The sequence below is a fragment of the Pungitius pungitius genome, chromosome 10 (assembly GCF_949316345.1).
Source record: "Pungitius pungitius chromosome 10, fPunPun2.1, whole genome shotgun sequence".
NCBI classification, from domain to species: domain Eukaryota; kingdom Metazoa; phylum Chordata; class Actinopteri; order Perciformes; family Gasterosteidae; genus Pungitius; species Pungitius pungitius.
This window is the reverse complement of record NC_084909.1, coordinates 12,424,912-12,695,584: the sequence shown is the minus strand read 5'-3', so window position 1 is coordinate 12,695,584 and position 270,673 is coordinate 12,424,912. Positions and strand designations below refer to the sequence as shown.

The following is a 270,673-nucleotide window of genomic DNA, read 5'->3' as shown; positions in this document are numbered from 1 at the left end:
AGTAGTAGTAAAAGTCATTTTAGTAATAATACCAGTTGAAATACTAGAAGTACTACTAGAAGTACTAGAAAAATTAGTAGTGGTTGTAGTACTATTTGAAAGAGCAATACGTATTTAACAAAACAGCTTCATCCTAAGCTTCATGGATAAATTACAGATAATCATTGCAGCTTTTATTTTGAAATTATGGTATTGGGGGAGTGGGTGAGTAGGTGCAGGGGTTGAGAGACAGTATATACTATTTAATAGGCCTCATCAAACATTACAGTAAGAATTCCCTCCATTGGGTTGAAATACTAGTAGTAAAAGTATTTTAGTAATAATACCAGTTGAAATACTAGAAGTACTAGACATTTTAGTAGTGGTTGTAGTACTATTTGAAAGCGCAATAAGTATTCAACGAAACAGCTGAATCCTAAGCTTTATGTTTAAATAACATAATCATTGCAGCTTTTATTTTGAAATGATGGTATTGGGGGAGTGGGTGAGTAGGTGCAGGGGTTGAGAGACAGTATATACTATTTAATAGGCCTCATCAAACATTACAGTAAGAATTCCCTCCATTGGGTTGAAATACTAGTAGTAAAAGTATTTTAGTAATAATACCAGTTGAAATACTAGAAGTACTAGACATTTTAGTAGTGGTTGTAGTACTATTTGAAAGCGCAATAAGTATTGAACGAAACAGCTGAATCCTAAGCTTTATGTTTAAATAACATAATCATTGCAGCTTTTATTTTGAAATGATGGTATTGGGTGAGTGGGTGGGGGGGTGGGGAGGTTGAGAGACAGAATATATTAGAAGGCCTCATCAAACATTACAGTAAGAATTCCCTCCATTGGGTTGAAATACTAGTAGTAAAAGTATTTTAGTAATAATACCAGTTGAAATACTAGAAGTACTAGAAATATTAGTAGTGGTTGTAGTACTATTTGAAAGCGCAATAAGTATTCAACGAAACAGCTGAATCCTAAGCTTTATGTTTAAATAACATAATCATTGCAGCTTTTATTTTGAAATGATGGTATTGGGTGAGTGGGTGGGGGGGTGGGGGGGTTGAGAGACAGAATATATTAATAGGCCTCATCAAACATTACAGTAAGAACTCCCTCCATTGGGGTTGCTTTGAAATGATGAGAGAAGGTGGAGAGAAGGAGGTCATGTCAGGCTGCACTAATCAGCTAATTAGGATCAGCTGTGAGTCACAGAAAGAGCCCCAGCTCGTTGGCGCGGCAACGGAGCAGCTGTGCTTAGCTCACAGAGAGTTACTGAGAACCCACACCTCAAACAAATGCTTCCTGGAGCAAAACTATTTGGAGTAGCCAAAAAATAATTACATTTTGAGCGACACAAGACTCTACCGAACGTTTGAGTGTAGTTTTTATGTCTCTATGTGTTTTAAAACTGCTCTACCAGCAGTTTACAAAACATGGACCTTCTTTTGTTGTCTGACTTTCTCCTCACTCTAGCGCGCACTGTAAATTCGAAAAGAACCCCAAAACTAGTGAAACATAATTAGTGATTATGAAAAAAGTATAATAGATATCAACAAGTTGTTTTTTTTATAAAATTGTTAAGACTTGTGTCAACATTTTAAAGTTTAAATGGTGTCTCTAGCTGAAAGATTGGAAAAGCTGAAAAAGTTGAAAGTTGAACAAGTTTTGAGAGGATTTGAAAATTTAATCCATTGGAAACCATGTTAAAAAAGGTTGATGTTTTTAATTTATATTAATTCAATTATAAGAGCTAAAAAGCTGAAGAGTCATAGCACCCCTCTCCTGAAGGAGCTGAATATTTTAATATTTGAATGGTCTTAATAGCTGAAACTGTGGAGGAGTTGAAAGGTGCGGCGGAAGAAATAGAATAAGCGTGTTGAATAAGTTGAATAAAGAAAAGAAGAACTAGAAAATGCATTTCCTGCTGAAAATGCGTTGGAATGCAAAAAGCTGAAATTAATTTCAAAAAGTTGCTTAAAGTACAGAAATGAAACAAGCTGAAATTATTCTAAACATTGCTGAAAGAATAGAAAAGGCTGAAATACATTTAAAAATGGCTGAAAATACAGAAATGAGAAAAGCTGAAATGAACTTGAAACAATTGCAAAAAAACTGAAATGGGAGAAGCTTCTATGAATTTGAAATCACAGAAATAATAAAAGCTGAAATTAATTTCAAAAAGTTGCTTAAAATGCAACACACTGAAATTATTCTAAACATTGCTGAAATAGAAAAGGCTGAAATACATTTAAAAATTGCTGAAAATACAGAAATGAGAAAAGCTGAAATGAACTTGAAAGAATTGGAAAAAACAGAAATGGGGGAAGCTTCTATGAATTTGACAAAATACAGAACTAATAAATGCTTAAATTACTTCTAAACATTGCTGAATCTTTTTCATTCAAACTTAATAATGAACTTGGTAAATGGACTTGTACACCGCTTTGCTAGTCTTCTGACTACTCAAAGCCCTTTAATACTAGATGACATCTCTCACCCATTAATACACTGATGACACAACCTACCATACACATTGGCACCTGCCCATGTGCACAGAATAAACAAGACAGGAGAAGATCCTGGCAACAAGTCAAAATAAACCATTTTGCATGGTTGGTGAGTGCCTCAAAAGTTTGCAAATAGTGTAGAAATTACTGAGAGCTTCGTGGCGGTCGGTCCCATCAAAAACGCCCCTGGATACTTCCGGATAAGTTAACCGTCATGTTTTGATGACGTCATAGAGATGCGCGGTTTTGTGAAATAAAGATGGACGCATACAGCGCCAATGACTAATACAAGTACTACGTGTTTCACTTGGACAATTAAATGTTAGTGGACACACACAAATACTACAGCCCCCATCTCGATTACAATTGTTCACTCCTCAGTGCGCAGTTTCGCCCACCAGCGGACCCCCTCCTCCCCCCTAACCCCGGCTGGTCCACCGTAACTTTTGACGTGCTTATTAACCGACGGACCTTCTTGCGGTCCGATGAAGGTTATTAATAGTATATTAAGTTGACGCTTTGTTGCGTAAAATAAAGACCAAACGATCTCCTGTCATTCGCGTAAGAAAACAAACTCACGTGTCTGCAGCTCAATCACCGAAAGAACAACGTCACGCCCCTCCCCCGTAACTTTTGACGTGCTAACGGACCTTCTTGCGGTCCGCGAAAAGGTTATTAATAGTATCACTCGCGTAAGAAAATAAACTCACGTGCCTGCAGCTTAATGACAACACCGAATGAACAACGTCACACCCCCGCTTTAAGTTTCCAGCGGGGAGTAGCCTCGTTAGCAGTTTAGCTAGCTAGCACTCTATCACTTATCGCTCTCACATGTTTGAAATATCTTACGGTCCAGCCTCCACATTACTTACGGTCTGCTCGTCCCGGGTCTCCATCCCAACTCACGACACGCACGTCCATATGTACGGTTAGCTAAACACGGTTAAACCTACACGTCCATGTACGGTTAGCTAAACACGGTTAAACCTACACGTCCATGTACGGTTAGCTAAACACGGTTAAACCTACACGTCCCTGCGCAGTGGATGACTCCTGAGCTATGTCTTTATGTCCATCGATCACCAGCTGGTCGCTAATGAGCTCAAAGTGAAGAGAGTGAAGAGATTTAGACAAAATCCACACCTCAAACAAATGCTTCCTGGAGCAAAACTATTTGTGGTAGCCAAAAAATAATGGCATTTTGAGGGACCCAAGACTCTATCGAATGCATGAGTGTAGTTTTTATGTCTCTATGTGTTTTAAAACTGCTCAAACAGCCGTTTACAAACAGTGTACCGTCTGTGTGTTTTTTTTTAAAATGTCGGCAGATTTGTATGGAAGCTTATGGGGCTCGGGGCAGACTTTGTCTCACAATCGGGCTCCTCACGCAAAAAGTAAATAACTCTGAGATTCCAAACTTATACGAGTCCAACCAGCACAAGCACAGCTAATGTTTTCTTTTTAAATGAAGGCTGAAAAGTGAATATTGTGGCCGTAAAGATAAAAGTGCCTCTTTTTTTTTACTGAATCCTGACACGGCGCTCACTCTAAATCCCGGGACAATCTGGAAAACTCCACTCTAAATTCGAAAGAAACCCCAAAACTAATGAAACATAATTAGTGATTATGAAAAAACTAAAATAGATATCAACAAGCTGTTTTTTTAATGAAATTGTTAAGACTTGTGGCAACATTTTAAAGTTTAAATGGTGTCTCTAGCTGAAAGATTGGAAAAGCTGAAAAAGTTGAAAGTTGAACAAGTTTTGAGAGGATTTGAAAATTTAATCCATTGGAAACCATGTTAAAAAGTTTGATGTTTTTAATTTATATTAATTCAATTATAAGAGCTAAAAAGCTGAAAAGTCATAGCACCCCTCCCCTGAAGGAGCTGAACATTTTAATATTTGAATGGTCTTAATAGCTGAAAGTGTGAAGGAGTTGAAAGGTGCGGCGGAAGAAATAGAATAAAAAAAAGGCGGAATAAAGAAAAGAAGAACAATACTTGGAATGCTTGAAGCATTCCAACTAACAATACTTGGAATGCTTGAAGCATTCCAACTAATAAGTTGAATAAAGATTAGAAGAACAATACTTGGAATGCTTGAAGCATTCCAACTAACTAGAAAATGCATTTCCTGCTGAAAATGCGTTGGAATGCAGGCTGAAAATAATTTGAAAAAGTTGCTTAAAGTACAGAATTGAAACAAGCTGAAATACATTTAAAAATGGCTGAAAATACAGAAATTTTCTAAACATTGCTGAAATAGAAAAGGCTGAAATACATTTAAAATTGCTGAAATTACAGAAATGAGAAAAGCCGAAATGAACTTGAAAGAATTGCAAAAAAAGAAATTGGAGAAGCTTCTATGAATTTGAAAACACAAATAATAAAAGCTGAAATAATAGAAATAGGAAAAGCTGAGAATTAAAAAATACATTTTTTGTAATTGTGGTACTAGTGGTACTAGCAGCAGTAGAAGAAGTAAGTACTAGTTTCACTAGTATTTGAAAGCAATTGTGGTGTACCCATTGTTGAGATACAGATAATCATTGAGGCTTTTATTTTGAAATAATGGAATTGGGTGGGGGGGTTTGAGAGACAGACTGTTTGTTATTCAAACCAAATGGACTTGGTAAAATAGATTTGTACAGCGCTCTTCTAGTCTTCTGACCACTCAAAGCACCTTAACACTACATAAGATCATTCACCCATTCACACACCACTGACAGGACCTACCATACACAGTGGCACCTGCCCAACCAGTAACTAACATTCACACAGTGTAGTCACAGCTAGAGGAACAATGCTGGGATCAAGTGTCTTGCCCAAGGACACAGTGACATACAGGTTAGCCAGGCCTGGGATCAGACCGCCAACCCTCTGATTGGAGGACGGCCGCCCGCGCTCCCCACTCACCCACAGTCGCCCTAAGCTAAGAAAACTAAAGTTATTAATTGATGGGCCTCATCAAACATTACAGTAAGAATTCCCACCATTGGGGTTGAAATACTAGTAGTACTAGTAATATTAGTAGTAGTAAAAGTCATTTTAGTAATACTACCAGTTGAAATACTAGAAGTACTAGAAATATTAGTAGTGGTTGTAGTACTATTTGAAAGAGCAATACGTATTTAACAAAACAGCTGAATCCTAAGCTTCATGGCTAAATTAGATAATCATTGCAGCTTTTATTTTGAAATGATGGTATTGGGGGAGTGGGTGAGTAGGTGCAGGGGTTGAGAGACAGTATATATTATTTAATAGGCCTCAAACATTACAGTAAGAATTCCCTCCATTGGGTTGAAATACTAGTAGTAAAAGTATTTTAGTAATAATACCAGTTGAAATACTAGAAGTACTAGACATTCTAGTAGTGGTTGTAGTACTATTTGAAAGAGCAATACGTATTTAACAAAACAGCTTCATCCGAAGCTTCATGGCTAAATTAGATAATCATTGCAGCTTTTATTTTGAAATGATGGTATTGGGGGAGTGGGTGAGTAGGTGCAGGGGTTGAGAGACAGTATATATTATTTAATAGGCCTCATCAAACATTACAGTAAGAATTCCCTCCATTGGGTTGAAATACTAGTAGTAAAAGTATTTTAGTAATAATACCAGTTGAAATACTAGAAGTACTACTAGAAGTACTAGACATTCTAGTAGTGGTTGTAGTACTATTTGAAAGCGCAATAAGTATTCAACGAAACAGCTGAATCCTAAGCTTTATGTTTAAATAACATAATCATTGCAGCTTTTATTTTGAAATGATGGTATTGGGTGAGTGGGTGGCGGGGTGGGGGGTTGAGAGACAGTATATATTATTTAATAGGTCTCATCAAACATTACAGTAAGAATTCCCTCCATTGGGTTGAAATACTAGTAGTAAAAGTATTTTAGTAATAATACCAGTTTAAATACTAGAAGTACTACTAGAAGTACTAGAAATATTAGTAGTGGTTGTAGTACTATTTGAAAGCGCAATAAGTATTCAACGAAACAGCTGAATCCTAAGCTTCATGTTTAAATAACATAATCATTGCAGCTTTTATTTTGAAAAGATGGTATTGGGTGAGTGGGTGGGGGGGTGGGGGGGTTGAGAGACAGTATATATTATTTAATAGGCCTCATCAAACATTACAGTAAGAACTCCCTCCATGGGGGTTGCTTTGAAATGATGAGAGAAGGTGGAGAGAAGGAGGTCATGTCAGGCTGCACTAATCAGCTAATTAGGATCAGCTGTGAGTCACAGAAAGAGCCCCAGCTCGTTGGCGCGGCAACGGAGCAGCTGCTGTTAGCCCACAGACAGTTACTGAGAACCCACACCTCAAACAAATGCTTCCTGGAGCAAAACTATTTGGAGTAGCCAAAAAATAATGACATTTTGAGAGACACAAGACTCTACCGAACGTTTGAGTGTAGTTTTTATGTCTCTATGTGTTTTAAAACTGCTCTACCAGCAGTTTACAAAACATGGACCCTCTCTTGTCTTCCGACTTTGCCCGCACTCTAGCGCTCACTCTAAATTCGAAAAGGACCCCAAAACTAGTGAAACATAATGAGTGGTTATGAAAAAACTATAATAGATATCAACAAGCTGTTTTTTTTAGGAAATTGTTAAGACTTGTGTCAACATTTTAAAGTTTAAATGGTGTCTCTAGCTGAAAGATTGGAAAAGCTGAAAAAGTTGAAAGTTGAAGAAGTTTTAAGAGGATTTGAAAATTTAATCCATTGGAAACCATGTTAAAAAAGGTTGATGTTTTTAATTTATATTAATTCAATTATAAAAGCTAAAAAGCTGAAAAGTCATAGCCCCCCTCTCCTGAAGGAGCTGAACATTTTAAAATTTGAATGGTCTGAATAGCTGAAAGTGTGAAGGAGTTGAAAGGTGCGGCGGAAGAAATAGAAGAACTAGAAAATGCATTTCCTGCTGAAAATGCGTTGGAATGCAGAAAGCTGAAATTAATTTCAAAAAGTTGCTTAAAGTACAGAAATGAAACAAGCTGAAAGTATTCTAAACATTGCTGAAAGAATAGAAAAAGCTGAAATACATTTAAAAATGGCTGAAAATACAGAAATGAGAAAAGCTGAAATGAACTTGAAAGAATTGCAAAAAAAACAGAAATGGGAGAAGCTTCTATGAATTTGAAAACACAGAAATAATAAAAGCTGAAATTAATTTAAACGTTACTGAAAGAATAGAAATAGGAAAAGCTGAGAATTAAAAAGTACATTTTTTGTAGTAATATAAGGTTTAGTACTATAGTTGTAATTGTGGTACTAGCAGCAGTAGAAGAAGTAAGTACTAGTTTCACTAGTATTTGAAAGCAATTGTGGTGTACCTATTGTTGAGGTACAGATAATCATTGAGGCTTTTATTTTGAAATAATGGAATTGGGTGGTTTGGGAGACAGAATGTTTGTTATTCAAAGCAATTGGACTTGGTAAAATAGATTTGTACAGCGCTCTTCTAGTCTTCTGACCACTCAAAGCACCTTAACACTACATAACATCATTCATCCATTCACACACCAATGACAGGACCTACCATACACAGTGGTGCCTGCCCAACCAGTAACTAACATTCACACACACTGTAGTCACAGCTAGAGGAACAATGCTGGGATTAAGCGTCTTGCCCAAGGACACATTGACATGCAGGTTAGCCGGGCCTGGGATCAGACCGCCAACCCTCTGATTGGAGGACGGCCCCCTGCGCTCCCCACTCACCCACAGTCGCCCTAAGCTAATAAAACTAAAGTTATTAATTGATGGGCCTCATCAAACATTACAGTAAGAATTCCCTCCATTGGGGTTGAAATACTAGTAGTACAAGTAGTAGTAAAAGTCATTTTAGTAATAATACCAGTTGAAATACTAGAAGTACTAGAAATATTAGTAGTGGTTGTAGTACTATTTGAAAGAGCAATACGTATTCAACAAAACAGCTTTATCCTAAGCTTCATGGCTAAATTACAGATAATCATTGCAGCTTTTATTTTGAAATGATGGTATTGGGGGAGTGGGTGGGGGGGGTTGAGAGACAGAATATATTAGAAGGCCTCATCAAACATTACAGTAAGAACTCCCTCCATGGGGGTTGCTTTGAAATGATGAGAGAAGGTGGAGAGAAGGAGGTCATGTCAGGCTGCACTAATCAGCTAATAAGGATCAGCTGTGAGTCACAGAAAGAGCCCCAGCTCGTTGTCGCGGCAACGGAGCAGCTGCGCTTAGCTCACAGACAGTTACTGAGAACCCACACCTCAAACAAATGCTTCCTGGAGCAAAACTATTTGGAGTAGCCAAAAAATAATGACATTTTGAGAGACACAAGACTCTACCGAACGTTTGAGTGTAGTTTTTATGTCTCTATGTGTTTTAAAACTGCTCTACCAGCAGTTTACAAAACATGGACCCTCTCTTGTCTTCCGACTTTGTCTGCACTCTAGCGCACACTGTAAATTCGAAAAGGACCCCAAAACTAGTCAAACATAATTAGTGATTATGAAAAAACTATAATAGATATCAACAAGCTGTTTTTTTAATGAAATTGTTAAGACTTGTGTCAACATTTTAAAGTTCAAATGGTGTCTCTAGCTGAAAGATTGGAAAAGCTGAAAAAGTTGAAAGTTGAACAAGTTTTGAGAGGATTTGAAAATGTAATCCATTGGAAACCATGTTAAAAAGTTTGATGTTTTTAATTTATATTAATTCAATTATAAGAGCTAAAAAGCTGAAAAGTCATAGCACACCTCTCCTGAAGGAGCTGAACATTTTAATATTTAAATGGTCTTAATAGCTGAAAGTGTGAAGGAGTTGAAAGGTGCGGCGGAAGAAATAGAATAATAAAAATAAGGCGGAATAAAGAAAAGAAGAACAATACTTGGAATGCTTGAAGCATTCCAACTAATAAAGATTCAAAGAACAATACTTGGAATGCTTGAAGCATTCCAACTAATTAACACAAATGGATTCTATATTTGCTCAGTCTGAAGTCTGAAACGAGAAGCCATTTTTCAGTGACGGTGTTACATGCCTACTGGTTTGCCTACGCGTACATGTTTGTGGTTCGAACAGCGGCAGATGTTCTAACTTGGCATAGCATGTAATAGACTTCTGCTGTAACAGTATCTGCCTGCTCTCCTATCCTTTAATATTTCATTACAACTGCCATTGCCAGAAATAATTGGTCCTCCTCCTGGCATTTAACTTAGTCAGTTAACACTTTATTTAGTGCCGCTGAAACTGAAAAAATAACTGACTGATGACCTGCATTTCTTTTAGTATTTAGGTTAGCCAGGTTAGGTTTATGTTCCTGTGTACCTCGTAATTACATGAGTGCATAAGGTTGGCTGAGCTCAAGGATTGAGATCTCGATGTCTATCTCATTCCTCACCCAATGGACAATTCATAAACTATAACAAATAAACAAAACTATCTGCAAGGCTCCCTACTAAATAAAAGAGATGTATAACTGATATATCTGATGTCTTTATGGGAAATAAGCAGATGCATAGTGAAGCTACTGTGCTGTGTCACCAGCAATTCCCTACTCCTTTGCCTGCCCCACCGTCTGACTCCAAGGACACTTAAGGGACACACAAGTATGTAATCCTATCCACAAAGTGGGAGGTATAGGGCCATCTGATCCCCAGTCTAAGTGGTAGCACACATCAGCTCAGGTGTCGCTTTTTACCAAAGAGTAGGCACGGCAGGAGGGCAGCTATTAGAAAGAAAAAGAGGGAGAAGAAGAGAGCAAAAAGAGTAGTAGAACAGAAAAAGGGACATGGTCTTAGACAAAGGACAGTTGAGTGTTGACGATGGCGCGATGAGAAAAAGCTTCACAGAAATCAGTAAGTTGAACAAGACTTTTAATATAACTAATAGAGCCTTTTATTTACTCTTATGTATTGTTTTATTCTCTACTCTTTCTGTACTATTTATTCTGTACTCTCTACTTCCTACTTCGTACCTTTCCTCAATCATTGTCTTCACAACTTATCCACGGTTCACATTTTTATGTTTTGCAGATCCTGTTGCCAACACTGCTCTTCCTACCACCTCAACTCCTAAAACAGTTAGTTGTTTTTTGTTGTTGATAGGAATTAGTGATGGAACAATCAGTAGATAGAGGTTTAGAAGAAGTTTTTTTTATTTTATTTTTATTTTAATGTGAATTGATGGCATATTTGGGAGGGTTTTGGGAATATATTGGATTTGTTCCCATTTCTGTGCATAGTTTAGTGCATAATGTGTGAATTGCAACCTAGACTTACAGCAAAATGTGTAATAGCTACATTGGTCCACAAGGGAAAAAGTAGTATTGTTACAATTTGCCGCCAAAAGTGTAACAATATTACGTTTTTTTGCCTATTCATTTACATTGCCTTGAAATTGGGTTACTATGAAGTTTCCGTCAACTAAAAAAAGAAAATGGCGGACTGTCGAAATCTGTGAAAAACACATTAGAAAGCATCAGCATTTGAACGCATTTCAATGGCATTTCTAGCGAGAAGTATGCGTTATATTTTCATAATCTTCTATCAGAGAATTTAGAAGACCTTCCGTTTATTAGTTTCTATGAAGCTTTTAGTGTCTCTTTAGGAAAACGTGGGAATGCAACGCTTTTGGCTGCGGTGATGTGGACCGCATTTTTAAAAAATGCACTTCTAATGGGGGCGTTATGGTAAACTTGCCAGGGACGCTTGCGCTCTATCCCACGTGGGTCTGGCTCGATTCCATTGGCTCTGACAATTCCATAGAGAGGCGGGACCTAGGTATTCCACAAAAAATACTTTGCTAAAAAAATCCAAACTTCTCAAATGTCATCACTAACACTTCCCTCTCAGGGAACTCGAGCTGCGTGGAAACTCTGTGGGAATGCCTCTGCGTGACCGCGTCATGAAGCACGTGTGAAATCTAACCAATGGCGAGCTGGTACGTCATAGGCGGGCGACGCCAGGACCAGGACTTTATAAAGGGACCCGAAGGGCAGGACCATTCATCTCTGTGCCTTCATCTAGTGCGTGTGGAAGTGACTGATAATGGCTGAGCGGTTTGTCCAGTGTGCCCACCCTTGCACCCGTTTTATTACGGGCAGGGACTCGCACACCTTCTGTGTCGTCTGCTTGGGCGTGGAGCACGCTCAGTTAGCCCTCGAGGGGGCTAGCTGTGGAGACTGCGAGCGCCTTTCGTGGCGCTCTCGTCTCTCTCGTTGAGCCCTCTTTGAGAAGGACGGCTCGATGAGTCGCGCTCCCCGCGGCTCCGGTTTGACTCGTGCCGAGGCAGAGCGCCGGATGTCTTCGTTGGGATCGCAGGTGGATCTCGCAGAGGGTTCCGCGACGGCCGAGGCACTTTCCCGTCCCTTTACCGCGGGACCCAGCCAGTACTGGAGTTCCTGCAGGAACGTTTCTCCACAGGTTTATCCCCGTCTACTATCAAGGTATATGTGGCGGCCCCGTCGGCAACTCATTCCCCACTAGATGGGCGTTCTCTGGGCAGACACCCACTGGTATCCCGCTTCCTTCGTGGCACCCTGAGACTGAGGCCAGCAGCCAGCACTAGAGGACCGTCCTGGGACCTGGCCATCGTACTAGAAGGTCTCTCCGGTGCTCCTTTCGAGCCCATCGCAGAGGTCGCAGTGAAGTATGTGGCTCTTAAGACCCTCTTCCTGCTTGCTATTTCTTCCCTCAAAAGAATTGGAGCTATGCAAGCCCTCTCGGTGGCCCCCTCGTGCTTGGAATTTGCACCCGGTATGGTGAAGGTGTTCTTACTACCTTCCCCGGCTATATTCCTAAGGCTCCGTCCACTACGGTCGGGCCTATTGTGCTGCAGGCGTTCTGTCCTCCTCCGTTCCTGACGTCGGACCAGGCGAAGCTCAACCTCCTCTGCCCAGTTAGGGCCTTAGACTCCTACGTCCGCAGGACCGCCCTATCTAGGCTTTCCGAACAGTTGTTCGTGTGCTTCGGACCACCTAATACTGGGGGCCCGGTGTCTAAGCAGAGGATGAGCAAGTGGGTGGTTGAGGCCATCTCACTTGCTTACGAATCGGCCGGTCAGCCCGCACCTTTGGCTGTCCGGGCCCATTCTACCAGGGGTATGGCGGCTTCTAAAGCCCTTTTGTTGGGTAAAGTATTGCTGCACGACGTTTGTATGGCGGCAGGCTGGTCCTCTCCCCACACATTCGTGAGGTTTTATCGTCTAGACCTGAACTCTGGAGCGCAGGTGCTCTCGTCTGAGTGTGCGCACTGCCTTCACACTACGGTCACTTGCTCATATGGCGGAGTGGGTATTGGGGTTCCCACAGCGTTTTTACGCAGCTTGAGTTCCCTGAGAGGGAACGTCTCTGGTTACATATGTAATCGTAGTTCCCTGAAGGGAACGAGACGCTGCCATACTTTGTCATACTCCCGGCTTGACCCGTGGCACTTGATTCGGCCTTTCAGAGATGAATGGTCTGGCCTTTCGGGTCCCTTTATAGCGTCCTGGTCCTGGCGTCGCCCGCCTATGACGTACTAGCTCGCCATTGGTTAGATTTCACACGTGCTTCATGACGCGGTCACGCAGAGGCGGTCACGCAGAGGCGTTACCACAGCGTTTTTACGCAGCGTCTCGTTCCCTTCAGGGAACTACGGTTACATACGTAACCGGAGACGTTCATTGCACACAACAAACACATGCAAACTATACAACTAGAAGTCAAAGCATGCAGATACAACTGCAATAATCAAACAACATGGTGTCTAACGGTTACATATACACAGTTCTCTGTTCAAAGCACGGGGATCCGGAGGAGCTGTGGATGACTGTGAGAGGACTGTGAGAGGACTATGAGGCAGCGTCATTGTGTGACCATGGGGTTCAAATACTGCTGGCCACTGTCGGGACTTTCGCTGCCTTCAGTCACATCATCACATTTTCTATACATTTTTGTGCTTATTTTGGGCAGGCATGTTGCTAGCTCAATGACGTGTTTTAAACTGCTGCGGTTTAGAATAATCCGTCTGCGTAAAGAAGCTCCAAAACCTCACAGCGCAGTGTGTGCGTAAAGGAGCCGTGGTGTCCCATGAACATGCATTCAATTTAACAAATTTTCTGATAGAAGATTATGAAAATATAACGCATACTTCTTGCTAGAAATGCCATCGAATGCATACAAATGCTGATGCTTTCTTATAATATTGTGTTTTTCCACAGATAGTAAGCCGACAGTCCATCGGTTTTTTAGCTGACGGAAACTTTATAGACTATCAAGTTCCAAGGCAACGTAAATGAATAGGCCAAAAATGTAATATTGTTACACTTTTGGGGGGGCATATTGTACCATTACTTTGTTTTCCCATGTGGACCAACGTAGCTATTACACATTTTTCTTGCCTTAAAGGCACTAATCGCCCGTCTATGAAGTGTCAAATCCCAATCTTTGAATGGTCTTTAAACCAGATCTAAGATACACTCTGCTTTCAATTGATCCTATTCCACGTTGACCTCCTCTATTACTATGTCAAGTTACATAAAATATTACTAGTTTCTGAGATAAATGAAGGTAAAGTTGGTACTTTTGCCATTATATTCGCCTTTTCTCAATGTTTGAACTCTCTTTAAATCAGATACAAGCAGGGTAACACTCTTGTTAGCTGAACTTTTGGCTTTAAGTATCTCAAAAAGTAAAGAGTAATATTTTATGTAACTTTACATGGTAATAGAGGAGGTCAACGTGAAGTGTCCAAGGCGTGTTACCCGGCTTCTATCTGATTAAAAGAGAGTTCAAACATTGAAAAAAGACGAATATAATGGGAAAAGTACTAACTTTGCCTTCAAGTATCTCAAAAAGTAAAGAGTAATATTTTAGGTAACTTTACATGGTAATAGAGGAGGTCAACGTGAAATAGGATCAAGTGTCAGAAGAGTGTTACCCGGCTTGTATCTGATTTAAAGAGAGTTCAAACATTGGAAAAAGACACTTCAAATGATGATCAGTGCCTTTTGGGCTGTACAGACCCATTTACCGTAATACCTAAAATAGAAGCGCATTTCATTTTGAAATGCAGTCCACATGACCGTAGTGTGATGATTTGGTCCTCACACTGTAAAATGTAATTGTTGACCCTACTTTAAAAAATGAGTGCCCTTTCCGTTTCCGCTTAATTTGTTAAGCTAAAGGAAACTTCGTAAAGAACACTTTCTGCTGCAGAGAGTTATGAAACGTAACTCCTTAAGTAACCGTTACTTAAAAGAATGAGCGAGGAGGAACTTTCCCCAAAACCCACAGATACTCTGCTCTGCACTTGACCACCGAAGACTTGATTTCCTTTGAAGCAGATGGTAGAAGCGGAAAGAAAGCGCTGCTCGGTCCAGAAGGTAAGTTGCAATGTTACATGATACAATGTTACTGTCAATTTAGCAAACTTACTGGTCCATTTTCCATATTCTTCATCTGTTAGTCAAAGTTTTTAGGGATTAATTTTATCTGATTTTGAAAGCTTACATTACCTGTTAACGTTTAAGCTAGTTTGACAGTCACGTGTAGAATAAATGATAATTATGTCTTTCAGCGCCACTCTTGAACTCCGTAAGAATGTATTTTTATGGTTGGCTTGTGTAGCAACATAAGGCATGATGTATGGGTGAGGGCAGTTTAAATATTCTAATGTTGGCAACGCCACGTTGGGAATTGTTTTAAATCTTCAACCCAAATAAGAAAGGGGGGGGGGGGCACTCAGGTTCGTCGCAAATGAGGTAGAGAATCTAGAATACAAAATGTAATTTTTATTCATTTCAATTCACTGTTTAAAAACAACCGTAAAAAAAACTCACTCTGGGACGAGCAATGGGGGAACCAATCAGGGCTGAGGCTTACGATGATGGACTGTCCAAAGAAAAGGGGGCCCACTGCAGATTTGAAAGACAATGTCCTGACTCCATCCCCCACAACACCACCACCTCCCCCGACCCATCAGGTGCTCACACCTTTGGATTACTCTCCCCTCCCCCACCGCCCCTCTCTGTCTTGGAGAGTGACGTCAATCGGCTCTTCAAAAGACAAAACCCCCGGTTAGCAGCCGGTCCGGACTCAGTCTCGACCCACACCCTGAAGCATTGTGCTGACCAGCTGTCTCCTGTGTTCACCGCCATCTTCAACACCTACTTGGTGACATGCCACGTCCCAGCCTGCTTCAAGGCCTTCACCATCATCCCTGTCCCCAAGAAGCCCGGGGTCACAGGACTGAATCACTACAGGACCGTCGCACTGACCTCTTTAGTCATGAAGTCCTTTGAACGGCTAGTCCTGTCCCACCTAAAGTCCCTCACCGACCCCCTCCTGGACCCCCTGCAGTTCGCCTACAGAGCCAACAGGTCTGTAGACGATGCTGTCAACATGGCCCTCCACTTCGTCCTCCAGCATCTGGACTCCCCAGGAACCTATGCCAGGATCCTGTTTGTGGACGTCAGCTCTGCCTTCAACACCATCATCCCGTCTCTGCTGCAGGACAAACTCTCTCAGCTGCACGTGCCCGACTCTACCTGCAAGTGGATCACTGACTTCTTGTCCAGGAAGCAGCATGTGAAGCTGGGGAAACACATCTCTGCGTCCATCAGCACCGGTTCTCCCCAAGGCTGCGTTCTTCCCCTCTGCTCTTCTCCTTGTACAACAACAACTGCACCTCCAGTCACCACTCTGTCAAGCTCCTGAAATTTGCTGATGACACCACTCTCATTGGACTGATCTCTGGTGGGGACGAGTCCGCCTACAGGTGGGAGTCTGACCACCTGGTGACGTGGTGCAGCGAGAACAACCTGGAGCTTAACGCCCTGGAAACAGTGGAGATGGTCGTGGACTTCAGGAAGAACGCAGCCCCACCATCCCCCCTCACCTTGTGTGACTCCCCCGTCACCACTGTGGACTCCTTCCGTTTCCTGGGCTCCATCATCACCCAGGACCTCAAGTGGGAGCTGAACATCAGCTCCATCACGAAAAAGGCTCAGCAGAGGATGTTCTTCCTGAGGCAGCTGAACAAATTCAACCTGCGACAGACGATGATGCTGCACTTCTACACGGCCATCATCGAGTCCATCCTCTGCTCCTCCATCACTGTGTGGTACGCTGCAGCCACAGCCAGGGACAAGGGCAGGTTGCAGTGTGTCATCCGCTCTGCAGAGAAGGTGATTGGCTGCAATGTGCCGTCTCTCCAGGACTTGTTCGCTTCCAGGACTTTAAAGTGGGCCAGAAAGATTGTAGCCGCCCCCCCTCACCCTGGACATGAACTGTTTGTGCCCCTTCCATCCGGCAGGAGGCTGAGGTCTATCAGGACTAAGACCTCCCGCCACACCTTTCTTCCCTTCGGCAGTCGGGCAGAGCCCGGGGCCCCCCCTGACTGACTCTGACTCCCATGTTCATTCATTCACTTTGTCACTTTCAATTGTCACTCGTCACTTTGTTTAGCTGGTGCTCTATATCTTTATTTTTATTTCTAATTTTATCTTATCTCCTCTCCCCTAACTTACTAACCCATAGCTTTAGCTTTAGCGTACTAACCCACAGATAATATATTATTATACTTTTATTTTTATCTTATTGCTGCACTATGTTGTCATTATTGAACTGTCTTCAGTCATGCACCAACCGCCAAGACAATTTCCATGTACCGTATTTTCGCGACTATAAGGCGCACTTAAAATCCTTTTTTTACTAAAAAAACGGCGCGTGCGCCTTGTAATCCGGAGCGCCGTATATATGGCTCAATTGGTTGATCCATACTGGTTAACGAGGATCCATTGGAGGGAAAGTCTGGTGCCAGCAGCCGCGGTAATTCCAGCTCCAACAGCGTATTGTAACGGACTGTGTTTTCATGTTCTGGAGCGGCGTTGCACTTTACAGAGTTTTGGGATGGTCAGTGAAGGGCGCACAATGTGACGTCACTCATCTTAGTGCCACCTATGGGGACGCGGGAATTGTTGTTGTTTTGGAGAGCGATGGTGTGTTTTTGTTCGGCGTAGGCTACGGCCGACAGTAGCCTGTTTCTCGACAATAAAACCAGAAGATAAGCACATTGTCCAGAGATTCATTAGCGAGAGTCGCTACAGTATATTAAAGCTGGTAGTTGGATGTCGGGATCGCGCTGACGGTCCGCCGCGAGGCGCCACCGTCTGTTCCAGCGCTGCCTCTCGGTGCAAGATGCACCAAAGCATTTGCCAAGAATGTTTTCATTAATCAAGAACGAAAGTTGGAGGTTCAGAGATATTGTTAATATCCACATTAACGTTTGAACAACGTTTCCATGGGAGTGAAGAGTTTTCAGAACGCTTAATAACGTTTGATTTAGCACAGCCCGATCTAGTGGATGCATAACGCAGCCCGAGTCAAACGTTTTACTGCAGTTACTTCTATGCGCCTTGTGATCCGGTGCGCTCTATATATGAAAATAGTTCTAAAATTGGCGATTTATTGAAGGTGCGCCTTGTAATTCAGTGCGCCGTATAGTCGCGAAAATACGGTATGTCCAACATATTATGGCAATAAACGTTTCCTGATTCCTGAATCCTGATAACAAAAGAGGGACACCACCACCTGGGACACGAATCCACCACCGCAGACTCTGCACCTGAATGGAGGAGATGAGAGCACAGGGTAAAAAAAATAAACTAAACCAAGACTAATAGAGAGAAAAGAAAGAAAACAATTTAAACAGAAACTAAACTAATAAAACTGCTGAACTGGGTAAAGCAAATCTACAAACATCTCTGAAATCCCTTCCTTTTATACAACAACATTTTACATGAGCCATCTGGCAGAAGATCTTAAATCTTGTAAGTGCAAACTTGAAAGATCTTGTAAAAGTTTGGGACTGTTCCTGTACCACAGTTTGTTGGGCCAAGACCTAGGACAAAATGGCTGGTGGGAAGGGGAACAAAGATAAAGTGGAAAAAGACAGTGATCAAAGTGTATCAATGGCACAAGTGCAAGAACTCCTTGAACAACAAAAAGCTTTTTACAAAGAACTTTTACAGCAGCAAGAAAGCAATTTCAAAGCATTTGTCTGCACTATTATGGATACATCCAGTAAAAGAATTGGTGAACTGCTTAAAGATCTGCAAGACCTAAGAACAAGTCTGCAATTCACGCAAAAGGAGGTGGATGAATTGAAATCTACATGTAAAGGAACTCAATCAATCTGCAAATCACAAGAATCAGATATTGAGCGACTGGCAGAATCCATGTTGATACTGGATGCTAAATCTGACTCCCTGGACAGTCAGGCAAGGAGAGCCAACTTAATTTTGGATGGCATTCCTGAGGCAGAAAAGGAAAACAACTTTGTCTCAGAGGAAAAAGTTCTGAAAATTATCGAAGAGAAACTCAACCTGGACCCTAAGATAATTGGAGTGGAACAGGCAATGCGTGTCGGAAAGGTGAACATCTCCAGCGATGGCACTCAAGGCAGACCACGACCAGTCATTGTGAGATTCCATAGAATAAAGGACAGAGACACGGTGCTAAGGAATGCAAGAAAATTGAAGGGGACGAGTATCTTCATAAATGAGGACTATCCAGAGACTGTGAGACAGAAAAGGAAGGAACTTCTGCCGAAAATGAAAGAAGCCAGAGAGCGGGGGGACTATGCCTTTCTGAGGTATGACAAACTAATCATTCGGCAGGGCGAGAAAAAAAAATCTTTTACAGTTCAATAATGGGACATGAAATGGTAAAACATCAAACAGTGACATTATCTTTTCTAATAATAATGGATGTTGTGTTCTCGTGGAGATGTTTTCCCCTACAGTGGATTTCTATCTGGTGTTGCATTTTCCTAAGGTCTCCGTATCATTGTTGCATTTTTCGCACAAACCTTTTTGTGGTTATGGGGACAAAACCAGACTGTGAGGCTCGTAGGCGTGAGTTGTGGTTTTGGTGTAAGAGTGACCGTGTGAAAGGATGGATGACAGGGTGTGTGACTGAGGGTGAGTGTCCATATGACATATTAGTGATACTAGATGTGGCAAGAAAAGGGTGTGTAAGAATACAACTGAGAATACTGGGGGAGTGTTCATATGACATTTGGGAGGTTACAGTAAACGATGGTGCAAGACTTCAACTGACACTATGCTTGACTTAGATTCAGACACAGATCCAGAGAGTAAGTACTTCAAGAATGGGAGAAATTGTGACTACTACACGGAAAATCAGTTCAACGAAAAGTTTGGGTCAGAACACAATATAAAGATAATACACTTCAATAGTAGAAGCCTTTATGCTAATTTTTACAAGATTAAAGACTACCTAGACCAGTTCACCTCACCGTTCAGTGTAATTGCAATCTCGGAGATCTGGATTAGTCTGGAGAAAGGGGTGGAATTTGAGTTGGATGGTTATAATCTGAATTATGTAAACAGAGGCAACAAAAGGGGAGGGGGAGTTGCACTTTATGTTGATAGAAGACTTAAGTACAAGATTGTTGAAAGTATGACGGCTGCAATTGATGATATATGTGAATGTATTACTATTGAAATTGATATGGGGAAAAGGAAGAACATCATTGTCAGCTGTGCATACCGGGCTCCCAACAATAGCATAGAGAAGTTCAAGGAGTTGATGGAGAGTATGGCTACAAACACCGAGCAAAAGGTAACTTTTCTCTGTGGCGATTACAACATCGATCTTCTGAATCCTAACAAACTAACACCGATAGAGGAATTCATGGATGCAATGTACAGCAGAAGCTTGTATCCTACTATTACTAAACCTAGTCGAATTACATTTCACTCTGCAACACTTATAGATAATATTTTTACTAATAACCTAATAGATAATATAGAAAGTGGATTATTATTAAATGATATTAGTGACCATCTGCCGGTGTTTGCAATCTACAGCGGTGCACCTAGGTTGGCTGAAAGGAATGAAATGATAGAAAGGAGATTAAGAACGGTTGACAATCTAAACAAGTTCAGAAATGAATTAAGTGCACAAAACTGGAGAAAGGTTTATGAGGCAGAGGAGGTTGATTATGCTTATGATTCCTTCCTGCAAACTTTTCTGATGTTATATGACAGATGCTGTCCAATTCAGCAAAGCAGAAAACGAGCAAATCGCTCAGATAAACCTTGGCTTACAAAGGGTTTGTTGAACGCCTGTAAAAAGAAGAACTTCTTATATAAAGAGTTTATCAAGAATAGAAATAAGGAGAAAGAAATGAAGTATAAAAGATATAAAAATAAATTAACTGATATTATGCGAAATTGTAAAAAGGATTATTATTGTAAACTACTAGATAAAAATAAAAATAATATAAAGGAGACATGGAAGATCTTAAATTCAATTATAAGAAATCAATCGACCAGCTCTGGATTGCCAGAAGAAATTCTAGATAATGATAAGATTATTAATGACAAAAAGGAGATGGTAGAAGGCTTCAATAAATTCTTTGTAAATGTGGGCCCTAAACTAGAAGAGCAGATAAACCTTCCGCAAGGGGGGGGTGTAGCGCATTATTTGGGCAAGAGGAACCCAGATACTATCTTTCTGAAGGACACCGATAAAAATGAAATTATTGCCATAGTTAATAAATTTAAAAAAAAAACATCAAGAGACTGGAATGGTATTGATATGACAATAGTAAAAGAAGTTATTATTAATATAGCAGATCCCCTAGCACATATTTGTAATGTTTCACTTCAAGCGGGCTTCTTTCCAACCAAAATGAAAACTGCTAAGGTAATTCCGATTTTCAAAGAAGGTGAAAAAAACCTTTACAATAACTACAGACCAGTCTCCCTGCTTTCCCAGTTTTCCAAAATTTTGGAAAAAATATTTGCTACAAGGATGGACAGTTTCATAGATAAACATGGATTACTCACAGATAGTCAATATGGTTTTAGGCCAAACCGATCAACATCATTGGCACTCATGGACTTGGTAGAAGAAATGACAAGCACAATAGATAACAAAAAGATGGCAATAGGGGTCTTCATAGATCTGAAGAAGGCATTTGACACAATAAACCATGATATACTGCTACACAAACTGGAAAGCTATGGGATCAGAGGGGTTGGACTAAATTGGGTACAAAGTTACATAGGACAAAGAAAACAGTTTGTACAGATAGGGGATAAGAAGTCCACCTTAAGAAATATTACCTGTGGTGTGCCGCAAGGATCAATACTGGGTCCAAAACTATTTATTATTTATATAAATGACATAAGTAATGCATCCAGGATCCTGAAAAATGTTATTTTTGCAGATGACACAAATGTATTCTGTGAAGGAGGGAACCTCGAACAGTTGTTGGAGGCGGTCTCGACTGAGTTAACCAAGTTGAAATTGTGGTTTGATATAAATAGATTATCACTTAATGTAAAGAAAACCAAATTTATGGTCTTTGGTAAAAGTAACACACAAGCAAACACACACATTGAACTAAAGATCGATAATATAAAAATCGAAAGGGTGTTTGAATACTCCTTTCTAGGTGTAATGATAGACCACAAGCTCAGCTGGAGGCCACAGGTCACTCGTGTACACTCAAAATTGGCACGATGTGTAGGGATACTAGTCAGAGTCAGACATATATTGAATATACAATCACTGCATACACTGTACTGTACACTGTTTGCCCCCTATTTGAGTTACTGTGTGGAAGTGTGGGGTAATACCTACAAAAGCACCCTACAGGCAATATGCACAATTAAAAAAAAAGCAATACGGATAGTTAATAAGGTGGGGTACTATGAACACACAAACACATTATTTCTGAAATTAAATATATTAAAATTTATGGACTTAAAAGATTTTAAAACGTTACAGATTGTATTTAAAGCAACAAACAGCCTACTCTCAGGAAACCTTCAAAGTTTGTTTAGCGACAGACTAGGAGACTATAATTTAAGAGGGAGACTGAAACTGAGGCAACCAAAGGTGCACTCTACACTCAAAAGCAGGTGCATATCGGTCTGTGGGGTGAAGTTGTGGAACAACTTACCAGATAAGATCAGAGATTGTAAACATATTGCACAGTTCAAAAAACATCTTAAATTATACACATTAGCCAAATATGAGATCTGTGAAAATATTCAGTGACGGAAATTTAAATTGTTTTTATTTGTGAGTGTGAGTATGCGTGCGTGTGTGAGGGTGAGAGAGTGTGTGTGAGAGAGTGTGTGTATGTATGTATGTATGATATTAATCTCCAAATATATACAAATTGAGAATATGGATAAGATAGGGGTGGGTATCTATAAGCTTTTGCTTCTCTCTACTCCTTTTCTTGAACAAAAGGTGACTTTTCTAATTTTGTGGTCTATGTCTATGTTGATTTTTAAATAAATTTAAATATTTTTTTTTTTTTTAAATGTCTACATGTTCAAGAAATAAAATGCTTCAAATCAAATCAAATCAAAACACAGACAGACGAAATGACAAAATAAGGAAAATAACAATTTGACAAAAATAACAAATGATCCAAACAAATAATAAGCACGGCCTGTCTCTCGTAGACAGTTGAAATAGGATTTGACACAGTTAAGAGGCCCACAGCGAAGCAGGCAAAATGAATAATGTGGGGAGGCCGAGGACAAAGCCAACCCTGACAAGGTGAATTTAGTCAAAGCAAAACAGCAGTGGTCTTTGGCAGGTTAGCTGGTGTAGTGCTGCTGCTCAATGATCCTTTGCCCTGCAATACAAACAGACATGAAAACCTTACCATAGCTGGAGGAGGGAGCTAAAGCCAACGTGCTACATACCAGGCCGTTTCGGACAATCTGCGTGGGTCGGAGGGATCGACGCTACCACGAGAGTTACCAGCGATGGACATTGACTGCATGAAGTAGAGAGCAGCATGCAGCCATACCACAGTGAGCTTCTATGACACAAAAGGCGCTTATATAAGCACTGGATGTACAACGTGGGAGTGAATTCAGCTTCTGCGGACAGTCACCACACGGAACGGCGTGAAAAACGCCAGGATGTGTTGTAACCCCAGCCTCTGGCAAATGAACGGCAGGCAGGTGCTCAGAGGCCGCCTTTATACGGTATTGTCACGCAGTGATTGGCTGTGATCCAGACCCAGCTGAAAGTTTACAGCACCAATCACTGCATACTGCCACAATCGCTTATTGTTTGTCTACTACTGTTGTCTACGGTGCAGTAAACTGTCCAAGAAGGGACCTCATCGGGAAACGAGTCAAAATAGTAATACTCCCGTGTACCAATTTAACGTTAGTAACTTCACTGCACTTAACATACCACGTCTAACGTCTGGCTACCTAACGCACGTGAACGGTTATTAATTACCATGACCGTCTGATGCGCGTGCACTGAACGCACCGCATTACGGGAGTCCCGAAGGTCATTGCATGAAGATGAAATGTAATGTTCGGTTCAGCTGACCGGGGAATAATTTTACTACAACCGTATGATGGCGGAGCTCTCGGCCACAGACAGAGGGTTATTTTTTCAGGATCAGGAATCAGGAAACGTTTATTGCCATAATATGTTGGACATACAGAAATTGTCTTGGTGGTTGGTGCATGACGGAAGACAGTACAATAATGACAACATAGTGCAGCAATAAGATAAAAATAAAGTAAAAATAAATAAAATATATGCTATGGGTTAGTACGCTAAAGCTAGGGCTATGGGTTAGTAAGTAAGAGGAGATAAGATCAAATTAGAAATAATAATAAAGATAAAGTGCACCAGCTAGACCAAGTGACAAGTCAAAGTGACAAAGTGAATGAGTGAATGAACATGGGAGTGAGAGTCAGTCTGGGGGGGCCCCGGGCTCTGTTGATGAGCCCGACTGCCGAAGGGAAGAAACTGTTCGGGTGGCGGGAGGTCTTAGTCCTGATGGACCTCAGCCTCCTGCCGGAGACCTGGATGTGAACAGGTCCTGAAGAGACGGCAGATTGAAGCCGATCACCCTCTCTGCAGAGCGGATGACACGCTGCAGCCTGCCCTTGTCCTTGGCCGTTGCTGCAGCGTACCACACGGTAATGGAGGAGCAGAGGATAGACTCGATGATGGCCGTGTAGAAGTGCACCATCATCGTCTGTGGCAGGTTGAATTCAAGTGGGAGCTGATGTTCAGCTCCCACTTGAGGTCCTGGGTGATGATGGAGCCCAGGAAACGGAAGGAGTCCACAGTGGTGACGGGGGAGTCACACAAGGTGAGGGGGGATGGTGGGGCTGCGTTCTTCCTGAAGTCCACGACCATCTCCACTGTCTTCAGGGCATTAAGCTCCAGGTTGTTCTCGCTGTACCACGTCACCAGGTGGTCAGACTCCCACCTGTAGGCGGACTCGTCCCCACCAGAGATCAGTCCAATGAGAGTGGTGTCATCAGCAAACTTCAGGAGCTTGACAGAGTGGTGACTGGAGGTGCAGTTGTTGTTGTACAAGGAGAAGAGCAGAGGGGAAGAACGCAGCCTTGGGGAGAACCGGTGCTGATGGACGCAGAGATGTGTTTCCCCAGCTTCACATGCTGCTTCCTGGACAAGAAGTCAGTGATCCACTTGCAGGTAGAGTCGGGCACGTGCAGCTGAGAGAGTTTGTCCTGCAGCAGAGACGGGATGATGGTGTTGAAGGCAGAGCTGAAGTCCACAAACAGGATCCTGGCATAGGTTCCTGGGGAGTCCAGATGCTGGAGGACGAAGTGGAGGGCCATGTTGACAGCATCGTCTACAGACCTGTTGGCTCTGTAGGCGAACTGCAGGGGGTCCAGGAGGGGGTCGGTGAGGGACTTTAGGTGGGACAGGACTAGCCGTTCAAAGGACTTCATGACTAAAGAGGTCAGTGCGACGGTCCTGTAGTGATTCAGTCCTGTGACCCCGGGCTTCTTGGGGACAGGGATGATGGTGAAGGCCTTGAAGCAGGCTGGGACGTGGCATGTCACCAAGTAGGTGTTGAAGATGGCGGTGAACACAGGAGACAGCTGGTCAGCACAATGCTTCAGGGTGTGGGTCGAGACTGAGTCCGGACCGGCTGCTAACCGGGGGTTTTGTCTTTTGAAGAGCCGATTGACGTCACTCTCCAAGACAGAGAGGGGCGGTGGGGGAGGGGAGAGTAATCCAAAGGTGTGAGCACCTGATGGGTCGGGGGAGGTGGTGGTGTTGTGGGGGATGGAGTCAGGACATTGTCTTTCAAATCTGCAGTAGAACTAGTTTTTTGAGTTCCGCTGTGAACCAGGGTTTGTCGTTGTTATAACTCACCCTGGTGCATGATGGTACACAGCTGTCCTCACAGAAGCTGATGTAGGAAGTTACAGCCTCTGTGAAATCTTGATCTTCCATTAAACCGATGGCTAGTTAGCTTTAAAGGTGTGGGTTAGCACGGGTTATTTGCAGCTTGACTGATTGATTTTGTTGTTTCTTTTGTAGCTTTGTAGAACAAATGTAAATGTTCTACAAGTGTTGGCCAGCAACTTCAGGAATATCTGCAAGAAAATTATTGTCTAATGTGTTTCCTCTGTTCATCTTGTGGTATAAGTTACTTATCTTCCAATTGTTGCTGCTATACTCTTTTTTCATGCAGGATCGTGGCCCTTTAGTATCTAGTGTCTTCCTTTACTCACTCTGAAGATGCATCTTCTCTTACTTGATCTCTACTATTATCTAAATCTATCACAGTAGCAGTGTCTCTTCAATGCTCAGATTGGTGGTTTTTGTGGAGCCTTGCTTTTCTATTCAAATTTAATGTGTTCTACCATAGAAATGCAATTGGACATGCAATTGTGGTTTAATGCTGCTATTGTTTTTAGGACTGTCGGGACATGTCGCACACCTTCATGGGGATCCTGACAGTGATTGCCGATGACAGTGCCGCCTCTCCTCACTCACTGCACTTTGAATCCACAACTACTGCGATCATTTTGGAAGGATCACTGGTGATAAATTAACTTCAAAATCTGCCACATCCCATGTGCTTACTACTCTCAGCCACTGAGGAACACCTTTGGGTTTGTTCAAATAGTACTTCTGTCACTTGGACCAAAATCCCTCAAACCCAAACTACAATCACTCAAAAGCCTACTAATGCAGTGAGGGTCTTGATGTGCATGGTCTGTGACATGCTGCGTTAGACCCAAGAACTTTACCCTTACTCTTTACTATGACATTTTTTTGACTATTGCATTTGTTTATCTGTTTGTTACACACCATAGTCCAAATTTTTCATGATGCAATACATGTTTTTTTCATATTGTGCGTAAGACATGTTTTTTTCTTATAGTAATTGTATAACTTGATTGGAAAAAAGTTTAGTTCATTCCAATATTTGAAAAGACCAAATTTTAAAAAAAGTAAGTATTTACAAGTATCCTTCAAATGCATTAAGAGAACTAAAAGGAGAGGCCGAGAAATCTGTTTATTTCGTTGTAATGTCAAAATATTTTAAAATGTCCACCTTTCAAAACATTTCCAGCATTTTTAATCATGTTTGAAATTAAGAAATTGTGTGAGGATAAAACTTTCTCAGAAATAAACTTTGTCTTCCATTATAACTGTTCTCTATCTTTGTTTCTAGTTTAGCTTACTTCCACATTTTAAGGCATCAGTTTCTTGATTATTTCTTAGTAAAGGGAATGGTTTGATTAGTACTGCTTACTTAATGTAACTCAGATCTTTAAGTTGTCTGAACTGACTATTGTCAACATAATTGATCATTTTAAGTAAACTATATAATGTTTACTCCAGTTACATGAGTTGCCTGAACTCAGTTATTTTCACTATTAACAATTTAAAATTAATGAGCGACTTAGATATTTTGAGGCAATCTGTTTCCTAACTTTTATCAAGTAAACTTATTATATTTTACAGTGCAGTACTAAGCAGTGGTTGGCCAATAGAGGGCAATGAGGCACCGCCCCACCTAGACCGCCCCTCGTTGAGCCTAAAGAAAAGAATATTATCAAATTATAAAAAGTCAATATTTGTGTTTGTGAAATATGGAATGCACTCAGTAATGTTTTGAAAGAAAAATATCTGAGCCAGATGTATATATATAAGTTTTAGCTCGAGATTGCCCGCAGAAGGCGGGTCTAAGAAGCACTACCAACATAGCATTTTGGTAGCTGCTAGGCTACTTCCATCTCAACATCTACCTGACACGACGGGGTGGTGGAACTCAGACTCAAAGCAGACTCGCAAACAAAAAGTACTTTTATTGAAGTTCAATACGAAAATCAAAGGTGCCTAGGGGCAAACCGCAGACCAGGACCTGGAAAAGACATTCAGTGAATCGACAAGAGACAATGGTTTAAATACACTGGGAAGGTGCAGGTGATTGGACACAGAAGTCTAAACAGGAAGGTAGGAAACTAAACAATATAAAACAGGAAACAAACCCGCACCGTGACAGTACTCTGCAGAGGACCACCAATGTATTCTGAAAAAAGACAGTGGTTTGAAAACATCCTGACTAAATGTTGGGAGATTGTTGGTGCATTAAGCAGCAGGGTTGTAAATTTGAATGACACGGTAGTGCAAATATGGCATAATTGAAGTGCAGAAGGTTCAGTGGCTGGAAGCTCATGTGTCAGTGGAAAAGGTGTGGGGGGGCTGGGGGCTATCAATGTGGTGCAGAGTTCAGCAGGGTGACAGGGAAGAAGCTGTTCCTGAACCTGCTGATCTGGGAACAGAGTGCCCTGTAGCGCCTCCCAGAGTGGAGGAGGGCAAACAGTCTATGGCTGGAGAGAGAGTTGTCCTTCACAATGCCGCGCGCCCTCCATAGACATCTTTTGTGCTGGACAGTCTCAAAGGTGAGGGGGAGGAAGCAATGATGCGTTGGGCAGTTCTCACCACCCTCTGGAGAGATTTCCGGTCTGCAGCAGAGCAACTTCCGTACCACACCATGATACAGTTGGTGAGGATGCTCTCGATGGTGCAGCGGTAGAAGTTCACCAGGATCTGAGGGGAAAGATGAGCCTTCTTCAGTCTCCTCAGGAAGAAGAGGAGCTGGTGAGCCTTCTTGACCAGGGTTGAGGGTCCAAGAGAGGTCCTCGGAGATGTGGACTCCAAGGAACTTGAAGCTAGCAACACGCTCAACCTCCGTCCGGTGGATGGATATGGGGGAGTGTGTGTAGGGTTGCAAAAGGGTGGAAAAGGTGCAAAAGTTTTCACAGAAATTTTGGCACAGGAATTTGGGGAATAAAAAAAAAGCATATAACAGGGAACTTAAATGTAGTTGAGAACAAAACTATGCACACCTAGTTCAGCTGGACCCTGGATGCAGCTGGTTGGGAACATTGTCTGCCAGAAACATAAATGTAAACATAAAATGTTCTGTTGTTTTTAACGTTTTTGTCATTACCTAGCATATTGCATATTACGTGGTAATCTGAAGACATGTTCATTTTAATACCAAGTTTATTTGTACACAGTAGACTAACTTTACAGCAGTGAGAGTAGGATGTATATATGTCCACACAAGTATTGCTTGGGTTGTTACCAACATCTGGTGAAAATTTCATGTCAATAGCTCCTTTGGAAATATATTTACTGAGAAAAATGGTGATGTGTTCAATATTTATTTCACCCGCTGTAGTTGCGTAAATGATAACGTGTGCCTTTGGTGCGCTGAAAGAATGTATGGCTATCTAACGTAGGCTAATGTGCTAATGTTAGAAAGTTGGCTGACTGACGCCTCGCGAATCATCAACCATTATTGCTGTTTACAATAATGATGTTATTGGATAGAACCGTGTCTATTTCTCGCTAGCTTTTGAAATCTAAGCGAAAAAACACAGAAAGATATACATTTAATACAAATCGCCATGGATACACGAAAGCGTAAAGCTAAACGAAAGACAGTGAGAGTGAGTGTGTGTGTGTGTGTGTGTGTGTGTATTGTTAGTTACAGTTATTTTACCGCCAGCTTGCTGTCCTGTTTTTTTCTTCTTCACAAAATGTCCAAAAGTAAAAAATGTCTATTTTAAAGGTTGTATTCGAAATGTTTGCATGCATGTCTGCTTATGGTAAGGTAAATACAGTTAAATTACCCCAAAATACTAAGTACAGGTTAGCCTAGTATTCACATCCTTAGTCTAAATATTTCCTTAGGCAAGAAGTTTGTTAAAATAAATACGTTCTGGAAATCTTATTCGTATTCATGAGATGTAGATGCATGCTATTAAATGAATTCGTCATATAGACCATTCTCCTCTCTTTTGCTCTCATTTAGGAACCCACAACAGAGAGACCCCAACAACCGGACCCCTCCAGCATAGAGGTGGTTTCGGTGACGGAGGAAGACCTCCCCACTGTTGAGACCCCCAACACACTGAACATCAGCCCCCTTGACAGCTTTGTCCAATCAGAGAAACAATCAACCAAACTTGAAGACCCACAAATTACAGCTACACCTAGCCTCACCATGCCAATTACTAGGGTGCAGACATTTATCAATGGTGAGACCCTGTAAAGTTAATGGTACACTATGAAACAATGGATAGAGATCACAGCACACAGCTACAGTGTGATATGCTTGAAATAACATAATGTGAGTGACCCACTGCTTTTAATCAGAATAATAGTTGTTGGGTCTTCTAGAATGAGTTAAATGTTCCAGCCCTTATCGCTCGGTTCCAGTTGTTTTAGATTGCATTTATATTATATACAGGAGGTTTTCCAGCTCTGGAATCATGTTGATAAGTAGCAGGGTGGGGGGATGGGGGGGGGGCAGGGTCTTGAAGGTTTTATTTCCTACATAGCATCAGATGCGAACAGAAGTCCTTTAAGGTTCCCTTTTCTATAGAACAGGTCTAGACCTTCTTATTTTATTAAACACGCTATTAAAGAGCCATATGTTATTTATTTTAGTGTTGACTAGTCTCCTCTTCTCTCTGCATTGCACACTGTAGCGGACCCGAACCAGACAAGGATAAAGCGTGCAGATGTTCCCAGGGACCTTTATTCATGTTAATCCGTCAACCTTTTATTTTGATGAACACACGTTTCTTGAGAAAATACTGCAAGAGCAACAACTAGAACACAAATGAGCGCTTACGAGTGTTAACATTTATTCAAAACTACATTAAAATATTCATATGAGCATTAATTAAATATGTCTCGCATTTATATTTGCTCAGCAACATGTTTAAGATGAAACCTAGCATTAGCCTAAACTACAGTTTGTCAATTAGCTATACATAACATCACCCGGTATTACTTAAACAAAAATATATTGTTCAAGCAAGGTGCTTGACCGTTAAGACATTCCTATTGCAGAGGAATATAATTATATTAATAACTCTTTACTTTTGGTCTGCACTGTCGATTTCATACATTTCTTTTTTCAAAGTTAAGTCAATAAATAATAAGAACTCAGAACATAAAAAGACACTTACAAAATAAAAGCTGGCAGGAAGTGATTAACTTAGGTAAATGTCAGAAAATAGAAACCCACATCTAACAATGATTGTATCCAATAACAAGTATTATGTATGTATATCCAAAACCTAATCAATCTTATTCCAAAAAACACATTGTAAAGTAATGTGTTTACTTCATTAAAATTGAAGCACATGGATTATATTTCTGAATTATAAAAATCTAATGTCAAAAGCGTTTTTCATTGAGGTTGCCCAGTTTTGTTGATATTTGAGCTGTGGGCAACATGTCTTAACAAAAGGATTTTGCCATGATAGAGGATGACTTGGAGAAAAGCTGGAGGAGCAGACTGTTGGCCCAACGCTTGGAGCTGCTGATCGCTTTGTGCCTCATTGTGGTAGTCATTCTTGCTCTTGGCATTGGCTTTGGAGGTAAGGAGCTCAGTATTGTGTGGACTTTGTCTGTTTGACTTTACTGGAGTCAGTTGAACTGCTTTTCCTCCAACAATATTTAATCCAGCCTGTAGGAGCTATAATTTAGTTATATATTCTTTAAATATATTTTTCTTGATTGTTTGGGTAGCTGAATCACTAATTGGGTAATTGGATCCCTAATTGGGTACTGCTGTGGGCACCTGGAGGTTAATTAAGGGCATAGCCAGGTGGGACCAGCATGCACCGGGGCAATAAATACGTTTTTACCAGTTATAGTTACAGCAGTGAAACGGGTAAAACTGTGAAACAGTTAACAGTGTATTGGAACTGCATAGGAAAGCAGCTCACTTTGTTATGTTTTTTGGTGATATTTTGGCGGAAACACCGCCTGGACAACACTCTTTTTCTGTGTAAAAGAAGTCAAACTAGGTGCATCAGTGGCCCTTTGATCAAGGATACGTAGGACAAATGGCCACTACACAGCCTTTAATTCAAATAATATTGTTCCTTCCTTCAGAGTGCAGTGATTGACACATTGTCTAACTTCCAGCTTTAATTTGATTGTCAGATATGTCATGTGAGCAGAAAGAGTACACTAAAAAGGTTATTTATTAAACTTAGTAGCTGCACGTGTACAACAATTAACCTCAGACAGACTGCCATAGACTGCTCTCCGGGCACAATTCGCCCATTTCACTTTTCCCAACAAAATTCCAACCTCTTCCTCTAAAAGAAACTGTGTCCAACAACCACAAAGTCTTCACTGAGGAGCGCAGCGCATTAAATACTCGAGGGACGGAAGGCGCAATTGGGAACAGTTGGTCAATAGCCATGTGGGAAAAACACAAGGGCAGGGAGTGAACTTAGCTTAAATGAGAGGGACGAAATAAAACAGTAAACCCCAAAAGAGAACAAGATGTTAAAGAGAGTCCGCTTTGAGCTAAACAGTGGGACAAGCTTACATTCACTGAAAACATGCACCAGACCAACAACGCTAATACGTTTGGATAGTAAGACAAAGCCTGAGCGTGACTTTATTGTCTCCTTAGGTGGACATTACTCATACAGGTCTTCATGTTAAAGCTCAGAACATCATCCATTGTTCATAAACACCATGTCTTTATATAGGGTAACACCATTAGTAATTTGTCATTGCATTTGGGTTTGATGTGCATCTTTGTTTCTGCCTGTGTGTATCTACAGTGGGTCTGAGCTGTGTGGGGAAGTTTCATTGTGGCTCATCAGCTAAATGCATCAGGCTGGCGCAGCAGTGTGATGGAGAGGTGGACTGTGACCATGGAGAGGATGAGCTTGGCTGTGGTGAGACACACACACACATATATATATACCGTACATAGATAAATACATATCACAGTCCATTATGAATAATACAAATGTCAGCTAATTATTGTTGCACAGCTCAAATAAGATATATTATCACATTCCAAATATTGATTGTTCATCTAGGAGTTCAGGTGAAGATTTCCTTTTCTTTCTAGAATGTATACATCAATTTAGGGTACTGATAAACAATCTTCGGCAAATTCTTACAAAGTACCCTGTTTTGTTTGCTCTGTAACAAATTCAATTAGGCAAACATTGCGGCCAATAAAAAAAGCTGGGAGGCCCTCTGTATTCTCGAACACTGTAAAAAAAAGAAAAGAAAAAAAGTCAAATGACTAGTAGCAGCGGCTGCCAAACTAAAACCTTAAAACGATATGCTATTATAGTAATGCTGTGTTTTATGTTTATCTTAACCATGTAAAGCGCCTTTGAGTATTTTGAAAAGCGCTATATTAATAAAATGAAATATTATCATTGTTAAAATTAAGCTAAAAAACTTCATAATTTCAAATGAAGTGCGAAAAACCATAAATTTACAGGAATTTTGTTTAACAATTATACAGAGAAACACTAAATATTCTGCAGTGAAATCATTTGATTGATTTTCTACGTTTTACGATCAAATACTTTCAATAAAGTGATATCACCAAAGGTCTTGCAGTACACCACTATTATTTTACAGTATTACTATACAGTTTACATGTATAATAATAATATATATATACACAATGCCCTCTTTTAAAGGTGTTTCATCGTAATACTAGTGGAGAAATGATCAAATAAATGTGTTTCTCTGTAAAATTGTTATGGAAAAATCCTGTAAATTAATGGTTCTTGCACTTTATTTGAGTTTAAGTTATTTCACGGTTTATGTTTGGCAGTCATTTGACCGTTATTTCACATGATTTGAATGTAATTTAAGAAAACAGTAAAATACTCTAGAACAATTACAGTATTTCTTCTGTAAAAAAATGAGATAAACATTTCATTTGCCATTATTAGCATAATACTTACATTTACAGTTGGACTGTTAATTTTCAGATATCTTTATCTTTACCGAGTTTTGCACATAGATTTAAAAAAACACAAAAATTACTGTAAAAAAATCCATAAAAAGAGGATCTTTTTTACAGTGCAATAAATAAACATTACAAAATTATAACTTAAACTCCATTTCCCATCAGTGTCAGAGATTGATAACTCAATTCAGAACGGATGATGAATAAATAGCCAAGCAAAAACAGTTTACAACAAGTAGAAGCGTGGTGTGACGCCACTTTTCTTTAATCCATAGAACATACGCTATCTCACCACTCTGTTTAGATGCAGGGTCCTCCGTGCTGTATTCCAGTGAAGTCTTTCACTTTACAGCCTTAAAAGGTTGATTCCAATCCCTTGTATATATACACATAGTGTAGCAATGTCGGCCGACCAGATAATCTAAATTAATATGCTAGCAACGCCACCTGTGGGAATTTCACCCCAGGAAATAATAACATGGAGCACCTATTTAGGGTCAACAACAGGACACAGATTCGAACACCGGCACTGGACGTGATTCCATTATACAAATTTACACATTTATTTATAATTACATCATTCTTAAAATACAGTCTCGAGACGATTGATAGGATATATAAATTGATGCACGATTAAACCAAAACAACGGAAAAAGTCATCCATGTTACAAAAAGAAATAAACCAAACCAAGAAAAGGGGACAGAATACTGAGGGCTCGCTGGCAGAGATGACTCCTGAGGAAAGGGGGGGGGGGGGGGTGGACGGTCCCTAATGTCACAGCAAAGAAAACCAAACAAAATAAAAGAAAACCACACAGCTGAATATATAATGAAATAATATAAATGAAAACGAAGGGGATCGCCACCACCAGGCTCAGCCAACCACTCTTACCAGCAGCCCAAGCAACTCCTGTTCCTTAAATAAAGAAAGAAAACCCATCAATAAACACAAAATATCGGCCACGGGGCCCACACACACAAACAAACAAAAACAAAGAAAAAAATGATTAATTCACAAAACGAGTCCAGACAGAACAGCAGTGGGGGAGGGGGGGTTCCGCAATATCTTGGGGGCTTGCCTCCACTGGTCAGCCGTAGCGCTTCAGCGATGCATCATGACAATGCCGCTTGGCTGCAGATCACATTCAAATTAACAGATCGCTAAAACAGCTGGCCAGAATAACTGCAATCACAGTAACAGGTGAGACAGCCTACCGTAGGAATATGGTGTCACAAGTAACTATGCCAAGGCTGAAGAACGACGCTCTTTCAAGCCAAACTCAGTTGACAGGCTGGTGAGTGCCGTCGATGGCGCAGAATGAGGAGCCGCCACACCCACTTCATGCAGACACGCTCCCTGAGCCGCAATCTCCAAACCACGGCTGACTATGCAGACAGGAGCATCAGCTACCACCAAGCAATGCTTAGCAATTTATATTACCAAAACTTAGCCAAAAGCCCACAAACGCCATGACCCGTTGAGTCTCAAAGGAACCCCAAGCAAACATTGTACCCCCGAGAAGCAGTAAGAAAGACCCACCAAAGGTAGATGCACTCATACATATACTCTCCAGGGGGGCCCCGCCCTGTGATCACAACGACGGGGAATAATTGTTTGCAGCTGGGTACCCCACCGTGATTGGAGGTGCATAGGTGGCAAGCCACCTAAGTTAGACCAACCCACTAGACAGGTAGATTGAAGTGGAAAGAGCCACTCTGTCACAATAGGTATAATATATATGTGGGTGATGTGATTGTGAATTTGTTCAGTGTCACCGAGAGGCTGAGTGTTGAAGCATTGTGCTGACCAGCTGTCTCCGGTGTTCACTGCCAACTTCAACACCTACTTGAAGACATGACACGTTCCAGCCTGCTTAAAATCCTCCACCATCATCCCTGTTCCCAAGAAGCCCAGGATAACATGACTGAATGCCTACAGGCCCGTCGCCCTGACCTCTGTAGTCATGAAGTCTTTTAAACGGCTAGTCCTGTCCCACCTGACGACCCTCACCGACCCCCTCCTCCTGGACCTTTCCTGGGGCTCCATCATCACCCAGGACCTCAAGTGGGAGCTGAACATCAGCTCCATCACCAAGAAGGCCCAGCAGAGGTTGTTCTTTCTTGTTCTCCCGGCAGCTGAAGAAATTCAACCTGCCAAAAACGATGATGGTGCACTTCTACACAGCCATCCTCTGCTCCTCCATCACCGTGTGGTACGCTGCAGCCACAGCCAAGGACAAGGGCAGGCTGCAGGGTGTCATCCGCTCTGCAGAGAGGGTGATCGGCTGCAATCTGCCGTCTGTTTAGGATTTGTTTGCTTCCGGGACCTTGAAGCGGAATAGAAAGATTGTAGCCGACCCCTCTCACCCCGGACATAAACTGTTTATGCCCCTTGTATCCGGCAGGAGGCTGAGGTTCTCCCGCCACACTAACAGTTTCTTCCACAAATGGCAAACTCCTGGCTGGTGCAAGAAGAAAAGTCAGGGAATCATCAGTCAGTGGGACTCATCTTTGGGGACCATGAAACCGGCTACGGTGGGATGGGGACACACTTACCTTGTGTTGTGCCTCAGAGCCGGCTGTATCGTCCAGCTCCTTCAAGTCCCAGCTCTGTATCTTACGGCCAGACTCATACTCCCACAGCTTCATGGTCCCGTCCTAATGGACACGCTTTACAGCATTGGTCTCAGTTTATATATAGCAAGATATAGAAAATTGTCAATGAGTGACACAAAAAAAGATTGTTAAACTTTTATTTACCACCATTTTTGTGTTGCAATAAATGTTGATCTATCAATTGGTATAGCTTCTTTCATACCTTTATGGTTTTACGCTAAATCCTTCTGGAATGTTTGCTAAAATATATTGAATAGCTCTACCTAGAACATTTACCACTAGCCGCCACTGGTAAGCACCCAGTCATAGTGTTTTTTCTAACTCTAAGTAATTGGTTTGAATTCTGAAACGTAAACCATGTGTCATACAGTAGGTAGATGCACTATTAGAAAGTGATTCCAAAGGTCCTAAACAAAAGATAGCAGTCATCCAACTCAAACAGTTTTATAAACTGTCAGTCGCTGTCATGTGGCAAGTTGAGTCGGTAGACAGCATGCTGGGCTGTGTTATTACAAAACCAAAGGGTGTTACCGAGGTCACACGATACAAATGATTCATTTCCACAACAAATTAGCACAAATACTTGAAGAAGAATGCGAGACACAGTTAAAAGCTACGAAGATATCTAGTAAGTAATGATTTTAGGGTTATATTCGGAGTTCTGGACTTGAACTAATCAGTGTGCATCTCTTCTACCAGATCTTCAGACATCCAGGAGACTTGAAATCGGATTGAGTATCTTTTCTTTAACTAAGCTAGTCTGCTAAACTTGTTGTTGCTTCTGCTGTTTTTAAGTGAAACTTGACTGCTACTTGCTTTATCTGTTACCGTTTCTAGTTTCAAGCTAACTTGACTGCTAGTTGTTGTTGCCTGATTAGGGTGTCAAAGTGCTCGTCGCTTTGCATTTGGACGAGTTTCGGCTCACCTGTCTCATTAACAATGCTCTGTTATCTGGCTGTTTCCCCAACTCTCTTAAGGAGGCAAGAGTTAACCCACTCTTGAAGAAACCCACCCTCAACCTTTCTTAAGAAAACAACTGCAGACCGGTATCTCTTCTTCCCTTTCTGTCCAAAACTATTGAACTAGCCATCTTTAACCAACTCTCCATCGTAACAACCTCCTTGACCCCGTTCAGTCAGGCTTTAAGGCGGGCCATTCCACAGAAACTGCTCTCCTCGCTGTCTCGGAGCTACTCCACGCTGCTAGAGCTGCCTCTCTCTCCTCCGTCCGCATCCTTCTGGACCTTGATGGTCGCACCTACCGGGTAACTTGGAGAGGATCGGTGTCGGAACCTTGTCCTCTTACTACTGGAGTTTCTCAGGGCTCCGTCTTGGGTCCCCTCCTCTTCTCAATTTACACCAACTCCCTTGGCTCCGTCATTCGCTCGCACGTTTTTTCCTATCACAGCTATGCCGACGACACCCAAGTAATTCTCTCTTTCCCCGACTCGGACACTCAGGTGGCGGCACGGATCTCTGCATGTCTGACTGACATCTCCCAGTGGATGTCCGCTCATCACCTGAAGATCAACCCCGACAAGACACACCTCTTTAGACTTGACTGACTTGACCTTGACTAAAACACGAGCAAACCATAGCACTAACAAATTGTAGAACTTAAATTGTACTTATAATGGCACCTTTTTTTTAAACTGCTTATTTGACGAAATTGTTCTTTCTTGTTACTTGTTCTTCTGAGTTTGTATCTGTATGTGGAAATGCAGTTATTGTAAGTCGCTTTGGATAAAAGCGTCATCTAAATGACATGTAATGTAATTGTTGATTCCTGGTCACTTAACATAACTCCATCTGTTGTATTTTCTGCGTCTCAGTGCGTCTGAGTGGAAGGAGCTCGGTCCTGCAGGTCCAGAGAGGGGGAGCATGGAGGACAGTGTGCGCAGAGGGCTGGAACAACTGGCTGGGGATGTCTGCCTGCAAGCAGCTGGGACATTCCAGGTTTTGACTGGATCAAATCCCTCATTTTCTTTCCACGTTGTCTTCTCACTATCTCAGCTCTATTCACATGTTATAGTGTGATTTAAGACCCCCTTTTTGTTTAGCTTGTCTTGATTTGATTTGTCCTGGACTGTCCCCATCTGTCCACAGCAACATAACTTATTCATTCATGTATAATACATATATAAAATGTCCCTAGCAACATACCAGTTGTTCAGGTCAACCTTTACCTGTTGCCACACTAATACTAATGATCAACAATATAACTTTTCCATCCACGTATTTGATTTTGAGGTGTGCACTTTAAAACAGCTGTCTATAAAGCTAAGACAAGATATCCTGTACTGCTTTTTTACTGACGTTGTTATGAGTTTGTCTTGTTATATACTGTGTGTGGAAGACAAACCTTCCCTGTATGGCGCTACCAGTCACCAGAGGTGTGGACTCGAGTCATGTGACTTGGACTCGAGTCAGACTCGAGTCATGAATTTAATGACTTGAGACTCGACTCAACAAAACGTACAAAGACTTGCAACTCGACTTGGACTTGAATACCGATGACTCGTGACTTGACTTGGACTCGAGCCTTTTGACTCGAGAAGACTTGCTACTTCCCATGAAAACTGGGGGAAAACATTTTCACACCACCGCGCCGCTCTGTTTAACTGCATCTGTCATAAAAATGTGCGCCACCTGTATGCAGAGAGCGCGCGCTGCCTGCACGACATCCAATCACTGCAGTCCATTTGACCGTATCAACGAGACAGCTCGTTCATGGTTACAAAAATCGGGATTTTTGAACCCGGATTCAGACTCCGATGGAAATCCTCGCCAACATTATGTCAACGTCCGTTTTAAAGTAGTGTAATGAGCTGAGTTAAAGTTATTAGTTAATCAGTTATGCAGATGTTGCATGTGTTCACGTTATGCACTGTTACCAGCTGTAGTTACGCGAGACAACCCGAGTTTTGGGGGGCCGTGTATGCGGAAGTGTTCGTTCGGCGTGGTGACGGCCAACAGTGACCGAAGTTGAGTTGTTTTATATAAATAAATGCAGCGGAGTTGCAAGCCAGTCATCGCCTCCTTATTTACGCTGCAGCATTGGGGTGAGCGTTACAGTACTATAACACAGTCACAGTCGATCCACCATTACCCTTCCCTTCGTAGTCTAGGTCTGTGAGGCAGCGCACCATCACCCAGGGTTCCCCGTCCCCACTATAATAAAAGGACTCGAAATGACTCGAAACTAAAATGGTACGACTTGTGACTCGACTTGAGACTTGTTGGCTTTGACTTGTGACTCGACTTGAGACTTGCTTCGTCTTTGACTCGACTTGACTCGAAACTCGAGGGCAATGACTTGAGACTTGCTTGTGACTTGCCTAACAGTGACTTGATCCCACCTCTGGCAGTCACCCTAATACTGAGTGTTTAGTGGACATCAGACCTGGTTTCAGCCCATAAGATGTCAAAACACTTTTTTTACTACTTTGAAGCCCTATTTGCACAGGAATGGTAGAAGCAGAGGACCTTGTGTAATTTAGGAAGTACTCCCTGGTTGAGGTAGATGGTTGATGTTGGCGACAATTCTGGTGTGGTCTTTTCTGTTTTTGACACCTTGGGATCCCTTCATGTTTCCATTTTAGGCCAAGAAGTTAGTATTTGAAGTTTGCTGAATATCATATAAAATGGATCATCATTTCAATAACGGCAATAAATGGCTACTTGCATTAGAATAAATTCAGAACACTCAATTCAGGTGAAGGTGTATGGAAACATAGGAGGAAGTCCCGCTCTCTATTTTTAAGGTGGTACTTTGGGTGAGTGGAGAGCACGGTTAGAGGATCTTTGGGTCCAAACGTCGCTCCTGTAGCTGTGACTACGGTGTGTTCAATGTTATTCACGGATGGTCAAGGGTGGCACTGCGTATGGTAGCTCCTGTCATTAGTGTGGGAATGGGTAATTGAAGAGATGTAGTGTTAAAGAGCTGTGATCGGTAAAAAGACTAGAGAAGAGATATACAAGTACAGACCATTTACCTTTACAGTTGAACTGCCATAAGAGTAGTGAGAAACCATTTTGTGCCTTTTAAGGACTGGAAGGCAATAGATTTTGATATTGCGTCTTAGCAATGCAAAACCTTTTAGGAGATTCAGCAATGTGCAACGTGAACATCTTAAATCATATCATCATCATCAGCTGTAGATTGTGTCTGTGTTGCTGTGTGTCCGTCAGGTATATGGAGTCATTCTTCGTCTCTCTGACCTCCATTGAGCAGGACCTTCAATACAGCCTGGTGTCCATCAACCTGAGCCAGCCACAGATAATTCAGCTCCAGAATGCCACAACCTTCAGGTAGAACAAATCCTAATTTGAAAGAATTAAAAAGCATTGCAAACCAACAATGCTAATGACCAGCGACACTTTAATTCAAAATAAAATCACATATTTGCCTGCGGGTTTTACAATCTGAACTTCCGCAGCATCATCTGTCATGGACAGTAACACCTGAAATTGTGTTATTGGTCCACATTTGCTGAGTTTCTCTGTGATTTCATATCCACAGTAAGACTCAATGCAGCTCCAGGAGGGTGACCACTGTGAAATGTTTGGGTGAGAAAACAATGGAGACTGAGTGAACCTTGCTTTTTTCATTTTTCTTTACAATCTCAAATCGATTCAAGAGGAACATTTGTTGCATGCTTCTACTGTATGTTGTCTCTTCATTTCTCTTTTTGTTGGAGTGTATGAAGGTAAGAATGTTGAGTCTCTTGCCCACTAAGACAGACAAATACATTTTCGTTCCAGCTTCTTAGACTCCAGCCGAATTCTTTGGTGTCCTTGTTTAGTCAGACCCACTAGAAGCACTGCCGGAAGACATCCTGGTGTCTTTTGGATGCCTGGGTATGATAGCAAAGTTTAGTGGAGTGAGCCACCTGTAGAACGTCGGACCAAGGGTCCTGCGGAACATAAAGGAATTCCCCATTCCCCAATCTCCCAGATGAGCATGACGTTAAACCGGGTGAAGAATAACGACCATCTGGCCTGTCAGGAATCTAATCTCTTACAACTCCAAGTTCTTGTGGTTGGTCCACACTTATTTTTATTTTACTTTAACCTTTATTTAACACGGTAAAAGCCCCATTGAGATAGAGATCTCATTTTCAAGGGCGACCTGGCCAAGAAGGCAGCAGCACACGTCGTTAAAAAACAGCCATAAAATACATATACATGACATGAGTAAAACCACAATACAAATTAAGTTAAAAACTAAAATACAAAGAAAAAAATGGTCAAAAGCAGAGGCACCGTTCAATAGATTTTTGTTGTCTGTCCATTTGGAGACGTCTGAACACATTAAAAGATGAAAGTTGAGACAATTTCAGTTCAGCCTGGAGATTGTTCCATGTTGATGGGGCGGAAAAACTGAATGCTTTTTTCCCCAATTCAGTACACAACCATCTTTGTAGGGAACCAGCTTTACTGCTATTAGTTCTCAGTTACCAATGTCATAATTCCTCTCTGCGGGGGAAAGCCAACATGAGAAAAAGGCGCAGGGCTGGATCTTTTGGTCAGTGGCCGAGCGCTGGGACAGATTACCCCCAACTCCTGTGTTGGGTTCATCCTCTTGAAGCTGCACAGCCGGCGTGCATTCCGGAAAGGACGGATGAAGAAGGTGTGGCGAGTGGGACCCTTTTCGTGTGGAGCGCCTGTTTGGCCAGATCAACACCCAGACCCAAGGAAGACACCGGCAACGCCACCTGGGGAATTTCACCACGAGAATAGGATTTGACTATGGTTAAATCACTAAAATACAGAAAACACACAGGTTCGATTTATGCATGGAGCCACAGACGTAGTTCCGTTAAAACAATGATTTTATTTAATACAATTACTAAAACATCAAATTTAAAATACCAGACCTACTAAATATGGGAAGTAAGTGCTGAGGCCTTACTGGTGTAGGGACAGGGTCGAGGGGGTGTGGGGTCTCAGGGAAGGGTCACCCCAATCACACGTGAACACACAAACACACACACTGCGGTGAACAAAACTCAAATTAAACCAAATGGGGGAAAACAGAGCACACCGGAGAGAGACACCACCACCTGTCTGACTGTTTATGATTAAAGAAAATACTAGCGATGCCACTGGTATACATACATACCCGTCAGGGAGCTCCGCACCAGTACACCGGCTGTGCCGATAGTACAGCTACACAGAGCCTACAATAAAACGGCCGATTACTTAAACACTCATTCATTAAAATATTAGAGGAGAACGATTTGTCCAACCTACCAGCAGTAACACTTAACCCGGTTCCGTTAAAGGAAAGATTGGGTTTGTAACAGGGAGACACTGCAAAAGACAATACACGCTGTAATGCCCATCCCAACACAACCAAGGCCTTTAGGTAACAAATAATTAAGCACACTGCATTACCTGTTTCACAACCGTGACTGCACCGCGAACCCGAGAGGACCCAGAGCGGAAATGTACTTCCAGCAACAAAGAGTAACGTGGTCAAGAGGTCAAACCCCCTCCCCATGCAGTTACTTCCTGATTGGTCCCGAGAGAATGAGTGTGATTGAAACCCCCTGCGAACAGTCAACCTGCTCCAAAGGCAAGGTGGTAGGGCCATGACGCCTTGCCAACCATCTGACCTGGATATGGCGATCCAAACACATAGTAATCTCGATAAATCCATATGGAGTAACTTAAAGAGATGAGTTTGTCCTTGACGTAATTTGCTAGACCGAGCAACTCTGCGTAACACTTGGTGTCTGTGTTTCACAAACTTAATCGTGCCTTGATCGATGGCATGATCCGTGACAGAACGGTGGCCCTGCTGAAGCCTCATTAGTCTTCCGGTGACGTCAGGTCTTCTAGACGCCCCTCCAAAAACCTTGCGCAACTTTATTACATTACATTACATGTCATTTAGCTGACGCTTTTATCCAAAGCGACGTACAATAAGTGCATTTCCACATAGAGATACAAACTCAGAAGAACAAGTAACAAGTACATTTTTCATCAAATAAGCAGTTTCAAAACATGTTATAGAAAAGTGCCATTATAAGTACAATTTAAGTGCTATCATTTGTTAGTGCTAGTCTAAAAAGGTGTGTCTCGAGTTTTCGACGGAAGATGTAGAGCAGGGGTGGCCAACCAGTCAGAGCCTAAGAGCCTCATTTTTTCACTGTGTTACCGCAAAGAGCCACATCATACACATGGGCACACATGAACATCACCTCATCACTTCATCACACACACACAGACCTCTGCTTAGCCAGATTTATTGTAAATGTCACACACCAACATGATAATGACAGAACTTGACTTCTACAGACCACGGGCCAGTCATTTTCAACAATGAACATTGTGTGCACTGTCTCACCCACACAAACTCTCAGTTCAACCAAGTCCACAAACAAAAATATTATAATTAAAATATATTTTTTTTCTCTTACTATGTATGTTGCTTAGTGGGACTTCTGGCATTCCTTGCCTTGAACAATCCTCTTCAAATCTGGCTTGTATTCAGTTGTTGCCACTCGAAGCAATTCTTTCAGATGGGTGTCAGTCAGAACAGATCGATGCTTTGATTTCACGTGTTTCATGGTAGAAAACACAGACTCGCAGACGTATGTTGACCTAAATATTGACAGTATCTTAAGCGCAGCCCATTTGACATTGGGGTATTTTTCCATTGGCACACTTTTCCAGAACTCAATGGCCCCTTCCCTTAAAGCAGGTTTCAGTCGGTCCTCCTCACAAAGATCGATAATCTCCAACTCAGCCGCAACCTCATCTGTGACTATCGGGGCTTTTAAACAGTGCGTCTCCACATTAAATGGGTCAACGAGGAATGCAATCTGTGGCCTTTTCAGTTGTAGATCACGGAACCGGGTCACGAAGCTTTCGTGCAGGTTTTCAACCAGTGTTGCATATCTAGCTCTTTTCTTATTCAGGGCGACGCTGGTGACTTTCCCGCTGGCTTTTATCAGAGTGGGGAAATGCGTTAAATCTCCCTTTTTAATATGCGCCTTGAACAGCATCAGTTTGTTGACAAACGCAAACACACTTTGCACCAGGTCAGGCAGCATTTTAAACTTACCCTGCAGGGTCAGGTTCAGTCTGTCCAAGTGACACAGCATGTCGACCAAAAAGGCCAAATCCATAATCCACTCGTGGTTCGAGAGCTCGGGATAGTCCTTGTCCTTCTCTTCCATGAACAGTTTCACGGCATCCAAAAGCTCAAAGAAGCGAGAAAGTACCTTGCCTTTTGATAGCCACCTCACAGTGCAGTGCAGCGGGAGGTCACCTGAAAGCCCTTGATCCAGCTCAGCGATGAGATTCTTGAATTGCCTGTGGTTAAGCGCATGTGTACAGATGTAGTTGACGATTTCCATCACAGGCTTCATGACGTTGTCTAACTTCAATGATTTAGACACGAGTTGCTCCCTGTGGATGATGCAGTGAAAATTCCAAAACTCTGGAAATGTTTGGTCAGCTTTGCACAGCCCCACAAGCCCGTTCACAGATCCGATCATGGCTGGCGCTCCATCCGTGGCCATTGCAGTTAGTTTCTGTATGGGCAGATTTGCTTTCGCAAATACAGCCATCATTGTTTCTTTCACATCTATGCCATGGGTTCTGTCTTTTAATGGCACAATATCAAGGAGTTCTTCTTTGATCACACAATCGTTTGACACATATTGTGCAGATATTGCCAATTGAGGCTTGTCTTGTATGTCACAACTCTCATCCAATGCGACACTAAAATACTCACATGCTCGAAGGGCAGAGTGCAACTGTGATTCAATAGTCGTGTTAATGTCCGATATTCTGTGTTCAACAGTGTGGCGGGACAGCTGGACTTCTGATACCATTCGTTTTAGCTTGTAGTTTTCAGGAGACAAGATTTCTACAACGTCACTGGGGCATTTTTTTACGAAATCCCCTTCATTGTATGGCTTTTTAGAACGTGCAATGTTCCAAGTCACTTGATACGATGCAAGCGTTACGGTTTCTGAGGACTTCGTAAATTTGTGGAAAAACTGTTTCTGCTTTTCTGCCTGGCTTTTCAAAGTGAGCAACTTGTGCTTGTGAAGTTCAGTTCCTTTTGGAAATTCCTGGTCGATGTTAGCATGGAGTGAGCTGAAATGGCGCTGAAGATTTGACGCCTGGCATATAAGGCAGAATGGCTTGCCATTACACTCAACAAAAAAATATAAACTTTCCCATTCTGTTAAAAACGTCCTGTGTTCATCTTCATATTTTTTCGTTTGGCTGTGCATTTTTTCCCTGCCACTTTGAAGGCGAACTCGACACAAATTGTTTACTTAAAAGATCTTGTCCCTACTGGGAAACTTTGCGGTATTTTCATCTAACGCGCATGCGCGTTTGGCAAAAGTACCGTATTGAACTCAAGCAAAGCGAACACGCACATTAAAAAAACACAAACACAAACTTCGATATGAACGTTAGAGCCGCATGAAACCAGGCAAAGAGCCGCATGCAGCTCGGGAGCCGCGGATTGGCCAGGCCTGATGTAGAGGCTCTCTGCAGTCCTGATGTCATCGGAGAGCTCATTCCACCATCCGGAAGCCAGGACAGCAAAGAGCCGCGATCTTGCCGAGTGCTTTTCTCTCAGTGAGGGAGGAACAAGCCGCTTGGCAGATGCAGATCGGAGTGTGCGGGTTGGGATGTAGGGTTTCACCATGTCCTGGATGTAAACTGGTCCCGATCCATTCACAGCATGGTACGTCAGTACCAATGTTTTGAACTGGATGCGGACAGCCACTGGTAACTAGTGAAGAGAACGGAGAAGTGGTGTGGTGTGGGAGTATTTCGGAAGGTTGAAGACCAGTCGAGCTGCTGCATTCTGGATGAGCTGCAGTGGTCGTATGGCTGTACCTGGGAGACCTGCCAGCAGAGAGTTACAGTAGTCAAGGCGGGAGATGACAAGCGCCTGAATCAGTACCTGTGCCGCCTTCTGAGTGAGAAGGGGTCGTATTCTCCTGATGTTGTAGAGCGTGTATCTACAGGATCGTGTCGTCGCTGCGATGTTGGCAGTCAGGGAGAGTTGGGAGTCAAGTGTCACGCCGAGGTTCCTGGCACTCTGAGTGGGCGTCAACACGGAGTCGTCGAAGTTAACGACTCCGTGTCCTGAGTGGGCGAGGTTTTTCCAGGGAAGAAAAGTAGTTCGGTCTTGTCGGGGTTAAACTTGTCACAGAAGGACTGGAAGAAGCGGAGGCAGGAGTATGACAATCTCATTTCGCCGTTCAACACAGGGAAGCTCTCCCTGTTATGTGGTTCACAGTAAATTCCCCCCTGGTGCTTTCTCTACTTCTGTACTTTCTGCTGCTGTACCTGAGTGGTCAAGGTGTTGAGGATCTGGTTCTGATTGGTCAGGGACTAGTTAACCTCTGTGGTTTTGACGACCACCACAGTTTTCGCCGCACACCGGGTGGTGGTGTCCTCTACTGGATTCGTGCTCTGGTTTCTGAGGTACGGACCCAGAAGCAGTACAACAAGGCAGCAGAAGGTAGTTCAAAACAGAGTCTTTAATTTCCTGTAGACAAAAACAATTGGATGTAGAGTCACTGGAAAAAGATGTGGTCAGAGACATACGGCTGGGTGAATAACCGGGGCAGGAGCAAGGCGAGGTAATCCAAGTCAGGCAGCGCTGGCAACGGGAAATCAGTCAAAGAGAAAATGCGGGAAAGTCAGCTACACAGGTAACTGTAGCTGATCAAGGGTTTGTGACTAGTAGATGCACTGAATTAGGGGAGTGAGAGATAGAAATGACAAGGTAGAAGAGACAGAGCTGTTTTTTTAGTTTGTGTCAGAAGCTCTAACGGTTTTAAATGTTTTCCTTTAGATTATGATTTTAACATAGAACATCAGACAACAAAACATTTTGTTTGCAGCCCTCTAAGGCAGTGGTTCTCAACTTGTCTGGCTCCGGGACCCACCATCACCCCTTCATGACAAGCCGCAACCCAAATCGATCGATCAACGGGGGGGGGGGGGGGGGGGGGGGGGTACTTGCGGTGTCGACGGGGGGGGGGGGGGGGTGCTTCTGCGTTCTAATTGCCGCGCTGACTGAAACATGGAAAAACACCGACACTCCGCTGCATTAGAGAAAGTCCCTTCAAAATAAAATCCCAGGATGAATTTTTTTTTTTTAATGGCCCGCGTAGTACAAACGGGTCCGCGACCCACTAGTGGGTTGCTTTTTTTAGGTAAATGTACTGACCACATTACTTCACTTCACAATCTTGGATCAAATTCATCACACCGTAGCCACTTGATGTCCAATTCTCTAGGGATGACCATATCAAATTATACTTTGCAATCAGATCTAGCTGTAGGGAAATACCACAATAACCTTATGCACCCAGTGCATGTGAATTACTGTTTTTGCATTCATGCTTTAGAGGTGCACAAGCCTACCTATGACTCCCCATTCATCTGTCCTCAGAGTGCGGTTCCAGACCGCAGTACAACACTCGTATCGTTGGCGGTAACATCTCCAAGCCGGGTCAGTTTCCCTGGCAGGTCAGCCTCCACCTCAATAGTAAACACGTGTGCGGAGGTTCCGTCATAACATCACGCTGGGTCCTAACTGCAGCACATTGTGTGTATGGGTGAGTTGCTTAAACTCAATCAATCTACAAATGAAATGTTTTACTGTGCAATAAAGAATATGACCTACTAGTTTGTGAAAAGTATCTAATTAAACTTCCCTATGATTAACAGGGAAAAGTATAAACGTCTTCTCTGTCTAATCACCTAATTCTGAGAAGGGTTAGGGATTTACATCTGCCGACAAAATCCCTCTAGAAGAAGTGTCTTCTCATTTTGCAGCTGTCAGCCTTTAAAAGAGAGGAACTGATAATGTGAGGAATATGCTCATCTGAATCTCCTTCTCTCCCAATTACACTTTATTAGGAGCAATGGCAAGATAGGATTGATAGGATTGTATGGACCTCTAGAGGAAAACTACAGACACTACAAAGGGATACTTAAAGGGATACTATCACCTCTGTTGTTTCGGATAGGAGGGGTCACAGTTGATCTTCGCCCAAATATGTTCTGCAGCTAAATACTAATCATGGGGAAGGCAGAAATTGTAGGTCCTTGGCCTGAGAATCTGAGATTCAGAGGAAACCAGTCCTTGGAACTCCTAAGAACTACTCAGAACTACAAAAAAACAATCATGAATTTAAAAGCATGTTTTGATAGCAGCTGATTGAAATGTATCAATGACCCCCATCAGATATAACCTCCATCATATAGAATTTGACTTCAAATATACTGCCATTGTGTTTCCCTGAATCATCTGCTGTCAGGTTTTCATACCCCTCCATGTGGGTGGTCCACGTGGGGCTGACGGAGCAGCCTACCCACGGGGCTCAGTCTCTGGCAGTGGAGCAGATTATATACCACACAGGCTATGGGTCAGGAGAGGACTACGATGTTGCGCTGATGAAACTGGCCACAACACTGGCTTTTAATGGTATTGGTACTCTTTTTCAATATCTTGCTGAATACTCAACTTTAAACAATATTCTGTTCTTTGTCCATCCACACAAATGCATCTCAGCAATTTTACATACTCAGAAGTGACCCAAGATTCACATTATCTGAGGTGCCCTTTCAATTCACGTCAAAGTATGGTTCAATTCAGTGATAAAGCCGTTTTAACCCTTTTAGGTTAAAAAGCCAGAATAAATCTAAAGAGGCAAAGCATTCATGGAACTGAACTGAACCAAATCTATATTTAATAATATAAACATGCTCTAAAATATTCAAAACAAATACAGTCAATGCCCACTAATTCCATAACTACCAGCCCCACACCAGGCAATAGATTTATACCTGACGTTAGCATATCAAGCTAGGGTTAATAATGGAGCTAACGTCCTTTGTTGTTTATAAGAGGCAAAAATAGTCCAGTGTCAAAGTGGTCATTTTGGAAGGAATTAAGGAACTGAAAGAAGGCAGTAAAACTATGAAACCTGTTTACACATCTGAAAATATTATCTTTCATAATTTTTGCTTCAACTCACATTTTAAACAAAACAGTAGAATAATATTATATACGAAGCCCCGTTTCACTTTTCATTTAATCTGATGGAAATCCAGCATGTACAGAGGATCTAATGTCTGAATTTTATGTTAAATATAAAATGGCAACATAGAAGGTTGAACCCATCACAACACTTTCAATTCAACACAAGTCTTAAATGAATACAGTCAGAATAACATAAAGGCTACATCAGCATGCAAATTAGAATAAAACAAGACACCGATCTAAACACATACCCCAAAACAAATTGTTGCCCACTTTGTCCGGTAGGATAGCCACCCATTCGTGCTTATCATGTGTGTGTTGCTCATTGCTGAGTGTGCTTTACGCCATATAGACTTCAGAATCCCCCTCAGCTTAAGCCAGTTTTAACGTCAATCTACAGATTGTTATCTGATTGTGTTTCAGTTCTGTGAGACGAGTGCTCTCGCCCTCTTCCCTCTCTCAGATTTCTGTCATAATGTGTGTCCGTATTTTAATGTGTAAGTGCTCAATCACTTGTTTTGCACTCATTGTTGAGTACAGTTTTGATGCAAGTAGTGTTTGAAACCTTGTTTCTTTATGTTTTTATTGATTTAATTGGAAAGTTGCATTGACAATAATCCTCACTGGTCCCTGTGGGTCGTCAACATCCTTCTATATAGGCTTTGTGGCGCCCATCTGCCTGCCAAACTTTGGGGAGGAGTTTGAGGAGGGCACCATGTGCTGGATCTCTGGATGGGGAGCAACGGAGGATGAAGGTGAGTCTCAGTGGATTTGTACTCTATTATTTCAGCTGCATACAACTACATTCTTGAATGGGAGTAATGTAATAAATACTTGAAATCACATGATTTTTTCAGGGGAGACCAGTGTGGTTCTGCGCTCGGCAGTGGTGCCCCTGCTCTCCACTAAGACCTGCAACCAGCCGCAGGTTTACCAGGGCCTCATCTCCTCTTGGATGATCTGTGCAGGATACTTAGAGGGAGGAACTGACTCCTGTCAGGTACACATGGTCTTCATAAAGGTTTCAGGAAAGGCCCTGAATGCTGTGTCAGGGTCTAGTCTGTAAAAACTGGCACATCTCAGGGGTTCTGCCACTCAGGAGACTGACATACAATCATTATGCTCCGCCTCCAGAGGAATGGCCACTGTTGATAAACCTGATGAGAAAGAATATGATTAAAGCTGCTGGACCTGATAACGTCCTCCTCCTGCACATCAATAACAGCAACGCAGCCAGCCTGGACCTTTAACAGATGGCATAATGAGCAATTGATCCACAGTGGATACTGTCGCCACTCATTCCCCACTCATGGGGAACATATCAACACCTTCATGTTGTTTATTGATTCCACACGATCTCACCATGAAGCCTGTAAACTATAGGAAAAATTCGTACTCAACACCGGTGTAAAATCATCAAACAGGACATTTATTTAATAATGTTTGCAAACAGGAGACAGAATTGACAAACATACAAGTGGAACTGTGTGCTGCACCACTCCTGTTGGCGCTGTAAATTCACAACTGCTTCAAATGCAGAGAGAACACTGTTGTAAAGTTTGTAGATGACACTTTGGTCATCAAGCAGATAACGGCGTTGGTGTGTTCACCTGTAGTCTCCACACAGAAATTAAACATGTACATATTAAATAGCAGCTGACCTGCATTGACAAAAATCTCATTTTTTAATAAACACTTCAATGTCATTAAAAACAACCATTTAGTTTTCCATACAACCAAAACAAAACTTTAACTTCCCAAACGTTGTGTAAATAAAATTACATCTTTCAAAATTCACACAAATCTCCCTTTATAACCATAGTACATGTAACAATGTATGTTTCATTAGTTTATGAAGCTGTGAGACGTTGGTGTTTCTTCAGGGAGACAGTGGGGGTCCTCTGGCCTGTGAGGACTCGTCTGTATGGAAGCTGGTTGGTGCGACCAGCTGGGGAATCGGCTGTGCTATGAGGAATAAGCCAGGCGTTTACACGCGCATCACACAGGCACTCAGCTGGATCCGCCAGCAGATGGAGGTCAGTACGCAATCAGCATGTCCTTCCTGAACCCTGAACCCTCAGGGACTTAACAGACATCCCCATGTCAGTGATTGAGTGTGAGAGTCTGAGGGCCATTATCCCCTTTTGATCGTCACATTGCAATTACTTGTGGGTAATTCCCATGGGCTAAGGCTGACTTATGGTTCATAAAGGGCTCAAAATGTCTTTGAGAGCCTCAAAATCAACAATTAGACAATGGGAGAGAACCAAAGCAAAGTTAAAGTACTGAGCCAGACGCCTATCTGTACGAGCCTACTGAAATAGGATTGGTCCATATTCTAAGACTAAGACATTAGTTTGACAGATCATAGTGAGCAGAGTTATACTATTTCAATCGTTAAGGTAAAACGTCCCAATCAAGTTAATTGAGCAAACTGTCCAGACATGACTAAGTTTTCAGATAGCGAAACTGCAATTTAGTCCCATTTAAAATACTCAAGAATGAGTGGTTTGTGCCGTGGATGACTTTCAAACTTCTGAAGTCAAACTTGGATAAAGTAGACCAAAGTAGTCAATGTTTGAGAAACATGCATAACGGTTTACTGACTACGATCCACATCGAATTGTCCATTTCTATGTTTCAGAGAGAAGAGGCTCACAATCCTTCGATCCTGAGCGAAGACTAAAGCACCTATTCATCCCTGAATATTTGGCTTGAACAGTTCCAAATGACATAAGAATTTGAGATAAACCATCACATCAGATCACGTTGAAGCTGGCGGGGTTAAGAGACTGCACAGCAGAGAGTTAGGCATCGTTTATTCCAAAATAGAAAGCTCTAAAGGCAAAAGAGACATAAGAAAAGTTAACAATGCTTCATCCGCAAGTGGGGAGTGAAGAGCTCTGCGAGGGCCCATCCAGTCACTGCATGAAATGAACCATTTCAACCTTACACAATAGTAATTCAAATCCTATTGACAGACACTTTTTGTAAAATACAATATTACAGATATTCAAACAAGAGGCACCCCAATTTTGTGAAGCAATAACATATTGATAGACATTTCAATAATTACCTACACGTGTATGTAGTGCAGGGGACCAGAGACTGCAATCCGTCCTTCAGGCAGGCAATAAACAGGGAACTTGAACTGCCCTTTAACAAAGTAAAGCACGTGTACATAAATACGCTGGACACGTGCAACAAGTCCACTACTCCTTGTTGCTGGTTACTCAGACCCTTGTGATTGTGTGGTTAGCATAGTGTTCTGGATTGTGCATTTTAGAAGTACGCCGTTACTGTCAAATGATTAAAAGAGATGCATTGTATACGCTATGGAGCTCTATTTAAAGATAACTTCACTGCAGTCAAGTTACTGCCATGTTGCAGTAGTTTAGTGTCCTTTTGACCAATTTCAAAAAGTGTCAGACTTATTTGTGCTTCTTGGCAAGAATGATTAAAAAAAGAATACATATGAAGGCCAATTGAAATAGCAATTCTCATCAGCATTAAATTCCTTTATCTGTTTTTTAGAAAACTTCAAAGAACCCTGGAAAACAGGGTTGCTAGCTTTAATTATGAATCTGTACATAAATATTCCTTACAAAACAGGAGAACACAGAAATGAAACAAAAACACACTAATACACTTGAATATAAAAATAAGCATCTCCTTTTTTCCTCTCAATCCCTCACACGGGCTCTGCGTGGCCTGCAGGGCACGTGTGAGCGGCATGGAGTCAGTCGCAAAAGTGTGCACATCTACTGAAATCACAAGCATGCAAAACGACAAACCCTTACAGATACAACTTGACACTGTTGGCATCCAAAACGAGAATTCAATTGGGAAGGGGACAGGGCCGAGAAAAAAAAAAAAAAAATCGAATCAGTCATTATTAACAGATTGTACAAACTTGCTTAAAGTGTTAAACACTTTTTTATCTTCCGTTTGTTTGATTTAATCTTGTTGAGCTTAAATATACAAAAAAGTGCACTCGCATACATCAACTAAATATCTAAAAAACAGTTTCTGAAATGAAACTCCTGATGTAGACACACGCAGCATCAACCACCGGTCAGCAGGGTGGAGGTTTGGAAGAGTGCAGGACCTTTTTGGCCTAGAGTTTTGTGCTCTATGTGAACCTAATGTGTGTGTACTATAATCCAGTGTGTTTGAGAACACACACATAACCTGTTGACCTATTTATGCATGTCTGTTGTGTGGACCGGTGTGTGAGGGAGTCTGTCCTCTACTGCAATGAGTCGCTGTTGTCCAGGCCCAGCCCGGCCATGTCTGTGTCATCGTCCTCATCTCCACTGTCCCCCGACTCGTCCTCACTGTGACCTCCCAGCATCACCTGCTGTACCGCCAGTGTGGCGCCGTCTGACGTCAGGCTCTGCAGACCCTCCATGTTCATAGTCACCATTGTGCCTGGAAATACAGCAAAGACGGACTGAGTAGAAGCCTCGTACAATACATGTAAAGTTAAAAAAAATAAACAAGAAAAGCCTCCGCCAACTCATCACTTACAGTTTACATCTGGGAGAAGCCAGACTTGATTTATACCTTGTGAAAACAATAAAATGAGGAATGGTCTATACAAGATTTTCTCTTGTAGTCTTCCTACCACTCAAAGCTCGAAACACTTTTGGCGCGTTTCCACCGAGCGGTAGAGTACGGATCGGTACTCTTTTATTTGTGTCTCCACTGCCAAAAGCTGAGAAAAGTACCAAAAATCCGAATCGTACTGTGCCACTTTTTGGGTACCCTTCCATTGGGGTACCTGGCACAGTTGTTTGGTACTAAAGGGTAGAGCTATACTCACTGCAGAACGTTGATTGGTTGAAAGAGTGTCGTCATTTGCGCGTGCCGCAAGGGGAAAGAGAACACACGAGGTGCCATTTTTAAACTACAACACCGTCGCAACAATGTCGCCGCGCAGCATTTACTTTAACAGCCACATATCGAGAAGCAAGAACAGGATCGGCTGTATGTCCTCCATTGTTGTTTGCAGTTAGCTTTCAGTTTTCGCACGATTGAAGTAACCTAGCAGCTAGCTTAGCATAGCAGCTACCAACATGTTCCGGGCACTATCAGTTTGCCACTCGTTAAGATTTTATTGCATTAATCAGCCAGATTAATCTCATTGATTAACACATTCATCTTGACAGCCCTAATTTCAACGAAAGTGAGATATTCATACAACGCAGGGTTGTGAAAGTGAGCTGAGAACCCCCCCCCTGTCCTTGTCTTCAGACATTCTGTAGTAAAAATGCCAGATATCAACTACAGCTTTTTATATTTGTGAACAAAGGTATATATGCATTAACAAGGTCATTGAAAAATTGTAATGTCCGGTACAAATGGGATTTATTCCAGTCAAATACAAAGGTGTTATGACATCACGTGCAACGCAGACGCTGTTGCATCAGGTTTTTTTTTAATCGGATACTCGCATGCTTGATTTTAAAAAGGGCTGTGCCAAACAGTTCCAAAGTCTAATCTCAGCGTTGCCATTGGAATTTAAGATAAAGTCTAGAACCAATGTAGCTGATCAAATGTATTAACCCCAACCACCAAGTTCCCCTTTAACCTGCACACAAAGTGCAAAAAGTAAAGACTACTGCGTACCATCAGGCATGGTCACTTGTTGCTGGGTGCCTCCACCAGTGGCGATGGAGTCAGGCCAGAAGCGCTGCAGTGGCCGGTTTTGTGGCGTCTTCTTCTTGGCTTTTGGTGTCTCGGAGGAGCTGGCGTCCAACATGGGCTGCAGGATCCGCCTCCGTGCATTTATAAACCTGCAGACACAAGACAGCAGAGGTCTGTAATATGGGCTTTTGTACTTTCTATAGACTGAATGCACCAAGTACTAGCAGAGACTGACTTTAACAGCCAACCGGATATTTGATTCTCTAGGCGTGCAGGCAGATGGGTGTTTGTCTTGACTAACACTGCCCCACAGGAACTGTCTGTGCGACAAACTCACCAGTTGTTGACTTGCAGAAGTGTCAGGTTTGTCTGAGTGGCAATCTGTTTCTTTTCATCCTCTGTCGGATACGGATGCTACAGGAGGAGAGGAAATGCTTCAGTGTTTTAGTTCAGCGTAGAAGACCAACAGGCAACAGATTTGATTCACAGACCCACCCCAATGTGCTGGAAGAGCCACGAGCGCATGACATTAGTAGCTTGTTTGGGTAGAACGCCACGTTTGTTCTTGGTTGAGTTGTCGTCGTGATTAAAAAGGTCCTGGTGGAACTGCAGCTGTAGCTGAGAAGACATTCATATAGAAAACCTGTTAGTTCCTGTCACCAACTACGCATGATTCTGCTCAAACTACACACAATTTTAAATATCAAACTAATTTCAAACAATTTGCCAATTTAGGATATTGAATGAAAAGCAGCATCATAGACAAAGACAGATGAACCACCTGATTGTTTTGGACACGTATGGTCCCGGGAGACAGAGCCTGTGTTACCACCTGGCCCTGAGGAGTGACCACTGTGACAGGCTGATACACCGTACCGCCTACAAACGAAATAACAAAGTCAGAGAGGCCGATATTAATATTATGTGCAGCACACCATTCAGAGAAAGCTCTGATCAATAGAAGAATATGCCAGGATTCCATCCAAGGAGCCTGGTTCCACTGGCCATCTTGAGTCATCACAATTGAGAAAAACGTATTAGGCCAGAGACGGATGGTCAGTCAGGCTACGTTTGATTTCAGGTACAATACCTTTCTCCGAGGCCCCCATAAAAGAGAAAACATGATTCATTCAAACCAATCTTCTTGACGTGTATATAAAAAGGCTGAATATACGTATGTAGTCACATGTCTCTCAGCCAATAATTTTTCAATAGACTCCATTGACTGCAAGTTATCACAGAGTCTTGAGTTTGTCTCGTTAAATGTCACCATGTTGGGTTTTTTTTAGGTTAATGTACCACCAAAATGTTCAAATTAACTTTCATGAAGTGAAAACACATTGTGAAAGGGTTAAAATTGTAAGGCGAATAAACGGATAACAGCGAAGTAGCAACTAGTCCTCTGCTTTATCGCACTCTAAATGTACGTAAAAATACTCAAGTAATCGTACCTCGTTTACTGGGTCGACAGAAGGAAAGTAATTTGCTCATAGACTTGTATAGAAGCACAGGAGTCGCTCAATAGAGAGAATGCAAGTTTAAGGCACTCACAGCAGCTTCCCTTTACACTGCCTGATGAGACGCACAGAACCAGGATTAAACAAACAAGATGATGGGATGACTACATCATCTCTTAGTGCCCCATTGGTACATAACATCTGAGCTGCAATCAAACAGTACAGTACCTGAGGGAGGGGTCGTATGCCATGGTGACATACCTGCGACAACCTGGTTGGGGTTGACTGCTGTTACGGTAACGTTCCCTTGCTGCAGAGCTGACGCTGGCACCACAATTTGACCCTGAGGACTGATGGTCCCCGAAATAGAGCTTGGGGTCTGCACAACAGAGCAGAAATACAGAATTGGAGTCAAGAGTGTGTTGATGACTCGCACATTCATATTGAATTTGAGCCAATAAGAAAGTAGCAGGTCACAATGAATAACAGATTGAAACACATTGTAGTCAAAGAACTCAAAACAACCGCTTCAGTATAAGAATTTCACCACAAGGGCACCAACAGATTCAACTATTTGCATACCGTTCAAACTCATCAGGGGGGCAAGGTGACAACTTATGAATTTGATACAATACTTGTCATGAATACCATGATGCCCCATACAATACCTGTGTATTTTAGAATGGAAATACTTGACACAAATGTCTTCAATGTTATTATCCTACAGCAAGATATTAATGAAAACTATATGGTGCCATCATAGCATTACACACAGCTAAAGCAGATTTCACTGGCATCTTTTTTTTTTCAACAAGCAGGACGGTCTGAAAGAGCTTGTGCACATGAGTCTCCCCTGCGATCACGCGCTGGCAGCCCTGCATCCCTGCAGTCATGCGTGCAGGAGTCATGCGTGCAGGCAGCATGTCTGGGAGTAATGAGCGTGTTCTGTTAATGAAGTATCAATACTAAAAATAATATACTAAATTGGATTGTTTTAATCGTTTGAGTACCAGAGTAGCTTGGTTGGTCGCCACACCACACCCACGTTGTCTGATGAACCCTTAAGCTTATAGAACTACGGTCTTTTCATAGTTCTGATCAAATACTAAACTGATCAAGATTATATATTAATAATAATAATCTAGTATCGGCCATAATTTCAATTTGGAGTGAAAGGATAAAGGATTGGAGGGTAAATCAAGACGCTGTAGAGATCTCAATGCGGATTGGCCAAGACTCAACACGTCACACACAATTGCAAAGATCAACCCCCCCCCCCCCCTCTCCTCCTTTGGATCTACACTATTCACGTGGATGAAATATTTTGATTTCAAAATGGCAAATTTACCCAAAAAGAAAACTGTTTGCAGGTATGCATGTGTGTTTAGAGGTGATAAGTACAGTCCACCTACAGTCCATACCGGAGTCTTGGTGGGAGAGAAGCCCTGGACCTGGCCTTGTACGGGGGAGTACGGGCTCCCTGGATCTCCACTCAGCAAAGTCTCGCTGTTCATCTTAGTCTTGAGGCAGGCGATGTAGCGGCTGCAGAAGTCCTTACATAGGTCACTCACCTTTTCCAGCTCCAGCAGGTGGATCCGCAGCACCTGGATGGCTTTCACCATCTGCCGGTAAGAATTGTACCAACAAACTGTTTGACGCAGTCTACAAAACGTTTTGAGCATTTTGAGCTAAATCTGCGTCCCCTGTGTGATGCGGACAACTCAGATCATCAGTTCATTCCTCGATGTATTGTTGCATACATGACCTTGATTTTCATACCTCCTTGGAAGATGGAATCAACAAAAGACTACCAAAACCAACCCCCGTAACCCGACTGGAATTGTACGTCTCCTTCCGCTCAAACACTTGATGATGTTATCATTCACACCCTGATGACAGGAGCTGCCATTCACACTGACACCGGCCCACCAGTGAACTAGCATTCACACCCACGTAGTCACGGCTACTAGTGCAATGTTGGGGTTAAGTGTGTTAGCAAGGACACATGGACATGGACTAAGGAGCCGGAGACTAACCGCCAATTTCTGATTGAAGGAGCGCCCTGCCCTACCGCTCAGCCATTAAAGCCCCTTAATCTTCCATCTATTGAAAATAAATGTGACACTGAATTTCAGCGTTGCCAAAAGGAGGTCAGAGGTCAGCATAGTGCCTCATGTAGCATTTTAAACAGCTAGAGTACCAGAGTTAAAAATTAGACTCAACAGTTGAATGAGTTTTAATTAACAGGACTCCATCTCTGTGCTGACAAGGTTAAAGTTCACCCTGCATTTTGTGTCGCCCTATGAAATATCTCATATATGAACCTGTTTTTGTATCATCTCGGTTTAATTGTCCAGTGATTTGAGCCAGCCAACCACTAATTTTAATACAATGTTCCTTGAAATTGTTTTTTGTTACCAAATTTAAAAAATAAAAACTACTACTTAACTAGTTCCAATATTTTGAGCGAGTGTCGGCCAAAGCAGTGGGGCCAGTGTGTTATAGTAGAGCAAAATCCCATTAAGAAAGAAAATAAGATACACGCAGAGGGATCTCACCAAGTTGTCAAGTTCAGGGTCCTCACTGAAGAAGGGTTTGCCTTCCTTTTCCTGACTGCGTACAAAGTTCTCAATGTCCACGTCGAAGCTGGCCGATGTGATGCAATCAGAGCTCAGGGTGGACTGTTCACATTTCTCAAACAGCAGGGCCAGGAGAGGGAACAGAGGATGCCTGGAAAACAATGTAATTTTCCATTTCCATCAAAAAATCGTATTTCTTTTATAACAGAGTACATCCTGCAAAATGCATCAGGTGTATGGACTACAGTAATATGACTACAGTACTCTAACCGTGAGCTCGCCTGTCCAGGTCAAAGAGACCACTACAAGAACATGTACACGCTATGGCTCATCGCCCACAGGAATGCATAACATTCCCTAATTGATGGTCTTTTTGACGAGAACACTAATGGAATTTGCCAAAATACAGTCACAATTACAAGGTTGCATAGTATGCATTATTGTGAGTTAATAAAATAAATAAATAAATAAGGTACTAACATACATACACACCCTTTGACAGATATTTGGCCAATGGCGACTCAAATATTTCATTTTATATCATCAATTGGATATGTTGGCCCTACTGTTCAATTCAATTGTACATTTACATGCTTTTCATTACAGCTGCAACGGTTACTTAACTAATCAAGTAGTTGTCAAAGTATGTCAGAAAATGCTTTATTATATCTTGTAAATATATAATTTCCCTTTAAAAAAAAGATTTTTATTGAGCGAGCAATTAACAAATATCTGTATAATTGTAATTCCTGTTTTTGGTTCATTTTCAGTTTTTATTTTTACAATTTGTTTTACAAAAAGTAATGTGAAAGTCACACGACAGACTAATCCCAGTGCCTTCCAAACAATGAGGCAAATTGTTTCAATACTGCTGAGATTGGGCTGGTTCTCGGTATCAGCCCTGAGAGCGGAGTCAGAGAGGAGCATCTCTAATTAAGTCAGGAAAACAAATAGGGGAGGGGTTCTTAGGGGTTATGTTAGGGTTCCTGGTGATAGTTTTGTTTCTGGACAAAGTGAAAGCAATAAAGTGAAGAACACCCATTTAAGATTAGCGCACACACACAATAAGCTCTACCGATATATGGAGGCTTTGTCCGCGTCCATGGGTGTCTGTGGCTCTGTGGGTATCGGACTGGGAGCCTCTGCCAACGTCCCCTCAATAAACTTCTGCTCGCCGTCTACCTTTACCACACCTTGCATCTGCAGAGAGAAATCAACAGGGGCAGAAACAGAAGAGAGGCTGAGATTGAGAGACATGTGAAGACCAGAGTAGCTGGAGGGTAAAGCTCAACACAGAGCTTTGCTTCAATATGAACCTTTGGAGAGTCATAAGTACATGGTTTAAATAAAACTTTCAAAGAGTAGACATCATTTAAGACTTCTTTGCTGTGTCAACAAGTATGAGAGGTAACTTGTGTGACATGAGTCACAGTTATCAACCACCAGCACCAGGATTGGAGTTACCAGATGGAAGGTTCATCTTGGCGCACTTAAAATACTTTTAACGTATGGACGTATTCTTCGTGCCCCCCAGTCTCACATTGCTCTACAAGCCCAGTCTAGCTAGACATCCGGACTGTGTGTTTGAATCAGTGGAGTTCTAATCCCTGAATACCCAGAGATGTGATTGTGAGAACATAATCCAGAACCTGTGCAAGCACACATTCCATATTGGAAGTAAAATTTGTAATTAAAATGGGTGTAGCTTGGCAACTATCAAGGCACATTTCTTGATTAGTAGAGTTTCTCCTCCGCTACTTTCACACTGTGCCTGCCAAGCCGGGGGCATAAATCCCATCCCTAACCATGTGACTGAGAATAACAATGAATGAGATTGAGCACAGAGTAGCTAAAAATAATCACTTGCTAGGGGTGGAGATTTCTCATTAGTCATAGATCTTCCTCAGCTCCCAACACCCCAAATTTGGCACTTGAATAATGATGTTTTGTAGGCCATTTAAAAAGGCTAAAAGACAGTTTGGCAGAAAAGGGAATAACAGCAAACCAGGATTTATTTGCAGTGGACTGTTACAGATTATGATTAAAACGGATTGTGTTCTAGTGTTTCATGCATACAGTGGTATCCTGGTGTTCAGAGATCCAGACTGAATTATCTCCATATCCATAAGAATGGTAGGAAGCCCTAAAGTTAAGGGGTGGTGCAGCACATTGAAAGTTGTTTTTTCAGGATGATTATAAAGTAAAGTTTGGGAGAGAGTCCCGGTCATCCACCTGCTGCTCTCCCTTCGGGTACTGGTCCATGGAAAGTGACTGGGCTGCCATCACGTTCACTGATGCTGCACACACTGGGACATCGTAGAGGGACAGGGGGGCAACCTAGACAATGCAGACTTTACATTAGATGCAAACAAACTAGTCTAATAAGGGAATACACGAGATAATTTTGATAAAACAAATAATTGGTGTTTATCATGAATGCTAATCCGTAACATTAAGCATTTCACGCCGACGCTACTGAAGACATATTTACTCCAAAGTAAGAAGATCAGTGAAGAATAAATAGATAGAGAGATAGATTCAATAGGGAAGACCAACATCACAATGTGTGGGATTTTTAATATAACGTTAGCTGTGCGCACAGCTCGGGACGAACAAGGACCGTCGGGGGACACACTGGGATGGCAGTAGTTTGATGCGTTTACTTAAGAGATTAAAGAAGTCTAGTCAATAGTTACACATTTCTGTTTACACCATGCTCATAGAGGGGTTGGGATACCGGCTGCGTGATGCGTTGTTATAAGAACAGTAAGCTTACGATAACGTTACCGTGCAAATGCTAGAACACACCCACCACGATGATAGCCGTTAGCTTGGTGTTAGCTGCCGGCCGATTGTGGCGGCAAAGGGAAATAAAAGTGTAATAAAAGCATCATTAGCCGACTAACACTATATCATTTGCTATAGCAACGTTAGTCTTAACGCGGAAAGACTAGTTCCGCGGGAGTAAGACTTGATATTCCATAAAATGACACATTAGCTTGCCTACAAGGTTAACGCCACATTGGCGTTAGCTCGCGAACCTACTCTAAGGTTAACCCGGAGCACAGCCGCCTGGCTGAGCTATCAGCTAACGCTCGCTAACTAATGACTTAAAAGTGTATATCGTGCTACAACGGCGAGGACAAGTGAGACGCGCCATGTTTAGAAAGGGGGAAAAACAAGCTAACCCAGCTAGCCAGGTACAAAAAAGGACCCTGCTGCGGATTGATATGAAGTGTCGTTTGCCCATATAGCATACTTACATTAACATTTTAAATGCATTTGCATTATGTGCTCTATAATGTAATTCAATCTTTGGTGATATTAACGAACATTGGTTGCACACCGGGCTAGCCCGGTTGCTCGTTAAATCCTTCCCACATCAGTCAATCAATCAGGCGGGGACAGCTGTCCTCTCCTTCCCCTCCCCTCAGCGCAACTGTCGGGCCTCGTTTCTAGCTCTCGCCCTTTGGTTTTCCACAATCCTCCTCTGCCCCCAAAACGACGACATATTTTTTTTACCCCCCCTCCCTGGTATACAGATTTTTGTATTCCTCCCGAAGCTTTGCCGCTCCTGCCTCCCTTCCAAAAACACCATGCGCTGCCCTGACTAGGTCCGCGCTCCTCGCCCCGGGGCATTTTAGCGTGCGGGCCAGATTGTTTGATTGATAGGGAACGGAAAAAGAGGGATTTTGAGTGACAGCTTACCTGAGTGCCAATCTTCGTCACACTGACAAGCGGCTGCAGCAATCGGGACCCGCAGTTGTCGTATTGCGTCATCACGTAAGGGCACGCAGGGGTGCTTGGCTCATGAATATTCAAAAGGTGGGCGGAGACATTACGTCCTACAGCTTTTCTCTCTGATCCTTGTTGGGTTTTAAGGTTGGCAATCGCCATTTACTGGCTCGTTCACGCAACATGTTTCCCATGTATATCTCGAGCTCTACACTCCTTTATCCATTTATTGTCATCATATACACACATTACAATAGCTGCTGATTTTCTACCACCAAAAGAATTATGAGGACAGCATGTGCAAGCAGGCAGGAATAGGGTTTGGAAATTCTAATCTGTGAAAAAGAAGCACAGATAAAACACTTGCACACTCAGCTATAATTAAATGTCCCCCAGGCCGAATACGCAGCATTTGATCTCTTGCTATCCCTTTTATATAGATATATTTATACAGAGAACACAAAACAATCACACATTTAATTTCCCATTTTTGTGCTTTAATAATATTACACATTTTGGCAGCAGAATTGCATGCAGGTGAGGGAATGGTCATTGTAAAAAGGGTGAAACAACATGACCATTATCTCTAAGCAACAAGGCCAACTCCTCTAGTGTCTGAGGGAGGAGGGCTGCGGGAGACGAAACTTGGCCATCTCCACGTCCAGGTCTGAAAATGTGTAGGGGTTGTAGTTGTGGTGCTGGTAGTTTTTATAAGTGCTGTTGTCAAAAGGCTCATCAGGCTCTGGAGGTGCCACTGCTGCAGCCTCTGCAAAGGGAGAGGAACAAATAAAAAAATCCTTGTAAGAAAGTGTGTGGCACAAGAAGAATACAAATACAAATCTTCCTACTTCCTACTTTTCATGCATTAAAAAAAATAAAAACAAACAAGGTCAGGCAAATGGGCCAGAAAATACTGTTGAGTACCCATTACAGATTTCCAGGCAACAAAACTGTTATTACAACTTGAGAGGTATTTCTCGTCAGCTATAAAATTACAATAAAAATGTGGCTTGCTTTGTTAAATATTTTTAAAGAAACAATTTACATATCTACACATACTGACAAAGGGGGTTTATAGTGGGGCATTTCCTATGGCTGTAGATCACATTACCCCCAACAGTGTGGAGACACAATAGTGTGAAAAGCCTGAAGGGTCATGCTTGTGAGAGGAAACTGTGGCTGCTGAGGAAACAAAGATTTCTCATACTAGAAAAATTCTGAGACTGGTGAAGGTAAGCATCAAATAGATTAAGTAAAAAAAGTCTGTTTGATACTTTCATTTAAACAGAAGGGCATCACCTAAATGGTCTCCAATCCACTTTTGTACACTGTGACAGTAGTTATTAATCATATGTGAGAAGGGCACAATCTCGGACAAATATATTTTAAACATTCATACGTTTCATCAAATCAACACCTTATCCTGAAGTTCCAAGCAAGAACATATTCACAGAATAGATTATATTTAACAGGATGACAGAAATAAACAATTAAAATGTATGACTAAGATGAGGTTTTTGTTTGAGGAGGTAGAATGTTACACTTCTCACTTGAAATTTAGACTTTTCTCTTTAATTTTCCGGAGAACGTCTCCATTGGTTATATTCTTTATCAAATATTGGTTCTAATCAGTTTGATTTACAGTATTGCTATCATGACTAGAATCCAGAGGTTATGTAAAAACATCTTGGTTACGGTGTAATCCTGCTTGCTGAAATACTGACTCCACCATTCCCAGCTTATACTCATCCAGCTGCTGTCCCGGACCAATGTTTGATGATGTGCCCTCTAACATTACTGTTAGGAATAACATAAACTGGCACAAGGAATACAAAAATTATAATCTGAAACCCTTATTACATTCAAAAATGGACATAATGACAAGATTGAGCAGAAAAAAAGCAATTTATCAACGAGAGTAAAATATGAGAGAAATGTTTTTGGAGATTGGTGTCAACTGCTGCAATTTTAAAGTACATAGGAATCATTAAATGAGGGGAAGAAAGCAGAAACCGAAGCAGGATTAGTGTCATAGTATGAACCAAGCAACATCTCTTCGAACATAAATTGACAGCAACAGTGCAGCTGTGTGGGTGGGTTAACGGAGGACATGTGGAACCCTTGATTAGCGGCCGACAAGTAAAAGAAATGTTAGAAAAATAGTGAAATGCCTTAAACGCATGAGGAAAATAAAGGCATCTGCAAGCATTAAAGTCCATGTAAACCAAATCCGCCCCATGCTAAACCACCATACTGAACACTGAGGCAAACAGAGATTCAATGTCACAATGGTAGAACAGAAGAAAATAAAAATAAATGAAAGGATGATACCTAAAAAGCTGTGAAAGCAACAACTGCAGTAAGTGAGGGAGTTGACAGTAAACACACAGCAGTACAGATAAAAAGAATGTTCATCTGTCAGAGCTCACAGATGCACAGAGAAGAAAGGGGAGAAACAGATTTGGGGAACATAATGGCTTGGTGTGTACCCTCAGACGGTTTAACTGGGGCGCTCGCCTGTTGCTCCTCTCCACCAGCCTCAGCTATCACTGGAGCAGGGTCCACCAGCTCCTCTGACTTCCCCACAGGAGCAGAAACTTCAACTGCAGCCTCAGCTTCTAATGGGACGGCTTCAGCGTCAGCTATCAATGGAGCAGGATTCTCCAGCTCCTCTGTGCTCTCCACTGGGGCAGACACGTTAGCTGCAGCAACTTCTCTGGGGGTTAGAGCAGAGGCGCTCTTTGGGGTTTCCACTGGAGCATCTTTCTGGGCTTTGTTTGATGATGAAGGACATTTTACCTGGTATTCGGTGGCAGAAGATGCACGGTCTTCCGTAACTTTTAAAGCAGATTCCACTATAGCTTCAGCTGAAGCTTCGGGACCAACGTCTTTTGTGGCTGTGCCGATCTTAGGAGCAGGCTTCACTAACTTCTCAGATCCAATACTGGGTACTTTGATGGTAGCTTGAGCTTCTTCTGCTGCTGGAAAGGCCTCCTGTGCAACCTCAGCAGCAAAAGAGAGAACAGATTTAGGTCCTGGTCGAACTTCTACCGTAGCTTCATTTGGGTCTTCCTTCATCCCTGAAGTGTTCTCTTGAACTTCTGCTTCTTTCGGAATGGATTCTGATACTGGTGGCGGGGAGGTCTTGGTTTCAGTCTTCACTTCGGTTTTCTCTTCCTCAGAGTCTGAATCAGAGTCAGAGTCGCTGGAGGATGAGCCATCAGCTTCTGGTTTGCCTGGTTCAGAGGAAGCTGCAGCAGCTGAGACTGCATCGTCTGAAGTGCTGCCTGATGCAGAGGTTTTACTGCTTGGATGTACCAGGCGCTCAACAGCTGGGGGAACTGAGTCACCTACAGGTGGCGCGGTGTTGGTAATAACCTGAACAACATCTGGGTCAGCAGCTGGAGCCTCTGCACCCTCTAACTCAGCTCCAATTGGTTCACTGGTAGTAACGACTGCAGCTCTAATTGTGTCCGCCACTGGTCCAGTTACGCCTACAGTGTGTGTTGGTAAAACTCCTGACTCAGAAAGTCGAGCTGGGAAGGTAACTGTTGTCTTATAGGCTAGAAAGATTGACCTCTCTTCTGGAGCTTCTGCTGCTGAGGAAAACAGTAAATGGAACAAGATACGTTAAATAACATTTAACGTTAAATTAACATTTACAGTAGGGGGGTATGACTGTTTTGCTGGAATTTTCCTAAAAAAGGGAACAACATTACCACAACACAGTAAATTAATAATTGGTATACATTTTAATCACTAACACAAGCAAATACAAATCTAACCTAACTAAGGCATTTTGGGTGGAATAGGGGACTGGATGAGAACGCAAATATTTCAATCCTTTGGGAACATTTCCTGTAAATTGAAAAAGTAACTTTTAAAAACTTGAAAATGTTGGTGGGCGCCCCCGTTACAGTGGTAGGGAAAACATTTCTACTAGTATGGGGCTTTTATTTAGAAATTATGGAATGAGTAAGAGCGAGAGGGAAGTCGAGGGAGGGTGGGACAAGCGAGAGGTTTGCAAGATGTCGGTCTGAGTTGACTGAATAGTTGAATCACCTGACATGGTGCATTTTTGTGTGGTTGCCAGTGCAGCTGAGATTGTCACAAGCTGATCAAAGGGCAGATAAAATAACATATTTACCTACAATCCACACATTGAATGAGTTAACTTCGAAATGAACTAGAAATCAAATCGAAAAATTAAAGCTGCGAGCAGCGATGGATGGGTCCTGGCTACTCCGCGCACGTTGGGGCACTGGCGGGACCGCCGCAGAGAACGCCTGCGCGTTCAGAAAAAGCATCCGTGAGTCAGTCGACGCCAGGAATGATGCTTTACCAACTTTATCTTTGACATTATCATGGTCTTAGGCCTTTTCTGACTACATTTGAGAGGTATTTGATTAATCTGCGAGGTGCAGGGTATGAAAGGGAAAAACATGTAAAAATTATATGAATGCCCCAGGGAAAGGAGGTCATGAATGGAGCAGATTTTTTTAAGTGTTCTATTTTCATGCATGCATGTCCGTGTGCTAGCGTTTGCAGCGAGTACCAGAGTGACTTACACCCAGCGCCGGCGCTCTGCACACGCACATCACGCACTGCGCGTAGGGCACCAAGTGCCTGGGGGGGCATCAAAAAATCTGGGACGTGAAAAATCATCACAGTAGGCTACTAGTATAAATAACAAATAAAATATGTCATATAGCATGCTAATATGCAAAAGAAATACAAAAGTAATAGGCCTAGACCAAATTAGTCTCGAAAAAGGGGAACCTCCTGTGCGGCCCCCCCTCCCAGTGGTTTGTTCGATTATGCCTCAAATCTCAAATGTGGCAGACAGATTTGAAACTAAGACATTCTGAATGGTTGTTATTCCTTTGGTGGTGGTGGTTGGTTGGTTCGTTGGTTGGGGGAGCACCACCAAGCATTTGTGCTTAGGGCACCGAAATGGCTAGCGCCGGCCCAGCTTACACACCCCCAGTTATGCCCAAAGATATGAGGGAAGAGACTAGGGTTGGACGGTGTACTGGTACTAGAAAGGTACCGCGGTACCCTTACGTTTTAAAACGGTACGGTTCTGACTATTTTTAGTACCGGTACTTTATTAAAAAAGCGCACTCAGTGTTCCGCTTCCTTTCCGGCTGCCTGCACGCATTGACTGGTTGGGCGGGGCTACCAGCTCACATGCAACAGACAGCGGTCACTCATAGATAGTCATCTCAGGGAGACATGTCCTCATGTGCAGGAGCTGCTGACCGCCCTCGGCTTGTTGAAGGAAAATATGCCAGAAGTGACTAAATACTTCGGGTACGAAGTATTTATTATTTTACGCATTTTTTTGGTTTCAAAAAGAGGAAATGTCCGGGAAAAGAGGAAGTCTGCTTGGTCTTGTGTTGCATTTGCTGATGTTTGACTGTTAGGAAAGTTGTTGTCAAGCTAGCTAACACAGCTACAATCTCTCAGTTTCCCCGTGTGACACACGCTTTGCGTCTCACGCCAAAAACACAATCTGCGCTGGTTCATCTCCAACCTCGCCGACGGTAAATGGCGCATCTGCCACTATTCGCGCGCGTAGCGTTTAAAGAAGGCAACGCGAGAGCACTAAATATTAGCATCAATGTCCGTGATAAAACCAGCTGCTAACATCACTAACGAAACGTCTTGCTAGCGGCTAAACTTAGTGAAAACTGTAGAAATCCGCTAACTTTGTTTATGACAAACCAGCAGGTCAACGTGCAGTGTCACAGATGCGCCATTTACCGTCGGCGAGGTTGGAGATGAACCAGCGCGGATTTTGTGGCGTGAGTGCGTGTGAAAACATGCAAAAGCATGTGTCACACGGGGAAGCCGTGAGAGATGGCAGCCTGTAGCTGTGTTTGTTGGTTTGACAACAACGTTCCTAACAGTCAAACATAAAGCAAGTGCAACACAAGACAAAGCAAGACAGCAAATAGGTTACTGAATAGTCCAGCAGAAATATATACATGCAAAATGACCTGGGCCTATGTGATCATGAGGTCAGAATGCACACAGAATTGTACAAAATAATACACACTAGATGCAATTTTCATTGTCGTTTGTCAATAAAGGGAAGAAATTGCCCTTTAATTATGTGTCCAATCCACATAGCTTTAGTTTTTTTCCACCTCAAACACATCTGTAAAATGATGTAATTCATACTTATGGAAATAACTATATAGTCATATAGATACAGACAATCGGCCTACATAGCTGTGTATAATCAATGCTTTTTTACCATGTCGTTTTCATTAATATCTTGCTGTGGGTTAATACTAATATGAATGCCATTTGTTAAGTGTTCAAAAAGCTGGGCAGGAACAGGCTGGTAAAAAGGGAACCTTACAGATGTTTTATTTATTACTATCATAGATAAATATTCCAGTACCTTATTTGTGGTATCGTATCGAAAAGTATCGAGTATCAATATTTTGCCCGGTATAGTATCAAAGTCAGAATTTTGGTATCGGAACAACCCTAGAAGACTAACGCGGGGGGGACTGGAGTCTATCCCAGCCAACTTCGGGCGAAAGACGGGGTACACCCTGAATCTGCCGCCAGCCAATCGCAGGGCAACACGGAGACAAACAACCATTCAACCTCACATCCATCTATGGGCAATTTGGAGTTCCCAATCAACCTAATCCCCCATGAGCATGTTTTTGGACTGTGGGAGGAAGAGTACCCAGAGACAACCCACGCAGACACGGGGAGAACATGCAGACTCCACACAGAAAGGCCACTGGGTGGTGTTGAACCCAGGATCTTCTTGCTGTGAGGCGACAGTGCTAACCATCACATGCATGTTAATCTTCAAATAAATAAAATGAAGCATTTCTTTAACGATAAGTGCTATAAAAACAAGTGTTGCGTTGGACTTACGCTTTTTTACAGCCTGCGTCTTTTTTGTTGGCTCCGCAGGTTCTTTGGCCCGAGTGCAGAGGCAAGCAGCCGAGCGACCGGTCAGAACGCCCCAGTTCTCCAGCTGGAGACACTGCAGAGGAACAGACAACTCCCTGTTAGAGTGGCAAACATACAGACAACCACATTCCACATGTAGAATAGAGCACAGACCAAACTACCGTAGATTGAATTCCATAAATAAAATAGTCTTGGAACCCCCCTACGTAATCATCCAGATAGGTGTATCTAATGGTTGTCGAAGTCTTGTTATGTGCTGGATCTGCATATAAGCTTGGTGGCAAATTTCAAAGAATTTTGCTGGCTAATGGTCTGTAATTTTCATTTCTGGTCCTTCAACCTCTCAAAGCCCTTCTCTACTACATGAAGAGTGCACTTTATTTTTAACTTTTAATTTTAATTCCTTCTTATATGTTATTTTTTAATTGTTTTTTTTCTACCCTATTATAGCCCATAGCCTTATATTTTATGTTATACTGTAGTCAACTGTATTTGAACATGAGTCTACTAAATAACCGCAAATGAATAGCTCCCACAGATCGCATTCTTTGCGGCGGTGTTGATCCAACATATTTTAGTGACGTTTTGATCATTGAGCCATAATAAGTCCTCTGGCCTAGATCTAGATGTTAGCTCCAAGCTTAGCAAGCCATAGACTCGGGTTCGATTCCTGCATCAGACACTTTTTTTTCTTCTCTTTTTGATGTACGGCTGGCCTCTGCCCCCCCGACATGCTAGGGTGGGCTAAGGCCCGTTTAACACTGCTCGCAGTTTTAATTAGGGCCTGAGCAGACTGAAAGTCGGACGAAGCCCTATTGTGTTTGGAAGAATTATTTTTTATATTTTTGCCACTTCAATTGCACTTTTGGAGACTTTATCATATTCAAAAACTCTTGAATTTTTGCGCAGTGTTTCTCAACTGGTGGGTCCCGACTAGAGATGAGCCGGATACTCGGCTGAAACGAGTATCCGGTACGGATAAAGCACTTTTGCCGAGTACGAGTATTATACGAGTAATACGAGTCAATATCTGTGCTCGGATTGAATAAAAGTCCTCATTGGGTAGCTGTCTGTGTCTGCGTTCTGTGATTGGCTGGTAGTCAATGTGTGTCCCGCTCGGCTCACTCACACACAGAACTCCTCTCTCCCTACCTCAGTCACCAGATTCGCGGGTCTTTCCCGATTATTTAAACGATTTCTTTGCCTTTATTTTTTAATTTTTTTACTTCGGTTTGTTGTTCTTAACTAGTAGAGTTCAGGTAAACGTGGGGCTTGTTAAGACGTGGTGCTTAAGAATGCGACTTGCATTGCGTCTCTGCCTGTCGGAGTTTTTTTTTTCAGTCGGCTTTTTTTTTTACTTCACGCCTGACCTCTCTCTCCCCTCTCCCTCTCTCTCTCTCTCTCTGTCTCTGTCTCTCTCCCTCTCTCTCTCTCTCATCAGTTTTTTTTACCGTCTGCTGGCTCTCTTCACGCACTCAGTGTCTGACGTTGACTAGTTGTGTTGAATAACTAAATATTGATATTACAAATTAAGCCACACACACACTTCCCCTCTCTCTCTCTCATGATCAGCAGTGATAAGAATTAAGAAGGAATGCTGTTTTAACCGCAGAAAGGCTTAACCCGACAATTTACGGGGTAAATCCTTCCTACTTCCGGGTTAGGCCCCGCCCAGTCCGAGTACGGATACGGATACAGATAATTCATATGGTTCAACAGATACAGATACAGATAATGCTGTACTCGCTCATCTCTAGTCCCGACCCACTAGTGGGTCCGTTTGTAGTGGGTCCATTGCATGGAAAAAAAAAAAATTCATCCTGGGATTTTATTTTGAAGGGACGTTCTCTAATGCAGCTGAGTGTCGGTGTTTTTCCGGCTCGTCCGTCCATGTTTTCAGTCGTCGCGGCAATTAGAACGCGGAAGCACCCCCCCCCCCCCCGTCGACACCGCTAGCGAACGCGGAAACCCCCCGCCCCCGTTGACCGATCAAATTGGGTCGCGGCTCGTCAATAAGGGGTAAAGGTGGGTCCCGGAGCCAGACAAGTTGAGAACCACTGCTCTAGCGCCCCCGTAAGTATGGAATGCCGTTTTAGTCAAAATTAAATAAATGAATAAATACACGGTAATGCATAATGACACTGCATTTCATGATAAATAAATTAATAAATACACGGTAATGCATAATGGCACTGCATTTCATAATAAATAAATGAATAAATACACGGTAATGCATAATGACACGGTAATACATAATGACACAATATTTCATTTCACATTCTTATATGCAAATCAGGGGGCGTGGCTATCACATTCAGAACAGACAACAGAGCCGTGTGCAAAAAAGCCTGGTAAGGGACGTGTTGACATAATGGAAGACATCGGTGGGCTCCGAGATAGCATGCTAGCATTAGCGGATCAAATTGATCAACATGGGTTATCTGCAGATACTATTTTGACACATATTGAGGGTTTTTTGGAAATACGAGGGCTTGCGGTTCCCACTTCGGCAGCTCTAGACTGCGGTCAACTCAGGCGACACTCGGATAACCGTGGTCAACTCAGCCGACACTTGAATTTTAGTGCACGTTTATGCTGACATTTACGGTACCATTTCTCAAAGTTTGGTCCGGTTACTTGCTCAATACCGTAAATGTCAGCATAAACGTGCACTGAAATTCAAGTGTCGGCGGAGGCTCTGTTGTCTGTTCTGAATGTGATAGATAGCCACGCCCCCTGATTTGCATATAAGAACGTGAAATGAAATACTGTTTGATGCATTACCGTGTCATTATGCATTACCGTGTATTTATTCATTTATTTATTATGAAATGCAGTGTCATTATGCATTACTGTGTATTTATTCATTTATTTATTATGAAATGCAGTGTCATTATGCATTACCGTGTATTTATTCATTTATTTAATTTTGACTAAAACGGCATTCCATACGTAAGTGCTCCCTCTGGGGAAATGTTTGCCCACTTTTACCGATTAACTTGAACTTTGCACACAGATGCTCTTCGATGTGCTCTACAAAAAAGTCAATCATGGTATGCAAATGCACCTACCGAAAACACGTTTTTGCGAACTCCTCTCAGACGCCTGGTCCGATTCTTACGAAATCTTTGGAAAGAATGTTGGTATCTAATTTTTCATTAGTTGTGCTGCGCTTTTCATGATAGGCCCAGAGCGCCTTCAAAGTCAGCTGTCACGTGATACAGTCTCTATGGATGGAATTGCTCTGGTATCCAACAGCACCGTCAGAAATCTTGGAGTTCTCTTCGACCAGGATATGTCCTTCAACTCTCATATAAAGAAGACTTCAAGGACTGCCTTTTTTCATCTACGGAATATATCGAAAATCAGGAACTTCCTGTCTCAAAGTGATGCAGAAAAACTAGTTCATGCATTTGTTACTTCTAGACTGGATTACTGTAATTCTTTGTTATCAGGCTGCTCTTGTAAATCGCTTAAACCTCTCCAGCTGATTCAGAATGCTGCAGCACGTGTATTAACAAGAACTAAGAAATGGGATCATATAACTCCTGTATTAACTTCTCTGCACTGGCTTCCTGTTTAATCAAGAATTGAATTTAAGGTACTTCTCCTCACCTACAAGGCACTTGCTGGTGAGGCACCGTCTTATCTTAAAGAGCTTGTTACACCGTATTGCCCTACAAGGCATCTGCGCTCCGTAGATGCTGGGCTACTTGTGGTTCCTAGAGTTTTAAAAAGTAGGATGGGGGCCAGAGCCTTCAGTTATTAAGCTCCTCTTTGTGGAACCAGCTTCCACTTTCAGTCCAGGGGGCAGACTCGGTCAGTTCATTTAAGATAAAGCTTAAAACGTTCCTCTTTGATATTGCTTATAGTTAGGGCTGGCTCAGGTTAGCCTGGACCAGCTCTTAGTTAAGCTGCTTTAGGCCTAGACTGCCGGGGGACTTCTTAGGACACACCGAGCCCCTCTTTCACTCTCACACTCTCACTCTCTCCTCCCACAATCATCCATGTTTTATTAATGTACATCACTAATTAAGCTTCTTTCCGGGAGTTTTTTGTGCTTTCTCGCCTAGCAGGTCTCCGTGGATCATAGTTTTGTGCGGACCCCGGTTCTGACTCCTGGCATGGCTCCGCTGACACCTGCTGCTGCCATCATCATTACTTTAAATATGATTCATATTACTGTCATCAAAAACCAACATCTTTCTGCTCTCCCTCCCCACAGAAGCCTCTGTGGATGGTGGTTCTATCTGATGGTGGTTGTCCCTGTGGTGGTCCTGCCATACACCTGTTCTGCTACTTGCATTTACTTGTATCATTTCTGTTAGAGAAATTGAATGTATTGTACATCTTTTACATTGTTGATTCTGTACACATGACATCCATTGCAGTCTGTCCATCCCGGGAGAGGGATCCCTCCTCTGACGTTCTCCCTAAGGTTTCTTCCCTTTTTTACCCATTGAAGGGTTTTTTCATATTTTTGGGAGTTTTCCTGTGCCGATGTGAGGGTTTCGGGACAGAGGATGTTGCATGTGTACAGACTGTAGAGCCCTCTGAGGCAAATTTGTAATTTGCGATTTTGGGCTATACAAAATAAAATGAATTGAATTGAATTAGTTATGGACCAATGAAATTTGTAAGGACTGTGGCCTAAAATGAAAAGATCTATAACTTCAAAAGTATATGGCCTGTCCTCACCAAATCTTTAGGACATATTTAAATGAAGTGACCAAGTTAAGAATTTAAAACGTTTAAATTAACTGAACGTTAACTTTTGTCATGCTAATGTTAGCAAGTTTAAATAAACATGTATTGATTAATTTCCCTCGTCTTGTGAAACATTTGTTTTAATCCAATGATGTGTTAACCTTCTATAACATGAATAGTTTGAGATACTTTTGCCGTTAACTATTAATGTACATTTCTAAAATCTTAAGGCCCTGATGCTATGCCAGTTACAGGGTTCATATACATTTTGACTAACGGATTTCCATGACTTTTCCGTGACTTCAAACTAAATTTCCATGACCAAAATGTTTGAAATCTCTATGTATATATAAAAAGTGAGAAAATTAAACTAATGAACTAATAAACTAATTAGAATTCGAAAAGGTATACACAGTGTTTCCCCTACATTCAATTAGGCTGCAAGAAAGTATGTTTTTTATGTTTACAATTATCCACTATGGATGAGTATCAGTGGGCGTTTTCCTGATACCAGTGCTAAAACGAAAACACACCGCTGCCTAAAGAGTACCTGTGTTACACCGAAATCTGTCACCCATCAGAAACTGTGACCGCAGAGGGTGCTGTTTCACATCGTCTGCTCGTGCGTGCTAGACAATGGAGGGCGAAGAAGAGCGCCTACACAAACGGCGTAAACGTTAATACATTACGTCCACGGATGAAAGCATCATATTGTAGTGTTAAGAAAAGAAAGAACAAAATATTTAATGGACCAACACATTGGCTAAGTTGTCAGAATGTGTGACCGCACTGTAACTGCTTAATAAAGGAGTTAAACTTCAAAATCTTGTTTGGGGTTGTTAGTTCATCTCTTCACATTTCTCTGGACACATATTTTTTCTTATTTGGAGTCTTCAGAGCCAGTACCTCAGAGGTCACCATATCTGACAAGTAGCAGCCGTCAGAATGTGTGACCCCACTATAACTGCTGAATTAATTAGTCAAACTTCAGTAGGTCAAAATCGAAATATGAAATCACAATAGTGTCCAGAGTGATGTGAAGAGATGAAATAACAACCCCAAACTATATTTTGAAGTTTGACTCATTTATTAATTTGTTCATTTGAAGCTTTCCTCCGTGGACGTAATGTATTAACGTTTACGCCGTTTGCGTAGGCGCTCTTCTTCGCCCTCCATTGACTAGCAACACACGAGCAGACGATGTGAAACAGCGCCCTCTGCGGTCACAGTTTCTGATGGGTCACAGATTTCGGTGTAACACCTGAACCAACACTTGACGCTCCTTATGTGTCTCGCTGTGTTGACGTCATGATGGCAAAAGGTGCAACACAGAAGAGCTGCATGAGGCACGAGAGCATATCGTTTATCTACCGTGTGACAGAATTTATTACTAGTATTTTAAGTTGACGCTTTGCTGCGTAAAATAAAGACCAAACGAAAAGAATCAAACGATCCTGTCATTCGCGTAAGAAAATAAAGTCACGTGTCTGCAGCTCAGTACGACTCAATGATAAACACCACCGAAGGAACAACGCCACACCCCCGGTTTACAAATTGGAACTGCCGCAGACGGGCAGCGCGTCGGAAAATGTCAGTGTCTTGTACGGCGGCCGAAGAAGGACGCGGTGCTCGCGTGTAGCTTCGCTAGCAGTCGCCCTCTGATGTGGTTCCTGTAATAGGTTCGCTAGCAGTTCGCGGCACTGCTTCCTTTAGCACGGCTCGTTAATGGCGCTCTCCCATGTTTGAAATATCTAACTATCCTGCCTCCACATTACTTACATTCTGCTCGTCCCGGGTCTTTGTGGCAACTCATGACATGCACTTTTCCATATGTACTGTTAGCTAACCACGGTTAAATCTACACGTCCCCGGCACATTGAATGATTCCTATTCATTATTTGAAACGTATCTTAAATGAACCACATGAAAATATAAATGTAAGAAACTTCCATGACTTTTCCAGGTCTGGAAATTAGCATTATAAAATTCCACGACATGCCAGGTTCGCCCTCTGCTCCTAAAAGTTAATTTACCTTTAGCACCGGGTTGCCTGCTCATGGTTCTGATGTCGGTCTCTACTCTTTAACTAATATCGGAGTTCCGTATCTTCGTTGTATTGTTTAAACGGTAAAAGGACCTATCAAAAAGTACACGGACCTACGATGGATATATGGACGCACGCATTTTGAATATTTCATGCAATATAAGGTTTAAAAACCAGTCGAGGTGTAACAAAGGAATTGATATTAAGTGTTACGTTGACATGCTTAAGACGTATGTATGATTTGATGCTGCAGCTCTGGGTTAGCTTTCGTTTAAGTACGATAATGTCACGCTAGACTCCTTAAAGAACCATGGGGTCCGTGCGAAGGTGACACGGTATCGGGTCCATTGTATGCTGGCTTCAAGGAAGCTACTTGTCAAACAAAGAACACGCAAAGTGTTTAGGAGGTATGCCATATTAACGTTAGTATTACCTTTAGGGACCCCAGTCGCCCTAACCGCAGCAAGGACGTCGCCATTTTGTGTCTTAAGTGTATTGCTCCGACCGGAAACTGGGAAGTGAAAACTTTCTCAATACCTAAGACGGCGAGAACGGACTTGCGTTCCCGCGAGAATAGACTCGGGAGTCCTGACTCACAGGTTCGGGAGAACGTAGAACGGTAATTTCCGCAATTGGAACGTCACCACGTCAGCTGTTCTAATACGTTTTAATATAGTTTTTACTATTAACAAGCTTTTGTTTCATTTTCATTTAAAATTAGAAATGTTATATATAATATTGAGCACCAGATATATATAATCAGTCATAAAATAATTAAACAAAATATCTCAATGGATCAGACCAGAGTTGTTATACAGTCCAACATCTTTTTAAAGCAGATGAAGCAGCTGTAATTTGTGGTGCTGCTGAACTTTACTGGATTACACACTGTATTGGCTGTTTTCATTTTAGGAGAAGGTTGGATACAGTAACAAAAAATACACAGTGAATATTTTAATGGATAGTAACACATTCCACACACACATACCGTTTGTCTTCTTGTTACTCAAACATCAAGAGGCTGATAATCAGTGTGGTGTTCTTTTAAGTTAAATGCATAAACATCACTGTTACGTGTAGAGACGTGTGTCTCTCTCTTGCTTTCACCTTTTTTTTGTCCTGCAGGTGAGGGGCGGAGTATTGGCTGGCCCTGCCTCCAGAGCACCCCGGTACTGGCGCACACTCCGGGCATTTCAGCCAATCAGATATGGAGGACAATTATAAAGCCTCTCTCTTTGTGCTCACGGTCTTTTGATGGGCGGGATTCCTCCTGACGTCTATTCATAAACACTTTCCTTGACCTATGTGGAAAATGTCACGTGGTCATGGAAAGATGGGCGTTTCTCAATATGCGTTATTTTGTGGACTTATGTTCTCGTGGACTCGTGTAACGTCATCAGTCGCAGCACGAGTAGTGTTCCAATTCTAAAGTCTAAAGTTTTCGTACATTTAGCATTATCATATAAATAATAAAAGCAGGACAATATTCACATGTTACTTTTTCAAACATTTAGAGACAAAATCATGTAAATACATGCAACAACTTTTGCAAGTACAATTTTGGCAGTAACACAAAGTTGTTAAATAATATAAATATTTAATTGTTTTGACTAGAATATTTTACTTTTTTTCCTGATCTCACAAAACGAGAGAAATGAAGAGATCAAATCATTTTCATTTCTTCTTTGCTAGCATGCTACCTGTCATGTGACCCCTCAGAATGATCTCTGGAGCTGTGGACAGATGCACAGGCCTGAATTGGGTTGGTAACGAATGCAACAGACTGCTATTTAGCAAAGCCCCGTTATTATTGGATATGGCTACAATCCGAAGCCGAAGGTGTTTTGGGTGCTTGCTCCTTTAGCTTGACGCACTGTCACAATCGGGCTGGTGCAGGTTAAAGGAGGCAGGCAGGCAGGACTCAGACGCAGGGTCTTCTGACGAAGTGCTCTTTATTCAAAACAAAAACCAAAGAACGTGCACCAACGACGAGAGACATCAAACAATGACGCGACAAAGAACAACTGGCACACAGGCCTTAAATACACAAGGGAGGTGCAGGTGATTGGACACAGGTGGAAACACTCAAGCAATCACAAGACAAGGCAGGAAGTGAAGTTAACCCAGGACCACAAGGAACATGAAACTTCAAACTAAAACAGGAAGAGAGACCAAACCGTGACAGAACCCCCCCCTCAAGGACCGAATTCCAGACAGTCCTCAAGGGGGACAGAACCGGAAAAAATCAGACAAAGGGGAGGGAGGGTGGGGACCCGACGATCAAGGCCGCGCGGGGAACTCTAGGGGATGGTGGCCATGTGTTGTGTCCTTCGGGGGGCCGGCCGGAACAGCGGCCGAGCCTCAGGGTCTCGGGGGGCCTGCCGCAGCGGCGGCCGGGCCTCAGGGTCTCGGGGGCCGCCGGGCCAGGGCCGGGCCTCAGGGTCTCGGGGGCCGCCGGGCCAGGGCTGCCGGGCTCTGCAGCGGCGGCGGCGTCGTGGCGGGAACCGCCGGGTTCTGCAGCGGCGGCGGCGTCGTCGTGGTGGAGGCCGCCGAGCTCTGCCGTGGCAGCCCAACCCCTGACCCCACCCCCCCCTCAAGGGCCGGATCCCAGACGGCCCCCAGGGGTGGGGAGGAGAGGACCAAGGGATGGGAGGGAGGGGGCACGATCAGGGGCTGTGGGGACGGGGCTGGAGACGGGACGGGCGGAGACAGGCGTCGGGGGGCTGGAGACGGGGCCGGAACGGGCGGAGACTGGAGTCTGGGGGCCGGGACGGGCGGAGACTGGAGTCTGGGGGCCGGGACGGGCGGAGACTGGAGTCTGGGGGCCGGGACGGGCGGAGACTGGAGTCTGGGGGCCGGGACGGGCGGAGACTGGAGTCTGGGGGCCGGAACGGGCGGAGACAGGAGTCTGGGGGCCGGAACGGGCGGAGACAGGAGTCTGGGGGCTGGAACGGGCGGAGACTGGAGTCTGGGGGCCGGAACGGGCGGAGACTGGAGTCTGGGGGCCGGAACGGGCGGGGACGGGCGTCTGGGGGCCGGAACGGTTGGGGACGGGCGTCTGGGGGCCCACTCGGGCTGGGGGGGGGGTCTGGGGGCCCACTCGGGCTGGGACGGGTGTCTTGGAACCGGGACGGGCGGAGACGGACGTTTTGGACGGCGCCGCAGCGGTCGGGTCCCAAGGTCCGGGAACTGGGGCTCGTGAGTGGCAGGGGGGCAAGCGCCGCGCCAAACCACCCTTGGATTCCTGCGGAAGCCCACGAAGGTGACTCGGGCTCCCAATATTGGGTGTACCCAATCGAACCCTGCTGAGTCCTTCCATGGTCGCGTCATTCTGTCACAATCGGGCTGGTGCAGGTTGAAGGAGGCAGGCAGGCAGGACTCAGACGCAGGGTCTTCTGACGAAGTGCTCTTTATTCAAAACAAAAACCAAAGAACGTGCACCAACGACGAGAGACATCAAACAATGACGCGACAAAGAACAACTGGCACACAGGGCTTAAATACACAAGGGAGGTGCAGGTGATTGGACACAGGTGGAAACACTCAAGCAATCACAAGACAAGGCAGGAGGTGAAGTTAACCCAGGACCACAAGGAACATGAAACTTCAAACTAAAACAGGAAGAGAGACCAAACCGTGACACGCACGCTCCTGATCTTGAATCTAGAATCGATTGCTCTTCCTTAGTGTCCCGGATGTTTGTGTCTCAAGGTTGAAATTTTTTGGGTTGAATATTGTAACCGTCATTTCTTTTGCGGCTGAATATTTCAACAGTTTTTTTTTTAGGTTGAATTTTTTGCGGTGTTTTAATGTTGAAAAACATTCAGGTACATAATTTCAATGCATAAATATTCAGTGCTAGAAATTCAATCACCTTTTTATTTCAACCCCAACTTCCATAGACACACCAGCATGACACTGTTACGTAAAATGTATTTCACTGCTTTGCTGAAGCCTGCTTTGAGAGAAGGGTGTTTTAAAACTGTTGAAAACTGTGACCGTAATCTGAGAGAAAAAACCTGTCCCTTGAAATGTAGGTGACATTAAACTTGAAATACAATATTAGTATCTTATTTAGTTGTAGATTTGATGGATTTCCTCCATCATCACCAAAGTCAAAGGTCACATTTATCCTGAGTACACGGTGATGTCCTAAATAGAGCAGCAACCTAGAGGTCCATGGTAACTGAAGGAGCTGCGAAGATACACAGCTGAGGGGGCGGGGGCACAGGACAACTATTAGCCCTGTACTCCAAAAATCTGGCTGGAAGAGTGGCAAGAAGAAAGCCACTGTTGAAACTAAAGAAAGAGCATCCTTTACTTATCCCGTGGGGAAATTATTCTCTGCATTTAACATTGTCTGGCTTGACCTTTACAGACCTGATGTGTTTTGGTGCAAAAGTGGGAAATTGCCTCCTGGAAGTTTTCAACGAAGCACCGCCGGCACCCTGTTCGACCTACAAGTACGGAGATTTTTGATGCATTAGGAAGTCAGTTATAATTTTTTTGGTGTGAAGATTCCTTCTATTTTTGCACTTCACATTTATTGCAACAAAAACTATATTGATAGTTTGATGAGAGAAAGCACAGTGTTTTGTCGGAAATATATATTTTTGAGAGACCTCAACCTTTGCTATAATTTGAAATACTACTGATCATTGTCTTAAATACATATGATCTATAACTAGGTAGTTATTAAGGAAGAATATAATATGCATACTATTTTTTAAATACTTTATTTAAGATTGTTTTGTTACTGATAGGTACATTTAAATTGTCTTTATTCTCTCTGCCATTTTGTAGATCTGGATGTTGGTCACAGATCAAGCATCCTCCTCTGTATTGACTTCACTGTCCCTAACTTCATCCCATTCATCCTTGGTAGTGGCACAGACTGCACTATCCCCAGCTTTATCCCATTCATCTGATTTCACCGTTATTCTGGAGTCCACAAGAAAAAGGAGGAACCCAACAGGGTTAATGGACCAGAATGAAGCCAAACAGGTAAGTTTTGAATACAGTTGAAACCCTAAATGAATTAGTTTTTTTGTTTTGTAAATTTATTCTCAGTATAAAGTAATGTCATTAGAAAAATGTAATTCTTAAAAAAACACTAAATTACAAGCATTCCATAACAATGTAATATCTTTTGGCAGCTAGTTGTGTGTTCTGAGGGCCAATCCAAAGGGTGAAGAAGTCTTCAATGAGTATGATAAGACTAAAACACTAACTGATGCAACACGTAAACAAATGGTGAACATCCTGGTTGCAGATATAATAGAGATACATGGGTAAGAATTGCAGGTCACTTGGTTATTGGGATAGTCATGTGTCGTAGCTAAAGAATGCTGATCTCTATAAATGGTAAAGGTGTATTTATTCTTACAAAACATACATTCTTAAAAGTAAACTATGACTTATATATGAAGGATGGTTCCACCGTCAAGTGTCAGAGCAAATTATGCACTGGGAATTGTGTGTCAAAGAGAAGATGACAGCGACTTTTCAGTATCGACAGAAGATGGTTGGGGATGATGCATCATCTTAAGTCCTGGATGTCAGAGTAGGTTCGCTGGTGCAGGCTTGAAGAGGAAGTAGGACCCAGGCGCAGGATTCGTACAGAATGTGTTCTTTATTAAACACAACGGAAACAGGAACAGAGGCGTGCTCCAACGACGACTGACAAAGACAATGACGCGACAAGGGACAACAGGCACACGGGGCTTAAATACACAAGGGAGGTGCAGGTGATTGGACACAGGTGGAAGCAATCAGGCAATCACAGGACAGGACGTGAAGCTCACCCAGAGACACGAGAGACAAGAAAACTACAAAATAAGACAGGAAGAGGACCCAAACCGTGACACTGGATGTGTTCCCTCGTTATCTTAATGTAAAGAAAAAGATGATTGAATTTCTATCACTGAATATTTACGCATTGAAATTATGTATCTGAATGTTTTTCAACATTAAAATACTGCAAAAAATTCAACCTCAAATAATTCAACTGCAATAAATTCAACCACAACATCCGGGACCTCCAAGAAGAGCAATCGATTCTAGATTCAAGATCAGGAGCGTGCATCAAGCAAAAAGAGCAAGCACCCAATACAACTTCGGGTTGTCGGCATGATGACCGGATTTTAGCCATGTCCAATAATAACAGGGCTTTAACGCTCCTGATCTTGAATCTAGAACCGATTGCTCTTCCTTGAGGTCCCGGATGTTGCGGTTGAATTTTTTGCGGTTTAATATTTTAACATTGATTTTTTTGCGGTTGAATTTTTTGCAGTATTTTAATGTTGAAAAACATTCAGATATATAATTAACATAATTATAATATATAATTAAAATAATTTCAATGCGTAAATACTCAGTGCTAGAAATTCAATCACCTTTTTCTTTCAAAACCCAATGAATGACACAGATTTACTTCCATAGTAGTAGTCCTGTCCAGTGTAGAACAGTAATATAGTACAGTGCGGGACAATATAATATTTTACTGCACTATATTATAATGTCTTTAATCTTCTTTTGAATCTTCCATTTCAGTATTGGACCTTTCATCAATTTTGTCATATATGCTTGAACCTGTATATTAAAATATTGGCTTTCCTGTTTGTAGATTCAAGTATAATGCATGACTGCGAAGAATATGGACAGCGCCGGCGCTCCGCACACGCACATCACGCACTGCGCGTAGGGCACCAAGTGCCTGGGGGGCCATCAAAAAATCTGGGACGTGAAAAATCATCACAGTAGGCTAATGGTATAAATAACAAATAAAATCTGTCTAAAGCATGTTAATATGCAAAAGCAATACAAAAGTAATAGGCCTAGACCAAATTAATCGAGAAAAAGGGGAACCTCCTGTGCGCCCCCTCCTCCCCCCACCTCCCAGTGGTTTGTTCGATTATGCCTCAAAGCTCAAATGTGGCAGACAGCTTTGAAATGGCTTCGAAAAGGCATTAAGAGTCGGGGGCGGAAAAAAGAAAAAATAAGGGATGATGAGCGGGATGATGCTCGCGCGTCGCTCTCAGGTAAGACAACGTTTTAAATCAGGGGTCCCCAAACTTTGTCGTATGAGGACCGTTGCTAGCGGTCACCGTCCGGCCGGCTGGCCACATATACTCGCGCTCATAATGTCCGCACGGATCGCCGGTGGGCCATATTCAGTACTCGTCCGCGGGCCGCCCGAAGTTTCTGTTACCGTTTCCGTTTTTGTTATTTGTTTTTTATGTTATCATTTACGTTTTTGTTATCATTGATGTTACCGTTATTGTTTCTGTTACCGTTAGCAATAAGACTAGCAATCATTCCATAGGTTGCTAGCTAGCTAGCAATGGTATTTCTGATTATGCTTAAATTGGGCCTGCTATTTCTTTTAGCCATCAGAGATAGTCAGGTTTGTACTTATGTATGGTTATTTGCACTTTATAACTAGAAAATGCATTTCCTGCTGAAAATGCGTTGGAATGCAGGCTGAAAATAATATGAAAAAGTTGCTTAAAGTACAGAATTGAAACAAGCTGAAATACATTTAAAAATGGCTGAAAATACAGAAATTTTCTAAACATTGCTGAAATAGAAAAGGCTGAAATACATTTAAAATTGCTGAAATTACAGAAATGAGAAAAGCTGAAATGAACTTGAAAGAATTGCAAAAAAAGAAATGGGAGAAGCTTCTATGAATTTGAAAACACAAATAATAAAAGCTGAAATAATAGAAATAGGAAAAGCTGAGAATTAAAAAATACATTTTTTGTAGTAATATAAAGTTGAGTACTATAGTTGTAATTGTGGTACTAGTGGTACTAGCAGCAGTAGAAGAAGTAAGTACTAGTTTCACTAGTATTTGAAAGCAATTGTGGTGTACCCATTGTTGAGGTACAGATAATCATTGAGGCTTTTATTTTGAAATAATGGAATTGGGTGGGGGGGTTTGAGAGACAGACTGTTTGTTATTCAAACCAAATGGACTTGGTAAAATAGATTTGTACAGCGCTCTTCTAGTCTTCTGACCACTCAAAGCACCTTAACACTACATAACATCATTCACCCATTCACACACCAATGACAGGACCTACCATACACAGTGGCACCTGCCCAACTAGTAACTAACATTCACACAGTGTAGTCACAGCTAGAGGAACAATGCTGGGATCAAGTGTCTTGCCCAAGGACACAGTGACATACAGGTTAGCCAGGCCTGGGATCAGACCGCCAACCCTCTGATTGGAGGACGGCCGCCCGCGCTACCCACTCACCCACAGTCGCCCTAAGCTAAGAAAACTAAAGTTATTAATTGATGGGCCTCATCAAACATTACAGTAAGAATTCCCTCCATTGGGGTTGAAATACTAGTAGTACTAGTAATATTAGTAGTAGTAAAAGTCATTTTAGTAATACTACCAGTTGAAATACTAGAAGTACTACTAGAAGTACTAGAAATATTAGTAGTGGTTGTAGTACTATTTGAAAGAGCAATACGTATTTAACAAAACAGCTTCATCCTAAGCTTCATGGCTAAATTACAGATAATCATTGCAGCTTTTATTTTGAAATGATGGTATTGGGGGAGTGGGTGAGTAGGTGCAGGGGTTGAGAGACAGTATATATTATTTAATAGGCCTCATCAAACATTACAGTAAGAATTCCCTCCATTGGGTTGAAATACTAGTAGTAAAAGTATTTTAGTAATAATACCAGTTGAAATACTAGAAATATAAGTAGTGGTTGTAGTACTATTTGAAAGCGCAATAAGTATTCAACGAAACAGCTGAATCCTAAGCTTCATGTTTAAATAACATAATCATTGCAGCTTTTATTTTGAAATGATGGTATTGGGTGAGTGGGTGGGGGGGGTTGAGAGACAGAATATATTAATAGGCCTCAAACATTACAGTAAGAACTCCCTCCATGGGGGTTTGAAATGATGAGAGAAGGTGGAGAGAAGGAGGTCATGTCAGGCTGCACTAATCAGCTAATTAGGATCAGCTGTGAGTCACAGAAAGAGCCCCAGCTCGTTGGCGCGGCAACGGAGCAGCTGCACTTAGCTCACAGAGAGTTACTGAGAACCCACACGTCAAACAAATGCTTCCTGGAGCAAAACTATTTGGAGTAGCCAAAAAATAATGACATTTTGAGAGACACAAGACTCTACCGAACGTTTGAGTGTAGTTTTTATGTCTCTATGTGTTTTAAAACTGCTCTACCAGCAGTTTACAAAACATGGACCTTCTTTTGTTGTCTGACTTTCTCCTCACTCTAGCGCGCACTGTAAATTCAAAAAGAACCCCAAAACTAATGAAACATAATTAGTGATTATGAAAAAAGTATAATAGATATCAACAAGCTGTTTTTTTAATAAAATTGTTAAGACTTGTGTCAACATTTTAAAGTTTAAATGGTGTCTCTAGCTGAAAGATTGGAAAAGCTGAAAAAGTTGAAAGTTGAAGAAGTTTTGAAAGGATTTGAAAATTTAATCCATTAGGAAACCATGTTAAAAAGGTTGAAGATATTAATTTATATTAATTCAATTATAAGAGCTAAAAAGCTGAAAAGTCATAGCACCCCTCCCCTGAATGAGCTGAACATTTTAATATTTGAATGGTCTTAATAGCTGAAAGTGTGAAGGAGTTGAAAGGTGCGGCGGAAGAAATAGTAGAACTAGAAAATGCATTTCCTGCAGAAAATGCGTTGGAATGCAGAAAGCTGAAATTAATTTCAAAAAGTTGCTTAAAGTACAGAAATGAAAAAAGCTGAAAGTATTCTAAACATTGCGGAAAGAATAGAAAAAGCTAAAATACATTTAAAAATTGCTGAAATTACAGAAATGAGAAAAGCTGAAATGAACTTGAAAGAATTGCAAAAAAAAAGAAATGGGAGAAGCTTCTATGAATTTGAAAACACAAATAATAAAAGCTGAAATAAATTTTTAATGTTGCTGAAATAATAGAAATAGGAAAAGCTGAGAATTAAAAAATACATTTTTTGTAGTAATATAAAGTTTAGTACTATAGTTGTAATTGTGGTACTAGTGGTACTAGCAGCAGTAGAAGAAGTAAGTACTAGTTTCACTAGTATTTGAAAGCAATTGTGGTGTACCCATTGTTGAGGTACAGATAATCATTGAGGCTTTTATTTTGAAATAATGGAATTGGGTGGGGGGGTTTGAGAGACAAACTGTTTGTTATTCAAACCAAATGGACTTGGTAAAATAGATTTGTACAGCGCTCTTCTAGTCTTCTGACCACTCAAAGCACCTTAACACTACATAACATCATTCACCCATTCACACACCAATGACAGGACCTACCATACACAGTGGCACCTGCCCAACCAGTAACTAACAATCACACAGTGTAGTCACAGCTAGAGTTACAATGCTGGGATCAAGTGTCTTGCCCAAGGACACAGTGACATGCAGGTTAGCCAGGCCTGGGATCAGACCGCCAACCCTCTGATTGGAGGACGGCCGCCTGCGCTCCCCACTCACCCACAGTTGCCCTAAGCTAAGAAAACTAAAGTTATTAATTGATGGGCCTCATCAAACATTACAGTAAGAATTCCCTCCATTGGGGTTGAAATACTAGTAGTACTAGTAATATTAGTAGTAGTAAAAGTCATTTTAGTAATACTACCAGTTGAAATACTAGAAGTACTACTAGAAGTACTAGAAAAATTAGTAGTGGTTGTAGTACTATTTGAAAGAGCAATACGTATTTAACAAAACAGCTTCATCCTAAGCTTCATGGATAAATTACAGATAATCATTGCAGCTTTTATTTTGAAATTATGGTATTGGGGGAGTGGGTGAGTAGGTGCAGGGGTTGAGAGACAGTATATACTATTTAATAGGCCTCATCAAACATTACAGTAAGAATTCCCTCCATTGGGTTGAAATACTAGTAGTAAAAGTATTTTAGTAATAATACCAGTTGAAATACTAGAAGTACTAGACATTTTAGTAGTGGTTGTAGTACTATTTGAAAGCGCAATAAGTATTCAACGAAACAGCTGAATCCTAAGCTTTATGTTTAAATAACATAATCATTGCAGCTTTTATTTTGAAATGATGGTATTGGATCAAACATTACAGTAAGAATTCCCTCCATTGGGTTGAAATACTAGTAGTAAAAGTATTTTAGTAATAATACCAGTTGAAATACTAGAAGTACTAGAAATATTAGTAGTGGTTGTAGTACTATTTGAAAGCGCAATAAGTATTCAACGAAACAGCTGAATCCTAAGCTTTATGTTTAAATAACATAATCATTGCAGCTTTTATTTTGAAATGATGGTATTGGGTGAGTGGGTGGGGGGGTGGGGGGGTTGAGAGACAGAATATATTAATAGGCCTCATCAAACATTACAGTAAGAACTCCCTCCATGGGGGTTTGAAATGATGAGAGAAGGTGGAGAGAAGGAGGTCATGTCAGGCTGCACTAATCAGCTAATTAGGATCAGCTGTGAGTCACAGAAAGAGCCCCAGCTCGTTGGCGCGGCAACGGAGCAGCTGTGCTTAGCTCACAGAGAGTTACTGAGAACCCACACGTCAAACAAATGCTTCCTGGAGCAAAACTATTTGGAGTAGCCAAAAAATAATGACATTTTGAGCGACACAAGACTCTACCGAACGTTTGAGTGTAGTTTTTATGTCTCTATGTGTTTTAAAACTGCTCTACCAGCAGTTTACAAAACATGGACCTTCTTTTCTTGTCTGACTTTCTCCTCACTCTAGCGCGCACTGTAAATTCAAAAAGAACCCCAAAACTAATGAAACATAATTAGTGATTATGAAAAAAGTATAATAGATATCAACAAGCTGTTTTTTTAATAAAATTGTTAAGACTTGTGTCAACATTTTAAAGTTTAAATGGTGTCTCTAGCTGAAAGATTGGAAAAGCTGAAAAAGTTGAAAGTTGAAGAAGTTTTGAAAGGATTTGAAAATGTAATCCATTAGGAAACCATGTTAAAAAGGTTGAAGATATTAATTTATATTAATTCAATTATAAGAGCTAAAAAGCTGAAAAGTCATAGCACCCCTCCCCTGAATGAGCTGAACATTTTAATATTTGAATGGTCTTAATAGCTGAAAGTGTGAAGGAGTTGAAAGGTGCGGCGGAAGAAATAGTAGAATAAGGCGGAACTAGAAAATGCATTTCCTGCTGAAAATGCGTTGGAATGCAAAAAGCTGAAATTAATTTCAAAAAGTTGCTTAAAGTACAGAAATGAAACAAGCTGAAATTATTCTAAATATTGCTGAAAGAATAGAAAAAGCTGAAATACATTTTAAAATGGCTGAAAATACAGAAATGAGTAAAGCTGAAATGAACTTGAAACAATTGCAAAAAAACTGAAATGGGAGAAGCTTCTATGAATTTGAAATCACAGAAATAAAAGCTGAAATAAATTTCAAAAAGTTGTTTAAAATGCAACAAGCTGAAATTATTCTAAACATTGCTGAAAGAATAGAAAAAGCTGAAATACATAAATGAGAAAAGCTGAAATGAACTTGAAAGAATATCAAAAAAACAGAAATGGGAGAAGCTTCTATGAATTTGAAATCACAGAAATAATAAAAGCTGAAATTAATTTCAAAAAGTTGCTTAAAATGCAACAAGCTGAAATTATTCTAAACATTGCTGAAATAAAAAAGGCTGAAATACATTTAAAAATTGCTGAAAATACAGAAATGAGAAAAGCTGAAACGAACTTGAAAGAATTGGAAAAAACAGAAATGGGGGAAGCTTCTATGAATTTGACAAAATACAGAACTAATAAAAGCTTAAATTACTTCTAAACATTGCTGAATCTTTTTCATTCAAACTTAATGAACTTGTACACCGCTTTGCTAGTCTTCTGACAACTCAAAGCGCTTTAATACTAGATGACATCTCTCACCCATTAATACACTGATGACACAACCTACCATACACAGTGGCACCTGCCCATGTGCACAGAATAAACCAGACAGGAGAAGATCCTGGCAACAAGTCAAAATAAAATATAAAAACATTTTGCATGGTTGGTGAGTGCCTCAAAAGTTTGCAAATAGTGTAGAAATTACTGAAAGCTTCGTGGCGGTGCCATCAAAAACGCTCCTGGATACTTCCGGATAAGTTAACCGTCATGTCTTGATGATGTCATAAAGATGCGCGGTTTTGTGAAATAAACATGGACGCATACAGCGCCAATGACTAATACAAGTACTACGTGTTTCACTTGGACAATTAAATGTTAGTGGACACACACACAAATACTACAGCCCCCATCTCGATTACAATTGTTCACTCCTCAGTGCGCAGTTTCGCCCACCAGCGGACCCCCTCCTCCCCCCTAACCCCGGCTGGTCCACCGTAACTTTTGACGTGCTTATTAACTGACGGACCTTCTTGCGGTCCGATGAAGGTTATTAATAGTATATTAAGTTGACGCTTTGTTGCGTAAAATAAAGACCAAACGATCTCCTGTCATTCGCGTAAGAAAACAAACTCACGTATCTGCAGTTCAATCACCGAAGGAACAACGTCACGCCACTCCCCGTAACTTTTGACGTGCTTATTAACCTACGGACCTTCTTGCGGTCCGCGAAAAGGTTATTAATAGTATCACTCGCGTAAAAAAATAAACTCACGTGCCTGCAGCTTAATGACAACACCGAAGGAACAACGTCACAACCACGGTTTAAGTCTCCAGCGGGGAGTAGCCTCGTTAGCAGTTTAGCTAGCTAGCACTCTAGTACTTATGGCTCTCACATGTCTCAAATATCTTACCGTCCAGCCTCCACATTACTTACGGTCTGCTCATCCCGGGTCTCCGTCCCAACTCACGACACGCACGTCCACACGTACCGTTATCTAACCACGGTTAAACCTGCACGTCCCTGAGCTACGTCTTTATGGCCATAGATCAACAGCTGATCGCTAATTAGCTCACGGCGAAGAGAGTGAAGAGATTTAGACAAAATCCACACCTCAAACAAATGCTTCCTGGAGCAAAACTATTTGGAGTAGCCAAAAAATAATGACATTTTGAGAGACACAAGACTCTACCGAACGTTTGAGTGTAGTTTGTATGTCTCTATGTGTTTTAAAACTGCTCAAACAGCCGTTTACAAAAAGTGTACCGGCTGTGTTTTTTTTTTTTTAAATGTCGGCAGATTTGTATGGAAGCGTATGGGGCTCGGGGCAGACTTTGTCTCACAATCAGGCTCCTCACGCAAAAAGTAAATAACTCTGACATTCCAAACTTATACGAGTCCAACCAGCACAAGCACGGCTAATGTTTTCTTTTTAAATGAAGGCTGAAAAGTGAATATTGTGGCCGTAAAGATAAAAGTGCCTCTTTTTTTTTTACTGAATCCTCACACGGCGCTCACTCTAAATCGCGGGACAATCCGGAAAACTCCACTCTAAATTCGAAAGAAACCCCAAAACTAATGAAACATAATTAGTGTTTATGAAAAAACTATAATATATATCAACAAGCTGTTTTTTTTATAAAATTGTTAAGACTTGTGTCAACATTTTAAAGTTTAAATGGTGTCTCTAGCTGAAAGATTGGAAAAGCTGAAAAAGTTGAAAGTTGAAGAAGTTTTGAAAGGATTTGAAAATTTAATCCATTAGGAAACCATGTTAAAAAGGTTGAAGATATTAATTTATATTAATTCAATTATAAGAGCTAAAAAGCTGAAAAGTCATAGCACCCCTCCCCTGAATGAGCTGAACATTTTAATATTTGAATGGTCTTAATAGCTGAAAGTGTGAAGGAGTTGAAAGGTGCGGCGGAAGAAATAGAACTAGAAAATGCATTTCCTGCTGAAAATGCGTTGGAATGCAGGCTGAAAATAATATGAAAAAGTTGCTTAAAGTACAGAATTGAAACAAGCTGAAATACATTTAAAAATGGCTGAAAATACAGAAATTTTCTAAACATTGCTGAAATAGAAAAGGCTGAAATACATTTAAAATTGCTGAAATTACAGAAATGAGAAAAGCTGAAATGAACTTGAAAGAATTGCAAAAAAAGAAATGGGAGAAGCTTCTATGAATTTGAAAACACAAATAATAAAAGCTGAAATAATAGAAATAGGAAAAGCTGAGAATTAAAAAATACATTTTTTGTAGTAATATAAAGTTTAGTACTATAGTTGTAATTGTGGTACTAGTGGTACTAGCAGCAGTAGAAGAAGTAAGTACTAGTTTCACTAGTATTTGAAAGCAATTGTGGTGTACCCATTGTTGGGGTACAGATAATCATTGAGGCTTTTATTTTGAAATAATGGAATTGGGTGGGGGGGTTTGAGAGACAGACTGTTTGTTATTCAAACCAAATGGACTTGGTAAAATAGATTTGTACAGCGCTCTTCTAGTCTTCTGACCACTCAAAGCACCTTAACACTACATAACATCATTCACCCATTCACACACCAATGACAGGACCTACCATACACAGTGGCACCTGCCCAACCAGTAACTAACATTCACACAGTGTAGTCACAGCTAGAGGAACAATTCTGGGATCAAGTGTCTTGCCCAAGGACACAGTGACATACAGGTTAGCCAGGCCTGGGATCAGACCGCCAACCCTCTGATTGGAGGACGGCCGCCCGCGCTCCCCACTCACCCACAGTCGCCCTAAGCTAAGAAAACTAAAGTTATTAATTGATGGGCCTCATCAAACATTACAGTAAGAATTCCCACCATTGGGGTTGAAATACTAGTAGTACTAGTAATATTAGTAGTAGTAAAAGTCATTTTAGTAATACTACCAGTTGAAATACTAGAAGTACTACTAGAAGTACTAGAAATATTAGTAGTGGTTGTAGTACTATTTGAAAGAGCAATACGTATTTAACAAAACAGCTTCATCCTAAGCTTCATGGCTAAATTAGATAATCATTGCAGCTTTTATTTTGAAATGATGGTATTGGGGGAGTGGGTGAGTAGGTGCAGGGGTTGAGAGACAGTATATATTATTTAATAGGCCTCATCAAACATTACAGTAAGAATTCCCTCCATTGGGTTGAAATACTAGTAGTAAAAGTATTTTAGTAATAATACCAGTTGAAATACTAGAAGTACTACTAGAAGTACTAGACATTCTAGTAGTGGTTGTAGTACTATTTGAAAGCGCAATAAGTATTCAACGAAACAGCTGAATCCTAAGCTTTATGTTTAAATAACATAATCACTGCAGCTTTTTATTTTGAAATGATGGTATTGGGTGAGTGGGTGGCGGGGTGGGGGGTTGAGAGACAGTATATATTATTTAATAGGCCTCATCAAACATTACAGTAAGAATTCCCTCCATTGGGTTGAAATACTAGTAGTAAAAGTATTTTAGTAATAATACCAGTTTAAATACTAGAAGTACTACTAGAAGTACTAGAAATATTAGTAGTGGTTGTAGTACTATTTGAAAGCGCAATAAGTATTCAACGAAACAGCTGAATCCTAAGCTTCATGTTTAAATAACATAATCACTGCAGCTTTTATTTTGAAATGATGGTATTGGGGGAGTGGGTGGGGGGGTTGAGAGACAGTATATATTATTTAATAGGCCTCATCAAACATTACAGTAAGAACTCCCTCCATGGGGGTTTGAAATGATGAGAGAAGGTGGAGAGAAGGAGGTCATGTCAGGCTGCACTAATCAGCTAATTAGGATCAGCTGTGAGTCACAGAAAGAGCCCCAGCTCGTTGGCGCGGCAACGGAGCAAGGTGCACTTAGCTCACAGACAGTTACCGAGAACCCACACCTCAAACAAATGCTTCCTGGAGCAAAACTATTTGGAGTAGCCAAAAAATAATTACATTTTGAGCGACACAAGACTCTACCGAACGTTTGAGTGTAGTTTTTATGTCTTTATGTCTTTTAAAACTGCTCTACCAACAGTTTACAAAACATGGACCCTCTCTTGTCTTCCGACTTTGCCCGCACTCTAGCGCTCACTCTAAATTCGAAAAGGACCCCAAAACTAGTGAAACATAATGAGTGGTTATGAAAAAACTATAATAGATATCAACAAGCTGTTTTTTTTAGGAAATTGTTAAGACTTGTGTCAACATTTTAAAGTTTAAATGGTGTCTCTAGCTGAAAGATTGGAAAAGCTGAAAAAGTTGAAAGTTGAAGAAGTTTTGAAAGGATTTGAAATTTAATACATTAGGAAACCATGTTAAAAAGGTTGAAGATATTAATTTATATTAATTCAATTATAATAGCTAAAAAGCTGAAAAGTCATAGCACCCCTCCCCTGAATGAGCTGAACATTTTAATATTTGAATGGTCTTAATAGCTGAAAGTGTGAAGGAGTTGAAAGGTGCGGCGGAAGAAATAGAATATGAAGAAGATGAACTAGAAAATGCATTTCCTGCTGAAAATGCGTTGGAATGCAGAAAGCTGAAATTAATTTTAAAAAGTTGCTTTAAGTACAGAAATGAAACAAGCTGAAATTATTCTAAACATTGCGGAAAGAATAGAAAAAGCTGAAATAGATTTTTAAATGGCTGAAAATACATAAATGAGAAAAGCTGAAATGAACTTGAAAGAATTGCAAAAAAACAAATGGGAGAAGCTTCTATAAATTTGAAATCACAGAAATAGTAAAAGCTGAAATTAATTTCAAAAAGTTGCTTAAAATGCAACATGCTGAAATTATTCTAAACATTGCTGAAATAGAAAAAGGTGAAATACATTTAAAAATTGCTGAAAATACAGAAATGAGAAAAGCTGAAATGAACTTGAAAGAATTGGAAAAAACAGAAATGGGGGAAGCTTCTATGAATTTGACAAAATACAGAACTAATAAAAGCTTAAATTACTTCTAAACATTGCTGAAAGAATAGAAAAAGCTGAAATACATTTAAAAATGGCTGAAAATACAGAAATGAGAAAAGCTGAAATGAACTTGAAACAATTGCAAAAAAACTGAAATGGGAGAAGCTTCTATGAATTTGAAATCACAGAAATAATCGAAATAGGAAAAGCTGAGAATTAAACAATACATTTTTTTGTAGTAATATAAGGTTTAGTACTATAGTTGTAATTGTGGTACTAGTGGTACTAGCAGCAGTAGAAGAAGTAAGTTCTAGTTTCACTAGTTTTTGAAAGCAATTGTGGTGTACCTATTGTTGAGGTACAGATAATCATTGAGGCTTTTATTTTGAAATAATGGAATTGGGTGGGGGTGGTTTGGGAGACAGACTGTTAGTTATTCAAAGCAAATGGACTTGGTAAAATAGATTTGTACAGCGCTCTTCTAGTTTTCTGACCACTCAAAGCACCTTAACACTACATAACATCATTCACCCATTCACACACCAATGACAGGACCTACCATACACATTGGCACCTGCCCAACCAGTAACTAACATTCACACACACTGTAGTCCCAGCTAGAGGAACACTGCTGGGAATAAGTGTCTTGCCCAAGGACACATTGACATGCAAGTTAGCCGGGCCTGGGATCAGACCGCCAACCCTCTGATTGGAGGACGGCCGGGCTCCCCACTGACCCACAGTCGCCCTAAGCTAAGAAAACTAAAAAGTTATTGATGGGCCTCAAACATTACAGTAAGAATTCCCTCCATTGGGGTTGAAATACTAGTAGTACTAGTAATATTAGTAGTAGTAAAAGTCATTTTAGTAATAATACCAGTTGAAATACTAGAAGTACTAGAAATATTAGTAGTGGTTGTAGTACTATTTGAAAGAGCAATACGTATTTAACAAAACAGCTTTATCCTAAGCTTCATGGCTAAATTACAGATAATCATTGCAGCATTTATTTTGAAATGATGGTATTGGGTGGGGGGGTTGAGAGACAGTATATATTATTTAATAGGCCTCATCAAACATTACAGTAAGAATTCCCTCCATTGGGTTGAAATACTAGTAGTACTAGTAATATTAGTAGTAGTAAAAGTCATTTAGTAATAATACCAGTTGAAATACTAGAAGTACTACTAGAAGTACTAGAAATATTAGTAGTGGTTGTAGTACTATTTGAAAGCGCAATAAGTATTCAACGAAACAGCTGAATCCTAAGCTTCATGTTTAAATAACATAATCATTGCAGCTTTTATTTTGAAATGATGGCATTGGGGGAGTGGGTGGGGGGTGGGGGGTTGAGAGACAGTATATATTATTTAATAGGCCTCATCAAACATTACAGTAAGAATTCCCTCCATTGGGTTGAAATACTAGTAGTACTAGTAATATTAGTAGTAGTAAAAGTCATTTAGTAATAATACCAGTTGAAATACTAGAAGTACTACTAGAAGTACTAGAAATATTAGTAGTGGTTGTAGTACTATTTGAAAGCCCAATAAGTATTTAACAAAACAGCTGAATCCTAAGCCTCATGTTTAAATAACATAATCATTGCAGCTTTTATTTTGAAATGATGGTATTGGGTGAGTGGGTGGGGGGGTGGGGAGGTTGAGAGACAGAATATATTAGAAGGCCTCATCAAACATTACAGTAAGAATTCCCTCCATTGGGTTGAAATACTAGTAGTAAAAGTATTTTAGTAATAATACCAGTTGAAATACTAGAAGTACTACTAGAAGTACTAGACATTTTAGTAGTGGTTGTAGTACTATTTGAAAGCGCAATAAGTATTCAACGAAACAGCTGAATCCTAAGCTTTATGTTTAAATAACATAATCATTGCAGCTTTTATTTTGAAATGATGGTATTGGGTGAGTGGGTGGGGGGGTGGAGGGGTTGAGAGACAGAATATATTAATAGGCCTCAAACATTACAGTAAGAACTCCCTCCATGGGGGTTGCTTTGAAATGATGAGAGAAGGTGGAGAGAAGGAGGTCATGTCAGGCTGCACTAATCAGCTAATTAGGATCAGCTGTGAGTCACAGAAAGAGGCCCAGCTCGTTGGCACGGCAACGGAGCAGCTGCACTTAGCTCACAGACAGTTACTGAGAACCCACACCTCAAACAAATGCTTCCTGGAGCAAAACTATTTGGAGTAGCCAAAAAATAATGACATTTTGAGAGACACAAGACTCTACCGAACGTTTGAGTGTAGTTTTTATGTCTCTATGTGTTTTAAAACTGCTCTACCAGCAGTTTACAAAACATGGACCTTCTTTTGTTGTCTGACTTTCTCCTCACTCTAGCGCGCACTGTAAATTCAAAAAGAACCCCAAAACTAATGAAACATAATTAGTGATTATGAAAAAAGTATAATAGATATCAACAAGCTGTTTTTTTAATAAAATTGTTAAGACTTGTGTCAACATTTTAAAGTTTAAATGGTGTCTCTAGCTGAAAGATTGGAAAAGCTGAAAAAGTTGAAAGTTGAAGAAGTTTTGAAAGGATTTGAAAATTTAATCCATTAGGAAACCATGTTAAAAAGGTTGAAGATATTAATTTATATTAATTCAATTATAAGAGCTAAAAAGCTGAAAAGTCATAGCACCCCTCCCCTGAATGAGCTGAACATTTTAATATTTGAATGGTCTTAATAGCTGAAAGTGTGAAGGAGTTGAAAGGTGCGGCGGAAGAAATAGAATAATATGAAGAAGATGAATAAGGCGGAATAAAGATTAGAAGAACAATACTTGGAATGCTTGAAGCATTCCAACTAATAAGTCGGAACTAGAAATATTAGTAGTGGTTGTAGTACTATTTGAAAGCCCAATAAGTATTTAACAAAACAGCTGAATCCTAAGCCTCATGTTTAAATAACATAATCATTGCAGCTTTTATTTTGAAATGATGGTATTGGGTGAGTGGGTGGGGGGGTGGGGAGGTTGAGAGACAGAATATATTAGAAGGCCTCATCAAACATTACAGTAAGAATTCCCTCCATTGGGTTGAAATACTAGTAGTAAAAGTATTTTAGTAATAATACCAGTTGAAATACTAGAAGTACTACTAGAAGTACTAGACATTTTAGTAGTGGTTGTAGTACTATTTGAAAGCGCAATAAGTATTCAACGAAACAGCTGAATCCTAAGCTTTATGTTTAAATAACATAATCATTGCAGCTTTTATTTTGAAATGATGGTATTGGGTGAGTGGGTGGGGGGGTGGAGGGGTTGAGAGACAGAATATATTAATAGGCCTCAAACATTACAGTAAGAACTCCCTCCATGGGGGTTGCTTTGAAATGATGAGAGAAGGTGGAGAGAAGGAGGTCATGTCAGGCTGCACTAATCAGCTAATGAGGATCAGCTGTGAGTCACAGAAAGAGCCCCAGCTCGTTGGCGCGGCAACGGAGCAAGGTGCACTTAGCTCACAGACAGTTACTGAGTACCCACACGTCAAACAAATGCTTCCTGGAGCAAAACTATTTGGAGTAGCCAAAAAATAATGACATTTTGAGAGACACAAGACTCTACCGAACGTTTGAGTGTAGTTTTTATGTCTCTATGTGTTTTAAAACTGCTCTACCAGCAGTTTACAAAACATGGACCTTCTTTTGTTGTCTGACTTTCTCCTCACTCTAGCGCGCACTGTAAATTCAAAAAGAACCCCAAAACTAATGAAACATAATTAGTGATTATGAAAAAAGTATAATAGATATCAACAAGCTGTTTTTTTAATAAAATTGTTAAGACTTGTGTCAACATTTTAAAGTTTAAATGGTGTCTCTAGCTGAAAGATTGGAAAAGCTGAAAAAGTTGAAAGTTGAAGAAGTTTTGAAAGGATTTGAAAATTTAATCCATTAGGAAACCATGTTAAAAAGGTTGAAGATATTAATTTATATTAATTCAATTATAAGAGCTAAAAAGCTGAAAAGTCATAGCACCCCTCCCCTGAATGAGCTGAACATTTTAATATTTGAATGGTCTTAATAGCTGAAAGTGTGAAGGAGTTGAAAGGTGCGGCGGAAGAAATAGAATAATATGAAGAAGATGAATAAGGCGGAATAAAGATTAGAAGAACAATACTTGGAATGCTTGAAGCATTCCAACTAATAATATGAAGAAGATGAATAAGTCGGAATAAAGATTAGAAGAACAATACTTGGAATGCTTGAAGCATTCCAACTAATAAAGATTAGAAGAACAATACTTGGAATGCTTGAAGCATTCCAACTAATAAGGCGGAACTAGAAAATGCATTTCCTGCTGAAAATGCGTTGGAATGCAAAAAGCTGAAATTAATTTCAAAAAGTTGCTTAAAGTACAGAAATGAAACAAGCTGAAATTATTCTAAACATTGCTGAAAGAATAGAAAAAGCTGAAATACATTTAAAAATGGCTGAAAATACAGAAATGAGAAAAGCTGAAATGAACTTGAAAGAATTGCAAAAAAAAAACAGAAATGGGAGAAGCTTCTATGAATTTGAAAACACAGAAATAATAAAAGCTGAAATTAATTTCAAAAAGTTGCTTAAAATGCAACATGCTGAAATTATTCTAAACATTGCTGAAATAGAAAAGGCTGAAATACATTTAAAAATTGCTAAAAATACAGAAATGAGAAAAGCTGAAATAAACTTGAAAGAATTGCAAAAAAAAAACAGAAATGGGAGAAGCTTCTATGAATTTGAAAACACAGAAATAATAAAAGCTGAGAATTAAAAAATACATTTTTTGTAGTAATATAAGGTTTAGTACTATAGTTGTACTAGTGGTACTAGCAGCAGTAGAAGAAGTAAGTACTAGTTTCACTAGTATTTGAAAGCAATTGTGGTGTACCTATTGTTGAGGTACAGATAATCATTGAGGCTTTTATTTTGAAATAATGGAATTGGGTGGTTTGGGAGACAGAATGTTTGTTATTCAAAGCAAATGGACTTGGTAAAATAGATTTGTACAGCGCTCTTCTAGTCTTCTGACCACTCAAAGCACCTTAACACTACATAACATCATTCATCCATTCACACACCAATGACAGGACCTACCATACACAGTGGTGCCTGCCCAACCAGTAACTAACACTCACACACACTGTAGTCACAGCTAGAGGAACAATGCTGGGATTAAGCGTCTTGCCCAAGGACACATTGACATGCAGGTTAGCCGGGCCTGGGATCAGACCGCCAACCCTCTGATTGGAGGACGGCCGCCCGCGCTCCCCACTCACCCACAGTCGCCCTAAGCTAATAAAACTATAGTTATTAATTGATGGGCCTCATCAAACATTACAGTAAGAATTCCCTCCATTGGGGTTGAAATACTAGTAGTACAAGTAGTAGTAAAAGTCATTTTAGTAATAATACCAGTTGAAATACTAGAAGTACTAGAAATATTAGTAGTGGTTGTAGTACTATTTGAAAGAGCAATACGTATTCAACAAAACAGCTTTATCCTAAGCTTCATGGCTAAATTACAGATAATCATTGCAGCTTTTATTTTGAAATGATGGTATTGGGTGAGTGGGTGGGAGGGTGGGGGGGTTGAGAGACAGTATATATTATTTAATAGGCCTCATCAAACATTACAGTAAGAATTCCCTCCATTGGGTTGAAATACTAGTAGTACTAGTAATATTAGTAGTAGTAAAAGTCATTTAGTAATAATACCAGTTGAAATACTAGAAGTACTACTAGAAGTACTAGAAATATTCGTAGTGGTTGTAGTACTATTTGAAAGCCCAATAAGTATTTAACAAAACAGCTGAATCCTAAGCCTCATGTTTAAATAACATAATCATTGCAGCTTTTATTTTGAAATGATGGTATTGGGTGAGTGGGTGGGGGGGTGGGGAGGTTGAGAGACAGAATATATTAGAAGGCCTCATCAAACATTACAGTAAGAATTCCCTCCATTGGGTTGAAATACTAGTAGTAAAAGTATTTTAGTAATAATACCAGTTGAAATACTAGAAGTACTACTAGAAGTACTAGACATTTTAGTAGTGGTTGTAGTACTATTTGAAAGCGCAATAAGTATTCAACGAAACAGCTGAATCCTAAGCTTTATGTTTAAATAACATAATCATTGCAGCTTTTATTTTGAAATGATGGTATTGGGTGAGTGGGTGGGGGGGTGGGGGGGTTGAGAGACAGAATATATTAATAGGCCTCAAACATTACAGTAAGAACTCCCTCCATGGGGGTTGCTTTGAAATGATGAGAGAAGGTGGAGAGAAGCAGGTCATGTCAGGCTGCACTAATCAGCTAATTAGGATCAGCTGTGAGTCACAGAAAGAGCCCCAGCTCGTTGGCGCGGCAACGCAGCAGCTGCACTTAGCTCACAGAGAGTTACTGAGAACCCACACGTCAAACAAATGCTTCCTGGAGCAAAACTATTTGGAGTAGCCAAAAAATAATGACATTTTGAGAGACACAAGACTCTACCGAACGTTTGAGTGTAGTTTTTATGTCTCTATGTGTTTTAAAACTGCTCTACCAGCAGTTTACAAAACATGGACCTTCTTTTGTTGTCTGACTTTCTCCTCACTCTAGCGCGCACTGTAAATTCAAAAAGAACCCCAAAACTAATGAAACATAATTAGTGATTATGAAAAAAGTATAATAGATATCAACAAGCTGTTTTTTTAATAAAATTGTTAAGACTTGTGTCAACATTTTAAAGTTTAAATGGTGTCTCTAGCTGAAAGATTGGAAAAGCTGAAAAAGTTGAAAGTTGAAGAAGTTTTGAAAGGATTTGAAAATTTAATCCATTAGGAAACCATGTTAAAAAGGTTGAAGATATTAATTTATATTAATTCAATTATAAGAGCTAAAAAGCTGAAAAGTCATAGCACCCCTCCCCTGAATGAGCTGAACATTTGAATATTTGAATGGTCTTAATAGCTGAAAGTGTGAAGGAGTTGAAAGGTGCGGCGGAAGAAATAGTAGAATAAGGCGGAACTAGAAAATGCATTTCCTGCTGAAAATGCGTTGGAATGCAAAAAGCTGAAATTAATTTCAAAAAGTTGCTTAAAGTACAGAAATGAAACAAGCTGAAATTATTCTAAATATTGCTGAAAGAATAGAAAAAGCTAAAATACATTTTAAAATGGCTGAAAATACAGAAATGAGTAAAGCTGAAATGAACTTGAAACAATTGCAAAAAAACTGAAATGGGAGAAGCTTCTATGAATTTGAAATCACAGAAATAAAAGCTGAAATAAATTTCAAAAAGTTGTTTAAAATGCAACAAGCTGAAATTATTCTAAACATTGCTGAAAGAATAGAAAAAGCTGAAATACATAAATGAGAAAAGCTGAAATGAACTTGAAAGAATATCAAAAAAACAGAAATGGGAGAAGCTTCTATGAATTTGAAATCACAGAAATAATAAAAGCTGAAATTAATTTCAAAAAGTTGCTTAAAATGCAACAAGCTGAAATTATTCTAAACATTGCTGAAATAAAAAAGGCTGAAATACATTTAAAAATTGCTGAAAATACAGAAATGAGAAAAGCTGAAACGAACTTGAAAGAATTGGAAAAAACAGAAATGGGGGAAGCTTCTATGAATTTGACAAAATACAGAACTAATAAAAGCTTAAATTACTTCTAAACATTGCTGAATCTTTTTCATTCAAACTTAATGAACTTGTACACCGCTTTGCTAGTCTTCTGACAACTCAAAGCGCTTTAATACTAGATGACATCTCTCACCCATTAATACACTGATGACACAACCTACCATACACAGTGGCACCTGCCCATGTGCACAGAATAAACCAGACAGGAGAAGATCCTGGCAACAAGTCAAAATAAAATATAAAAACATTTTGCATGGTTGGTGAGTGCCTCAAAAGTTTGCAAATAGTGTAGAAATTACTGAAAGCTTCGTGGCGGTGCCATCATAAACGCTCCTGGATACTTCCGGATAAGTTAACCGTCATGTCTTGATGATGTCATAAAGATGCGCGGTTTTGTGAAATAAACATGGACGCATACAGCGCCAATGACTAATACAAGTACTACGTGTTTCACTTGGACAATTAAATGTTAGTGGACACACACAAATACTACAGCCCCCATCTCGATTACAATTGTTCACTCCTCAGTGCGCAGTTTCGCCCACCAGCGAACCCCCTCCTCCCCCCTAACCCCGGCTGGTCCACCGTAACTTTTGACGTGCTTATTAACTGACGGACCTTCTTGCGGTCCGATGAAGGTTATTAATAGTATATTAAGTTGACGCTCTGTTGTGTAAAATAAAGACCAAACGATCTCCTGTCATTCGCGTAAGAAAACAAACTCACGTATCTGCAGCTCAATCCCCGAAGGAACAACGTCACGCCACTCCCCGTAACTTTTGACGTGCTTATTAACCTACGGACCTTCTTGCGGTCCGCGAAAAGGTTATTAATAGTATCACTCGCGTAAGAAAATAAACTCACGTGCCTGCAGCTTAATGACAACACCGAATGAACAACGTCACACCCACGGTTTATGTCTCCAGCGGGGAGTAGCCTTGTTAGCAGTATAGCTAGCTAGCAATCTAGTACTTATGGCTCTCACATGTCTCAAATATCTTACGGTCCAGCCTCCACATTACTTACGGTCTGCTCATCCCGGGTCTCCGTCCCAACTCACGACACGCACGTCCATACGTACCGTTATCTAACCACGGTTAAACCTGCACGTCCATACGTACCATTATCTAACCACGGTTAAACCTGCACGTCCCTGAGCTACGTCTTTATGGCCATAGATCAACAGATGGTCGCTAATTAGCTCACGGCGAAGAGAGTGAAGAGATTTAGACAAAATCCACACCTCAAACAAATGCTTCCTGGAGCAAAACTATATGGGGTAGCCAAAAAATAATGACATTTTGAGAGACCCAAGACCCTACCAAACGCATGAGTGTAGTTTTTATGTCTCTATGTGTTTTAAAACTGCTCAAACAGCCGTTTACAAAAAGTGTACCGGCTGTGTTTTTTTTTTTTAAATGTCGCCAGATTTGTATGGAAGCTTATGGGGCTCGGGGCAGACTTTGTCTCACAATCAGGCTCCTCACGCAAAAAGTAAATAACTCTGAGATTCCAAACTTATACGAGTCCAACCAGCACAAGCACGGCTAATGTTTTCTTTTTAAATGAAGGCCGAAAAGTGAATATTGTGGCCGTAAAGATAAAAGTGCCTCTTTTTTTTTTACTGAATCCTGACACGGCGCTCACTCTAAATCGCGGGACCATCCGGAAAACTCCACTCTAAATTCGAAAGAAACCCCAAAACTACTGAAACATAATTAGTGATTATGAAAAAACTATAATAGATATCAACAAGCTGTTTTTTTAATGAAATTGTTAAGACTTGTGTCAACATTTTAAAGTTTAAATGGTGTCTCTAGCCGAAAGATTGGAAAAGCTGAAAAAGTTGAAAGTTGAACAAGTTTTGAGAGGATTTGAAAATTTAATCCATTGGAAACCATGTTAAAAAGTTTGATGTTTTTAATTTATATTAATTCAATTAAAAGAGCTAAAAAGCTGAAAAGTCATAGCACCCCTCTCCTGAAGGAGCTGAACATTTTAATATTTGAATGGTCTTAATAGCTGAAAGTGTGAAGGAGTTGAAAGGTGCGGCGGAAGAAATAGTAGAATAAGGCGGAATAAAGATTAGAAGAACAATACTTGGAATGCTTGAAGCATTCCAACTAATAAAGATTAGAAGAACAATACTTGGAATGCTTGAAGCATTCCAACTAATAAAGAAAAGAAGAACAATACTTGGAATGCTTGAAGCATTCCAACTAACTAGAAAATGCATTTCCTGCTGAAAATGCGTTGGAATGCAGAAAGCTGAAATTAATTTCAAAAAGTTGCTTAAAGTACAGAAATGAAACAAGCTGAAATTATTATAAACATTGCTGAAAGAATGGAAAAAGCTGAAATACATTTAAAAATGGCTGAAAATACAGAAATGAGAAAAGCTGAAATGAACTTGAAACAATTGCAAAAAAAACTAAATGGGAGAAGCTTCTATGAATTTTTAAAACACAGAAATAATAAAAGCTGAAATTAATTTAAACATTGCTGAAATAGAAATAGGAAAAGCTGAGAATTAAAAAATACATTTTGTAGTAATTTAAGGTTTAGTACTATAGTTGTAATTGTGGTACTAGTGGTACTAGCAGGAGTAGAAGTAGTAAGTACTAGTTTCACTAGTATTTGAAAGCAATTGTGGTGTACCTATTGTTGAGGTACAGATAATCATTGAGGCTTTTTTTTAAACTAGAAGTACTAGAAATATTAGTAGTGGTTGTAGTACTATTTGAAAGAGCAATACGTATTTAACAAAACAGCTTTATCCTAAGCTTCATGGCTAAATTACAGATAATTATTGCAGCTTTTATTTTGAAATGATGGTATTGGGTGAGTGGGTGGGGGGGTTGAGAGACAGTATATATTATTTAATAGGCCTCATCAAACATTACAGTAAGAATTCTCTCCATGGGGGTTGAAATACTAGTAGTACTAGTAAAAGTCATTTAGTAATAATACCAGTTGAAATACTAGAAGTACTACTAAAAGTACTTACATTTAAAAATTGCTGAAAATACAGAAATGAGAAAAGCTGAAATGAACTTGAAAGAATTGAAAAAAAGAAATGGGAGAAGCTTCTATCAATTTGAAATCACAGAAATAATAAAAGCTGAAATTAATTTAAACGTTACTGAAAGAATAGAAATAGGAAAAGCTGAGAATTAAAAAAATACATTTTTTGTAGTAATATAAGGTTTAGTACTATAGTTGTAATTGTGGTACTAGTGGTACTAGCAGCAGTAGAAGAAGTAAGTACTAGTTTCACTAGTATTTGAAAGCAATTGTGGTGTACCTATTGTTGAGGTACAGATAATCATTGAGGCTTTTATTTTGAAATAATGGTACTAGTGTTACTAGCAGCAGTAGAAGAAGTAAGTACTAGTTTCACTAGTATTTGAAAGCAATTGTGCTGTACCTATTGTAGAGGTACAGATAATCATTGAGGCTTTTATTTTGAAATAATGGAATTGGGTGGGGGGGGGTTGGGAGACAGAATGTTTGTTATTCAAAGCAAATGGACTTGGTAAAATAGAGTTGTACAGCGCTCTTCTAGTCTTCTGACCACTCAAAGCACCTTAACACTACATAACATCATTCACCCATTCACACACCAATGACAGGACCTACCATACACAGTGGCACCTGCCCAACCAGTAACTAACATTCACACACTGTAATCACAGCTAGAGGAACAATCCTGGGATTAAGCGTCTTGCCCAAGGACACATTGACATGCAGGTTAGCCGGGCCTGGGATCAGACCGCCAACCCTCTGATTGGAGGACGGACGCCCGCGCTCCCCACTCACCCACAGTCGCCCTAAGCTAATAAAACTATAGTTATTAATTGATGGGCCTCAAACATTACAGTAAGAATTCCCTCCATTGGGGTTGAAATACTAGTACTAGTAATATTAGTAGTAGTAAAAGTCATTTTACTAATAATACCAGTTGAAATACTAGAAGTACTACTAGAAGTACTAGAAATATTAGTAGTGGTTGTAGTACTATTTGAAAGAGCAATACGTATTCAACAAAACAGCTTGATCCTAAGCTTCATGTTTAAATAACATAATCATTGCAGCTTTTATTTTGAAATGATGGTATTGGGTGGGGGGGTGGGGGGGGGGGGTTGAGAGACAGTATATATTATTTAATAGGCCTCATCAAACATTACAGTAAGAATTCCCTCCATGGGGGTTGAAATACTAGTAGTACTAGTAGTAGTAAAAGTCATTTTAGTAATAATACCAGTTGAAATACTTGAAGTACTACTAGAAGTACTAGAATTATTAGTAGTGGTTGTAGTACTAATTGAAAGCGCAATAAGTATTCAACGAAACAGCTGAATCCTAAGCTTCATGGCTAAATTACAGATAATCATTGCAGCTTTTATTTTGAAATGATGGTATTGGGTGAGTGGGTGGGGGGGTGGGGGGGTTGAGAGACAGAATATATTAGAAGGCCTCATCAAACATTACAGTAAGAACTCCCTCCATGGCGGTTTGAAATGATGAGAGAAGGTGGAGAGAAGGAGGTCATGTCAGGCTGCACTAATCAGCTAATTAGGATCAGCTGTGAGTCACAGAAAGAGGCCCAGCTCGTTGGCACGGCAACGGAGCAGCTGTGCTTAGCTCACAGACAGTTACTGAGAACCCACACCTCAAACAAATGCTTCCTGGAGCAAAACTATTTGGAGTAGCCAAAAAATAATGACATTTTGAGAGACACAAGACTCTACCGAACGTTTGAGTGTAGTTTTTATGTCTCTATGTGTTTTAAAACTGCTCTACCAGCAGTTTACAAAACATGGACCCTCTCTTGTCTTCCGACTTTGTCTGCACTCTAGCGCCCACTGTAAATTCAAAAAGGACCCCAAAACTAGTGAAACATAATTAGTGATTATGAAAAAAGTATAATAGATATCAACAAGCTGTTTTTTTTTATATAATTGTTAAGACTTGTGTCACCATTTTAAAGTTTAAATGGTGTCTCTAGCTGAAAGATTGGAAGAGCTGAAAAAGTTGAAAGTTGAACAAGTTTTGAGAGGATTTGAAAATGTATTCCATTGGAAACCATGTTAAAAAAGTTGAACAATTTAATTTATATTAATTCAATTATAAGAGCTAAAAAGCTGAAGAGTCATAGCACACCTCTCCTGAAGGAGCTGAATATTTTAATATTTGAATGGTCTTAATAGCTGAAAGTGTGAAGGAGTTGAAAGGTGCGGCGGAAGAAATAGAATAATAAAAATAATATGGCGGAATAAAGAAAAGAAGAACAATACTTGGAATGCTTGAAGCATTCCAACTAATAATAAGATTAAGTTGAATAAAGATTAGAAGAACAATACTTGGAATGCTTGAAGCATTCCAACTAATAATAATATGAAGAAGATGAACTAAAAAATGCATTTCCTGCTGAAAATGCGTTGGAATGCAGGCTGAAAATAATTTGAAAAAGTCGCTTAAAGTACAGAATTGAAACAAGCTGAAATACATTTAAAAATGGCTGAAAATACAGAAATTTTCTAAACATTGCTGAAATAGAAAAGGCTGAAATACATTTAAAATTGCTGAAATTACAGAAATGAGAAAAGCTGAAATGAACTTGAAAGAATTGCAAAAAAAGAAATTGGAGAAGCTTCTATGAATTTGAAAACACAAATAATAAAAGCTGAAATAATAGAAATAGGAAAAGCTGAGAATTAAAAAATACATTTTTTGTAATTGTGGTACTAGTGGTACTAGCAGCAGTAGAAGAAGTACTAGTTTCACTAGTATTTGAAAGCAATTGTGGTGTACCCATTGTTGAGGTACAGATAATCATTGAGGCTTTTATTTTGAAATAATGGAATTGGGTGGGGGGGTTTGAGAGACAGACTGTTTGTTATTCAAACCAAATGGACTTGGTAAAATAGATTTGTACAGCGCTCTTCTAGTCTTCTGACCACTCAAAGCACCTTAACACTACATAACATCATTCACCCATTCACACACCAATGACAGGACCTACCATACACAGTGGCACCTGCCCAACCAGTAACTAACATTCACACAGTGTAGTCACAGCTAGAGGAACAATGCTGGGATCAAGTGTCTTGCCCAAGGACACAGTGACATACAGGTTAGCCAGGCCTGGGATCAGACCGCCAACCCTCTGATTGGAGGACGGCCGCCCGCGCTCCCCACTCACCCACAGTCGCCCTAAGCTAAGAAAACTAAAGTTATTAATTGATGGGCCTCATCAAACATTACAGTAAGAATTCCCACCATTGGGGTTGAAATACTAGTAGTACTAGTAATATTAGTAGTAGTAAAAGTCATTTTAGTAATACTACCAGTTGAAATACTAGAAGTACTAGAAATATTAGTAGTGGTTGTAGTACTATTTGAAAGAGCAATACGTATTTAACAAAACAGCTTCATCCTAAGCTTCATGGCTAAATTAGATAATCATTGCAGCTTTTATTTTGAAATGATGGTATTGGGGGAGTGGGTGAGTAGGTGCAGGGGTTGAGAGACAGTATATATTATTTAATAGGCCTCATCAAACATTACAGTAAGAATTCCCTCCATTGGGTTGAAATACTAGTAGTAAAAGTATTTTAGTAATAATACCAGTTGAAATACTAGAAGTACTACTAGAAGTACTAGACATTCTAGTAGTGGTTGTAGTACTATTTGAAAGAGCAATACGTATTTAACAAAACAGCTTCATCCTAAGCTTCATGGCTAAATTAGATAATCATTGCAGCTTTTATTTTGAAATGATGGTATTGGGGGAGTGGGTGAGTAGGTGCAGGGGTTGAGAGACAGTATATATTATTTAATAGGCCTCATCAAACATTACAGTAAGAATTCCCTCCATTGGGTTGAAATACTAGTAGTAAAAGTATTTTAGTAATAATACCAGTTGAAATACTAGAAGTACTACTAGAAGTACTAGACATTCTAGTAGTGGTTGTAGTACTATTTGAAAGCGCAATAAGTATTCAACGAAACAGCTGAATCCTAAGCTTTATGTTTAAATAACATAATCATTGCAGCTTTTATTTTGAAATGATGGTATTGGGTGAGTGGGTGGCGGGGTGGGGGGTTGAGAGACAGTATATATTATTTAATAGGCCTCATCAAACATTACAGTAAGAATTCCCTCCATTGGGTTGAAATACTAGTAGTAAAAGTATTTTAGTAATAATACCAGTTTAAATACTAGAAGTACTACTAGAAGTACTAGAAATATTAGTAGTGGTTGTAGTACTATTTGAAAGCGCAATAAGTATTCAACGAAACAGCTGAATCCTAAGCTTTATGTTTAAATAACATAATCATTGCAGCTTTTATTTTGAAAAGATGGTATTGGGTGAGTGGGTGGGGGGGTGGGGGGGTTGAGAGACAGTATATATTATTTAATAGGCCTCATCAAACATTACAGTATGAACTCCCTCCATGGCGGTTTGAAATGATGAGAGAAGGTGGAGAGAAGGAGGTCATGTCAGGCTGCACTAATCAGCTAATTAGGATCAGCTGTGAGTCACAGAAAGAGGCCCAGCTCGTTGGCACGGCAACGGAGCAGCTGCACTTAGCTCACAGACAGTTACTGAGAACCCACACCTCAAACAAATGCTTCCTGGAGCAAAACTATTTGGAGTAGCCAAAAAATAATGACATTTTGAGAGACACAAGACTCTACCGAACGTTTGAGTGTAGTTTTTATGTCTCTATGTGTTTTAAAACTGCTCTACCAGCAGTTTACAAAACATGGACCCTCTCTTGTCTTCCGACTTTGCCCGCACTCTAGCGCTCACTCTAAATTCGAAAAGGACCCCAAAACTAGTGAAACATAATGAGTGGTTATGAAAAAACTATAATAGATATCAACAAGCTGTTTTTTTAATGAAATTGTTAAGACTTGTGTCAACATTTTAAAGTTTAAATGGTCTCTCTGGCTGAAAGATTGGAAAAGCTGAAAAAGTTGAAAGTTGAACAAGTTTTGAGAGGATTTGAAAATTTAATCCATTGGAAACCATGTTAAAAAGTTTGATGTTTTTAATTTATATTAATTCAATTATAAGAGCTAAAAAGCTGAAAAGTCATAGCACCCCTCCCCTGAAGGAGCTGAACATTTTAATATTTGAATGGTCTTAATAGCTGAAAGTGTGAAGGAGTTGAAAGGTGCGGCGGAAGAAATAGAATAAAAAAAAGGCGGAATAAAGAAAAGAAGAACAATACTTGGAATGCTTGAAGCATTCCAACTAATAAGGCGGAATAAAGATTAGAAGAACAATACTTGGAATGCTTGAAGCATTCCAACTAATAAAGATTAGAAGAACAATACTTGGAATGCTTGAAGCATTCCAACTAATAATATGAAGAAGATGAATAAGGCGGAATAAAGATTAGAAGAACAATACTTGGAATGCTTGAAGCATTCCAACTAATTACTATGTGTACTTGTATGTATATTATTTACTGAAGAAATTATTACTTACACGGTTATATACTTGAATACTTTCTGCATTTACAATGTTCAGTTCCAAATCTGTGTTTTTAGTAATTGTGGTGGTATTTGGTATTTATAATTTTATCTTTGATATAATTTATTTCTTTTCGTGTTTGTTTATGTAAAATATGTTTAGAATAGGGCCGGGACTTTAGCGCGTTAATTGTGATTAATTAATTACAATATGAATTAAGATTAATTAATTACACATAAAAATAACGCATTACACATTTTTTACGCATTTTTACACTTTTTTTTGCACCGCGGAAAGTTTCTCACTGGATGAGTTTCGGGGGGACCGATTATACTGGAGTACCAACTAGCGTTCATGACTTCAGACAACAACAAACCACAGTGAACGTGAACGAAGAAGCTGACGAGACCGTGTCGGTTGGCCCCATGAATGGGAAATCTTATTATAATAAACACACGGATGGAAGCGTCGATAAGAGCGTGGTTGTGTGCAAGCTGTGCAACAAGGAATTTTCATCGAGCCTCAAGTATCACCTCAACGCAAAACAATTAGCAGCTAGCGTGGACGTTAGCCCCACTCTGGGTACAAGGACCCACACCCAACCCACACTGCACCAGATGACTGGGTTTAAGTACCAGGGTAACTAAGACCACGTCTGAAAAAATAACCAATGTTCTGAATGTACTTGAAAGTATTGGTCTACTTAAAACATAGTTTACAGAAGGTCTACTTACCTATAGGCTACCTGAATTTCTGAAAGTACTATATTTCTAAATATGCTATTGCTACACTGGAATTGGTTGAATAAAAATAAAAATACATGTGAAAAAAATGACTTCTCACTGTTCTCAGGTCATATATTTGTATGTACAATATATGCGATTAATTTCAATTAATTAATTACAAAGCCTCTAATTAATTAGATTAATATTTTTAATAGAGTCCCGGATTAAAAAATATCCAAAGGTTCTACCTTATTATCGACCGAAAACCAATCCCGTGCAAGGCACACACATCAGTGGCAGCTTTTGATGAACTGTTCAAAGCTCACTACGTTTTCAGTCTCTTATATTCAGTCTTTGTCATTTTTACACATTCATCCAAACCACCATATACAACATCGATGTCGGAAGAGCAAAAGAGAGCCCGCATGTTAAAGAACTTGGAGCACGACTGCTGCAGCGAGGCGCTGTAACCGATAAACAGCCTTGAAGATATTCACATATTTGTATGTAAAACACACTATGTGTGTGGTTCTTTGTCAACATTTAAAATTCCAACATGGTTTATATCCTGGCAAAAAGTTGTGTTTAAAATGTGGAGAGCTACATTGCTCATTATCATTTTGTACTTAGTGGCTTCCGAAAGCACCTCAGCAAGGTGCATAGTCAGGTTGATCAAGAGATTGATATTGTTCATGATGTTTCTACTCAGCGAGAATGTGAGGCATAATGTTCAAGTGATTCCCAAAATGTTATGGCCACTTTGCAAAACTCAGAAAGCTCTGTTGTTACAAGTCAACTATCGTCAATGTGTGGCTCAATTGTGGCGCATTTGCAAGCATCAGGTCTCTCTGAAAGTGCTGTCCAAACGATTGTTTGTTCAATGGAAGAAGTTGTCAATGATGTTAAAAGTCAGGCAAAAATGCCGTTCTTAAAACATTGTCTTCTGAAAATACAAGTTCATACACTCCAGGATCCAGAATAATGATTGTTTTGATCAATTAGGTAATCCTTTTACAGCATTAAATACAGAGTCAAAAAGGCATAAATATTATAATGAAAAATGGGAAACAGTTAAACAAAAAAAGAATGTGTCCTTGGTGTGAGGCTGGATTTGCGCAAAGATAGAATAAGGGTATACAGTGAGGTTCCTGTAACTTACGTATGTACCCATTCAGAGTACACTTAAATCCATATTCAAAAATGACCAAGTAAGAGAAAACTTTCAACAGGACAAACCAAGTGAAAATGTCATTTACAAAGACATCAATGATGAGTCATATTGACAAAACCATGCCCTGTTCTCACAGCAAAAACAAGCTTGGTTTCATTCTGAAGGTCTGAAAAAATATGGTTTTGATGTGATAATAAAGCCTCTTATTGATGACCAGAAAAAACCAAAGGCTTAAAGCTTCTTTGTGTTAAACAACCATTGTTTGGCTCAGTTATTCAAGTAACGGGAGAGAATTTGGCTTTAAATGACTTGTTGGGCTTTGTAGACTCATTCAGTGCAACCCATTGTTTTTAAACGTTTCGTTGAACAAACCAAGTTATAGATTGCAAGTGCTGGGATGGTGTCGCTATGAAAAGGACTTGAGCAACCAAATTCAGTTTCTATGTGTTTTTATTTTCAACGTTTAAAACAATGCTGGACTTAAAAGTGATTGGTCGGGTGTGTGTGTGGGGGGGGGCATGAGATAAATGGGATATGTTGGGCCGTAGAGGATAGATCAGACGTGTCCTCCAATTCAGCTCCTGTAGGGCTGCATCCCTTTGACTGCGCTCAGAGGAGTTGACGTAACAGGACCCAGCTGCTGGATTGGGACGCAGCTACAGCCATTGATTGACATGTCCACCAGATGATCTCATCTTCAGTGGGACTTCCTTGGCCTAACAATTATTCAATTTTTCTCTCACGCACAATATGGATTGAGTGTTTGTTCAAATGAAATACCATCCACTGAGACCGAGTCCTGATTGTGATGTTCCCAGACAGCAGCAGACAGATGAATACAACAATATGTTTGCATTTATTGGAAGTTATATTAATTCACATTTAGCTCGGCCATAGATCAATCTAAACAAAGCATATTCGAAAGCTCAAAATCAAAAATGTATGTAATGTCAATTCGGAAAAATATCTTGCCACAGCCATAGAGTTTGTCATGTACAAACCTAAAGCCAATGGTTGTTGGAACGTAACTATCAGATAGTGAACTCTTTAAGATGTCCAGTGCACCGATGTTCATTTCTGAGCAACTTCGTCCAACTTGGGCTCTGGAAAAAAAAAGATAATAATGGAGTGAATCTTTGATTATGTAGTCAGGTTTTTTTTGTCCCTAATTTGGTTAGTCACAATATTCTGAACATATTCTGAAACCTGATCATAGCATCCAGACAACAATACCTAAAGGGCTTCATTTACCGGCATCCTACCCATTAAATATGAATAGGTTTTGTTTAGCAGTAGGAGTTTTGGCCCTATAGAATAACACCAACCTCTGGGGACCACAAATATCCAAAACAGCTGTGGCCAAAGTGCTGACAGGTGGCAGATATAGCTTTTAAATATTGATCAAGTTAAAATAATTCACAAGCACTGCAGATGAAAGAAGACCACGTGTTACGAACTGGAAATATTCTACACAACAATCAAGAGTACTGCTGCTCACAAGCTGCAGTAGGTGATGAAGGCTTGAATAGCTTGACTCACCCGTGAACTTGAACTGTGGAAACGATAAAAGGTCTCCACCACCATAGAGTCTCTGAAGTTTTGCTACCTCCACTGCCAAAGACTTTTCATAATCTGAACCTGCATCCACTAGTCCCCCAGCAGCCCTACATGAGGACAAAACCAGTTATCATCTCATTCTCTCCCACAATGACAATTAAATGGGCATACTGTGATGACTCATCTGTCCACATTGACATCAACAAAGAGGCAAACAGAGAACAAGGTTTTTTTTAATCAAGTTTTTGTTCTAGTGATCATAGAATCCTTAGTTTGATGCCCGATTCTTCACATGGACTGCATGACACTTTAATTCCAAATGGCACCTGAAGGCTTTGTCATCAGTATATGAATACATGAAGTAGTCTAAAGACTAGAAAGAGATAATGAAGTATCTCTCAAATCCATGTTGCACTTTGCCGTACATCCTTGGTCAAACTTTGCCCTGTGCTGAAAAATTATTAATGACATCAGCTTCCATACACCAGCCAGAAATTCTATTGTTCTTTGAAAATTTCGATTATATTTCTTCAGTGTTTTTTGTAACTATACTTTTGTGGTTTAAATCAACTCGAAATTATGATTTGTTCTCTTAACCCGCTATTCTCATTTCAGTAAAACCGCGTCAATTAGGTTATGCTTAGTTATGCATCTGACATCATGGCATCCACACCATTTCAGATTTTTCCTCAGCAGTTGAGCCTCCATTTTCTCTCATCTCGTTACGACTTGGATAGAAGGTAAGTCTAGTGTTCCATTTTATTTTTTGTGTACAAATTATTTTAATATGTTGGATATAAAATAGTCCCCCTAAATTGGTTACATTTGATTTTATTCCCTAAATGAAGTGACCAAGTATTTAAAACTAACCAACGTTAACTGAACCAAACCAGCTTTTGTCATGCTAATGTTAGCTAGTTTAAATGAACATGTATTGATTAATTTCCCTCGTCTTGTGAAACATTTGTTTTAATCCAATGATGTGTTAAACCGTGGTCAACTCAGACGACACTTGAATTTTAGTGCACGTTTATGCTAACATTTACGGTATTTCAGAAATGGTGCTTTTGAACTTGCAATTATAGGGCTTTTACTTTGGAGAAATCTCTAAATTTGTACAGTAAAATTATTTCATATTCATCATCCTAGTAGTCAGGTCCTGTACATACACACTTTTATCATTGTCCGGAATTTACTATTTAGTTGGAATGCTTCAAGCATTCCAAGTATTGTTCTTCTTTTCTTTAATCAACTTATTAGTTGGAATGCTTCAAGCATTCCAAGTATTGTTCTTCTTTTCTTTATTCAACTTATTAGTTGGAATGCTTCAAGCATTCCAAGTATTGTTCTTCTTTTCTTTATTCAACTTATTAGTTGGAATGCTTCAAGCATTCCAAGTATTGTTCTTTGAATCTTTATTAGTTGGAATGCTTGAAGCATTCCAAGTATTGTTCTTCTTTTCTTTATTAGTTGGAATGCTTCAAGCATTCCAAGTATTGTTCTTCTTTTCTTTAATCAACTTATTAGTTGGAATGCTTCAAGCATTCCAAGTATTGTTCTTCTAATCTTTATTCCTCCTTATTCATCTTCTTATTATTCTTCTATTTCTTCCGCCGCACCTTTCAACTCCTTCACATTTTCAGCTATTCAGACCATTCAAATTTTAAAATGTTCAGCTCCTTCAGGAGAGTGGGGCTATGACTTTTCAGCTTTTATAATTGAATTAATATAAATTAAAAACATCAACCTTTTTTAACATGGTTTCCAATGGATTAAATTTTCAAATCCTCTTAAAACTTCTTCAACTTTCAACTTTTTCAGCTTTTCCAATCTTTCAGCTAGAGACACCATTTAAACTTTAAAATGTTGACACAAGTCTTAACAATTTCCTTAAAAAAACAGCTTGTTGATATCTATTATAGTTTTTTCATAACCACTCATTATGTTTCACTAGTTTTGGGGTCCTTTTCGAATTTAGAGTGAGCGCTAGAGTGCGGGCAAAGTCGGAAGACAAGAGAGGGGTCCATGTTTTGTAAACTGCTGGTAGAGCAGTTTTAAAACACATAGAGACATAAAAACTACACTCAAACGTTCGGTAGAGTCTTGTGTCTCTCAAAATGTCATTATTTTTTGGCTACTCCAAATAGTTTTGCTCCAGGAAGCATTTGTTTGAGGTGTGGGTTCTCAGTAACTGTCTGTGAGCTAAGTGCAGCTGCTCCGTTGCCGTGCCAACGAGCTGGGCCTCTTTCTGTGACTCACAGCTGATCCTAATTAGCTGATTAGTGCAGCCTGACATGACCTCCTTCTCTCCACCTTCTCTCATCATTTCAAACCCCCATGGAGGGAGTTCTTACTGTAATGTTTGATGAGGCCTATTAAATAATATATACTGTCTCTCAACCCCCCCACCCCCCCACCCACTCACCCAATACCATCTTTTCAAAATAAAAGCTGCAATGATTATGTTATTTAAACATGAAGCTTAGGATTCAGCTGTTTCGTTGAATACTTATTGCGCTTTCAAATAGTACTACAACCACTACTAATATTTCTAGTACTTCTAGTAGTACTTCTAGTATTTAAACTGGTATTATTACTAAAATACTTTTACTACTAGTATTTCAACCCAATGGAGGGAATTCTTACTGTAATGTTTGATGAGGCCTATTAAATAATATATACTGTCTCTCAACCCCCCACCCCGCCACCCACTCACCCAATACCATCATTTCAAAATAAAAGCTGCAATGATTATGTTATTTAAACATAAAGCTTAGGATTCAGCTGTTTCGTTGAATACTTATTGCGCTTTCAAATAGTACTACAACCACTACTAGAATGTCTAGTACTTCTAGTAGTACTTCTAGTATTTCAACTGGTATTATTACTAAAATACTTTTACTACTAGTATTTCAACCCAATGGAGGGAATTCTTACTGTAATGTTTGATGAGGCCTATTAAATAATATATACTGTCTCTCAACCCCCCACCCCGCCACCCACTCACCCAATACCATCATTTCAAAATAAAAGCTGCAATGATTATGTTATTTAAACATAAAGCTTAGGATTCAGCTGTTTCGTTGAATACTTATTGCGCTTTCAAATAGTACTACAACCACTACTAGAATGTCTAGTACTTCTAGTAGTACTTCTAGTATTTCAACTGGTAGTATTACTAAAATGACTTTTACTACTACTAATATTACTAGTACTACTAGTATTTCAACCCCAATGGTGGGAATTCTTACTGTAATGTTTGATGAGGCCCATCAATTAATAACTTTAGTTTTCTTAGCTTAGGGCGACTGTGGGTGAGTGGGGAGCGCGGGCGGCCGTCCTCCAATCAGAGGGTTGGCGGTCTGATCCCAGGCCTGGCTAACCTGTATGTCACTGTGTCCTTGGGCAAGACACTTGATCCCAGCATTGTTCCTCTAGCTGTGACTACACTGTGTGAATGTTAGTTACTGGTTGGGCAGGTGCCACTGTGTATGGTAGGTCCTGTCATTGGTGTGTGAATGGGTGAATGATGTTATGTAGTGTTAAGGTGCTTTGAGTGGTCAGAAGACTAGAAGAGCGCTGTACAAATCTATTTTACCAAGTCCATTTGGTTTGAATAACAAACAGTCTGTCTCTCAAACCCCCCCACCCAATTCCATTATTTCAAAATAAAAGCCTCAATGATTATCTGTACCTCAACAATGGGTACACCACAATTGCTTTCAAATACTAGTGAAACTAGTACTTACTTCTTCTACTGCTGCTAGTACCACTAGTACCACAATTACAAAAAATGTATTTTTTAATTCTCAGCTTTTCCTATTTCTATTATTTCAGCTTTTATTATTTGTGTTTTCAAATTCATAGAAGCTTCTCCAATTTCTTTTTTTGCAATTCTTTCAAGTTCATTTCAGCTTTTCTCATTTCTGTAATTTCAGCAATTTTAAATGTATTTCAGCCTTTTCTATTTCAGCAATGTTTAGAAAATTTCTGTATTTTCAGCCATTTTTAAATGTATTTCAGCTTGTTTCAATTCTGTACTTTAAGCAACTTTTTCAAATTATTTTCACCCCGCATTCCAACGCATTTTCAGCAGGAAATGCATTTTCTAGTTCTTCTTCTTCTATTTCTTCCGCCGCACGTTTCAACTCCTTCACACTTTTAGCTATTAAGACCATTCAAATATTGAAATGTTCAGCTCCTTCAGGAGAGGTGTGCTATGACTTTTCAGCTTTTTAGCTCTTATAATTGAATTAATATAAATTAAAAACATCAAACTTTTTAACATGGTTTCCAATGGATTAAATTTTCAAATCCTCTCAAAACTTGTTCAACTTTCAACTTTTTCAGCTTTTCCAATCTTTCAGCTAGAGACACCATTTAAACTTTAAAATGTTGCCACAAGTCTTAACAATTTCATTAAAAAAACAGCTTGTTGATATCTATTATAGTTTTTTCATAATCATTAATTATGTTTCATTAGTTTTGGGGTTTCTTTCGAATTTAGAGTGGAGTTTTCCAGATTGTCCCGCGATTTAGAGTGAGCGCCGTGTCAGGATTCAGTAAAAAAAAAAAGAGGCACTTTTATCTTTACGGCCACAATATTCACTTTTCAGCCTTCATTTAAAAAGAAAACATTAGCCGTGCTTGTGCTGGTTGGACTCGTATAAGTTTGGAATCTCAGAGTTATTTACTTTTTGCGTGAGGAGCCTGATTGTGAGACAAAGTCTGCCCCGAGCCCCATAAGCTTCCATACAAAAAATAATACATTTAAAAAAAAAAGAAACACAGCCGGTACACTTTTTGTAAACGGCTGTTTGAGCAGTTTTAAAACACATAGAGACATAAAAACTACACTCATGCGTTTGGTAGGGTCTTGGGTCTCTCAAAATGTAATTATTTTTTGGTTACCCCATATAGTTTTGCTCCAGGAAGCATTTGTTTGAGGTGTGGATTTTGTCTAAATCTCTTCACTCTCTTCGCTGTGAGCTAATTAACGACCAGCTGTTGATCGATGCCCATAAAGACGCAGCTCAGGAGTCATCCACTGCGCAGGGACGTGTAGGTTTAACCGTGTTTAGCTAACCGTACATGGACGTGTAGGTTTAACCGTGTTTAGCTAACCGTACATGGACGTGCGTGTCGTGAGTTGGGACGGAGACCCGGGACGAGCAGACCGTAAGTAATGTGGAGGCTGGACGGTAAGATATTTCAAACATGTGAGAGCGATAAGTGATAGAGTGCTAGCTAGCTAAACTGCTAACGAGGCTACTCCCCGCTGGAAACTTAAAGCGGGGGTGTGACGTTGTTCATTCGGTGTTGTCATTAAGCTGCAGGCACGTGAGTTTATTTTCTTACGCGAGTGATACTATTAATAACCTTTTCGCGGACCGCAAGAAGGTCCGTTAGCACGTCAAAAGTTACGGGGGAGGGGCGTGACGTTGTTCTTTCGGTGATTGAGCTGCAGACACGTGAGTTTGTTTTCTTACGCGAATGACAGGAGATCGTTTGGTCTTTATTTTACGCAACAAAGCGTCAACTTAATATACTATTAATAACCTTCATCGGACCGCAAGAAGGTCCGTCGGTTAATAAGCACGTCAAAAGTTACGGTGGACCAGCCGGGGTTAGGGGGGAGGAGGGGGTCCGCTGGTGGGCGAAACTGCGCACTGAGTAGTGAACAATTGTAATTGAGATGGGGGCTGTAGTATTTGTGTGTGTCCACTAACATTTAATTGTCCAAGTGAAACACGTAGTACTTGTATTAGTCATTGGCGCTGTATGCGTCCATCTTTATTTCACAAAACCGCGCATCTCTATGACGTCATCAAAACATGACGGTTAACTTATCCGGAAGTATCCAGGGGCGTTTTTGATGGGACCGACCGCCACGAAGCTCTCAGTAATTTCTACACTATTTGCAAACTTTTGAGGCACTCACCAACTATGCAAAATGGTTTATTTTGACTTGTTGCCAGGATCTTCTCCTGTCTTGTTTATTCTGTGCACATTGGCAGGTGCCAATGTGTATGGTAGGTTGTGTCATCAGTGTATTAATGGGTGAGAGATGTCATCTAGTATTAAAGGGCTTTGAGTAGTCAGAAGACTAGCAAAGCGGTGTACAAGTCCATTTACCAAGTTCATTTAGTTTGAATGAAAAAGATTCAGCAATGTTTAGAAGTAATTTAAGCATTTAGTCAAATTCATAGAAGCTTCCCCCATTTCTGTTTTTTCCAATTCTTTCAAGTTCATTTCAGCTTTTCTCATTTCTGTATTTTCAGCAATTTTTAAATGTATTTCAGCCTTTTCTATTTCAGCAATGTTTAGAATAATTTCAGCATTTTAAGCAACTTTTTGAAATTAATTTCAGCTTTTATTATTTCTGTGATTTCAAATTCATAGAAGCTTCTCCCATTTCAGTTTTTTTGCAATTGTTTCAAGTTCATTTCAGCTTTTCTCATTTCTGTATTTTCAGCCATTTTTAATGTATTTCAGCTTTTTCTATCCTTTCAGCAATGTTTAGAATAATTTCAGCTTGTTTCATTTCTGTACTTTAAGCAACTTTTTGAAATTAATTTCAGCTTTTTGCATTCCAACGCATTTTCAGCAGGAAATGCATTTTCTAGTTCAACTTATTCAACACGCTTATTCTATTTCTTCCGCCGCACCTTTCAACTCCTTCACACTTTCAGCTATTAAGACCGTTCAAATATTAAAATGTTCAGCTCATTCAGGGGAGGGGTGCTATGACTTTTCAGCTTTTTAGCTCTTATAATTGAATTAATATAAATTAAAAACAAACTTTTTAACATGGTTTCCAATGGATTAAATTTTCAAATCCTCTTAAAACTTCTTCTTCTTCTTCTTCTTCTCAACTTTCAACTTTTTCAGCTTTTCCAATCTTTCAGCTAGAGACACCATTTAAACTTTAAAATGTTGACACAAGTCTTAACAATTTCATTAAAAAACTGCTTGTTATCTATTATAGTTTTTTCATAATCACTAATTATGTTTGACTAGTTTTGGGGTCCTTTTCGAATTTACAGTGTGCGCTAGAGTGCAGACAAAGTCGGAAGACAAGAGAGGGTCCATGTTTTGTAAACTGCTGGTAGAGCGGTTTTAAAACACATAGAGACATAAAAACTACACTCAAACGTTCGGTAGAGTCTTGTGTCTCTCAAAATGTCATTATTTTTTGGCTACTCCAAATAGTTTTGCTCCAGGAAGCATTTGTTTGAGGTGTGGGTTCTCAGTAACTGTCTGTGAGCTAAGTGCAGCTGCTCCGTTGCCGCGACAACGAGCTGGGGCTCTTTCTGTGACTCACAGCTGATCCTAATTAGCTGATTAGTGCAGCCTGACATGACCTCCTTCTCTCCACCTTCTCTCATCATTTCAAACCCCCATGAAGGGAGTTCTTACTGTAATGTTTGATGAGGCCTTCTAATATGGGTGAGTGGGGCTTTTCTCATTTATGTATTTCAGCTTTTTCTATTCTTTCAGCAATGTTTATAATAATTTCAGCTTGTTTCATTTCTGTACTTTAAGCAACTTTTTGAAATTAATTTCAGCTTTCTGCATTCCAACGCATTTTCAGCAGGAAATGCATTTTCTAGTTAAATACTCTTTTCCGGTTACGTGTTTAATACCGTAAATGTCAGCATAAACGTGCACTAAAATTCAAGCGTCGGCTGAGTTGACCAGGGATTTCCGAGTGTCGGCCGAGTTGACCGCAGTCTTTTTTAACTGTGTGCAGTGTTATTATTGTTGGAAGTGTTATTGTTGCCCCTGGTCAATCATTGTTGGTATAAATTCTTTTGATGTGTTTTTAAAAAGAGGATTGTCTAAATAAAAGTGATATTGGACTGTACACGCAGAAGCCTTTGTCTTGGTTTACCTCATGGGATTTTTAGCCATAAGCATAAAAGTAATTGAATTCAGGGTCTCTCCCCTCAAAGAGAGTGGCATTGTCACCTCTTGGTATTACTCAGTGTTTCAGTGTCCATTTGGTCACATATAGTTATGATTATTTTGCCATTGTCTTAAATAATTGACACCCTAGTAAACTTTTTTTCCATTAACAGAGGTTGTGGATTTTCATTTTGTGTTCCGATTAAAATGAGGAATTTGCCTAATCAGTAAGTTATCACATTGTAGCACTCAGGCCAGTGATATGAGTGTCCCATACCTGGTGCATGATTAATGCATAATAGTGCAAAGTGATGCCAATTATATTTTGTCTTTTTCGTGTACCCATCTGTAGGATACTAGAGCAGATAATGCTCTGAGGGACTCGGAGCACACCGCTATGGCAGTGTTTGTCATTCGGAAAGAGGGGGAAGGACTGCAGGAGCCACCTGAAGAGATTGGCATCGCCATTGAGGGTGTGGAGTTGTTGCATCAACTAACTTCCGTTGCATCAGCTCTTGCCCTGCTTCTAGGGTTGATATATGCGCTCAACCTATCCTACCAAAAACTACTTGATTTCACCTTTGAAGCGCTCCAGAAGATTATCATGGAGCTTGAGGAGCACAAGATGTCCCCAAAGGTCCATAATCTGTATGGCAGACTTAGAGTACAATAAATAGTGTTTAGATATTGGGCATTTCAGAATTTAGCCTCTTTGGCTGTTGAGCCTTTGTTGGTTGCAAAAGACAATCGAGAATGTTAACAATTAATTAACAATGTTTAATATTAAAAGACAATATTTTTTCACAATTAGTCTTTAAAGAAGCAGTTTTTTTTACTGTATACAAATGCTTCCTTTTATTTGTGGGGAAAAGGTTACATTTACGTTTTGTGGTGTTCCAAAAAATCTTTAATATTTTAAAGAATGCCAAATGTGGCTTAGCATAGTTATGCATTTTGTGCATATGCATTTTCTTAAAACACTGAACATTTACATTTATGCAATACATTTAAAAAACTTTTTTCTTATAGGCAACTTAAAATTGTATTGTTAGGACAGGTATTTTATTTGTATTGAAGTACAATTTTATACAATGGTTAATACAAAAATTCGCTTCAACTTCAGCTTAACTTGTTTGAATTTCTAGTTAAACTAATGCAAACCATTGATTTGAAACCCATCAAATTATTACAAACATCTGACTAACAGCAATTGTGTTAATATAACTTGTTGACTTAATTTGGAAAAACATAATTCATTTGTGTGTTACCAATTGAAACAATTCAATTAAGTTGGTCCAACTCTTCTCTTTTTTCAGTGTACAGCTATTGCTATGACTGCTGTTACTATGATTACTACGACCACTGACGGTGGTTACATCTGACGGATATTGAAGCATACATTGTTTGCTCCGATAAGATTTCGTCAGTGGAACTGAAAGTCAGACAGGTGTATCAAATATCCTATTAATTTTCTGAATGCTACACATAGAGCATTGATCTGAATCCTGTGGATAGGGGCAGACTTCCGTTGGACACCTAGACTATTCATATCCAGCTGAACTTGTGCTTGCTTTGATAAAGCAGCTACAGTTCAAACCTCTGTTGCATCCAGGTTAGCTGAAGCCGTTACCTGCCTGTAAACCAACTGGGAGGACACGAAAGCTTCTTAGGAGAGTTAGTGAGACTTACCGGCTTTTTGTGGAGTACTCGCGTATGGAGTCCAAGAAGAGTTTCTGGATTGGGTCCATTTGACCTGAGTCAGAAAAGAAAGTAAATAAAATGTAATTTCTTGTCACATGAAAATATTAACTAACAAAGACGAAGTAGGGGTCAGATAGGAAAGAAGGTTTAAAAGTTAGTGGACAAGTTAAAAAGGTTGCTGTGTGTCATGGTGGACAACACATGAACAGAGCTCCTGTAAAGTAAAAACATCTTAACAATGTCAAAGAGCAAATATAAAATCTTCATATTTGGCTCAACACACAACAACCAGGTTGCTGGTTATAAAGTTTACATTTACACATTACCTAAATACACCCAACGATAGGATCACACACAAAGGGACTGATTGTGTATTAATTGTATCATGCAAAGTGTAAGGGTCAAATTAGGAGAGAAGTTAAAGGGAATAAAATAAATACGGTGATATCTGCAATTGTCTCCTTCTCCACTGGAAACATACTGTAAACATTATCATAGTCTTCAACAACCACCAATAAAAAAGTAATAAAAGTCCCATAATACAATAGCTTTTGGAGATTGGCAGAGCTAAGAATTAATCTTATGACGTTTGAGGATATTTTTAAAAAGGAAGACTAATGAAAGTTAGGATCTTAAAACCTCTGTACGAGTAAAAGGGTGGAAAGTACAGATCAGTGACATATGCAACATGGTAAAACGATCTAGAAAACAAAGGAAATGAGTGTAGTGAGAAGGCAGACATTGGTGAAAAATAAACAGGCTACCGAAAGGAACTATGCCATAATGCCGTGCAATGAAAACATGCAACATTTAGACAACAGTTAAATTAAATGTTACCCAACCATGTGGGGCAGGAGTGAATAGCAATTTTTAGGTTTATGGGCTAGAATGAATAAGTGAGCAGTACGGAAGGATCAAAAGGACAACCCAACTAGATCCAACAGTCGTGGGTTTGTGATGTCAGGTATCTTTACGGATTATCCTTACACTCATCACAAACAACTATATATTCATAGATATGTGATGAAAATAAGTGCTGGTAGACTGCAGAGTCCAGGGAGGAAAATAGAAGGATTGTGGAGGAGGGGTAGGTTGTGGTGTGTACCCTCAGACGGTTCAACTGGGTCGCCCGCCTGTTGCTCCTCTCCTGAAGCCTCAGCTATCACTGGAGCAGGGTCCACCAGCTCCTCCGACCTCCCCACGGGAGCAGAAACTTCAGCTGCAGCCTCAGTTTCTACTTCAGTAGCAGAGGGTTCAGGTGTAGCTTCAACAGGAACTTTGACAGCAGGTTCTGCTGGAGTTTCAGCTGCAGGAGCTTCCACTGCTGGAGCAGCAGTTCCAGGAACAGATGCAACAGCTTCAACCACTGGTGCAGCTTCTGCAACCACTTCAGCCACTGGAGCAGCTCCGGCACCCACTTCCTCCACTGGTTCAGCTCCGGCAACCACTTCTGCCACAGCTTCGGCAAACACTTGAGCCACTGGTACAGCTTCGGCAACCACCTCTGCCACTGGTACAGCTTCGGCAACCACTTGAGCCACCGGTACAGCTTCGGCAACCACTTCAGCCACCGGTACAGCTTCCGCAACCACTTCAGCCACTAGTACAGCTTTGGCAACAGCCTCAATAAAAGGTGTGACTCCAACCTCAGTGGCAAGAGCTTCTACCACATGGGTGGCTGCCACAGTCTCTGGTGCAGCAGGAGTGGGCGTGGACTTTGGGACTTGTGAAGCTGCAGCTTGAGCTGATGCAGTGGCTGCTGATCCGTTCTTGGGAAACTCGTATGACTTGTGCTGGATAAGTTTCTCTACATCGAAGTATGTTTTAGTCTGATCTTTGTCTAGGACTAAGGAAGAGGGCAGACAGAAAAGACAGATTTTTTTAAAACATATGTATTAGGTGCAAATGAAAAAATGCCAACTTTCAACACATCCTACACATTCTACTCTAAACAGAGAATCCAGTGACATACTGAAAGGTGGTCTTGGTTACCAGTTTACAGCAAAAGAAAGACATTTAAAACAAAATCGACACACATGCAGTTGAGATAAAAAAGGAACACATTATTATCAAAATGACCCAAATCCAACAATGGTCTCCTGATGGGCCAGTGACAAAGTGTTCTTCAAAACCAAGAGACAGCAAGATCCTCCTTGTGACACTGGCAAGTCTGTGCCGGGCGTCAGTACTCCATGGCAGTCGTCACAACAGCGAGCTGAGTGGGAGGACGACTGAATCAGTTTTATGATTTTAGTTGAGACACCCAAGCCACCCGTTCGCTTAGAGTGTCCACGGTGTACTTCTGGGTTTCTCATTTATTTGATTTAAGTATGATTTTGCTGGTTTTGCAACAAATGCAACAGATTTACTAACAACCGCCAGACTTGCCATATCGTGGTAGCGCCAAAAGGAGGATCTCGGCTTTGCGGTCAAAACCTGAGGAAAGAAAGTTAGAAGGGGAAAATAATGCTACGTGCTAATGTCTAAGTCCAAGTAAATTCATAGTTGCAGCTTCCCACGTGAAACCCTTGATCAATCGAGTATTTGCATTTCAGGCAGGGTGAGATGGTAACAGTACAGACAGATCAGCGAGAAAGCGGCAAATTCCAAATAAAAAATGGAAGGAAAAAAATAAGAGGATTAAGGGGAAGAAAGAAATGGATGGGTGAGAAAAAAATGGAACAAATGGGGCTCTTCAAAAAGAGAAAAGTGGACAGAGAGAGTAGAGCATTTAATCCAGAATGGTCAAACGTTTCTACTCAAGACTCCCACTGAGCAAAAAAGTGGGGCAGTGGGATATTATATATATATATATATATACATATACACTCACCGGCCACTTTATTAGGTACCCCATGCTAGTAACGGGTTGGACCCCCTTTTGCCTTCAGAACTGCCTCAATTCTTCGTGGCATTGATTCAACAAGGTGCTGGAAGCATTCCTCAGGGAGTTTGGTCCATATTGACATGATGGCATCACACAGTTGCCGCAGATTTGTCGGCTGCACATCCATGATGCGAATCTCCCGTTCCACCACATCCCAAAGATGCTCTATTGGATTGAGATCTGGTGATTGTGGAGGCCATTTGAGTACAGCGAACTCATTGTCATGTTCAAGAAACCAGTCTGAGATGATTCCAGCTTTATGACATGGCGCTTTATCCTGCTGAAAGTAGCCATCAGAAGTTGGGTACATTGTGGTCATAAAGGGATGGACATGGTCAGCAACAATTCTCAGGTAGGCTGTGGCGTTGCAACGATGCTCAATTGGTACCAAGGGGCCCAAAGAGTGCCAAGAAAATATTCCCCACACCATGACACCACCACCACCAGCCTGAACCGTTGATACAAGGCAGGATGGATCCATGCTTTCATGTTGTAGACGCCAAATTCTGACCCTACCATCCGAATGTCGCAGCAGAAATCGAGACTCATCAGACCAGGCAACGTTTTTCCAATCTTCTATTGTCCAATTTCGATGAGCTTGTGCAAATTGTAGCCTCAGTTTCCTGTTCTTAGCTGAAAGGAGTGGCACCCGGTGTGGTCTTCTGCTGCTGTAGCCCATCTGCCTCAAAGTTCGACGTACTGTGCGTTCAGAGATGCTCTTATGCCCACCTTGGTTGTAACGGGTGGTTATTTGAGTCACTGTTGCCCTTCTATCAGCTCGAACCAGTCTGGCCATTCTCCTCTGACCTCTGGCATCAACAAGGCATTTCCGCCCACAGAACTGCCGCTCACTGGATGTTTTTTCTTTTTCGGACCATTCTCTGTAAACCCTAGAGATGGTTGTGCGTGAAAATCCCAGTAGATTAGCAGTTTCTGAAATACTCAGACCAGCCCTTCTGGCACCAACAATCATGCCACGTTCAAAGTCACTCAAATCACCTTTCTTCCCCATACTGATGCTCGGTTTGAACTGCAGGAGATTGTCTTGACAATGTCTACATGCCTAAATGCACTGAGTTGCCGCCATGTGATTGGCTGCTTAGAAATTAAGTGTTAACGAGCAGTTGGACAGGTGTACCTAATAAAGTGGCCGGTGAGTGTATATTATATATACACACAATTTTTAAAATGCGTTGGTTTATTATTGATAATTAGCTGAGACTGCAGAGTCCAAATGGCACTTTATTTGAACATTTATATTATTATAATTTTGAAATGCAGCCCTACTTTTATTTAGGTATTGGGAAAATTCAATTAGTAAATAATGGTCCAATTAGGGTCAAACAGACCATTAATCAGGGGAGGCTTTGGGGCGGAGCTACACAGTAATGGACAGGTATCTATTAGGGCGTTGTCAGATCAACTTTATAATTTATCTTAACCACTCATTTATGGTATGGCTTTTTGATTTATTCATGGTCCGTGTATATATATATATATATTAGGGCTGGGCGATATAGACCAAAAGTCATATTCCGGTATATTTTTGCTGGATATCGATATACGGTATATATCCCGATATTTTCTCCACATTAAAAGGGAAGAAAACCTGAACACAAATGTCAAAGCAAAGTTAAAGCCAAATATGACATGTCATCAGTCGTTTAATTGAAACCAGCTATTTCAGTAAGGAGTTGAAAAATCAAATAAATAAAAATGAATAAATAATAAATTAAATGAAACAATAAACAAATGTTCAGCCGTTCAAATAATATTATTTAAACATAAATAGTGTATAACAGGAGTATTTTTTGAAAACAAAGCTCCATAAGGTGCACATATGAATAAATAAAATCCTGTTTTCATCTCCCAGTAATGAATGAAGTTAACTGTCACGCTCATGTAGGACGCTGGTCAATGCAAAATGGGTCACATTAGCGAGCCGGTCAGCAAGGCTCTGTCTGACTTCAGGATACATTTTTTGCAGTGCTTCTCTTGCAAAGTAGTTGCGACTGGGAAGCTCATATCTCGGGTCAATCGTTTTCAGCAGCATTTTGAATCCGACTTGTTCAGTTGCAACAGGGACCATATCTTTAGCAATGTGATAGGACACCGCTTTCGTTATAGTACACCACTTGTCACTTTTCTTTTCATAAGGCACACTGCGGGAAAATGAGGTTTGCAGTGAGTTTTGTTTCGGGGCTGGAGCTTGTTCGGGTTGCTTCTGGCGCGCGGCTTCTGCAGCGCGCAGTTTCACACACTCTTCGTATAGCGGTTTGAGCCGTTGTTTTAGGAGGGGGGGGGGGGGGGGCAGCGCACAATGAGCAGCGCCAGCCTCACTGCTCATTTTAACAGATACGTCACAACTTCACAACAACCAGGAGTTTTTCGCGCGTCATTGATTTAGCAGGCTGTGATTGGTAATCGGGACTGGAGCTGTCCCGGCCGGGACAAATCAAAGTTGCCCATAATTCGGGATGTCCCGGGTAATGCGGGACGATTGGCAACCCTACTGTAACCTGTTTATGGCACTCCCTACATATAACGTTGTTTTGTTGCTCATCGGATACTTTAAATCCGAACCATCTTCAAATAACTGAGCCACTGCTTTTTTTAACGAACAAATTCCTCCTCCGCACGCTGCGCAGACGTTGTTGCTTCCTCCATGTTTGTTGAAGTGTGTGTCCCTGCCCCTCCCCCCTCTGCGCGTGATGCCCCTCCCCCTTCTGCGCGTCAAAGAGGATGGGCGGGGCGAGGGCGAGAAGCAGTGCAGAGCGCTCCGGGTCGGCAGCTTGCTTTCAGAGCGCAAATTGAAATATATCGATGTATGCGAAATTGTCTAATTCCATATCCCATTAAAAAATATATCGATATATTCGTTTATACCGATATATCGCCCAGCCCTAATATATATATATATATATATATAATAGTTGTGACAGCAGCAGAGACTCTGAGACCTACCTGAGCGGTTCTTTTTTGATGACTTCTTAGAACCTCCAGATTTTGTGCCAAGAGCCACAGCTGCAGGTGTTCTACTCCAGCTGTCAGCCAACAAACACTGACAACACACACACACCTTTTGATTTATTCATGGTCCGTTTGACCTATTGTAAATGAATAAATATTGGTGGAAACATACATACTTCATATAACTTCTTTCTACTGACAAAAATTGACTTGACGCAGAGTAAATGATTGGAAAGCTTTAACTTTACAAACAGTGGACAGGACCTACAATACATTTGCGTAGCACCAATGAGGATATGAACGTACTCTCACATTTTCTGCACTTGAAAACGTTCCTTTTTTTTTTTTTTTAAATCGCAGAACAACTTGGCAGCATGGCACCACGGATGGGCCCCATACAAGGTCCATGTTCCCTGTAAACGTAAAGGCATTCCTAGTTGTCTTTGTTCACCCTAAACCAAAATGTTTCGTAGCCGCTGAGTGTAAAATTTCATAATGAAATAAAGAGAAATCGATGCAATCGTTCATGTTCGAGTGGCCGACCGCTTAGCACAGTTGTCTTGAAACGTGTTACTATTGTGCTCGACAGGGATTGAATCCAGATTGTGCCAATCTTTCACTAAATATATTATCCTATATTACTTTCTTAAGTGCACGTCACTGTATGACAATGTGAACAGAATATCACCATTTGTCCACATGTTTCGTTAGTGCCAGGCTGCAGCCTCGCGAAAAAGTATTGATACACATGTTTGGAAGTGTTCCACGATAATGTATAATAAATGAACAAACCAACGAGTTCCACACACAAAGACGTCACTCTCTAGGTCGTCTTCAACAAAAAATGTTTTTCCACCTAGTGTTCTGGCGGTGAATTGCTTTGCAACACGCGCAAGCCTTTTTAAACCATGAATTGAAACGAGTCCGTCGACTCAAGACGCAGACCCACACGCAGAAGCTGTTCACGCAGACATGTTCCAGCATTTACCTTCACAGAGCAAAGTCGTCCTGTTCTCAGCAAGGCAGCCGCCATCTTTCTGTGCCGCCTGTCTCTGCTGGACATTAAGTACGAGTAAACAATGACAGTAATTAACACTTGTGACATAACTTTCTTATGCAAGTTTCTATCCGCATCGGGGAAAAAAGACAGCCATAAAATACAACAGCTGGAGTAACGTCTCTTAGCTTGTCAGCGCGCAGTGAAGACAGCTTATATAATGACATTATAACAGAATGGAGGTCACCTTTAGAGTAATACGGCCTGCTCTTCTTTTTAGCAGGTGTGGACTCCAGCAGCATGGACATGGATCGACAACGATTATACAACACATTGGAGGGAGACACGCCCCTTCTTTTGAGAGAGTACATTCTGTACTCTATCAAAGGGGGGCGTGAGTTGTGTGGTTTGTGACGCCATTAGGGCGCGACAAAAGACGGTTCTCCGCGTGCACTACCGCTGCGTGTCGCATACACACAACAAACATGACTGCCATTGGTTTCTGTGGAGAGTGGTTGATCTTCGCATGCGACAAGAAGCTCGTAGCCATCCACACCAAACAGGCCAGGTTTGATTCTGTGATACTTTGATAAGTTATGACTAGCAGCTAACGCTAGCTGGCTGTGGACGGACTGCCAGATGTCCAACGTTAGATTCACGGACGACATGTGTAAGCGTTGGGAAACGTGTGCAGAGGTTGATGCTGAAACTTTTATGGTTGAAGCGCTTCATTTTTTTCTCGAATTTCTCCATCTCGATGATTTTCTTAATTATAGTTATACATTGTAATTATACTATTATTCATTTGATTTATTTTGTTAATTTCTTTGCTTGTTCATTTATTTTTGTTAGTCATTTTACTGTTTTTTTCTAATTTAAGAAAAATTGATTATATGATCAATATAATCAATTAGATATCAAAAACAAATAGATATCAAAAACAATAAAATGACAAAAATAAATGAACAAGACACACAGATGTGTTAAAAATGAACACACATGTTTTAACACATCTGTTTTGATAATATCTTTTTACTGTTTTTTTACACTTGTGTTTTGTCCTAATTTGATATTGTGGCTAATGCTGCTGTTACTCATGGTTTGATAATTAGTAATTGACTTATTAGTATCTACTGATACACAGTATGTGTGCAGTAACTCATCTAAATTTGTCTTTTATTGCAGAGAACGGTTTGTGTTTGACTGCAGCACAGCTGAGAAAAAGCCAACGGATGGGAAGGATGATAACAGCAGGTAGGAACTAGCAGATGATGACATAGAGAAAGACATATGCAAGAGGAGCAACGCATACAAAATAAAAAAAGATTTAACATGACCAGATCTGTAGAATGGACCTGCAGTCTGAAATGCAAATGTCTCTTCTGTCCTCAGTGATGCTGGAGCCTCGGAGGAAGTGGGAAAGGACAAAGTCCTTGCTTTTGCTGTGTCTTCATCTGGAAACCTGATGGCGCTGACCGATGACTCGAAGAGACTGGTCTTGTTCCGCTGTAAGCCGTCATGGCAGTGTATCAGTATCCGGTACGATCTTATCCACAGCAGATTTACTGCACAGATGAGGGTGTCACGTGTTAATACTTGCTGTTGGTGTGTGTTACACAGGTGGGTGGTGAGGAGATGTACCTCCTTGATGTTCAACAAGGCAGAGGACGAGCTGCTTGCGACTGACAAATCAGGCGATGTCTACTCCTTCTCAGTGGAGACGCCTCAGAAACGAGGCGAGCTGAAGATGGGCCACCTGTCTATGCTGCTAGCTGTCGTAAGGAAAACCAACCAGTGAAACATGTTTGTTTTATCAGGGAGCTGCATAATGTCCTCCTTCTCTCAGCACTGAGCTTTTTCCCTGTCTTTTGCCCTGAGAGTTGAAAAGGGATCAACTCTGCTTTTGGCTACTCCAAAAGAACAAGATACCGGGCAGGATTCATTTCTTCCTGTTTGGAGCTAGAAATTCTGGCGACCCATTGATCCTCTAATCACTTATTGGCATTGCCCCTCCTGCTGTTTCTCAGAGCATGTCGCCAGATGATAAGTACATCATCACAGCAGACCGGGACGAGAAGATCCGAGTGAGTCCCCTCGCGTCCCCACACAACATCCAGTCCTTCTGCCTAGGACATCAGCAGTGAGTAACTGAAGCTACCTGAAGGGGAACATGTGTGCGCGCTCACTGAGATTTTGTAAAGTTTGACTTTGTTAATACTTTTTGTTTTTTAGGTTTGTCAGTGCTCTGCTGGTCCCTTCGGGTCATCCACACTGGTTGCTGTCTGGATCTGGGGTGTGTGTTCATTTAGTTAATTAACAAATGTCCTGCCAGGGCGAGAAGTATTTTGATTGTATCTTTAGTTGCTAAAATGTTGCCTCTTCGCGCAACTCCCAGTGATTTGAACTGAAGCAGTCAGTATTTGGTTAAAGTGGAGACTCCGCATTAATTCAATAGATTTAACAAAAACATCACATTAACAGTTTAGGAATTACAGCCATCTTTACACAGTCACCCCCATTCCCAGAGGCTACGAAATACTTGGTGAATTGTTTACCAGACGGTTTCAGGTGTGACATGTTCCCTCATTTTCCTATGACCAGTTCAATTCAAAATGAACAGACCTATCAGGCAGTGGTGAAGTCTATATTTTTGTAGTGAGTATACTGTGATGTTCCTCTCCCAGCCTCCTAATCGCCTGTCCCAGGGCGACACCCCATACACTAAGTGCTGTGACGTTTCCATTAATTTGTAATGGAAACGTCACAGCGCTTAGTGTACAGGGACAACTGACGTTTCAGTATTGATGGTGTTTATTTAAAGCCCTGGGAAAAACAACAATTGGATTGGAGAACAGATAAGACTGCTTTAACTTTATTAGAAATGCAACTGAATCTGAACATCTCACAAACGAGCCGTAATTCACTACAGATGGGCGGTCCGCCTGCTGGTCTACAATGCGTTGCAAATATTTCTGTACTTGGGCATCTGAGGTGTACATTGCCTCCTTGGTTGTGTGGCAGAGTGATTGCTTTTTATGCTGATCATCATCAAATTGCTTATATTGGACAACAGCAGTGTAGATCTCTTGTCTGTGCAGACATTGTTCATGAGACTGAAGCCCCTGTCACACTCAGCAGTGCTGTAAGGGATTGTCTGCATGCATCGTATGAGTGGTTTTAGGCTTTCAGGCTCACTGTCTAGGTACTTAAGGAAATCTCTCATACCATTTACTGCTTTCCCTTCACAAAGATTGAACCACCTGTAGTCTTTTTACTGGTGACTCCCCATGCTGTATGCCAGGCCAGTTGCTTATATCCAGAACACTGAGATTGTGAAGCATTTCACCTTCAAATGAGAGGCGTGTTGTTAATCAGACTTTGTAGGAACTGCTTTGCATTGATTGGTGTGAGCTTTGCATTTGCCTCGAGTGGAACTGATCCAAATTGTCCCAAAGCCTGTGCTGCCTGTGCCTCCTTTGCTTTGTCTCCTGGGTTGTCTTTGAATGATGCCATGACCACATGGACAACCATAGAGCTTCTCAAGGGAAACAAATGGAATACTCTTCAGTCAGTTACTTGATCTCCACCCAATTAAACATGCGTTTCACTCACTTGGGAGAACTCAAGGCAGAAAGCCAAACAAGCAGCAACTGAAGGAGGCTGCACTAGAAGCCTGACAAAGCATCTGAAGGGAGAAATCATGGTGTTTACGGATGTCTATGGGTGAAAGACTTGAGCAAGCCATTAACTGCAATGGACTTTCCTCAGTTTTAGAAATCATCCATAAATTCCAATCTATGTTAGTCCATCGAATTTCTTCCAAGCCTCTGAAAGACTGTGAAGATGTAATTCCTAAACCGTTGACATGGTGTTTTTGTTGTATCCATTGAATTAAAGCTGATCTACACTTCAACCAAATATTGCCTGCTAGAGTTTGGAGTGACCCCTAACGGCTCACTTCTTCAATAATGCATTTTCTCTAAAACCTATACTAAAAACCTACTATTTAAACAGTCACGTTTTTTGTGCGACAAAAGTTTCTATTTAAATGCAGAAAAGATCTACTGTATGGTGAAAACTCCAGAGATTTATCTAAGACACTCAACTGAGACCAATGCTGTAATGCGTGTCCATTAGGACGGGACCATGAAGCTGTGGGAGTATGAGTCTGGCCGTAAGCTACAGAGCTGGGACTTCAAGGAGCTGAACGATGCAGCCGGCTCTGAGGCACAACACAAGGTAAGTGTGTCCCCGTCCCATTGTAACCGGTTTCATGGTCCCCAAAGATGAGTCCCACTGACTGATGATTTGGTCTGCTCCACACACCGTATCTGGTCTGCTAGTGTCCGCTGTGCCTCCTGCACGGTACCCGCCGGCGGCTTGCAAACACCGACCAGGATGAATGAAGTAAACTTACGGGGGGAGTAAAAGGGTTTGCAGTTAATGATAAAAAGATTCCACAGCGGGCGAACCGTGTTGTTGGATCACTGTGAAGCACAAAACGGAGGATGTAGAAAAGTCTCTGTCCTCATCAGCACCTGAAGTTCGTCCAGTTTGTTGCACAGTGTGCGCACGTTTAGAGAGAAAGATGCCTGGCAGGGGTGTGCGAGAAACACCGCTTGCGGAGTCGCACTAACGAGCCGCTTTCCTCTCCTCGCGTGAGTAAAGGTGAGCACAACTTTGACTAGAATGTCCAGTAGTTCCACAGAGCAAAGAAGAAAAGTTGGAAATAACTCCACTGGAGTTGTTCCTTGGATGTTCAAGAGCTCATTTCTGGTGAAAGAGCTCCGGGAATCGCAACAGGAAACATGATTAACAACAAAAAACAAAGAGCACCGTGGCGCCCTCTTGACTCAACCTCTATTATCATAAAATGATATGCTTATATTGATCCTTCCTCTTGCTTTCCCTTACCAGACCCAAGAAGGTCTGGAATTAAAAAAAAAAAGTTAAAAAGAGCTCTGTCCAAACATTTTCAAGAGCATCGTGGCTTGCGAGTGTCGTGCCGCTCTTTGGTGCGGTGTTGCAACCCAGGTTAGCAGATACAACGTGGCTCCAAACAGCAAGACTATCTTTCTGCTGGACAAGACTTGCCAACTGACCAATCACAGCGCATGTTCTACAGCTTCCATTAAAACAGCCAATAGCGGCTTTCTGTGCTTAGGAGTTGGCAGCACTGCTTGTCACTCAGTATCGCTTCTACCATTCTTCAGCACTGACGGGACGTTTTCTAGTCCTCTGACCACCCAAAGCCCTTCAAGACTTCATGTCATCACCCATTCACACACCGATGACAGGAGCACCCCCCCCCCCCCCCACCTCCTGAAATGACCCCATGCCCCCCACATTTACGTTGCACTCAAACTAGAGCATATCTGAAAAAAACACTGGTGCCCTTACTTAAGTATTACATGGAACTGGCTCATTTCCAGGCGTGGAAGTGGAAAAAAATAAAATCACAAAAGTTTTGGAAAAGTCATGGAAATTTGGTATTTTTATATTTTCACGTGGTTCATTTAAGATATGTTTCAAATAATTCATATGGTTTTAAAGAGAGAAGCTTAACAATGAGCAGGAGGCTATCATAGTCGTAGCGCAAATAGTTCGCACCGTGGTTTTGTGAACGCAACTTAAGAGTTGCGACAGAGACCCGGGATGAGCAGACTAAGTAATGAGGAGGCAGGACAGTTAGATATTTCAAACATGGGAGAGCGCCATTAACGCGCCGTGCTAAAGGAAGCAGTGCGCCGCTGCTAGCGAAGCTACTACAGGAACCACATCAGAGGGCGACTGCTGGCAAAGCTACACGCTGAGCACAATGTCTCTCTTCGGCCACCGCCTCCGTACGAGACACCGACATTTTAAACTGGGGGTGTGGCATTGTTCCTTCGGTGTTGTCATTGAGCGGCAGACACATGACTTTATTTGCAAGGGTCAACTTAATATACTATTCATAAATTCTGTCACATGGTGGATAAACGATATGCTCTCGTGCCTCATGCAGCTCTTCTGTGTTGCACTTGCTCCCATCATGACGTCAACACATCAAGACACATATGGAGCGTCAAGTGTTGGTTCAGGCACTCTTTAGGCAGCAGTGTGTTTTAAAAGTATCATTTTAGCACTGGTATCAGGAGAACGCCTATTGATACTCATCCATAGTGGATAATTGTTAACATAAAAAACGTACTTTCTTTAGGCCTAATTGAATGTAGGGGAAACCCTGTATAAATTTTTTTGAATTATCATAGTTTAATTTTCTCACTTTTATGTATACAGAGATTTCACAAACTTTTTGATCATGGAAATCCGTTGGTCAAAACCCTGTATGACACCTCTAAACATGTAAAACACAAACGCCTCTTTGTCTGTCTTTTTCATTTCCACAAGTTTACTGTATGCCGTATTACCAGCTCTCCTGACAATCGCCACGTAGCAGTGCAGTGTGAAAGGTGAGTGTAATGACTGAATGTGGCAATCATTAGATGAGTATTTATGTTAACAATCCACAGTTGAAGTGAACAAGGCACTTGCGAATGAAGCCAAATTGAATTCAACACTGAAAGCCAAACTGAACTCTTGAGAGCCAGAAAACATACCACTGCTGTTTTCTAGTCCAGCCAGTGCTTTACTGTGACACCATGCGGCGCCCTAAGTGTGTGTCTGGGGGTCTACACAGCAGAACATGGCTCATCTCTCTTCTCCCCAGCCAAAGACGAAAAGCCAAAAGAATCAATTGGCTCTAGCCTCGAGTTTAAAAAAAAGCCTAAAGCATTTAATAACAAACAAGCAAATGGAGTTACAAAGGGAAATGCGCGACTTCCTGCTTGCAACATCAGCTTTACCTCTGCTGCTTCTGTTGCCTAGCAACCTGCTGGCTTGAAAAAGCCTTAAAAACTTAAGATTTTCTTTAATCTAATTTAGAAAGATATGCTTTTCCAGAGCATGATATATTTCCGGTAGAGGGAAGAACATTTTTCAATTGTATTAAATTCAAACTAAATCCGTTAAGCCTTGTACTTTCAGCTAAATAATCCAATATCAAGGCAGAGGAGATTTCATCAATGACCACCACAATAGCAAACACATTTATTAACTTCTATGCAAAGCATGACAGAGTTAATGTTACAACTAAGGACAGTTTGTTCTCACCTCTTAAAACACGACATTGGTTACCAACGTCACGTATCTAAAGTGATTTCATAAACTAAGATGTGATGTTCTATATTATAACCTCTATTGGTAGATATTCAAAGGGATTCTATTACTCTATTACTTATTTAAAAGTGAACTCTGAATAAATTAAATCCTGCATGCTGGGATATGCTGGGCCGCAAAGGATAGATCCGATGTGTCCTCCAATTCAGCTCCTGGAGGGTTGCGTTCCTCGACCACCTTCGGAGGAGCCGGCGGAATGGGACAGGCGAGTCGCTGCCGCAGTGACGTATGACGAATGCGTCCTTAAGCTTAGCGGAATTGAGGCACAGCTGACCTGTTCGTAAAATATTATTCCACACAATGATTTAACAGGACATTTATTATGTGATACTTGCAAGTAGGAGAGAGAATTGTTCCACATGCATCAAGGCTTCTCAAATGTCTACATCTTTGGCGCTGAAATATATACATGACTGCAATCTGTCGCTTTAAATTAAATTTCCCCTTTGATGCTTTTAAATGAAGGTTATTTGAGACCTTTATACTCTATACTGTACATGTGGATGATACTTGGGTCAATATCACAAAGTTAAAGCTTCACTTTCAGAATACAATTAAAACAGGGCTGGATGAACACTCGATTGATTCAGCAGTTTGTCATGTGTGTCCTCAGAGTGTCCACCCTTCAGTTTTTTACCCTGCACCACGATGGCAAGGAGAAACTGGTGCTGCAGAGCAGGATGTCTCTGCCCCACTGTCCTCTGGACATTGCCTTTGACCCAGAGGGCCGTCTCTGGGTGCTGATGGACGCCATTGATGCACCACTACAAATTTACACACACAGGCGAGACTTCTGGGAGGTAGAGTGTGATGCATTCAGACATTCATCCTAACTGAGCACATATTGCACGATATTGACATTATTCAAATCTAAATATTTGCTACATTTGCAATGAAATCATGGGTTTGTTTTGTCAGGTGTTTACAATAACACTGTGCTCTACTCTGCTCCATCTAGTGTGATGCGGAGAGTCCCGAACTGAACAGAGTGACTGAAGCCTTCAAGCCACACTGGGAGACACTTGAGGGTGAGTCATCACACACACACACAGCCTCTATACACTCAATGTGGCCTTTTTGCCTCTCAGCCACTCTCACTCTTCACCTTTTTAGATGGAATTTGCCTGCAGTAGGTTGCATGGTATGGCCAAAAATTCATATCACGGTATTCTGTAAGATTATGACGGTATTCCGGTATATCTTTTCAAATATTCATTCATTGACCCCGAATAGGACCGCCGGCCACCTGAACAGGTGTTTACCGCTCACAACTGGCCAGCAAGTTAGCGTGTTTGCTGTTGCCAGTGTTGCCACCAGAAGCAATACCAGTGCCTCAACAAACTTTGCAATATATCGTGTCCGATGTGAGGTGCAAGAATAAATTCTGCTGCCTGCTGAAGAAGCTGTGACGGCTACACACCAGTATGATGCTATGGGAGGAAAACTGCAGGCGGTAGCCACCCTGAAACATCTGGCATCGCTGGCAAGGGCTTTATTCAGCGTGGCTTTTGTTCACGTGACTGGTTTGATCAGTGTGGCCTCTGGGTGTGTGATGGAGTAGGTCCACTAATCTTTCTCGATATAAGATCCACTCCATTCAAAGAGGGATGAAAACGGTTGCTCCTAATCAGACAAGGATTTCCCCAGACAGTCCGCCAATTATGTTCAGACTTCAAAAGCCAGCAGTGGAATGGTGGTCTGAAGTAAACCTCATTGTGATTCCACTCTGCCTGCTTGGACAAATTGTCAGGGTGGACAGCATATAATGTTGCTTCCATCTTCCAAAGACAAATCCAGATGAAATCAACATATATACCGTCAGATATGACCTGTGCATTAAAGGTTTGGGTTTATGTACCAGCCATGTGCATGTGGTTCCTGTCTCTCTCCTACACAGCCTCCAGCAGGACCGACAGCCGCTTCGAGCATCTGCACAAGGTGAGCTTCGACAACGTGACGGCATACTTGCAGAAGAAGCAGCAGAGACTGGAGGAGCAGCAGCTGAAGAGGGGAAGAGCCCAGAAAGCCAGTTGCAACAAGAAGGCCAAGAAGGACACATCGGGAGCTGGAATTTAGTCATTGAACAGACACTTTGAGAGAGATATTACTTCCTTTATTTTTGATGCTTTGAATGATGTATCTCAGTTGAATCTGTGTGTTGATGAAGAATGTGGAGTGCAGGTCCTCTACCACATGTAGAAGCATTTTCATGTTTGGCTTATATTTGGCTCATTTTGAATCAGAAACATTGCAGCTAATTCAACTCTGCTCTTGGTTTCTGCCACTATCCCTGAATGAATCTACTCCTCACTGTAACTACTGCTTCAATTCAGTTTATTTTCTGTACCCCAAAATTGCAAATTAGAAATTTGCCTCAAAAGGCTCTATAGTGCACAGTACACATGTGACATCCTCTGTCCCGTAACCCTCAGGTACAGGAGAACTCTCCAAAAAAGCTTAGGGAGAACAGCAGAGGAGGGATCGCTACACCAGGAGGGACAGAATGCAATCAATGAGAATGAATGTTAAAGATGTCCCATTCATCCGACAAATGAGTAGTATGCCAGGTGTACAACCACCATCAGGGAGGGAAAGCCCAAAGACTTCAAGAAAGAGGCAAAGTCGGTAATGTTGGTTTATGATGACCTTGATAGTAATGTGATTAATATTTATAATGATAGTGTCAGCAGGACCATGGCAGGAGGAAGCAACAGGGTCCAGACACAAACATGATCCATGGAAACCCGTGAGGAAAAAGCGCAAAGAAACAGCCCTTCCACCCTGAAGATTACAATATATTTAACACACTCTCAGAAAAACCTTCCTGAGTTAAGAAAAAACACACCAAATCACATTACGTCTCTTCCAAAGCATTCACTTCCTTTTCAGGGTCTGTTTTCATTCTATCCAAGCGGAGCGTCATTTCTCAATTTACATGTATCCGCTTTTTACTGGCTAAGGAAGCTGCCGCTCTATCCCATGTGAGTCTGCCTCAATTCCATTGGCTCAAACAATTCCATAGAGAGGTTGGACTTAGAAATGGACCGAGTAATCCAGTAGGGCCAAGAGCAAAAAGTAGCTGGTGGAAGCTTTCCTCTCCAGTAGGGCACAAAGTAAGTAGTAAGTTTGGATCCAGTTTTTCACTTTGCTGTTGGAACATTCACATGGGCCTTTAAAGGTTCAGTGTGCAGCACATTGGGGGAATCTGTTAGAAATGGAATAGAAATGGAATACAATATTACATATTTCATAGTTAAATATGCCGTTCTGTCAACATCTGCATGAATGTTTTTTGGTTTAGGACTTTTTACTAGAACTTGCTACAAGGATTTATTCCCATTACAGTTTTTTTCCATTGGTTTGGCTCATTTTTTAAAACAGAAATTACATTCTCATAACATGGACAAACCTCCAAACCACTTGGCAATTTCTCAATACAGAATTGAATTTCTCATTCATTTGGTTAAATTGCAAATGTCTAAATACATGTCTTAATGTCTCAGTACATATTTGCAAATGATTAAGTACATGTAGCCCACGTTTAGCACAATTGAATAGATTTTGTTGATCTAAACTGATTCTCACTTGATTCTCAGTCTAATTGTTTTTCGCTCCAAAACGTCTCAGCATAATTTCATTGTACAAGTCATCACATGCACAAAAGTCTGTTCAATTGTCAAAATTACTCAAGAATGTGTCAACTACACACTAATGGTACACACTGATGGTATGAATACAAAACACTTTTTGTATTCATTTTGCTTTCTGTGTGTACAGGTGTCAATTTGAGGTCATACTTTTGTCAGAGTGTCATGTAAACATAAGGATCCAAACGTCAAGTATTGGTGTATATTCACACTCATCAAAACCAAGACAAAGTCAGAACACAAAATAGTTATTTCACAAAAAAAAAAAAAAAAATCTGTGTCACGGTTTGGGTCTGCTTCTTGTCTTATTTTGTAGTTTTCATGTCTCTTTTGTTCCTGGGTAACATCACTTCCTGCCTTGTCCTGTGATTGCCTGATTGTTTCTACCTGTGTCCAATCACCTGCACCTCCCTAGTGTATTTAAGCCTGGTGTGCCTGTTGTCCCCTGTCGCGTCATTGTTGAGTGTACCCGGCGTTGGTGCATGTCCGTCCTCGCTTTGGATTTTTTTTTTTTTTTTGGAAAACTCTGCGTCTGAGTCCTCCATGCCTTGACCCGCACCAGCCGCCTTGACAATCTGCCTTTTGCATAAACGGGCAACAGGTGAGCTCTTCTGTTTTGGAGCAATGGATGACAACATTAGAAACGGAGCCAGAGCAGTGAGAATAAGAGGAGGAGGACGGGGGGAGGACAAGGACGAGGAAGGCCAAGGTCTGTAAACTCTGATGAGATCCGAGCCACTTTGGTTAACCAAAGCTATTGAGAAATTCTTTTCTGCCTGGAGATTAAAAGTGTGTGACTGAAATCCACAAACGCATATACCCCTTCTCTAAGCTATGGAAGACTCATGTGGAGATATAGCGGTTGATGCTTTTCATGGCTGAATTCGACATGCTGAGCGATATTTCCCCCACTACTTGGCCAGGGAAAACATTGCTTGTGATGTGGATGAGATGCCGTCGAACAGACTGAAATAGAAGATGGGAGACAGCATAGATTTTTACTGTAACTGTATACAGTAAATTCTTCTGTTGTATGTAGACCACTGTATGTGCAACTTTGTTCGTTGGGATGTACACTGTGCATTGTTTTCGTGGGGAAAATAAAATATATTTACCATGTATTTGTGTGTTCTGAGTATAAAAACGATATTCTAAAATATTTTACAACACATATGTATGTACTGTCTGTAGTAAGTGTAACACTGAGCAAAAAAAAGGCAAGTCATTATGATGAATGGAGAATTGTTTTCCATTCATCATAGTGTTTTACATTGAGCACATCAGTGTTCAACTGGTTCCTATAAATGTCTATTCATATGATTTGTGTGTGTCATTTGAAAACAAAATACATTGTTTTGAATGTAAAGTTGAATTTTTCAGGAGTATTGAGGGGTCACTTGAACTGGAGATGTACAACAGAAATCCAGTCCATTCAGCACAAAAGACGCCCCATGATACCCTTCCATATACCATTAACACCCTCACGTTTTGGCACCATCTACTGACGTGTCTCGCCCAAGCAATCCAAGACAGCTGTGAACATGCTCCCAATGCTTTTTTCACCAGGGGGACATTGTGGTTTTTGTAAATTATTGGTTTATTATATTTTAGCATGGTTTGGTTTTTCATTTTAGCATAACTTGTTTTTACATTTTAGCATGGTTTGTTTTATTAGATTTTTACGTATTAACCCACCTTTCAGTAAACTACATGCACCTGGAGGGACTAATCAATTACAGAGAGCCCTGGCCAACCGTATTACACAATGAAAGGACCTTCCCTCTCCAATTACCACAGCTACTATAAAGGACACTAAGCACGGCATGAGAGGGGAAGAGAAGCCACGGTGGAATCAAGCGAGAGGACGACAAGACAGCGGACAAGCAGGCAGGGTGCAAACGAGGAGAGGAAGGAGACTGACTGGACACCTCACTCAGGAAAGGAACGGAACCGGAAAATAAAAGGGCAGGACGGATCAGTGGCTGGTTGAATTCTTAATCTTTTTTAGCTGGACTTTTAATACAATTGTAGTTATTTATGGGTTTAACCACGCTTTTAGGCGTTGTGATCCATGCTGTTCTTCCTCTGATGAAAAATAACTTGTTTTTATGGAGACCTAGACTCCGCAACACTGCGGTCATGTGGACCGCATTTCAAAATAAAATGCGCCTCTATGTTAGGTATTACGGTAAATGGGTCTGTACAGCCAAAAAGGCACTGATCATGATTTGAAGTGTCTTTTTTAAATCTTTATACTCTCTTTAAATCAGATAGAAGCCGGGTAACACTCTTTTGACACTTGATCCTATTACACGTTGGCCTCCTCTATTAACATGTAAAGTTACATAAAATATTACTGTGTACTTTTTGAGATACTTGAAAGTAAAGTTAGTACTTTTGCCATTATATTCGTCTTTTTCTCAATCATTGAACCGTCTTTAAAATCAGATAGCAGCCGGGTAACACTCTTCTGACACTTGAACGTATTTCACGTTGACCTCCTCTATCAATATGTAAAGTTACATAAAATATTACTGTGTACTTTTTGCGATACTTGAAGGTAAAGTTAGTAAAATTGCCATTATATTCGTCTTTTTTTCATTCTTTCAACTGTCTTTAAATCAGATAGAAGCCGGGTAACACTCTTTTGACACTTGATCCTGATTCATGTAGAATCTATTACCATCTCAAATTACATAAAATATTACTGTGTACTTTTTGAGATACTTGAAGGTAAAGTTAGTAAAATTGCCATTATATTCGTCTTTTTTTAATTTTTGAACTGTCTTTAAATTAGATAGCAGCTGGGTAACACTCTTTTGACACTTGATCCTATTACATGTTGGCCTCCTCTATTAACATGTAAAGTTACATAAAATATTACTGTGTACTTTTTGAGATACTTGAAGGTAAAGTTAGTAATATTGCCATTATATTCGTATTTTGTCAATGTTTGAATTCTTTTTAAATCAGATAGCAGCCGGGTAACACTCTTTTGACACTTGATCCTGCTTCATGTTGACCTCCTCTATCCCCATGTAGTTGTTGCATAAAATTAGATTTTGTAGCTTATGAGCACAGGTGAAATCAGTAAGAATGACATGTTATTTGTCATTTCCCTTCCCTCTATGCCCATGTATATTTCCATAAACCTTTACTGTACAGTTTGAAATAAGAGAAAGTCAGCGCAGTTGGTACTTTGTCCCCTTCAGTGCAGACCACAGGATGTACGATCCAGGGGCCCCTATCAGGCCATTATTCCTCCTCGGTTGGATGTAGCTGCCGGTGGACTTTTGTTTTTGTACTGACCGCGTTATGCGTGTTCCGGTTACGAAAGGAGTTGCTCCTGCGGGGGTCCATGGGTGGGACCCTCCTCTATCGCTCCAGCAGTTCTGGGGCTGCACCTCATTTGACTTTGACCTCAGATCAGACAAGCTAACCCTCTGAATTGAAGCATCTTACTAAGTGCAGGAAAGGAAACTTACAAGGTTACCCGCAGTAGCGGCAAGCGAAGAGGAAAGAGCCCAGTGCCAAAATGCGGTTCCACGTGGGACCGCTCAGCCTGCACATCAGATTGAGGCAGAGCCCATAGATGGCAGGAGGCCGTAACAACCTTTCTTGAAGTCGGGTTGTTTGGACAACAAACCCTAACCCTAAGAACTCCATCAAAGGCTAAATACTAGCACGAGACTGATAGTGAACAAGTACCGTAAACCTCTATGGCAGACTGTAACCTTCAGGAATCAGGAATCAGGAAACGTTTATTGTCATAATATGTTGGACATACATGGAAATTGTCTTGGCGGTTGGTGCATGACAGAAGACAGTACAATAATGATGACATAGTGCAAATGAGATAAAAATAAAATAAAAGTATAATAAAATATATGCTATGGGTTAGTACGCTAAAAACTAAAGCTATGGGTTAGTAAGTTAGAGGAGATAAGAAAATTAGAAATAAAAATATAGATTATAGATTAAGTGCACCAGCTAAACAAGTGACGAGTGACAAGTGAAAGTGACAAAGTGAATGAATGAACATGGGAGTCCGAGTCAGTCAGGGGGGGCCCCGGCCTCTGTTGATGAGCCCGACTGCCGAAGGGAAGAAACTGTTCGTTTGGCGGGAGGTCTTAGTCCTGATGGACCGCAGCCTCCTGCCGGATGGAGGGGGCACAAACAGTTCATGTCCAGGGTGGGAGGGGTCGGCTACAATCTTTCTGGCCCGCTTCAAAGACCTGGAAGCGAACAAGTTCTGGAGAGACGGAAGATTGCAGCCAATCACCCTCTCTGCAGAGCGGATGACATGCTGCAGCCTGCCCTTGTCCTTGTCCTTGGCTGTGGCTGCAGCGTACCACACGGTGATGGAGGAACAGAGGATGGACTCCATGATGGCCGTGTAGAAGTGCACCATCATCGTCTGAGGCAGGTTGAATTTCTTCAGCTGCCTCAGGAAGAACATCCTCTGCTGAGCCTTTTTCGTGATGGAGCTGATGTTCAGCTCCCACTTGAGGTCCTGGGTGATGATGGAGCCCAGGAAACGGAAGGAGTCCACAGTGGTGACGGGGGAGTCACACAAGGTGAGGGGGGAAGGTAGGGCTGTATTCCTCCTGAAGTCCACGACCATCTCCACTGTCTTCATTGAACCGGTGCTGATGGACCGAGAGGCAGAGACGTGTTTCCCCAGCTTCACGTGCTGCTTCATGTCGGACAGGAAGTCAGTGATCCACTTGCAGGTGGAGGTGGGCAAACCAGAGTTTGTCCTGCAGCAGAGACGGGATGATGGTGTTGAAGGCAGAGCTGAAGTCCACAAACAGGATCCTGGCGTAGGTTCCTGGGGAGTCCAGATGCTGGAGGATGAAGTGGAGGGCCATGTTGATAGCATCGTCTACAGACCTGTTGGCTCTGTAGGCGAACTGCAGGGGTCCAGGAGAGGGTCGGTGAGGGACTTAAGGTGGGACAGCACTAGCCGTTCAAAGGACTTCATGACTACAGAGGTCAGTGCGACGGGTCTGTAGTCATTCAGTCCTGTGATCCTGGGCTTCTTGGGAACAGGGATGATGGTGGAGGCCTTGAAGCAGGCTGGGACGTGGCATGACACCAAGGAGGTGTTGAAGATGGCGGTGAAAACAGGAGACAGCTGGTCAGCACAATGCTTCAGGGTGTGGGGCGAGACTGAGTCCGGACCGGCTGCTTTCCGGGGGTTTTGTCTTCAGGCAACACAATACTTTTTTGGACCTTACACTGACCTACCCTTTAATTAAAAACAATGTATATGCGGCGGGGCGTTAGGGAGAGAGACCAACAACGCCACCTGGGGACTTGCACCCCAAGAATTATAGAGAATACCTAAGGCACGCAAATACTGTGGACTAGGCTGCATTCAACCCCACCACATATATAATTTCAGCAGACATGTCTGCGTCCAATCAAAGGAGGGCCCAAAGTGGGTGAGACTTTTTCTCTTTGGGTGAAGCATTCTTTTATGGCTGCCAAGCTGCATGGGACACAATGCCCCAAATCTGTGAGACAAAAGTAACTCTAAAACTGGTCTATAAAATATCTTCATTAAAGAATATGTTTTTGTGTGCATGAGTATGTAAATAAGTATATTTGGTAATTAATTTATTGTTATTTCTTTATTAAAACTGGGTGTTTTGGTTAGTTGACACAAGGCAACACTGTGCAGTTAGGTCATTGACCACAGTCAATATTTTTGTTGTACCAACTACTGATATTGAATGGGAATGGAAACAGGAACATTTAATGGGCGAAATGTTTGAAAATCAAGCTGTTAGGGCTGATCCATCTGACAGTGAGGACAGTGACAACGAGGAAAGTGAGCTTGAAAGGAGTCAGAAAGATTGGATTGGAGTCAGAAAGATTGGATCCCTGCCAGACAGTTAGGAGATCAGGGGTCCGTCAGGGGTCAGTCAGTAGAACAATGTGTGTCCTTCATTCATTTTGAATATGACATTCATATTTGTACTTTCTTAGGATAACGCATGTCTGATCAAAGCGACAGTGAGTCTGTGGATCAAGATGAGGATGAAGACATAGTAGAGGCTGAACACCCCACAATACATTCTGTGCTCGCCCTGGCATAACATTTCTAATGATATCATGTCCCCCCTTCAGTATTTTAAGATATTCTTCAGGTTATTGTAGGTCAGTCGAATGTGTATGCCATACAAAGTGACACAAACAAGCCCTTTAAGTTTACATGTTTTGGATGTGGATTTTGTACATACAGTGTTGGTAATTTCATTTCTTTGTTTAATATTTTTTAATTTATGTTTGGATCCATTTGTAGTTAATGTCCTCAAAATGAACTTCTTTCTAAATGCCTACATTGCTTTTTTGACTTATTTCACTTTATATATACAAGTTGCCCTGAGGCAACAAACCAAAATCAAGTTGGGGGGGGGGGGGCGCATACATTTTATGGTTGATAAAAGCTCCCCAAATATGGGATGAAATATGTTTTACTCCACAAATTAACGTCATGCCAATGAAGAAAAATTAAAAAGGACTATGAAGAGAGAGTTCAACAGGGCGTAAAACCGTTGAGAGGTCAAAAGGCACTGCGGCCCTGCACCGCCACCGCCTTTCGGCCGACCCTGCCCCCGGTCCAACTGTTCTCCGGGGCAGACAGTCCTCAGAGCGACCAACCTTGTTGCATCGCCAGGGCGTTAATTAACCAACTCCAGTCAAAGGACCCTGTAGCTCAATAAAAGTGAAGGCTGACGCGTGCCGGCTGAGGCCCACCATTGGCTCGGCTTCTATCTGATTTAAAGACAGTTCAAAGATTGAGAAAAAACTAATATAATTGCAAAAGTACTAACTTTACCTGCAATTTTCTCAAAAATCCACAGTAATATTTTATGTAACTTTACATGTTAATAGAGGACGTCGACGTGAAATAGGATCAAGTGTCAGAAGAGTGTTACCCAGCTTCTATCAGATTTAAAGACAGTTTAAAGATTGAAAAAAGACGAATATAATGTCAATATTGCTAACTTTACCTTCAATTATCTCAAAAAGTACACAGTAATATTTTATGTAACTTTACATGTTAATAGGGGAGGTCAGCGTGAAATAGGATCAAGTGTCAAAAGAGTGTTACCCGGCTGCTATCTAATTAAAAGATTCAAAGGTTCAAAGATTGAAAAAAAGACGAATATAATGGCAAAAGTACTAACTTTACCTTCAATTATCTCAAAAAGTACACAGTAATATTTTATGTAATTTGAGATGGTAATAAAGGAGGTCAACGTGTAATAGGATCAAGTGTCAAAAGAGTGTTACCCAGCTGCTATCTAATTTAAAGACAGTTCAAAGAATGAAAAAAGACGAATATAATGGCAAAAGTACTAACTTTACCTTCAGTTATCTCAAAAGTTCCACAGTAATATTTTATGTAAATGTACATGTTAATAGAGGAGGTCAACTTAAAATAGGATCAAGTGTCAGAAGAGTGTTACCCGGCTTGTATCTGATTTAAAGACAGTTCAATGATTGAGAAAAAGACGAATATAATGGCGATTTTACTAACTTTACCTTCAAGTATCTCAAACAGTACACAGTAATATTTTATGTAATTTGAGATGGTAATAGAGGAGGTCAACGTGTAATAGGATCAAGTGTCGAAAGAGTGTTACCCAGCTGCTATCGAATTTAAAAACAGTTCAAAAATGAAAAAAAGACGAATATAATGGCAATATTACTAACTTTACCTTCAAGTATCTCAAAAAGTACACAGTAATATTTTATGTAAATGTACATGGTGATAGGGGAGGTCAACGTGTAATAGGATCAAGTGTCGAAAGAGTGTTACCCAGCTGCTATCTAATTTAAAGACAGTTCAAAAATGAAAAAAAGACGAATATAATGGCAATATGACTAACTTTACCTTCAAGTATCTCAAGATTTAAATAGGACCAAGTGTCAAAAGAGTGTTACCCATCTGCTATCTGATTTAAAGAGAGTTCAAATATGGATAAAAGACACTTCAAATGATGTTCAGTGCCTTTTTGGCTGTACAGCCCCTTTTACCGTAATACCTAACATAGAGGCGCATTTCATTTTGAAATGCGGTCCACATGACCGCAGTTCCGCAACTAGGTGGTGTTGCTGGTACTTTTTTTTAAAATAAATGTATCTTATCTTTTATTAGATTTTAAGTCCCCCGACTCACAGGGCTGACACTTTGACCTGAAGGGTATTTCGCCACTCGCCATTTCACTACAAAAATTCCTCAAAGGCACACTTTATCGGAATGAGGCATTGATTGCATGGAATAAGCCGACAACTATATGGTCAGCCATTTGTCATTCTAACAGCTTTCAGGGCCAAGTTGTCAAAATGGCCAAAGATTCAGTGTTACATGTCCCCATGTTTTGTGTCTCTGCCTTTAACTGTGAGTGGGGGTAGTGTTTTGTTTTTTTGTCATGGCTTACAGGTGTGCAGTGCTGGTTGGCTGTTGGCGAGGAGGCGTGGCCGTATAAAACCTGGGGAGCAATCAGCTAACGAGCTGGTGGCCCATATAACCAGCCTCGTTGAGGAACAGAGGGGGAGAGAGAAAGAGAAAGGAGAGGCTGTGTTTTGTTGTATGGCCTGGCTGACATTGTTTTGTTTGGGATCTGGTCGAGTGAGACCCAATGGTACTCTACCTCAGTTCTGGAGAAGGGGTAGGTAGTTCTGCCCATGGGTGTACATTTTCCATCACGTAGGTAAACCTTTGTTACACACACTAAGTTAGCTGGGTGGGGTCACCCCTGTAGTTTTTGCAATAGAGAGGTGAGCTGGTTAGGGATAGATTGTGTTAGGCAGGGAAAGGGGTGTAGAGCAAAAGGGACCTTTTGTTTATTTCCTTACTTTGACCCCAATCCCCACAATCCCCTTCTCCTCCCTGATTTGGTTATGTGTGTACCTTTTGTTTTGTTGTTGTTCGTTTGTTTGTCACCTACTAAATGTCCCACGGGGACCAAACACAAAATTTTACGTGTCAGGACTCATTTGTTTCAGCTTCCCCCCCCCACACTACTTCACCGTCCACTGCTGATTATACAGGGGGCGCCAGCACAGGTTTTTACGTTCCCCACCTGTAAAACGAGTTCCAACCTAGGTGGGAACGTAACATTCAGGATGCTGATTGATTTTGAACATTATCTGACTTTCTAAATGCCTTTCTGCACGCCCAAAAAAATAACAAAGAAAATGAATATAAATTAAACAGTAGTGCAGTTATATCACATTAAATTGAAACCGTAGTGCAGTGGTTATTAATGGTTCAGTTCAACAAAGGTTACGCCTAAGCATTATTCTCATAATTATTATTTTCGTTATTAGACACTTATTTCTGTGTCTGTCCTTGACAGCGGAGCTGCATCATCCTGTTGGAGAAGGAGCTCCGTGTCCCTGCAGTAGAGGGTGAAATGAGTGGTTCTGGTCATCCAATATGTACAATAGTTCTTTCAGTTTTCTCCTCTCCACCACCTGTTCTGGATGCACCTGTTGGCAGCCAATGGTGAAGCCGGCCTCCTTCACCAGCTTGTGGAGTCTGTTGGTGTCACCAGCTCCAAAGACAAATACCTGATTTAGACCAGTGTTGCTCCTTCATTTCCTTTTCTTTAAGCTTCTATCTTTACCTCTTTAAACTGTTTTTATTTATGAAAAAGTTTGACATCAAAAATATATATTTTACTTAGTCTCTAAATTTGTGTTTTTCAAAATCAAACATGAATGCAGGCTTTGGTGGCACTATGGGCTCCATGATACCACCGACCACTTAAACATTCAGTATACATCACAATTGAAGTAACATTAAGCCCTGCCTTTTGATACACAAACAAGACTTATCAACACACTTGAAATCTAGCTTTAACAAAGCAAAAAAGATTATTTCTTTTAAATTTTGAGCGGTTCCTTTAAGCAACTCTTCTGAAACCTTTGGGTGGTAAAAGCAAACGTAACATTTTGGAATTCATCATTATTTTGTGACCGTTACTGTGCCCTTCCCAATCCTGCATGTGTGCGAGATGTGTCTTGTCTGCCTGTGTCACTGAGTGGGTTTATATCTGTTGAGCTTATTATTTTGGAGAACACCTGCCTCCTGCAGCTGAAACATAGGGCCTCTCCATGCCAAGTATTAGACAGATTTAGCTGACCTGTCGTAGAACGCTAAAAGAGAGCCATCAAAAAAACAACCCTGGAACAGTTGGGTGAAGGAAAAGAAAAGTGTTTATTGTTCATTCCCAAAGAAAAACAAACATTTGGAAATGTCAGTGCCTGACTGAAAGAAATAAGGCACAGAATGTTTCAAGTACTAGGCCAACCATTGACACCTAATAAATATACACATGTGGTCTTGTTGTGGGGAAGGCATAAGCAATTGAAAAATGGATGAATACATTCATTTTGCATTTGGTGGATTTATTCATATAGTGGATTGCTGTCTGTAACCTGGTATAGTTTACAGACAGCAAACTAAAAGGAAAAAAAGGAATCACTGTGAGCTTACTTGGTGTTCAGATTCCAATAGAATTATTTAGGCTACAAATATAAATTGGAAGAAAACATTTAGTGACTATTAAGAACTCACTCATTGCACTGCATAGCATGTTCATTTGACAATAATTTACATTAATATCTCAGATCACAACCCCCCCCCCTCCCCCCCCCCAAAAAAAAAACCATACATGCATCCGTCTTGTATAAAAATACACATTCGGTGCCTTCATTTCATTACAAAATCGGAAAAGAATCTGCCACAAAACCAATAACTTAAATGAATGAAATAAGTAGTGGCTTGTTTAAATTACATCAACATCTTAACCACAATCTGTTTGGGTCAGTAAGGCAAATGAGTCAACTTCCACACAGAGGAGCATTGTAGTGGTCTCACTTTGTGAGGCGAAGCCACACACACACACACACACACACACACACACACACACACACACACACACACACACACACACACACACACACACACACACACACACACACACACACACACACACACACACACACACACACACACACACACTCTGAAGGGCTGGGGTTGGTCATTCAAGGGTATGGTTAAAGATAGTTTGGGCCAAACATAACAATATAGTGTTTACAAAGAAGGATAAGAGGATAACTACATTAGATTTAGTCACAGAAGTTGCTGTTTGTCACTTCTACTTCTGGTATACTCGTCAAAGTAAGGCTGGTTTCACATGTCTGCCCATCTCAGGCAACGTGTTCCAGCTCTAAAGAACTGCAATAGGAAATAGGTCAACAGCGCAAGAGGTTACAAAGAGGCCAAGAAAGTTCAGTAGTATCAAGTACTGTGTGCAGATGACTCCCCCAGAGATTGTTGCTGCTGTTCTACCACTTCCTGCTCTTCCTCAGGGACACAGGGCATGGTCCTGTGTGCACTGTTCCCTCCTACACAGAGGGAGAGCAATCCAGGGGCTCAATGCTCCTTCAACCTGTGAAGTAGAGACAAGCATCAACACCACATTGATCAGTTGGGTGTCATTAAGGTTGACAGCAATAAGCTTTAAGATAACTGAACCGGTGGCTTTCTTCCAATGGGCATATTAATCAAACTTAAATCGAAATTAATGTATTGTACATATTTAACATTGTTCATTCTGTACACCTGACATCCATTGTAGTCTTTCCATCCCGGGAGAGGGATCCCTCCTCTGACGTTCACTCTAAGGTTTCTTCCCTTTTTTCCCCATGGAAGGTTTTTTTTTTTTTTTCATTGATTGGAGAGTTTTTCCTGTGCCGATGTGAGGGTTTTGGGACAGAGGATGTTGTACAGACTATATGTACAGACTGTAAAGCCCTCTGAGGCTCATTTGTAATTTGAGATTTTGGGCTATACAAAATAAAATGAATCGAAGTGAAGGGGAGTAATAAGGGGAGCAGACAGACCTTTATTTTTAAGAATGACATGAAGCCTACTCACTAAACTAGCTGGATCATTTTAGATATTTGCTTTCCCAACAATGTGTCAGTAAAATACAGTGTTCTAATAAAGCCTTCACATACACAGTGATCCCTTCCTCAACACAGTGGGGATTTGGGATTATTAATGAAACACTGGTATCTAATTGTTTCCCTGTATATAGTACACTATACATACAATATCAAGTTAGAGTGAATCGTCATCTAGTGGCACATTAAGATTTGTGGCTGCAAGGACACTCAAAATGGGATTCACATCTGTTACACACAATCCTGCACAATACTGATGTCACATACTGTAATATACGTGTATACCAGTGATTCTCAACTGGTGGGCCGTTTTTAGTGGGTCACGGGCCTTTGCATGGGAAAATAAAATAAAAAATCTGAAGCAGAGGACAGTGGAAGCGACACTGAGGAAGACTACACTTATTAAGACCACGCTACATATGGAGTGAGTACGAAACACCATCTCCTGGTACTCACCTGAGTAACTCACTGAAAAGGTTATGTGCCCGAGTATACGGATACTTTGAATGGGAAGTGGAGAAAACAATTAAAGCTAATAGATTCACAATCAGTGAGTAAAGAAAGTAAGGGAATTAAAAGGACAGTGAGAACATACAATAGACACAAGTAACATGATGCAACAGGACTTACTCTACAGCCGAGATGGGACGGGACTGGCTGGAGGTCAGCTCCTTTGACACGAGGCGAAGCAAAAGCTACACACACACACACACAGACACACATTACAGTAGCTCTCTTAATCAGCTAAATGCGCCACTGTGTCGAGACGTAGGAGACTTCTGGTTAGCTTAGGCAAAATACCAAACATTAAAAGGAGTCAAAAAGAAAATACATGGTTAAACATGGCAAGCGGTATATTCATGTTTGATTTTTAAACACTATTAAATTCATATATTTGCGGATTTTGTATAACCAGACATATTTGTGTGTGCACCATAAACATAATTCAAGTCATTTGAATATAAATGATAAAATACCTCTGGTATTCTATTTGTGTGCATTCAGTGATAGAGCCTGATGAATCAGCTTAGAGTTTGTAGAGCACTCACACACAGAGCAAGGAAGTCAGCAGTCATCAGCATGTAGAAGACCTGATCCCAGCCACCTGCAGACAGCAGCCCTGCCAGCAGGGGGCCCAGTGCTGCACCTGCACCACACCACAGGGTCGATATGGAAATTAAAACACGACATATTTATTTTTAATGAAAATTAAATATTTCTAAGACACCCTGCCATTTATTTGGATTCAATCCCACACAGTGCTTTTAACATGTACTGCTATTTGAATTACTCTCGCTCAAAACAGAGAAGAGCCAATGGCCATAACCTTAATATGGGGTAGGGAAGTAAGCAGTAATAGAACTTCTATTACACATTAGAAACATTGAAACAGTCTAATAGGTTAATCCGTTAAATTTTGATGTTTGACATGTTGCATGATACAAGGTCACGTCGTTGCTGATCCGTGGTACTGACCTACAGACCCTGTGCCATCGATGATGGCAGTGACAGTAGACAAGGCTCTGGCATTGCCTTTCAGGCTTTTGTGGGTCCCCTAGGGTCAAAGGAGAGAGGAAATGAGAAAGCGTGCCTGCGTAGATTGCCTAAATCATTATGTAGAAATTCAGAAGACAACCAAATGGTTACCAGATCAGCAGACACTGCCGTGGTGATGAGGGAGTATGGCCCGTTGACAAGGCCTCCACACACCAACAGCATGCCTAAGGAAACACACCAGCCACCTTGTTTTCCACAACAGCCTCCCACATCCACTGCACTCCAGTTCAACATGTGTGCCAAACTCGATCAGGTGCATGTACTACCGGTTTGAAGCAACCCTGGGGACACATCTAGTCTAACTCTGATGACAGTGCGTGTTCCGATAAGCACACTGTGTAGCATGTTGTGCAATGAAAGTTTATTCCATTAGCAAACCCTGTGTGGTTGGTAATAATATTAGATTATTTATATAGTAGTTATAAAATGGCCACTTGTGACTGCCTTAATGCCCACAGACCCTTATGTTGAAATATCTAAATGTAAATGTTTGCCTGTTCATGACAATGAGGCATTCATTCAATTAATTCGCTTTCTGTGACAAGTAGGTGCCTTGCCAGGTCATCATCTGCCAGCAGTCTCTTCTGCCTGGTCTCGGCTCCACTGACCTATCACCTCTTTGCCTATCTTAGGAAAGACAGGCCTGAAATCCAGACCAACAGTTGGCAGCACACAAAAGACAATTATGTCCAGCTACAGTTTCATAATAAAACAAAAACGCTTTGTCATTTACCAGGCTTTGTGAGTGAGACACCATACATAGCTATACAACCACCGTGTTTATGAATTAAATGTTGACTAGAGCATAACACTGTCCTCCACATGTTCAGTACGGCAGTGCTCTAGAAAACGGGTAAATCCCGTTTAGGTGTTCGTTAGCCCTGTGGAGGGCTGTAAACAGAGTGGATATCAAGTGGATCTTTTGGGAAAACGGGTGGAGCTTGTGGAGTGAAGTTTAGCAGACCCTGATAGAGTTAGTAGTATGCAGAAAATCCAGTTTAGGACTAAAAATGTTTACTGGAAAAAACATGACAGTATAATTGATGGGATTTAGTTGAAGCGAACCCTGAACAGCAGACCTGTGGTAGCAGCTAATGGCATAAAACTGGCAAAGCCAAAATGTGTCCATCGATCATTTTAAGGGCTTCTGCAAGAATGACCACTAAAAAACTACGTATTGTACCAATATCACTGGATCTGCTAAATATTTACTCAACAGTTTAATCATTAGTGGATCCAAGAACTCATAGGCGTACATTAGATTATGACAAAAACTAATAACTACAAATAACTCACTCAAAAATTGTTGGAAATTAATATATTTTTATATCACTCATCACTAGCCCCAGGACAGGGTGAAGAGGATGAGCTTGTCCTTACCGATGGTTGGCCCCAAGCCAAACTCGCTGATCATGGAGAAACCGTACAGCTGCAGGGCGAAGAGAAAGCAACAGTCGGTCACTATTGCCAATTCACATGTGGAACTGAACAAGCGGCAGACTAATGAAGAGTGAAAAAAGGATATGGCTATGAACATGTGTCTACCGCTAACAAAGACACACATTTAGCTTCAGTGAGAACTGAATGCAGACAGAGGTCTGGTGAGGCAGTGAGGGGGAACTTCCGCAATCCAAGGAATCTTTAGGCTGTAGAAAACACAGCTGTGAGTTTCTTGGGTACCATAGCAGTGTAGTGGGAACTTACTGTAGGAGCAGCCAGCAGCAACATGACTGCACAGGTGGTGGCTCTCATCCCCAACTTATCAGAAATCACTCCTGCCAAGATCCCCCCTGTGGATGAATGCAGGCATCCGTCATGCTAACCGTGAAGCATAAAACTACATAATGTTGACTTCTGGAAGAACAGACACACGCATGCACATGACAGCCTAAGAAAAGGTTAACAAAAGCACCTACCAACTATTCCTCCAACATCAAACAGGGTGGAAAGATCTCCAGCCTTCTTGGCATCAAGGTGAGCTGTGGGAAGATAAATAGATACATACATGATTCAATTGGCGTGCTGGCAACGTAGGTAGTGCCCATCCCAGCTGTCTGCAGAAGTGTGATGACCCTTTCAGGAGGTTTGAAATGCTGATTCCCAAGAAGCTAAAGCTGTTCATCAGAACTGTTGTAAGTGCCACAGCGCCATGATTGTTTGGTACAGAAGGGATGGAGTCTGTCTTGAAGCAGGGTGACAGTGATATGTTAAAAATCTAGTGATGACATCAGTTAGCTGGTTGGTACATTATCGGAGTGGGAAAGTTATCAGGTCCAGCAGCTTTAAATCATATTCTTTCACGTCAAGTTTAAGGACAGTTCCTCTGGAGACGGGGCAAATTGAAAGCGGACTCTTCATGTCAGTCTCCTGGGTGGCAGCATCCTTGAGGTGTGTACGTTCGAAAAACATGGCTGCCCAGTGTGTTTCTTCTTCTTGTGGACGTGTAAAGTAAAACTGATCTGAGTCGTTCTTATTTAAGTCATAGGTAGACTCTGGCTTATTCTGCCCTTCAAAGAAAGGACGGTAGTTTGATCCACGGCTCCTCAAGTGTCTATCTTGATGTGTCCTCGGACATTTAACCCAACAGTTTCCATGTTGCTTTCACTGCCGTGTTTGAATGTTCATTGATGTCAAGCAGGTGTGTCTGAGCGGTGGAATGATTACAGGAAGTGTGAAAGAGTTTAAGTTGATGCAAGACTTGAAAGTACAGACCACCATAATAAAATTACACCTGGATGATTTGTCATGTGACTTCATACAATTCTTGCAGTGCATTTTTTTGAAGCAGCAACAAAACACTGTTGTCAACTTTTACCATGCATCATCAGTGTAAACACACAAAACTCTTCTTGCTACAGTATTGCCGTTGATCAGTTCCAACAGCTTGATGTGTGATACCATGTTAACGGTCTCAGATTTCCATTGCTGATTCATTACTCCAAGGATATAATTGTGAAGATGGAAAATGAAGAACACGATTGAATATTGTTGTGTTTGGACCTCACCTGTTTTGGTAATGTAGAGAGGGAGCCAAAAGAGGAAGGTGTAGCTGACCAGTTTGGCAAACAGCAGACAAAAAGAGAACTCGATCACTCCCTACAGAGACAAACACACGCCAATACGAGGTCATTGGGGAAGAAGATTTTAAAGTCGATGGTGTCCACCCCCACCAGGCACAAAAATTACCTCCTAATGTCTATTCCTAACCGCTATTCCATGACCTCTTTGGAAAATGTCATGAGGTGAAGGAAAGATGGTTAGGAGAGATAGTGACAGGGTTTTAGGGAATCCATACCTGCTTTCACCAAGCTACATAGTTATGATGGACAGAGACACATGTTAGTGACATCAGCCACTACAATCTCTCTGAAGATGACTACAAGAAGCTTATTCTTTTCGATTAATTGATGAATCGGACAAAAAACAAAAAAGCATTAATTTCCAACTCATTATTCAAAAAACTGAATTGACCCACTTCAGAAAATTCACAAACTCTTATAATAATGAAAAGCGTGCACAACCCCCTCAGTGATGTGCACACTCTGTAGGCAAAGTAGGCACTGCCTACCCTGTCAAAATTCAAACATAAAATTGTTTATTATATCATGTTATTTAATAAACTTTTTGTATTTATATATGCAATGTGTGTTATTCCAATTGTTTAGACGTTACAATGACAAATGTAGCAGTTTCGCATAATCAAATACAAAAGAAATGGTAGAATAAGCAGTGCTTTTACTGTCCATTCATTGCGGACGACAAGTAAAAAAACCTTGTTGCGCATGTGCACTTTCATCCTGTATTGTTAAACATGAACAGCAAAAATCACAACTGTGCCTTGGACATTTGCCCAGCTGACATCACTACAGCAGCTACATTGTGAGCGTGATCCCCGCAAAATTCAAAGTCAAAATGACAGCAGCGGATATCACAGTATCGAGGAAACCTACAGTCGGAACTGGACCGGATAATCACGTCTTTCTGCCCTCCCCACACATTCTTTGGGGGAGCGAATCCCCCCTCCTAATTTGTTTGATTGAGCACTGTGATTTCGGGCATTAATACAGTACGTTCAGTTCACGTTTGCCCAAAATATGAACGAGTTCATGAACTAACGTTCAATGAATGCGTTCAGGCACAACACTGAGTACAATAATGGACAACTTAGTGAAGCAATAAGATACAACTATAATAAAATATATGCTATGGGTAAGTATGCTAAAGCTATGGGTTAGTAAGTTAAGAAATAAAGATTAAAAATTAAAATAAAGATAGATATTTCCACTAACTCCAATTCTGAACACCTGGTGACGTGGTGCAGCGAGAACAACCTGGAACTCAACGCCGCTGAAGACAGTGGAGATGGTTGTGGAGTTCAGAAAGTACGCACCCCCACCTTCCCCCCTCACCCTGTGTGACTCCCCCGTCACCACTGTGGACTCCTTCCGTTTCCTGGGCTCCATCATCACCCAGGACCTCAAGTGGGAGCTGAACATCAGCTCCATCACCAAAAAGGCCCAGCAGAGGTTGTTCTTCCTGAGGCAACTGAAGAAATTCAACCTGCCACAGACGATGATGGTGCACTTCTACACGGCCATCATCGAGTCCATCCTCTGCTCCTCTATCACTGTGTGCTACGCTGCAGCCACAGCCAAGGACAAGGGCAAGGGCAGGTTGCAGCGTGTCATTCGCTCTGCAGAGAGGGTGATTGGCTGCAATCTGCAGTCTCTCCAGGACTTGTTCGCTTCCAGGACCTTGAAGCGGGCAAGAAAGATTGTAGCCGACCCCTCTCACCCCGGACATAAACTGTTTGTGCCCCCTCCATTCGGCAGGAGGCTGAGGTCCATCAGGACTAAGACTTCATGCCACACGAACAGTTTCTTCTCTTCAGCAGTCGGGCTCATCAACAGAGCTGACTGACTCTCACTCCATGTATATACACTTTGTCACTTTCTGTTTAGCTAGTGTCCCCGCTAAACAGAGATGGTGAGGGGGGAAGGGGGGAAGGTGGGGGTGCGTACTTCTTGAAGTCCACAACCATCTTTACTTTCTTCAGGGCGTTCAGCTCCAGGATGTTCTGGCTGCACCATGTCACCAGGTGGTCAGACTACCACCTGTAGGAGAGTTGGGAGTCTTTGGACTGGAGAGATTAGTCCAATGGTGACTGGAGGTGCAGCGGTTGGTGTACAGAGAGAAGAGCAGAGGGGAAAGAACGCAGCCTTGGGGGGAACCGGTGCTGATGGACCGAGAGGCAGAGACATGTTTCCCCAGCTTGACCTGATCCTGGCATAGGTTCCTGGGGAGTCCAGATGCTGGAGGACGAAGTGGAGGGCCACGTTGACAGCATCGTCTACAGACCTGTTGGCTCTGTAGGCGAACTGCAGGGGGTCCAGGAGGGGGTCGGTGGGACAGGACTAGCTATTCAAAAGACTTCATGACTACAGAGGTCAGGGTGACGGGTCTGTAGTCATTCCATTCTGTAACCCTGGGCTTCTTGGGAACAGGGATGATGGTGGAGGCCTTAAAGCAGGCTGGAACGTGACATGTCACCAAGGAGGTGTTGACGATGGCGGTGAACACAGGAAACAGCTGGTCAGTACAATGCTTCAGGGTGTGGGGCGAGAGTGAGTCCGGAGCGGCTGCTTTACCGGGGTTCAGTCTTCTAAAGAGCCGGTTAACGTCTCTCTCCAGGACAGAGAGGGGCGGTGGGGGAGGGTAATCCAAAGGTGTGAGCCACTGATGCTTTTGAGAGGATTTGAAAATGAACTCCATTGGAAACTATGTTAAAAAATGTGATGCTTTTAATTTATAAATTCAATTATAAGAGCTAAAAGTCATAGCACCCCTCTCCTGAAGGAGCTGAACATTTTAATATTTGAATGGTCTTAATAGCTGAAAGTGTGAAGCAGTTCGGCGGCAGAAATAGAATAATAAGTTACAATACTTGTTCAATGCATTCCAACAAATTATAGACCGCAAAATTAGCTAGGGATCAAATACTCATTCCCTCCACTGTATGGCCATAGGGGGGTTCCCTTATGGAGCATCTGATCTGTGACCACAGCAGCTGTGTGTGTGCGTGACTGACCGGTATGCGTAGAGCTCCCATGAAGCTGATGGCGGACGGCTCTGAATCCCTCTTCACCACCACGAGCGGCTGCATGGCGACACATACACCGTCCCTCGGCAACAACAGCTCTGTGTCGTAACTCTGGACAAGAGAAGGATTCTGTTCAGTCCACCTACTAAATACAATGAATGGAAGACTTTCTGGGGAACCTCTGGGAAATAGGGGAAACCCAGGATGATTTTGTGAAGGAAAATTCAAATGGTGACCTCAGATACATTACGTGACTATATTCTGCAATGGGAATAAGAAAAAAAAAAGCATAAGGAGTTCATGCTATGTATACTTATCCACGCATAATTGAGAATTATCAGTGCAATGAAGTGTTATTTCTGTTAATTTATCTCAACTTGGTGGCGGGTTAGAATAGTTGTCTGTGTGAATTTTGAACGCGGCGGAAACCATCTCCTTACAATCAGTAGAGAGCTCATAAATGGCCATTACATGTCACTAGTCTGTACTTTTGAACAGGACTCTGCTCTGAGGGGCTCAGTTGGAAAATACTAAATGCAACGCGCACACACACACACACACACACACACACACACACACACACACACACACACACACACACACACACACACACACACACACACACACACACACACACACACACACACACACACACACACACACACACACACACACACACACACACACACCTGGGATTTGTTGTACGCGTGTCCATTTATGCCATTCCAACTCTTGGCCGGAACCTGTTTGAAGAGAAACATCATGTTTTAAAGGGATAAATCAGAAAATACATGTTTGCAGATCACCAAAAGGGATGTGAGAGAGAAAACAAATGTTTTACGTGTTCGAGGACAAATCTTTAGTCCTGACTTGTATCCGTGCACCCCACTTCTTGTTAGGGTTTATTCTGTTTGGATTTCTTAAGTACAAATAATCTACATAGACACCATCTCTGTCTACCTGCCTATAGGCTTGGGAAGCCTCACAGTTTAACACATGCACAAACTGGAAAACGTAGATGGGACTTTCCCTCCCTGTGCTATGATCAAGATTAGCAACAAGAATGCTTGGTCCTGAAAAGGAATGTTGTGCGCCTCCCGCCTGAGGATGGTGCCCATACCCCGTCAGACTGTTGAGCCCAATAATTGTACGGCACTGTAAAAGAATCGGGTGATTATGGGGAATATGGAGCCTATATGGAAATTATATTCAACCCAAAAATATTTTTCATCCACTTATTTTTATTTTGAATACAGTGTTGTATTTTTCAAACAACAAAACTTTCAGGTTCACATTTATTTTTTCAAACGAACAAAACTTTTGACCTGGATTTGGCTCCATAGGGGGAGAAGCTCTGTTTGTTTCAACTTGTTTACAGTTGGGAGGTGGAAAGCGAACTGTATTTTCTTTTGTTAGTTACGTTATAATATTTGCCAACATTGGTTTGTTTATTGTTGTGGGCCAGGCTAATACAAACTCAAATAGAAAAGTCATTTTGTTCATGATAATGATATTATAAATGATATTAAAAATAAATATTGAACATGCTGTGGATATTACTGTAGTGTTCCAGCTTTCCTTTCTAAAGAAGTTGTATGGTTTTCATCTGATCTACATGTGATTTACGTGTGACGCTACTGGTAGAAAGGAAGGAAGGAAGGACTGCTGTACTCACAATCTTGCCTCGAGAAGGATTTTGGGCATACATAACTTTCAGGTCATTTGGATCTGGAGAGGGAAAAAAAAACATAACCTGTTATCATGCTATATCGTTTTCAGCCCGTAGAGTCTTCCTCGGAACTGAAAAACACAGCCTCAAAAAGGCAAGCTGTTTTAGCTTGATCCTCAATTAAAACATGTTCTTTCTGCAAGTCAAAGGCCTTTGTAGAAACCAAAATTGTGGGAAGTACTGCTGAACATGGAAACGTAAGAGGTAGGACAATCAATATGTGCACTTTGAGAAAGGGCATTAATTGCCGCCTTCACACACACACACACAGGCCCTTACTCAATATTCTTGTGGACCGTCATCAGTTGCATGGACTCAGGAGTCCGCTCCAGGTATTGAGAAGCGGCCATTGAGACTGGCAGTAGTGGAAGTGTAACACTGCAAAGGGGTTGATGCATGCATCCGCATGTGCACATGCATCTGTTTTAGAGTGGATCGCGAAACAAATAAATGTTGCTTTTTAATCTACAAATAAAACATCAGAGTGCATGATGAATCTATTGACAACTAACTAAGTGGGCTGGGCCATAAATATGAGAGTTCCTAGTATCTCAGCAACTTTGAGAGGTTGAGAAAGCAAGATTCACTTTTAAGGGATTTGTACATGACAGTGGTTGCACAACTTGTAATTTTGCATATAGGAATACATTACATGTCATTTAACTGACGCTTTTATCCAAAGCGGCTTTCAATATGTGCAATTTAATCATAAGGATTCAAAGAAACAAGTGCAATTTCATCAAATAAGACGATTTACAACTTGCTATAGATAAGAGCCATTAAGTACAAAAGTGCTACAATTTGTTAGTGTTTTTAGTCAAGGTATATTCTGAAGAGGTGTCTTTAGTTTGAAGATGTAAAGGCTCTCTGCGGTCCTGATGTCATCAGAGACCTCATTCCACCATAGAAAGCACTCACAGCTCGTTTGCTGTATTCATGGGTATGCAATGTTAGCGTGTATCCACTTTAGGCGTCGTCATGTTGACAGCCATCACCAGGAAGTTGGAATGTGGCTTGGTTATTTTATGCTTCCGGTTTTATTTAGTCACAAACCCTCTCGGTCATTTCAGTTCCTCGTGTTCACCTTGGTTAGTTTTTAACTACACATGCCCCTTGTTTTCTCCAACATATATACACGCTTATTCTGGTCCGCTCTAGTTTAGCTTTTGAACAGGTTATGGGTTTCTGTCTGCTCCCTGTCTGACTTTGCGTCTATGACTTCCTCTAACCAAGTAAAAGAGCTCACCCACTACCTCAACTTGTTTCTTTTTTCTGCTAGAGGGTCTAGCTGCCCCAGAATCATTAAATGAAAACGCTTCCAATCTTGTATCTTGCACCTAAACCTGCTTAGTAATCTTGATTAGTAAAAATATAGGGTGACTAAAACTATATTTCCAGTTTCACAACTAAAAGCTACTGCTGGTTGTAAAAGCCCTCCAAATAAAAGGGGGAGGCTTCACTTACGCTCGATGAGGAAGAGAAAGCAGACGACGCCCATGACTGCGATGATGAGCCCTGGTACGATGAAGGACAGGCCCCAGTTGGAGGAGACCCAGTAGCCGGCGATCAGAGAGCCCAGGATGTTTCCAACTGAGGTGTGAGAGTTCCACAGCCCCATGACGAGTCCACGCCTGACACACAGACACGACAGCAGCACTACAGTGACGGTCACACTCAAGGTGGACTTTAGGGTCATATATGTCTCACTATTTGTTTAGTACCTTTGTTTGCATAGAGTTTGTGTGTTTGGAATGCATCAACCTCCCTCTAATTCAAACACAGTACTTTCTCTGTCGGGCCAAATGAGTGAGAACTGAACTAGTGCATTTTTGAAGGATCATAATTTTTTAAGATTTCAGCTAACAAATATCAAAAATATACATGTGATACAATTGTTCCCAAAAGCGCTATTGAGTTACAACCGCACCCCACCTCGACTGAGATGGGTTTTCAAACAGGTGATCTGATGACACCAAATAAATACTAGAAATAACGTACGTGTTTTGGTAGGAAAAAAAGCATGAACTTGATTCACTGTTTAAATCGTGGGGGGGGGTGGAGAGTATGGTCATCCTCCAATCAGAGGATTGGTGGTTTCATTCCAGGCCCTGATAACCTGCATGTCCATGCGTCCTTGGGCAAGACACATAACCCCAACATTGCTCCTGTAGCTGTGAGTACGGGGTGTTAATGAGATTTATGCTAGTTATTGATGGGCGGGTGGCCCTGTGTGTGGTAGCTGCTGTCATCTGACAAGAAAAGTACAGTCCATCCACCATTTACTGTTCTATTCCTATAGGACTGACTCAGCCGTACCTTCCTTTACCAAACCAGTTGCCGATGCAGGTCACTACACTGGGCCAGCCAGTGGTTTGGACCAATCCATTGGCCACCTGAAATCACAGGGGTTATTAGAGACATGGCTACACAGAGGATCAGTGTGAGCCTGTGTAGATGCACATGTACATGTCTCAGTTTGTGTGACCACATGCCTGTGTGATGCTTTCTGTGTTTGGAATGGCAGAGTAGGTTATTTAATAATCTTCTACTCTGGGCATTCTAAAGATGTCATCCTATCAGCTTTAGCAATGGCACAATAGCTATCAAACACCTACATCTGCAAAGTTGGGGGTGCCGATACGCAGCTCTGTGCCTTTTACCCTCAGAGTCATAAGTGTGTTTTAACAATTCACTCTTGCAATACTTTGGTTACTCACCTGGACGAATATATAAAAGCCCATATTGTGAATGTTGTAGACATAACCCAGTCCAAACAGGCAGGTGAACAGGCCGCTGAACAGCATGCCCACGGATAGGTACAGTCTGATTGGCACGCGCTCCCCAATGATGCCACTGCATGGGCACACAGTGGGGAGATGATATTAGGCAGTTATGTTTGTTTGTCTGCTAGGAAGCAGGATTGCTTTAAAAGTCACAGCAGATGTGATTATTTCACAGTAATGATACAGATTCAGCAACTTTATTAAATATCTGTAATAAACAAAGTTGCTTTTACAAACTGCTTTGGGCCTTGTTAAAATGAAAAGACTGAATGAACACCTTAAATATATTAAAATACAACATTAATATCTAGATTTTGAAAATAGATCTAGCTTGTGCTTCGACTTGTAATCTTACCCGGGAAGATCCCTTCAGAATGTGGCCATGGCTGAGTTCAGATCAGCCTGACCACAATGTTGTCTTGTGTCTTTTTATATTCCCTTTCATGTACATCCCTGGATCTACGGACATAATGACTCATCTTTCTATTGTAGCTCATTGAATGTAAGAAAAGGCTATTAATACAAAGAGTTTGATAAACGTTTTATTCACCATGAATGAACCCCCCACACACCTTTTCTCGCCATCTTACCTGAGGTACATTCCCACTGCATAGGCACAGAGGAATGAGTAGTCCATGGCTCCCAGCAGCTGTTTGTAGTTCCTTTTATCTGAGAACAGAAATAGTCCAGTGTTTGTGGGGCACGGACGGATATACCGACAGGTTGGGGGGTGGGGTCAAATGTCTGTAGGTTACCACCGGGACAGAACTGCTCCTTGAGTGGCGCCCCCGGTGTAATGGTAGAGGAAACATTGTAGAGTTATAGATATAGCTGGCGACAGTAGATCCGGGTAAACTTACAGAGGCAGCTAGCCCAATAGCAATGTTAGAGTGCTCTCGCCCGCATGCCAAATGTCCCCTTTGACACTCATGGGATCTTAACGGGGATTTGATATGAGATTTATTAAACATTTTTGATGGCACCTTCATGTCAAAAACAGGTTAGGAAAAAGGTTAACCAACCGAGTCACCTTTGAAACCCATCAGAAGTTGAGCAGATACAAACCAAATGGCTTCCAGCTACAGTCTGTGCTTCTGTGGAAGGACGACAGTGAGGGATGCTGGCTGCTGGAGGCAATGGTGGTGAGTTCACTGACTGATGAGCAGTTCTTATGGAGCTCACTCTGTAGACACAAAACATGGGAGCAGCAATCAAGACAGTGAGATATTACTTTGAATTGGTAGACTAACAGCAGACAAGATAATTTGTAAAAAAAATGTATGTAGAGCAAAATAAGGTTGATATCCACGGATAGTTAACATTTAAAAGAGTGCAGTCACATGTTTTAACTAGGCCGAAACACCCACAAATCAAATGCCCTCCAGACCCTAACTAGCTTTTGGAGTTTGGCTTAGGCCGATTTCTCCCAGTCAGACACCCTGCGACCAGAAACTCTGAGCCAAAACAGACGAGTGTACCAGCGCAATGTGCATTGTAGACACCTAAAATAGTCCATATTAGCTAAGGAATATGTTGTGTTCACAATATTTTAACCTTTCACCTATAGAGAACCTGTCAGACAGCCCTTTCTGACTGGGAACCACAGTATGATAACAAGGGTAATACACTGATGGATACTCATACAAACCAGATTATTGAAAAATTCTATAGAATGGAAATTCTCTTCAACCCTCTGCTTGAGGGGCAAGTCAATGCATTTTTAACTGCTTTTAATTTCCAAATGTGAATCACTAAAAAGGGCCGGTGATACCAGCGTGTGAAATACAGTATATATAGCAATTGTGTTACCTTGACGATGCTAATGGGTTTCCTGGAGAGGTGGAAGCTGGTGTAGAGCAGGAAGGTGAGGATGAAAGTTAGAGCTCTGTACCTGCAGAGGAAACACAGAGGGGAGGCAGTGAGAGCTGAGGACTAGAGAACACAAAAAAAGAAGAGACAGGAGACAGCTCGCGCCTGACTTTGAATTGAATGAATTGTAGGGCGATGTTGGCGCATGGAGTAGTGTGATGTGCTGGGAACCCACAAGGTTGGTGGTTCAAATCCCAGCCGCTCCATGGGCCATGTTGAAGTTTCCCTGAGCAAGACACCCAACCCCCAATTGCTCCCCAGGCATGTAAGCCATGGGTTACCAGAGGTGTGGACTCGAGTCATGTGACTTGGACTCGAGTCAGACTCGAGTCATGAATTTGATGACTTGAGACTCGACTCGACAAAACGTACAAAGACTTGCAACTCGACTTGGACTTGAACACCGATGACTCGTGACTTGACTTGGACTCGAGCCTTTTGACTCGAGAAGACTTGCTACTTCCCATGAAAACTGGGGGATAACATTTTCACACCACCGCGCCGCTCTGTTTATCTGCATCTGTCAAAAAAATGTGCGCCACCTGTATGCAGAGAGCGCTGCCTGCACGACATCCAATCACTGCAGTCCATTTGACCGTATCAACGAGACAGCTCGTTCATGGTTACAAAAATCGGGATTTTTGAACCCGGATTCAGACTCCGATGGAAATCCTCGCCAACATTATGTCAACGTCCGTTTTAAAGTAGTGTAATGAGCTGAGTTAAAGTTATTAGTTAATCAGTTATGCAGATGTTGCATGTGTTCACGTTATGCTCTGTAACCAGCTGTAGTTACGCGAGCCAACCCGAGTTTTGGGGGGCCGTGTATGCGGAAGTGTTCGTTCGGCGTGGTGACGGCCAACAGTGACCGAAGTTGAGTTGTTTTATATAAATAAATGCAGCGGAGTTGTAAGCCAGTCATCGCCTCCTTATTAACGCTGCAGCATTGGGGTGAGCGTTACAGTACTATAACACAGTCACAGTCGATCCACCATTACCCTTCCCTTCGTAGTCTAGGTCTGTGAGGCAGCGCACCATCACCCAGGGTTCCCCGTCCCCACTATAATAAAAGGACTCGAAATGATTCGAAATTAAAATGGTACGACTCGTGACTCGACTTGAGACTTGTTGGCTGTGACTTGTGACTCGACTTGGGACTTGCTTCGTCCTTGACTCGACTTGACTCGGGACTCGAGGGCAATGACTTGAGACTTGCTTGTGACTTGCCTAACAGTGACTTGATCCCACCTCTGTGGGTTACAATTCAATGCAATTCGCTTTGCGTTAGCTAAATGGCATGTGATCACAAGCTTGCATTCTGCAAACAAGACTGGCTAAAACCCAAAATATATATTGTAACTAACCCATTGCGTGTATACTAACAAATGTTCATCCTTTTGTTTGATTTCTTTTTGCATTTCTTGTTTGGTGTTGGATGCTTTTAATTTGAAGCTGGGGACTTTGTGTAAAACTGATGTTAAAACTGATGTTAAAACTGACGTAAAACTGTGCACTGAAAAGGAACGGAAAATACAGCAATAAAAGAACAAACTTATGGTATTAGTACCAGCCCGAAAGGCTACATAGTATACATAGTTTTCCACATTAAAAAGTAGAAAATGACGCAGTCTGAGAAAATAAAGTGGCAATATTACAAAATGTAAAAGGGATATTACAATAGGAAATATTATATTTGTTTTTTGGATCCAAATAAGAAAGAAGATGAGTTGTACAGCTACTTGTGTGGTTGCAATAGTTGCTGCTTTTCTAATGTTTACAAAGCTACCTGTCTTCCAGGCGAAGCCAAACATCTAACATCAATGTTAAACCCTTCTGCATCTACGCATACATGCATGTGTACTTTGATTTGTCTTGGCCATGTTCACACTTTACTCTGCTGTGTTGTGTTTATCATTGGGGTTTTGTCTGTGTCGACACCAGGATGGATTAACCTGATAATGCTGTTTGTCATTGTGTGTTCGTGTGAGCTGGTAGGCGAGGAACCTGTCGCGTCATATAGTTGAGGACACTGGAGAAGGACCAGTAGACACACAGCACTTAAGTGTGCTGAATACAGACCGCTGGAAAGTACAGCTGAGCTGTCTGACACCATGCTGTGCTAAAGCTGGACATATGGATTGCCAAAGAATCTACGTCCAAACCAATTAGGTTTTTTTATTTTGTATGTAGACATTACCCCAATAAACCAAATAGCTCACGAAATAAGGCACAGTGTATTTGACTCGCCAATGTTCCATAACGGAGGGGCAGGTCTGAAGTAACATCTGCACCCTGTGAAAGGTGCTTTTCTCCTACTAGTCATATTGTTCAGAAGAGAGGTTCTTTTTCATTCAAAACGTAAATGACCCTGTGTGTCTGCGCAACTGGCTTGGTGCAGATGAGTAAGAAAATGTTAACATTGGCGGAATGGATTAAAAAAAAGTGGACCTCAAGTTATTTTTTTCATTCTATAACTGCTCAACCTGCATCACTGGAAGTGATTTTTTTTTTTTCTTTAAATGAGATTCAAAAGGAAATCCACAAACTAAAAAGTGCATACCCCGGTTCTGACTTCTGGCATGGCTCTGCTGACACCTGCTGCTGCCATCGTCATTACTTTAAATATGATTCATATTACTGTCATCATAAACCAACATCTTTCTGCTCTCCCTCCCCACAGAAGCCTCTGTGGATGGTGGTTCGATCTGATGGAGGTTGTCCCTGCAGTGGTCCTGCCGTACACTTGTTCTGCTACTTGCAATTACTTGTATCATTTCTGTTAGAGAAATTGAATGTATTGTACATCTTTTACATTGTTGATTCTGTACACATGACATCCATTGCAGTCTGTCCATCCCGGGAGAGGGATCCCTCCTCTGACATTCTCCCTAAAGTTTCCTCCCTTTTTTCCCCATTGAAGGGTTTTTTCATATTTTGGGGAGTTTTTCCTGTGCCGATGTGTGGGTTTCGGGACAGAGGATGTTGCATGTGTACAGACTGTAAAGCCCTCTGAGGCAAATTTGTAATTTGCGATTTTGGGCTATACAAAATAAAATGAATTGAATATAAATATATTGCGTCCGGTCCAGAAAAGGCCTTGCACTTTTAGCAATGCATGTGCCTTTTTTACAACACCCAATCACTTCACTGAATGTAGTACATTTTAGTGTAGGATAATGGTATTGTTTAAGGACACACTGCTCAATATTTAGTAATATTGCAGAAGGTTTGCTTAGTAATGACGTGTGGGTGGTCCTGTAAAGAGCCTCTTGAACGGCTTGAGCACACGGTGTCTTGCCATAGGACAGTTTCCTCTGCATGAAAGTATGATGTCATAATGCAATTAATGGCTGTTAATCGCAGAGAATCATGAGATTATTCTGATTTTTTAATCTTTGCCCACCTCTACCAAATATAATTTATAGGACGGGAATTGGACAACGTAGCTAGTCAAAACATTCGTAGCTCAGCGCTAATTTGGCTCAAGAACAAACGACCACTTTACAGAAAGAAGACAGTTATATATGCAGATTCAAACGATATCCAGCTCCGGTTAATCTCAACGTACCAGAGCCAAAGAACATCAAGGACAGAGTTTTTTTTAGAATAATGTCCCTTACACACAAATTTCTATGGAATTTTCTAGTTCTACCTGGTATGCACTGTCCACAGTGACAAACGTCATGGTAGTGTGACATTATTGCTCAGCCCACATTCCACAAGTTCACGTTAAATAAGTATATTTACTTTTAGATAAAATGATTACTAAAAACCAAAAAAGATGGTAAACAATAAATAAAATATTGGCAAAAATCACATATGAGGAAAATTCAGCGAAAACACACCCCCCCCCCCCCCTCGGGTGTAGTGTTGGTCGTGTTCAGCCGCCACACGGACATATTTGTTTTTTGGATCCAAAAACTAAAATTTGTCCGTGTGGCAGCTGAACACGACCAACTTTTCACAGTAAAAGAAGTGTGTGTGTTTTGTCAGCGTTATAGAGATTATGTAAGTCCGTCCATCCATCCACAAACCGCTGGGTACCGGGAGAGAACCCACCCAGACACAGGGAGAACATGCATAATCCACACAGAAAGGCCACTGGGCTTTCACTGCCTTCAGTCACATCATCACATTTTTCTATACATCTTTGTGCTGGCGTGTTGTTTTGCTTAATGTTATGTTGTGTTATAAAATGGTGCGGTTTAGAGTAATCCATCTGCATAAAGAAGCTCCAAAGCCTCACAGCGCAGCATGTGCATAAAGGAGCCGTGGTGTCCCTCGAATTTGCCTTCAATTTAATAAATGGTGTGTGTGTGTGGGGGGGGGGGGGTGTAATGGTAGGGGAAACACCACACACACACACACACTCACACACTCACTCACTCACTCACTCACTCACTCACTCACTCACTCACTCACTCACTCACTCACTCACTCACTCACTCACTCACTCACTCACTCACCACTGGTCCTTGTTGAAGGACCTCAGCAGGCGGATCCCAGGAGGAACAGTGGCCATGTTTGGGCCCAGTTTTGGCAAGGACAGTGATGAGCAGCTGATGAGGGCTCACACGGAGGATGCTGATGGAGCGCACACAAACAGCGAGGCACTTTGTTGGATCTTTTCAATCTCAGGAAGCTTCTTGACCGTCGGTCACATGAGGATACGTGAAACCATGAGCACTGGAGCTGGAAGGACAGAACAAATCAGGAGTAGAAGAGAGGAGATGGGGGTGTGGAGGAGTTAAGAAGAAAAGGAAATAGGAGAAGGGCAGCTGGAGAGAGAAAAAACAAAGACTGGGAAATCAGTGAGGACATTAAAAAGCCAGCTTCCAAGTGAGGGTAAAAGACTAATTTGCTTTAGTTTCTTCAGCACAGCTAAATCCACATATCACCAATGTCAGAGCATTAGGTCGTTTAGTGTCAATGCAGTGTAGTAGCTCAAATGCGCAACACTTCCTGTTCATCTACTCTCACTTAACACATTTTACAAGGTGGTTGCATGAATAACTGAATTTAGTCATGAGGCTTCATCTACACCCCATTGCCCCGTGCCATGAACGCAGAGGAAGCCGCCTGTTCTCAACACCTTGTTTACGGAGGCTGGGCATCAGGAGGTCGAGACGTGACCGACCGGAAGTTCTTTCCTTTTCCAATCCTCGTAACGTACACAACCTCCATTCATTAATTAACACAGTCGACACAGGTAAGGCCTCTCAGCAGAGGAACAACACATTTCCCCTCGACACGGTGGTTAAAGGCGAATAGCCCTCCACCTCGCGACAGCATCACACGTTTCGCCACCGATCAGCGTCGTGACGTTCCCCGGTCCAAATTAGCCGCAAACAGTCCATTGTTGCCAATGAGCTTACCTCGTAGGAAGAGTCGACGGTTTGGTCTTTGTTTGCGGCTTCAGCCTAGCGACATGTACTCCACTTCCTTGTTCTGTGCCACCTCAAAGCTGCGCACATATAGAGGGCGCACACAGCTGGCCTGGTCGCGGCGCACGCTCCTCTCTGCTGCTCTGACGTCACTCTCGGCTCGCGCTTCCTCTCCTTTTCAAGGGTTGTTTGAGTGTTTCACTGTGGCCTCCGGTCAAACATCACACGACTATGACATTATTTGCACACAAGTATCACACTAGTACCACACTAGCATCACACTACTAACGATATTATTATGATATTACTGAAGCCCCCCTAAAATGATTTGGCATTATTCGCTTTAAAAATGTTTCTCACATGAACAAGTATTTATAATTCTAACATTATATATAGTTCCCTCTCAGGGAACTCGAGCTGCGTAAAAACGCTGTGGGAACGCCTCTGCGTGACCGCGGCATGAAGCACGTGTGAAATCTAACCAATGGCGAGCTGGTACGTCATAGGCGGGCGACGCCAGGACCAGGACGCTATAAAGGGACCCGAAAGGCAGGACCATTCATCTCTGTGCCTTCATCTAGTGCGTGTGAAGTTCTGACTAGTTAGTAATGGCTGAGCGGTTTGTACAGTGTGCCCCCCCTTGCATCCGTTCCATTACGGGCAGGGACTCGCACACCTTGTGTGTCGTCTGCTTGGGCGTGGAGCACGCTCAGCTAGCCCTCTTGGCGCTCCCGTCTCTCTCGTCGAGCCCTCTTCGCCGAAGAGGTGAGTCACGCTACCCGCGGCTCCAGTCCGGCTCGTGCTGAGGCAGAGCGCCGGATGTCTTCGTGGGGATCGCAAGTGGATCTCGCGGAGGATTCCGGGACGGCTGAGGCACTTTCCCGGGCCTTTCCGCGGGACCCAGTCTCTCGTACCTGGCGTCGGAGGCACGCGCGGTGGCTTCCTCCACCCCGGATGAGACGCTGCTCTCACGGTCCTCCAGCTCCGAGGAGCTGGACGTGGTGAGCGTGGAGGCAGTGGAGGCTGAGGACGTCGAGACGCCTCATTCCCCCGCCGCCGCCCAAGAACTGCTGGAGGTCCTCCCTCGAGCCGCTGATAAGCTACATATCAGCGGGCCGGAGGATAGGCAGCAGCCTACTACGACTGGTAAGCTGCATGAACGGTTTCTGCCTTCCCATAGAGTTCCTCCGCGCCGGTGCTTGCCTTTCTTCCCGGACGTGCACGCTGAGGTGTCGGCGTCCTGGGGGAATCCGGTGTCCGCTCGCGTGTACAACCCACGTATGGCTTTGTACAACCTGCGTACGGCTTTGTACTCGTCACTAGCTGACGGAGGGGGCGCTGGCAGGCCATGTATCCCCCGCGGCCGTGTCGCTTAGGACATCGGCGCTGCCCACCAAGCCCCTGAGGACCACCTGGGCACTGGTGGGCAAGGCTTACTCGGCGGCAGGGCAGGCGGCCTCCTGCCTGCATACGATGGCACTCGTCCAGGCGTATCAGGCAGAGCTGCTTGCCGACGTGGCCGAGGGGAAGGAGGTAGTTCGTGAGCTGCAGCACACGGCTGACCTCGCGTTGAGAGCCACCAAAGAGACGGCCATGCTCAGGCGGGGCCTTCTCACAGCAGGGCTGGTCTGAGGACGGCCGCCCCGAAGAAGGCTTCGTCCCAACGTCCCTGACGCGTTAACTGTCAGGGCCCGGAGAGTAATCCCCACCGGAGGGATCAGGGTGTCACCTCATTACTCGGTGTTCCCATCCCCCCGGTACTCTCCAGGAGTCAGTCCGCTGTCCCCGCCTCCGTTTCGGGGCACGGCCGGTTCCAGCCGGTTCGCGAACGGCCCTCGCGCTCGCCCCCTCCGAGGAGGTCTCCGGCTCTACTAGACCAGCGCTTCCCTGCCAGTGCGCTGTTACAGGGCCCTGTGTCTGTAAACCCTAAACTTCCAGAGACCAGCCTCGAGCGGCCGGTGCACCTGAGAGACTTTTTGGGAGAGTGGCGAGCCCTCCCCATTGTGTCTCAATGGGTCCTGCGTACAATCAACGGAGGCTACGCCATCCAGTTCAGGTGGCGGCCGCCTCGATTTGAGGGGGGGGTGCTACCCACAGTGGTGGACCCCCAGCAGGCTCTGGTATTGGAGCGAGAAGTACAGACCCTGCTGCGAAAGGGAGCTATAGAACTCTTCCTCCAGACAGAGAGTCGGGCTATTACAGAATTACAGTTTGAACCGCGCTGTCGAAGTTGAAGTTGAACTTCAAGATGCTCACTTTCAAACAGATCGCGTCACAGATGAGGTCCGAGGACTGGTTTATCACGATAGATCTTCAGGACGCTTACTTTCATATTCCCATCCTCCCACGACACAGGAAGTTCCTGAGGTTCCCTATTGGGGAACCAAGCTTACCAATACCGGGTTCTTCCGTTTGGCCTAGCCCTGTCACCCCGTACATTTACCAAGTGCGTGGATGCAGCTCTGGCACCATTGCGTCTCCAGGACATCCTGGTATTTGAAATTTGCACCCGGCATGGTGAAGGCATTCTTACTACCTTCCCCCGGTTGTATTCCTAAGGCCCTGTCCACCACAGTCGGGCCTATTGTGCTGCAGGCATTCTGTCCTCCTCCATTTCTGACGTCGGACCAGGCGAAGCTCAACCTCCTCTGCCCAGTTAGGGCCTTAGACTTCTACGTCCGCAGGACCGCCCTGTGTAGGCTCTCCGAACACCCAATTCGTGCCACCCAATACTGGGGGCCCGGTGTCTAAGCAGAGGATGAGCAAGTGGGTGGTTGAAGTTGGTGGTGGCCATCTCACTTGCTTACAAATCGGCCGGCCAGCCCGCACCTTTGGCTGTCCGGGCCCATTCTACCAGGGGTATGGCGGCTTCTAAAGCCCTTTTGTTGGGAAAAGTATCGCTGCACGACGTTTGCATGGCGGTAGGCTGGTCCTCTCCCCACAAGTTCGTGAGGTTTTATCGTCTAGACGTTTACTCCACGCCTGGAGCACAGGTGCTCTCGTCTGAGCTCTTCTGTCTGTGCGCACTAACTTCACACCACGGTCACTTGCTCATATGGCGTGGGTATTGGCGTTCCCACAGCGTTTTTACGCAGCTCGAGTTCCCTGAGAGGGAACGTCTCCGGTTACGAATGTAACCTTAGTTCCCTGAAGGGAACGAGACGCTGCGTAAACTTTCTGCCATACTCCCGGCCTGCCCGTGGCACTTGATTCGGCCGTTCATAGATGAATGGTCCTGCCTTTCAGGTCCCTTTATAGGGTCCTGGTCCTGGCGTCGCCCGCCTATGACGTATCAGCTCGCCATTGGTTAGATTTCACACGTGCTTCATGACGCGGTCACGCAGAGGCGGTCACGCAGAGGCGGTCACGCAGAGGCGGTCACGCAGAGGCGGTCACGCAGAGGCGGTCACGCAGAGGCGGTCACGCAGCGTTTTTACGCAGCGTCTCGTTCCCTTCAGGGAACTAAGGTTACATTCGTAACCGGAGACGTTCTCATCCTACCTGCCTTCATCTTACTGCTGTGGATATCGGTTTCCACTCACTCCATATCATTGTTGGAATGCATTGATGCATTCCAAGTATTGTTCTTCGAATCTTTATTCAACTTCTTCTATTTCTTCTGCCGCACCTTTCAACTCCACTTTCAGCTATTAAGACCATTCAAATATTAAAATCGTCAGCTCCTTCAGGAGAGGGGTGCTATGACTTTTCAGCGTTTTAGCTCTTATAATTTAATTAATATAAATTAAAATCACAAACATGGTTTCCAATGGAGTTAATTTTCAAATCCTCTCAAAATTTCTTCAACTTTCAACTTTTTCAGCGTTGCCAATCTTTCATCTAGAGACACCATTTCAACGTTAAAATGTTAGCAAAAGTCTAAACTATTTCATAAAAAACACCTTGTTGATATCTATTCTATTTTTTTCATAATCACAAATTATGTTTCATTAGTTTTTCAGTCCTCTTCTGAGTTTTACATGGGTTTCAATGTAGGAAGCTAGAGGGCAGCTTTGGAATGTTCCGGAAATCTAGAGTGAGAGGAAAGTCAGAATCCGGTTTATATTAGTTTATATTTTATTATAGTTTGTTAGTTATATTAGTTTATATTAATATTTACTGTTTCTCCCATTTCTGTATTTTTTGCAATTCTTTAAAATGAATTTCACCTTTTCCTACTTCTATTCTTTTAGCAATGTTTAGAAGTAATTTAAGCTTTCATTAGTTCTGTACTTTAAGCCACTTTCTGAAATGAGGTTCAGCTTTATGCATTCCAACGCATTTTCAGCAGGAACGCCCATCTCACCTGCAGCCCTATCCCTCCTTTGTACCTAACTACTTAGGTTACGCTCACCAGCTCTTGAACCCTGCAATATTTTTGCGGTGTTCAAAAGAGAGGTTCCTGTTAAACATGACAAAGTTGCAGTGTGTGGGAAGGGAAACAGAGTGGAGTAGGGCAGACGTTGTGACTGGTGAGATATTTGGGATAGATGATGATCATGTCAGATTTATCACAGTTAAATTTCAGGAAGTTGGTTTCCAGCCACGAATTAATGTCAGTGAGGCAGTTGCTCAAAATGGAGTGAGTACATTACATTACATGTCATTTAGCTGACGCTTCTATCCAAAGCGACTTACAAGTGCATTTCCACATAGAGATACAAACAGTAGCAGTGGTAATGGCTTTTGTGAAGAAGTAGAACTAGACATCGACAGCTAAGTAGTGCAATGGAGCAGGTAGTGGATGAACATAAGAGGACCAAGTACCGAACCCTGGGGAACGCCCTTAGACAGGGGAGGTCGTGCAGTTGTTGATACTGATGAACTGCTGTCTCTTTGTTAGATAAAATCCAAGAGAGAGCATTTCTAGTGATATTGATGGGAGGATTCAGGCTGGAGAGAATGATGTTGTGGTTAATGGTGTCAAAAGCTGGAGTGAGGTCAGGGAGAATAAGAATATTGAGGTGACCAGTGACTTTGAGGACAGCTGTTTCATTTCTGTGCTGTGAGCGTATACCCGATTTAAAATGGCAGACAAATGGTTAGTGAAGAGGTGGGCTTTGAGTTGTGCAGCAACAAGTTTCAGTATTTCATAAAGAAACAGAAGATTGGAAATGGCTCATGTTGTCAGGGTCAATGTATTGGTTAATGATTGAGATGGTGGTTAGTGAGATTAGTGGATAGCTGGAGACAGTTCTTGACCAGACTAGACAGGATTGGATCCCGGATAAATGTTAACCACCTTGTTCCTGTTGTAAAGGTAGACCGCTCCAAAGGCGACACAGGGGAGAACTTAAAAAGGGGCTGAGGGATGGAGATGGGGTGTTCAGGTGGAGATATGGTAAGGGCGTGGGCAGAGGGGGTTCTCATGTTGCTGTACATCAGGGGTGCCAACTCTTTTTTGCTCACAAGCTACTTTTCAATGAACCAAGTCATGGCGATCTACCAGGTAGTAGTCGGGCTAACGCGTAGCAGTGGTCCAACAACGCTACATACCATAAGTGCAAAACGAATCAATATAAAAAACTAGCCTCTCATCTGTCAGAAGCAAGTGAACAATCACAACCATTCCAGACATTCTTGGTCATTACCTTACTTGGATGACTGGTCAGCCAGGGTTACTTTTGAATTAATGAAATAGGTGTGTCCGTTAGCAAGGATCACTAATTAGCGCTACCAAGTTTTCCATTCACTCCTACAGTTGACCACGTATGCGTGGTTACCGACAGGACAAGCACTGACTTGGTGTTGGACCAGTCGATCGTGTTTGAATTATTCTGCACCCCTGCTGTAGATGGTGTGAATTTTTGTTCAGAAAAATGAAATGAAAGTGTCATTTGTTATCCGTGAAGGATGCAGAGGTATTGTCCCTGGGTTTGAGAAGCTTGTTTATTGTGGAGGAGAGAGCCTTTTTCAAGGATCCAGAAGGTATGTATGTGCAAGCAGCAAGTGGACCGGGATGAGATGGGAGGGTCTCTGTGTTAAGGTGTGGGGGTAGTTCCTGTTTTATTTTGTATTTTCATGCCTCCCGTGTCCCTGGGTCCCTTGTAATTGTTCACCTTGTCCGTAATTGTTCCCTCCTGTGTCCAATCCTGTATGCCCTGCATCAAAATAATTCCTAATAATAGCGAAAGTTTCTTCGGAAGTACTCATGTTTTCATAATGGCCGCTTTTCTGTGTTTTTCGCCTCTCCTTCCTGTTAAAAGACAGTCAGTCCGTCTTTACAATCAGGAGGGTGCATCCTCTGCTAGATAGGCCCTACCCTTTCCGTAAGAAGTTAATGTTGTTGTGTTTTATGATTTGTTGAAGTGTTTTCATATTTGCTGTTGTGTTTTCCTAATTGCTGTTGTGTTTTCCTATTTTCTATTTGCTTTATGATTTGTTGCAGTGTTAATTTTGTTGACGAAAACTATGACAAACAATATTCATTAACAAAGTCACAATACTTTTTTTCGCATGCACCTAACAGACATGGGCAACGTTCGGACCCCACACTGCGGGCCGTAACAGCGGTTATTAAGTATTAGAATTACATCATCCACAGACCCAGACCACCTGGTCACTGTGGGGGCAGCGGTGGTTCTGATACGGACCGCGACGACTATATTTCACGCTTTAGTGAGTGTGCACTTTGGTTTAGCTCAGCTGCCTCAGTTTAGCTAACTGTTAGCAGGCTAAAGCCGCGGAACTTCAGAGACCGATGTGCGTGGAGATGAATACCTGTTTAACAGCTCGGTACTGGCCGGCCAGCAGAGATGTTCATGCAGACCTGGCTGCTTTGTTTTCTGGCGACGGTAGCCAGCGTTTTGAGACATGCGCACTTCAACCAGTTCACACGCCACATCTCGAGAAGACGGTGTCAAACCGTGTCGGCACTAAGCAACAAAGAACGCGCAAGTCCACGTGACAGGTGGAGGCTTTTGATAGAACTGCACAGTGCAGGTGAAGGATGTGGCTCCTAGGATCCTAGGAGGGATATCTAATGGACAACTTAAGTACTGTAAGCTAGACTATTATGCAGTTGTAGACACAATACAGGGGCTCACTGGGCTTGAGAAGGGAAGAAAATGGAGTTTAATATGGCTATTAAATGTGACTAAAACTAGACTAAAATGATCTGAGTTTAAAATGACTAAATGTGACTAAAACTAACATGCATTTTCGTCAAAAAGACTAAGACTAAATCAAAATTAGCTGCCAAAATGAACACTGATGTGTTATGATTTGCACTGCAGTGCAAGGTCGGCCCTTCCTATAGGCGACCAAGGCGACCGCCTAGGGCGCCAAATTTGTGGGGGGCGCCCTCTAGGTGTGCCCGTAAGCATACATCTTTCTCTCAACAACATTGATTAACAAAATAGAAATGAAATAAAACCCTGGTGAAATAAAACCAGCCACATTTTATTGGAATCGAAGCATATTGTTTCAAGCTTTTAGACACATGATGCACAAAGAAACTTGCCCACTCAGCACTTCCACGGACAGCATGTTGTGACGTCTATGTTGCTCTCTCTCTGTCACTCATTCTGCATTGCCGGGATCCAAAAGCTGCATAAATACACTCGAGCTTTGGACTATACCTGCATTTGAGTTCAGATGCAAACGCTAGAAGCCGCCATTTAAGGAAAACGCTGTGTCCTTTATTTGATGATTATTTTCTATTTACTGCACATTGAAAATATGTAGTGGAATTAACTAAGAGGCTGGGCCAAGGAGGCCTTTTACGTGATCGGAGGACGACCAATAAGTGTTGGTGAATGATCAGCCTTGAACTCAGAGCTTTGGTTCCCTCTCAGGAAACTCGAGCTGCGTAAAAACGCTGTGGGACGCCTCTGCGTGACCGCGTCATGAAGCATGTGTGAAATCTAACCAATGGCGAGCTGGTACGTCATAGGCAGGCGACGCCGGGACCAGGGCATTATAAAGGGACCCGAAGGGCAGGACCATTCATTTCTGTGCCTTCCTCTAGTGCGTGCGAAGTTTTTCCACATAGTAATGGCTGAGCGGTTTGTCCAGTGTCCCCCCCCCTTTCACCCGTTTTATTACGGGCAGTGACTCACACGCCTTGTGTGTTGTCTGCCTAGGCGTGGAGCACATTCAGTTAGCCCTTGAGGGCACTCCCGTCTCTCCCGTCGAGCTCTCTTTACTGAGGACGGCTCGATGAGGCGTGCTCCCCGCAGCTTCTGGTCCAGCTCGTGCTGAGGCAGAGTGCCGGATGTCTTCAGTGGGGATCACAAATGGATCTCGCGGAGGATTCCGGGACGGCTGAGGCCTTTTCCCGGCCCTTCACCGCGGGACCCAGGCGCTCGTTTCCGGCGTCGGAGGCACGCTCCGCGGCTTCCTCCACCCCGGACGAGACGCTGCTCTCACGTTCTTCCGGCTCCGAGGAGCTGGACGTGGTGAGCGTAGAGGCAGCGGAGGCTGACGCCGAGGCGACTCATTCCCCCGCTGCCGCCAAAGAACTGCTAGAGGTCCTCACCCGAGCCGCTGACAGGTTCCATATCAGCTGTCCGGCGGGTAAACAGCAGCCTACTGCTTCCGGTAAGCTTTTCTGCCTTCCCGTAGAGTACCTCCGCGCCAGTGCTTGCCTTTCTTCCCGGACGTCCACGCTGAGGTGTCGGCGTCCTGAGGAAAGCCGGTCTCCGCTCGCGTTTACAACCCGCGTGCGGCTTTGTATTAGTCAGTGGCGGAGGTTAAGCAACATGGCTATGCTAGCATGCCGGCCGCGGATGCGGCCCTGGCTCGGCGGCAGTGCAGGCGGCTTCCTGCCTGCATACGATGGTGCTACCTTGTGGGCCGCTCGAGGGCACCACCAGGCGCAGCAGGAGAGCGTCGCATTGCGTGCACCCCCTCGTCGAGGCTTGGCCACACATTTCACGCATGCGCAGTGTGACAAATTATTCAGGTCCGGAAAGAACCTCTAGGGAATGCAATTCATCCTATACAACACATTACTGCCACCTGCAGGCTGGGGGGGGGGGGGGGGGTGCTAGCGGTTTTCTTTGCAGCGCCAGTCTCATCGTTTTCTGTTCGTTTTCCGTTCGTTTTGCCGCGCTCGACTTCAAGGTGTAACTTTTATTATTGTTCGGTCTGAAACGACGAATGATGCCGCAATATTGTTGTTCGGGTGGAAATCAGGAGAAATTCGGGAGAAAGGTCGGTCCGGGAGATTTTCGGGAGGGGCTTTGAAATTCGGGAGGGTTGACATGTCGGGTCATCGCAGCCCTTGACCATCAGGAGCACAAACTTGTTTTGCCGCAGCAGAGTGGCATAAACTGCAGAGGCTGGAGACCCTTCTAGAGCCATGCAGGGAAATCAGTCTGTAACTTATCAAATAACATTGATTTGATTATTTTCTGGAATGAATTAAACCAAGTCAAATATCAATAACATGTATTTATGTAAAAAATAATAGTGATGATAATAATAATGATAATTATGTATCTGTGTCCTGTTATTAATCTTTAGTATGCATTTCAGAAAGAAAAAATGGTTAGGATTAAGGTGTAATTGCAAATAGTGATTAATCATGATTAATCCACTGAAAATTCTGATTAATTTGATTAAAATTTTTAATCATTTGACAGCCCTATATAATAATCTTTATTTTACCTTACACTTAAAAGCTTACAAAACAATGATTTATTTACACCTAATGCCAATTTCAAAAGTTTGAATAATTGTTTACTCCATTAAACACCACTGATCTTGTTAAAAGAAAAATATGAATGTTTTTTGAAAATTGTTTAAATGGATTTTGTCCTTCCTGTAAACTATGGAGGACAAAAAATGACAAATATAAATAAATAAACAAATACATAAATGTATAAATAAATACAGGAATAAATAAATAGATGTGTACATAAATGATTTAGGCACGGATGAGGCCCGCTAACCAAAAGTACAGGGAGTGGTCCGCCCAGGTCTTGCCTAGTGTATCTAGACAGGCAGTCAGCTACGGGTGGTGTATACCCATGGGTCTCTTCCCTAACAAAATCCCCTTCCCCCCCCCCCTGCAACACAGGAAGAAAAGTGTTTAACTCAAATAATAAACAGTAAACAAAACAAATGTAACATACACACTAAACCAAAGAGAACACGCTCTGGGACTAACTTTAACAAACAAAACTCTCTCTCTCTCTCTCTGAACAAGATACTCACAAACCCCAACGGGAACAAACGCATATCACATGGGGGAGATCATCAGCGCGCCATCAGAGCTGCCACACTGATCCCCAACCACACACTCCCCCCCCCCCCCCCCGGGGAATCTAAAATGGCAGGTCTTTATAGACCTGCACCAGGTGCATCCAATAATGAAAGGGGGAGGAGTCCAGGTAGGTCGTTATCCAATCGGCCGTGAACCTTGGGTGAAGGGTAGCCATCTTGCCTGCAGACATCCTGTACATGGAGAGAAAGGACACAAACCAAAACAAACACCCCCAAAACGTAACAGAGTCATCTCAGGAATCCCAGTAAATGTATCCGAGGACGATGTTCAAACAAACGTAACTAATGTGAAAGTAATTGAGGTCAAACGGATTAAATCAAACAGAAATGGGATTAAAAGTGACACCCTTTCAGTCTTGATCCCTTTTAGGGAGGGGAAATTACCGGAAAAAATCTGTCTTGGATACTTGTGTTATGAGGTCAAGCCGTACATCCCCCCTCCACTCAGATGTTATAAGTGTTAGAAATTTCGACATGTGGCGGCTGTGTGTAAAGGAAACCAAAGGTGTGGAAGATGCGGAGGAGACCATGAATACGGCAAATGCGCCAAAGGAGCAAAGCTGAAATGTTGCAATTGCGGCGGAGAGCACAGCTCAGGGTAAGGTGGATGTGAGGTGAGCAAAAGAGCAGCACAGGTACAGCGAGTAAAAGTTTGTCAGGGAATCAGTTATGCAGAGGCAGCAAAGAAGGTTACAGGAAACAAGTGAAAATAAAACCGTGAGCGAAGATCGGGAGAAATGTGAAGGATGCGACAAACTGAAGGAGGAAACACTGCTAGTAAAAAAGAATGACTTTGTGCTCTTTGTGGCGCAAGTAATTAACTGTTCGGCACAGACAAAAATCCACAACGAAAGGATAAAAATAATTGTCAGATCTGCTGAAAAGTACTTGGAAGTGGAAGGACTTAAGTGGGAAACTGTTAGAGACACACTAGATGAAGAAACACAACCATCTCAAACATGGGCTGGATCTTCCTAATGGTACTTATTATATTACAATGGAATGCGAGAAGCTTAACAGCAAATAGACAGGAGTTTAAGAAATACATAGATAATTTAATTGAGAAACCTAATGTAATCTGTATTTAAGAGACATGGTTAAAACCACAATGGGATTTTGGGACAACGGGGTACTATGTTGTTAGAAGAGATAGGGAATCTCGCAAAGGTGGAGGAGTGGTAACATTCATACAGAATGAGGTGAGTTATAAGATAATGCAGGTAAACACGGAATTTGAATCAACTGTGGTTAAGGTGTGGACTGAAAGAGGTGATATAGATATAATTAACTTTTATAATCCATGTGGGAAGCTAAGCAAGGGCATATTAGAGGAGGTAAGGGGAGCAGTACAAAACAATGTAATATGGTGTGGGGATTTCAACTCACATAATACATTATGGGGAAGCAAGAGCACAGATGCAAATGGTGTTGAGGTGGAAGAATTTTTAGATGATCACGATTTGGTGTGTCTCAATAGCGGGGAAGGAACACGATATAATAGTAATCAAAATACAGAGGCACCTTGACCTAACACTTGTAAACAGTACTTTAGCAGGTGTAAGCACATGGAGAGTGCTAAAACATACGCCAATGGGCAGCGACCACTACCCCGTAGTGACTAAAGTTGGGGAAACAATGTATTATGAGAAGAGAGAGAAAATTCCTAAATGGAAGTTGGAAAGAGCTAATTGGGATAGTTACAAAGAAATAAGTGCAACGAGATGTGGGGGAATTAAAGAAGGTTATAAAATGGATATAAATATATTTAATGGTGAATTAGTTCATGAGATAATTCGGTCTGCTGAGGAAACAATCCCTAATGGTGCGTTTCCACCGAGCGATGCGGTACGGTACGGGTCGGTACCCTTTTATATGTGTCTCCACTGCCAAAGGTTGAGAAAAGTACTAAAAATCCGAACCGTACCGTACCACTTTTTGGGTACCCTTCCGTTGGGGTACCTGGCACAGTTGTTTGGTACTAAAGGGTGGAGCTAGACTCACTGCAGAACGTTGATTGGTTGAAAGAGTGTCGTCATTTGCGCGTGCCGCAAGGGGAAAGACAACACACGAGGCGCCATTTTTAAACACCGTCGCAACAATGTCGCCGCACAGCATTTACTTTAACAGCCACATATCGAGAAGAAAGAACAGGATCGGCTGTATGTCCTCCATTGTTGTTTGCGGTTAGCTTGACGTTACCACTACTTTCTGGAATACACCACGCCTATCAAGTAAGGGTACTGTTGGCGGTGGAAACGCTCGCCAAATCATGGTTAACAGCAGGGGCGGCTGATCTATTATGGGCGCTGGGGCGCCGCCCCTCCTACCAAGTAAAAAAAATAAAAAAATAAAAAATTAAGTTTGAAAAAAAAAAACATGACTTTCTTCTTCCAAAGACAAGACAAAATGAATAGCTCAAGTTTATGACGGAGCAAGCGTTATGCGTTATTCGCTGTTATTACTCCATGTAATAACAGCGACTATTTGCCTCTTTGTGTATATTGAATATTGACGCAAATTACAGCAATTATAAGTTCACCTTCTATGACTTGGTTTCCTAATATGATGTGTATGACTTGGTATGACCTTGCCTTTGAAAGAACAATATTTGAAATCTACAAGGACATTCTAAATTCATAGTTTAATAATTACATTAGATGCTATTTGTTTTTAAATCGTTACTTTGGTGTTAATGTAATAAATAAACAGCAGAAATCTCCCTCAGCCCCCCCTACTTTTTCCATCACCAGCCGCCACTGGTTAACAGACCCGATCCGTACCGACCTGATCCGTACCGACCCGACCCGCACCGTACCGCTCGGTGGAAACGCGCCATAAAAGTGCAGGACCCAAACGTACCAAGAATGTTCCTAATAAGAACCCCAAAACGCACATTCTGGAGGCAATATTGTAGCAGCATTGGAAGAGAGGTCCAGCTGTCAGACGTGATCAGGAGAATGGGGGGGATCAGAAGGAATTATAAGTTACCAGTGATGAACGGTGGGGACAAAATGGCGGTCAGCAGTAAAGCAAATGCTGAACTTCTAGCATACACATTTAGTAAGGTGCACAGCTCTGACAACTTAACCAATGAGGCCAGACACTGGTGGTGCAGCAATATTGATGTCCGGGTGGAAATCAGGAGAAAGGTCGGTCCGGGATATTTTTGGGAGGGGCTTTGAAATTCGGGAGGGTTGACATGTCTGATTGTAAGATATGCAAAAGCGACATGGCCTGGCACGGGAGCACCACGGGGATGATTCATGATTTTGTGCCTAATATATTTAATTTGGCGGCTGTAAAGTATACATCATGCGATGTGTGTATGTTTTTTGTGTTAGTCCATTTTATTTGCTTACTTAGGGATGTTCAAGGAGCAATCTGTTAGTGCAAAAGATATTTAGAAAGTGCACAGTCAGTTCTATTTTTCAATAAAGGGTTGGAAATTAATGTTTTTACATTTTTTATTTTTTTATCCGATTCACCGATTAATCGAACAAATAATCGACAGATGAATCGCTTATTAAAATAATCGTTAGTTGCAGCTCTAGACCCGATAGACCTGACATTTAGGATGTTCGAACTGAGAAGAGCTATTAGTAGGGCTAGACAAACAACACCAGGGAAAGATGGTATATGCTATAAAATGTTAGAACAAATGGAAGCAAATGCTCTGGGCAAGGTGTTAAAACTTTATAATAGTGTTTGGGAAAATGGCCAACTCCCATCAGTATGGAAACAAGCTGTAATAGTGCCTATTCTAAAACCAGGGAAAGATCCGTCGGATCCGAATGGCTACAGACCTATTGCCCTAACCTCTCACTTATGTAAAATCATGGAACGGATGGTCACAGAAAGATTTAACATAATTTAACTTAATAGAGAGTAAATGTCTTTTATCCCCACATCAAAATGGGTTCCGTAGGGGTCGAAGTACTATGGTTTCTGTCTTATGCTTAGAGGCAGACATCAGCAAAGCACAGACTAACAAAGAAGTAGTAATAGCTGTCTTCTTTGATGTGGAAAAAGCATATGACATGCTGTGGAAAGAAGGGTTAATAATTAAGTTGAATTCAATGGGAATAGGTGGCATCGTATATAACTGGGTGAAGGACTTTTTACTTGATAGGAAAATACAGGTAAGAGTAGATACAGAATATTCAAATATATATACTGTGGATAATGGAACTCCGCAAGGTAGTGTATGTAGTCCGTTATTATTTAATATAATGATAAATTATATATTCTCTCAGGTTGAGGAGAACATAGGAAATTCTATGTACGCAGATGACGGAGCACTTTGGGTGAGAGGCCGCAATGTATCATTTGTTAAGAGCAAAATGCAAGCTGCAATAGCGGTGGTGGAGGAATGGGTCAGCAAATGGGGATTCAAGCTGTCAAACACAAGTTATTTGCTTCTCAAAACGGCGTAAGATCGCACCCATCGCCCTAAAATTGTATAATAAAAATCTGGAGCAAGTTAAAACTGTCAGATTTCTGGGGATTTGGTTTGATGAAAAGCTCACATGGAACATACATTTAGATCAAGGTCAAGAATAAATGTAAAAAAGTTGTCAATATACTCCGGTGTTTGACAGGAAGGGAGTGGGGAGCAAGTAGAGCATTGCTGCAAAATATACGTATACTGGGCACTCATGAGATCTGTCCTTGACTATGGGTGTGTAGCTTACATGTCAGCAGCAGAAACTCAATAAATCTCCTCCATTTCTCCCTGGTTATTCCCATCTCCAAAGGTAGACTTTAGGACACAGCAAAAATTGAAGGATAAGTCGAAGCAAATGACAGCATGGCGCATAGTACAGAATTATTTTGATCAGCACTTCTCAGACTTTACGTTCATATTTACAGACGGATCTAAAGACCCCAAAACAGGATGTGCAGGAGCAGCAGTTTATATCCCGTGTGAGAGTGAGATCTGCATCAGGCAAAGAGTATCAGATCATGTGTCAGTATATACCACAGAGCTATTGGCAATACTATTGGCCCAGCAGTGGCTAGATAAGAGGGAATTCAACAACACCGTAATTGCATCTGACAGTTTCCCAGCACTTTCCAGGATAGAATCTGGTAGATCAAATATCAGGAATGATATAATCAATGAAATATTTCTCATAATGTATAGGATGGAAAGTAGAGGTCAAACCACGCAATTCATCTGGGTACCAGCCCATGTTGGTGTGGAGGGGAATGAACAGGTTGATATTCTGGCCAAACAAACGCTCAGAATTAAGAATATAGGTTTACAAGCGAATCTGAGGTCCAGCAATGCATTAGAACATATTCAAATAAAGTATGGCAGGAGTACTGGGATGATCAGGAAACTGGAAGGGATCTCTACAAAATTCAAAAAACATGTTTGGGTAAGGAGGGAAAGAAGGGAAGGAAATGTCATCACTCGATTGAGAATAGGACACACAGGTAACGGCCTACTTGGATCTCTCCTACTCCGTCTTTACCTTGAGGGAGAAGGCCTTCTCAACCTGACAACCAAACTCCTTAAACGTCATTATCCAGGATGGCTGGACCTGCTGCGACTACGTACCGAGGGAAACCAGTCCCACTGAGCACTCAGGGAAATCAGTCCTCTATGAACACAAGGTCCAGCAGGACCCAGTACAGGTGTACATTCATTCTGTCATTCTATTTTTACTATGACTTTACTTCCCTACATGGGACAATGTCAACATGAACCGTATCTCACATTACACTAAGTTTTTAATAATGTGGAGAAGGGTCATTTCAAAGTGCACATATCAGAAGCATAATGTAACTAACAGAGAGGCCTGTACATATTTAGTCTGCATATCATGGGCACTTGCTAAAATATTGTGATCAAACGAGTGTTTTAGAGACATCATTGTACATCATATAGCTCTCTGTTCCCTATATATCAATTCCTCTGCTTTCTTGGATTGTAATCCATCTCTTTCAGCTGTTCAAATTCATCCGGAATCCAATGAAGTTATAAAACCAGTGATATTTACAACAAGGTTCTAAATGATGAATAATTAACTGAAAATAACTCCGCTCTGTAAAAATGTTGACCATAAGAACTTAAACTTTTGGCTGAACAGACCCTTTAACCTGAACCCTTTTAACTGCAGGTCCAAGTGGAGGTTGGAGTTGACTGGACCGTGTGGTCATCGTCAGCTTGTTGTTCTGGTCCCTGAAGTTCAGCTGCAACGCTGAAGGCCCCCTGTCCAATGTGTCTTATAGGATGTGTCTACAAACTGTATACTTAATATCAGATGCCCTCCAGTAAATGCCTGTGTCACCAGCTGCATGACGCAGGGGAAGTTAAATAAATGCTTTGATTAAGCATAGATTTGAAATCTGTATTGAACTGCATTCTTATTTCCCAAACTCCTTTATGTTTCACATGAATAAAAAGATCAACACAAAAGTAAAAATAATGCTAATATACAGTGCTGTCATTACCTAATACTATATATATATATATATATATATATATATATACTGTATATATATATATATATATATATATATATATATATATATATATACTGTATATATATATATAAACAAACAGGTTTTACTGAACTTTTCAACATTATTTATGGACATTTTTCTCTAACACTGAACATATTTGCAGTAACAGATCACCTCGTCTTTCTCTGTTCAATGTATGGACCAAGTGAAGAGAAGCTGTAATCAGTAAACAATAAGGAAGTGGCAGAGAAAATGTGTTGGCTGAATAATTCCTAGCAAACAGTGAACGCTTCGTGGCTATCTAACAGTTTAGTATAACGTTAGTATGTTGGCACCTTGAACAACAGCATTTAGGAAACGTGAGCTAAACAACTGCTGTTGTTACGCTGCCTCATACTTGCCAACCTTGAGACCTCAGAATCTAGGGAGATATTCAAAAGGACCGGGGGGTGTCGTCATATATATCACACACACAAACTCTGTGTAATTCGTGTAAAATGTAATTCATTTATTTAACAAATTCAATTCCTTAAGGGTTCTCCTCAGGAGGTTAGACTCTAATTTGTACAATAACAACAACACTACTCTACTTATGGTATTTGAAGGTGCAATGCTTCGCAGCCTATAGCACAGCCATTGAAGGAGCGTAGCTATGAGCAGCACCTGTGAAATTCAATTTGCAGGAATGGGGGTCGTGTCATCGCCCGGCTGGCACCTGTAGCAAAGATGCTCCCTCCCTCTCCCCCTCCCCCTTAACTCACGTTAGTCTCATCTTTTTCCGTTCTAATTGCCGCGCTTGACTTCAAGGTGTAACCTTTATTATTGTTCGGTCTGAAACGGCGCGCCCAGTGACGGATGGTGTAGCAATATTGTTGTCCGGGTGGAAATCGGGAGAAATTCGGGAGAAAGGTCGGTCCGGGAGATTTTCGGGCGGGGCTTTGAAATTCGGGAGTTTCCCGGAAAAATCGGGAGGGTTGCCCAGGGGCCCTTTCTCAATATGCGTTCTTGTGTGGACTTTTGTTCTCGTGGACTCGTGAAACATCATTAGTCTCAGCCCGAGTACTGTTCCAATTCTAAAGTCCGCATCTGGCCGAGAACGGTCATAATACCCGGATGTGACTCGCCCCGCCCATTTTACCGGGCATGCATCGGAGCAGGCTCGTCTGTTCTTGTGAGAGCCAAATATCCCAGAATGCATTTCACCTCAGCAACAGGCAACAACGACAGAGGAAAATAAACACAACTTTATGTCGAAGTTTATAAATACTACTTTTTTAAAGTAACGTAATGTAATTTAAAGTCAAAAACTAAAATAAAAACGTATTAGCAAGACCAGCTGACGTGGTGACGTCATCAAGTCAGCTGCTGTTCCAATTGCGGAAATGACCGTTCTCCGTTATCCCGAACTTGCGAGTCAGGACTCCCGAGTCTGTCTCCCGAGTCTATTCTCGCGGGAACGCGAGTCCGTTCTCGCCGTCTTAGGTATTGAGAAACGGCCCATGTCTGCGCTGCCTACACGTTAAACAGGAACTCAGTTCCCAAGCTGCTCAGACACATCTCACACGGTAGAAGCCATGAGCTGCTAGCTGTTTCTAGACGCTCTAAAGGAGCGAAGTGCTGGGATCGTTTGCTTCTGTCTCGCTCATCTATTTGACCAATCCTGCTCAAGAATGAGGTTCAGCCCGCCTGAGCTCATTTACATACGGACACAGAAATGCAGGCATAAATAAATTAAGAAATGTAGAAATCGATTTATTAAATTATGTTCTGTTTAGGTGTAAACTTATATTAATACATTAATGTATTTATTCTTTTATTTATATACCTGTATTCATTTTTTTTTATACTTAAGTCATCTTTTGTCCTCCATAGTAAACAACAGCGACACCACAGCTCCTCACAACGAGGTTTAATCAAGTGAATCCATGGTAATGGTTTGGTTAATTTCCTTCTTCCTTTTCGTTCTAACTACCTTACACCTGCAATATTTAACTTTTAAAAAAAGAGAACATTTTTTACAATAACTTTTTATTGGTGTGCGGTGAGTTTGCAAAAACGTACTTTAATACACTGACGTTTCTTCCCCATCTTTAATCAAAAGCAGTCGGCACTGACAGCACACTACCAGCAACATCATATTAAAGATGAATACATCAGACAGAGGTTCATGTATTCGTCCTCTTTAGTCCCACAGACCCAAATTTGGGTCGACATATTAGTTTTCTTGTAACCGCTAGTTCAGACTGGTAATATCTGATTCTGGGCTGGTCAAGATAATCTCAGTCCTTATATATAGTGTGCTCTTTTATTTAATTAGACAGATAAACGTGGTCCCAGCGCCAACACGGTAGGGGCAGTAATAGGTCAACGCTGTTTGCCAGCCGCTATCGTAAATGCGTCTTTTGAAAGAAGAAGAAGAAGACTCGACCTCCCCAGAAACGTCATCAATCCGCGTCTTATCAGGGAAACGTGGGAGAAGAGGAAGCGAAAAAAAACGAGCCCATTCACACGTGAATCAGTGTGAGCATGGCGTCGATTCAGGAACCAGAAGTCCAGCTAGCGCAGAAATTAGCTTCTAACGAGAAACTCGTCCGGACTAAGGCTGTGAAGAAGCTGAGGAAATATATAAATGGCAGGTCTCAAATCGCGACAGGTGAGCTAGCTACGCTGTCCGAGCTATTTAGACGGCTAACGTTAGTAAGCATGCTAGCGATAGCTATTATTAACGTTGCTTCAAAAGGTTCACAGGTTAAAGGAAGATCTATTGTTAACAGTAACTGCTTGATTCAAACAAGTTCAGTCAAAAAGCCAATCGGCCCCAGTTTAGTCGTTGGATGGTGTTGGTAGCTCTCCACTTGGTGCACACGTGTTAACTCGTATAGATCAAAGGGAGTCGTGTGCAGCAATAATCGGAACAGTAACATTGTTGTTTTTTACATATTGTATGTTTTTGCTTAAACTCAACGTCCTGCAGATCTGTATTAGTCTTATTGTCGCTTTGGATAAAAAAAAAAACGTCAGCTCAATGACATGTAATGTTAGATTATTATTATGTTTGCTCTCTAGTCCATCACTGCAGTCACTAGTATTTGTATGAAGCACGCCTGTATGCTGGACTTGCGGGACGTCTCCTCCATGTGTGTGTCCCTTTGTTCAGGTGGATTCTCCGGGGATGAGCTGCTCAAGCTGTGGAAGGGTCTGTTCTACTGCCTGTGGATGCAAGACAAGCCACTGCTCCAGGTATGCTTTGTGTGCATGGCTTACAGGGGACTGCTGGTAGTACACACTTAACCAATGTCAGACAGATGTTCATGGGGGGCTTCTGTGGTCTTCCTTCAATCAGAGGATAAACAGTTTGAACCCGAGAGCCACTAGTCCACACGTCCCCTCTGTCACATCGTTTGAGGTTCTCTGGGAGACACTTTAAGCTCTTTATGAACCCTTTTCGTGAATCTGCATTAGATGTTGACAATGGCCAAGGGAATTACTCCCGCATTGTTGCAATTTGCTCGCACTCACTGACCAGGTGACGTCCTTAAGTGGTCAGGGTTAAAGCATAGTTTATGCCAGCCCACGCGCTTGCGCGCCGCTTGCATTTTTCTAAACTCACGGATGGCGTCCTTACAGTGGACGCGTAGATGTAAATGGTCTATGGCTTGACCCCCCCACACCAGGGTGGTACCGGTTGCAACTTGAGGGAGAATAAAAACCTACTTCTGGATCAGAAGTAGGTTTTTATTCCACCTTCCTAAATATGTTATAAATTCAGGAAGGTGACTAATGTTGAAGCCGTCTCCTGCTTGATTTTATGTTTCTGTTCATGAAGTCTTCACTTTTCTTCTTTTAGGAGGAGCTATCCAACCAAATTTCTGCACTGATGCATAGCTTCCATGATGTTGACGGACGTAAGTTGACCATGGCAAATTTCATAATATTTAATGGGAGCTATATAAGAAAAGCCCTTTAGCCAGTTGCATGAGTTCTCTCTCAAATCAAGGCTCCAGACAACATAGTGATAGTTATGAATCAACAGCTTGTGAAAGTTGAGAGAAAGGATCAATTACAGAAAAGGTTAATATAATGGCATTGTTACAATATTACTGGGCAGTGTAATTTATTTATGATTATTTACACTGGCAAAGTTACTGAGCAGATGCTTGTCAATGTGTAACTTCCCACTGTTGTGTTGTGTTACATTTCATGCACTTTTCGGTAGATTTGAAGTGGCTATGTCATTGTGCCATACCCACTTTTAGGGAACTAATTCTGCCCATTTTATAACACCTAGCCTGTAGTATTCAATGGCTTTTATTAACCCAAACATCACAGATTAGAGGCCTTTACAGTCTACACCCATTGTCTTTGAACCCTCATCTCCACAAAGAACAAGCTTTTAATGGGGAGGAAAAAGAAAAGTACAAGCCATGTATTGGACCCAGGTGTTGCCAAGTCTTTAGTAAGAAATGGCATTAAACTAAACTACTTTAAACCTTAGTTATTGTGGCAACCCAGTGCAGCAGTTGTCATGATGTTCCATTTCCTGCAGAGCTATTGTATTTGGAGAGCTTCCTGCTGACCTTCAAAAGAGAGTGGACTGGTATCGACAGGCTGCGAATGGACAAGTTCTTCCAGGTTGGTGTGAAGAGCAACGATTTCCTGCTTTTCTAAATCAGCTGATGCAGGAAGATCAGAAGGTTGAGAAATAATAGATCTCAGAACTGTGGGGACCATGTACTTGGTCGTCTACTTGTTGATGCTGCAATAATCGTATGTTGTAGAAGGAATACGGCTAAAATGGCATCCTCCTCTAGTTGGTATGGGAGGGACAACCATTGTAGTGAGAGTGTGCTGCAGATCTCAGAGGAGAATTGTAAAACGCAGAGACAGAAAGGTAGGTATTAGAGCTGCACGGTACACCGGTTCAAACGGTATACCCTGAATTTCTCATTACAGTTCATACCAATGTTACACCATAACTGAAGTTGCTCTTCAGCAGGCGGCAGATTTTATTTTTACACCTCGTGAGTCATGGTTATAACTTCATAACAACAATGAATAACCCACAACACACCGGGCAAAACACCACGACACAACAGCTTGCGTAATTTAGCCTGATAAGTCATTTCCGGTGTAATAGTGCTGAATTGGCACACAGCAGATTCAAATCTGATCTGCAGATAAAGAACCTTACCTGTCAGATGAAATACTGCTGTGTTGCTTCTAGGGTTGTCACAATACAAAAATGATGACAGATACTATACCTGCCAAAATCTTACGATACAAGATACTTTCGATACAATACCACAAATAAGATAGTGGAATATTTATCTATGATAGTAATGAATTAATCATCTCTAAGGTTCCGTTTTTACTAGCTTGTTCCTGCCCACTTTTTGAACACTTAACAAATGGCATTCATATTAGTATTAACCCACAGCAAGATATTAATGAAAACGACATGGTAATATCATAGCATTGATTTTACATGGCTATGTAGGCCTATTGTACTACAGTTATTTCCATAAGGATGAATTACATCATTTTACAGATGTTTTTGAGGTGGAAAAAAACCTAAAGCTATGTGGGGTGGGTACATTATAGATGGACACATAATTAAAAGGCAATTTCCCCCCTTTATTGAAAAAGACAATGAAAATTGCATTGAGTTTGTATTATTTGGTACAATTTTGTGTGCATTCTGACCTCTTGATCACATAGGCCCACATGAGTGAAATTGTAGGTTATTTTGCTTGTATATATATTTCTGCTGGACTATTCAGTAACTTATTTGCTGTCTTGCTTTGTCTCGTCTTGCACTTGGTTGATTTTTGACAACACTGCTACAGGGCTGCCAACTCGCACGGCTTTTCCAATCCAATGTGTCACGCTAAAAAAATCTGCGCTGATTCATCTCCAACCTCGCCGAAGGTAAATGCCGCATCTGTGACGCTATTTGCCTCACGTTGGCGTGCTGGTTTGTCATAAACAAAGGGGTTTCACTAAGTTTAGCCGCTAGCAAGACATCTTGTTAGCCATGTTAGCAAGCTGGTTATAACACGCTTGGACATTGATGCTGGTCTTAAGTGCTCTCGCGTCGGCTTTGAGCGAATAGTGCCACAGATGCGCCGTTTACAGTCGGCGAGGTTGACGATGAACCAGCGCTGATTGTGGCAGCCCTGTTTTGGCTAGCTTGACAACAACTTTCCTAACAAACATCAACAAGTGTAACACAAGATAAAGCAACGCCCTTTTACCCATACATTTCCTCTTTTTGAGACCAAAAAAATGCGTAAAATAATAAATACTTGCCCAAAGTATTTTCAGATCTCACTTCTGGCATCTTTTCTGCAAGCCGATGCTTTTTTTTTTTTATGAAGTACCGGTACTAAAAATATTCAAAATCGTACCGTTTTCAACATAAGGGTACCGCGGTACCTTTCTTTTACCGGTACACTGTGCAACATTAGTTGCTTCCATGTCCTACCAAGAGATTGTACTAATTTATGGTTATTATGAAATGTTTAATATTTTAATTTCTTAGTAATTCACAGGATTATCTTCCCCTGTCTTTTGTTAGCTTGTTCGCTTCATGATCAAACAAACCTTTGAGATGCTGAAGAGGAGAAACTGGGAGAGCAGGTAATATACTATTACTTTGCCTTAATGCCATCTCCATTTAGAAGTCAATAACTATGTACTGTCTCCTCAGTGCGGTTGCCAAGTTTCTGAAGCTGCTGACAAAACACCTCCTGCAAAGCAGCAGCGGGGCACCGATCGGGTTGCAGCTCCATGTCCTGGACCTTTACATGAGCGAGCTGGCGGCTGTGGGCTCAGCAGAGGTAAAGCACTGCCATTGATTTCAAGACATTGTTGGCCTTAGTGAAAAACAAGGGTTTAAAGCTGTGTCCCAATCGTGCAGTCGACCTGGGCTGGGTCCTTCAAGGATTGCACTGGTTGAACCAAGCAGTCTCTGAAATGGGAGGGGTTTCCTAATGCCAGATGAAAAACCTGGAAAAGTCATGGATAAAAATATAATCACAAACGTTTTGGGAAAGTCATGGAAATGTTATTTATATTTTCATGTTTATTTAAGACATGACATGTTAAATAATATAATAATAACCTAAATATGAGCAGGACGCTCTGATACTCGCAGCGCAAATAGTTCGCACCGTGGTTTTGTGAACGCACCTTAATTGAAAAGTTCGATGGCCATAAAAACAGTAGCTCAGAAATCATCCACTGTGCCAGAGAAGTGTAGATTTATCCGTGGTTAGCTAGCGCTAAATATGGAATCGTGCATGTCATGAGTTCGGACAGAGGCGGGACGAGCAATTCAATTCATTTTATTTTGTATAGCCCAAAATCGCAAATTACAAATTTGCCTCAGAGGGCTTTACAGTCTGTACACATGCAACATCCTCTGTCCCGAAACCCTCACATTGGCACAGGAAAAACTCCCCAAAATATGAAAAAACCCTTCGATGGGGGAAAAAAAGGGAAGAAACCTTAGGGAGAACGTCAGAGGAGGGATCCCTCTCCCGGGATGGACAGACTGCAATGGATGTCATGTGTGCAGAATGTAAGTAATGTGGAGGTAGGACAGTTAGATACTTCAAACATGGGACAACGGCATTAACTGCTAAAGGAAGCTGCTGCTAGCGAAGCTGCTGCTAGCGAAGCTACTACAGGAACCACATCAGAGGGCAACGCAGCAAAGCGTCAACTTAAAATACTATCAATACATTCTGTCACACGGTATAAACAATATGCTCTCGTGCCTCATGCAGCTCTTCTGTGTTGCACCTGCTGCATTCATGACGTCTAGACATCGAGCGTCAATCCAACATAAACACTTTCAATATGTTACATATCTTTAGTTCCGGCACAATGAACATACATTAAATCATTAATACTCCCAAAATTCCAACGAAGTAATACATACACAATGATAACAGTTCATACCATTTTTTTTTTAACTTTTCATTTATATTTTTTCACAGAACAAAAACAAGGAACATTATCTGGGACTAGGGCTAAAAAAAAATTATAACAAAAATATATACTGTGTACATACATGTATATCTTGCTGCATCTAATATGAATAATTGCATCTCAACAGACACAATACCATAATGTAGAGCCATATCATTTATAAATTTAAATATTCTTTAACCATGTGCTATCCCTGGGTACAAAGGTCAGTTTTCAGTTGTAATAATGCAGTCATTTTTCCATCAAATAAATCTGCCTCAGTCTGTTTCCATTCAGTAACAGTTGGTGATTTCACAGACCTCCAATTAACAGTAATGTTTTTTTGGGCAATTAGCAGTAGTACACGTGAAATGTATCTTTGGTCAGCATTGAAAACATCCACTGATATAACACCCAATAAGACAAACTGTACATTCGATGGTACTTCTCTTTTTTACAATTTTCTCCATCTCCTTTGATATTTTCCCAGTACGCAAGGGTTATTGGACAATCCCAAAATATGTGTGTATGGTCCCCTAATTTACCACATTGTCTCCAACATAAAGCTACAGATGGGTTCTTTACAAAATTTGAAATAGCCAAAGAAGTATGAAAATAGCGTATTTTAACTTTCCAGTCAAATTCCTTCCACTATTGACTATTATTTCCCTTATGACATCTATAACAGAGTTTATCCCATAACTCCTCCTCTATTACTGTATTGGCTTCTATTTCCCATTTTTCCTTAATGTTGTACGTGTTTCCAACCGTTTCTGATATCTTTTATAAAGATGAGAAACCCGTTTACCAACAGCGAGGCGTTTTTCAGAAACTGAGAAAGTATTGTTCAATGCCATTTGGGATTTTCCCGATTCTTTTTCCTTATGGTTCGTAATGTATGTAATGTCTAATTTGCAAATCTATAAAAATCACTTGAGGGAAGATCAAATTGTTCCTGGAGTTATCTGAAAGACTAAGTGAGTTTCTTCAAAGAGCTGGTTAAAAACAAAGAGGCCCTTATAAAACCATGGTCCCACATTGAAGGTGGAAAATCTACATTACCCACTATGGGCATAGCTCGAGAAATTGTTCCAACATCTTTAAGCATTTTCTTTACTTCCACCCATACTTTGATTGTATGTTTTATCTATTCATTCTCAATATTCATTTTATTGACATGTTTTAGATCCATAAAGGGTAGGACAGACAGTTGTGCACCCCTAACTTCCCCTTGCTCTATTTGGGTCCACTCTGCTTCCCCATATCCACTGATCCAAGTCCCAATTGCTGTTAATTGAGCTGCCCAATAATACAATTTTTTTTATTTGGCAAAGCCAAACCTCCTTTATCTTTAGCCAGATGAAGTGTTTTAAGTTTAATTCTGGGCCTTATAAATTTATAAATTAACATATTTAACATATTAAAAGTGGAAGTTGGAACTCGTATGGGAAATGATTGAAACAGAAATAAAAGACGTGGGGTCAGGTTCATCCTTACCCCAGTCTCAACTCTGCCGAGCAGAGATAAAGGAAGAACCTCCCAACGAACTAGGTCACTCCTTATTTTATTAATTAGTTTATTGTAGTTTGCTTCAAAAGTCTTGTAGTTTCAGGTGTGACAATAATCCCCAAGTACCTAAATCCATGTTTAGACCAATGAAATGACACCATCTCGTTTAGTTGTTTAGGCCATATTCCTGATATCATTATTGCCTCTGATTTATTTTGATTTTGTATCCAGAAATGTCTCCATAGTCTTTTAGGCATTGCATTAGTCGAGGTATTTAAGTAAGGTTATGTTTTATAAAGAGCAGGATGTCGTCAGCAAAAAGGGAGACTGAACTCTCCCCCCACCATCCTCCACCCCCTCAATCTGGACATCCCGACAAATTGCCTCCGCCAGAGGCTCGATACTGAGAGCAAAAAGAATGGGACAGAGAATCACCCTGTCTTACGCCTCTCCCTATATTAAAGAAGTCAGAGCATTGTCCGTTAACTCGAATTCTTGATTTGGGATTCTCGTACAACAGCCGAAAACAAAAAGTAAATTATTCACTGAAGCCCATCTCCATTAATGTTTGTTTTTAAAAACTTCCAATCTACCCGATCAAATGCTTTCTCAGCATCTAAGCCGAGAAGCATTGACGTTTGTGTACCCTTTGCCATGAGTGACTGCAAGTTTAGTGCTCTTCTTGTATTTGTCCCTTGGTGACCTGAAATGAACCCTGTCTGATCTGATTTTACTAATGTATTTTTGTACTCTAGTTGCTAAAATAGATGTTAATATATTATAATCCACACACAGGAGGCTAATAGGTCGATAACTAGAACACTGCAATGGGTATTTTCCTTCCTTATGCAGGACTGAGATCGCCTCAGACCATGACTCTGGAGGGTCCCCTGAATTTAACACACAATTATATAACTTGCATAGTACTGGAGTGAGGTCATCAGCAAACACTTTACAGGAATTGACGGGTTCATCAGCGAACCTGTCTATTCCTGGCGTTTTATTTTTTAATTTAATACGTTTCTTTCACCTCAGTTTCTCTAATTGGCTCTACTTAACGCAGAGGCTTCATCCTCCGTCAGCTTGTCTAATTTCAGATTTTTAAAGAAATCGTGCATTTTTTCTTTTAATTCCTGATGTTGACCCTTATATAACTTCATAATATTTGGCAAAGGCATTTGCTACTGCTTTTGGGCTAGTTTCGACATCGTTAGAATAAGGTTGTTTAATTTTAGGAATTGTTCGACTAGCTTGTGCCTTCTGCAGTTGGAATGATAATAACCTGCTAGCCTTGTTTCCTAATTCATAGTATTTTCTGTCAACAATCCTAAGGGCACCCTCCTATTAATTAGACTTTTTACATTCTGCTTTGAGATTTTGAGGATGATGGTAATTTATCTATTCTATTATTCAGTATGCAATTTAAGTCCACACCCAATAACAAAAGACCCCATAATCTGCTACCAAATGTGCATGCTTTTTGAAAAATTGTGGACAATCTTCATTTGGTGCATTCAAGAGTTAATTTAAAACCAGCCATCCTCCCTATGACCATAACGTAGCGACCCTCCGTAGCCTGGAAACATTTTTCACAATGAAAGTACAGACTTACTAAATAGTATAGCTACACCTCTTTTTACGTTTCCCATAAGAGCTACTGTACACCTGATCCACCCATTCCCTTTTTAAATTTTGATGTTCTGTTTCTGTGAGGTGAGTTTCTTGAAGTAAGGCTATAGAGCACTGCATTTTCTTCAACTGTCCTAGTATCTTTTTTCTTTTAATTGGGTTGTTTATTCCTTTTATATTGTAAGTAATTAAATTAAACACAGCCCAAACCTCTCATGAACATCTGTTAAATAAAAGCAAGTAAAATAATTTAACTGCAAATGTACAAAGTTGAACAAATTGCAACTTGCCTCAGATAGAACACAACAATAACCGTATGAACATAGAACAGAACTTCTACATTTCCAGTCAGACATAGCGAATAAACAATAACCATGTCTGACCCCCGGTGATAATGGAACAGAGAGTGGTGACCTAATCCCTCTGTAGAGAAATGCACCCAGTGTACAATAGTGACCCAAATTACACTAACATGTAAGAAAGGTCTTAGTGAGTGTGAACCACTCATGTATACCTCAAGATTCCGTCAGACCTTTTTCTTATTTTGGCCCTTTGTGACAACTTTGCGTTTTGTATTGTACTATTATTGCTTTCAGTCTATGTATTGTTCATACACACTTAACATTGTGTACCTGAAACTAGTTGTAAGTGTTATATACCTCCGACTACTCATCTTTATCTTCTTCCTGAATCATAGCCTTCAGGTCAGCTATCGCCAGCATGTTGGTTCTCCTCCTTTTCCCGCTGATGTTCCATCCTCCAGTTTCTCCTCGATGCGCTTTCTCTCTCCGCACTGCCCCTCTACACCCATCTCTCAAATATCCGCGGCGTCTGTCAGCGGGGGAAAAGTCCTCTCTCCCGAGTCCATCTTGACCTTCAGTCGAGCTGGATACAGGCACTTTGCCTGAATGTCCCTCTGCCTTAGCTGCTTGACGACTGCGTGAACCTTCGCTTGCTTCTTTTGCAGCTCAGGAGAATAGTCTTGGTCCAGGTTAGGTGTTAACGTCAGTACTTTGGGAAGCAAGGCTTTCACAAACACTGCCACGTCTCCATGTTCACTCTCCTCTGGTATTTGAAATATTCTAAGGTTATTTCTCCTCAGCCTGTTCTGCAAATCGTCACAAACAGCTGAGAGCTGTTTTTCTCGTTGAAACAGGTACCGTATCACACGGTGCTGCCCTGCCCCCGCATCTTCCGCGACGCTCACTCTCCCCTCCAGCTCATCGATCCTCTGCTGGTGGTCACCGAGCTGCTCCTTAATCTGTCAGTCTTTTCCAAACGTTCAAGGGTCTTTGTTTGTTGATGTCCCTGGCTGTTTTCTTTGTGGAATCTTCTCATTTCTTGTATTAAGGACATTTCGCCCTCACCTGCTCTTCGCGGCTACCGCTAGTAGCATCTAAACTAGCGCTGTTTGTTTGTTGTCAGTTTCTTTCAAATGTCCTGACTTTCCTTGTCCTCTTGTTTTGGATGTGGTAGTCATCTTGTTTTCCACCCTGAAGGCTTTATATATCTATATGTCACTGTTTTCTAACTTATTCCCGACGCCTCGTCTCTAAACCTGCTCTTCCAATCATGTCACCGGAAGCCTGTAATTTGAAGTAAAAAATTATTGTGTTGGCTTAGGCACCGCTATGTTTTAGCACTGGTATCAGGAAAACCTCATCCATAGTGGATAATTGTAAACCTAAAAACATATTTTATTGGGGCCTAAATGAATGTAGGGGAAACACTGTATACATTTTGGAATTCTCATTGTTTAGTTTCTCACTTTTATGTATACAGATATTTCACAAACCTTTTGGTCATGGAAATGCGTTGGTTAATGTGTATGAACCCTGTAATGCTGCGTTCACACCAAAAGCGAAGCAAATTATTCACGACTACATTCCATGAAAAGTCAATGCATAGACGTTAATGGTTGCAGAGAAAAACGATTTTCAACGGGCAGTCTGGAGCCCTGTTTTTTTTAATTATTTTTTTTTATTTTGTGACATTTGTGTAATTTCCACAACCGGTACGGAGCAGAAAAGGTTTTTATTTCCGTGGTGGATAGCGAAAATGCAAGATTTTGGTGTGAACGCAGCATAAGGCTGGGCAGCATGCCCAAAAACGTGCATCATGGAATTTTGAATTCACATTCACTTCCTGCTTCCTTTTTACCTCCCATGTCTCCATGGTTACGCCCCTTTCTCTTGAAGACCTTGAATTCAGTCCCTTTAGTCTGTTAGTAATAGCAAATTAAAAATTATGACAAGTTAATACAAATGTAATCAGCATAATAAATACATTAAATTAGTACTACAAAATGTAAGTGCAAATATGCATTTAAAAGTAAAGAGTGCAAATAAAGTTTTAAAAGTCACTCGTGTCAAGTATGCATGTTGAGGGTGTTCTGTCCAGTCTCCATCTGAGGGTGCACGAGCCTCTGAAGGACAAACGTGTGCATGCCCCTTTACTTTAAGTGAAAAAAACACTGCTTTAATTATCACATTGTAGGTTTTAGTAGCATGAGCGCAGCACCCCCTCCCCTCCCCACGAGGCTGCCAGCATTGCAGCTACGCAATTTGTTGAGGCGACAGGTCAGCAAACAGTGGTGTCTGGTAGTGACTGCGGAATCCAGGTTCCTGGTAGTGGTCAAATCAATGCATAGCAATGTGTAATTGTTAGTAGCTTGTGTGTGATCATCATTCAGCGACCTCCTGCCTGTCCATACTCCACCTACTGTCCAATCACAAGGATCCTCATGTTTTTTTTCCTTTCACAGCTCACGGCCGATCAGAATTTGATATTTATCGAGCCATTCTGCAAAACTGCTGCCAAGACCAAGGAGTAAGTCCACGTCAGTTCACCTGTTTGTTTCATTTATTCTGCAGCTTTTGTCCAATTGAGCTAATAATGAAGTTACTGAGAATGGAGAATGCTGCTGTAGTGCTCAATAGGATGTTACAGAGCTGTATCCCAATTCATTTTATTTTGTATAGCTCAAATTGGCAAATTACAAATTTACTTTAGAGGGCTACAATGTGTACACATGCAACATTCTCTGTCCCAAATCAATGTCGGAGTTGTGTTTGTAGGTATGTTTTCATGAAATTGTCTGTATTTGATGATGGTGCAGCAGTTGGCTGTCAAATTTCCAATTGTCTGATTAGCCGGATTGGAAACGTCTGTACTGATGATGAAAGCTAACTGCTTAATATAAGGAATTTCGGTTGCAAGCCATTCATCACGCTGCTCAATGCACAGCAGGGCTCAATTTTCTTATTAAAGGTGTCTAATACACAATCCATTAAACACAAGCCTGAGTGTATTCCTCTGTCTAGAGAATCTAAACTGTTGCATGGTTGTGTATGGAAATTTCCTTTGTACTTCAAATGTGCACGTAGACTAAAGGAGCTTTTTTGTGTTAAATATGAATGGTCTGCGTCTACCCCCGTCCCATTACTTCATCTGTTCCTTGTGTTCCTGTTTTTTCCAGTCGGTGTCTCTTCAGTGCCATCTGCAACAGCCTCCTCAGCACTATTATTGACCAGGCCCCCTTCGCTATTGAAGATCTGATGAAGGAGTTGAAAGCAGCTGAGGACTCTGACGCCGACTCAGGACAGGCTTCTGAAGACGACGACAACAAACTAAATGAGAACTTAAGCAAACCGGTCGGGAGGAAAAGGCCACGGAAGCAGATAAACGGTAACAGTAACCCGTTGGTGGAGCAGCCTATGATGAGACTCCATGAGAGCGTCATGGTATCAAATGGATGGATGTTCTTGGTGGGCTAGGTGGGCCCCATTCGGCTTTGGTACCAACACAGCGATGTCTCTTTTGATGTTTATCCATGCAAGGTTCTCATTACTGTTGACAAAGATGGTAAACAGTGTTTCACTGCATGTAGTAGCTAGTGGGATTTTTTTGTCAATTTTCTTTTCTCTGTTTCAGGTAATGCATCCAATGACAGTGATAGTGACGATGCTGGGCTTCTTCAAGGGAAAGACTCAGACACAGAGGTGTCTTGCAATAACTACATTGGACATGTCCTACAGGTGAGGACTGTTTATTTTTTAAATTGGTTTTTGTTTTTAGAACACTGTTAATACTCAATTAAATCAAACCACCTCACTAATGAGTCCTTAAACCTCAAAGATTACTCTTATCCCTCGGCCCATAGCTGATGGTTTTAAGTTAAATACCCGAAATAAGATTTGTGATTAGGGTTAGGGTTAAAATACTTAAGTAAATGCCCGCCCTGTGAATTGTAATGCTTTGACGTGTCTTAAACCAGCGTTTACGTGCTCAATTCAGTTAGGCCCTGCATCACTGAAAGTCATAGCCATTCGGCAACTTCTAATTCTGCCGAGTTGAGGGCAATGAAAAGTGTCTCAAACTGCTCAAACTTTCTCTCTGGTGACCATCAGGGGGCGGCGACTCTGGTCCTGTAGAAGTCGATAAGGAAAAATGAATCCATTCACTCGGTGAACATTATAAACATGAGTTCATGGTCTCTTCTTCAGTACATGTATTACTAAATGATGATCCTGTTTCAGAAACAATGTTTTTAAAATAGTGAGTTTCAGGGTTTGTACGGTCATGAAAAAACCTGGAAAAGCCATGGAATTTTAAAATGCTCATTTCCAGGCCTGAAAAATAAAAAATAAGATCGCCAACGTTTTGGAATAGTCATGGAAATTTGTTATATTTATATTTTCTTTTGGTTCGTTTAAGAAGTTTCAAATAATTCATAATTTTAAAGAGAAGCTTGAAATGTGAGCAGGACGCTCTCATACTCGCACTGTGGTTTTGTGGACGCACCTTAAGTGAAAAGTTCGATGGCCATAAAAACAGTAGCTCAGGAATCATCCACTGTGCCAGGGGTGTAGATTTAACCGTGGTTAGCTAACGGTACATATGGAAAAGTGCATGTCATGAGTTACGACAGAGACCCGGGACGAGCAGACTGTAATGTGGAGGCAGGACAGTTAGATATTTCAAACATGCTAGCGAAGCTACACGCCAAGCAGCACGTCTCTCTTCGGTCACAGCCTCCGTACAAGACAACGACGTGCTGCCAGTCTGCTGGCGGGAGTTCAGAGTTGTAAACCGGGGGTGTGGCGTTGTTCCTTCGGTGTGGTTTGTCATTGAGCTGCAGACGCGTGTTTTTTTTTCTTACGCAAATGACTGGAGATTGTATGATTATTTTCGCTTGGTCTTCGTCAACAACACTAGAATCACCAGAAGCGTGTGTTGGTTCAGGCACTCTTTAGGCAGTGGTTTGTTTTCAAAGTATCGTATTAGCACTGGTATCAGGAAAACGCCAAACGATACTCATCCATAGTGGATAATTGTAAACATGAAAGCATACTTTCTTGGGCCCCTAATTGAATGTAGGGGAAACACTGTGTATACCTTTTTGGAATTCTCATTGAATACATAAAAAGTTAGAAAAGATTTTAACAGATTTCACAAACCTTTTTGTCATGGAAATTTAGTTTGAAGTCATGGAAATCCATTGGTCAAAATGTGTATGAACCCTGGGGTTTTATGCAAAGTTAAATTTCTTGAACTGCAGAAACCATGTGAATGACTAATATAAAATAAAGATTTATTGTAGGAATTCAACATGGTTTCTTTATAAGATGTCCAATAGATGGTTTTATGGATCAGGCAAAGCTTTCTCTCTGTTCCAAGAATAATTCTTAGATTGTAAAGTGTACAATGAGTGACGTAGAATGTGGATATTTCTTATGAGGCTTTTGTATTTTATAGTTTAACTATGGCGCCCTGGCAGACCGTCTGTTTGAGCTGGCCAGTCGCAGAAGCACTCTCAGCCGGAACAGACAGAGACTCTACAAGATTGTCAAAGTGTGAGTAGACCTGTAACACTTCACCTTTGTCTTCTACACATAGTTGTACTTGATGTTGTGGCGTAAATTGTTCCCGCCAGTGCTGTTTATCCTGCATCATGTTGCTTTTGATACATTTACTACCAGTATCAGAAAGGCCTTCGATACAGCCTGAAGTAGATGTTTAGACTAGCACTACACGCACCATGATCCTGATAAAGCCACATGATGAACAGCATATCCCTTTGGATAGCTAGTTAGCTGCTGAATGTAACGGATCTGGGTTGATTATAAAGACTAATGTCAAAATTAGATTTATTTTCTTGGGAAGGGGCAGCAGGGACGTGGTTGAAAATAGTTGTTTTTTGAAAGCTATAAGCAAATTTTGTTTGGAACTATATTGTTGGTATAAGGATTTTCTCCTTGCCTGCACTATGAAGGGTCTTTGCCTCCATGTAAACACATCTGTTTTCTTCTTTCTCTGGTGTGTGGGTGACAGACTGCGTGATCTGAATGAAGGTAAGCGTTGATCATACCTTTTTCTTTTTTTTTCTTCACTTTCTGATAACAGGATTGTTCTCGATTGACCTTGTCTTTCTTCGCTCAGTCTAATCCTGGATTTCCTCTTAGGCATCTTTCCTCAGGATGAGTATCCAGAGGAGGTCTCTACAGATGAAGATGACGACATGTTCGGCAGCAGGAAGAGGATGAAAAGAGTTGCAGGTCACACGGAGGGTAAAGATGGGGGTGTGCCAGAAGCAAAGAAAGGTAAGGCTACGTTTGCTTTCTGCCTATGCAACATTTTTCACTCTGCTGTAAACTGTATGGATTCCTGAGGCCAAATCCAGTTTGATTTCATACTTTAACCAGGACACTGTATCACATGTATTGAGGGGTGGGGACAGGCGGGCAGCTACTGTGAGCAATATACAGGTGTTGTTTTGTAGTATACTACAAAAGCTATATTTGAATGTCGCCAAACAGTTGCATGATTTCCTTTTTGATCTTGAGGACCAAATGAGCTCAATTATATTAGTTTGTGATGACAATGGTGGTTCTCTGATAAAACTCAACGGGGTGCTGCCTGTGACTGGAATATGTTCTGTCATTTCATTTTTGATCTAACCTGTCTATTTCAGGGGGGCAAAAGGCATCCACACCTGACAAACGGAGCAAGAATTCTGTGAAAGATGACAATAAACCAGCTGACCTGACTGCAAATAAAAAGAAAAGGAAGAAGAAAGCCATGCAGGATGGCGGTGCAGAACAAATGCACACTGTAGCTCGAAGTACGATTACAGAGACTGAAGGAAGCCTACCTTGTTCACAGAGAAAAAAAGCACAAACGCAAAGCTCTCTGAACTCTGTGACCGTGGCAGAGGGCCAGTCAGAAGCAGTGCTCCTCTCCGAAGGACCGACACGGCCCACAGTTAGCGCCATAGAAAAAAACGGCCAACCGGGTGACTGCAACAACAGGCCTTGTCAGACTGCAGAGCCAGCGGAGGCGCAGCAGGCTCCTCTTGGAACAAAGCCAGACATGTCCTCTGAACCCCATGCTGTCTCAGGGAAAAAGAAGGGCCTGAAGGCGATGTTACACATGGATGAGGTGGGGGCCAAACTGCACATCAATACTGAAGCAGAGATCATTCAATGTGTAGAGTCTGCAGAAAAAAACATTGCAACAAAACCTGAAACTGATTGTACCACCCCTGCCAAGAGGAAGAGACGCCCAACAGCGAAGAACCTCAAGGAAGCCGAAGTGAACGCTGTGGGCACATCAATATGTTGTCAAGTTTCAAAGGAAGATGACTCTAACATAGGACTTAAGACGCAAACTGATTCTTTAACCCCATGCAATGACAGTAAAGGAAGTAACCCCCTCCCTGAGGCCCAGTTAGAGGAAGAGGAAAAACCCACCAATGCTGGAGTTGGATCCGTTGTTGAGGAAGCCTCACAAGATACCACCACGGCGCCACTTCCAAAGAAGAAAAAGACAAAAAGCAAGCAGGAAGATGCTTCCCATGATCCAAGCACTGTGCTCCGACTGAACAAGAAGAAAAAGCCCCAAATGTCGAGGAAGACTGGAGAGGGACATGCGGCTGCTGAGAAGTCTCCGTGTGACATCACCGTGACAGCACCAGCAAATAATAAAAGAAAAGAGTTGCCGGTAGTTTGCAGTGAAGTTGCAAAGCCCACATTGGCTGCAACTGAAGTGGTCTGTCCCTCTGGAAAACCACAGAAGAAAAGGAAGATCCCTGTGGTCTTTGAGTACGAGGTGGACGAGTTGGAGGCGGCATTGATCAATGGGGTCGCAGATGATGACTCAGTTACCAAGAAGTCTGAACCAGACTGCGTGAGTGTGAATGAGGTTGAAGGGCTCAAGGGGATAAAACTGAATTCCCTAACTATCTGACACTGACACATAACTAACTTCTACTTTTCAGGGCATTGGAGAGTCATCCACTCCTATTCGCACTAAGAAGTCACAGAAGACTTCTTCAGACTTCTGCACTTTTCAGAGCAACATCACAGTGCCAATGCCATTGTTCTTCAAAACTAAGGGGAGCGCCAGCAAGAAGGTGAAGTGGTTCACACTAATACCACAAACTGAGGTGTGACCGTGAAAAATGATCCGTAGCGCCGAAATCGAGAACAAGTTTATATCAAATATTTTTATTTTTCAAATTGCTCATACCAATGGGATGGTCAAAATGTCCTGTATTGTGTCAATTCTACTGAAGTTACAGATGCAGCTATGCATTGGCTAACAGCTCTCTACTTCCTCCCATGTTACACAAGCATGACTGGTTAGATGCTTGTGTAACATGCAAAAGGCTGTCGGATTCTCATTTAGTAATGTTAGAATGTATATGTTCCTCTGTCAAGAGCTTTAACCAAACCTGAGAGCTCTGTTGGTAAGAAGGTATGATTAAAAAAAAGACCTGATTCCACCTTGTTTTGATTTTTTTTCATTTGTCTCATAGAATAAATGGAACCAATGATTTGTTACCTAACCATGACTGTCTTTTTTTCTTTTTGATTTCACAGAATCAAACTCCCAAATCAGAATCCAAGAAGGTGACCTTTGGTCTCAAGAATAATAAGACTGCTGGTAAGAAATGTGACACCTTTTGAATTATAATGAATGTATAATGAATACTGAAGGAATTCTAAGTCTAAATATGAAGGATGTATTTAAAAGAAGCCACAACTTCATATTAATAGATGTAGAAATAGGGAGGCATATCTCTTTGGATGGACATCTAGTTCCCAGTAAGAGTCAGGAGTTGGGACACTTTCTCATTCAATGGTTTTGCTTCATAATTTTTCTACACTATAGCTTAATATTGAAGACTTTAAAGGAACGTGTATTAAATGATGTGGGTAACAAAAAATGCTTTACACGATTTTCATTTGAGACCTTTTGCTTAAAGCTTTGCACACTGTTGGCGTTCTTTGAACCAGCTCCAGGAGGGGGTGACCTGGAAGGTTCTTAAACAGTCTTGAAGGAGTCCCAAAGGTGCTGAGCTCTTGTTGGCCGCTTTGCTTCACTCTGCGGTCCAACTCATCCTAGACCCTGCCATGTGGGTTGATTGTTGAGGTCAGGTCATGTGACGCAGCACTCATCACGCTCCTTCTTGGTCAAATAGCCCTCACAGAGCCTGGCGGTGTGTTGAGGGTAATGTTGCACAGTGTACCGGTACTAAAATAACTTTTATATTTTTAGTACCGGCACGTCATTAAAAAAGCACACAACAAGAGCGCACTCACCGTCTCACTACCTGTCAGGCTGCCTGCATGCATTGATCGCCCATGCAACAGGCAGCCGTCACTCACATAGTTATTTCAACCAGCATGTTTTTTTTTTTGCGTAAAAATTGGATCTGCGTGTGAAAACATGCAAAAGCGTCGGGGAAACCGTGAGAGATGGCAGCCCTGTAGCTATGTTGACTAGCCCAACATTTTTCCTAAGAGTCAAACATCAAGCAAGTGCAACACAAGACAAAGCATGGCGGCAAATAAGTTACTGAATAGTCCAGCAGAAATATATACATGCAAAATAACCTACAATTTCACTCATGTGGGCCTATATGATCATGAGATCAGAATGCGCAGAAAATTGTACCAAATACACACTTGATGCTATTTTCATTGTTGTTTTTCAATAAAGGGGGAAAATTATCCTTTAATTATGTGTCTAACTTTAATGTACCCAACCCACATAGCTTTAGTTTTTTTCCCACCTGAAACCCACATCTGTAAAATTATGTCCATAGGTATATGGACAACTATGTAGACACATAGGACGATACGGACAATAGGCCTACATAGCTGTGTATAATCAATGCTATGATTTTACCATGTCGTCTTCATTAATATCTTGCTGTGGGCTAATACTAATATGAATGCCATTCAAAAAGCTGGGCAGGAACAAGCTGGTAAAAAAGGGAACCTTACAGATGTTTTTATTACTATAATAGATAAATATTCCAGTATCGTATTTGTGGTATCGTAAAATTTGGCAGGTATAGTATCGAAGTCATAATTTTCGTATCGTGACCACCTCAGAGCGTTGACTTCACATGAGGTTTCATTCAAAGATTGACAGTCCATCACTTAGAACAGGAAGGTCAGTCGTTACTTGAGTACTTGTCTTTACTTGAGTACATGTTGGAATAGCCCTGTTCACTGTATAGAACTGTGCACCAACCCTGCACAAAACAATGCTGTCTCAAACACATTAAGTAGACAAGATATGACTCTTGACAAGGCACACGTGTTAATGGAGAAACATCCCATGTGAACCTTGTGAAGCTGGGTGAAAGAATGCTAAGAGTGCCAAGTCATCAAAGCAAAAGGTCTAAAGAATACAACCTTCTGGTTTGTTGAGCATTTTGTTTACCACATCATCTGTATTCATAGTTCACAGCTGTGATGTCTACAGAGGACCACCGCTGTGTCCCTAAAAGACGGTGGTTTAGTAGTAGTCGGTCCGCTGGTGACCTCTGTCCGCTGCCTTCGGTCGGTTATCAAAACATTGGCCAAATGACTCGTTTCAGACTTATGAGCAAATTCAGAATCCTTTTGTGTTCATTTCTAAAGCCTCGCATTAAGACGTACAGTCAAGTCCATAAATATGGACTGTTAATGTACAAATGCCAGTTGTCTATTACTGAATCTTAGACACAAACCACACTGATGGCACTGAAAGAGTTAAAGCCTCATTATTATTCGACATGGCTAAAATCCGGTCACCATGCTAGCCGACAAGCCGAAGTTGTATTGGGTGGTCGCTCCTTTTGCGTGACGCACGCTCCTGATCTTGAATCTAGAATCGATTTTGCTCTTCCTTGGGTTCCCGGATGTTGCGGTTGGATTTTTTGCAGTTGAATATTTTAACGTTGAAAAACATTCGGATACAATTTCAATGCATAAATATTCAGTGCTAGAAATTCACTCACATTTTTCTTTCAAAATCCGATGACAGATTTACTGAATTTTGTGCAACAAAGGGAATGAGGAAAAAGTTGAATCATTGGTAATTAACATTAAGTTGCTTTTCTAAACTGTAGAAACTATTATGTTTCCTATTTAGCAATGTTTCAGAATAGGAATTAAGAATTCAAAGTACAATCCATTTCTAGATGAGGATATTGCCAACACTTCCCAGTGATTAAAATGAAACCTTAAGATGTTGAATGCATTCAAAGTAAATCTGTACCTGGTTACTTGTCTTTGTCATGGTGTAGAGTTTCGGAAGACTGACCGCAGCCTGCTGGTAAGTCCAGACGGCTCATTAAGAGTGCCCTTTGACCCCAAACAGAAACCAAAGTTTGGGGTCTTGAAGTCTCCTCCCACACCGCTCTCTGGCAGAAAGGTTCCGAAGGCCAACAGGAGGACCAGCATGAATACTCCAAAGAGTATGCCGAAACGACGGCCCTCTGCAGCAGACTTCTTCTAACAGACGTAGTTGTTTCCTGAATAGACTGATTTCTACACCCTGTCCTTTGGAGAGCAAAGCGGTGGTGTTTCTATTTGTACCCAAAATCTGTTGCTCGTTGGCCTCACTGAGTTAACATTTGAATAGTTAGTTGCTCCTTACAGTTCTTCCAAATTAATCAACTTTTCAGTTAATGTAATTGAGTTTGATACAACGCAAAATAAATTATATTTTGGGAAGAAATTGTCCTTTTTTTTAAGTAGAGGAAATTGATTTATCATATCACGAAGAGTTCATGTGAACCGCATGCAAGAATCAAATTTGAAATGGGCTGCTGGCAGGTGCACCTACTGTCTCAAATCCCATCTGCACAGAAACTGGTGGGCAAAACAAATTTAACAAAGAATGGCTGTGGATCTCTTTTCTGACCGTTTCTGTTGATTAATTGCAAACTGTCCCGTTGGTTTTCAGACCAATTAGTTTTGGGCTGTCAGTTCAGAGACTTTGGTTAATCCATAGTAATGGTGGGGGTGTTTCCAGTCACTGCCCAATCTGGTGGGAGATGACCTGTAGTTGGATGCTGAAGGTCTGGGCTTGGGCTGTGTGGGACCAGGGCAGTGGTTTGTAATGGGGACAGTGGAGGAGGACGCGAAGGGTGGATCATGGCTGGAGAGTTGGAGGAACAACACACATCTCTTGTATATCACTCCATCTGATTCTCATAAATGTAATAATCAGAATTAATCCAATCTCACATATCAGTCACTTTTACTTGTCCATCTCTTACTCCCTCTCCTCCTTACATGAAACCATATTCTTTCCATCAGCAGATCTGTGATGGAAAGTGTAATGTCTATTTGGTCTAATTTCTTCGGTGGGAATAAAGGGAGACATGTCTCTAAAAAATACAAATTAACATGTAAACCTTTGAATTTTGTGAATCGCCTAAAATAAAACAGCCCTCTAAATCAAAATCTATTTTCTTTCCTATATCCAGCTTTTAATGGAGTAACTAAACCACGTGGAAATTATCTACCAAAATGGGTAGAACGTAAAATGAAGCTCAACAGTAGGATTGGCTGAAACCCCTCCCCAAAAATCTGGACTAAGTGTACAATAAAACATTGAACAAAATTATGAAATCAGTTTTTTTTTTTTAAGGTAAAATCATGCTGGATGCTTTACTTTTGCTCTGGTTTTGCCAAGGTTTGTTTATCTGTGTCTTCAGCCTCCTCGGTTAGAGCTCATTTTCTTTGTTAGCTTCTTGCTTCACTGAGGAAATGTACATAAGCACTGCCGTGTGGACATTTTCTGGACGGTGCGTGGACGATACTTCTGGTTCCAACGAGGAAGCTATCCAAAAGAAAAAAACCTATGTGCAGGACAATCGTTACTAAGCCAATTTGCTCAACTTGGCCTCCAACCCCTCATGGCTGTAAACATCACAAATTATACAACTAATCAACAAACCTATATTCAATTAAATTCATTTTATTTTGTATCAACCGAAATAGCAAATTAGAAATTTGCCTACAAAAGGCTTTACAGTCTGTACACATGCAACATTCTGTCCTGAAACCCTCACAAACTCCCCAAAAAATGAAAAAGCCTTCAATGGGGAAAAAGGGAAGAAACCAAAGGAAGAACGTCAGAGGAGGGATCCCTCTCCTGAGATGGACAGACTGCAATGGGTGTCATGTGTACAGAATAAACAATGTAAAAGATGTTCAATACATTGAATTCCTCTAACAGATGATACAAATAATTGCAAGTGGCAGACCAAGTACAGCAGGTCTACCGCAGGGGCAACCACCATCCACAGAGGCTTCTGTAGGGAGGGGAAGCACAAAGATGTTGGTTTATGATGACATCATTATGAATCATATTTAAAATAATGATAGCAGCAGCAGGTGTCAGCAGGGCCATGCCAGGAGTCAGAACCAGGGTCCAGGCGGAACTACGATCTACGGAGAACAGCTAGGCGAAAAAGCACAAAAAACTCCCGGAAAGAAGCTGAATTAGTGATTAGTGCTTTAATAAAACGTGGATTATTGTAGGAGAGAGAGACAGGGGCTCGGTGAGACAAGGGCGTGTGGCGGACCCAAGTGCACCACAACGGCACGGAGTGTTTAGTCAAAGTTTTTATTGAACACAACTTCACAGCAGGCAATAGAACACGGTGAGATGCAGAGCAGAGTTCAGTCCTCAGGATCGTGGTAACGCTCAGAGTGGCCGGAGAGCGAATACCGGAACACAGGAACTGAAGCGCCGATCAGTCAGAGGAATCGCCGAGCAGCCCGGGGAGCAGGCAAACAGAAACCAGAGACGCTCACGTAGAACTCGTGCTCGGGGACATTAGGCTGAGGTGATTACCAGGACGGAGACAGGCGAACATGCACGGGGCAAAAAACGTCTCTGAAATATAAATAAACAAACCAACGACTTCCACACACTAAGACTTCACTCTCTATGTCGTCTTCGACAAAAAACGTTACTCCACCTATTGTTCTGGCGGTGAATTGCTTTGCAACACGCGCAACCCTTTTTGAACCATGGATTGAAACGATTCCGTCCATGCAGACACGGAAGTATGCCCCAGCCAAAACAGTCAGAAGCCAAAAGGGGGCAATAGTGAGCACCCAACCGTCTCAAGACCAAAAGAACAAGTCCGACCGGATAAAGCTCAGTTTTACTCCAGAGGCGGAGAGCTGACCCGAGACGAGCCTGTGCGCAGACTGTAATGACTGTACGGGAAAAACTGTCAAGACCTCGGGGGATTTGAACCATGTCGGCTGCTTTTTACGGCTTTCTTTTCTTCTTCTGCCTCCAAACCAGCGCTGGTAGGTTCTTAATCCTAACGTTCGTTGGTGTCTAACGTGTGTGTTAACGCTAACCTTAGCTGTTGTGTATATTGACTGTGTATGGCGGTAGCAAATTCTCACTGCGGTCAACGCGGCAGACACTCGGGTTTTAGTGCACGTGTATGCTATGTTTACGGTATTGAACAAGTAACTGGAATAAAAGATCATTAATCAAAGCGTCTGGACAATGACTGAAGTATGTGTGTTCTGAGCCATTCTGACTGCAGTTGTAAAAAATGAATACTTTTGGTGTACGAAGTTATATAATTATCCAAAGTGAAAGCCCTATATTAAAAAGACCATTCTCTTTAAATCTGCAATACAAATACTTTTCTCAATAATTCCAGACAGAGATCAATGTATTTGCAAGTTTAAAAAACACCATTTGAGCTGCTCGGGAGACGGACTCGAGAGTCCCGACTCACGGGGACGGGTGAACGGTCATTTCCGCAATTGGAACAGCAGCTGACTTGATGACGTCAGCTGGTCTTGCTAATACATTTTATTACAGTTCTAGACATGCCCCTCCCAGTTGATGCACCGCCCCTTCACGCACATCAGGGTCAAAAGTTTGTGAAAAAAAAGATCCGAAAGCAAAAAAAAAAAATCTGAATCTGCAAATATAAAATCTGCAACCAAAAATATGTCATGAATATCAAAAAATAAATACAAGGGAAGAATACATGAATGTATTTTTCAATGTTCAACAAAACTTTCAGGTTCACATTTGTTTTTCAAATGAACAACACTTTTGACCTGGATGTGGCTCCATACTGCTCTGGCCCTTAAACCATTAGGCTATTTAGTTAAAATATGATGAATTATGTTATTAAATACTGGTGTTGTGATACATGCTGTTGGTTGTTGACTTGTTGCAGTCAGAGCGGAGCTGAAACACCCAGAAAACTTGACCATGATTACTTTGAACACCAATTACACGCTGACCTGGGATTGGGATCAGAGTTCATCAGAAAGCGCCGCTGTCAACTTCACCACACAATACGTGGCGTAAGTATTACTCACTCACGTACATCTATACATATACATTAGGGTTGTCACCCCAATGTATGTATGTATGTATTGTGGCAACCAACGGGTGTGGGCAAAATGATTTCGCTCAGAGTCACGACTGGCTGCACAATAAAAGGGTATGGTTTATTTTAACGTCCAAACAAAAGAAAAAGGGAAAAGGGCAAAAACAGGTTCTTCCTCTTTTGAGGGATCAGGTCACTCGGTCCAACTCGGCTGTCCAGCCTTCGGTCTCCTCACTGCAGAAAACAGTTGGTCCTTTATAGTGTGGCCAACCTTCATCAGCCTCATGAGTCGCAGCTGAGCCGCTCGTTGTCTCCAGGGGGGCGGGGCGGGGCGGGGCGTTTCCCCTTTTGGTCACCTGACCTTGGTGCTGATCTCTGCTCCTGAGCCGTCTTCTGAGGTGCTGTCTAGGGCCCTGCGTGTGTGCGTGCGTGTGTGCGCGTGTGTGTGTGTGTGTGTGTGTGTGTGTGTGTGTGTGTGTGTGTGTGTGTGTGTAACCATATATACAGTTTATTCTGAAACAGAACTGACAGTGCAAAAAAAACTTCAGGAAGTGCACAAACAGGTTGCTCTCTGACCATAATAATAATATTTTATTATTCATTCATGAAATCTTTATCAAGTAGGTCATGTGTCCATTACATGTAATTTATCCAAAACAACTTACAATAAGTGCATTTCAACCATAGAGATACATTACATGTCATTTAGCTGACGCTTTTATCTAAAGCGACTTACAATAAGTGCAAAGACAGTCGTGATCTCTGATGAGCTGCAGTGGTCGATGTGCGATAGCAGGGAGACCTGCCAGGAGAGAGTTACAATCAAACATTCACTAGCAAAATGCCTTCTCGCGCGAGCTATTGGCTACTCTACAATAAGTATCCATCATGTCTCGTGACATTCGGGTCTGAGTTATTGCACGTAGCGTCTCATCTGGTGGGATGAGGTCTGAAAGAACCAAAGCCTTTACTGACTAAATGTGGATCGCAGCGTCTCATCCTTGTGTGGATGATGGATCATGTATTATCTTGATTGGCATTTGCTTTTTTGGAATTGCTTGTAAACAGATGGGAATCAAATTTACTAATTTCAGATATCTTTATGTATTTTGCCGAGTGGCACTTTTCGCCTTAAGTGCCTAGCCGGCAAAACAGTTCCTATTCCATTTTAAAATGAATTGAGGACATCTGGTTCAATACTATCTTATTTTGAGTTTTTGTCTTTAAGTTTTTGTCTTGTTCCCTCAGGAAGTTCAGACTGAGGTCTAAAAAAAGTCTGGTTTGGATCACTGCATGTGAGAAGACATCGCATAGGTCATGTGACCTTACAAAGTTCAGTCTGTACTTCCTGGGCATCTACGTACTTCGTGTGCAAGCCAACGTGAATGGGAATGTCTCCGCCTGGGTGCAGAAGGAATTCTGCCCTGATGAAGATGGTAAGAGTCAAGGAGAGAGCGAGTGGAGGGACAATGTTGATGCATGTATTAAACTTGTTTAATACTGTTAGGGGTTGGAAAATCAAAATTATTAATACATTATGATGTATATGCACAGTCTCCTTCATAGTTCAGTAAAGTTGGCAAGATGTTCACTGACTCAGATTTCTTATAAACCTTATTTTACCAATACGGACTGCTCTGCGAGCTCCAAATTCTCCCATTGGTGAAGACGTGTTATGATGCCCTCCCAAGCCAATAGTAATCAATTGAATCATTAAAATGTTTCCAAATGAAATGCCCTAATCTCTCCAAACACGTCTTTGCTCCTGGTAGCGGATTTGGGTCCTCCAAACAAAGTGGATCTGTCTCCTGCTGGAAGTGACCTGGACATTTTTATCTCTGATCCTGTGACCAGCACCAACAATTCCATGAAGGAAAATCATCCTGAGCTGTATTACCACATTGTTTACTGGGAACGCTCCGCAGGGCAACAGGTAGGAAACGCTGACCCACAACACGCCTCACTTTACACTCAATAAATAGGACTTTACACTCCATAAAGGCTGCGGATACCAATCCTCACACATCCACCTGGGGCCTTTTATAGCAGATCTCTTTAATATCAATTGATACTCTGACTGATCCACACAGACATGTTTTCCACTCCCCTATTTTGTCTTCAGTCCCTAAAGACACATGCTAGATCTCTGACACGCTTCTTTGTTTCTGTTCTGTAAATTCATTGTTTTTTTGTTTGTTCTGATCAGACCGGCATTTCCTGCCTGCATGGCAGGTGTCTCTCGCATAAGAGACCAGAAGTTATTTTATGGTGCCAGGATTTCCTGCCAACTGCTATTATATAAATGTCTCAGGAGGAAGATGCAAGTTGCTCGAGGGCATTCTGAAATAAACCGTGGCTCAGTGGCCGTGCAGCTCCTCAACAGTGTATAAATGCTTTAGAGAGGTCAGGAGAGAAAGAGAAATCCTTAGTTTCCAAGTAATTAGAATGTGTCAATAATTATAATCCAGCAATATAGATTTACCATAGGTATATCATTTGAAGTTGACCTTTGTGCATATGAAGTATGTTTATGGTACCTACAATATATTTTGCGTCCTTTGCCTGACTCAGAGGAGGAGCAGTGTTTCCCCTACCACTATAACAGTGGGGTGATATTGTGTGAAGATTACCCTCTGTTGCTGGCTTTATGTATAATAATAATAATAATACAAATAAAGATCTACACTTTATAATCACTTAGAAATGTTGGAATGCTGTTTTAGAACTATTTCTTTTCAAATGCCAAAGAGAAACCTGGCACTATTGTGGTTCCTAGAACAGTTTTTGAGCCAGTGCTCTCGCAGCACAAGAAAACTGGGAGTTGCATCTCATTTTTTTTAAAACCTGTTCGTTTAAACCAAAGATGACCTGTTAGGGAGTCCACAGAACTACACCACTCCATATGTAACTGCAGATTCTTCAGCCAACTCTGAATGTCAAATGGTCTTTGCTTCCTGTCATGAGCTTTGCACACTTCTCAATTATTCATCAATAATAGAAATCTGATCTTCAAATGCACGCCGTATCGTCCGCGCGTGCCTCCCCATCCGCCGACAAAACAAAATATCACTCCAAGGTTTTTTGAAAAGTTGAAAAACCTGGTGTTTGGTTTGAGTTCATCCAAGTGAGTGCAATAATGATCATTCATCACCACTGTGAGTTAGTCAGTCTTAATCAAATATTCAGAAGTTCTAAGTGAAATGAATGTGGTTGAATGGCGTCTTTGCTTTTATTTCCACCACATCCTCAGTCATCCCATCACAGATCCAGACGTGTGCTCGTTGACAAATGAAAGTCTGACCGCTCCTATCTGTCCTTCAGGCTGTAGGAACCCAAACGTTGGATAGCAGTGCCAACATAGTGACTTTGCCAAACCTGAGGCCCTGGACATGGTACTGTGTAAGAGTCCAGTCATGCTACGACTTTTACAACAAGAAGAGCATTTTCAGCTCGCCACACTGTATGCAGACCGAAGGTAGCTACCGTCTGCTGGGAACATTCTATAAAGTACACGTTACAAAGGCAGGGTATTAACTCATGGGTCATATTGCCTTGGTATAATTATTAAGACATGACAGACCATGAATTTCAGGAGACCAAAATAGGGATGTTCTAAGAATCCCAAGGCGACGCTAAAGTTGTGAAAATGTGATGATGATACAGCTACCAGATTTCCAGGCTCGATATAATGTCTTTGTGGGGACAACAGAAGACCTCCCTGAGAACACCATGACCCGCTGTATAGGAAAAGCGCTAGTCGTGTTAGCTTTTAGTAGTTTATTCCTTAAACTACCTGACGCATCTATGAGCACAGTCTTGTTAACTACGCTTTATGCACGTTATCATTGAGACGACAGCATACTAAAAACAGGGTCATTATGTTATGAACAACAAGTTTGCAGTTCAGCAAGGCATCTTATCCAGGAGGGGTAAGATAACCCTTTATGTGTTTTAAGTACAGTAAATGAATGAAATATTATATATTCAGAATTGTTAAATAATTGAGACCATAGACTGTAGCATTACAACTGTGTGTGCGTGTGTGTTTTAACAGATTCAACTATACTGCAAACTAACATCATATATGTACGTGTGTCACTAACAGGTGCCACTCCGTGGTGGCAAATCTTAGTGTACTTCCTGCTCTCCCTTGGGACCGTCTTCTTGGTCATGTTGCTATCACTCTCCAGCGGTTTTTGGTGCTACAAGACTCTTAAGGAAACGTGGTTCCCATCTGTCCTCCTGCCTACACCATTCCAGGTACATAGCTTCAGTCATTGCGGCCTTGGCTGTGTGCACATAGCAGGCCAATCTAGTTTGTTTACCTTTGTGATATTAAAAGTAAATGATAAAATTATCATTAAATATCTGCGGACTAAGTGAGTAAATCGTTTGCATTTCAGCATTGGTTCTTACCATTTATCCCACTAAAATTGATTGATTCCAACAGAGCGTCTCAGGTCAATGTCTCTTCTCTGCTCCTCCCTCCAGTATCTCCGTGACGACATTCCTCGGCTCCTCTCCCCGCAATCAGACTCCGAGCTGTTGTGTGATAAGGTGACTATTGAACCACCATTCCTGAACATCCACGTTCTTCCCCCTGAGGCTGTCCCAGCACCCCTCTCAGGCCTGCAGCCAGACAGCAGGTCAGTTAATCTCTGACACTCATGTGTTATATTCATTTAGTAAGAAGTGTGTGTGTGTGTGTGTGTGTGTGTGCGCCAGCCTCACCCCACGCAAGTGAATGAATGAATTAATAAATGTACCTTCTCCTGTGTCAGACATAGTCGTCAGGACAGCAGTGGCAGTGGAGACTCGGGAGTGTACTCCACAGGGGGCAGCTCCAGCCTGCGGCAGCCCAACAGCATCCATTCCTCCACGTTAGCCAAAGTCTTTGACTTAGTGCATGTGAAGATGGAGGACATGGCTCCAGCACTCAAGGCTCAACATGTGAACGAGGACGTTGTAGACATGTGCGTCTGAAGGAAAGCATGCAAAAAGATTTGTTGAGCAGAGCAGGAAGTGAGAAGGACTGAGGTTTGTGGTAATATGTGCAGCGTGCCTTTTCTCCAGCCTCACTGTGAAACAAAAAAAGGACCTTTACCAGCACGAGATGATGTGTCATAGACACAGCCACACCCAGAAGACTGATCCGCTGTGATGTAATCCAATGTTTTCATCTCGCTACTGAAATTCTCTGGTTCTTTGCTGATTTTGTTTGGTATGTTTTTTTTACCTCGTCTCCACAAGCCACTGTGTAAACCTTCACGTTGCAAGCTGTTGACCACTTCCTCTACTCTGACTGAGTATGGATTAGAAGATTGCAGTGAATTTGTGTTGCAGTCTGCATTAATCATGACTTTTATCTCTTTGGTACCTGTTACACAGATTGAGTATATTAACTGGGGAAAGTTCACTGTGGCATCCCAGCTCTTAGCTATTTAGCCTGGCCGAGATGATATCACACTGCCTGACAAAATAATAGAAGCATGTAGGACAATTACAAGTCAACAGCTCCAGTGGCGCTGCTGGCTATTTGAGGGTTAAACCTATTAATGTAACGATATTGAATCGTTCAGTCCTATAAAAGAACCACAGAATTTTATTTAAACAGGCTTTTTGTATTTCTGTTTCTCATCTAGAGACCCACATACAACTCTTTGGTTTAGTTTGTGCATCTCTCGTGGGTCTTTCTAAGAGAAGCTTGTCTTTATTTTAACAAGCTTTTAAATGCATTATTTTTGTGCCATTTATGATTCTTGTAGAATCTTTGCACCATGTTGTTTTTTAGCCCTCAACACAAGTAGATTTTCTTTATTTGTTTGGCAGATGTATTATTTCAACCTCCTGTATCTTTCATGTTTATTCCTTGGTTTTGAGAAAGAAACCTGACTTTGCATCTACACATTCAGAATTCTCCTTTATGTTCACATCTATGTCTTGTTGAGGGCTGCTGGCGGTCAGGATGGGTTAAATGCAGACGTTGTATTTCTTTATTTACCTCGATGGATATCAGTGTTTAGTTTTTCAAGGCAGTCAGAAGCTAGGCAAATCTGTGAGCTCAACTTTGATTTATTTTCCCAAAGCTTGATCCAGTGCCTTAACATACATATAGTACATAATCATACAGTTAAACAATGTATTTGTGACTTAAGTGGTAATGTTAGTGTACGTGTCGTCCAACTATTGCATCTAAAGCATCCGTGTCAATCATGTAAATGTAATAAATAGTTAGTAGGTACTCACTATTTTATAGGATGTACCATGTCTTTTTTTTTCAAGGGCGTTCTCAACAACATAAGCTTTAAAATGTTCATAGATAGAAAAGTATTAGTGTCAGTGATAATAGTAGTCCTACAACACATTCACATAGTATTATGAACATTTACACTCACCTAAATGATTATTAGGAACACCATACTAATACTGTGTTTGACCCCCCAGAACTGCCTAATTCTATGTGGCATTGATGCAACACTGTGCTGAAAGCATTATTTAGAAATGTTGGCCCTGATTGATAGGATAGCATCTTGCAGTTGATGGAGATTTGTGGGATGCACATCCAGGGCACGAAGCTCCCGTTCCACCACATCCCAAAGATGCTCGATTGGGTTGAGATCTGGTGACTGTGGGGGCCATTTTAGTACAGTGAACTCATTGTCAAGAAGCCAATTCGAAATGATTCGAGCTTTGGGACATGGTGCATTATCCTGCTGGAAGTAGCCATCAGAGGATGAGTACATGGTGGCCATAAAGGGATGGACATGGTCAGGTGCAATGCTCAGGTAGGCCATGGCATTTAAACAATGCCCAATTGGCACTAAGGGGCCTAAACTGTGCCAAGAAAACATCCCCCACACCATTACACCACCAGCCTGCACAGTGGTAACAAGGCATGATGGATCCATGTTCTCATTCTGTTTACGCTAAATTCTGACTGTACCATCTGCATGTCTACAGATACAGATCTATACAACATATCGAGACTCATCAGACCAGGCAACATTTTTCCAGTCTTCAACTGTCCAATTTTGGTGAGCTCTTGCAAATTGTAGCCTCTTTTTCCTATTTGTAGTGGAGATGAGTGGTATCTGGTGGGGTCTTCTACTGTTGTAGCCCACCCGCCACAAGGTTTTGCGTGTTGTGGCTTCACAAATGCTTTGCTGCATACCTCGGTTGTAACGAGTGGTTATTTCACTCAAAGTTGCTCTTCTATCAGCTTGAATCAGCCGGCCCATTCTTCTCTGACCTCTAGCATCAACAAGGCATTTTCGCCCACAGGACTGCCGCATACTGGATGTTTTTCCCTTTTCACACCGTTCTTTGTAAACCCTAGAAATGGTTGTGCATGAAAATCCCTGTAACTTAGCAGATTGTGAAATACTCAGACCGGCCCGTCTGGCACCAACAACCATGCCACGCTCAAAATTGCTTAAATCACCTTTCTTTCCCATTCTGACATTCAGTTTGGAGTTCAAGGAGATTGTTTTGACCAGGACCACACCTCTAAATGCATTGAAGCAACTGCCATGTGATTAGTTGATTAGATAATTGCATTAATGAGAAATTGAACATGTCAGGTGTCGAGGGCGCAGGTTGAAGGCAGGCAGGACTCAAATGCAGGATTCAGATTTCCAAAATGTGCTCTTTATTTTGCACCAAAATGAACACGAGCCAAAAGAACGTGCACCAACAATGACTGACATTAGACAATGACGCGACAAAGGACAACTGGCACACAGGGCTTAAATACACAAGGGAGGTGCAGGTGATTGGACACAGGTGGAAACAATCAAGCAATCACAAGACAAGGCAGGAAGTGAAGTTAACCCAGGACCACAAGGAACATGAAACTTCAAACTAAAACAGGAAGAGAGACCAAACCGTGACAGAACAAGTGTTACTAATAATCATTTAGGTGAGTGTATAGACACAAATTGCAGTTAATCAAAGTTTTGATGTCTTCAAGACAATCTTGAGGTCTAACAAGCTGGTCGGTGTCTTCTGGCTTGATTGACAGATATAGTTGAGTATTGTCTGCATAACAATGGATGTTTATGCTGTGTTTTCTGATAACATCTCTCAAAGGAAGCATATACATGGTAAATAAAATAGGTTCAAGCAAAGTGTGGGACTCCGTGACTAACATTGGTGGTCTTCGAGGATTCACCGTTTACAGGCAATAACTGTCATCGATCCGATAGATAGGATTTAAACCAGCTGAGAGCAGTTCCTTTAATACCAATCAAATGTTCTAGTCCCTGCAGCAGGATACAATGATTGATAGTGCCACATTTGACACAGAGGTCCAGCAAGACAAGAAAAGAGATGAGTCCTTGGTCCAATGCAAGTAGAAGATCATTCGTCATCCTGAGTGGAAATCCCCAAACAAAGCATTGTTTTGTAGAAAGTCACATACTTGACTTGCCAAAGATTTCTCAAGGATCTTAGAGAGGAAGGGAAGATTAGAGATAGTTCTGTAGTTCGCCAACACCTCTGGACCAAGAGTAAGTTTTTTTAAGAGGTTTAATTACAGCTACCTTGAAGGACTGTGGTTCATGTCCTGTCAACAAAGGAAGATTCATAATATCCAGTAAGTGCTAACTAAAGGAAAAACTTCCTTAAGCATCTTAGTCGAAATTGGATCTAAGAGACAGGTCGAAGATTTAGACTTGTGCATTAAAACTAACAATGTTTTAATTAAAGGACAACAGGAGACTGTCATCGAGACTCTAAACCGGCAGCACATCAGCTTCAAAGAATCTCTCTGAACTCTGAATTGTAATAATAAATAAATTCCACAAATTAATTATTGTATATTTCTCTGTACAATATTTAATGTCTGGTCATCTGCTTGCATATGATGTATATGCTTGAAATATATTTATTTCGTTGCTTGAAAATGTAAATCTAACTGTAGCAGCATTGATCCCTGTATCATAGATATTAAATACTATGGCCTTAATCACTAAAGATGTCACCTAGCTTATGGTATATAGCCTCATTGATAACTATATTATATACATAAAACACAATGAGGTTAATCACTATTAATATAGAGACATAGAAGAGGTTCAGGTACATTTTTGATTTAATTTATAGTGATGTTTGTGCATTTAACCTGTACAACGACCACCACACTGATTATCGGCCTCTTGATGTTTAACTAACAAGAAGACAAACGGTAGGTGTGTAAGTGGAATGTGTTACTATACAGTAAAATATTAAAGTAAAGTATTATATTGGATCTATGTTGGCGTGACGCCCCCTTTATTTTCCTGCTTATATTGACGTCATGTTTTCCAACAGGTGATTACCGAGATGAGCTGATTAGGCACTTGTGCACAGTTTTTCTACCGTGTGACGGAATGGTTTATTTTGTGTATTTAACGTCAGTCAACGTTTTTAATGCGTAAATAAACTCCAAACGAAACAAACGTAAGATCTCCTGTCATTCGCGTCAAGAAAAGGAATTCAATGTGCCTACAGCTCAATAGCGGCTTAGAATTGCATGACAACGAAGGAACGCCGCTACACTGTATCTAACCTCCTCTTACTTTATAAAACTTTTATAAAGCTAATGCAGTGATGTAACAATAGCCCTGAATTCAATCTTCACCTCAGTAACGTATGTGTTTCTTCCATCCAATATGAACAAAAATAAGATATATACTTGTCAGTGTAATCCAGTAAAATTCAGCAGCACCACAAACTACAGTTGCTCCTCTTCATCTTCTTTAGAAATATGTTTGACTGCATAACAACTCTGATCTGATCCATTGAAATATTTTGCCTAGTAATTTTATGTCTGTTCACATGAAGCCCCACTTTCTACGTCGTGCATGTAACATTAGATCATCTAGACTCTGTGTGACAAACAGTGACACTGTGTGAAAAAACGAGGCAATTGTGATTAATGCGTTTGGTCCATCTCAAATCCTGCAGGCAGAACACTTGCACGATGAGGAACCTGACAGTGCTGATCCAGCCCCTGGGTCACTGTAGCAGAGGGGCCATGCCATGAAGGTCTTGCTGCAGTCTCGTCGATTCCTCTTCTTTTGGACGGGATATCTACATGCATGTCATTCAACTGGCCTCAGTTTTTTCCATTCGACATACTTGCACGTCTTGTTGGTTGATCCTAAAACAAGTATGCACATATTATCATCAAGGGAAAATCTAGACTAATTAAACATTTAACTTGCTCATTGACATGAGTGCATGCCTGGCCGTTTCAGTTTGCACTGAGGATCTCTCCATCACCTGACTCTGTCCCTGCCTTTGTCCACAAGGTTCTTCAGGTGTGGCCCTTGATATCAGGGACAGGAGATGTCGTTCATGTGCATCATACTAGACTAGGGATTTTAGACGTATGGACATGGTAAAAGGACGTTACAGTGTACTGGACAGTCTTTATTGAAATAAATTAAGCTATTACCTGAGGTAGTATTGGTGATAATATCAATAAGTTTTATCATGTAATCAAAAAGAACAAGAAACGATTAATAACTTTTGCCTCACCACCTACATGATACCACTGACTTAGCTAACACATCTGTGTAGTTAGTAGTGAGTACTCCTTGGAGACACAACATGAGCCCACATGAAAGCGGGGCTTCATGTCAACACAGCATCCCTCCATCTTTAATAAAATGCTCTGCGACACATGAAAAAAGTGCTGCTACATTTAAAATAATTTTGACAAAATACAAAGTCAACTTACCTCCGTGTCGCTTCTCACAGTCGCCTCCCTTTGCTGGAAGCAGACACCGAGCGCCCAGTTGATGCAATGCAAGAAATTTGCTCTCGAAACATTTTTGCATAATATTTATCCATTTTAGTTATATGGCTCCATCTTGTGGAACAACAGAACAATTAAAATAAATAGGAAAACGATTTATTCAAAGTCATTACCTGGTGCATAAATACATGTACATAGGCGAGGATCAGGTGACCCGTCAGCAAATTGTATAGTAAAAGAAATGTTCTTCTTGTTCTTCTTATTCAACAGGTAATAGAGGTAACGTTTCCTTTAAGGGGCGTTGCCGGAAGTCAAAGAAGCAGAAGAGTCGTCATGAATTCTTGGCCTTTCGTCTATCCCGTTTTGAGGAAGCGTCTCGCGGGCCTTGAAGTTGTTAGCAGACACAATATGGCTCTTAAAAAGTGGGCATTATGTTCGGGAACTCGTCGCTCTCTGTGAAATGACGCGGTCACAATGTTCTTCTATGTCCTGTGTGTTCTACTCGCAGTCCAAGGTAACGCTTATGGTAACATCTACTTAAGAATTGAACATACTAATCTATCTATCGGCCTATCATGTACTTTTAATGACTTTGCCATCAATTCTCTCAAAAACTGCACAGTAATATTTTATTTTTAGTAAACATCGACATGGAGGAGGTCTTCCAGAAAAGGGATCAGTGTTACCATTTATGGATCTGGTTTAAAGACAGTTCAAAGATTTGGAAATTACACTTCAAAGAAAAAGGGATAGGCGATTATGCCGATTCAAGCCCTTTTACCGTAACGCCCCAATAGAGGTGCCTAGAGGTGCAAAAATGCGGCCCACATGACCGCAGTCCTAAACGTATGCTTTGCTTTCAGAGGAGTACTACGTCACGACTCAAGCCTAAATGTGTATTGACTCCCCATACAGAACGGAAACCTTGCTGCATACCATTGCATGTGATTTCTTATTATCCCCTGGTGCCTAAACCTGGTGTTTTCCTTGAAATGTCGGGGTGCAAGTGTTTGCCCAGAGACTGGGCAGATGACCCATTGAACCCAATATCTGTAGTGCGGAACGTCATCTTCTCATTATCTGTCTCAGCACTGTCCGACGTGCCACCAGCATCGCCACAGGACGTCCATGTGGACAACTGGCAGCTGACATGGCGCCCTGTCCCCGAGGAGGAAAAGGTCACCTACATGGTCACCTACACCTACAGCAGGTGAGGTGTGATTGTGCCGATGCCTCTGCAATGTGTCAGTCTGCAACCCGTACCTGACACACGTCTGGCCATTACTGTACATATATATAATGGTATCAAACAGTATTTTCAATTTTTACTGTTTGAAATATGATACAAGCTGTAAGTAAAGATTTCAGGATTCTGGACTGATTGTTGTTCTTTGTCCTCATCTTTGACAGTGATGAATGGAAGAGTGTACCAGCATGTGCCAATATATCTTCGAATTCCTGCAATGTTATTTCCACCAAAGCGGAGGGCGAGCATAGATGTGTTATGCTACGTGTGCGAGCAGAGAGACGCGGTCTGACCTCGACACCGGTCAAAGCTTGTAGCCAACATGGTATGAACACACAACATGACACAGCATAAATAATATGAATAATTATGTTATGTTCTAAAAATAGAATAATGTTCTTAAATAGGTACAAGATTTCCCTTTACAAATATACTTAAAGAAATGCTGCAAGTTAAAATCCCCATCTATTTATGACACTGCATGAATAATTATAATTATAACCATGGGTTTCATACAAAATGACATTAAACAGAGCATTAAGTATGCAGTGTAATAACTACATCTCTGACGTTTATTACAAACTAACTCAGTTATTATTATTTAAAGTACATGAGCGAGCTGACCGCACCAAGATGGCCACCATGTGCGGACGTTCTATACTCTGCCGTAAAACATTCAGCCTTTATATATATCTATGGTTGTAACACTCAGGAAATGAGTGATTTCACTCACACCTAACCAACCAGATGGTATGTTACACTAAAACAGCTGAGGAGCTTCACTGGAAAAGGGATTGGATTAACCATCTGTCAATCAAACTCACTGAAGTCAGTCAGGAAAAGAGAGAGTCTTTGGTGTCATTCTTTGCTCTTTCAGGGAAGCATTCCTCTCCAGTTCGGATAGAACTGATGCTATTGCAGCAGCTATGCTAACCTCCTCAGGAACCGCCATCGTCTAGAAGCAACAGTTTCCTCTGTGTTTATCATATACACATAAGACCTGCCCCTTGCTGCCTGTGGCTTCTTTATTTGAATCCTTATGATGGATTTTGTGTGCAATGTGATACTGTAACAGATGCTGGATTCAAAGATCAGAACCAAGTCAGTCGTTGCTTTGGCAGAAATACAACTTGTCAAGATGTCAACCTAGCTACTTCTCTGTCATGGTGTTTATTACATGGAGGCTGAACCAATTTTATTACAATCAATGTTTTATTCGAGGGGTGTCACACCTTCAGCATTGACCTATGACCGGTGGGTTAGATCTCTCCTGACTGTCCACACTCCTATCTGTTCAGGTGACTCGTGTAGCCCAGACTTCCGTCTGACTGCAGGGCCGAATTCCCTCGCTGTACATTTGAGCAGGAACCACAGTTTGCCTCGGGAACATGGAGAACACCTAAAACACCGTGTTTGTTATGGCAAGGAGGGAGAGCCCATGCAGGTGAGAGGAGCCATGACTGTTTAGACAATACACACAGGCTGCTAACTATTCTTACTGTCTGCAAACCACAGAACTGTTGATCAGAGGCAACATGAGAGGAAGGACAGGCTGAGTACATGCGGGTTAAACTGCTGTTCAGTTCCCTCCTGCTCTCCATGATCACCTCCATGTGGACTGTGTTTTATAAACTCATGCAGTCACAGTCAATGAGATTCTTGTTCTTTTGGTGACTAATCTCTACTTCATACTTGAATTCTGTCTATTATTAGGCCAAAATGTGAAAAGAAATGTGCATTACAATCAATCTGGCTTTGTGTGGAACAACCCCGCCTCCCCCTCTCCTAAAGTTGGCATCATTTAAACTCCTTGTGTCCCAGCAGGCACTGGTTTGCGTAGCTTCAGCAGATAGATGACAACATGTCTGCTCTCAACATTTTCCTCTGACAAAGCTACAAGATGCATCCTGTCTTTTCTAATTGCCAACATTGGATGGAAAGATCTTCAAAACATCCATTTTCCATAGCATCAATAACACTGCGAGTGGATTCATATTTTATTTTGTACACTTAAAGCAGTATAACTAATTGCAGAAGGTCTACTAAACGTTTTACTGGCACCTCTTCGAGAGGATTCCTTCACATTAACTGGGATATTTACTTTTAAACATGGGAAGCTTTGACATAGCAACAAAAAAATGAATAAACAGCAAATAAAGCACATATTCTCACTCGTTGGTTCACAAGTCAGCTAAATTTAATATTAGTGCTGCGCAACAATACACATTTTTAATCGCATGATTTGTATTGTTATCCGCAAAATTCAGTTTATTTTAAGTATATGAAAAAGAAGAACATATAGTCTGCAAACACTTAACACAAATATGTATTCCCATGCCACTGCCAGGGCATTAACGTTCTATGTAGGGCAGGGGTGTCAAACTCATTTCAGATTCAGGCCAGATACTGCTCACTTCAACAGAAGCCGATGGGGGGGGGGTGATGCTCAGGCCGCGGGTTTGACATATGTGATCTGGATGATTTTTGCCATGTATGTAATCCTTGGAACCTATAGATTTGAGCCATCTCCATGAGATTGACAGCACTGTTAGCCAACCAGCATCGGTAGAGAAACAGTACAGTTTTGATGGGGAAGGTCGGGCTGGCGAACGATAGTCTGATGCGTAACCTTTTGAACCTTCCACTTAAGAATAAAAGCTTTTAGAAGCGGAGAGGGGTGGGCTGCATATCATTTGAACTGAATATCCAAATGTCTTCTTTCTGTAGAGAGGTTGTTTGTGTCTTTAAGTATCGCTGAGCTACGTTGTCGCCAAAGATGGACTACATGTGTTGTTACAGTGCTGAGTCATGCGGACGATATAAACAACCAGGTTTAAAGTATTACTTTCAAACGAGGATCCAACGTAAAGGATTTATGCTAACATGATCATTATTTGTCGTGAATGATATGTCATTATTTTCAACCACACACTATCCAATTCTGTGACGATCTGTGCGTTTGTCATAATCAACACAATTGTACCTGTTTGTTACTAGTAGCGAGTGTAAAAAGGCTATTTGTTAGATGAATGGTTAATATTGTCCATCTCCAACAGAAATATGCTGATGTTCTGTCCTCGGTGACCATCCCTGACCTGCAGGAGGGACAGCGTTATTGCGCACAGGTGCAGTACATCCACTTTGATTCGCCCCTTGGACCGGCCACATGTACTCGGTGTGAGGTCATCCCTAAGTCAAGTAAGACCCTGCTTTCAGCCACGCCAATAAATGTTATAGAGAAATGAAAATGTTCAACACAACAAATAGGGCAGACATTAAACAACTAAACAAATATCTTGTGTGTCCGTGCGTGTGCTTTTCCAAGGAAAATACTCCAAACAATTAGAGGTAATATTTGCTGTGGTGCTTCCCGTCGTCGCCCTGCTCGTTCTGCTACCCGGGATCGCATACTTCTTCATCTTCCAGCGAGAGAGAATAAAGCAGTGGCTGCGCCCTCCATACCAGATTCCAAGCAGCGTAAGCACATTACCCACACAGGCCTGCAGACAATCTTAACTTTTCGAGGGTATCTAGAACTCTTGATTACGGTCTTCTGACCCAACTGCACTGAATGATTTCATCTATAATCCAATCACAGTGCTCCGCATCATCTAAAGTTGTATGCATCTCTCGGCCTGCCTAAATGTCCATTACATTACAAGTAATTTAGCTGACGCTTTTATCCAAAGCGACTTACAATAAGTGCATTTCCACATAGAGATACAAACTCAGAAGAACAAGTAACAAGAAAGTACAATTTTCATCAAATAAGCAGTTTCAAAACATGTTATAGAAGGGTGCCATTATAAGTACAATTTAATTGCTACGATTTGTCCACACTCACTAACATTGACTACTTGCGTTGACTCAAGTTAGCATCAACTTGACTTCCACGGATTTCGTCATGATTTTGACATTTTTCAGCTGTAGTTATGGAACAGGCCTTAAAACCCACTGTATGTACACTGCGTATGAGACCGCCCGGATGTGGTCAATGCAAACACAGGAGATCAGCCTCACAATCACATGGAGGGGTTCACAATGCGCACAATGCCTACGTTGTCTTCAAGGTAACAGTTTTCTAAGAAATGTTTCTGTTCTCCTCTAGTTTCTTGAACCATTTGGTGAGAACTACATTCCCATCTCCAACAGAAGCCACTCAGAGGAACACTGCCATGTCATTTGTGCCATTTCCCCAGAGGATCTTAGAGAATGAAAGCAGCCGCCCTCCAGCTGCTTCTGCACTACACCACCTGTCTGTGGCCTTGGTACACATTGCGACTTACTACATGTAGGTGACCTAAACTCAATTGCTGTTATGAGACAGAGAACCACTCACCAGAGTACAAAGTACAAACAGAACGACTATTCATCTCTGAAATAATTCTGTGACAGAGTGAATGAGGACAGCCACACAGACATAAATCAGCATTCTAAATAGAATCAATATGCAGATGCCAATCAGGAACCTGTCTTTGAGCCCAGAAAAAGACCACACGGTTTACTGTCTTTTTTTTCTTCATGTAGCCTACTTTAAAGCATATTGCATCCATTGCTATTCACTTTCAATTCATATTTCAGCAATACAGACATTGATGAACCAGAATACATTGCTAGGATTAACCAGGATCTGTTTGATATTGTCATGAAATGTCTGTGAGCTCACTGAGGGAAACAATAAATGAATCTTTTATGACAACAACAAAATGTACATAACGGGTACATTTCATATTTCTTAGTTAGAAAAGGCTGCAAATTGTCTATCTTGCTAAATTTGTCAAAGGTTGTTCAGGGGAGTTTTTTTGTACCGATGTACCGATGTGGGGGTTCTGGCACACATGGTGTTGCATGTATGCAATGCTCCTTGAAAGTATGTGAACCCCTTGAGCAGTTTAGAGTTTCCTCTTGTTATACCATGATTTTCCTGTTTTATCATCAACAGTTTTACAGATATGAAATATCAGCCGTAGATTTTAAATTGCATGAACTATTTTAGCGTAAGTCGTGTGAGTAGCCAAAAAATACATGAAACATGGAATAGGCAAAAATAAATGAACCTGCATTGATAAAGTCAAGTAGGTAACACATCTGGGGGCTTAATTGGTCAATTAAGCAAACCAATCCAATGAGGCATCTCATTGGGGGAAAAAGGGGCGGCCACCCAAATTCAAAGAGAGAAAACCAAACACATTGCTGTAGTGCCAAGGTGTACCCTCACAGATCCTCAATGCTGAGAGGAAAGGAGATATGTGAGGACATCAGGAAGAAGGTACCGACTGCCCATCAGTCTGGGGAAAGCTAGAAGACCGTCTCCAAAAGATTGCAGCTCCATCCATCCACTGTAAGACAAATCATTTGCAAATGGAGGGAGACCAACATGACCGCAATTCTGTGTTGAAGTGGACTCCCATCAAGACCAAGAAGCACCAGAATAATAATAAATCAGGTAAAAGCCAACCTCTGACTTCGAAAGAGCTGCAAACATCTCTGGCAGCATGTGTGCTAAATGTACCTGCAAAAGTTGATTAGACATAATATTAATGGAAGGGTTGCTAGGAGGAAGCCGCTGTTCTCCAGAAAAAAAGAAGTTGCCCATTTCAACTTTGCCAGAGAGCACTTGGATTGGGCTAGTCAAAGGCCGCACCTCGATCCAATAGAGATGTTGTGGATAGACCTGAGGCGGGCGGCAAATGCGAGATGTCCCACCAACCTGTCTCAAACTGGCTGAGTTCTGGAAGGCAGAACTTCCCAACAGCAAGAGACAGTCAGTGGGGACAGGAGACGTTTGGATTGGATGGACTAAAATGGTTCACATACTTTCACACATATCACATTTTCAGCTGTTTGAGATAAACCATTTGTTGTGTCCATTATTTAAAAAGTATGCTTTACAAATTGGTGTTTGGATATACATTTTAATATGGTTATTTTGTGATTTGGACTCATACACCACCATTTTTTGCTTTGTAGGCTGTGTAACATGTACTACTACTAAATGCTCAGTTTTGTGATGTTTGGTTTGCCATGGTTTATATAATTATAAACTACATTATAAAATGTGTGGGTTGTCCTGTATTTGAATACTGCAATACTTATCCGCAATATTTATCATACATATCACAAGGGAATGCTGACATTAAATAAAGAGATTAGAGTTATCAATCTGAATTGTCGACTGCAGGAATGACAGAAACTTGAATTAAATTGTAATAGGTGTAGAAGGACAGCTACTGGTAAGTTCCATGTATGCAGGACAAAGCTCCTGTTGACTTCTCAGAGCAGAAGGGGTGTGTTAGGTTTGTAAGAGGGGGGGATCCAGTTGCAGATGACCGCTGAGCAGAGGTGTCAAGTAATGAAGTACAAATACTTCGTTACTGTACTTAAGTAGAAATTTTGGGTATTGTGGCAAACCAGGGGGAGGAACCAAGCACCTGGGGCGGAGCTCCAAGCTCCGGTTGGGGGAGGTAATAAGGGGGATTTATTATCCTGTGCAGGTTGCTCCAGCCACTAGGAACATGGCACTGGTCACACCTGCGGCTGTTAATCTGTTAATCAGAGCAGTCCCTAGAAAAGGGGGGGAGATCGAGACCGATGGAAGGAGAGACCGGGAAGCCCAGACACCTGAGAGGAGGTAATAATAAGGACTCACCGCTCTCCTCTGCTCTGCCCCTAACAGGATGAGGAAGCTGGCGCCACGTTGGAGAAGACGTGGGGACGCTAGTGATTTCTGTTGGAAGTCTGTTGGAAGAGCTGGAGTTTTGACCTTTGTTATTAAAAGGACCCTTTTTGTTTGCAATTACTGTCTCTGAGCCTCTTGTTTTACGTCAGAATCTGGCCTCACTCCCCCTGGGTTACCACATTTTGGTGGAGAATGCGGGCATGACTGTCTGTCGCTAAGGATTCAGGCTAAAATAGGTACTCCGAGAGAGACACTGAGAACCACCCAAACCCAGCAAACCCAGGCTTAGTGGAAAATCTGCTGGTACTAGTGCTGATTGGGCGTGACTGCCCGATATTCTGGCGTTTGTGGGCATACAGGACTGCTGGCTACCGAAGAAACTGTCCCACCAAGAAACCTTGTAGGGACCAGAAAGTCAAGGTGGCACATGCCTGTGCAGCCCCATCTAGCCCAACCACGTCGTCTGGAGAAGGGACAGAGGAGGAGGCCCTGGCCCCAGCGGAAGCCCCAGCGGAGGCCCCGACAAGGAAGGATCCCCGACTAACTGAAGAGTCTTCGAAAGAGGCTTTTTTGGAGTTCCCACTGTTTGGGACGGCCCAGTGGGGGGACCCTAACCTGGAATAAGCGCGACAGAACCTGGCTGTGGTCGAGGGGGAACCGGTGGAAGTGGTAAGTGTTAGCACCTTTCCACATTTTGCAAGAAAGAATGGCCTCTTGTATAGGGTGGCAAAGCTGGAGGAACTGGTGGTGGAACAATTGCTAGTCCCCAAGCGCTATATTAACAAAGTGTTGTACCTAGCCCACTCCCACCCGATGGGAGCTCAGTTAGGGGTAGAGAAAACCTACAACCGAGTCCGGGCGCGCTTCTACTGGCCGGGGGTAAAGAAGGCGGTTCAGGATTATTGCAAAATCTGCCCACAATGCCATAAGACGGCGCCGAAGGTAAACTACCAGAATCCCCTAATACCGCTACCAATAATCGACATCCCCTTCCAGAGGGTGGCCATGGATATAGTAGGCCCCCTGCCGTCCAGTAGAGGTCACCGTTTTATCCTGGTTATCATGGATTATGCCACCCGGTACCCAGAGGCGGTCCCATTACTCACCGCAAGTGCTAAAGCGTTGGCGAGGGAATTATTCCTTCTCTTTATTAGAGTTGGGTTTGCAAAGGAAGTCGTAACTGACCAGGGAACCTGTTTCATGTCTCGGGTGATGAAGGAGATGTGTAAACTGCTGAAGGTGAGCCAAATATGAACCTCTGTCTACCACCCATGGACGGCCTGGTAGAACGTTTCAATAAAACCTTAAAACAAATGCTAAGGAAGGCTATTGACGTGGATGGGAAAAACTGGGACCAACTAATCCCCTTTGTCTTGTTCTCAATCCGCGAAGTTCCCCAGGCGTCCACAGGGTTCTCGCCATTTGAGCTGCTGTATGTGTCATGTGACTCTACTAATCAGCTGTTATGGTTTAGCTGTTTGGTTGGTGCTTGCGGCTTGCAGGCAGCAGAGGAGTAGGTGCAGCAGAAGTCTGAGTCTGACAGTGAAGTCAAGGAGGGACAGAGTGAGCAGGAGAGTGTCATTGAAACGGTAAGCAAGCAGGTAGCTACATGAACAGGGAGGGAGTGTTAATCAGGACGGGTGCATGAGGATAGTGTGTGTGGGCCTGGCTGGGCCACAACAAAGATGATGACGATTTAACAGATACCTAAATTAATGAATATTATAATAAGGCAACAAACTTAATCGTTGTCGGTTGTTGCTATTATAAAGTCTGAGTGTCAGGTTGTCATTTGTCAAATTGTCACTTAAAAGTTACTGCAATGGCCACTCCGTTAGCTAAAGTCAAATAACACTGCATAAGCTATTTTGGACTGTTTCTTGTAGCTAGCAGAGTTGAGAGTTCACTTATTCAATTGCAACTTTGGATATTCTAATGTAACCATTTAAAACTCATAACGGCCCTTCTCTAGAAAAAAACTTAAATGATGCCATTTGATTATTTAAATTATTACTCGCCCACAACGAGTTAAGCTTTTTGGGAACGGAACAGTAGATATGCATATCTACAGGGACCGCAAGGATAGTGTACTGTTTGGTATAAAAAAGGTAACTATAAATAGATACACAGTAATTCCACTTTAGACAGAGAGTACACATGCCCGGGGTGTGACTTGTGATAACCAGGACAATCTGATGTACCATTAAAAATTAAAGCCTCTCAAAATACCATACATGCACACATTTCCTTCAATATCTCAATCACAAGACTACATCTTGTCAATTTAAGATTTAAAAGGAAACTATCAATAGTTACATGATGAATTCACTTCAGATTGATAGTACACATCCCCAAGGTGTCACATAACTAAGACATTCTGATGTACCTTTCCAAAGTTAAAGCCTCTCAAAATACCATACATGAGCTGTATGGTTTCCTTCAAAATCTTTCCCAAGATTACTTTTGGTCAATTTCAGGTTATAAATAAAAGGTAACTATAAGTAGTTAAACAGTAATTCCACTTCAGGCAAAGAGTACACATCCTCAGGAGATCATTTGGTGATAGCCAAGACATTCTGATGTACCAATCCAAAATTAAAGCCTCTTAAAATACCATACATAAGCCAATTTCCTTTAAAATCTATATTACAAAACTACATTTGGTCAATTCCAGATTAGATTTAAATGGAAACAATCAATATTTATACAGTAATTCCACTTCAGGCAGAGAATACACATCTCCAGGGTGTGACCTTGTGATAACCAGGAACTTCTGAAATACCTTTCAAAAATTAAAACTTCTCAAAATGCCATACGTGAGCCAGTTTCCTTCTAAATCTTTCACGAGACTACTTCTTGTCAATTCAGAATCAATAGTTACACAATTCTTCCACTTAAGATTTATAGTACACATCCCCAGGGTGTGACTTGGTGATAACCAAGTAATTCTGATGTATCAGTCCAAAATAAAAGCCTCTCAAAATACCATACATGAGCCAATTTCCTTCACTATCTACATCTACAGCCAATTTCATTCAAAATCTTCCACGAGACTACTTCTGGTGAATTTCAGATTGAATTTAAATTGAAACAATCAATAGTTACATAGTTCTTCGACTTGAGATTTATAGTACACATTCCTTGTGTGTGACTTGGTGATAACCAGGACCTTCTGATGTACCATTAAAAAATTAAAGCCTCTCAAAATACCATACATGAGCCAGTTTCCTTCAAAATCTTTCACAAGACTACTTTACAACTAAATCGTTACACAGTAATTCCACTTCAGGCAGAGAGTAGACATCACCAGGGTATGACTTTGTGATAACTAAGACATTTTGATGTATCATTCCAAAATAAAAGCCTCTCAAAATACCATACATGAGCCAATTTTCGTCAATATCTCAATCACCAGTATCACACCGCGGTGAAGTTGACTCTTGTTTTACTCACTGCATTTTTGTCTTGTCATTTCCGGTTTTATTTTGAAATAATAACTCCTCTCGTTTAGGTCACTTACCCTTCCTCATGTGTCACCAGTCTGAGGGGCCCTTTCTCAATATGCGTTCTTGTGTGGACTTTTGTTCTCGTGGACTCGTGAAACGTCATTAGTCTCAGCCCGAGTACTGTTCCAATTCTAAAGTCCGCATCTGGCCGAGAACGGTCATAATACCCGGATGTGACTCGCCCCGCCCATTTTACCGGGCATGCATCGGAGCAGGCTCGTCTGTTCTTGTGAGAGCCAAATATCCCAGAATGCATTTCACCTCAGCAACAGGCAACAACGACAGAGGAAAATAAACACAACTTTATGTCGAAGTTTATAAATACTACTTTTTTAAAGTAACGTAATGTAATTTTCTGACTGAATAGTAAAATATTTAAGTCAAAAACTAAAATAAAAACGTATTAGCAAGACCAGCTGACGTGGTGACGTCATCAAGTCAGCTGCTGTTCCAATTGCGGAAATGACCGTTCTCCGTTCTCCCGAACTTGCGAGTCAGGACTCCCGAGTCTATTCTCGCGGGAACGCTAGTCCGTTCTCGCCGTCTTAGGTATTGAGAAACGGCCATAGTCTTCCCTGATTCCTGATTGTGTCCACCTGTTCCCCATTCCCCTCCATATGTATCAATAGTCTGCGTCTCCCTTTGTCCTGTGCCAGTGTGTTAGTTTTTGTCCATGGGTCCACTCTGTCCAGTCACGCCACAGGTTCCCGTCGTTGATTTCGTTAAAGTTTTGAGGCATAGGTTTAGAGATAAAGTTAATATTTCAGAGTTCTTTGTTTTCCTCTGTAAGGAGTGATTTTCTTTTGTGTGCCTCTGTCAAAAGAGTGCACCCATGTTACTGCGATAAAGTTAATAGCCGGTTTGTTTTCCTCTGTAAGGAGCGATTTTGGTTTTCTGACGTTGCCTCCGTCGATAGAGTGCGTATCTGTTATTTTGATAAAATTAAAAGCCTTTTTTGTTTTCCTCCTAGAGTGGATTGACTTTTGTTTTGATAATTTTTATCACTTCATAGCCCACATTTGACACTGTCTTGGAGGACCACGGCTGTATTAATAAAAGTACCTCACATACCGAAAAGACCCTGCGCCTGCTTCCTGTTTTCCGCCTGGGCCTGACAACCAGACTACATATAGTTTTTTTCAGATTAGATTTAAAAGGAAACAATCAATACTTTTAATGACCCTTCCACTTCAGGCAGAGAGTACACATCACCAGGGTGTGACTTGGTGATTGTAGGAGCCATATTGAGCCACATTTTATGTTTCTTTCCTGTGTGTGTGTGTGTGTGTGCGTGTGTGTGACGAGTGAGTGAGTAAAATGGTCACAGCTTGCGTCATCAAAAAAAAAGAAATGCATGAAGGCGACAGCAGCGTGTAGCAAAGAGGCGGCGTATAGTAATTTAAATGAGTTTTATGAAGTTACTGACAAGGTCGTTGAGGATGGGAGGAATCTGACCTTTCTTTGCAAACATTTGCACTTTGATGATAACTGTCGTGTTTTTATTTAAAAAAGACCATTCAAGCAGCATGTGTTTGAGAATGTACTGTAGTAGTGAACGCTGCAGCTGCTGCTAGTGTTGAGTGAATGGACAACAACATTAAAGAATGGGGAAATGCTGTCCCCTCAATGCTAATGTAAACCCTGGTTGGATAAGGATTCAAAATTAGATATGAAGATTAAATCTGATGCATAACTTCAGTGTTAAAATTGATAAAATAATTGCTGTCTGTGGTTCTATATGGGCTGTGGCAATGATTTTGAAAAATAATAGCTTGGAGCAACATATGGAAAAAAAGAACGTCTCTCGGTTACGTATGTAACTTTCGTTCCCTGAAGGGAACAAGACGCTGCGTAAAAACGCTGTGGGAACGCCTCTGCGTCACCGCGTCATGAAGCACGTGTGAAATTCAACCAATGGCGAGCTGGTACGTCATAGGCGGGCGACGCCGGGACCAGGGCGCTATGAAGGGCAGGACCATTCATCTCTGAAGGGCCAAATCAAGTGCCACAGGCATTCCGGGAGTATGGCAGACAGTTTACGCAGCGTCTTGTTCCCTTCAGGGAACGAAGGTTACATACGTAACCGAGAGACGTTCCCTCTCAGGGAACTCGAGCTGCGTAAAAACGCTGTGGAAACCCAATACCCACTCACCATATGAGCCAGTGACCGTGGTGTGAAATTATGATGCACACTCAGACGAGAGCACCTGTGCTCCAGGTGTAGCGTTAAGGTCAAGGTGGTAAAACCTCACGAACGTGTGGGGAGAGGACCAGTCTTCCGCCATGCAAACGTTGTGTAGTGATACTCTTCCCGACCGCAAGGCTTTAGAAGCCGCCATACCCCTAGTAGAATGGGCCCAGACAGCCAAAGGTGCGGGCTGGCCGGCCGATTCATAAGCAAGTGTGATGGCCTCAACCACCCACCTGCTCATCCTCTGCTTAGTCACCGGGCCACCAGTATTGGGGGGCCCGAAGCATACGAACAGCTGTTTGGAGAGCCTACACAGGGCGGTCCTGCGGACGTACAGGTCTAGGGCTCTGACTGGGCAGAGGAGGTTAAGCTTCGCCTGGTTCGACGTCAGAAACGGGGGAGGGCAGAAAGCCTGCAGCACGATAGGCCCGACCGCAGCGGACGGGACCTTAGGAATGGAGCCATCACCATACCGGGTGCAAATTCCAAGCACGATGGGGCCACCGAGAGGGCTTGCATATCTCCAACTCTCTTGAGGGAAGAAATAGCAAGCAGGAATACTTCATTGCGACCTCCGCCATGGGCTTGAATGGAGCACCGGAGAGACCCTCTAGACCCTCACCGTCCTAACGGACCTCCAGAACCCCTGGGAGCAGAGCAACCAGGGAAAATCACGGAGGACGAATTGGAGTCTCTCTGGAAAAAGGTCCAGCTCGGTCGTGCCGAGGTGTTACCAAAGGAGTTCCACCTTCCACCGCCACACCGGGATGGAGTCTCCAGTCCCTGGGCCTCGGCCCCTGACTCGACAGGGTGCCTGCCCCCTGGGCCAGAGCCCGCAGGAAACGCCGAGTGACCTCGATCAGACGGTGCTGGTTTCCCCTCGGGGAGAACCTCTTGGCCCAGAGCCACCACTGGCCCACAGTGGGTGGCTGGCCTAGCTTGACTGCAAGAAGGGTCGAAACTACTCGAGCGGGAGACTGATGTGCCCGCGTCATGGTCTAATCCCAAATAACGCCCAGGAAGGTGGTCCAGTGCACTGGGGACAGCACGCTTTTCCTGGCGTTGCGTCTCAGCCCCAGACAGGTGATGTGGACGGGCGCAACATCTTGGCGTTGGGCCGTGAGCTGCTCGTATGCCGTTAAAATCAACCCGTCGTTTGTAAAGCTCACAATGCGGACGCCCTGGAGACACACTGGCGCCAGGGCAGCATTTGGTAAACATCTGGGGTGAGAGGGCTAGGCCGAGTGGAAGAACCATGTGGTGGTAAGCTTTGTCCCCAAAAGCGAACCTCCGGAACTCCCGGTAGTGTGGAACGATGAGTTAGTGGCTGTAATAGCCCGACTCTCCCGTCTGCTGCCTATCCGCCGGCCAGCTGATGTGAAGTCTGTCAGCGGCACGGGTAAGAACCTCCAGCAGTTCTTGGGCGGAAGAGGGGGAATGAAGTGCCTTGACGTCAGCCTCCGCTGCCTCCACGCTCACCACTTCCACCTCCTCGGAGCTGGAAGGCCGTGAGGGCGGCGTCTCGGCTGGGGTGGAGGAATCCGCCGCGCGTGCCTCCTACGCCGGAAACGAGCGCCTGGGTCCCGCGGTGAAGGGCCGGGAAAAGGCCTCAGCCGTCCCGGAATCCTCCGCGAGATCCACCTGCGACACCCACGAAGACATCCGGCGCTCGGCCTCAGCACGAGCCGGACCGGAGCCGCGGGGAGCATGTGTCATCGAGCCGTCCTCCTCAGAGAGGGCTCGACAAGAGAGACGCTTCGAAAGAATAGTCTGAGTATTTGTCTGTGAGTATTTGTCTGTGAGTATTTGTTTTGCATTGACCATAAAATAACTCTATAATGTCATTTTGTCCATTAGAGAGGTTAATTTTGTACGTGCTGCATGTTGTTTCACTATACAAATGTCTGCTACAGAAGCGTAGAAGCTACATACTGTTCTATACTCATGTGTGACATCTTGCTAATTGTATTTTTCTGTCTGTTTTAGTTTTACTCCAACTTGAATAGTGTATGTAACGGCTGCAGAATAAAGCACTTGGAGCTTGGATGCTGATTCCTGACTCCCGTATATTTTCAAATGGAGTTTGGCTAACTACTAAATTGTGTACGAAGCTACACACACAAGGAGAGCAGAATACATAGTTTAATATTTCTTCTGGCAAAATGCAATTTTTAGAGGCCAAGGTCTCAAGAGCACACTGCGTGGATTTTAAAAGAATCAGCTTTAATCCCTAGGAGGAGTTTGGTCTTTTACAACCCTAAGAAATTATGAAAAAGGCTCATCTTTAATGATTAAATGACCCTAACCCTAACCCTAATCTTCAACAATTATGAAGAAATTAGGGTGTGTTCAGGGGTTCAATGTTTTCACATCTTGCAATTTTGGTGAGGGCAGGCTAAGCCATTTGGAAGTTATAAATCTTGCCAGATTAAACCACAGCCCTTGCAAAGTTCATTAAACCGTAATATCTTCTTCAAACCATAAAGCAGGTTAGAAATGATCATATGGATGTTTAAAGGATGAGAAGTTCATGCTAAATGAGAAATATCGAGCAGATTAGATAAAGTATGGTCAAGTTAAAACAACTTCGTTTGTGGCAAATGGTGGTTTTTTGAAAATGCTCCATACACACATAGTTTGGAAATTCTTCTGGCAAAATGCAGTTTTTAGAGCCTAAGGTTTCAAAATCACACTGTGCGATTTTAAGTTCATCAAAACAATGAACTATGAGCACTATTCTTATATATCAAGGGCACATTGAACCAACAATGATCCACCGAAGGTTTCGTTACAATCAGACTCGGCGTTAAGGAGAAATTGCCAAAGATGTGTTTTTCACTAAATTTCTAGTTCTAATTCTAATTAGGCGCATTTGCATACCATGATTGACTTTTTTTTGTCCAAGAGCACATGTGTGCCAAGATTCAAGTTGATTGGACATCGGGGGGAAACTGGCCTAGTGTGGCCTTTTTTAAATTTCTAGAGGGCACTATAGACATTTCTTTATACCCAAATGTGAGACGCAATAATTATCACATTTTTTAACAGTCCAGATATCCATGCCAAATTTAACAACTTTTTAAATATGCGGTTTGTGAGAATAATTCTGCATCCAGTGCAACGATAGTTGGCAGAGAGGATGAAAGTCTGATCCCCAATTCCTCAGCAGAGGAATGGATCAGTCTGGATAAATACTGAAGAGTGCTGATAAAGTTGTGCCAAGTCGTACATTCATGTATTCAAAACACCTTTCTTTTTGTCTATTTAATACTATTAATTAAAACAAAAAGCACAGTTCTTGTGTTATCTGCGTTCTCCTGTTCTGTATCAGTGTATATATAAATATATATATTCATATATATTCCTTTACATTGTTCATTCTATTCATGTAAAGAGAGGCCACACTTCCTGAACCACGCAAGGGGCGCGCAAGGGGCTCTTGCGACTGCGTGTCCTTGCATTTCTCTGAAAACACAGAAGCATAAACTAGGCTTTAGTGTAATGCGCTCGTCAAGGCTTAATCGGTTCCACGTTTGCAGAGTCGGGCTGAGAAGGGGGCGCTTCAGGTCGATTCAGGTGTACATAGCGTCCACGGCTTTCTTAAGTAGACCACGGTAAGGATCACAGATTTACTGATGCTGAAACGGAACTTATATTACTACAAAAAAGCGTTTCCTATTTCTATTCTTTCAGCAATGTTTAAATTAATTTCAGCTTTTATTTCTGTATTTTTTCAAAGTCATAGAAGCTACTCCCATTTGTTTTTTGTGCAATTTTTTCATGTTCATTTCAGCTTTTCTTATATATATTCTTTCAGCAATGTTTAGAAGTAATTTAAGCTTTTATTAGTTCTGTATTTTTTCAAATTCATAGAAGTTTCTCCCATTTGTTTTTTTGCAATTCTTTCAAGTTCATTTCAGCTTTTCTCATTTCTGTATTTTCAGCAATTTTTAAATGTATTTAAGCTTCTTCTATTTCTATCCTTTCAGCAATGTTTAGAATAATTTCAGCTTGTTTCATTTCTGTACTTTAAGCAACTTTCTGAAATTAATTTCAGCTTTATGCATTCCAACGAATTTTCAGCAGGAAATGTATTTTCTAGTTATTCTATTTCTTCCGTTGCACGCAAAAACTCATTCATACTTTCAGCTATTTAAACTGTTCAAATATTAATATGTTCAGCTCCTTCAGGAGAGAGGTGCTATGACTTTTCAGCTTTTTAGCTCTTATAATTGAATTTATATTCATTAAAATCATCAACTTTTTTAACATGGTTTCCAATGGAGTTCATTTTCAAATCTTCTCAAAACTAAATGTTGACAAAAGTCTAAACTATTTTATAAAAAAACAGCTTGTTGATATTTATTATACTTTTTTCATAATTACTAATTATGTTTCATTAGTTTTTGGGTCCGTTTCTGAGTTTTACATTAGTGTGTATTTCGTTCCCTATCAGGGAACTCGTGCTGCGTGGAAACGCTGTTGGAACGCCCTGCGTCACCGCGTCATGAAGTATGTGTGAAATCTAACCAATGGCGAGCTGGTACGTCATAGGCGGGCGACGCCAGGACCAGGAAGCTATAAAGGGCCCCGAAAACAGAAGCCCATTCATCTCTGTGCCTTCATCAAGTGCGTGTGACTTCTGACGATGGCTGGTTTGCAACGTTTTGTGCAGTGTGCTCCCCCCTGCACCCGTTTTATTACGGGGAAGGACTCGCACGCTTTGTGTGTGGTCTGCCTGGGCGTAGAGCACGCTGCAGCTAGCCCTTGAGGGGGCTGGCTGTAGGGACTGCGAGCGCCTTTCTTGGCGCATGCGTCTCTCCCGTTGGGCGCTCTTTGAGGAGGGCGGCTCGATGCGCGCTCCCCGCGGTTCCGGTCCCGCTTTTGCCGAGGTGGAGCGGCTGCTGTCCTCGTGGGGGTCGCAGATGGACCTCGCGGAGGGGCTCGGGACGGCTGAGGCACTTTCCCGTCCTTTTGCCGCGGGATCCAGGGCCTTGTACCGGGTGTCGGAAGCGCGCATGGCGGGTTCTTCCACCCTGGATGAGGCACCGCTCATGCAGTTATCCAGCTCCGAGGAACTTGATGTGGTGAGCGTGGAGGCAGCGGAGGTCGAGGACACGTCACCTCATTCCCCCGTGGCCGAGGAGCTGCTGGAGGTACTCGCCCGAGCTGCTGAGAAACTCAGCATTGACTGGCCGGCGGATAGGCAGGAGCCTACTACAAGTAGTAAGTTACATGAACGGTTTCTGCCTTCCCATAAAGTATCTCCTCGCGGGTGTTTGCCCTTTTTCCGGACGTCCACACCGAGGTGTCGTCCTGGGGGAAGCCGGTGTCCGCTCGCGTGTACAACCCACATACGTCGCTGTACTCGTCCGTAGCTGAGGCTAAACGGTACGGTTATGCGAGCATGCCAGTCGCGGAAGAGGTACTGGCGGGCCATTAATCTCCCGCGGCCGCGTTGTTTAGGACACCGGTATTGCCCACCAAGCCCTTGAGGACTACCTCTATGCTGGTGGGCAAAGCTTATTCGGCGGCAGGGCAGGCGGCTTCCTGCCTGCATACGATGGCGCTAGTCCAGGCGTATCAGGCGGAGCGGCTTGCAGACGTGGCTGAGGGGAAGGAGTTGACGCTGGAGGTAGTGCGTGAGCTGCGGCACACAGCGGACTTGGCCCTGCGTGCCACCAAGGAGACGGCCAAATCGGTTGGCCGCTCCATGGGAGCCCTGGTAGCCACGGAGAGACACCTGTGGCTCAGTCAGTCCAGCATGAGGGAGAAGGACAAGTCCGTCCTCCTTGACGCCCCTCTCTCCCCGTCATCTCTTTTCGGGCAGGCTGTTGATGCGGTGGTGGACAGGTTCCACGTCGAGAGGCGGCAGGCTGCGGCGCTCGACAAATTCCTTCCCCACCGACACCGCGTCAGCGGGGCTGCTCGAGGGTGTCTTCACGCGGTAGGGCTGGTCTAAGGACGCCCGCTTCTGCCAAGAAGGCATCATCCAAGTGGAGGGTGATCCCCACCAGGGGGGACAGGGTTTCACCACACTACCCGGTGCCCCCATCCTTCCGGTACTCTCCAGGAGTCAGGCCGCTGTCCCCGCCATCGTTTTGGGGCACGGCCGGCCCCAGCGAGCGCAAGCCCGAGGGCCGTTCGCTCCCTCCAAGGAGGGTTCCGGAGCTACTAGACCAGTGCTTCCCTGCCAGTGCGCTATTACAGGGCACTGTGTCTGCAGACCCGAGAGTTCCAGAGACCAGTCTCGAGAGGCTGGTACCCCTAAGAGAGTTTCTGGGAGAGTGACGAGCCCTCCCCAATGTATCTCAATGGGTCCTGCGTACGATCGACTACACCATCCAATTCAAGAGGCCGACGCCTCAATTTGGCGGGGTGCTACCCACAGTGGTGGACCCCCAGCAGGCTTTGGTAATGGAACAGGAGGTGTGGGCTCTGCTGCAGAAGGGAGCTATAGAACGAGTTCTATCTCCATAGAATCTGGTCTCTCGACCGAGGTCATTGTGACCATCCTCCACTCCAGAGGCCCCGCTACAAGGAAGGTGTACCAGCCGGTAGGTGGAGGATTTTTGCCACTTGGTGTGGGGAATGGCAGCTAGACCCCGGTTACCTGCCCGGTGGTTTCAGTACTGGAGTTCCTGCAGGAACAATTCTCCACAGGTTTATCCATGTGGCGGCCTTGTCGGCGACTCATGCCCCACTGAATGGGCGTTCTCTGGGGAGACACCCACTACCACACTAGTATCTCGCTTCCTTTGTGGCACTCTGAGGCCAGCAGCCCGCACAAGAGTACAGTCTTTAGGACCTGGCCATTGTGCTAGAGGGTTTTCTCCGGTGCTCCGTTCGAGCCCATCGCAGAGGTTGCAGTGAAATATGTGGCTCTTAAGACCATTTTCCTGCTTGCTAATTCTTCCCGCAAAAGAATTGGAGATATGCAAGCCCTCTCGGTGGCCCCTCGTGCTTGGAGTTTGCACCCAGTATGGTGAAGGCGTTTCTACTTCCTTCCCCCGGCTATATTCCTAAGGCGCCGTCCAGTTCGGTCGGGCCAATTGTGCTGCGGGCCTTCTGTCCTCCTCCTTTCCTGACGTCGGACCAAGCGAAGCTCAACCTCCCCTGCCCAGTTAGGGCTCTAGACTCATATGTCGGCAGAACTGCCCTGTGTAGACGTTCCGAACAACTGTTCGTGTGTTTCGGACAACCCAATACTGGGGGCCCGGTGTCTGAACAGAGGATGAGCAAGTGGGTGGTTAAGGCCATCTCACTCGCCTATGAATCGGCCGGTCAGCCCGCACCTTTGGCTGTCCGGGCCCATTCTACCGGGGGTATGGCGGCTTCTAAAGCCGTTTTGTCGGGTAAAGTGTCGCTGCATGACGTTTGTATGGCGGCAGGCTGGTCCTCTCCCCACACGTTCGTGAGGTTTTATCGTCTCAACCTTAACTCCACGCCTGGAGCGCAGGGGCTCTCGTCAGAATGTGCGCCCTGAGTTCACACTACTGTCACTGGCTCATATGGCAGAGTGGGTATTGACGTTCCCACAGTGTTTCCACGCAGCTCGAGTTCCATGATAGGGAACGTCTCCGGTTACGTATGTAACCTTAGTTCCCTGAAGGGAACGAGACACTGCGTGTCTATGCTATACTCCCGGCATGCCCGTGGCACTTGATACGGCCGTTCAGAGATGTGCGCAACATACAGTCGCAGTGCTATTAGTTTGCAGTGGTGGTACTACGACAACTGCCTCGACTTTGCCGTTTTTGTTTGCCAAATAGGTGACATTTATGTTTTATAATTGGCCAGCAGGTGACAATACAATACGCCCTTTAACAGTACTAGTGTTATTTGTAATTGATTTAGTCATAAAACGCCGATAAGTGATACAATGGCTTCCCGTTTAAGTCCAGCGAAGATAATATGGGCTAAGACCAGTTTGCGGGAGAGAAAAAAGGGAACCTCCTGTGGCCGGCTGGCCACATATACTCGCGCTCATAATGTCCGTCGGTGGGCCGCATTCGGTACTCGTCCGCGGGCCGCCCGAAGATTCTTTTACCGTTACCGTTTTTGCTATCATTTGTTTTTTATGTTATCATTTACGTTTTTGCATAACAATCGGCTTCAAGAGGTATATCCCAATCTGTGGATTGCTCTTCCTATTGCACTGACTATCCCTGTCACAGTTGCCTCTGCTGAGCGAAGCTTTACAAAGCTCAAACTAATCAAAACGTACCTGCGGTCATCAATGGAGCAGGAACGTTTAAGTGGTCTGGCTGTCATCAGCATCAATGGGGACGTGGCTCAGAAACTGTCATATGATGACTTGATAGCTGATTTTGCAGTGAATAAAATGCAGGCGTGTGCCTCTGTAGGGCCTTTGACAACTGATGGTAGTGAAAATGTTTGTAATATAGTTCTATCGGATAGCAGAATGGTCTCCTTTATAGAGATGTTCAAGTAAATTCTACTGTGCAGTTTGTACTTATGTATGGTTATTTGCACTTTAAAATTTGCACTTTATCATTATTTGTACTTATGTATATTATTTACTGAAGAAATGTGCACATTATTACTTACACGGTTATATACTTGAATACGTTCTGCGTTTACAATGTTCAGTTCCAAATCTGTGTTTTTATAATTGTGGTGGTATTTGGTATTTATAATTTTATCTTTTATATAATTTATTTCTTTTCATGTTTGTTTATGTAATTTATTTATGTTTAGAAGTTATTTGGGAAATAAAGAGAACCTAACTAAGAAATTCTGAATGGTTGTTATTCCTTTGGTGGTGGTTGGTTGGGGGGGGGGGGGCACCACCAAGCATTTGTGCTTAGGGCACCCAAATGGCTAGCGCCGGCCCTGTGTAAACCACACGTAATCGATCAGTTTGCCACAGTTCCTGTCTTGCAATTCCTGTGGTGAGTGCAACTGCCACAACTTGCAAAGAAGTCATCTCGACATGCAGCTGTTAACGTCTTAACAATTAACGTCTTAGAGACTCACTGTTTGTCGCTTGTATAAACAAATATAAGGAGGATGACTACTTCTAAGTCAGTGTGTTTATATGTATATATAATCTGTTACACATTTCTTTCACATCATTCAAGTTATTTAGCCACAAGAGCATAAAGTATACCTTTAGTTTGTTGTTGTTTACTATGTTTTTGAGCACTTTTTAATATCACTCTATACTTTTTGTAAACAGTAACAGTACTTAACTTTATTTATTTTGAGAAGTAATTTGTTTGCCTGGCTGTTTTTTCAGACACTAGTCTGCTGGTGTAGTTGCTTTTGTGACACATATAGCACTGCCTGCTTATGTTGCCTAAATGTTGTGAATATAACCCTCATATCAGGGATGGGGAAACTTCAATGATTGAGGGGGCAGCGCACTTCCTAGCAAGATTTATGACAAAAATGGCCCGGGGCCGCCAGTTGCCCATCCCTCCTTTATATGAAGGAATGTATGTCATTTTCTAGTCATCAAATAAAATTTGTAAAATTTACTTTTAAACCTCCAAACAAATCCAATTGTGTGTTTGACTCATTGTTGAAGTATTTCAATGTGATTTATGTGTTCTAGCCTAAACAATTGATATTTATTGGGTAAAATCAGCTATTAAATGATACGTACTATTTCCAAAGTGCAAAGACTTGATCAAAGTTTGTCACACACACGCAAAATGAACAAATACTCTTTGCATTTCTATTCATCGCCACAGATGTTAGCAAAATAACAAGAGACCCTGTAGTCCTGCCTCTTTATTACGACAATGCTATAATACAACACAGATTCATCATCTGCAGGCATAATACACCAACAACATGATTTGTCCGAGCTGATCATGGAGTGTAATTTAATTGTGGGTGAGCATGCGTATCTGCAACATCACTTAATTGACTGTCACAATGCTGGCTAACAGTGGTTACAGAGGTTCTGTGACCTCAGTGCAGAAGGACTTGTCTGAAAGATGTGAATGCAATCGGCTTGTTGACATCTCTTGTTGGTCCAGTATTCTATTATTCCAATTAGGGCTGTAGCTAACGACGATTTTGATAAATCGATTAATCAGTCGATTATTTTTTCGATTAATCAATGAATTAATGGATAACAAAAATAAAAAATCAGCATAGCTTTCTTTTCCAACCCTTTATTCTAAAACAAAACTGCTAATTTACATTTCAAAAATACAGGTAGCTCCTTGAACATCATAATAATTTATGAAAAATACAAATCAGAAAATTGAACAGTATTTGTTTTAACGTCAGAACTATACTACACTCACAGACATACACAATCCGACGTTCCTCACGTCAAAACGGGACAACGTGGTGCTCACGAAACATCTTTGTCTGAGTCATGTGACTCTTAACAACTGCCGGCGCTGCTGGCTTCCTTTCCTTTACGTTGCCTATTTTTCTTTTTTGGCTGGCTGGTCACCAAGGCTAAATGTATTTTTATCAGGAAAACCTTAATTTCTCAACAATGGTAAAAGTAAAACATTGTATGCTTAATCCAAAGTGATGAACCATGAATGGCAGACTGCCATTTTTAAAATTCTTTTGATAATCAAGAATTATATGTGTGGTTCTAGCACCAGGGCAGTGTAAATCATTTCAGTGACAGCAGCTCCAATATACTGCGCTTTGTTCCTTTTGCAATACTGCTATTAACATAGCAGTATTTGTGACATCTCATCACTTCACAGTGCTCTGGGGACCTACATGGACCTGCTACAGAATTGGTTAAAGTAAAGCAAGAACGGATCCTTTACTTGTTTCTCTATGTATCTGTCTCTGTGCTGTCAGGCTGTTTGCTGCAACTTCTCCCTGATGCCTCCAGCGGCTGCCCTTCCTCCACAGTCCTGCCACCTGCGATGAAAATGACCTGGTCGTAGATCTCGTCGGGTTGACGGGAGTTACACATGGCTAGGTACATGGACGAGTTGGGCTTTGCCAGTAGGTACTGAAAAATACAAAAGAAGAAACATCCTGCATGAATATTAGCAGTAGGAATCAATATACGCTAAACAATTATGTTTTGTTGCCACCAGACACAAAAGGTAAATTCCAACACCAACAATCTTGCAAACACAATGCGATGGAGACAGACATTGATACAGACACCTTTTTGAAGTGCGGAGGCAGTAAATCCTTTGGACAGAGAACGTGGGTAATAGGTTTCCGATACACCACTGCGACCACCAGCAGAGCCACTGTCACTGCCACGATGCCGAACGTCACCATGGCTGCCACCCAAGGAGCCTCTTCTTCAGCAGCACATTCAAAGCAAGAGTAGCAAAAGTAATTAGTGTGTTTCCATGTGCTTGTTTTGCCATGGACCATTTTGATTGTGCCAACTGAATGTTTGTCCACTTCCATTCACAATATCTTCAATGCAGCTGTAATGTTTTTATTTGGGCATATGCTACAAGCACCTAGGTGTCAGAAGTCAACTACAATATTAACAGCCAGGAAGAATATTCTACCCTGGTGTGTATAGCAAGACCGAGCCCAACACACAGGTGTCTGTGGCCAGGTGCGAATATCATGTCCCACTTCTGCAGAAATGTCATCCCTTATTGATTAATTGAGAGGTTGTGGACAAAATATTAGAAATATCTCAGCATCATTACTGACTAAAGTTGTACTAAAGTACAATTACTTGACTACAAGTGGAATCTAAGTTGAAGGAGTTTCTTGTGATTTTAATCTGTTTTCACCAGAAACTGACCCGATGGCACAAAATGTGAAGCAACAATCTTCTCTTCGATGGTCCAGTTTAATTATTTAGGTCATATAGAAACATCACAATTAAATTTATACAAAACACTCACTTCAACTTTCATTTGGCTGATGCTTTTGTCCAAAGGGACAAACGTGCATTCAACCAACGTGGGTACAAGTACATTAACTATACCACCTCGCCGCCACAGAAAACAGTCAGGCACATGTCTAATGGCACATTTTAAAAAGTGGATCTATTCTGCCTAATTCTGGCAGTCAAGTAGTAAGTTACCCAGAGAATTTCAATGCACATTTACAAAGTGTGTGTGTGTATATGTTCTTCATTGTAGAGATACACAAGGATAAAGGACACTTACCGGTTGTGGTACTCTCACAAACAGCTGTGTTGGGCTTGCTGGGATTGAGACTCCACTCAATGTTGATTTGGACTTGGACGCAGTACACAGTCCAAGGGTCCAGGTCACTCAGAACGACTCGATTCTGATGTATGTTGCTCATGCTTCTTGCCTGTAGCAAGAGCGGAGAGGTGATCAGTTGTGTGATCCAGTCTGGTCTGCAGAAGCGGCACAACAACCAAAGAAGCTACAAAATGCCACATATCTTAGAGAGCTTTCTTGGACATTTTCTTTTTTTACCACCACCTGTAATGGGCTTGTTATCCATATTAGACTGCTGCCCAAGGCCCAGAGTCGCATTTAAAAAAATAATAATTCTCCATTGCCGTTTTCTTCACAACCTCTCCTGCGTGCCATTTAATTCTATTATCTTAAATGAACTAGCAAGATGTTACAAACATTACGAACTATTAGATTTCTATTTGGAAAATCGGTCTGTGTGGTGGTGCGTGCTTTGGCTCTGCAGGCATCCTCTTTGTTTAAATATTGAAGGGCGTAGCTGCTTTGAGTGCCTACCCGCAAACTCATGAGGGGTGAAAAAGGGTGGGGGTAGATTTTGTTTTTGGTGTGCTAGAAGCATTCCCAACAGGAATGTTGTGTACTCATCATGTGGACCAGCGAGGCGCTAGAGGATCTTCGGGCGTGTTTGGACTGCACAGACTGGGATGTTTTCAGGACTGCTTCTGACAATCTGGATGAGTTCACAGAGGCTGTAACTTCCTACATTGGCTTCAGTGAGGACAGCTGTGTACCATCATGCACCAGGGTGAGTTATAACAACGACAAACCCTGGTTCACAGCGGAACTCAGAAAACTACGTCTGCAGAAGGATCAGGCATTTAGGAGTGGGGATAAAGACTTGTACACAGAGTCGAAATACAGGTTTAGCAAGGCGGTGAGAGACGCTAAACAACTGTACTCTGAGAAACTCCAAAATCAGTTCTCAGCTAACGCTTCGGTTTGGAGAGGCTTCAAACACCTCACAAACTACAAGCCGAAAACCCCCCACTCCATGAATGACCTCTGCCTGGCAGATGAGCTGAATGAGTTCTACTGCAGATTTGAAAGACAATGTTCTGACTCCATTCCCCACAACTCCACCACCTCCCCCGACCAATCAGGTGCTCACACCTTTGGATTACTCTCCCCTCCCCCACCGCCCCTCTCTGTCTTGGAGAGTGACGTCAATCAGCTCTTCAAAAGACAAAACCCCCGGAAAGCAGCCGGTCCGGACTCCGTCTCGCCCCACACCCTGAAGCATTGTGCGGATAGTCCTGTCCCACGACCCCCTCCTGGACCCCCTGCAGTTCGCCTACAGAGCCAACAGGTCTGTAGACGATGCTGTCAACATGGCCCTCCACCGTCAAGACTAAGACCTCTCGCCTCACGAACAGTTTCTTCCCTTCGGCAGTCGGGCTCATCAACAGAGTCACTTTGTTTAGCTGGTGCACTTTATTTTTATCTTATCTCCTCTTACTAACCCATAGCTTTAGCATACTAACTAGGGCTGTCAAAAATAGCGCGTTAACGACGTTAATTAGTTGTTTTGTTTTAACACATTTCACGCATGCGCAGTGTGACAAATTATTCAGGTCAGGAAATCTTCCGGAAATAGCGGGAGGGTTGACATGTCTGGTCCTCGCAGCCCAAGACCATCAGGAGCACAAACTCGTTTTGCAGACCGCAGCAGAGTGGGATAAACTGCAGAGGCTCAAGACCCTTCTAGAGCCATGCAGGGAAATCAGTCTGTAACTTATCAAATAACATTGCTTTGATTATTTTCTGGAATGAATTAAACCAAGTCAAATATCAATAACATGTATTTATTTAAAAAATAATAATGATGATAATAATAATGATAGTTATGTATCTGTGTCCTGTTATTTATCTTTGGTATGCATTTCAGAAAGAAAAAATGGTTAGGATTCAGGTGTAATTGCAAATAGTGATTAATCCTGATTATCCCTAGTACTAACCCATAGCATATATTTTATTATACTTTGATTTTATTTTTATCTTATTGCTGCACTATGTTGTCATTACATGTACTGTCTTCCGTTATGCACCAACCGCCAAGACAATTTCCATGTATGTCCAACATATTATGGCAATAAACGTTTCCTGATTCCTGATGAGGAAATATATCAATTCTCATTCATTTTATGAATGTAAAATGATCAGTGTTACAAATTGTTTATGTGTCCCAAAGCATTATTAATCATTGTTATGGTTGCAAAGATGCAACCATAACTCCATCAATAGATCTAAGACAAGTAGCTCCGACAGCTGCGCCCTTAGCAGTAAGTGGTGAACAATATATTGTGCTGCCCGTCGAAGAGCAAACAATGTCATGTATGTAAAATATTCATACCGTGAGGAAGTTTGAGACTGGTATGCCTGTTGAACGGGTATACCGCTCAGCCCTACCTGCTCTCTCTGGCCATCCTTCCAGTAGGTGATGTTGTATGTGGCAGAGTGGTAAACCTTCCTGAGTGCAGAGATTGTGAACACAGGATCGGTAATGCTGACTTCAATAGCAGCCCCGTTGGAGAAGAGAGAGACGTTGGGAGAACTGATTATGGCTGAGGGGAAAAAAGATAGTAAAGTTAACAAAGCTTCAGGCAAAAGCAAATATTGGTGGGTTTGAAATAAACGTGCAACATGTCCTCAATTAGACAATGATACAGTGATAGCAAAGTTATAATTATGTAATTTCTTGTCATAAATGTGTTTTAAGCTGTACTACTTTCAATTCACACCAACAGTGTGAGACCTGCCACCTCTCCACTTCCTCCTTTAAACTCCAAGTACACACACAGACCAAAGTAACTCATAGCATAACTAGCTCCGCCAAAGGGCCTATGTACCCCTGCTCCATAGTGTCACGGTTTGGGTTCATGTCGTTTTATTTTGTAGTTTCATGTCTCTTATGTCCCTGGGGTAACTTCACTCCCTGCCTTGTCCTGTCTTCCACTGTGATTGTCTGCCGTGTCTGATTGTTACCACCTGTGTTCAATTACCTGCACCTCCCTTGTGTATTTAAGCCCTGTGAGTCGCGTCATTGCCTGTTGCATGTACCAGTGTTGCGTCATGTCCCCATGCCTTGTCAAGCCGTTATTTCATAGTTTGTTGTGGTTGTGCCAGGTCCTTGCCTCGTCGTTTTTCCCCTCCCCCTTCTCCTCTTGGTTTTGCAATTTTGAGTTTTTTGGATTGAGTTATTTTAGATTTTTCGACTATTAATGTCTTTTTATTTCCCTGAACTCCACATCTGAGTCCTCACTCCTTGCCCTCGTACCCGCACGGCGTGACACGTAGACGCTTGTGCTATGGTATCTGATCTCCTTCATTTGGTTTTGGAGCGAGTCAACTTAGATGTTCCTCTCAGGTTACCTGGAGACATTTCCAAATCGTTTGTGGCAGCGGGGCATGTTTGGGCTCCCTATGGAGGGGGGTTGGGAGGAGTAGTTCAGGGCACAGTGTGGAGAGAGGCTTAACCAGCCTCAATTAACACAAATCTTTAATGATGCCTTCCCCTTTTATTATGAGCAGTATAGTATAGTATCCAGGGCATCAGGAGAGGGAGAAGAGAGCTCCAGCAGAGAGTCAGACAGCAGGTGTGCCAGGAGGCACGACAGCACACAGCGGAAGCAGCAATTATTGCTTCATTGTGCTACAAACCCAGAAATGCCAGCACAGCCGATCATTTCGCTGAGGCAAATGCTGGCCGAGGTCGCCATGCAGCGGGATTAGGCGTAGACAAACTGGCAGTTCTTAGGCGTGCTCCATGCCAGACAGAAACATCTTGGCGACTGTGGCTGAGTGGGTGACACGGTCATCCTACGTTCAGAAAATTGGCAGTTTGATCCCGTGCCCCTAACCCATGTGTCCCTTGGCAAGTTAGTTCACCCCAACATTGCTCCTGCAGGTGTGACTACTGTGTGGGAATGCTAGTTTCTCGCCTCATCCGACCCAAGCTAATGCCCCTAACTAGCCAACCGACAGCGGATTCCTCTAATGGTGCGTTTCTACCAAGCGGTACGGTACGGGTCGGTACCCTTTTATTTGTGTCTCCACTGCCAAAAGTTGAGTACCAAAAATCCGAACCGTACCACTTTTTGGGTACCCTTCCGTTGGGGTACTCAGCACAGTTGTTTGGTACTAAAGGGTGGAGCTAGACTCACTGCAGAACGTTGATTGGTTGAAAGAGTGTCGTCATTTGCGCGTGCCGCAAGGGGTGCAGAATTTACTTTAACAGCCACATATCGAGAAAAACAGGATCGGCTGTATGTCCTCCATTGTTGTTTGCAGTTAGCTTTCAGTTTTCGCGCGATCGAATGACGTCAATCTACTTTCCATCCAATACCACGCCTATCAAGTGACGTTACCACTACTTACTGGAATACACCACGCCTATCAAGTAAGGGTATTTTTGGCGGTTGAAACGCTCGCCAAATCATCGTTAACAGACCCGTACCACTCGATGGAAACGCGCCATAACACTCAAACCACCCGCTGGGCACCACCGGAGAACAAAGGAAGGAGGTGTGGAAACAGAACTCTCACTGGCAATGGCGATTCTGGGGATCTGATAGGTAGTTGGTCAAGTTTGTCAACACAAGAAACAAGAGAAATGCTGTCAATCAATGATGACAGCTGAACAACTGATTTAGGGCCAGTTTTACATTTTTAACTAACACAGTAATGCTCGTATTGAGGCTGTGAGAGCTGATTTCTGTTCAGCGGATGTTTGGCCATGCAGGTCAGGTGACCCATGAGATGAGCGCGCTGCGTCCGTGAAACAGGAGGACGGTCAAAGTTTACAACAGCGACAACAACAACAACGATAAAATCGCCGGAATCTGTCGATTGAGAGGTTTGGTAATTTAATGTTTAGTTATATCGTTGTTCCCTCTGAATGTGTAGGAAAACTTTAGCACTAAGTAGCAGCTAAAAGTCAAACTACACTGCACTAGCTGGCTAGCTTAGCAGCCGGCAAACCAAGTTAAGCGTTTTATTTTTAATTATTGGGATACCGCCATGAAATATGAAACACTGTTTTCTGGACTGAAGACTGAGGGTATTTGTTTGCAGATGTGTGTTCAATAGAGCTAACAGTGTCTGAAATATAGTGTGACAGTCTAGATTTAAGTAGCTATAACACAAGAACAAGCTGTAACTTATTTATTTGCTCTGTGATTTAAGGGCTGTTTAAAGACTTTTTGCTCATGGAGATAAAGGACTTTTTGTTTGTATCAATTAGCTCATCTTCACAGTTCACATATTTTTAGACGTTTAAATAGGCAGAGGCAGAGCAAATTGCATTCAAATTCCTGACTTGGTGGGTCTGTCATAACCTCTACATTGGGTCAGCGCAAATGTAACGATGGTGACAAGGATTCCTTTAGGAGGACAATCTTCTACCCCATTGTGGACATCATACTTAGAGAGTTAGACAGGCGCTTCTCCAAAGACAATTGTGAAATAATGAGAGGAATACAAGCTTTGGACCCCAAAAGCAGATAGAAAAGCAGTCTTTCGCCTGGGAGAAATTTATGAAAGGGACTCTGAAGATCTCAGTCATGAACTCCACCAGACGAGGAGGCTTTTGCAAAGTAAACAGCAAAGTGGAATGCCGAACTTGTCTGGTATTGTTGAACTTGCAGTGTTCCTTGAACCTCATAAGGATGTTTTTCACAAGCTTTTTCGTCTGTGCAAGATAGCCATAGCCCTCCCGGTAAGCAGTGCCGCATGTGAGCGCAGCTTCTCAGCTCTTAAATTCATCAAGACATTTGCGCACAACAATGACAGATGACAGACTGAGCAACCTGGGTGTTCTCAGCATTCAGGCTAGAAGAGCAAAGTCACTTGACATGGACAAATTTATTAAACTTTTTGCTACCAATCACCAAAACAGGCGAATTCATCTGATTAGATGGATGAACCCAGAATTTGTCTAATAGGTCCTGTTTTTGTGTTGTTAAGGTTTGCTTGGTTTATGTTACTACTGTTTATGTACAATTTTCACAAGTTACATTATGAAGAAGCACCTTAACCCTTTAGTTATATTTGGTCTGGTGGCATTGCATTGGACTTTAAGTCTTGTCTTGTGGTCTTGGCCCTATGTGAAAGCATTTTGTAGCAGCAGAATGAGCAAAAGCAAGAACTAGCTACCTCTATTGCACTTTGTTACTATTATTAGAATCGTCTATTGTTCATGAGAGTTTAAAGGTTTACATAACATTACTTCATAGTATATACTTTGTTTGGAGTTAAGATTTGTTTGTTACAATTGTTTATGTATATGTAACGGATTGTATATAGGTTCTGTTAAATTGCTGCTTAAATGGGGACAGCGCCGTCTACCATGGCCACCCCACACTAGCTTTGCGTCTCATCTTGGCCACCCCAGTAAAAATGTTCTGGATACGCCACTGCTCACTGGACAAGGGTTGGGTCCTGTGACCAAGCCCCGAGTTTCATACTGAAATAGTGCGATTAACAATATCTTTGCCGGAACATTCCGTTGCAATAGATCGAGACTCTGCAACGGTGCGGATTTTCTTTTAGTAAAGTCTTAGTTTTAGTAATCATTTTCCCTGGAGACTCCTCATTTATTTTTTTCCTGTTTTCTTTGCTTTTATTTAGTTTTTTGGGGCTTCAGAAGGTGATAAAAGATAAATGTCTAAAACTGGATTGCATACCTAATGCAACAGTTTTGAAAAGTTACCATTCTTCTGATTCTAGGCAGTAAAAGGATTACTTGGAGGATCTGTCATCAATTTTTTTTGTAAATGCTGGAAAAGCATCACTCTGCTATGAAAGCCCATTTCCGCCACAAAAATAATGCGCTCGAAAAAATGACTTAAGATATGCACATTCTCCTTCGTTGTTTGGTAGATTGACTTTCCAAACCCTATTGCCGACTTTTTGTCAAAAGCGACCAGCGACGAATCCAGCGATCTGGTTTAATTTTGTGGTGTCTGACGTGAAAGCACGTGTTGTTTTGCGGTTATTGTCCTCAGCGAGTCTCACAAAAACCTTGAGGCTTGCAGCAGTCCAGCTGCAGTCATGAGCACAGAGGAGTCATTATTTCAACTTTTTAAGTAATTATTTTGACTTTCTAACCCTTCTTTTTTTTGTGGTGGATATGGGCTTCCATACAGTTTCATAGTAACAAGACATAAAACAGAGAGTTTACTCACAATCTTGGTCCAAGGTAATCTGGTTACTTTCCATCCAGGCAGAGCTCTGTGTTCCCAACTGCGCCCGCACTCTGCCAGTATACTTTCCATACTCAGATATGGAGCTGGAGAGGCGGGTCAAGTCACATTCAAGGCTGGAGATGTTCACACAGCCCACACTGTACCCTGGGCTGTAGCCTCTGTGGACAGAATACAATGCTGGTATTATGGACTATTCTCTGTGTGTGTGTGTGTGTGTGTGTGTGTGTGTGTGCGCTTTGCTGCATGGATGAAGGTGAGCGAGGTGGTGGCGAGCGGTGTGGTGGGGCGTGTGAGGAGTTGGGTCAGGGGGTGAGTTAGGGGTTTGGTGAGTTCCAGCTGGTCTGTCAGGGGGGTTAGGAGGTGAGTGTAAGAGTGGAGGGAGGGTTGTTAATTAAAATACTTTAATGTGGTTTAGGGTTGTTCATGTCAAGTTGGGTTTAAGTTAGGGGGCAGTTGGATTTGTTTATTGAGCGCCGTGTCGCTGTCGGAAGGGTCTGGCTTAACCAATCAGGAAGTTTTTAGATTAAAGGCAAAAAGAGTGATTAATGATGGACAAAAACTAATTACTCACCTAATTACTAAATTAATTAATTAATTAGTAATTACTACTAAATTACTTAATGTTTCTTTTACTTATCATGAATACCTTTTACAGTAGGTAGCTTAAATGTGAATGGAGCGAGAGATGCCAGGAAAAGAGCACCCATTTATAAAACAGCGCTAGATCTATGAAGGACCTGGAGAGTGATATAGTGAAACTTGGAAAGTCTTAGTCCCAGTGGAGCGAGGACATATTAAAGTCCTCAAGATGAAAAAATTGCTCTGCCTGACCTGTTCAAGGTGCACTGGTCAGACCCCGATTACAGACCATCACAGAGCTGGACACTCCCTCTGGCTTCTTTTTCGGCCTAAAGAAGAGGGGGCAGGGGAGGGTGATCCACTTACTGTTGGGGGACGCAAGGAAGCCAGTTGGGGAACCATGCCAGATTAGAAGGCGAAGTTTTTTCTCCTCCCTGTCTGCCAACAAGTACAGGGAGGAGAGACCACTGATGGAGGCGTTCTTTAGCGAAGTCTCTGAAGAGATCAATGAGCAGCTCAACAGGCCCATAAGCATGCAGGAGCTGAAGACCGCTTTGCAAAGTTTGCAGGGAATATCTCTGTAATAGCTCTGGTGCCAAAAAAGGGGAAACTGCAGGACATTGGAAACTGGCGCCATGGGTCCCTGCTGTGTGTGTATTACAAGCTCCTGTCCAAAGTCAGAAGATAAAGGCAGTCAGTTCTTCCTCTTTTAACATTGGTTTTTTAGTCTTTTTAACCATGTTTTTCCAGAAAGCGTATTATTCATGGGAGCTGCCTACAAGAAAACGGAAAAAGAAAAATTGCAGCTCCTTAACTTTCTTTGTGGGGAAGCCAAAATGGCAATTTATTTAAGCAGGAAGTGGAGATCAGGGAGGGACAAGATTAGGGCCACACTCTGGCTAGAGTTTAGGTTTTATAAAAACATCAGAGATTTGAATGCTTTTAAACAGCGCAGTATATTAGGGCCGGGACTTTAGCGCGTTAATTACGATTAATTACAATGTGAATTAAGATTAATTAATTACACAAAAAATAACACATTAAACCTTTTTTAAGCATTTTTACACTTATTTTTTGCACTGCGGAACGTTTCTCACTGGATGAGTTTTGGAGGACCGATTATACTGGAGCACCAACTAGCGTTCATGACTTCAGACAACAACAAACCACAGTGAACATGAACGAAAAAGCTGACGAGACCGTGTTGGTTGGCCCCGTGAATGGGAAATCTTGTTATAAAAAACAAACGGATGGAAGCGTCGATAGGAGCATGGTTGTGTGCAAGCTATGCAACAAGGAATTTGCATATCACCGCAGCACATCGAGCCTCAAGTACCACCTCAACGCAAAACAATTAGCAGCTAGCGTGGACGTTAGCCCGACTCCGAGTACAAGGGCCCACACCCAACCCACACTCCACCAGATGACTGGTTTAAGGACCAGGGTAACTAAGTCCATGTCTGAAAATATATTATTTATTTTATAATCGAGTCCCGATTAAAAAGATATATATACACGTGTGTGTAAATTAAAAAAAAACTCACTCTTGAAGGGTTTTTCAAATGTATATATTTCATATATATATATATATATATATATATATATATATATATATATATATATATATATATATATATATATAAGTAAGTTAACCTGCTTACTTATTACAATCACACTGTGACTCCCCTCTGCTGCTGTCAGTTATCATTTCAGCTCAAATGGAATGCAACCCTCCTAAGCATCACTACCCCTCGGGATGAAGGTCCAATTGCCAAAAACTATTCAATTCTCATGCATTTGTAATAGATTATTGACATATTTGAATGATGTTTGAACTTGCCTGTAGGTACGATGTGTTAGTCAGATCATTCCGATACTTGATATTGCTTATAGTTGTGTAAATGCATACTGTATGTACACAGCTAACAGCTTTAACGCGTAAGGCCAATTGGGTTTCTGGCTGTACAAAAAATACACAATTTTAATATGAAAACCTCTTTCCTTAAGACCTAAAAAATATTAAAGGAAATTATAATGTTTGGTCATTTTCTGGACAAATTGATCCATCTTAAAATTGGTAATGAAAACGCTCCAGCTTTGACAGAGATTGTGTTGCTGCTGAGATAGTGTTGACTCACTTGTACTCCGTTGTGTAGACGAGGCCGCTGGCTGCACCTTTAGGTGAATCCCATACCAGCAACAGATTCATGTCGTAGGAGGTCAAGCGGACATTTGTGGGTGGACTCAGGACTCCTGATACAACTATATAGTCCAAATCCAAAAAGAATGGGATACAAAGTTGATATAATCACTAAACTCCACTCGATACTAACAACGAATGCTGTGTCTAGGATTATCATTGTCATGGAGTTAACACGTCAGTGTTGTTGCAGTGGAAAGATTACTTTTATAAAACATGAGTCCTAAACTGCTTCTAGGCAAACAGCCACTATCGCCTCCGTCTACAGGCAATCCCACGCTTCTCTTAGGTCAATGGTTCACCGTAAGCTGAAAAGTGGATTTTATATTACCTGTCGGTCTGATTACGGTGGAAATTGTCAGGATAAAGGTACGAACAGCAGCTGACATGTCAGTTGACGAAGTGGTGCCGATAAGCACCGTGTTCCAATATAATGAACGTATAAACGTTTCCTGGTTTGCGTTTACTGGAGCGAGCAGGGGAACTCCGCGAAACGAAACTCCGTCCTTCTCAGAAACTGCAACTTTAAAGGAATCCGACGGCCGATGCCCGGTGCGAATGATACATTAAACAACACTACCCTGCTGAACATGACCACATTACATGATTTGTCAAAATAAAAAACAACCGACTTTTATTTTCGTAAATCCAAAAAGAAATCCCTTTTTATCTTCCTATTAAACAAAATACGAAGCTCAGCAGCTAAACCGGAAGTACGTACATTTTCACGCTAAAGGTCAACTCGACGGAAAGTTGTTATGCTACAATTTCCTCGGTGATGCAAGGATATACATGGGCAACATTAAAATAAACGTTAATTAATTATATGAAATAAATTACCTGGGCCAGTGGGAGTATATTAACAAAAACACGACTATTCCTTTTCATTCATCCGTGCACACAGCAATACTCATTGGTCACTGCACTGTTGGATGCAATATAGTTAAGTAATGAGGTACGAGAGGCTGTACTTTATCGTCAATAATATTATTAAAATTGTTGATAAATTATTCTGAATAATTCTGATCAAACATGGCACAAAGATTAGGCTGCACTGCCATCCTGAGGTTGAAAGGTTGATGTGTAGCCTACTAATTTAGCAATCAGGAAATCAGGAATTATGTCCAGTCGCTAGGGGGAGACGGACGCATACATAAACCCAGACTTTTGTTGGGTGAAAAAAAAAGAATATTTATTCTTGGAGTCAAGAAACAAACACAAGGGCGCATGAACTGAGGGAAAGGGCCTGGGGTGCCGTGTAAATCAAAAACCAAATAGAACAAAAGGAGGCCTTCAGAAGGAAGACTATGGCAAAACCAACAAGTAACAAAGATCCTTACTTACGTTAACCAAAACATAAAAATACATCTCCAACGGCGCCCCTACTCCTAATGTGGCTGACACAAGTCTGTGAGGTGCAGAGTGTCAGTGGTGCCTTGCCCTGGCCCTCTTCCTCGCTCTCACAGTCATTCTCTGGGTTTGGTAGCCGCCCCCAGCTGCAATTCGTTTGGCCTTTTAAGCCTGGCGCGCACTCCAATGCCCTCTTCTGGTTGGCTGGGAGTCTTCCAGGCGGATCCGCTTCGGTCTTCCCTCTGCGTCGTGGGAGGTTGCAGCCAGACTCCCTGTTCACCTGAGGTTTCCGTCGGCAGCCGTAACACCCCCTCCCATAAACACAACCTCCCAGTTATTTAACATCTCACACAAATATAACAAATACCTCTATCTTACTGTAACCGGGACAACGCATCAGCCACTATGTTATCAGACCCTTTCTTGTGGCAGATCTCCAAGTGGTAGTCCTGCACAATCAGTGCCCATCGCATCAAGCGCTGATTATGGTTGTACATGCGGGAGAGAAAAACCAGAGGGTTATGATCAGTATAAACAACAATTGGCAGGGAGCTGGATCCAACATACACCTCGAAGTGCTGTAAGGCCAACAGCAAAGCAAGTGTCTCCTTCTCAATGGTGGAGTAGTTAAGTTGAGGCTTAGTAAACTTACTGGAAAAATAGCATATTGGATGATCTATTCCCTCCGCATCTTCCTGTAGGAGGACCGCTCCGGCCCCCACGCCGCTGGCGTCCACCTCAAGCTTGAACGGCTTGGCAAAATCGGGAGCTGTTAGCACGGGGGCGTGACAGAGGAGTGCCTTGAGGCTGCAAAATGCGATCTGACAGTCTGTAGACCACACAAACTCTACTTTAGGGCTCAATAGCCGAGTTAATGGCTGGGCAATAGTCGAAAAGTTACGGCAGAAAACTCTGTAGTATCCTGCCATTCCAAGGAACGACCGTAGCGCTTTACGCGTAGAGGGGGCGGGACAACCTGAAATGGCACTTATTTTTGCTTCTACAGGGCGCACCTGTCCCTGCCCTACCTGTCTTCCTAAATAGGTGACGGTCGCTTTACCGAACTCACACTTTGACAAATTCAATGTGAGGTTGGCTTGGGCGAGTCTGCGGAAGACCTGCTCCAAGATGCGCAGGTGCTCCTCCCACGTCTCTGTGTACACAATTACGTCATCCAAATATGCGTTACAATTAGTTACCCCAGCTAACACAGTATTAACTAAACGCTGGAATGTGGCGGGTGCGTTGCACATGCCAAACGCCATTACCTTGTACTGCGCAAAATGGTCAGGAGTAACAAACGCCAAAACCACAGCTGCACGGTCGGTCAAGGGTACCTGCCAGTAACCTTTTAACAGGTCAAGTTTGCTTACAAACTTGGCATTCCCCAGATTATCGATACAATCTTCCATTCTCGGTAATGGGTACGAGTCGCGCACTGTAACAGAGTTCACTTTACGGAAATCGGTAATGAACCGCGGCGAGCCGTCGGGCTTAGCCTCCACAATACAGGGTGAACTCCACGAACTAGAACTGGGTTCAGCAAACCCATTTTCAAGAAGATATTGCACTTCCCCTTTCATCAGTTCTCGCTTAGTTTGATTGGCACGATACGGGTGTTGTTTTATCGGACGCGGGTCGGTCAGCTCAATATCATGTTTTACTAAAGTTGTTGTGGTCGGTACATCACTAAACACGCCGGTAGCCCTACATTTTTCGACAAGGTCGATTACACCCTGTCTATGCTCAACAGGTAAATGTAGTAGCCGGGAAGGTAACTGCGCTATGGCTTCCGAATTAGGGAGTCTAGTGCCCAACTGGACTGGATGACGCGGCCGCAAATCATCACAGGCGTGAGGAAGCGCAGCATCGGTTACGATCAAAGCGGCGCTCCGAGGAGGCAAAACAGTGAGGGGCGGCTTTGGATTGTCCACAGAGCCACTTTTATCACTCTCTCTACGTTGGTATAACTTTAGCATGTTGATATGACAGACGCGTGTTTTTCTCCTTCGCTCAGGAGTATTGAGAATGTAGTCCGTGTCACTGATGCGTTCACGGACTGCATACGGACCGGTAAATTTGGAGGAGAGCGCCGAGACAGGTGTAGGCTGTAACGCCAATACTAAATCACCAGGTTGAAAACGGCGAGTTACAGCTGAACGGTCATAGTGACGCTTCATCACTTCTTGTGAACTGGAAAGTGCCTGTTTAGCGAGTGTATTAGCAACATGTAGTCGCTCACGGAAGTGGCGGACATAATCCAATACGTTTTTGGCCGGTGACGACTTTATGAACTGGTCATGTAATGTTTTTAGAGGACCACGAGGCGTATGCCCAAATACGAGCTGCGCGGGACTGAACCCCAGGGACTCCTGAACGGCTTCACGCGCTGCAAACAAAACAAACGGAACCCCATCATCCCAATTAGGTCCGTTTTCCAAACAATACTTACGGAGCATGGACTTGAGCGTCTGATGCCATCGCTCTAGAGCCCCCTGTGACTCGGGATGATAAGCAGAAGAAACAGCATGTTTAACATTTAGTGTGGCAAGCACCTGTTTAAAAATGTTGGACTGAAAATTCGTACCTTGGTCTGATTGAATTACCCGGGGTAGGCCGAAGGTAGAAAAGAATTTTGTGAGGGATTTCACTACCATTTTGGCCGTAATGTTACAAAGTGGGATCGCCTCAGGAAAACGGGTTGCCGCGCACATAATGGTAAGCAAGTATTGGTTTCCACTTTTCGTGCGAGGTAAGGGGCCCACGCAGTCTATTAGCATAGGAATAGGAATAGGATGCAGAGGCGCGGGAGAGATTGTTTGGTTTGGCTTACCTGCTACTTGACATGTGTGGCAACTACGGCAGAACTTTGCGACATCCGCCTTCAACCCTGGCCAAAAGAAGTGTTTTAGAACAAGCTGGTACGTTTTTGTGACACCTAAGTGGCCTGACCATTTACTTTCATGTGCGACTGACAGCACATGTTGTCTATAGACCGTAGGCATCACAATCTGGTACACGACATTCCAATCTGCATCAGTATCTGGGAGAGGGGTCCATCTGCGCACTAGGACATCTTTATCTTGTATAAAGGCTACTTTCTCCCCACTTGCTTTACCGTTGTCACTCACCACCCTTCGGAAACAACGCTGTAGTGTTGGATCCTCTCTCTGTGCGCTCGCCAGGCGCCCGCGCGTAACTGGAAGCACATTCGGGCTGGATGGATCGCTGGTTTCACCGTCAGGCACAGATTGCGCAGCGATCGGCTCCTCCGCTTCCTCAAGCTCTGTCCCTCCAGAAAACATGGGCATAAGTATACTGTCAGTTAGTGAGACTTCTGAACTATCATCCCCCTGCTGACGCAACCGTGCACGCGCACGCGTGAGTACACACGCCGGGAACACCGGAGAAGTTGCCAAAGCCCCGGTGCCGGACGGAGGTGAATCCAGCACCTCTAACGTAGGAGTTACCTTACCTCCAGCAATGTCGTTCCCCACTAAAAGTATGACACCTTGAATTGGCAGAGCGGCACACACAGCGACAGGAAAGAACCCCGTAACTAAATCAGATTCAATGTGAACGTTGTGTACGGGACGGGGAATGTATCCCATTTCAATGCCGCGGAGCACCGCACCAAACCCACACGCTGATTGCTCGGAAAAAGGTAACGCCGACGCCAAAATAAGCGACTGGGAACATGCGGTGTCCCTTAGCACCTGGACAGAGCGCTGATCTTCAGTCATGCCGGTGAGGGAGATGCGTGCGTGAAAGACAAATGGCTTGAAACAGGCATCCACTTCTTGGCATTTCTCCCTTTCAGTCTTTGTCTGTTTAGCTTTAATCAAACCAATGCCCTTTGGCTGGACAAACCGCGAAGATTGTTCTTTCCGTTTCAAAGCCGGACAGGCAGCAATTACATGACCTCCCAGATGACAGTAGAAACATTTTCTTTCCTCTTTTTCTGCACTTGGTGTTTGGCGGACAGAGGGAGGCGAACCAGGGACACGACGTGGTCTTTCAGAGACAGGGGAAAAGGTAGTTTTGTGAATCAACACATACTCATCCGCTAAAGTTGCTGCAGCAGTTAAAGTTGTTACTTTCTGCTCATTTAAATAGACAACAATGCGATCGGGCAAGCACTTTTTAAAGTCCTCCACTAGGAGTAGTCCTCTCAGCGAATGGAAGTCATCTGCCGAGCAGGCAGCTGCCCACTTATCAAATAGCACACCCTTCTCTCGGGCAAACTCTGTATAAGTCTGATTCGGTGACTTTCTATGACTCCTAAACTTCTGCCGATATGCCTCAGGGACTAGTTCGTAAATGCGCAGAATAGCAGACTTCACAGACTCATAACTTAAACTCTCTTCTAAAGAGAGTGCAGCCATGGCTTCCTGGGCCTTGCCATGGAGTTTACACTGCAGTAACAGAGCCCAAACCTCAGTCGGCCACTGCAGAGCAACTGCAATGCGTTTAAATACACTAAAGTACGAGTCCACCTCAGATTCCCGGAACAAGGGCACTAGAGCAATATTCTTGCTAACGTCAAAAGCCGTGGACATTGCACTGGCAGAATTTTGGGTGGAGGAGATGGTCGGTGACATACCTGGAGCAGTAGCAGGTAGACCTCCCGCGCCTTGCGACCTGTCAAGCTCCAGCTTCCGTAACTTCACAGCCATATCAGCTTCTACCTCCAACTTCCTCATTTCCAGTTGATGTTACATGTGCTGTTTCCGTTCACGTTCCTGAGCCTCCAGCTGGAGACGGGCCAGGCGAACCTTTACACGGGCCTCATCTCTTGAACGAGCACTGCTTTCTGGGGATGGGTCATAACGTGGCAGCGTGACGGGTGTTTTTAACCCTCCACCTACCTCGCCTTCCATACTGGAAACTGCGGGTGGCTTAAGGGCCCCCACCCCCTCTGCCTCGGTTGAGACAGCCACAGGAAGCGTTTTTATTTCAGCTTCCATAGGTATTTCAATCACCCCACTCTCCACCAGGTTAGCAATGACTAACAATTTCAGATCTCTCTTTAGCATAGCTTTAGTTACCGGAATCTGAAGGTGACTCGCTACAATAAGCAATTCATCTTTTCTACAAAGATTAATTGTTGAAAGAGTTGGATTGGCTAGGAATGCCTCCAAGTCAAAACGCTCCGAAGCCATAACAACACGTCACCTAGGCGGCTAGACCAGGTTACCAGCTGATGTTTACTTACCCCCCTCGAATAAATATCTTTTTCTTTTTTTTTTCTTTTTCTCAGGAACACTTTAAAGAGATCCCGGACGAGCCCCCATTTATGTTACGTCCAGTCGCTAGGGGGAGACGGACGCATACATAAACCCAGACTTTTGTTGGGTGAAAAAAAAGAATATTTATTCTTGGAGTCAAGAAACAAACACAAGGGCGCATGAACTGAGGACATGAAGATTCTGTTGATGAGAAAGAAACTGTTACACTTAAAAAATGACTCGTTGGCGTTACTTTAAAAAATCATAGAAAAGGATTTACACACTTCTCTCTATGTAAAACAATTATGTTACTCTAACACTATGTTAGTGAGTTGATTAATATAGTTTTGTAATCAGTTTCAACTAGATTTAGTTAATTTAGTTGAACTTAATTTAATTGAGTTCAAATGAAACATTTAACCTATTAATTCACATTAACTCAATGCAATTAAGTTGGCCGAACATAACTTCTTAGTGCTCACAGAAAGCCAGTCAAATGGAAATCCTTTCCAAGTCCAAGAATAAATATTAAGTGCAATGACACAAATAAAGAAACCTTGCGTGGTTGAGGCAAGTTTATTTACATGTCATTTAAGTTGATGCATTTGCATTGCATTACGTAACATGTTTTAACCCATAGTGTTAAAACATGGACAGCTGATCGTAGTATTGAATATTTCCTTTGCATGAGATGGATGCAGAGATTTCGCTTTACACTCTAAACAATGTGACCAATGGTTACTCAAATAAATTGTAGCAACAAAGTGACAAATAATATGATTGAGTAAAATTTATTGAAAAGATTAATCAAATCTACAAGAGATATTAAGTAAATCCAAATCAATTTAACAAGAAAAATTAATTCATGTTTACTTATCACAAGTAATTTTTAATGACTGAATATTTGGGTGAAATTGACTTATATTTACTAAATATTCATTTGAAATAGATTTATACATTTTTTTTAATTGAATTTGATTTACTGAATAAAATAAGTCTGGACTCTCCGACGTGTTCCTGTAGGTTTTCATCTCTTGTATTGCAAGGTCCTGTGAAACAGCGTCTTAAACAGCATCTTGAAATAGCAAGAAGACTGAATATTACGCACTTGTAGGAGCCAGTTTTAATTGACATTGGGTGGAAGATACCAAATTGGGCCAGCAGGTGTCACCATGGTGCACTTGCTTTATTTATTTATTTATTATTTCAGCCAGGTGGCAGGTGTTGCGAGACGGAGGAGCACACAGTTTTCGACCGCTCCGGTCTCTGTCACGATTACGTGGTTGTAAGTGACAGCTAAATGGACTCCACATTGTGATAAATAAACCAAATATTCAAACAAAGAATCAACGGCGTAAGCGGGTTTATTTTACAGAACGAAACATGTGGTAGTGCAGTGGCCAGTGCGTCAAACCCTACTTTTAGCCTGTCTACGCAGCCCCTCAGTGGCTTTAAGTTAGGCTTAGCCGCTACAGCACTGTACAACCAAAAGATTTGGTCCTAATTGGACATCCAACAAATTACTTCTACATTCACAAATTTCTTATTTTACATTCACTAACAGGCAGGTCATATGTCAAATAATTTCTATACGATAGTATAAGCTGAGAATC

General features: G+C 42.0%; 11 protein-coding genes across 29 annotated transcripts; 5 read left to right on the top strand and 6 right to left on the bottom strand.

The window, feature by feature from the left end:
* Nucleotides 1-29,265: 29,265 nt before the first annotated feature.
* tmprss3a (transmembrane serine protease 3a) lies at nt 29,266-51,579 on the top strand. The gene is made up of 12 exons (XM_037489164.2): nt 29,266-29,307; nt 29,673-29,898; nt 31,138-31,251; nt 32,458-32,574; nt 38,065-38,188; nt 40,424-40,543; nt 40,755-40,801; nt 47,679-47,844; nt 48,550-48,716; nt 49,934-50,029; nt 50,132-50,274; nt 51,158-51,579. Exons 1-12 carry the CDS (start codon nt 29,266-29,268, stop codon nt 51,338-51,340), a joined length of 1,545 nt encoding a protein of 514 aa, XP_037345061.2. The 3' UTR covers nt 51,341-51,579.
* A 497-nt stretch (nt 51,580-52,076) lies between these two features.
* pknox1.1 (pbx/knotted 1 homeobox 1.1) lies at nt 52,077-62,788 on the bottom strand. Of its 6 annotated transcripts, none has more exons than XM_037488264.2 (11): nt 62,668-62,788; nt 61,192-61,296; nt 60,035-60,159; nt 58,939-59,110; nt 57,793-58,002; nt 56,609-56,759; nt 55,705-55,802; nt 55,419-55,541; nt 55,261-55,337; nt 54,906-55,072; nt 52,077-53,705 (listed from the first exon to the last, which is right to left on the bottom strand). In XM_037488264.2, the coding sequence occupies exons 1-11, from the start codon at nt 62,737-62,739 to the stop codon at nt 53,524-53,526; spliced, it is 1,482 nt and encodes a 493-aa protein (XP_037344161.1). In that variant the 5' UTR covers nt 62,740-62,788; the 3' UTR covers nt 52,077-53,523. The 6 variants fall into 6 exon arrangements, with proteins under 6 accessions (XP_037344161.1, XP_037344163.1, XP_037344162.1 ...); XM_037488266.2 differs by having other exon boundaries at nt 56,642-56,759; XM_037488265.2 differs by having other exon boundaries at nt 57,802-58,002.
* A 386-nt stretch (nt 62,789-63,174) lies between these two features.
* Nucleotides 63,175-76,981, bottom strand: ndufv3 (NADH:ubiquinone oxidoreductase subunit V3). 2 transcript variants are annotated; one of them, XM_037489473.2, is made up of 4 exons: nt 76,824-76,981; nt 69,601-69,712; nt 65,184-66,293; nt 63,175-63,460 (listed from the first exon to the last, which is right to left on the bottom strand). In XM_037489473.2, the coding sequence occupies exons 1-4, from the start codon at nt 76,866-76,868 to the stop codon at nt 63,303-63,305; spliced, it is 1,425 nt and encodes a 474-aa protein (XP_037345370.1). In that variant the 5' UTR covers nt 76,869-76,981; the 3' UTR covers nt 63,175-63,302. The 2 variants fall into 2 exon arrangements, with proteins under 2 accessions (XP_037345370.1, XP_037345371.1); XM_037489474.2 differs by having other exon boundaries at nt 65,184-66,290.
* Nucleotides 76,982-77,067: 86 nt separating this feature from the next.
* si:ch211-140m22.7 (uncharacterized protein LOC570370 homolog) lies at nt 77,068-130,667 on the bottom strand. Of its 8 annotated transcripts, none has more exons than XM_037489479.2 (7): nt 130,461-130,579; nt 130,205-130,271; nt 129,211-129,307; nt 124,465-125,205; nt 123,348-123,411; nt 113,733-113,857; nt 112,626-113,296 (listed from the first exon to the last, which is right to left on the bottom strand). In XM_037489479.2, exons 2-7 carry the CDS (start codon nt 130,247-130,249, stop codon nt 113,265-113,267), a joined length of 1,104 nt encoding a protein of 367 aa, XP_037345376.2. In that variant the 5' UTR covers nt 130,250-130,271; nt 130,461-130,579; the 3' UTR covers nt 112,626-113,264. The 8 variants fall into 8 exon arrangements, with proteins under 8 accessions (XP_062420932.1, XP_062420933.1, XP_062420934.1 ...); XM_037489480.2 differs by having other exon boundaries at nt 130,205-130,268; XM_037489478.2 differs by lacking the exon at nt 129,211-129,307 and having other exon boundaries at nt 130,205-130,268; nt 130,461-130,613.
* Nucleotides 130,620-143,385, top strand: wdr4 (WD repeat domain 4). Its single transcript, XM_037489475.2, has 11 exons — nt 130,620-130,781; nt 131,399-131,467; nt 131,606-131,752; nt 131,834-131,990; nt 132,241-132,353; nt 132,446-132,506; nt 134,351-134,452; nt 136,604-136,665; nt 138,045-138,231; nt 138,390-138,459; nt 139,329-143,385. The coding sequence occupies exons 1-11, from the start codon at nt 130,699-130,701 to the stop codon at nt 139,505-139,507; spliced, it is 1,230 nt and encodes a 409-aa protein (XP_037345372.1). The 5' UTR covers nt 130,620-130,698; the 3' UTR covers nt 139,508-143,385.
* A 7,914-nt stretch (nt 143,386-151,299) lies between these two features.
* On the bottom strand, nt 151,300-172,661 carry slc37a1 (solute carrier family 37 member 1). 3 transcript variants are annotated; one of them, XR_009956986.1, is made up of 20 exons: nt 172,486-172,661; nt 171,577-171,888; nt 167,051-167,132; nt 166,307-166,424; nt 165,832-165,910; nt 165,176-165,311; nt 164,775-164,851; nt 163,923-164,089; nt 162,405-162,457; nt 161,419-161,472; nt 160,718-160,840; nt 157,635-157,725; nt 156,546-156,608; nt 156,334-156,419; nt 156,010-156,058; nt 154,720-154,793; nt 154,549-154,627; nt 154,050-154,219; nt 153,703-153,767; nt 151,300-152,555 (listed from the first exon to the last, which is right to left on the bottom strand). XR_009956986.1 is itself a non-coding variant. In XM_037488676.2 (20 exons), exons 2-20 carry the CDS (start codon nt 171,630-171,632, stop codon nt 152,540-152,542), a joined length of 1,566 nt encoding a protein of 521 aa, XP_037344573.1. In that variant the 5' UTR covers nt 171,633-171,888; nt 172,486-172,659; the 3' UTR covers nt 151,300-152,539. The 3 variants fall into 3 exon arrangements, 2 of the variants coding, with proteins under 2 accessions (XP_037344573.1, XP_037344574.1); XM_037488676.2 differs by having other exon boundaries at nt 154,122-154,219; nt 172,486-172,659; XM_037488677.2 differs by having other exon boundaries at nt 154,122-154,219; nt 171,577-171,802; nt 172,486-172,659.
* An 18,963-nt stretch (nt 172,662-191,624) lies between these two features.
* On the top strand, nt 191,625-213,179 carry rrp1 (ribosomal RNA processing 1). Of its 2 annotated transcripts, none has more exons than XM_037488575.2 (16): nt 191,625-191,848; nt 192,353-192,435; nt 193,043-193,100; nt 193,742-193,827; nt 195,773-195,834; nt 195,905-196,034; nt 203,072-203,136; nt 203,786-203,994; nt 204,241-204,344; nt 206,065-206,162; nt 206,641-206,660; nt 206,772-206,909; nt 207,281-208,494; nt 208,586-208,720; nt 209,190-209,253; nt 211,966-213,179. In XM_037488575.2, exons 1-16 carry the CDS (start codon nt 191,722-191,724, stop codon nt 212,121-212,123), a joined length of 2,751 nt encoding a protein of 916 aa, XP_037344472.2. In that variant the 5' UTR covers nt 191,625-191,721; the 3' UTR covers nt 212,124-213,179. The 2 variants fall into 2 exon arrangements, with proteins under 2 accessions (XP_037344472.2, XP_037344471.2); XM_037488574.2 differs by having other exon boundaries at nt 191,626-191,848; nt 211,892-212,382.
* Nucleotides 213,180-214,694: 1,515 nt separating this feature from the next.
* Nucleotides 214,695-221,189, top strand: il10rb (interleukin 10 receptor, beta). The gene is made up of 8 exons (XM_037488070.2): nt 214,695-214,922; nt 215,822-215,951; nt 217,226-217,413; nt 217,750-217,910; nt 219,299-219,452; nt 220,083-220,237; nt 220,469-220,623; nt 220,759-221,189. Exons 1-8 carry the CDS (start codon nt 214,868-214,870, stop codon nt 220,958-220,960), a joined length of 1,200 nt encoding a protein of 399 aa, XP_037343967.1. The 5' UTR covers nt 214,695-214,867; the 3' UTR covers nt 220,961-221,189.
* Nucleotides 221,190-227,025: 5,836 nt separating this feature from the next.
* ifngr2 (interferon gamma receptor 2) lies at nt 227,026-234,008 on the top strand. The gene is made up of 7 exons (XM_037488072.2): nt 227,026-227,232; nt 227,808-227,928; nt 228,129-228,289; nt 229,263-229,408; nt 231,021-231,162; nt 231,290-231,441; nt 232,073-234,008. The coding sequence occupies exons 1-7, from the start codon at nt 227,193-227,195 to the stop codon at nt 232,178-232,180; spliced, it is 870 nt and encodes a 289-aa protein (XP_037343969.1). The 5' UTR covers nt 227,026-227,192; the 3' UTR covers nt 232,181-234,008.
* Nucleotides 234,009-250,472: 16,464 nt separating this feature from the next.
* On the bottom strand, nt 250,473-263,190 carry LOC119229073 (interleukin-10 receptor subunit beta-like). Of its 2 annotated transcripts, none has more exons than XM_037489188.2 (7): nt 262,814-263,190; nt 262,421-262,544; nt 259,683-259,861; nt 254,908-255,062; nt 252,442-252,592; nt 251,465-251,604; nt 250,473-251,303 (listed from the first exon to the last, which is right to left on the bottom strand). In XM_037489188.2, the coding sequence occupies exons 1-7, from the start codon at nt 262,869-262,871 to the stop codon at nt 251,121-251,123; spliced, it is 990 nt and encodes a 329-aa protein (XP_037345085.1). In that variant the 5' UTR covers nt 262,872-263,190; the 3' UTR covers nt 250,473-251,120. The 2 variants fall into 2 exon arrangements, with proteins under 2 accessions (XP_037345085.1, XP_037345084.1); XM_037489187.2 differs by having other exon boundaries at nt 251,465-251,607; nt 262,814-263,188.
* A 373-nt stretch (nt 263,191-263,563) lies between these two features.
* Nucleotides 263,564-268,608, bottom strand: LOC134132778 (uncharacterized). Of its 2 annotated transcripts, none has more exons than XM_062564793.1 (2): nt 268,436-268,608; nt 263,564-267,118 (listed from the first exon to the last, which is right to left on the bottom strand). In XM_062564793.1, the coding sequence occupies exons 1-2, from the start codon at nt 268,533-268,535 to the stop codon at nt 264,207-264,209; spliced, it is 3,012 nt and encodes a 1,003-aa protein (XP_062420777.1). In that variant the 5' UTR covers nt 268,536-268,608; the 3' UTR covers nt 263,564-264,206. The 2 variants fall into 2 exon arrangements, with proteins under 2 accessions (XP_062420777.1, XP_062420776.1); XM_062564792.1 differs by lacking the exon at nt 268,436-268,608 and having other exon boundaries at nt 263,564-264,311; nt 264,485-268,047.
* Between the last annotated feature and the right edge of the window lie 2,065 nt (nt 268,609-270,673).

What these genes read in the sequence shown, in the direction of transcription:
- tmprss3a (XM_037489164.2), top strand. Translation starts at nt 29,266, where the DNA reads ATGGATACACGAAAGCGTAAAGCTAAACGAAAGACAGTGAGA. An exon ending in CTAAACGAAAGACAGTGAGA is followed by an intron (nt 29,308 to 29,672) that starts GTGAGTGTGTGT and finishes GCTCTCATTTAG; the next exon opens with GAACCCACAACAGAGAGACC. An exon ending in TCTTGGCATTGGCTTTGGAG is followed by an intron (nt 31,252 to 32,457) that starts GTAAGGAGCTCA and finishes GTGTATCTACAG; the next exon opens with TGGGTCTGAGCTGTGTGGGG.
- pknox1.1 (XM_037488264.2), bottom strand. Translation starts at nt 62,739, where the DNA reads ATGACGCAATACGACAACTGCGGGTCCCGATTGCTGCAGCCGCTTGTC. An exon ending in TGACGAAGATTGGCACTCAG is followed by an intron (nt 61,297 to 62,667) that starts GTAAGCTGTCAC and finishes TGCATTGTCTAG; the next exon opens with GTTGCCCCCCTGTCCCTCTA. An exon ending in GACAAAGCCTCCATATATCG is followed by an intron (nt 59,111 to 60,034) that starts GTAGAGCTTATT and finishes ATTGTTTTCCAG; the next exon opens with GCATCCTCTGTTCCCTCTCC.
- ndufv3 (XM_037489473.2), bottom strand. Translation starts at nt 76,868, where the DNA reads ATGGCGACGTCCTTGCTGCGGTTAGGGCGACTGGGGTCCCTAAAG. An exon ending in GGCGACTGGGGTCCCTAAAG is followed by an intron (nt 69,713 to 76,823) that starts GTAATACTAACG and finishes GTTCCTCTGCAG; the next exon opens with TGTCTCCAGCTGGAGAACTG. An exon ending in CCCAGTTAAACCGTCTGAGG is followed by an intron (nt 63,461 to 65,183) that starts GTACACACCAAG and finishes CTCCCTTTGCAG; the next exon opens with AGGCTGCAGCAGTGGCACCT.
- si:ch211-140m22.7 (XM_062564948.1), bottom strand. Translation starts at nt 130,249, where the DNA reads ATGGCGGCTGCCTTGCTGAGAACAGGACGACTTTGCTCTGTGAAG. An exon ending in GACGACTTTGCTCTGTGAAG is followed by an intron (nt 123,412 to 130,204) that starts GTAAATGCTGGA and finishes TTTCTGACTCAG; the next exon opens with GTCAAATGGACCCAATCCAG. An exon ending in GAGTACTCCACAAAAAGCCG is followed by an intron (nt 80,848 to 123,347) that starts GTAAGTCTCACT and finishes CCGTACTTGTAG; the next exon opens with GTCGAACAGGGTGCCGGCGG.
- wdr4 (XM_037489475.2), top strand. Translation starts at nt 130,699, where the DNA reads ATGACTGCCATTGGTTTCTGTGGAGAGTGGTTGATCTTCGCATGCGAC. An exon ending in ATCCACACCAAACAGGCCAG is followed by an intron (nt 130,782 to 131,398) that starts GTTTGATTCTGT and finishes CTTTTATTGCAG; the next exon opens with AGAACGGTTTGTGTTTGACT. An exon ending in TGTCTATGCTGCTAGCTGTC is followed by an intron (nt 131,991 to 132,240) that starts GTAAGGAAAACC and finishes GCTGTTTCTCAG; the next exon opens with AGCATGTCGCCAGATGATAA.
- slc37a1 (XM_037488676.2), bottom strand. Translation starts at nt 171,632, where the DNA reads ATGGCCACTGTTCCTCCTGGGATCCGCCTGCTGAGGTCCTTCAACAAG. An exon ending in GCTTTTATATATTCGTCCAG is followed by an intron (nt 164,852 to 165,175) that starts GTGAGTAACCAA and finishes CTGTGATTTCAG; the next exon opens with GTGGCCAATGGATTGGTCCA. An exon ending in CTGACTTCCTTGCTCTGTGT is followed by an intron (nt 153,768 to 154,121) that starts GTGAGTGCTCTA and finishes GTGTGTGTGTAG; the next exon opens with CTTTTGCTTCGCCTCGTGTC.
- rrp1 (XM_037488574.2), top strand. Translation starts at nt 191,722, where the DNA reads ATGGCGTCGATTCAGGAACCAGAAGTCCAGCTAGCGCAGAAATTAGCT. An exon ending in ACTGCTGCCAAGACCAAGGA is followed by an intron (nt 203,137 to 203,785) that starts GTAAGTCCACGT and finishes TGTTTTTTCCAG; the next exon opens with TCGGTGTCTCTTCAGTGCCA. An exon ending in CTCTACAAGATTGTCAAAGT is followed by an intron (nt 206,163 to 206,640) that starts GTGAGTAGACCT and finishes TGTGGGTGACAG; the next exon opens with ACTGCGTGATCTGAATGAAG.
- il10rb (XM_037488070.2), top strand. Translation starts at nt 214,868, where the DNA reads ATGTCGGCTGCTTTTTACGGCTTTCTTTTCTTCTTCTGCCTCCAAACC. An exon ending in AACGCTCCGCAGGGCAACAG is followed by an intron (nt 217,911 to 219,298) that starts GTAGGAAACGCT and finishes TCTGTCCTTCAG; the next exon opens with GCTGTAGGAACCCAAACGTT. An exon ending in TCCTGCCTACACCATTCCAG is followed by an intron (nt 220,238 to 220,468) that starts GTACATAGCTTC and finishes TCCTCCCTCCAG; the next exon opens with TATCTCCGTGACGACATTCC.
- ifngr2 (XM_037488072.2), top strand. Translation starts at nt 227,193, where the DNA reads ATGTTCTTCTATGTCCTGTGTGTTCTACTCGCAGTCCAAG. An exon ending in TGTTCTACTCGCAGTCCAAG is followed by an intron (nt 227,233 to 227,807) that starts GTAACGCTTATG and finishes TATCTGTCTCAG; the next exon opens with CACTGTCCGACGTGCCACCA. An exon ending in GTCACCTACACCTACAGCAG is followed by an intron (nt 227,929 to 228,128) that starts GTGAGGTGTGAT and finishes CATCTTTGACAG; the next exon opens with TGATGAATGGAAGAGTGTAC.
- LOC119229073 (XM_037489187.2), bottom strand. Translation starts at nt 262,871, where the DNA reads ATGTCAGCTGCTGTTCGTACCTTTATCCTGACAATTTCCACCGTAATC. An exon ending in CACCGTAATCAGACCGACAG is followed by an intron (nt 262,545 to 262,813) that starts GTAATATAAAAT and finishes TGGACTATATAG; the next exon opens with TTGTATCAGGAGTCCTGAGT. An exon ending in AGGATGGCCAGAGAGAGCAG is followed by an intron (nt 252,593 to 254,907) that starts GTAGGGCTGAGC and finishes CTCTTGCTACAG; the next exon opens with GCAAGAAGCATGAGCAACAT.
- LOC134132778 (XM_062564792.1), bottom strand. Translation starts at nt 267,575, where the DNA reads ATGACTGAAGATCAGCGCTCTGTCCAGGTGCTAAGGGACACCGCATGT. An exon ending in TCCAATATGCTATTTTTCCA is followed by an intron (nt 264,312 to 264,484) that starts GTAAGTTTACTA and finishes AACCATAATCAG; the next exon opens with CGCTTGATGCGATGGGCACT.